Source organism: Musa acuminata, chromosome BXJ2-8, assembly GCF_036884655.1.
Source record: "Musa acuminata AAA Group cultivar baxijiao chromosome BXJ2-8, Cavendish_Baxijiao_AAA, whole genome shotgun sequence".
NCBI classification, from domain to species: domain Eukaryota; kingdom Viridiplantae; phylum Streptophyta; class Magnoliopsida; order Zingiberales; family Musaceae; genus Musa; species Musa acuminata.
This window is the reverse complement of record NC_088345.1, coordinates 53853915-54087229: the sequence shown is the minus strand read 5'-3', so window position 1 is coordinate 54087229 and position 233315 is coordinate 53853915. Positions and strand designations below refer to the sequence as shown.

The following is a 233315-nucleotide window of genomic DNA, read 5'->3' as shown; positions in this document are numbered from 1 at the left end:
ATGTCCCAGATTAGGAGAGAGGATTTTCCTCAACAGAATAGAGAGATTTCCTTATAAAGTTAGGGAAATCTTATCTTCTATTATGTAAGATGGTACTCCTGATAAGGATACCATTCTTGGATCGATGCAAAGAATGGTTTACAGTGAGTAGGGCAAGAGCAGATCGTTGCTACTGTTGCGATAGCTGTTGCTGTGAGGGCACAGGCGTTCTCTTCGTTCTCCTTAAGTCCACCGACTGTTGGTAAATCAGTGAGGCAACGAAGGATACCACGGTGAGGATGAGGATTGGCCGTGGAGCCTCTTAGGAATGTGGCCGCAGCGACGTTGGTCGCTGGCCGAAAACAAGGGCGAAGCTTCGCTTTTCTCAACGATGTTGGTCGCTGGCCAAAGGCAAAAGCAAAGCTTCGCTTTTCTCAATGATGTTGGTCGTTGGCCAAAGGCAAGAGCGAAAAGCGAAGCTATGATACCATGATGAAAAGAATAGAAAATAAGAATAATTATTGAAGAAGTTTTATTGAAATAATTTTAACTTGAATATTGAGCGATTAGGATTTGGCAGCATCATTTGTGCCGCTAAATAGCTACTCTGCTCACCCACCTGCATGGCTAGCGAACTTGACCCGATTAGGTGAAATATACAGCCACTCCAAGAACAAATAATTGCAACTCAGACAAAAGAGTAGGTTTGCATTGACAATTAGGAAGAAGGGATTATTAGGTCATGAGAGATCACCGTTTCATTGGTCAGCTCGACATGAACCGAACAACGAACTAAACGTGTCCAAAATCCAAACGAGAAACCAACATGCATGTAGGTTGACACCTGGCGGCTACTGTTTTCCGTTTCTTAATGTCAACCCCCGATGTCAAAGGGTTAGAGTTGAGCACGGGAATTGCGTGATGCTCGACGTTGTTAGCCAATCCAACGCCATAACCTGTGGAAGTCAAAGCAACCTCACAGATTCTCAATCGTGGATGGGGACAATGCTTTAAACAACGTTATCCTATTTGCATCTACTCACGTGGACATGTCTCTCTCTTGTAGCGACCAAACCGAGCTGGCGTTCTCTCTCTCTCTCTCTCTCTTCCACCAATTGGTCGTAGTGTTTTTAGTGTGGGGATGAGTACGTGGAAAGGACGGCCTTTGGAGGTGGCCAAGGGGCGCCGCCGACAGCCTCTGCACGGCACGTGCCGTGCTTTCTTTAGTCGCGCCGCGGCGAGCGACGGCCGCGCGGGCTTCAACCAGTGCGGGGATTACGTGCTTCGACGGTGACACGGTCAGTCTAATATTCTCGTCTCAACCATGGCTGTTTTCCTCTCTCTCTCTCTCTCTCTCTCTCTCTCTCTCTCAACATACGTTAAGGATTAATGTGGAACGAGTCAATCCAGTTCGAGAGATTTGTGTTAATACTTGAGTTACCTGTTTGGAAATTTACTATCAACGGATACGTGATTATCGAGTGATGATCATAAACTTGAAAGACGATCCTAAGATCACTTCTCTTCCTTTATGATAAGAAAAAGAGGAAAGGACTCTCTCTTTTCTCGAACTATTCGGGCTCATATTTAGGAACATTATATTACTAACTTGAGCATCAAAAAGATTGAATTGAAAAACCTCTCTCGACAAAATATTTTCATCTTGAAAGCATAATATTTCCATCTCAAAAGTACAATACTTCCTGCTCAAGAGCATAATACTTTCACCTCACGAGCTTGACACCTTCATCTCAGATCCACATTGGAGATGCAATGTTTTTACCTTAAGAGTTCGACACCTTCATTTCAGATCTACCTCGAAGTCATATCAAAATCATTTCGGACAAGTCTACATATACTAGTCTAAATTATTGGAGTGACCAAGACGCCAATAATATTTTCTCCTAATACTATCTAAAACCATCGTATCTCGATAAAAAGATATTTATAACTTGTTCATAACATTCATATCATATCTCAACGCTGCTCGTTCGTTTAGTTAATACCAGCGGTCGACAAATTCATCTTTAAATCCCAAGTGGACCACTGTTCATCCTTTAAGCTAATATTAATATGATGTAGACTCTTAATCTAATACCAAAGATAAGATAAAGCTTAATTTAATATTCTAACACTTTTGACCATCTTCGGCTAATTGGGTTGCTCTTCTGCGATGATTTGTGGCTCCTAAAGTTATAACTAATCTTAGACTACAACTACCTGTAAATTAGGGTTCGAACATGAACAACACAAAAGATTCCGTGAATTTATCGTCCTCGATAAAGTAGTTACAAGAATGGTACTATAACATTTAGGTGGCATATAGTATATTACAATTGGATGATGATAAAGCTATAATTTATAGCTTAAATTGAAGAAGTCTAGATAAATATAGATGGTGTGATAGATGTTGATGATGTTCGAATCAGTCGGATTTGATTCTGGGCCATACGTGCAACAAGTTCGTTGGATGGGTCGACGTGCACAAATATCAAGGTCAGATGTGATGCCTCGACGAGCTTTCTCCGACGCTCTACTTAGCTTCGAGGTGGAAGACAAGAGTTTTGAGTAAATAATGACTAACCTCGATTATAATGACTTAATAGGCTTAACCCAGGAAAATATTTTATGGTATGAACAAAATATTTCTCTAAAATTTATATTAATTAAATTGATATTCATGGGGTCGAATTGTTAACTGAGCCTATTTCGACTAATTGACTGTTCCGTCGAGCTATGATTGAATGAATATTTTTCCTACCAATACACTAATTTCATCGAGAATGATTCGTTATCATACTCGACATAAGTTATATTTTTTCTTTTTTATTTTCTCAAACAATAAGTATCGAAAGTTTTCTTCCGTATTATCGGTATTATGAATGTTTACGTGAGGCAAAACTCATATTTGATGTATTTACCATGGGAAGTCGAAACAAATACAAAATAAAATAGAGAAATTGTATTTTTATTTCCTTATAATAGTGCTTTAAGGTCACATGCACACACACACACACACACAAAAATAATAATAATAATTCGATGAAGCTTGCATACAAATCAAAAACGTGGAAAGATTCTTGAATGCATGCATATGTCTCCTTGTCCTTTGATGATTTGGATTTGCTCCTAACTCGTGAGATGCATTTTGTTTTCTTTTAGTAGGCAGGAAGAAGCGGTTCAATGAATGCGGACGCAGATGTGAGTTACCCTTCATGTGGATTCAAAGTTGCACGTTGTTCATTGACGTGGAAACACGCTAATTGATCATGGCGACGTTGATTGATGTAGAGACATATCGATCATTGATATGTTGATTCGTTTGCCTTCGCGTCAATACTTTTAGCTTATGATTATTATTATTATTACATCATCGAGGAGATAAAATGTGTAGTGTAGGATTATGAGAATTTTAAGAAAATCCCATGTGGTGTTCTATATATTGCTGAAAGATTTGGTAAGTGGTGAGGATAATATTTAATCTAAGAACTTGCTGTCCAGTGGATAATAGAATGAGATTATTGAGGTTTGCCACATCCATCAAATTTCAAATGTGGCATAGAGGGTAGGGTCTGACATGCCCTGTTGACTTATATTAAAACTATTTATATATAAAAAAATTAATATCCTATAGTGGCAGATGATGATTCTCTCCGTCATAATTCATATTATAATTAGCAAGTTATTCTGAAAAATAAAATAATTAAAATCAAATAAAGTTGAGTACAAAGTTATAAATACTATCAAAATATTCTATCATAATATTAGTGACTAATTTTCGGACGAGATTAATACTATTTCTTTAGTCTCATAAATATATGACATATTGTCGTATCCAAAATCACCTAAGGTATGTGCTAGCAAAGAAATATATATCCGTAAACTATCAACTTAAACATTAACCTTGTATGGTCTAAAAAAATTTGCATAATAAAGAAAATATAAAAAAGATGAATGTGCAAGTAATTATTATTATCGTACAAAAGAAAGGATAAGATAATTGAAATCTAAAATAATAAAAATAATAATCATCTTTTATTAGGCACAAAAGGTTTCAAAAATAAGTTGAATGAATGCACACAAACAGGACTCCGAATCCGAAGATAGATTCAGACCTAATGTTTACCTAATAATTTTTTCAAATAAAAAGTTTATTGCGTTATGTTGTTTTGGATCACAGTTATTTTTCCCTTTCCATGTGTGATGATGGCAAAAAACCTGACATGTTCGTTTATTATTTTTTTTTTTTTTGTCCAGGTCCTTTGAGGACTACACGTGGTTAAGGTCTATATTAACTCTTTACAAATGAGTTATCGCTTAGGTGTCAGTTAGATAATTCTAGCTAAGAATGTGATAAGATGGTTTTAGAGCTTGCTAAATCTATTGTTATATTTTATATTACTTATCAAGTGTTTACTAAAATATCTGCATGTGAGATCCTAAATTAAACGTTTCTTCTAACTCATATTTTATTTTGTATGTCCTCGTAGGACCCTAAGATGTTACGAAGAGACTGACCCTACAAAGAGATATGCAAGGGTGTCACATGACTTAGGCAAAGCCTATTAAGTATATGATAAATGATATCAGAGTAGAACAAAAATATATTTCAATAAACACTTTATAGGTAATAAAAAATACAAATACAAACTTCACAAGCTCTGAATGATCATGCAACAAAAGGTCTAAGATGATCTGTCATGACCAAGAGTATATCTAAGTGTCACACAAGGTGACAAACTAACCCTATAGCTACATCGGTGGTACAAGGTTGGATGGACCCTTAGAGTTTTTTTTATCGTTGGTTCACTATTTTATTATATAGTAGTATCCCGTCAACACTTGTGGAGACTTTTGATTGTGATAGACTGACTTATATCTTTATTGCATGATCATTCAAAACTTATGAAATCTATCTTTGTATTTTGCGTTACTTATTAAGTGTTTGTTGAGATATCTAGACCCCGAGTTAAATGTTTCTTCTAACACAATGGTGCTATAGGACATAGGCAAAATTAACTAAGTCTGTAACAATACGTTAGAGACCCGATCATACACTTTTCCAATAGTTGATGTAGTCTTCCAATTGTTGATGGAGTGATGCCCTTTATCCATTAAACCGGGACACGTTCTCACGATCGAGGAACTGCTTTAGCTACTATGTTTGATAACCCATTAGCTTCTTGAAGGAATCACCATACTACTATACAAGTAAATCAATAATTATCTTACAATATGTTGAGCATATATATCATCTGGTAACATGTTAATCACAAGATATTATAATGTAAACTCGTAAAACATATGAATAACTAATAAACATCAATAATAGGAGGAATCACACTCTAATCGTAATCACACTCAATTTAACTATAATCTAATTAAACCAACCAACCTATCTGAAATCCTCATAAAACTAGGATCATCCTCGGATCCAATTTGGGTAGAAGAGGCTTCTGTGGACCACTTCCAATTGTTCAAACTGGCTAATTGGGCTAAGGTTGGGCCCTGCACGGCATCGGGCCAAGCCACAATGGATCTTGGTCCGAGGTCATGTGTACAACACGTGCAAGGAACAAGATGAGGGTGTTTAAATGGTTCATTCGAAGGATTGTGTCCCTTAAAATGACGAATGAGAGACACCATTTTGTCAAACTATTAAGAGTGTAATATGTGTTTTCTTCTCCATTAACTGTTAAAAAGATATAACATACATCTCATAGAGTGCGTTAGGTGGATGTCGCTTAATAGTTATGCATGTGATTAAGATATATTGTACGATTTTATTTATTGTACGAGAACTATTATTGTTTATAATGCTTAGTAACCATCCACTATCAACTCACCTCATATGCAATCATTTTTCTCAATAAGCTCGATGAATCCAAGTTGATATAACATTATAAAAATATTAACAAAAAGAAAGAAGCTTATTATTTCGATACTCTTTCTTACTATTCATAATATATATGAGTTGTCATCAACCTCTCAAGGGTACTTCGGCTTCGCCTGTATGGTTTCCTACTTGATGAGGGCGATGTCAAAGAGGTGGCCTCCTACGGGAGTAGAGCGAAGTCTTAGAGGCTGTCGTTAAGGGGAGAAGCACATGAATTGAAGCATGCATGGATACGCTGTTGAAGTATATTTATATTACTTGGAGACTCGTAGTGTGGTTGTATTTTTAGAGTGCATTTTACTTACTTTATTTTGAATTTTAAATTATTACAAATTCAATTTTACTAACTAACTTGTGAAAAATGAGTTACTAATTTTTGTTTAGTGATACAATTTTCATTGTATTTTAAATATTGCATATATTTATTTTAAATTTAAATTTATATTTTAGTTAGAAAAATTCGAAATCGAGGTTTGACCCGAGCAGGCTGTTGGTCGGACCGGGCCAAATCCAGCCCGAGTCAGGCTTAGGCTCGGTCCAGGCGTCCAACCGAGCACTGAGCCCAGAAGTCCAGCGGCCTGCGGTCCTGCACAAGTGTGCCACCGGCGACCGAGCGCGCCGGCCCAATATATATATATATATATATATATTCCTGGGGATACAGGTCAGTTGTATGAAACCCTTTGTACATGAGCACAAATGAAGCAATCAGACCATCATCATCACCATGTGAAGTAGATGAACACACTTCACACACTGATCTAATCACCTTCGCTACAAAGGAAAACATTACATAGAAGCATTATTCATCTGTAAGCCCCTGCATTCTGCTGCTGCGTCTTCTTCTACAAACACCTTCCTCCATATCCTGCATTCCTGAAGAGCGCCTGCTTTACGTCCTCGGCGCTTACGACTGCCCTCTGATCCATGTCCTGTGTAGCACAGCCATCGGCGGCGGAGGACGACCAACATGAAGATTTCATCGTCTCAGAAGTGCAGAAACTAGTTGCAATATGTAGCCAATGCCTGCAGATGTCTTACCTCGGAGCAAGACGCCTGCATGCCGAAGTCACTGAAGCAACTCACCACGCATTGTTGGATCTCCAGTCCCAGCGGCTCCAGGGTGCTCACCGTCGACAGCAGCAGACCCGGCTTGGCCGCGCAGCAGATCTCGATTCGGGTGTCGTTGTCTCGTCTCTCCACCTCGAACTGCAAGATCGCTTTGCATGGGGGTTATCAGATTCGAAGCCCGTCATCGAGCTTTAGTGCGAGCCCAGCACAAACATTACCTTGGGGGAGTTCCTCACCAAGGCCTCGTTGGAGTTCAACTCCTTGAAGATGCTCAGTAGACTCGCCTGCTCCGGGCTGCCGTCGATCTCCTCCTGCAGGCGCTTGATCCTCTCCAACAGCTCCTTCATGTAGTCGATGGTGTCCCCGAGAATGGATGTTCTGTCCATCTGGTGAACCCAAAGTTTCTATCAGTCCACCTGATGGCCGGTCATAAGAACATGGAGGACTCTGGAATCGCTTACCTTGCTGATCTTGGGAACAACAGATCGCAGCATGGATAGCCGATCGTTGAGCCGTTTCCTTCGCCGCCGCTCCGCCATTAGATTCTTGGAAGGCATCCCCTCGAGCTTCTTCTTCTGCTTCCTCTCCACGCAGCCGCTCAGTTCGAACATACTCGGCGCCTCCCCGGACTGCGCCACCTCCACTTTGCACGCGCTCTGCCACTCTCCATGGACGAGGCCGAGCTCGCCGTCGTCCAGCGTCGACCTGACCGACGAGGTCTGGATCTCCGGCGCCGCCGTCGTGGCCGCCGTGTACACGCCGCCGCCTAGCGGACAGTACAATTCGCTCAAGCAGTCGAAATTAGGATCCACGGTCATGGCGACGCCGCCGTCGAAGGCAGTAAAGCTGGGAGGGACCAGCGCAGAGCTCTGCTGGAAGCAGTCCATGTTCCCTTCACAGGAGAAGAACTCGCCCATTCCCGCCGGAAAGGAGTCCCATGCATCTCTTCTCAGGGAAAGCAGCTCCTCCAAGAAGCCATGCTCATCAAGCTCCATTGCTTTCCTGCCTACCAAGCACTACAAACAGAAGAACAAAAGCTGAGGAATTATATATACAACCTCACAGCATCAAATGCAACATCCTTTCCAACGAGGTAGGTTGTCGGCATTGCATTAGAACCAATAGAGCTTAGCCTAATATCGCAATGGAATCTCCTCTCTCTGTCTCTCTCCCCCTATGGTCTTTCTCACGCAAATCTGCAGTCCTGAAGGGGTGTTATAATAAAGGGAAGGACTGAGAGCTTTGACCCACAAGTCTGTCGGAATCGAAAAGGATGGAGGGAGAGAGCCGAGGCCATGTCAGGTTCCCTGGCCACGTACCTTTACATATAACTGGGTATATATAGACATACATATATAAGTTATGTAACATGCAACAATCTCGCTCTCTTTCTCTCTCTCTCTCTCTCTCTCTCTCTCTCTCTCTCTCTGCTTGTGGTGAATGCAATGGCAGTGGTCAACGAAGACATGGATGACGACTTTTTGCAGAAAGCTGAAGGAGTGCTGCTTGAGCTGATTGCATGGAGCTGGGAGACTGATTGGCCACCATATATATATATATATATATATATATAAATGAAACGAGAAGAAAACTAGTCAATGAAGTGGACTGCAGGATTCAGCAATAATAAACATGAAGGCTGAAGCTTACCGTGTTCACGACAAGTTATCCGACTGCCGCAGATTGCTATGTATTCATTTATAACAAAGAAAGTAGAGGAATACAATTTGCTTCGATTGTGGTGGGTTCATCAAACACAAGCAAAACACTCGTCATTTTCTACTCCCACGTAACGTTCAAGTACACACTCATTCGTGTTCTTGACACAATTAAACATATTTGATTTGGCAATTGCCGAAAACCCCCAAGCAAGCGTCGCGTGCAACTTATTGTGACCATTATTGTTCATACTCGTCTGGTATTTATAAGACTCATTCGAACCTCCAATAGACGAATATGTGAATGGGTTCATGCTGATTTCCTCTGGGAAACATACTGAGCTAAATTAATGGGTTTCCTCTGGAAATAGATATTAGGGTTGTTTATTGACCGGTCCTGTCCTTCCGTGTAGGTGTTGACGAATGTTTGTTAAGTCATATCATGTCTTATCAATGCCTTCTATCACAATAAATCTCCTATAAATCAAAATCAAAATCAAAATTAATTCTATAATATATATATATTAGAAATAAAGTTAAAAATTAATTTTGTATTACTAAAAGATTAATGAATAGATTATAATTGTCCTAAAATATATTATAGATCTCAACACATTTGTCACATATTTCAATGATAATTAAATATCCATATAATTAGTTTAAAATAATGAAAATTTAAGATTTTATATATTGAAGTTGTGTTACACTTTGAATCATTTAAGTTTATGGATTATAATGATATGCATTTACCATGTACCGTACTTAGACCTGATAATTAATAAATAATAAAAAGAATAGTATAAATAACGCATTACTTGTTTCAAGAACAATGGGGGATGAAGTCGTCCAACGTGCAAGTTTTCGCACATACAAACAGAAGGAAAAAAAAAAGCTAATAATCAAAAGATAGCCTAAGTTGCGAGAATGTACAGAACCAATCGTGCCTTTTTAATGGCAGTAGTAGTCATCATAATTTTTGCTTGCTTTTGCTTCATCTTACAAGCTAAACTTCATTGGAATGTTGCTGTACGACGAGCATGGTTTAAACAACTGAACCAAATCATGCACTACATCACTCATGATCAATATTATATGTAACCATCGTTGCATTATAGACTTGCAGTTTTTTTCGTGAAATGTGCCTACCAATTAAATATGATGCGGATGATATTATTTAAATGATATAAAGAGGACAGTTGTTCAGCTAACGTATGGAGAGCAGAGGAAGTACAACGCATTATATCTCGGTCAAGCTAAAATACATTATACCTTTGATTATGTATATAGTTATTCTCTTCCCACTACCGAACAGTGAGTGCGGGCTTAGAATAAAAGCCGAGGCTCATTCTAATTTACGTCACGACTAGAGGCACGAAGTAATGCTTCGAACGAGCACCATCACCGTCGTTCGTGGGTGGAGTAATGACTCAAATCCCGACACAAAGTAAGCACGAGTTATGGATGAAGCGACTCATCCTCCTCCCCTCCTCCTCGTCCCGTGTGGGAAAGGAGTGTATGGTCAAAATTTAAACCCAGGTTGACAAACCTCGAAAATACAGGTGGCAAGGGCCAACATCACCATAAGCTCGGAGCATCTGCTTGACAGCCTCGTCTCATCGTGCGTGGTGACAAGAGCTGGAAGCGAAGCCTTTATCTCTCTCTCTCTCTCTCTCTCTCTCTCTCTCTCTCAAAACCACGGCAGTGCAACTCGGCCCACAATATTGTTCTCACCACCTTCTCAATACCACCCATCTCTCTCTCTCCGAATCTTCTTGTCTCGTTTCATCTCTAATTAGACGCAGATGGAGACATGGAAGGGTAGGAGGAGAGGAGGCCACAAGAGGCCAGAGGCGGAGGACCTGCAGGCTTTTTTTCTCACCTACAACTTCGGGTTTCGCGTGTATATAGTAAAAAGTAGGGAGGGGTACGGGTTACAGATCCACTGGGCAGCCCTATTCAGCAGGCACTCCTTTCTTGGTTTCAGGGCTTCTTCTACAAGTCATGCAATCAAACAGAGGAGAAGGCTAAGGCTCCGTAAAGGCCGGCTAGCTTTGCGTTGGCCTCATCCAGCTCGATCGGGAGAGAGAGGGAGAGAGAGAAAGAGAGATAAAAACACCTTCTCTTTGTCTTTGAAAAAGAACTAACCACCGAGCGCTAAAATAATCGGTAGGAGAGAAGCAAGTTTTCGTGCGTTGAATCATCACAAGCAAACGAAACGAACCTGAAAAGGAGGGAGGGTGGGGGTGGCAAAAGACAAGGGGAAGCAGCCATCAGCGTCCGGGGAGAGCTTTCAGCACCGGCGCGCGTTTGGTTCAGCTGGTCATTTCGTCTCGTGTACTGCTGGCTGGTTAATATATCTGCACCAAATTGCAGGAGCCACGGAATTAATTACATGAGAAAGAGAAAAGAGATATACAAGTGACAAAAGTTGCAGTGGTCCACGACCACCAGTTCAAATGTAGGTTTACGTGACTGTGACTTCACCGAGGGAAAGAGTGTACCGACGAGGATTGCAATTAGATGGTGACGACCCAACTTAACGTCAAGGAAGATGCTGTAACATTTGTCAAGGGCATGTTAGGTCCCGTTCAGATTACGGCCTAAATTATAGACACGCATAGTTCACATTAAAACCTGTGACTCCGACCTTTATCTATCCCATTCATTGGCTCCATCCTCCCATCAACTGTTTCCCATTCTAGTCATGACTGATCGCCTTTTCTGCCACCAGCATTAGATTAGATTAAAAGAAAAGAACTGTTAGCGTGTTTAGTTATCTCGAGCATTAGCAGAAATTTTATAAGATTCGAAGAATTATTTATAATGCCACATAGGTTTCTCACCTGCTAAAATAATTGGCAGCAGACGACGACACCATTTTGCTTGTCCCCAACATTCACGAGGGTACCACAAGTACATGGGCCACTCGTCATAGCAATAGCATTTAGCAAAAAGCCTGCAGAGTTGGTGATTGAATAGAATCAATCCATCTTGGCTTCAATGTCCACGACGCTGTGAAAAAGAAATGTTTCAGATTGCACAGTACAAGTTTTGATAATGCAAAAGTATTGAGATATCATACCAAAAAGGACCATGAATGGTCAATCCACAGTGCCCAGCCTCTGAATTCGGACCAGCAGTCCTCCTCGATCATTAACATTTCCTGTGGGCTTTTTCCACTACCTCAGAACAAGTGCTTGCCGATGCCCAAGGGAGTACATCGTGGTACAAAGATGCCTTGTGATGCAGCAGCTTGGGACATGGGAGAAGCCACAAGGGTTTACGTTACATGAGACCAGACAGGAATGGCTTGTGTCCTCGGAGTCCTCTCGATGCTCAGAATCCCAATACCCAAGTGATAGATGCCCCCAAGTAGCATCGTCTTTTCATAATTTTCAACTTTCAACCCAAGTTTCATTCCATGAATACGGAGACTGGCATGACAAAGCGCACAACTGCCTGCCTGAATCCGAATAATGATTACCATAAGTCATGAGCTCACTTGAGATGCTGCTCATAAGCAACAGAATGCAGCCAAATGTGTACCCATTTGCAATCTAAATGTAGTCGATATATGTTCGATAACGTTGACCCCATTGAAAACCAAAGCACATTAAATGCAAGAACGTAACCCCAATCTTGGGGATCCATTATCGCCACCACCACTCATCAAGACTGTAGCCCCCATGGTTTCTTCCACCACCACTTTGATACCCTGCCGCAGAGGCATTAAATGCAAGTATTAAGAGGGGGAAAGAAACAAGTACATCAGAAATAGATAGATGACTTCAACCAGTCGAAATAACACTTTTATTGATTTCAGAGGAAGAACTCACAATTCCAAGTGCTAACCAGTTCGAGGGACTTTCCAGATTTAGGTGTTCTTCCACCTTGACTGAAATGAAACAACAAGTGCTGTGTTTACATTTGCACTACATTATCATATACTCAAACAAAAAGAGTGATGCAGCATATGTTTCTGCGCAACCACAAGACAGAAAACAACATAAAGCCTTATTAGCAAGGGAAGGGGAGGAAGAGGGGGCGGAAATCATCTGCTGAAGCATGCCATAACTTAGGTACCATGAAGTCCAACTACGAGTTGGTGATGTCTGTTGATTAGTTGTGAGAATTGAAGTGAATGCTGATGTTTAGTTGAAAAGTTTTGCTATGTAAGTTGATCTGATGCATGGAAAACTGTTCAGGTGCCGATTCAGCAAGTGGAATGAATTTATACTAATGAACTCATCATCTTTGATTGCTGTGGACAAATGGGACACAATGGAGAAAAGATCCTCAAGGTCCCTTTCCACAACCCTGGATAAAATTCTCCTTATGTAAAGAGTAGTTCCAGAATTTACCACTTCATTCCCGCCATTACATAATTCAGATAATGAAAATACAGATTAAAATAACAAACATCATAGTCAGACAAACTAATGGAATTAGCAAACCAAAGAAATAAAGAAAACCTGCCACGACCTCTGGACTGTGACCTCATCTGAGTTCCAAGTTGAGAAGACCGAGATCTAGAATGGGACCAACCCCTGCCCAGATCATGATCTCTAAGGAGATGGAGATCGAGAGCACCAGAAAGGGTACCAGGTAAGAATGCAGAATCTTAGAGCATCATTTTGGAATCAATTAAAGAGCCTGATGTGACAACAAGACAAGGTCCCAACTATTCATGGTCGGCTACCTGAAGAACCTAATATTTTATCACAACAATTACTAAAATTCCTGTGCCCTTGCAATTGGTATTACATGACAAACTAAGATAGAGAACAACTAGCCATAGAATCTAAGATGACCATTGAAAAGTAAATTCACCTTATCCTTATAAATATAACCCATTAAAGAAGAGAGCAACCGTTTAATACTCCGGCAGTTTGTCAAGGAGAAAAAATGGAAAATCAAATAGAGTGTAAATTCAACTCGGAGATGAGAATACACAAAAAAAAGAAAAAGAAAACAAAGTGATCAATAACACAACTGCTTCAGCAAGATAATAATAAGATTTTCGATATCTCTACTCTTTGTACAACTTATAATTATCAAAATAAGTGCAAGGTTGCCATGCTGATGGGTGTGCCAACAAACATTAAAATGTATCATGCCAGTGCTAACAAATGCACAAGGTAACAACATATGTTTAGGATAATTTTTAACTTGTGCCACTCAGCAGAGATGCATGCTAACAACTCCTATGTTAACTACCATGGTATGATTTAACCAATTTTTGGCTCATGCCACTCATCACAGGAGCATGCTAACCATCCCATGCCGACTAGCATGGAATGAAATAATACCATGCCTGGAATGGTATCGAAATGCCCCTGTGCTATAATACAACTATACTTGGTTAAGTGAACCACATGTAGGCATCGGCGGCTGAAGTTCAAAGTAGGAGGCATTCAACAGATAAATCTTTGTATTTAATGAAGTTAAAAGCCGATGTCTACAATTGCAGGGAGAAGCAAAAAGAAGACAACAAACTAAAATTAACTTAATCCCACAATTGATGGCTCCTATAGTCCTGAAGTTCAAAGTATGAGTCAGGCTGATATCCCTTCCAAACCTTCAACAGTATACTCAACAGATAAACCTTTGCATTTATTGAAGTTAATAGTTGATGTCCACAATTGTAGGGAAAAGCAAAAGGAAGAGAAATAGCCAAAACTAACTGCATCCCAGTATTTTACATCAATTCAACCAGCATCATGACATTGTAATGCAAAATAATTATACAAATAAGGACAATAAAGAACACATTGTGATAAATAAGGTATCTACTTAAATGTAAACAACAATGTCACAAGCATATGACCCTCACGGTTCACTAGATTGACCTAGACCAATCTCAGGTGTACTTGATTAACTAATAAATAAATAAAATAGAGCTAAGCAGAGAGAAAAGAAAGGGATATCATAACAGAGGAAAATTGATAAAAAAATAATGTATTATCGACAGAGATAGCACACATGGGGAAGAAAGAATATGCAGTAAAGGAGAATATTAACCTGAAGCAGTACAGGCAGTGGATCCTAAGCAGCACCAAGTACCACATTTGAAACTTTGGCTCTTTTATGTAATAAATAATTCTACATGGCAAGAAACACAACAGATCCATGACGCAAAGAAAAACATTATGCACACAAGTCACCTTGCAATTCTTGTTCTCCATTTGGTCCGCCAACTTTATTGATTACCAGAAGCTCCCACATTAGTTATATAACACTGCCCAAAAGCTAGAACGATGGGCCAATGCAAGACAACAAGGTGGACTTCACTGCCTTGATATTAAAGCAGTAGAATTTGGAGGTAAAGATCCCCTGTCCAGTTTAACCAGCCCGATATGAGACCCTCGGGGTTCAATGATTCCACAACTCACATCTTCTTTTCCGCCTGATAGGGCATATTTTATTTTTGGTAACCTATCCTCCTACCGCTATTCATGGCCACATCAGCATCAGGATCATCACGCCGGACTGCACCCCCCAGTCAATGCCGATTCCGCAAAGGTCGGACGGCGCAGACCAAGTATCATGCCATCCTGCAGGAGTCAGGATGGCGTCGACCGAGTAGAGCGCCATCCCGTAAAGACCGGATTAGCACCGACCAAGACAGCACCATTCTGCGAAGGCCGGGACAGCGCCGACCGAGGACAGCGCCATTCCGCGAAGGCCAGGACGGCGCCGACCGAGTACTATACCATTCAGCAGGATTTGGGACAGCGCCGAGCAAGTACAACGCTGGCAATCATAAATATGACAGGTACGGCTGGTCCCCCGGGTGAAAGATAAAAACCCCTCGTGGGGGCGACAACATAGGTGACTGATTTTCCACTCAATTCTAACAAGATCTTCAGAGGGGAGCCCCCTTCCCGACCCGACCTGTGTGCAGAATCTGTTGACACAGAAAGGAGGCAGTAAGCCAAAGGGAGTTTCCCAACTTTGGAGCCAGAGCCCAAGCCCGACCTCACCAAAGCACGATCGCTGACGTGGACGATCCTATGCATTCGGGACTGAACCAAGCCGTGCTGACTCCATCTGCCACCGTGTGAAGGATCCCTATCACCGCCCAATGATTTTCTTTCCGAGAGTCAGCACATTGTACCCACACCGACCCGACTACTAGGTCAACAACAGAACCCTAATCCTCTCTCCAATTTCCCGACATTATCCCCTACAATTGCTTCACAGACTCTATAACTCAAGGTCCCGTGTTTGTTCATCACATCTCTGTGGAACCGACCCTAAAGCATCAACGCCGCAATACCCATCATGTAACATGAGATGAAGAGACCCGGTTGACCAGAATCATAGCATGATATGAAACAAGAAGTAAAGCATCCGAGTCCCAGGGTGCTAAAGATGAGAAGAAGATGATCCGAAAGAAGAATGAGGTCGATTAATGAAGGATTTACCTCCTGCGTGGAGAATCCGCCTGGAAGGAACCAAAGAAAGAGACTGGACGCCATGGAGATTACCACCATCTCGGGGATGGACGCGAGGGTTTCTCTTCGACCGGGTTCCTCCGACGAAGACGAGTGCCCACATGGCCCTCAAGTTGCGTATTTATAGGGCTCGAACACCCGTGTACTTTTCTGCTGTTGGGCTCGTCAATTAGGCCCATCCATCCTAAATTTTAATTTTTTGCTTTATTTCTTGTATGATATAAAAATACGACAGTTATAAATGTTTTTATTTTATTTATTTCTTTTTTCTGTGTGATTCTGTCGTCACACGTCAGCCAGATATTTTCGTTTTCGGTGCAGGAAGCACAGGAGAACTCGGTCACGTCATCGACCGTGTTCCACCAAAATAAAACATCCCGACCGTCTCCACCCCGATCCATACCATCCGACGTGGCGTGTTCGCCAACCGCACGTTAACCGACCTATTTCCTGGGTTCGAGTATCAGTTCCATTAAAAATGAGCTACCCTCCTCCGAGAAAAAGATAGTTTATTTCCTTCACGGGTATTAATATCCGTTTCTGAGAGATGTTTCGTGGCCTGCATCGAGGCTCGTAGAGCTGTGGGGCCCTTAGAAGTGAACCCGTGGATGTGAGCCACGTCTGCAACGCCTGCTGTTGTCGTGACTTAATCGTATCGCTGGTATCTATTATTCCTATCTGCGTTCTTGGGAACCGCCACATTGACTGCCGGTAAGCGCTCGACATCGCGTTCGGCTTGGTTGTCCGGAGTTCCTCTGTCGCTCGATGGAGTCCGTCGCGGCATCGGTAGCGATTCCCTCGTCGCCGTCTCCCCTCGCCTTATTCTCCCCCAGCAGGAGCGTCCCTCGACGCCCATCCTTCCTCCCGATCGCCTCCAAGAGTAATTCTCAACTTCTTCGTCCTTGTCCTCCTCCTCTTTGATTCGATCCGCAACCTAAAGTTCTCTTTTTTTCTGCCCTTTAGATAGGGAAGATGAGGCCGATCTCAGTTCGAAATCCGAGAGCACCAGTCTCGTGCCTTTCCTCAGCAATAGGGCTCCCATCTCCCCCCTTCCCAAGGTACATCACCTGATCCGCTCTTTTTGGTGTCTTTTGTGGTATCTGTCTAAGATGCGTTTCGTGATTCGTTAGGAAACGGCGATGGGCTTGGTCTTAAGCGCGGCAACTGGAAGAGGGTGGACGACGGGATCGGGAATGGAAGGTCCTCCGGTCCCCGCTGACACCGATTCCGGCGATCAGGCGGTTCTCACCTTTCCCTGGTCCCTGTACACCAGATCGCCCCGTCGTCGGATGCGCGTGGTCTTCACCTGCAACGTCTGCGGCCAGCGGACGACTCGTGCCATCAACCCCCACGCATACACCGATGGCACCGTCTTTGTCCAGGTACACCTTGCGTTGTTGGAACCAAAAAAGAAGTACCTTTTTATTATGCTTTTCTTGCTTGTGCTCTAAAAATGGTTTCTTTTCTTCGATTCTTGCTTCAGTGTTGCGGCTGCAATGTGTTCCATAAACTGGTTGACAATCTGAATCTGTTCCATGGGATGAAATGCTACGTGAGCCCGAGTTTCCGCTACAAGGGAGACATGCCGATCGATTACATTGATGCAGATGGTGATCAGGATATCTTTCCCATCGTATGAGGTGAAGGAGTGGCGTTATGAAAGTGATCTGTAGATATCCCTGTTTATTTGTGACTATGAACAGTGACATTACATATTTAGAGATTGTCTTGCTTACAGAAGTAATATCTGATGGGATTTGTTTCTTTTGATAGATACATACGTTTAATCCTCTGCTTACATTGTGATATTAGTTCATATTTGACATAAAACAAATCACAAAGAGTTTATCAAGCAAAACTTGGCCTTTGAGGTGATCGAGTGGCATTACTTTGTCCTCTTGCATCACGACGGCTCTCTTAGTTCATTGTCTTTTCCTAGTTATACAAGCAAGACTACTGCCTCTTCGATTTAGTTGTTTGTCATATCAATCTTGAGCATCATATTTCTTGTGTGCTTCATTTTTCTTGTGGACAGAACAACTTCTCGGCTAGGATATAGATTTCTGCTATTAATTGTGTTGTGAATCATGGTATGGTGATCGAGCAGCATTCTTAGATTTTGAGAACGTCAAATGTGATAAGAATTTTTAGCTAATACGAGTGGAAGAGAAGCAGTTTGAATTATTGTGGCATTGACTTGAATCTTTCTCTGTCTGGTCAATTGATGAATGTGAACAGGAGAAAGGGGAATTAACAACCATTTGATCCAATTAAATCAAACTAAACGTCTCCTCATTCAACGATAATAAATCTTCCAATGAAACAATCATATCGCTGCGCGTAGCTATTTGACTTTGTCTTCGTTGCAAAATATTGAATAGTGAATCATGGTGATGATTCCACGATATTATTCTCTTTTTTTTTCTTCTTTTTCTCATTATACATTTCCTTCTCCCCCCTCTTCCTCCGTTGTCTCCTTATCACAACTCATAGCCCCCGCTCCTTTATTGCAACCATCCTTGCCCCTTCTCACGACTTTACCTCGTCATAACCCCATCCCCTCGTTGGCATGTTTCCTTGATCCTTTTTTATCTTTTACTCTACCTCGCTTACGGATTATGATAATTTTGATTATGTTTATATTTGAATATATTTATCTTTTGTTATGTATAAATTTTAGTATTATTAATTACATTTGATAGTAATTTTATTTTTTTAAAAAAATTAAATTAAATTAATTAGGAGGATATTGAGTACCCGTGAGTTCTTCACCCTCAATAGGGATTTCCCATCCTCACCCTGTCCTAACGAGGAATAGGACTAGAAGAAAAGATGAGAGATGAGATGGGGACGAAGAAGGATTCCCCCATCCTACCCCATTGATATCTCTACACAAAATAAAAATAAATTAATCATATTTAGCAATACCCTAATTAATTTTTTAAAATTTTTGAGTTAATTAATTAATCACATGCCTAAACTTTTTTATACGAATAAGGAAGTAGGAATCAAATTGATTTTCCTTAACTATATTGCTCAAATAAGGAAATCAAATAATTTAAATAAAAAGTACAAATTAAGGAATCTTTTATTCAGGAAATGGGAGAAAAATATATGTCGATTACATATGGTGACAACCGTGCGTCGTGTTAGAGTATTATTATTATTATTATTATTATTGTTGTTGTTGTTGTTGTTGTTGTTGTTGTTGTTGTTGTTGTTGTTGTTGTTGTTGTTGTTGTTGTTGTTGTTGTTGTTGTTGTTGTTGTTGTTGTTGTTGTTGTTGTTGTTGTTGTTGTTGTTGTTGTTGTTGTTGTTGTTGTTGTTGTTGTTGTTGTTGTGGGAAACAACTTTGAGTCATGGCCTCGGGGCCGACGCGGCTCGATTCGGGTCCGGACGACGGGATCTCCCTAGGGCGTTCCTCGAGCCCATCGAGGTGGTCGGATGCAGCGGTCCGATTCGGGACGGGGTCAACCATCTCCACTGGAGGGGCCTCCTCGGTTGGGGATGCGCCTCGTCTTTTTCCCTGCACGTAGGTCGGGTCGGGAGGCTCGACTCGACCCCTCCGACGATCGAATGAGTAGATGGTGGAGTGGGTAGGAAGGAGAAGAGTTTGAGGTGTCTCCCTGGTGTGTTCTCCCCTCTGTCCTCCACCCGCTCGTTTAGAGTATGAGGGTATTTATAGGGAGGCTTACTGTTTCCTGATGTGCCTGCTTGCAGGGGGCAAGCTGGTTGTGTCTGACATCGGTTTGGCCTGGCGTGAAGAAATGCGTCTCGGCCTGTGTTCCGGTCCATTTGACCGGGTGCCGTCGCGTCATCCGAGGCGTGAGGCGTCATCTGACGTCAACCGAGTCTTATCATAATTACTATTCTCATCAATTATTATTGATGTTGTGGCTTAGTCTTGTATTATTTCCAGAGAGATTATCTAATGCTTTGACCTTTTTATTTGGTCATTCTTTTTGGCGGAGAGACTTCGTTCGATGTCCCATATAAATTAACATTCACTAAAGCTATCGGATGCTAATCCTCGTCCTTCCAATTTACTGCTGTTACAACTCGGGTAAAGCGGACTGGTCCTCCTCTAGTTCATAGTATTCTACGCAGGAATAAGATCAAAGTGTCATCGGCACACGTTTCCTCCAAAACTTATGCCAAGCATGTATGCCGAGAAAGTTGAATGGGCCATAGTCGAGTTTATAGATTTCTTCGGACATTATCTCTTACCACAGCATAGTCAACTTACCATCAGAACCTGTGGGTGCGCACGAGAGAATAAGGTAGGTGTTTCGGACTGGCTTCGTCGGCAGCATTCTCGATTTGCAGCTCATCTATTTTATAGAAGGTGGAGTAGGTGAGAATGGCCATCTCTGATGTGGGATTCGTCGATCCATCCATTATTGACAGGATGTGCTTTTGCTTCAGTCAAAGGTTTGCCACGTACTTTCACAAAGTTTTGCTGCGCGCTTCTCAGTCAACGTTCTCGAAAAGCTGCTGCATGCATACGCAGGTTTTGCACATGTCCTTCTCGTCGCCCTGCTGCGTTCCAAGGAAGAACCAGCGACTGCTGCAACTATGTTCACACAGTGTAGAACAGGGCTCCGTGGTGGGAGAAACTAAGGGAGAAGATGGCCTTTTAATGCTGCTAACGACACTCGCAATCATGGATGCGTCGGAGACGACTAGTCGTACAGATCAGCTCATTAATTTTCTTGGGCAGGCAGGCAGGCAGGCAGTTGGGGTGGGGTGCTTCTTCTCCTTCCTTGGGGAGGGTATTTGGATTACCACAAGTATCAGATCTTGCACCGGCGTTGCTGTTGCATGTCAAATTGAAGCCTCGGCTTCATTCATCACATACGAACTCCTCGTTCTCTTTTATAAACATCGACAAACATATAACTACAAAAGAAAGATGAAGAGAGAATCGATCAGTTTAATTGAAGAGGAAGAGGAGGAGACAGAGTCCTCCTCTTCCAAAGGTTCACCTCCTTCTTTGGCTCCACGGCCGCCACCATCCCACCGAGGATGATCGGCGCAGAGTGAGGAATGATCACCTCGTCCTCCTCAGCATCGCTGCCTTCATCGCCAGCGTAGTAAGTGCCCTCCCCGCCGTCTTCACTCTCCAGCACCTTCCTCCAGTCGAAATCCCCCAGGCTCTCGCGGCTGCTAGCAAATCTCCTCGTCTGCCCGAGCAGGGGCGCTCTAGCCGGCACCGCCGCGGCGGCCCGCGTAGTTGGCCTCGTGGCGCCGCTTTCCCCCGCGTCGGGTCCTCTGCTCGCCGCCGCCTTACCCTTGCGCCGGAATATCTTGCGGATGATGAATGACGGCTTCCTTTCCCGTCGGTCGGGCGACGGCTTTTTGCACCGGGAGGCCATCTTCCTGAGCTTGATCTGGCCCATGCACGTGACCTTGGGGGACGTGGGTTCCTCCGGCGTCTCGAAGCCGCCCCTGTTCTTCTGTTTGCGTCGGGCCTCCATGGGTACGATCGACACCATCGGCCCCGAGAAGCCCTTGTTCTGAAGCGCCCTCATCTTCGCGGGATTCTCGCGTCCCGGGCTATATGGATGGTGTGGGATATGGGAGAAGGAGGCACGGTTGGGGAGGAAGCTGATGATGGACGACCTTCTTGGTTTCTCCATGTATACAAGAGGCTGTAGCCGTAGAATAGCGTGGAATCACCACCAATTCCTATATCACCGGACCGAAGCTTCCGCACTACAGAAAAGGAAGGAACTTGATGAACTGTGGAAGAGAGAGAGAGAGAGAGAGAGAGAGAGAGAGAGAGAGAGAGAGAGAGAGAGAGAGAGAGGTGATATAGGAGGAGGAGGAGGAAGACAGAGAGAGGCGATATAGGAGGAGGAGGAGGAGGAGGAAGACAGGAAGAAGCTGGTGGAAGGAGAACGGCAAAGAAAGGCTCAACAAGTACCGCGTCTCGGTGGGTAGATAGATGACTCGGTAATTTAAAATGGGGCGGAGTTGCGGGGACGACTCTCTCAACGTTTTCGTGCGCTTCAGGGCGGGAGTTAATTGGGAGGTTGCACAGGGGCCCCTTTGCTTTGGCGAATCACGACGAGGCTTGAATGGACGCGAGATCGACACGCACCTACCGGCCCATCCTTACCAGAGAAACTCGTAGTCCCCCGCGGCAGGCCGTAGAAAACGCGCGTGGGATTGACGCGTGCGTGTGTGGATATATATATATATATATATATATATATATATATATATATATATGCACACACACGAAGGATGTAAAGGAACATGACACAAGATTGCTATTCGCTTATACGGAGGGTGGATTATAAACTTATATAATCCATCACAATGACCGTACACCTATATACACTAATCTGAACATCAAAATGCATAATAGAAGAAAATTATATAAAGATGGTTGATGGATTATATATGATAAAACAAATAAACTCATTACAAGTTAAAATATATGAAAAGGTCTTTCTTGATATATCACGAAAGAGAATTTATGTGATTTCTCTATATTTGATTTGATCTAACTTGGGTTTGTGCATAAATAGATGATAACAATGTTGTCGGAGTAGATCATTGATGAATGATTTAATAAAATATATATATTTCAGACAAAAGAGATATGATGCATGAAAGTTCACCACCTACAGCTCGATTTTCTACTTCAGTCACAGATTGTGTAACAATTTTTGCTTTCATAAATACCAAGAAATAATATTAGTATATAATGTATCTTGTGACTGGAATAAAATCATCTTGATTACTAACCCAGTCAATATCACATAAGACATAAACTAAGAGTTTGATGTAAATGGTAAAATATTCTTCAAATATCATAACAATCGCTTTATAATAGTCCAATGTTGTGTAAGATTATGTATATATTGTACAATTTTATTGATATTAAATGAAATATTTGATCGGATAAGAGATAAGTCTTGAAAAGCTCCAATAACACTTCCTTTGCACTACTATACATGTTCTGATTAATATAAGTCTATGATGTATATATGTTGAGAAAAAAAAATCTTTAAATAACCTCAACACTAAAGAAATAATGAATATCATCAAAATATTTACAAGAAAAATTGCGTGAGAGAGCCGGTAAGAATTGATCTACAAGGAGTGTGTAACTGCATCTGCATGTAACAATGAGATCATCAACATACATAAGAAAAATATCTTGTGTTTGTCTCAATAACTTTTTATTGTCAGCATTTGCAAGAACAGAAATGTAATTGTCATAAAAACTGAAATGATCAGATTGGGCTCATTCAATTCTGGTTTCTTGATCAATTCAATTTATCGATTGATGTGGTCCAACATTTCCAAGTCACATCTACAGCAATTAGAACGACCTCCTTACCATTGTCCACCATTCGGATGCCTTTCAAAGGTGTCGTTGATTCAAATCCCTTTTGCAGCATATAACGCCTGCTTCCTGCAATCCGGACGAGTACTTTCTGTGGGACTTGATTGCGCCATATGCGTGATGCAGAAATAGAGAAATTCGGTATGTATTCATACCACAGTATTCTAGTTGCAATGATCTCATTGGTTGAGCAAACCAAGCAAAGACCAAGGAAAACAAAAATACAAGTTAGACCATATGATATGCATCAGTTGACAAACACTTCACTACAAAATGAGAAATTGGCTACAACCAACTGTTCAAGTTATCGGCTGCCTAGCTGACATGGAAAAATCACAAAAACCAGAAATTTAGCATGCTTCTAAGATCATAGTCATACATAATGCCTTATTATTTAATGTGGTCATAGTCAAAATATTAGAGCAACGCATTTCATGGTCACTTGCATCAACAGGAAATATTCGACCAGTCCATAAGCAGTCATTTAATCTACGCAATCTACATGGATGGCTCTGAATAACAAGACTAGTGTTTATGTTATTGAGCTACAATATGCCTAATACAAAATGTAGTCTAGAGAAGTTTTCATGAAGTGACTATCTTCGTGTCTTTTCTTCTTATTCTTCTTCTTTCCTTTTTCTTTTGAGAATAATAGAGGGTGGTGATCCCACAGTATTACCTAGGCTTAATAATTCCACTAGGCCAACAAGATACCACTTTTCTTTCTAAAAGTCAACAGCAATTTTCAGCTCAAGTTTCTGTTTCTTACCTTCTCAGCAATCTCCTCATCAAACGTCACTTTTGATCATAATCTCGTTCCTCATCAATCTCTTCTTCACTGTCGGGCACTGAAGATTAGCTAGAACATGAGGTAGACAGGAGATGCCATCGTTGAACAAGATTAGCTAACTATATAATGTGCAAAAACAATCAAAATGTCACAGACAGAAAACAGTGGTAATAAAAAGAGAGAATCCGTTTGCAGAGATGCTGCAAATGCAAAAAATCCTGTATCAATATACTGTACATGCTTTTTATATTTCAAGCAACGGATAAGCCCAGCTAATTCTTCTTGGACATGTTCCTGCATGCTGACATGCAATCCGAAGACAAGACCTAGAGACTGTCCAGCCATGGTAATGTCACCCGGTTTTCCATTAACAGATATCTTGTTGCCTTTGGGATTAGCAGCAAATCCTCTTGCAAATCACGACATTAATTTACAATTAGGATGGCCTACAAACAAGTTGGAACCAACAAATATACTTCAAACCATTGGGAGATGAAGTTCATCTCTCATGGCTGCAACATCAGCTACCAGAATTTAGCTAGTAGCCATCAATCGTAGTCCATCATTCACATCTTCCATTGATCCCAGAAATGCCTGATCCACCACCTGAACAACCTCTTGCACCAATTGGGTTCAGCTTAGCTCACAATTTTATTCAAGGAATTTCCATGCTACTCTGCTTGGAACTTCCATACTCTTCATACCTGATGTTCACAGTTAACACCAAACCATCATCTTACTTAACAAAATGCTCTGCGACTGCCAAAGGTTTCCATTTGATATGATCCAGAAACAATGCTTTCAAATATAGAGACATTAAAAACTCTCATCAGTTTATTATATTTCATAATATTATAGACAATCAACAGAGATCTGCACTGTCAGTTGCATCATTGTGACTCAAAGTAACTAATTTAGCATTAAACTGGTACGTAGTAATTTGACAAGAATTTTTTTGCAAATTTTGACCTCGATTAGAGAATTAGAGGTGCTGCTACATCTCAAAGAACCACAGATTAGAAAACCTACAACCAGAATAACCTGTAATTGTATTACATAAAATGTTATACGAACACTTCCAATCATCCATGGTTTAATGGATATCAGAAATATGGTTTAATGTTATATGAAAAATCAGAAATATCAGCAAAGCCAGCGGAAAGGAGAACAACTTCTGTCGCTCCCATGGTTTAATGGCTCCAAGAAGTTTAAACATGTGTAGAACAAGACGAGAGTAAATTCATGACTAATTTCTGTCGCTCTTATTTCTTTTATTGGACTTTGAGTAGGAAAGTAAGCAACTAATCTAAAACATTATGGCTAGAACAAACTTCAGTCATCTAAAAAACAAATTTTGATGTAGATAATCAGCAGGAGGATGCATGGAAGGTGTTCTTAAAGAAAGGAGGATCAAAAAGAGTACCTCTTATGCAGGTCCTGATGATATACCCGGACAGCCACAACTGGAAAGGACTTATCTGGTAACATTGTTAACGCAGTCCCCCTTAAAATCATCAATGCTTCCAGTGCTACTGGTACCATTAGCATCACTAGGCCTCAGAGATGACTGTTCCAGGTTCCAGCAGAATCATGAGAACTTTTATGAGAATTAAACCAACAAATCGATGTTGTATTCCAGACTAAAATCGGAATCAGCAAAAAAGTCCCAAATTAGCAACAAACAGGGGAAAGGAGCTCGGCCGAGAAACCTCGAAAGCAAGGCGAGGCTTGCATCCCATGAGCTGCAGGGTGCGCAGAAATCTCAGCTTCATCTTCTCGATCCGGAACAATTCCTCCATAAACATCGGAAAAACCATTCGATCGGAATCCAACCGATGGATGGTTGATCCTGATCGGGCGACGGAAGCGGGAACCGGGATTTGGGGATCCGAAGAGGCGCGAGACGAGGCGTGAGTCCAACCCAATTGGGAATCCTGATCGACCCAACGACCCAAAAACCAAAGAAGGAAGCGAGAGATTTTGGCGTGAATCTCAAAGGCAACGATCAAGATGTTGCACGTCTCGCAACGCATCATGCGTTGGACGAGTACACGTGTTGCTGTACCCACGAGTCATAGGGTCAACGGAGAGGCCACCAATGTCCTTCTCACGCATTAACGGAGACCTGACATGTGTTGCTGATGGTGCCACCTTGGCCAGTCGGTTCTCACGAGCCCAGTGAGTTGAGTCACGTGCAAGTTATGCTAAAGGCCTTCGAGACGAGCTCATCCCGAAAGGCGTAGGCGGTGCTGGACCACTTGGTTCGAACCACCGGTCTGTGCGAGGTTCTAATTAACTGGTTCAAGATCGATCTATAATTGTTACCCGCTTATTAGGCCGGTTCGAGTGAGCTGAACCGGCCGGTTCAAAGCCCGATTTATCCGCATTGGCTATATTAACCCCTAGCTGACGCCGCTCGGGGTCTCCTGCTTCTTTCCCTCTTTTCCACCGTATCGTGTGGCCAATCCTTCTTTGGCTTCTTCCGATGGCCGGCGGCGGAAGGGCGAGACCGAACATACTGGTGACAGGGACGCCGGGAACAGGGAAGACGACAACATGCTCGCTCCTTGCCGACGCCACTGGTGTCTGCCACATCAACGTCGGCGACCTCGTTCGGGAGAAGGGCCTCCACGACGGCTGGGACGAGGAGTTCGAGTGTCACATCATCAACGAGGACCTGGTTCGGATCCGTGACCCTAAACCTTGAGTTGTTTGTTCTCGTAACCCTACTTTTACATATGGAATTATTTTACGTCTTGTTTAATGTCTGATTGATTATTCAGTGGCCAAAAGGCCAAAGAATAAAAACCGAAAATTTTCGGATTTTTAGGTTGTCGTATAAGAGGCTTGAAATTTACATTTTATAGTGATCGAGGAAGGTTTGATGGGTTCGAAGGTAGGTTGTTATTTTTATTTTTCTCAGAGGAAATGGTTGAATTCTGTCGTTTTTCTGGGAAACGCAAGACAATGAGAAAAATATAGAGTTTATTTGTTTTCCTGAAATCTGTATGGAAAACAGTGTTGATCTAATATCTTTACCACGAGTACCGTGGTGAAGAACTTGAGGCTCCAAGTTATGTTTGCAAAAGCCATGGGTATATAGAACTTTGGGTCTTCGCTGACCTCCAACAGCTCCACCATTACCTACAAAATTGATCTGTTTTTTGCTTGTTTGCTCGAACAAGGAACCCTGGAAACTTGGTCGCTAAGTAATGCTTGGAGTTTGAGGTTCTCTTAGGAGTTTTCTTCTCCTTTGTTATTGTGCTATACCATTCATTTGACAAACACATGATGTTGAAGTTTTAAATCTTTTAGATATAGAATCAGTCGGTCATAGAGTACGGTTGACTTCACTGCTTTTAGATATTTAGACCTATTGGAAATTTGATCTTAATGTTTATTTACTCTCCTTTCTTCTAATTTATTCTTTTAATTTTATTTTTTGATTATCCATTTCACTTTCTTTCTATATTCTTGTTTGCCTTTTTTACAATTGTATAACCAGGAGTATTTAGATACACAGAATCAGCATAACAAACCATTAAATCCATGAATAAGCAGTTTGTATCAGACATTTGTTTGCTCTGTTTTGCCAGATCCCATCAATTTTTCCAGGAAATTATTTTGGTGCCCTAATTTCTTGCTTTCTCATATTACTTCTTATTACATATCAGAACTGAATAACTTAATTGCCAATGTTCATATTACTTAGCAGTAGTAGCTGCAATGCCTGAGACTTTCCAATCTCTATATGCTTCTGACTGGCTCCTTATGTCAGTCTTTTTGCACATTTTTTATGTGAAAACCTGCCTAGTTGTATATTAGGTTGAACTACACTATGGACCACTAACTCAGTACATCAAGTGGAATTTTTATGGCTTATGATGATGAGGGAGAAATTTAAGTACAGGAGAAATGGAAAAGAATGGACAACTAACCTATGTATTGGAGATTTTATAAAGTGGACGTGAACACATTAGTGCTCGAGGTCAAGTGATGTATTTGTTTCATGCAGACAAAATCCATTTTTGAAGGTTTATGGAGATATATTTTTGTGGCAAACCCATCAAATTGTTTCTTGGTGATGGTATGTACAGGAAAATTTGGAAGAATTGTTATTCATTAGTTTTTTGATGCAGCACACAAGATCATGAATTTCACTCTATTCATGCACATAAATCTAGGGGCATAAGGTTTTGGAGTTGAATGAGTTTGATTACGCAAAAACAACAACATGGAGACATTAAACTGGTTTTGATCCTTTTGACACAATTGTGGGTTGGTGGATCAGTGGTCGACTTCTTCCCTGGAGCTGTATTGACTAACAAACACAGTCTTAAAAGAAAGGAGACCTTGAAAAGAGAAGCGGAAAGAAATGGCAGCACTGACAATAAATCATCAAAGCGACATGATTAGTTCACGACCTTTAAAAAGTTTAAGACAAGATGCTCATGTTGGTCGTTCCACCTTTTTCCTTCTGTTTAAATTAGTTTGGATCATTTCGATTTCCTTTCTTTCTGTCTCCTTAAAACTACATTGGCATTATATTACTCTGACTGACTATGAGGATGCAAGGATCTGGTAGATTAATTTATTCAAATAACTTCTCCAAAGATCTGCTTGAAGGCCAATGTAGATGTTCCACCTATGAAAACATGGTTGAAGCTGTGTTTCACAGCTGATAAAGATCAATATGATACATCGACTCATCTCCACCCTTAGCAGGGGACACTTCTGTGAGTAAATTAACTTGTAAGGTAACCACAGTCTGCCTCCTTGTCTTGAGATGCAGGAAATAGAATTGTTGTTCTAAGAATGTATTGCCATGCTGAGAAGAAGGTTTATATTCTCTCAACAGATTTCTTTCACATGCTGAACCTCATAGTTCTTTCTTGCAACCTTCAACAATCGAGTGCTCTTCATATGTTAAACAGCTAGAAGCTTTAGCAGGTTCCATGCTATTCTGTTATGTTCGAAAGAGTAAGTTTTTACAAGATATTTGTCAACTTGTTCTTTGAAGGAAAAAACTTCAGTATCTGAACCAGTTTCACAAATGTTTTTTGTGCCCTCTTTTTTATTCTGGTATGTTATATTTAAGCTTTCTCATTGAGTTTATCAGCTCTGTTACTTTTGATTAGATGGTTTGTAGTCAATTAGTTCTTTTGCTAGATGCACAAAATAGTATTATGGGCGGAGGTTTATAGGAATATAAATGTGCTTAAAAATGATATGATCTGTTATTTTCCACGAGAAATGAGAAAATTGTGATCATGTAACAATAATTACATAATCACAAAAATGGGTTAGTGACAACAATGAGATAGATCCTCAAAGAAATGAATGATCACAAGGGTGGAAAAAGGTGATGTTTGCAGAATAATTATGATTATTATCACAATAACTTTCATTTACCTGTGTAGGTTGATTTTCTCTCATCTTTCAAACTAAAATTAATGAAGCTACTTGTAGTACATTCCTAATGAGCTGCTTAAGGTTCATTGTTCACTCGTGATACACCCACATTAACTTTTTGCCCTTAATTTGGTGTATAGGTGTGCGACGAACTCGAGGACAAGATGGAAGATGGTGGAAATATTGTGGACTATCATGGTTGTGATTTCTTCCCTGAACGTTGGTTTGATTGTGTGGTTGTTCTTCAGACTGATAATTCTATTTTGCATGATCGCTTATCTAGCAGGTATGTACACTAATCTACGAAACAGTTTGTGATTTCTTTTTTTGTTTGCTTATTGATTTTGCTAGTGTCCTTTTTTTATTTTCGTGACTTGTGGCTATCAATTTCTCTATTGCTTACTTGCAGAGGTTACATGGGCCCAAAGCTTATCAACAATATTGAGTGTGAGATCTTTCAAGTTCTACTGGAGGAGGCAAAGGCAAGCTACCCAGAAGACATCGTGATAGCTTTGCAGAGTGACACCGTGGAAGACATTAGTAGGAATGTGACCAAATTGACAGAATGGTTCAATAACTGGAGGCCACGTAGATCCTCTTAAGTATAATATAGCCATTAGGAATGCATCTATCTTGTTTATCTGTTGACATAAAAGCTAGAGAGAGATTACTCTCAATTAGAATATGGTCATTTATGAATGTGTCTTTTTTTTGTTAGTGTGAGACATAAAAAGCTGAAGAGGGATTACTTTCATGGAGGGACAGTGAACCAAATAAAAAGTTTGGTTGTATGTGTTTGCATTAGTAATATTTGCTTACCTCACTATTGAAAACTAGATTTTTGTTTGAAATTTATGATTATAAATCTTATGGATTTCTTCAGGTTGAAAATGAGGATTTGACAAATATGCTTGTTTACAGGAGTCCAACCAAGGTTTCAATTGGAGTGAAAAAACAACAGGAAATCGGTTTGTTGATTCTTCATTCACTCTGTTTGCAATTAATGAAACTAAGATATTGATTTTGATTCAAGTTTTCATTAGGCCTACCAACTGCATCTTTTGCTAAGCTCAGCTTATCTCTGTACAATCCCTAAGATGGTTTTCAACATATATTTTGCTTTAACTTTCCTCAGTACTCGATCATTATTTTAGAACTAATATCACTTAGCAGGGCTTTTTATATCCCTTTGTTCCTAATTATTATCATACGTATAAAATTTTCTTCTGCTATCGCAAAATGGTGATATGGTGATATAGCCATATGGCTTGATTGTATAATGTGAGCAGCAAAATCTGATGGTATACACAGCATTTATTGCTTCATGAGCAACAGTCAAACCTTGAACCAACCATTGAACAGCAGGGTTTAAGCAGGTCCAAATGAGAAGTACCTATGAGAAATTAACAATGAGACATTTGGATGCCCCTATGGCCTGCACAAATTCACCATGCAACATCCACATTCATCCTAATATACAATCCCAAAAGTATTTGCAGCCATGCCATCATCTGTTATCGACCTTCACCCCTGTTCAAAAGCCTCGATGCAAGGAGTCATCTCATTCACCACCTTTGTTTTCTAGTCGCGCATCAGAAGATCATCATACAAATTCACAGAATCCTTGGAGAACTGTGTCAGTGATTCGAAGATGCTGGCCAAGCCTATTTTGAATCCGTTGATGGTGATCTCGTGGGTACTCCGCATGCGATCACGATGCTTCGCTTTCTCCGCTTCCAACTTTCTCCTGCACATGTCTAACAGCTCTTTCCTCCCTGATAAATACTCGATCCGCTGACGCATATCTGGCTCAGGCTTATCTTCAGAAAGCTTGGACTCCAAAACCTTGTTCTCTGCTTTCTGCAATGCCAGAACCTTATGGTCAAGCTCCTTTGCAAGCCTATCGACCTTTCGTTTCTGCTGCTGTTCCTCCCCTTGCGTGATCCATAAACCTCTCACGGTTCTGATGAAATTTCTCATGCTGCAGGATACAGATTGATCATGCAGTTTTCTTAGTGAGGTTAACCACTCATGACAGATAACAACCATAGCAGGTGTTCCAGCTTTGTGTGAAGGAAATAGGGATCTAGCTCGAGAATAGTATTCCATGTCAGATAAAAGAAACTTCGATAGCCATCCATCAAGAGCTTCAACATATGCTTTCTGTGCTGCGATATAGCCTGTAAAGCATGACCTCCAATTACGAAGCTCAGTCTCCAGCATGATAGTCGCAAGACGATGTGATTCATTGCAGAATTTTCCATAAGCAGGGCATGTGAATGAGTTCACTTCGAACATTATCTGTTTTTGGGTTTCGTGTGACTCTACCATTATCTTCCAGGTCCGTGTTAGGCTGCAAAAGTGAAAAAGAATGACGGAGAATGCATAGTTACTAACAGAAGAAGAAAGAACATGTGATATTTGCCAACCATGCATCTGGTGATCCACTATTTTTCTTACCCTTGTAGCAGTTCTATGATTTGCGGCTGCAGTTCTTCATCTCTCAATTTCTGTATTCTTTCTGATATTGATTCAGCTGCTCGTAATGCCACCCAGATTCTTGCATACAGGTCTCTTGCAATAGCCCTGGTTTTGTCAACTGAGCGTGATTTGGCTCCCTTAGCTTCTTTGGTTCTTAGCTGCAAGCATTTCTTCTGGTAATCTTGCCAGGTGTGATCTCCAGCCTAAAAAAGAATGACAAGCCGTGAAAAAGATTTCTAGTTGAGAATATGCTTAGAATAGAATATTCATTTGGCAAATCTTTGGCTTCCTCGTACCATAACATATGCAACATCAAGATACACAGTCAACTTTCTCGCATTTCCTAGTGCTTCATTGTCACTAATAAACCCATTCGAAGAAATAATGACAGGAAGTCATAAACGGAGAAGATATACGTAGTGAAAATGGAGAGGAAGCCTTCACCCCAACAATTTATAGCCAATTTATATACTTGCTGGAGGGAAAATAGATCAGGCTTAACTGAGTCTTGCTTTATTGTTAGTTTAATCCTTGAATAGCTACCCTTTGGGAGCAGAGATATGCGATGATCCAAATTTTGAGGAATATATGTGCACCAACAGACTTTACAGGGGTTGAGGTGGAAATATGAATTTGCCTGGGCATCGATTTATACACAAAAAAGAGCACCTTATTTTGTGGAGCTCAAAGTTCGAAGAATATACCAAGAATAAATCCAGAGAGCAAATAAGCCTTATCGTTGTTTGAGACATTGAAAAATAGAGAGGAATAGTAATTTTATGGCATAGACTATAATTTTCTATGTCCATTATGAAATTAATCTTTCACTTCTTCCCTGAATGTGTCATGGTCAGTATGATTACTCTTTTTTGCACCTAAGCAACAAAAGTTGCCTGTCGTGGTATCAGTCTCATAAGAAGGCTTTTGTTGGTGAAAAATCAAGTGAATGTTGAAGACAAGTGTACCTTCACTTCTTCATATAGCTTTTTCTCCCAAGCATACAACCTTCCTAGAGTTTGTGAGTGGCTTCCTGATTCCATCCCGACATAGACATCGGAAAACTCACTCTTGCTTTCTGTCCATGATGCTGTACTATTTGAGCTCGATGCAAGTTGACTCCTATAAGATGAGGAGAGAGATGGAGACTGATGCCATGTAATTGCCTGAACGACTCCTGTATGAACAATGGATGCGCACCCAATATCAGTAAAACTAAAGTGCCATTCCTTGGACTTGATGTTTACCAATAGGAAGAGTTTATCCAAAACATGAAAATATGTAAACATGATGAATGCCCCCATAATTGATACTCTTCATGTATAATGTTGGGCAAAAATAACAGAGAAGGACAATGCATGATCCAGAATTAAGTTTACTTGGTTTAGAGAAATAGTAGTGGTAAACATTTATTTCATTACAGCAAAGCAATCTAGTGTTCATGCAAGTAGAGAACTCAAAACTCATCCATGGTTGAAAAGGTTCCTATACTCGGGAAGAAAGAGGTAATATAGTTTTCCCTTCTCAATGAGTGCTGTAAAACAAGTGAATACTAATAAGCCTTGTATCCCATCAGGACATTAGCAAGACTAATCAATTAGAATCTTCATACCAGTTCAAGAAATGGAAGTGATAAGACAACAGCTAACGCAGAGATCAATGAAGATAAGGTGAAAAAGAGCAGAAGTACAAGAACAAGAGTAATCCAGTCATACCAAGAGATGAAGAACAAGGGAATAATGAAGCCAAAGAGTAAACTTTGTTCTTTAACCACATCGAAACCTTTTACTTGCTTCTGCTCTCCTTCCCTAACCTCTATCCAGCTTTAGTGCAATAAAACCAGGGAGAACCCACAATGAAAAGAATAGCAGAAAAGGCAGGGAAAAAATCGACCTTTTATCTCCTCCGGCCCCGACGAGGGCTGAACCATGTTGGCCTCCAGCATCCTCGAGACCTCCTTCCCAGCATTATATGCCCTGATGAAATGGTCTTCAACATCTCTCAGTGCTTGTAAAAGCTCTCGTCCCTTTTCTGGCGTTTCCAAGACAGCCAGCTCCTGTTCTTGCCCGGCGTCGCTTCCTTGCACCACCATTCTGCCACCACCGCTCTCAGGCGTCTCTCCCACACCCAAAGCTACCATCTTTTCTTTATCGTCCACCACTGTCCCGTCTTTCGCCTCGTCCTCCTCCTCCTCCTCCTCCGCTTCCTCGAGTTCCGGGATGCCCTCTTGCTCCCTCACCGCCCTCAAATCTTCATCTGAGTTCGGGTCCAGTCCCCTTATCATGACCACCGGCTCCTCTGCCGGCCGGACCTCATCGAACGGGCTGAAGAAGTCCCAACCAAACACCTCCGGCGGCGGAGACGGCGGCCTCGGTCTCGCCGCAGAGAAGAAGTACCCGCAACTCGTCTCCCCTGCCCTCATATCCTCCTCTTCCTCCTCCTCCTCATGGTCCTCCTCCTCCGCTTCCACAGCATCCGCTGCATCTGCATATCCTGCCGAGCTTGAGTTCGACGGCGAGGAGGGAGGAGGGGAGGGGTGGTAGGCTACAGATTCGGTCTTTGGTTCCGACGGCATCTGGCGGAGGTAGGCGCAAGAGGAGGACGCCGGAGCGGGGTCACCGTCGCCAGACGCAGCGGGGAGTGTTATAAGGAGGGGCGCGGGCGCAGAGAGGCGGGCAACGAAAATGTCGATGGCGGCGGCGACCGCGTTCAGTGAATGAATGTATGCAGCGTGAGCGGCGGCGAGGTCGTACCGGCGCTCCACCGCCGCCCTGATCAGTCGCTTCCTCTCGCGACACAGCGCCACCGGGTCGTCGTCCTCGCCGCTTCCCCCTAGCCTTGACGCCGCGCAACCCCCCATGTGGCGCCCCTCTGTGTGCGCCTCTGAGAGCGAGAGAGAGAGAGAGAGAGAAGCGGGCGGAATATGGGTGGGATGGCGGGTGCAGAGATCAGAGGTTTAGGACAGCATTTATATACAAAGAGAAAGAGAGAGAGAGAGAGAGAGAGAGAGAGAGAGGATGGATGGTCAAAGTCAAAGCTACAGAAGGGAGTGGGGAGGCGTTCCTTGTGTCCAGTTTGCACGAAGGCTGGGATAAACCCTCAAAATAGAGGCAAAGTGAGTCCAAATGGTGAAGACGATGAGGGCATGGCATACAAGCTTCAGACTTAATACGTTGATTAAACCCCGTGATGGGAGGATTACCTGATCACAGTCTCTTGTTAATGATTATTCATTCTATGATATCATCATCCTTATTACACCAGTGAGGATGAGGGCGACAACACTCGAAGTCTGTCCATGGCTACTCCCTTCACAAAGAATATTTTCCACAGTCGCCTGCAGCTTTCTGGCATCAGGAGGGACATGTTTGATTCTTTCTTACTTACCTCAGTAAAAACACAGATTTGCTTCCACAAGCACTCCATGTACAAGTCTGCAGCTCATCAAATGAGACAGAGGCAACTCTCCGATGCTCCTCGAGTCCTCTCGGTTCCTCCACTAATGAACGTCAATTATTTGCAGCCTGCTGCATAACCTTTTAGCTCCAGAAGAGCTCTCTGAAGGTTAACACTGTGTTCAGTGCCGACGTAGGAGGAAATGCTCAGAGCACATCCACTCCCACTGGAACACCCAATGCTACCGAATGCTTTTTGGCAGCAAGACCTCCATCCTCCCTTTGTGTTCGACCTTCCCCACGTTGGCATATTCGTGTCCGACGACCCTGTCGATCCGCACCATACATCATCATACACGCAGCCATGCCACCGTCACCTTGCAATGACTCTCTTCCACACGACGCCACGGTGGAGCGGGAGGCTGCAGCCATGGATGGGTTCCCTCATTTGACCGGTAGCGACGCTGGCTTTTCTGTCGTCTCGGGCGTCTCGCCGCACCACAGCAACGCGTCTCTCCATGACACACTTATCCCATCTGCCACTGTTTCCATGGAGAGTCGTGCTGTGGCTAATAAAAGCCGGGAGCAGACGGGTGGGGACAGCAATGCGGCTTCCCGAGGAGGAGGACGAGGAGCAAATGCTGGAGACACGGGACGGTGTCCTGCTTGCTTCGTCACATCCGGGGAGCACCCGACATGGGCTATACATGGGCTTGGGCTGGTGTTCTGTTCGGCCCATGTTCTGGGTCAGATGGGTTAATCGTGTGACATTGAGTTCGGGCCCAAACTTCTGAAATTGGGCAATTCTGGTTAGCCGGACCGGATCACAGCGTGGGTCGAAACGGCTCAATCAACGACCGTCTGTGGCTCCTGGAATCCCGATCGTGCGGCCACGGTTGCTCGGTTCGGTTGGAATTGGGGGGGGTGGGGTTGGGGAGGGAACCGAAGGCGAACCCTAAGCCGGGGAGGAAGGCCAGTTCGCTCCCGGGCTTGTCGTATTAAAATGGAGAAGCGGTTGCGTCGCCAGAGCTCTCTGTCACTCTCTCTTTCCTCAGAGCGGAAAAGAAGTAAACGAGCGGCAGAAGAGGGCGACGGGCGGCGAAAACAAGGTATATTTAGGGAGAACTCAACGAGAGCCTTGGTAGTTGTGCCATTCTTCTCGTTTCTTCTTTCCCTGTTGGTGTCACCGCGTGAATGAATCATCTGTGTCTACTCTTCAGGGCGAGAACTTCATTTTTCCTAGGTTTTTCGCTCCCGAACCTGCGTTTCTTGGTTCATTCGTCTCAACGTCGTTCTTTTCGTGTTTCTCTGGTTTGATTTGGTTCGTTTGAGATCCGATTTGGCCGGCCCTTTTTTATGTTTGATCTTTTGTGCTCGTAATTCTTTCTTTTTCTTCTAAATTCAATGATTGGTTTGGTTGTCTAGAGTTCTTTTTGGGGTATTCTGAACTAGTTCTGTTGTTCAAAATGTGATTTTTTTTGTTGCATTCTCGTTCGTGTATTTGTTTGATGGGAAGATGGATCGGTACCAGAAGGTGGAGAAACCAAGAGAGGAGATCCCAATCAACGACAATGAGATCCGTATTACGGCGCAGGGGAGGATGCGCAATTACATTACCTACGCCACCAGTCTGCTTCAGGTATTCACCAATAAAAAAGCCTCATATGACCCTTAGTTCACGCCCTTTTTCTTTACCATGCTATGCATTTAGCGGTAGTCTTTGGAAGATTTAAGAGTTTCGCAGATCATATCGAAGGTGAAGCCCACAGTGATATCTCTAGTAAAAGCTTTAATGGCGGGAGAAGTAGGATACTTGAAATCTAGTGAGTTCATAATGCGTATTATCTGTCACTATTTCTACATTCAGTCATTGTTCACCCTTTAGAGGTGATAATTGGCACCTGCTAGGGCTCGTGCAAACATAAGGAAGATAATTAATGCATTTCTTTGGACACTGGGCTAGTCTTTTTTTTCCTCTGGGGTTTTGGATCTCATTATGAAACTTAAAATGGTTATATTTGTAATTTAATTTGTTCAAGTTAGAACTTTTAAGCAGGCAAGCAGTACTCAGAGAAAATATTAGTGTATAAGGTTGCAAATTTGTTTGGCAGCTCTGTCGGATTGGTTTTAATATTTAGTAACACCCAGTCGTACACAAAGGTCTTATGAGTAAAATAAAGTCGAAAGGTTGATCGATGAGTTTTGTTATGGAAAATTGTGTCTCTACCAGCATTCTTTTAAACAGACCTCGTGCATCATTACGAAATGCATGACTATAAGCTGCTTTTTCAATTCTTTGTGGTCACCAGATATCAGCATTCACAAGTATTCTTACAGATATCTTGGATATATATGTGCACGCCTTCAGCGCTTGACCTTCTTGCTGCTTGTTTAATTATTGTGAACTATTTGTAATTTTTTTGAAGGAGAAAAGTTCCGGTGACATTGTTTTCAAGGCAATGGGTAGAGCTATCAACAAGACGGTTATGATTGTGGAATTGATCAAGGTACTCAATTTATTGTTATTTGGGATGTTATGTCTTGTCACTGTTGATCGTAAAAGTTTTTGGGATGTGCATGCCAATTTGATATATAATTCTTTTCTAACGAAAACCAAAAGTAAATGGAGGTGATATTTCTCTCTTACAAATTTCCTTACATATATACTGGTGAAGCAGAGAAGGATTGTTGGTCTTCATCAGATTTCTGCTATTGGATCTATTGATATAACTGATACATGGGAACCACTCGAGGAAGGACTACTTCCGTAAGACAACAATTTGTTTTGTTTTTGATACAAAAAGTTTAAACTGTATTGTGGACATTATTGGAGAGTGGAGATTAATACATAGTCGTATTATAAATATTTGTATCTATTGAGTTTTTTTTTATGAGTATTATCTCCTCCTTTTTCAGGCTTGAAACTACTAGGCATGTGTCTATGATCACTATAACATTATCAAAGAAGGAGCTGGATACATCTGCAGTTGGGTGTGAACACAAAACCATCTGTTTGTATTTTTGAGACTATATATGCATACAATTGATGGTTGAAATTGGACTACAATCTGTCAGCTTCTTTCATACTAAAATTGCATGAATGTCTATATTAGTCCTTATTGGTGTTTGCATTCTCCTGTATATTCAGAGTTTTGCTTCTTACAATTAGTACTAAACAATTGCTCTAAAAAGTTTGGTTGACTAGGTACGCTAAGCGAACCATGTTATATATAATTTTTTGTATTTGCATGCCACGTACAACATCATGTGCCATATAATTCACTAAGGTACCAATGATAGCTATATGTCATGTCTTTTATCCATCTCCTATTTAGACTTGCAGAATCTATGTTTAATCAAAAATCCATCTTGTATATGTTTATATATAATCAAGTTTGTGGCTATGTTTTTTGTTCTAGCTTTGACCCAATCTTTTGTCCACACTATGAGAACGCAATATCTGGAACATTAGACATGTCGCCCTTAGGTAACTAGGTGTTCTGGGTTGCTATTTACCACCATAGCTAGTTCTTGATTATGTCAACTGGAATATTATAAATTATAAAAATTTTAAACTTGGTGCAAACAACAGTAACTAAGTTTATGCTATATGTTTACTTTTATATATTTAATGAGTTGGCACTACATTTCTTGCTAAAGCCAGTCACTCCAATAGATGTCCTTAAATGTGTCGAATTTGCAAAACTGGTTTTCTTATTTCGATATATGCGAGTTCCTTTGTGAAAAATTGTGAAAACTGGTATTTTAGGTTTAGTTTGGTAGATTTTGAATATTTTGGATTGATAACTAACAATTTATAATTATAGTCCTCCTGTGGAACATTAGGTGATTAATTGGTGTGATTCTGCTATTCTCTGGCAAATCTTGTTATTCATGACTCATGTTGAACTATGGACTTGCCTCTTACATTCAATGATTATGCAAGCATTATGGAGAATCTGGAGATAACATGCATTTGAGCCATATGGCAGTCCTTTGTGCCTTTGTGTAATCTTGTAAATAATATTTATTTTTGTTATGGCCAAATCTGAAAATAGAATATTGGTGTTTGGACCCATTTCTGAGTCTGGTGGGTCGGAAAGTTAACTTGCATTAACAATCTAATTCTACTACTAGGAATGCCATATTATGAGTAGCTTTTCCTTTAGATATAAAGAAAGAATTGAATTAGACTCAATTGCTTTTTGCAGATATCAATCTCCTTTGCCTGCAGATCAGGTGAAACCATCAGCAGAGTTTGAGTACGAAGGAGGTAATTTAAAAATTAAATATCATTTATCACTGTTGGGGGCGCCCTCATGTTCACAATGTCTTATTTACAATGTAGAAGGTTCACCTGCTGGCCGTGGTAGAGGCAATGGTCGTGGCAGGGGAAGAGCTCGTGGTAAGTATGCTTCGATTCTTTACGGAAGTTCGGTTTTGAATAGCTAGACTTCTTGAGAAGTCATGCTGACTGATATGCATATGCTCTATGTTTAGGAAATGGTGTGGTGGACTATGGTGATGGAGGATGGGACAACAGGGGTCGTGGTTTTGGTCGAGGCAGCTATGCCCGAGGTAGAGGCTGGGGTTTCCGTGGTCATGGCAGAGGAGGCTTTGGTGGTCGACCTGATTATCTGCACGAGACAGGCTACAATGATCAGGCTCCTATGCCAGCCAGAGGCAGAGGTTAGTTGATCCTCCATCCTCCCGTTCCCTTGTCCTCTATGTTTTAAGTCCGCTCTTCTGACTTGCAATCTTTCCAAAAATTAAAGCTGTAAACAAAGGGAAAAGAAAAACCATAAAGAAACTGGGGCATGCCTGCTATCAAAAAGCAACCCTACCAACAAGAAAAGAAAAAAGAAACTTCGTTGTGGCACCATATGTTTCATTGTTTCACCATTGAAACTAGATTGGAATTAATGAGAGGTGATAAGTTCGAATCTGAGTAGTAAATAGAAATGTGCTTGTGTGTTGAAGTTGAGGTTAGGCAAGCCAGCTATTATGATGAAATGGCTCTTCATCTGACCTGACCTTTGTGCTACAATCTTATCACTCCAGGTCGTGGTCGTGGTCGTGGTCGTGGAAGGGGCCGAGGTTTCAGATCAAATGGACCCGTCCAAGCAGTTAATGGTGGAACATGACTTGATGGATCTGATTTGCAAGTTTCTGCTCCCAGTTGTCGGATGCCTGCTCTATTTTCTTCTTTCTTTTTTTCGGATGTAGATTAGCTGCAGCATCTGAATAGTTGTAAGGCTTGACACCATAGCATGTTCCTGTTGTGGTTCTGAAGGTTTAGGTAGCTGATCCATTTGTTCTGTTTTTCCTTAAATGACTAATTGTAGGATTCAACTAAAAGAGCAGTGCATTCTTTTGATTTTTTATTTTATTTTTTTAAATGGTGGTTTGTTCAATGCTTAACTCTATTGTTGTTTCTAACTAATGTATTTTCCGGTATGTGGGTAGCATTTAATGAGGATATTATCGGTCTTTGTAAGAACTGCTGTAATCTTTTTGTGTTGGGAAAGTCTTCATATGTGATTATTTGTCTTTAAAAACCATCGTAGACAAAGATTATGGTTTTTGCTGTTTTTATTTTCTTTTAGGTGGGCGTTTGGTTCGATTGAGAATCGAGATCGGTATTGGAATTGGAATGGGAATGATCGGTTCATATATATCATGGAAACTGGAATGGAATATCAACAAGTCCTTTTATGATTGCTTCTTTGTCCTAATTGAAATCATGATTAAAAAGGTGAATAGAAGAATAATGAAATGATTTATTAGTTTTTTTTTTATGTTTTTATTCGTTGTTCTATATGCTACCGAGCTGAATTCAAGAGGGATCACAGATACCGGGAATGAGAATTCGATCATCGGTAAAGGGAAGTAGATTCTTGCTTTGAAATCATCAAATACAATTAGATTCTGGTTCACAAAGATGATCAGATGCCCTTCCCATCTTGTTCGAGTGCTCGTCGACTTACGCCTCGAGCCCACGAACGAAACCCCCCCCCTCAACTTTGTCCGACGTAGAAAACCCTAACCCTAACTCTCGAGCATTCACAGGGCAGTAGTGGGAAATGAAAGCAAAAGTACACACCACCTCTCCATCTCTTCCATCGCAGCAACAACATCGAGGCTGCTTTTGATTTTACGTTTGATGTTCCTACTATAATTCTTTTCTTCATCAAAACTTTTATGTATTGAATCGATTGATTATCGAACTTGAATCTTAGATCACCATCGACACTCTACAACAACATCTTGTACGATCACGATCACCATTGCAAAGTCCTTCGATTATTTTCTGATTGAATTATTTGAGTGATATATTTTTGTGACTTGCAAGTCCTTCGATTATTTTCTGATTGAATTATTTGAGTGATATATTTTTGTGAGATACACCGGGATGCAATCGTTCGTTTTGAATCTAACTTTAGTCTTTGTTTTAATGATCGCTCTTAAGATTGCAAGAATTCTTTTACAGTGTGCAACTTTATACAGTAAAAACCAAATAATAAGAATTTACAATCATTTGAGCCGTTTCCGACTTCCACGCTTCAACTCATCAAAACCACAAGAAAATGGATATCTGAGCCATACGAAAAATACTTGAAGAATTACGTTTACGAACCTAAAAGACACAGCAACATGTCTTATCTCAGGAATCATTTTGCTCTGACAATTAACATAACAAAAAAATTCATAAAAAGAGAATAAGAGAGAGAATGTGTTGGCGATCTTTGAAGAACCACTCGGTGTATTAAAATAAAAAGATAATAAACATATTCTACATGACACTATATATTGTGAAAAAAAAATGACAAGAATATAGTGCAATTGGCACTAACTACATCCAGGAATTACTTCCTAAATGCGTTATGGATCAAGAATCTGAGACTTTGGCGACAATTTTCATGAAACAAAACCATACAAAATTTGCTGTAGAGAACCATCCTTCAAGATCTTGGGCTGTTCAGCGTTCCAGAAGTGAGGAGATATTCAAATTGACGGCAATCAGCTCCTACTTCATTCAGTGCAGGAATCAGGTGGGGCAAGATTTTTGCTAGTGTTAAATTGAAGCCGACCGAACAAGAATTCTCCTGGCTCTCTTCAGTTAAGCAGCCATCCTTTGTTAGTGAACCGATCAAGCAGCCACGCGTGTAGTAGGCCTCACAAGCTTTAAGAATGTAATGACCACGTCTGCGGAAGTGATCCTTGACAAAGTCTTCAAAATGCTGCATCGATGCATACACGATTTTAGATAGGCAAATGTTCATTGCAATACTGTTCTCACGAAACTGTATCAGGATTTATTTTGCCAACTGGAAAAAATCTTGACTCTCCAAAGAATACACAAGGAATTTGGCGATCTAAGAAGCTACAAATAAGATTTTGCATACCCATTCATTATCCAAGAATTTGATAGAACTGATGGCTATGTTACAGGAATTCAGATGCATTAACAGATATCTGAGACCATCTTAAGAAAATGTAGTGCATGTGTGCAAAAGAAGGAAACAAACTTGCTATGATTTTTTTTGTGCTTACCGTGGGGGGCCTTCTCAGGAGATACAACATGGATTTCAAGTTCGTTAGGTATGCGTTCTCGTTGTATGGAGAAGCATTTTTCTCACCTTCAACTGTTCCAATATGCTTTTCGTAACCAGCTTCATTGAAGTATGGCTTATCGTTAAGAACCAATCCCTGAAGCGAAACTAGAACTTGGAGGACACTGGAAAATGATGGATCCCAGACTTCACTTCCCTTGCCTGTCCATGTATTTAGCAGACTTAAGCAAATTTTCCCATCCACGTACAAATTGGGGTTCATCCGCAAGCCACCAGAATGATAATATACTGACTGCAAAACCAAGAAGAAATAAAAGTTGAAATTATAATTAGCTCAAAAGGTAATGGAAGATATAAGAATAGGAGCAAATGAAAGCAAACGGTGTGAATCATGAACTGAGAAGTAATTTGTCCTTGATACACTCACTATATGTGAAACCTAACCAGAAGATAATGATATCACAGTTACCGGTGGAACTTGAGGGTACTCTGAGGAAAGGTGAAAATCAAAGAAGAAGAGGCCATCCTGATATGGGGTTCCATATGCTCCAACTATTACGGCTCTTATTAGATCCATGCGGTCCTCAAATACTCGAACATAAATATCATCTATAATCATAACAAAATTAGAGCACATTTATTCATGTCTATATCAACTCTATAAATTGTTAATTCAGCTAGTCATTCACATACCAGGTAGGTTCTTCTCAAGAATGCTCCATTCTCGCTGAACCTTTTTGCCCCACTTTCTTCCACCGGTGCCCTGCATTTTTATTTTTATAAAAATTTCCATGTTAAGACAGCTACAGAAATTATATAAAAGCACAAACATCCAGATAGGAAAATCATGTGTCTAGATATTATATTGAATCTATAATGAGTTGTATGCAAATTTGCCACAAGAAATGAGTCGCATAAAATGACACAGAAAAATAATCAATTACCATTTCTGCGACAGCAAGAAAATGATGATCCAAAGGATTTTCTGCAGTATCAAAGTGCTTGAATTTACATGGATCATCCATGCTGTGTGATCCTTCACTGCCATCATGCAATCCCATTGATGCTGGTTTCTCTAAATTGTCCTCAATTTTCACTTCAGCCTTTTCTGTTGCTTCCATGTGATTATCCGTTTCAATGTTCTCATGTATCCTTTCTGCAATAAGACCATCTGAAACATCAAAACCTTTATTCTCATCCTCCCCATCTAATTTACTTCCAGAAAAGTCAAGGTCTGCCTTGTGATTAGCGTCATTTGCTTTTTGCTTATCCAAACCTGATGACTCTAACTGTTTCTTAGCCCGAGAAAACAATCCAGTGGTGTGCTTGACAGCATAATCAATTGCGGCAAGAGGTAATGTGAGTGGCCTACTTTGTCCACCACTACTTTCTTTTTCTAAAATTGTAGCACTATGTTCGCCTTGCAAATTGCTGTCACTAGGATTCTGTGGATCAACTTCCTAAAAATGGAATACTTACAGATCACAAACATGAAGGGAGGAAATGAAACAATAATAAAAGATTGGTTGCAATCAAAACGAAAGTAGTTAGCAGATAAATCAACCTTTTCAGTGCCTTCAAGTACATCCATTTCATTTTCACTGGCTGTTTCCCAACTAGCATCATCATCACTAACTCCAATATCATCGTCGTCGTCGTCATTATCTTCATCCTCCTCCTCGTCATTGTCATCATATTCGTCTTCGTCCTCACCCTCACCCTCATCCCCATCCTCAAATTCACCCTCACACTCATCCTCACCCTCACCCTCACCCTCATCCTCATCCTCATCCTCACCCTCACCCTCACCCTCATCCTCATCCTCATCCTCATCCTCATCCTCATCCTCATTGTCACCGTTACCATTATGCCGATAAACAATATAAACTTCCTGAGGTGGAACCTGAAAGACAGATGAGTGACTTTCAGAAACTATTTTACAGAAGAGGAATAGGAATGACAGGATCAGTTATAAGAACATCTATAAGCAAACAGTCAGATGAAGAAAAAAATTAGCAGAATTGTCCATGTAATATATGCGATGGCCTCAACATCGGTACCAGTAAATGTTCAGCCAGAGGTATACCTTTGACACCATCCCATCAGCCCATGAAACTTCAATATCACCATCCTGGAGACCAACTATATTTCCAACCCATGATAAACTTGTAAAGTCCTCACAAGCTTCATTATCTAGGGCCCGATTCTCTTCACTGATCTCTACATATTCCTTGCTTGAATCATCTGCTGTTTTTTGGGTATCAAGTTGATTTCCCTGTGTCTCAGTAGGAACTTCAGAGTTTGGTATATCATCAGAAACAGGAGGCAAGCGAACAACAACATCACCATAGAAGTAATCATAATCAGCATGCCGTTCAAGTTCATATGCACTAACAACTTCCTCACCGTTGAACTCCTTCAAATCTCCGGGCCTGGATGCAGGTTTAAGCCACCTCACGCACACAGTTTGCTCCTGAGAGTTCGCACTTCTTACAACTCCCAGTCGATTTGTTTCAGAAGAACTGCCACCTTCATTTTGTGCCTTCTCAACCACAAACTCTCCAGGAAAAAATTCATGATCATTTGGTGTATCAAACGGTATTAGTGATGTTGATTGTAGACCAAATTCTGTTGTCCCATCTTGCCAGGCCACATCAACTTTGTTAAAAGCGTTTACAATCAGAAGGGCTCTTTCAAAGTTACCATCTCTTCTCCAAATTTTCTTATCTCCCCTAAAGAAAAACTTCCACGGCTTCCTACGGTAAGATGGCCAGCTTCCATTAGCAGGCTTCTTTGAAACTGAATATGAAGTACTGCACGACCAATTTTTAGGCAAATCATTTGTATGTGGATAAGACGGAAGGAGACACCAATCAGCTAATTGCCAATTTATATGCGAAGAACAAGACAACAGAGTCAAGTTCTTTGGGTTCTGCTCTTTTGAAGGAAAAGTTGCTGAATTATCACCAACACCATGGACAGCTGAAGCTATCCAATAGACAACCACTGAATCTGTCTGAACTTTGATGACAGTACCTTTGAGAAGCTTAGCCTTGCGACTAGAACCTTCAAAAACAGAAGAAGAAATGGCCCTAACCCTTTGACCCGGGTAGTAGGGGCAATCTGTGTCACTAACAACTGGCATTATAAGAGGTCTAAGTTGCAAAGGATCAGGCTTCACAACTTCACAAATATAACCATCATCAAACAGAACAGTCACGTTATCAAATACTTCATCTACTTTGCCAAGCCAAGGTCCAAGAACCACAAAATCTCCAACGCTAAATTCCCTTATGTGTTTCAAAGCTCTAGAGGAAACATTTTCTATCACCACACCATCTGTAGAAAGTAAATCAACTGTCATATTGACATTAATAATAACCCCCAACTGTCCAGTTGGATCAGTAGCAGAAGCAACAATATCACCACGCAAAAAACTTCTATCTACAACCGTGACATCATTAGTATTTTCCACAGTTTCAGAACCATCACACCATAATAATCTAACCTGGCCATCTTGAAGAAAATCATTACTACCACCATCAATAATATTACTGTTAACATCACCATTACCATCTCCATTGCCTTCATCGTTGTTATCCTCATCCTCCTCACTGCTATCATACCCTGAGATGCTGCCCTCAGGATCTGAGTCACCAGCTGTTTCCAGAACAATTCCATGTAGACCTTTACACTTACTGCATTTGACAACATCTTGCCTATAAACAAATACGTCTGTAGCCTGGGTATCAGTCAGTTCGCCAGTTTTCACTGGCTTCCCAACATCAGATCTACTCTCAGCGTCAGAACATGAAGCATTTTGTTCAGAATCTATTGCATGTGGCACGTTGTTCACTTTCATTGTAGTATATCCAGTGAGACTTTCATGAGCAAGGTGATGACCACTTTCCATCTAAAATTTATCTGTAGAAAGATGTAATTTGGTTGTTCATCAAGCCATGTTAAATTAAAAATAGCACCAAGAATATCAGTTTTGGAGTGAGTTATGGTATTGTCTAATGGTGCATTAAATTTCTACTTTGTGTGAATAAATATTTAAGGTTAATGCTATTTCCAAAAGATAGAACAACATACAATTTTGATATATAATCAATCAAATACAATGGACAAAAATCCAGAATGTAACATTAAACCAGATTATGAAAATTGCACTTTCCATCTTAGAAATGCTACCCCTCAGTATAAAAAGGAGTGAGGATGGAGTCTCCTTTTTTCTTAGTCAACTGATAAATATCTAGCATTTACAATTATTAATGCTACATAGCCAACACATTATAGAAAACAACAGTACTCCATGAAGAGAGATGCATGTACAGAAAGAACTTTAAACATCAAATAAGTTCATCAATAGTACCAATCTCAATCTCAGAAATGTTATATGGTTGTGTCATAAAACTGTTAGTATGCACATCAGACTAAATCTGGAATGCCAATCAAACCAAGGTACACCCAACCAGGTCGAAAGCCTGATTGCCAAAATGTAGGCTGCATGTTGAAGCTAGACAAGAAGCAACTGCAGAAAGCCTCTTTTGAGACTTGAGATGAGTGTATCGGGTCTGTGTATGACAAGGACAGATAGCCTGCAGGGCTTCAAAGCTGGTTTCCATCCTCATTGAGACTTGTATATGCATTAGGACAGAACAAAAAGACAACTATAGGTGAAGACATGAATCCTTATCGAATCAGGAGAGAATCTCAACACTTCAGGTTAAGCTTACATGGAAATGGGAGCTGACCAACTGACTAGACACCAACAAACCCAGTTCTGCTAGATTTGTGGCTAACCAGACATTCAAAAAAGAAGAGCTGACCAGCTTAGGAGTCGGCATTCTAGCCCTTAAGGGTTGTCAGTCACTTTTGACATGAAAAGAGGGATGATCAGTGTATTGACAGCAGAGGCAGCATGATTCATTGTATTTATGAAAACTCTAGACCAATTTTTAGTGAACTTGACAAGATGTATGAAGTCTGTATCATTAGAAACCATCTGTACAGCCTAATTTAACACGATATAGTGTTGAACTGCTAAAACTTGTCCTCGAACATTGGCCCAAAAATCGGCTTCCATGAAATAACTTTAAATGATCAAACTCAAATGCAATATGATTTAGAAGATTTTTGCTTTGCAGAAAACATAAATGTAATCCCTATATTCTCAAAACCTTGTTGCCCAACAATAAAAATGTGTACAAACATGTAATGGACAAGTGTTGTCATCAAGCACTCACTTGGGCGCTCGGGCGAGGCGAGCCTCGACTATGGTTTGGGCGAGCGACTTCACTCGGGTGCCGCCTAAGTGGGCACCTAAGCATGGCCGATGGGTAGCTCAGTCGGTCGCGTGGTGCAACACAAGCAACCAAACTCAAGTTGTGTCTGACTTGTTAAGTGCCCTAATTGGACTTGGCTCAATTCGGATCCAGATGAAGCAATTTGATCCAAACCAAACAGGGAATAAATCATACTCTCCTCTCCCCCCAACCCACATGGACAACCGATCGAACCTACTGTGATCTCAAACTCTACTTCCTTCCCTCCACCATTGGTTGCTCCGTCTATAACAGTCACAGCTTCCGATGCACACCCATGACAAGGTACTTCCTCTCCAATGATTGCGATCCGAGTGTACACCCATCATGGTTGTCTCCTCAACTCCGCCACCAGATGCTTCCCCTCCAATGATCACAACCCCTGGTGTTGCCTCTACCGTGGCAATACCCCCTTCCTCTCGTGCACAGCCCCCTCTCCCTTGATAATGTTGATGATGTAGTGAACCTTGACAATAATTGACTTTGTTGATGAAATTGTGAACTCTTGATATTGATCTCCTTTTGTTTTGTTATTTTTGTTATTATATTTGGACAGCATAGTACTTTTAGTACCTTATATATGGTTAAACGTATATCATTTGATGTCTTAATGGTGATCTTTTGAATGCAAAATGACATGAAACTCATATATTCTTTAATTTTTCATTTTAATGGTTATATTTATCCTTAATCATATTTTTTTTATTTATATATTGGCGAATGTCTCTCTTTGCTTGGGTGAATGCCTAGGCAAGCACTTGGCACCTCCGACATCTTGGAACCTTAGCATCGCACCTAGTACCTTTGACAATGCTATAATGGACAATGTTTCAAGAAATATTTAATATACCAAAGTACCAAAACAAACCTCTGTTTAGAAGGCATACAAACCAAATCTTTTAGATTCTTAAACTTTTAACTTAGATTCTTAATTTTTTAAGTGTTAGTACAACATAACCCCTAAAGCCCAAGCAGAATAAACATTGGATCAAACATGAACAAGAATAACTAACTACCTAATGGCATTGTTTAGAAACTAGTTTCTGCATTTGATTAATGTCATTGTTAAGAAACTACCTATTGGCGAGCACAGCAATTGATATTCGAACAATCTACCAAGAAAAGTAACAGAGTTCACCAATATATAAGATTCACCATTCTTAGAACGGTTGATCATCCCTCTAGTACTATGGTCTGAAAAGAAGCTGAAAGTTCAGGTCAAATTTATACTTTCATGGAAACTAACCCGGCAATCATATTTCGCTGAATCACCAAAAAAATCACAAATTCCCAATAAAGATCGGAGAGGCCATAAGAAGCCACAGCGTTCCACATGGGGACATGAATCATCTCACAAACGGCAAGGCCGCCCCGCTCAAAAACCCTATCTTAAACAGATAGAAGTCGAATATAAATCGTCTACGAGGATGGTAAGCTAAACACTGGCCTTCTCACCCACACGTATCCAAGTTGGTCTTGAAGTCCAACAGACCGAAATATCAACATCAACAAACCGCAAGGTTTACGCAAAGACCGATCTGAAGACAGAAAAAGTCGAGGGTTCGATGCCGACTGCTGAGCTAAAGATGCCACGAGACGGGCATGCTCTCGGGATCACCAGAGAAGTGAAGTCATCGACAGAGGCAAACGGATGGACTGACGACGAGAAAAAGGAAGAAGGGTTTCGAACCTCGACGGCTATCGCGAAGGCGGCGGTTGGCCGATGGCGACGAGGCGGAGCGATCCCGGGCTTGAGTGCGACGACAAGACGTGACAAGAAGTATCGATGGCTGGAAGAAGCCAAAGAAACCAATAAAGAATAGAATGCGAGAGAGAGAGAGAGAGAGAGAGAGAGAGAGAGGGGTTTTGTTTTGTTTTGGGTCTGTATATATATCGACATCTTGCGGTCTATTTGTTGCACTTTTGAATCGCCCGCGACGATGTAATGCTCTTTATATTCTTTTCTAATTTGGAAAACCAAAAATGGTACACATTTCCATCCATTATTATCTATCTTCCAATATTTTTTTTTTATATTTTAAAAGTCATCTCTTCAATCATCATTTTATGTACTATTCTTAAATAACCTAAAATAGAGTTAGTAAAATTTATTTAAATTTAATTTTAATTTTTAATTAAATTAATGTAATTATTGTCCACTGGATATATTCAAGTGAACTTCCTAATATTACAAAAAATCTATTGAACATTGTAATCGGTGTGGTGTGATAGTGCTATCATAGTATTTATTTATGAATGTAACACTATAAAATTTGTCCGACTCATATCAATGTTTTAACGTAGTATATAAATATAATATAAAATATAATAAAGCCCAATAAATCCTTCAAATTTGCTCGCGTTGAGCTAACTCACTGACTAGCATCGACGATTACTAAAGCCCTCCATAAAAGCTCCCTCAGGTCTTCTGCTTGCTTTATTATAAGTATCGTAGGATCCTATAAATAACTTTTGCAAGGTTTCTTGTCCAACCCACTTACTTCCCAACATTAACATATTAGGACTTGAACTAAGGTTGACTCTGCATTATAATCAAAATTTGTTACTAGATCTTTTCAAGATATTATGGTTCAATTTTTCTTATACCATATGTTTTCTTGGATGTCATCTTTTATAGGTTTGACGCCATGATGTAATAAAAAGTTAATACTTATCAAATAAAAAGATGTTAACAACATATTTAATATGAATTTTTTTGTATATAATCTTTTTTATTATTTATAACGTCATCTTAAAAAAAAATTTAATATTCCTAATATATATATATATATATGCATTCACCATCCTCCCAATTTTCTTTTTTTCTTCTTCTACTTATTAATTTCCTTATATTTCTTCTTCTTCTTTACGTACCAAGTAGTGAGCATCGAGTGATGGAGTGGCAAGAAGCGACCTTAGCACAAGTAGGATTTTGATGGATATGATTGATAATTAAGGAACTATAAATAGAATAATTATATTTTATTATTTTATAGAGTTTATCAATAGTGAATATTTTTAATATTAATATCATATTCGTTTTATCCATAACATATTTCACAAAGATTTCTTGTTTATCATTTACAATCTCATTTTAAATTTTTTTAATATTTTTAAATCATCCTGTTATAAATGAAGGTAAATACTTTTTTTCTTTTCTTTCCATTCTCCTCCTCTTCTTTGACAAACGAGGCAACAAGTGATTATAATATCGATAGAGAGCGATGTTGATAGCGAGGATGAAATAAGAGATTCTCGAGAAGAAAAAAAATAAAATTAATAATAAATAAAATAATATTTTGTTATTTTTTAATAATAATAAAAGAAATGGTCAATAATAAAAATGGGACCGCCGATAGTCTACGTTATGAAATGATAACGTTCTTTAAGTATTATTCATATTCACCACGGAGAAGCTTTGTTTTGTCGCACTTCCCTCCCCTCTTCGCCTCGTCGACTTCCGCCTCAACCCAGCAAACACTGGAACCCGCTATCAAAAACCCTCCGGGCTCCGTCCGGCACAGAAAACCCTGGCACTATCTCTCGCCGGAGATGGCGTTCACGGTGCAACTGCGGGAGTACGAGAAGGTGGGCCCGGGCGTCCACTTCTTCATCTCATCGCCGGCCTCTACGCGGCCCTCCAGAACAACACCGACGTCGAGTCCAGCTTCGAGAAGGCCGGCCTCTCCTCCCCCATGACTACCCAGCTCCGGCGCCTCAACTGCCGAGGCAGCAGTAGCAGCAACAGAGGATGAGGAACCCATGTCCATCTTGGGTTTCAGAATCGAGGAAATATTCAAACTGGTGGCATTCAGTGCAGGAAGCAGCTCTCGCAAAATTTTCTGCTGGTGTTAACTTGAAGCCGGTCGACCAACAATACTCTGCATTTTTTTTTTTTTTTTATAAAAGTATACATATTAGGACAGCCACAGAAATTATATAAAGAGCACAAACATCCATATAGGAAAATCATGTATCCAGACACAGTGATCGATCAGGCAAACAGTGATTACAATATATTGAATCAATAATGAAATTTGCCTTTAAAAAATGAGTTGCATGAAAATGTCAATTACCATTTAGGCATCACCAAGAAAACGATGATCCAAAGGGTTTTCTGAAATATCAAAGTGCTTGAATTTACATGGATCATCCATTGTGTATGATTTTTTACTGCCATCATGCAATCCCATTGGTGCTGGTTCCTCTAAATTCTCCTCAACTTTCACTTCAGCCTTTTTCTGTTGCTTATATATGATTCTCTGTTTCGATGGTCTCATGCATGCTTTCAGCAATAAGACTATCTGAAACATCAGACCCTTTATTCCCATCCTCCCCATCTGGTGTACTTTCAGAAAAGTCTAATGTCTGCCTTGTGATTAGCTTCATTTGCTTTTATCCAATCCAAACCTGATGGCTCTAAGTGTTTCTTAGCCCCAGAAAACAATTCAGTCGCCAATTTGGTACCATAATCAAGATCGGCAAGAGATACTGCAAGTGGCTCATCCACTCTTTTTTCGGACTAATTACAGATTATTCCTGTAATTAGATACCTTTAACATCTTGATTCTTATGTTTTGAAAAGTGAAACAATTGACTCATTGTTCTAATAAGATCTTTTTTTCTTGATTTTTTAACTCTAAAATTATATTTTTAATCTTTTATAAGGATTTCAATATTTCATTTTCATAAATATAGGAATCTCAATATAACTTTTGAAAATGTAAAGCTAAAGGTAACTAATTACATAATATAATCTATAATTAGTCCTATTTCTCTTTTTAAGATTTTATCATAACTTCCTAAAAAATAGAATACTTACACATCACAAACATGAAGAGAGGAAATGAAATAATAAGAAATGATTGGTTTCAATCAAAATGAAATTGTTATCAGATAAACCAACCTGTTTCCCCAGTAGCAGCAGCATCAAGAACTCCAATGTCTCGATCAACAATATAAATTTCCTCTGATCCAACCTGAAAGACAGATGAGTGACTGTCATAAACTATTTTTCAGAACAGGAACCGCAAGATCAGTTTTATAAGCTAATAGTCAGATGATTAAAAAAAAATTGCAGTATTGTCCATGCAATCAATATATGTGATGGCCTCAACATCAGTTCCAGTTCCTGTTCAGCAGCCCATATCCTGGACAATGTTTCAGGATATATTTAAGTTAGCAAAGTACCAAACAAACTTTTGATCAGAAAGCATACAAACCAAATCTTTTTTTTTCCCATCAGTTATTCCAGTTTTAAGTTTCTTAAATTCTTAATTTTGGTTCTTAATATCTTTTTTCTGTTGGTACAACAAAACTCTAAAGCCCAAGTGGAATAAACATTGTATCGAACATGAACAAGAATCACTAGCTAGAACAAATATTCAAACGAGTTTCTGCATCTGATTTGTATCATTTTTAAGCTGCTGATATTCAAACTAAAAAAATGAGAACCAACAGAGTTCACAAAGACAAAAGATTCACCGTTCTTAGAATGGTCTGATCCTCCCTATCCTACTATGGTCTGAAAAAGAAGCTGAAACTTCAGGTCAAATATTGAGTTCACGGCAACTAACCTCAGCAATCATACTTCTCAGAAGTGACCCAAAAGAAATCACAAATCCCCCTATAACTATCAAAGAGGCAATAAATAAGCCCTAGTGTTGCACATTGTGGAGTTGAATCATGACAAATGGCAGGGAAGCCCTGCTCAAAAACCATACCTAAAACAGATCAAAATCGAATGTAAATCGTCTACAAGGATGGCAAGCTAAACACTAGGGTTCTCACCCACACCTATCCAAGTTGGTCTTGAATCCTACAGACACAACTATCGATACCAACAAACCGCAAGGTTTATGCAAAGACCAATCTGAAGACAGAAAGCGTCCAGGGTTTGACGCCGACTGCGGAGCTAAAGATCCCACGAGACGGGTATTGTCGCCGGATTATTAGAGAAGTGATCAACCGGAAAATAAGAGGAGCGGCGACGGGTTTCGAACCTCGACGACTATCGCGAATGTGGCGGGATCCCGATCTTGGGGGCGACGACGAGATGTGGGAGGCGAGGAGCCATCGGTGACTGGAAGAAGCAAAACAAACCAATGAAGCGTCACTCTAAGAGGGGGGGGCGGCGGGGGTCAATTTATAGGTAGAGCTCCAATCGATTCCGGCCCGGATTCGATTAAAACTGAGAACCATGTCTCCGGGTGGGGCCGTGTGGACCGGGTTAGATATATGTCATCAGACCGGCATCTTTCTTATTGCTCAAATGAGTTAATTATATATTATCTTCTATAATTAATTATTTTTATATTGAGATTTTTATACTTACGAAAATAAAATATTTGTTTCCGTTGTTTTAATATTTTTTTTTAAAAAAAATTATTATTATAAAATTATTTTTTAATTCTATATAAAATTTTAATATTTTATTTTTTAATATAGAAATCTCAATATAATTTTTGAAAGTATAATGATCGAAATACTAAAGATAATTAATTATATAAGATTATCTATAATTAATTCCTAAATCTAGATGAAGACCGATTAATTAGTTGAACTATAATTCAATTGGTCTGAACCTACAATTAGACCGACAAAATGATAATTAGCTGTTGTTTTCAGATTCCGGAAAGTGTTTCCTGAAAACAGCGATCGATAACATTAAAAAGAGTTGCTGCCGTTGGTTCCGCGTAGTAGAAATTGTCCAACGCGCCTCGTAACGTTTCGTCCTCACCGACGCTTTCTTCTTCCTCGGTTTCTTCTTGGACCGGATGACGCAAGCGTCGACACCGCCCCTGCCGGCCGCCGTAGGAGCGAACGCGGAGGGCCTTTCGAGGTGGCGCAATGGGCGGGGCTTGAACCTACAGGTAGATTTGGCAGTTGTTTGTGCGTGGATGACATGAAGTCAGCTTTCTTTTACCTCAAGGAAGCACATCAACACGCACAAGCAAGGCGATGCACGAGTACAACGAGAAGGCATGCGTTTCTTAGGTTTTCATTTGGCAAGGCCAGAATACTGCAGGCTAACCAAGTTAGCTAGGAACGAGTACGATTCCATCTCGTCTTCTGTGGTCGCTACACACCACCCGTTCCGCGGCGGCGTAGAGATCGACCACGAGGCGGTACCGCCACTTCTTTCTCCGCCGTGGACACAGCTCCTCCCCCGTCTCTGTTTCCAGTGGGGCCTTCCGCCGAGTGCCGACGGAGCTGAGGGAGGATGAGAGGGAGGGCGAGAAGGTGGGTTTCTGCGGCGCCGACGACTCGCCTCGGGTGCTCCCGCGAAGCTGGACTAGCTGCGTCGCGGCAGATAGCTCGGCGGGGGTGAAGAGATCGCCGGAGAAGGAAGGGAGAATCTCGAGGTTGGCTCCCAAAAGTGCATCCATTCTGGTTTCTCTTGGTGCGTTAGGGGCTCGAAGAGGAAGGGAAGGGAAGGGAAGAGAAGGGGTGGGTTGGGTTTCGTGGAGATATCAATGTAAGCTTGAATAGAAATCCGAGTGGGATCAGGAAAAAGGAAGCCGACTCGATGACTTCCATGACGAGTCGTGTTTCCGTTGTCTCGCGGGTGAGCATGAAAGGAACGGTGGCGCTCTGCGTGTTTCTATGTACTTGTTTTCCTTCGTTTTCCTTGTAGACAATTTCCTCTAGAGTGAGGATGGCATTTCAACGCCTTCATATTCCTTCGCTCTAAACTCTATACGTCTTGTTAGCTTCATATGTGTAATTTGTGATTGTGTTCTAACACTGAACACACCTAAACCAATAATACATACATATATATATATATATATATATATATATATATATATATATATATATATATATATATATATATATATATATATATATATATATATATATATATCTATATATATATATATATATATATAGACCTTTGTTGAAACGGGCGCAAGGAAACATGCCATCGGTTTGTTTTGAAGGAGGCATACAGACGTGTTTATTGCAAACCACAACATGAAAGCTAAAAACTTATGTGCATTAGGGATCACAAAAGGCAGATCTTGTGCCATAATTCCAACATCAATAGTTTACACGACTCTCTCTTTCTCTCTCTCTCTCTCTCTCAACAACAATAACAATAACAACTAAAGGCTACATAGGAGTCTCTCTTCCTCTATGGCTCCCTCTCTCTCTAAGGGGCGAATCTGATACAAAGAAACCCCAAACGTAATGGGGTGGAGAGCACATCGACTCTTCCATAAGTTCGGCGTCGCTAATCCTCTCCTCTCGTCCTCTTCTTCTCGCGCCGCTGCACGCCACACATCCTCGTGACGCGATCGACGGGCCGCGTGGCCGCGTAGATGTCTGCGATCGGCCGGTACCGCGGCGTCCTCCTCCTGGGCCGTATCTCCTCGTCGTCGTCTTCCTCCACGTTCTCCATCGGGATCGTCACCTGGGACGGTGGCCGTGCGTTGACGGACCGCGGAGACGAAGACGAGGTCCGGTCCTCCGCCGTCGCCGTGACGGAGAGGGTGCCGCTGTTGGCGCTGAGCTGGACGAGTCGCTCCGCCGCCGCGAGCTCGGCGGCAGTGAAGAGGCCACGGGGGGCGGTGGAGGCGGAGGAGGAGGAGGGAGGCACCACCGGGTCGAGGTGAAGGGTTTCCATTCCCCTTCGCTTCCGCGATTGCTTGCATCCAACGGTATGTAGCGTGCCGCTGTTTCATTTGGGGGGTGTTTGTAACGGGGAACGTTTTATATATATGGTCTGCGATTCTCCTGGGTTGGTCCTGGCGAACCGCCTCGGAGACCGAGCAGGGCCCACGTTGGGTGCCTTCCGGGTGACAGACGCCAGGGGACGAGTTCCGGGGGAAAAAAAGGAGAACGGTGCGCATCGGAGAACATTCTAGAATGGGAACAACCGGGAACGGCTTTGTGGGCTGATTGGGCCAAAGTGGGTTAGGCCTAACTCTTTCACATTATATAATTTATTATAGTAATATGATTTTAGCTTATTTTTTAGATTGATGGATAATGATGTTTATTTGTGAGTTTTGATCCTATTTTATGATGTAATACTTATGCTGTTTTTTACACCTTTATAAGGTTATTCAAAAGTATTATAAAAATAATTTTTTTAAATATATAAGTTTACAATTTTAGGAAGGAAAATAAATAAATAGGAAAATTTTCATATTAGTTTAGTGTTTATGACTCAGCTTACAGTGGTTTGAAAAATATTATAAATCTATTAAAAATATTATAATTGAGAAATTGGATTTAATGAGCTTACGGTGGTTTAAATGAGTTCTAAAAAGTAATTTTGAGGGTAAGGGAGATCTGACGGACTTACGAGCTCTTGGTTCTTATATTGCTCAAACAAAATGAACTTATCATATCCTAAAAATTCTATTTTTATTAGATAAAAAAAATAATCGAATTAGAACCGTCCAATGTCAAAGTAGACATGAAGATTAGTGAAGGAATTGACAAACAAACACTGAGGAGGAAGACAGCTCGAAGCTTGTGTCTTCTATAATGGGAGAGCAACTGGTGCAGCACTTCCTGGTAGACTTGACTCTTCCAATTAAATCCCTTATCCAACTACCTAAAGCGGCACCCCACACCAAATTCAATCCACAGAACCTGCGCGTCTTCTTCCTCTTTCATCAACACAAGTCATGCCTTCCCTCCTCTTCCTGCGCGACGCCATCTTTGCCCTCATCCTACTGCCTCTCATGGCGCTTCACAACGTCGCGGCCACGGACTACACGGTCGGCGACGACGACGGGTGGAACACCGGCACCAACTACCTCACCTGGTCCGAGAAGTACAACTTCACCGTCGGCGACGTTCTCGGTATGTTCTATACATCGACGACGTACGTGTGTGTGCGTACCAGCGACGATCACTACAGCTTCATCGTGATGTAGTTTTCAGGTACCTGGCGGGGCAGCACGACGTGTATCAGGTGACGGAGGAGACGTACAGGTCGTGCAACTCCAGCTCCGGCGTGCTAAGGAGGTACGCGAGCGGCGCCGACCGCGTCGCCCTCGAGGAGGCGACGACGTACTGGTTCATATGCAACACCAGCGGGCACTGCCTGGGCGGGATGAAGTTCAGCATTAGCGTGGCGAATTCGAGCTCCCAAGGGGGCGTCGAGGCGCAGCCGCAGGCGCCGGCGCAGGGCGGTGCGGCCCCCCGAGGAGCGCCGGTGTGGCTTTTGGGTTTGACCATGGGGATGTGGGGCTCGCTGTATTATTGAATGATGAACGATGCATCACTGGGTGGGCTGGTGATCGATGTAACTCACAACATTGATTGATTGGCTCCGTCTTCCTCTCCATTTCTCATCCTTCGGAGGATTTGAAGTCAGACTCGTAAAAGCCTGCCATTATGAGACAAAGAAAAAGATGCTTTATAGCTGTCAATATTTGGTCAAGTATTCATCCAAACAAAAGGTCAATGAGAGAAAGAATAATGACTGTTGGCAGTCCTTTTCATGGGGAACAAGTGCACAAAGCAAACATTCTTATACTACATGTTCTTCTCCATACCTCAACATCTTATTGGTGGTTTAAACTCTCTAAAATTGGAGAATAACAATAATGATACTTATGATGATCATTTATCAAGTAAATTAAATATCAAAATTTATAAGATGGTTATTAGATTAATAATATTTTATATGTATTAGATTTTAAATAATATATATATATATATATATATATATATATATATATATATATATATATATATATATATTCATACCATTGAGATATGAAAATTATTATAAAAATTATTTAATATGGTATGAACATAAGATGTGATGTACAAAGATAGACAAAGACTTTAAAAAAATTTATAAAAAGTATAAATAAATATTAAAAATAATTTTAACTTAATTAAATATATAATATTTTTTTATAAATCTCAATCAGATAAAAAAATTATTATTATTATAAGAAAAAGATTAGATGGACAACACTGAGAATGTAATTAGAGTAGCAGAAGAAAACCTTTACAAGAGGGAGAGGATCTCCACATCACAGTATCAAGCTTTATAGCTTACTTTGACTGTTCTGAGAACTGCTTAATAATGATTGAAAAGGAGCTGCTGAGGGGAATCATCATTTGCATCATTTGGAGACAAAAGAACCCAATAGTACCAACACCATGTGTTTCCTGAAATATTCCACCTTTTGCACAATATTTTTCAGAGACCAAAAAAAAGATGATGGTGATGTTATGACAAGCAGAAGAAATCACTTGACTGTGTGTTATTTTGGAGGTTGCCAGGGTTAGGTGAATTGTCATGCATGTCAATTCTAAGTGTAGGCAAAGGAATCTATGCACTGTGCTGCACAAACTTTCCCACTCCTAAAGGGAACAGATAATTATGTTTGTACTATTGTGTTCTGTAGCTTCGTTGCCACCCCTGACATCATGAGCTTAGCAGTGAACATGAACATATAATAGACTCTTTTGTCTGTGTCTGATTTGTTGAACTTGTGATTTGATTTTTGATTCCTATGCTTCATAGATTTGTATGAATTGTTTTGATGAAATAGAGGAGAGTGGGATTGATCTGAGGTCAATGGCCAGTTTTTAGGGAATGTAATATCCCATAATTGCAGCAAAAACAAAGCTAAAAAGATATAATAATAATAGTCATCTGAAAAATATTACAGTCCCCTCCACAAGCAAATCAAACAAAAGCCAAATGAGTTAAAACATTATGTAGCCCACTAAAAGCTGCTTAAGAGAATGAATTAAGGAGTCCACAGGGCAACAGAGTTGAGGACAAAAAGCAAACACTTTCACATGCTAACAAAAGGCAGACGGAGAAGGGAACGCAAAGGTGCAGCGGCTCTTTTAGTTGCTGCGGCTGCTCCTGAACGAGCCCAAAGCTTTCAGTGCCGCCGCCCTCAGCACGTACTGGTGGTACACCGCCGCCGCCAGAGCTCCGACGAAAGGACCCACCCAGAAGATCCACTGCACCAAAGCATGCACGAACCAAATCAGACTCGAAGAAGATAAACGAAACAGAGATTGGCAGAGCAGGATCTATGAGATGCGAAGACACTGACGTGGTCATGCCAGGGTTTGTGCTGGTTGTAAATGACGGCGGCTCCGAAGCTCCTCGCCGGGTTGATGCCCGTGCCAGTTATGGGAATGGTGGCCAAGTGAACCATGAACACAGCGAACCCAATGGGCAGCGGAGCCAACACCTGCAACACGGAGAAATGAAGCGTTCGTGTGGCCGGTGCATCGCCGCAAAGCGAGTCGTGCGTGTGAGATTAATCACATACCGGGACGTGGGAGTCGCGGGCGCTGCGCTTGGGGTCGGTGGCGGAGAGGACGGTGTAGACGAGCACGAAGGTGCCGATGCTCTCGGCGCCGAGCGCGGTGCCCTTGGAGTATCCTGCGGCTACAGAGTTTGCCCCGCCGCCGAAGGCGTTGAATTGGTGCTTCATGATGCCCTTCACGATCCCGACACCGCATATGGCCCCCAAGCACTGCGCCACCATGTACATCACCGCGCGCAGCAGCGACACCTTCCGCGCCAGGAACAGACCCAACGTGACGGCCGGGTTTATGTGTCCACCTGATGAGGAGCAAACAGCAGCTTAAAACAAGTGGCACTTCCTCCAAAATCCAACGAGTCGAGAGAGAAATGAAGCCAGAACCAGAGATGCCGGCGGTGCAGTAAACGAGGATAAAGATCATGCCGCCGAAAGCCCAGGCGATGCCAAGGATGCCGACGCCGCCACACTGGTCGTCCTGGGACTGTGCCTTGTAGCCGATGACGGTGGCCACGGTGACGTAAAGGAACAACAGCGTGGCGATGAACTCGGCGATGAGTGCGCGGTAGAAGGACCAGAGCATGAGCTCCCCCAGGTCCAGCAGCGGCGCCGGCGGAGGATCATGGTAGTCCTTCGCCGGCGGGTGCTCTGCCTCCGCCATCACCTCCTTCGACATCTCCCTACTCTACTCTGTTCTCTCCTCTCCAGCTACGGATGTTTGATTGCAGCACGGAGGAAGACAAGAGGTGGTGGAGATTTATAATGTAGAAGCCAAAGGTGCATTATTATTGGGTGGTGTTGCAGACGTGATAGCGGCGACAGAGAGAGGTGACAGGGCCCAGTTACAGCGCAACCATGTGCACGACGAGTCACATCTCTCTCTCTCTCTCTCTTTCTTCCTCCTCGTCTGGTGTCGTGACTTCGTGGCTTTCTTTCCAAAGCCCGGCAGCGGTTACTAATGACATGTCGGGATAAAAAGCGGCGCCTCTGCGTCGCCACACACCGTCGCGTTTGCTGTCAAAAGGCATCAGACTGGGATCTACGAAAGCATGAGTTGGAGCTCACATGGCGGAGACCTGCACTCGGAAGTGGAGCAGGGACGATCGGGTGGAGGATGACGATGTTGAGCAGTACCGCCTTCCCGCGAAGGAGAAGAGATGAATCCTGGTGCAGGATGATGATGATGAACCAAGGAGACTGACAGAAACTTGTCAGGCTCATGTCCTAAACAAGCGAAGTGGGAGCTCGTGATCCACCATCTCCCACACCACTGAGCTAAAAACCTAGCCTTTTGCATAGCGAGTGACATCTAGGCTCTGCGTCGTAGGAGACCGACCATGTCATGTGGCCCATCTCCTCCGCCACATCCAAGAGCTCAGAACCAGAGGGACAGACTGACCGGTTACCGCATGAAGAAGAAGAAGAAGAAGGAATGAGAAATGGACGGAACAAGGCATGATGTACTCGCACTGATGGTCTTGCAGCAGCAGCAGCAGCAGCAGCAGCAGGAGTATCGTCGTGGCCAGAGAGAAGGAGGGTGGTGACGGAGGCGTCGGTCATGGGGGCGGCAGCGTGGTGGTTGGACATTCCGCATTCGGGACAGCGGGTGCATGGGGCCCGGCACACGTGTCAAGGTCATTCGTGTCCCTGTCGGGACTTCGCTGTCCGGGCCCACCCGGCTGACCTTTACGTGCAAGCATCCGACGGCTGGGATCGGCCCATCATCGAGTTCGCCAAAAGGAAAAAAACACAGCAAGCGGGACCCCACCAGGATGGCCACACATTCAAGGGGGCCCACACCATATCTCCGAGGGAGATACGGCGGAAAGAAATAGGAAATCAATAATATTCTTATAATAGGAAAGAAATAGATACAAATAACAGCTGTCAAGATAATGAGAGGGTAAAACTTAAGTCAAGAGAAAACAAAGTTTTCCGGTAGTAATTATAATGATCATTAATCCTTCAAACTAATAATGACGGAGTCATCTGATCATATAAATCGATTCCATTTTTTTCCCCCATCAGATGTGAGATTTACTGCAGTGAACAAAAACGATCCATTTTACAGAGCTTAATTGGAAGGGTTTCTGAAAATTAATTAGTAAGTTGTGTTTGGGAAACGAGGAGTAATTAATGGAACATGAAACCTTTGGCACCAGAAATCCAACTTACAGGGCTAAAGCACTTTCGGCATCTCCCTGTTCACCGTCACCAAAGGTAATTTGCCTTACAGCTCAAGAACAAATGGGGATTAGTCTCTGGGGAATGCCAGAAGACACCTTCATCGTCAAGATATATTTGAACGGTGCTCCTAAGCAGGACGACAGTCCCCTCCACGGGCAAACCAAACAGGGAAACATCATGTCACCCATCACAAAGCTAGTTTGGACAATAAATCGAAGAGTCCACAGGAGAACAGTGAGGAAAAAGAAACCCAAAGGAAAGAGAAACTCCACAAGCAATCCATGTCGCAGGCTTCAGACCACCTTCACACACCAACAGTGCTGCTCTTTTAGTTTCACACACTAACAGTTGCTCCGGCTGCTCCTGAACGACCCCAAAGTCTTGACGTTCGCCGCCCTCAACACGTGCTGGTGGTATACCTCCGCCGCCAGTGCTCCGACGAAAGGACCCACCCAGAAGATCCACTGCACCGACGCATGCACGATGCAAGAAATTATACTCATGAATCGATCGCTCGAGGCAAAAAGGAAATCACGTAAAGGACTTTGGAGACGCGAAGAGACCGACGTGATCATGCCAGGGCTTGTGCCGGTTGTAAATGACGGCGGGTCCGAAGCTCCTAGCGGGGTTGATGCCCGTGCCAGTTATGGGAATGGTGGCCAAGTGAACCATGAACACAGCAAACCCGATGGGCAGAGGAGCCAACACCTGCACCACAATGACGAAAGCTTTAGCACAACGATCTCGTTCAGAGAAATGGAGCGTTCGTGTGGGTGCATGGATGACGAGTGAGTCATGCATGTGAGATGAATCACATACCGGGACGTGGGAGTCGCGAGCGCGGCGCTTGGGGTCGGTGGCGGCGAAGACGGTGTAGACGAGCAAGAAGGTGCCGATGATCTCGGCGCCGAGCGCGGTGCCCTCGGAGTAGCCTGGAGCCACCACATTAGCCCCGCCGCCGAACCTGTTGAACTGGTGTTTCGTGATGCCCTTCACGATTCCGACGCCGCATATGGCCCCCATGCACTGCGCCACCATGTAGAACACCGCGCGCAGCAGCGACACCTTCCGCGCCAGAAACAGGCCGAATGTTACGGCCGGGTTTATGTGCCCACCTGAAGAGATCAAGCGAACGACAACATCATCAGCTTAACGGAGTGACTCTTCGTCCAAAAACCCGACGAGTTTAGAGTGATATGATGCCAGAACCAGAGATGCCGGCGGTGCAGTAGACGAGGACAAAGATCATGCCGCCGAAGGCCCAGGCGATGCCGAGGATGCCGACGCCGCCGCACTCGTCGTTCTGAGACTGGGCCTTGTAGCCGATGATGGTGGCCACGGTGACGTAGAGGAACAGCAGTGTGGCGATGAACTCGGCGATGACGGCCCGATAGAATGACCATAGCTTGAGCTCTCCAAGGCCCAGCAGCGGCGCCGGCGGGGGGTCGTGGTAATCCTTCGCCGGCGGGTGCTCCGCCATCTCCTCCTTCGTCATCCCTGTCTCTCCCCCCTCCTTTCCGTTTCTTTGGTGTCCAAGAAGCGCCTTTGCTGCACTGACCAGAGAGCAAGAGAGGCTGCGGGGATTTATAGCGTACCACAGAACTGGCCTTGGCTTACACGAACTTTAATTGGTAGAGAGAGAGAGAGAGAGAGAGAGAGAGAGAGAGAGACATTCTCTCTCTGCGGTCCTTTCGCCTCGTGCCATCTAACATAGCTGCTACAGAGGAGGGAAAGGCTGGCATCCGACACCGGTAAGCTATCCAAAATGGAGGAATGGTTCCGTGGTGAGCAGAAGGGCCGACGGGTAAGTACCGGATGGCCATCCACCCATGAGATCAGAGTGCAATATGAGAGAGCATATTGACCATCGGCTGGAGATCACATGGCAGAGACTGACAGCAGCACCGGATCACGATCATGTCCACTGCCTCCCTCGCAGTTGCAGTGACCTGGAAATGATCAGTACCACCTCGTGAGATCAAACGTTTATCCACTCTCAGAGAAGCTGTCAGGCCGGTGTACGTCCGTATGTGCTCGTCGAACGAAGCGGAAGCCTTGCGATCGATCCCATTGACCGAGTCAAAATTGCCGACTCGACGCCAAGAGGCCTCCGTGGCGGCCGCCCACCACGGGATCGGTCGGGTCCCACGCAAAAGCAGTCCACGTGATCCCGCCCGCTCTTCGACCATTAGGAGAAGCCGCCGGATCACGAGGGGTCGATCGTACGGCTATTACGAACCCATACATTAACATATTGATTTGCATGCGATTTAGTGACCATAATGTGTTTATCTCTTGTCGATTAAAACGTGGCAAGGACAGATATTATCTCATAAAATACATATAGTGTCGCCATCTTGCACATTGCCTTGTTGGCTTGTGTAAGAAAACAATGCTTTTATTGCACCATATGATGACTACTGCCGGCTTTCATTTTTGCCCAAGGCAATTTGATCGACGACGATCTCGACTAATACAAACGATCATGGAGCCAATAACTTGGCACGTCCAACCAAGCGGAGGGATAATGTAATGATTTTAATTAATCAATTGGATAATGATTCCTTTCTTTTACTTGGATGAATCTTAAGAAATATATTTATGGTAATATTTATCCCTTAGACATAAATATCATCAATTTATTATCGCTTAGTGTCAACACTCTCGACATAAATATCATCAATTTGATAATCGTAAGAGATGATCAGAGGAGACGTAGTTAGGGTTTCGACATCGAAGGATAAAATGGATTATATGAAGATAATTAGGTGATTATGTAAAATAATAGTATTTCATTATCATTAAAGGTGGTTGTATAAAGTGTAGGGTTATCAATAGTAATCTTCAAAGTATATAATGATATTAGTTTACTCGATGGTTAGTACTTATGCATTAGTTTAAGTTTATTGAGCTATGAGTCAACATCTATATCAGATTGAATTGCAATTATCTTTTATCAAAATTGATTTTGACACATGAATTGCTTGCTAGTTGGAGATGAGGTGGTCCATTATTAGTTCTTTGCATTAGATGTGGTCAGGAATCGTCTTGCGCTGGATTACACATGCAAGTTTCAGACAAATGCAGATTGCTTTTCCCTTGTGTTGCTGCTACAGAAACTGGATGCTTGTAATGCAGTGACGATGGGATCTCGTGAGGAGAAAAGAACCTACTGTGCCGATGCCAGAAGTCGGTGTACTCTCGAACCATTGTTCCGTGCCTTGAGCTGTTGAGATCAGAGGAACTCATCAGCGGAGCTGAGTTTGGAAGATGAAGTCGAGTGCTTTGGTGCCGCACTGTAGATGAAAGTACCCTCTAAATTAATCAGGTGTTTGTTTGCAGCAACAATGTACTTAGCAAATGAAATATGCAACTAATATTTCAGCTTGGACACGTGGAATCTCAAGCTTAATTTTATTTAAAATATTAAATTATTAGGAATGATAAGTATTTTGATATTTTAAAACGTGAAATAAAAAAAAAAACATAATATAAGAAAAAATTCTCGTAATATTTTTTATTTGACAATTAGGACTTAGTTTTTCTATAAATATCTTATGTATGTTTTGATAGAAGAAATAAAATGTGAGAAAGATTTTTGATATTTTTGGATTTGTTTTAAGGTTTCTAAAGATGATACTTTTTAGAGTTTTCAGAGAGGATAAAGGAAAAAATATAAATTTTTTGAGAGTTTATGTGAGTGGGAATGCAAAAATATATATGCTCGAGTGAAGATAACTCAAGGGTCTTGTATGTTAAAAATTTTGATTTTTCTATGAATATAAGTTGAATTTATCGAATTACATTAATCTTGTGTTGACTTTCTAGTATATCGTTTGATTATTGATCTCTACGACTTGTTTTGAATTTGAAAATCTTTTTGTCCTTCCCGATAAGTTGTATTAGAACCCAAAAGATTTGATGATCAAATATTTAACAAGGATAAGTAATGAAGATTGTAAGAAGATATATTTTCTCTTAACATGCTATAAAAATGAATAAAATCTCACCAAAGAAGAGATTATTGAGATTGACAGGTATTTTACTATCCTTAGAGCTAATGTACTAGTATAATAAAGAATCATAGTATAAGGAGGAGTTTTCATGAAAGAAGACAACTCTATATCTCAATTATCTCTATATTTTGATATAGATAAGGTAAGATATGAGGAATACTTTTGAGAGGGTACCCTCTAGGGTTTCTAAAAAGGATGAGAAAAAATATATAAATTATTTAGGGTTTATGTGAGAGGATATACAAAGAAATATATGCTTAGTAAGAATAACTCAAGGTCTTGTAACTAATCTTAGATAGAAAATAATTTATTTTTTTTTCATGGATATAGTCAGGATTTATCGAACCACGTTAATCTTAAGTCAATTTTTTTGGTATGCTTTCGATTATTTATCTCCGAAGTTTTTTTTTTAATTTTTTGGAATTCATCTCTCCCTCCATAATAAAGTGGTATCATAACTCAAAAGATATGATAGTTAGAGATTCACATAGTAAAAATTTTAATTTCTTTTATTGATATAGGCAGAATTTATCAAACCATATTATTATTGCATCGATTTTTTGATATATCATTTGATAGTTGATCTTTGTAATTTATTTAAAGTTTTAAAAAATTTTCTTCCTCCATAATATGAGTCCAAAAATTTGATGATCAAATGTTACTAAGATGTCGTATAATCGATCTCAAATGATGAAGAACTTTGACTTTTTTTTTTCATGTAACAAAGAATTTAATTTTCTTTATAGATATATGCAAGATTTAATCTGGTATCAACTTTTCGATATACCATTTGATTATCAATCTCTTTGATTTATTATAATTTTTTAAAAATCCTTTTCTTTCTCTCCAAACAAATCTTATAATATATTAAATTAAATTAGAGTTGTTGTCGTGGTATAAAAAATATAGACTCATATTTATGGGGTGAATATTTTTGTTAATCATGATTAGATACATGAACCCTAGTTAGTGGAGTTTGTAAGATAACGAAATTTATAATATCAACATCAAATCCTAACACAATATAGGTTAGCTTCTCTCTCGGATATTGAATGTCTTACTCTTACTAACTTAAGTGTGGATCTCTTAAGTACTAATACTACTCACGTTGGGACATCCAATCCAGGATTTTAGATCTGAAATTTGAGTGCGACATCATTCGTAGAAGGAGATAAATCATGTTCATATGTTCATTTCGAGAAGCAGTGACCGAGAAAACAAACCAACAAAAGTGATCTCCAGCCAGTACAGACCACAACAAAAACAAAACAAACGTGAAGAGAACAGTGAAGCCATGGCCATCGAGCATGCACACACACGCAGAGAGAGAGAGAGAGAGAGAGAGAGAGAGAGAGAAGAGAGTCCTATGCAAAGATTAAACTTTGATATATTGTTGCAGCTGTGCCTTTTGCTTCTCGTGTTAGATCAAGTTTTGATTATTATTATTTTTGCATTTATTCCATTACTGATTCAGAAATGATTTAATTAAACAAAACAAAAGATTTGTATGTTGATCACAATTGATAGCAAATTCAAACCAATTTTATGAGTTTGAAATCATATGTTTCCTTATTATAAATAAAAAAAAGTACAGAAATCAACACTAAGCATACAAAATGACATTAGAAGAAAAAAATTGTTACAGCTGCACTAAAGAATTGAAATATATATTGAAAGAATATTATTTTCTAAATGATTTGGGCATGAAATGAATGACTCGTATATTGACTTGGTCACGAAGAAATATATTGATTGGATTGGATTGACTTGATCATAAGTTAGACATACATTGCAGTCAGATTGATTTGATCATATTCATTATTATGAGTACCAACTTTTGTGTTTATGAATGTGTCTTAGGGATCCATCGTGTTCCTGCCCATAAAGGCCCATATCCCATCCATTACATTACATGCACAACTAAACAACATCTTAGTGATTAAAGAAATTGATTCCATACAAACTATTTTATGTGAATAATGTTCTTATTGATCGAACAATCCAATCCATTCTCCCAAGTCAATTAATTAGCATGATAAGGTCTGACTCGACCAACTTGAATTTAGCACCTGTCGCAAATCAAATATATATGTATTCCAAGAATCCCTGATCGAAAGATTCCATGAACTTTGATCCCGTGCAATTTGATCTACTCAAGACTTGATTACGATCGCGTTCGGCTCGACCCAAATGCGCTCCGACCTAATCCGAATCGCCATTCGCTAACATCACGTAACGACGAGACCGGTTCGGCGATTGGATTCAACCAACCACCGTGCTGAGGACCGGGTGGTCAGCGGACAAAAGGGTAAATTCGGGGAAGTGTCCGGGGTGTTTCCGTCTCCCTATCACCTACCGCCGTATTCTTTATAAGCACAGCAATTCCAACGAAGAACTACGACCGCCCCCCTTCTCTTTCTCCCAAAACTAAACTAACTCATAAAGAAGCGAGAGTGCGAGGGCGGCGAGCTTCTTCTTCTTCTTCTTCTTCTTCTTCTTCCTTCGTGTCTCCCTGGGTTTACGTGAGCGGAATCCTTGGAACGAAAGAGGCGCACGCATTGCCGGTGGCTTCCGCAGTACACGCCCTGCGAAGTTTCCCCGATCCCCCCCCTTCAAACCCTCCCCTTTTCTCGCACTCTCTCGCTTGCCTCGTCCGTTGGGAACCCTAAGCCTGGGCCACCCCGATCATGTCGCGGGCATCTGATCCCTCCTCTCCCGATCATGCCGAGGGCGCCTCCCCCGACGGGCCCCCCTCCTCGCCGGCTGCGGCGTCCCCTCCCACGGAACCCTCCCGTCGCTCCTCGGTCCCCGCGGAGGCCTCTGGTGGCAGCGCCTCCGCCCCCCCGACGGCGGAGAACGAAGAGCACGGGGCCGGCGGCAATGCTGCCGGAGACCGCGGGAAGAGGCCCGCGTGGAACGTGCCGGCCAATGGAGCGATCGAGGTGGGTCCCGTCATGGGAGCGGACTCCTGGCCCGCGCTCTCGGCGTCCGGGTCGAGGGCGTCTGCCAGATCCTCCTCGTTGGACTCGTTGAAGGTTCTGGCTGAGGGATCGTCGACCGCTGCCCCCCTGGTGCGATCCCTTATTCTTTGAGCTTCTTTGTGCCTACGATCGCAAAAGAAATATTCTATATTTGTTATTTCTGTGATTGAGATTTTTGGGTCTTTATCGTATCGATGAATGTAGAGTGATTTTTGTGTGCATGCTATTAGGGGTCTATGATGAACGCTTACCAGCTGAAGCTAAATGCTAATAATACGAACCCTAGTTCTATCCCGAACTATGATGTGCTTGCTCCCCAGGAACCTAATCCGAACCCTAATTTGATGAAGAGCGATGCCATTAGCAGCAGTTCATCATATAATCATGGTCCTGGAGCACCTCAACGACCTCCTATTCTCTCGGAGATGCCACCAGTCGGTGTGGACAAAGGCCACGAATCTTCTTCCGAGGGCCTTGCTAGCACTGGCAATAGCAATTCGGATCAGCATAGGAGTGATGAATTCGCGCCACAGCTGCAAAGAAGCAGCAATCGTCGCAGAGGTGGCTATAGTGGCAACCACAGAGGAAATTATAGTGGTGGTACAGGTAGCAGTTCTCACCATGGTCGCTATGGAACCCGGCATGATCATGACCGGGGAGGCTATGATTGGAACAGTCCTAGGGGTTTTAGTGGTAGAAATCCACATAGGTCGATTCCATTGGTTCAACAGTGGGGACAGTCGCGACCTTTCATTCGGCCACCACCACCACCACCACCACCTGCTATGGCACAATTTCTTAGTATGCCGCCACATATATGGCCTTTTGTGAGCCCCATGGGCTACCCCGGTAAGCTGTGTCTCTACTAAGATGTTCTTGTATTTTGTCATTTCTGTTTCAGAGTTCTGATGATCTTCATGATCTTCCTACCAGAAATTCCTCCTATTTATTATCTTCCCCCACCTCCTCCTGACACACTTGGGAGCATGCCTTTCATCACTCATCAAGTATCCCCCGTGAATCCTTCAGCAATGTTTCATCCGTCGGTAGATCATAAGAGCTTTATGCTGGTGAAGCAGATAGAATACTATTTCAGGTAGTATAAAAACCTCTATGGTAAACCAATATCTCCTTGTGCAGTTCCATGTCATCGTATTAATGTTTTTGCATTTCAGTCCTGATAATCTTTGCAAAGACTCTTTCCTGCGGAGGAATATGGATGATCAAGGTTGGGTTCCTGTCTCCTTGATTGCTGGATTCAATCGGGTGAGTTGTTTTAAGTTACTTTGTAGCTTCTTCACATTTATTTTTGGTTATGACTTACCACTTGCCATGATAAGAAGTTTGGGAAGTCTGAAGCGTCCGTTATCATTATTTCTGTTTTAAAAAAATACAGATGCTTTGTCTTTGTCTTGGAATATAAAGCTGAAGAAGAGGACATTAATTTGCTTACCATAAGAACTTGGAATTTTTAAGGTCATGGAATCGAGTAATAATGAGTCTGATATCATTTCTATTTATTTTTTTTTAAATTTTTGAAAGTATGATGTTTCGCTTTAAACTTTTTTTAGTATTAATATACTTGTTTTCACATGACTTAAAGGAAAGAGGAAAAATTGTTAAGAAACATGACTCATTTTGATAATATCGAGCTTTTGTATTTTTAAAAAAAACTTTTGCTTTTCTTTTTTATGGTTACCTAGTGATGTCAAAATCATAGTTATTTTGTTTTTCCTTCTCTTGCTCTTTTGATCAAGAGTTTGTTAGTGATTGCTTTTACAGAATAAGAATTTTGTGGCTTGGTAATTCTTGGATTGATATTGCTTTCGGACGTTGAGTCACATGAGAAGCATTCTGCCAATTTATCTTCAATTATTCTTTTTCAGTAGCTTTTTTATGTATTAAAATATTTAAAATTTCCTGTGGCTAATTTGTTTTTATGTTATTATTTATGCTCTTCTAACCATGGTTTTAAATACAGGTTCAATATTGTTTTGACAAATTAAGAGACCAATATGGTATCTGGTATATGATAGTGTATTTTGACATATATTGCTTCGTAAGTGGAAGAATATGCATGAGAGAAACAAGAAACATAATTAAGACTCAAATCTAAAGAAGGATTGTCTTAATCAAGGTTCTTAATCTCATATTGTATCGGTGTACCGACCTTTGCTCGATATGGTACGGTACGACATACCGAACGGTATGCTTAAAATAGGCATAAAACCCTCCGAAAATACCTGAAAAATAAAAAAAGTTGGGATAAAGTTTTGAATTAGTTCTTTCGAAAAGTTAAGATTTGAAAATTTTCGTTCGATGAAACCTATATCGAAAATACGTTAACTTGAAATGTGAGTAAAAGTAGTGAGCAAGTAAATCAGATAGTAATAAGAATAAAAAAACATAAAGGAAATGCAAACCGATTTATAGTGGTTCGGATGTCTCGACCTATGTCTACTCCCGATTCCTCTTTTTTCGAGGCCACTGACTTTCACTACCGATCTTCTTTTCAACGGGCGAAGATCAACTACCATTTTTACAACCCTTTCTTCTTTTCACAAACTTAAGAGAGAACCTTTACACCCTTCTTTTACAAAGAGACCTCACTCCTCCCTTAGAAAGACTTCTAAACCCTAGAAGGAGGAAGAGACTCAATAATTCAAGAGAAATTATAACACTTTTATCCTCAATAATTCTTTTCCCTTTCTACTTTTTTTTTGCTATCCCAAGCAAGAATAAGTGGGGTATTTATAAGCCCCAAATGATTTCAAAAATGGAGCCAAAATTCAAATCCTTGGGTTTTCGGGGTACTGGCGGTTCTATCGCCTGCCACCCTGTGCATTGGCAGTACCACCACCCAGTTTGGGCGGTACCACCATCGGGTTTTTCGGAAAAGTATATTTTGTACTTTCTAGCTCACAAGTGGTTCCATCGGCTGGCCTAGCGGTGCCACTGCTTAGCCCAACTTCAGGTCATTGAATTGGCCTTCCAATAGGCCCAATGGGCCCCTAATCAAGTTGACATGGTTACATCCAAAACCAACTCAATTAAAACCTAAACTACTTTGATCAAGACACAAACAATTACAAACATGAATCTTATGTTGTCCGACATGTCATTTGTTTATCCAGCGCTTCGTCCGAATCTTTGGCGCATCGTCCTCTCTTTCGGTGTATTGCCCGATTCATTGTCATGTTGACTTCCCGCAACATTCGATTTTCTTGGTGCAATATCCGAATCTTCTGGCTCGATGCTTGAACTCATGACACGAAGTCTATCTTTCGGCATGTCGACTAATTCTCTGGCCCAACGTCTAATCTCTGACATGATCCATTCCGGCCCAACGTCTGATTCTCTTGTTTCAATCGATTTGTCTTTCTATGATCGAAGTTAGTCTTGCATCACTCAAACGCTCATTAAATCATAACTTCATTAATTGATTTTATCATAAAAATTTGAGATTTAATAGGTCCATGCACCACCCTCAAATTGTGCAGATAGGACCAATGACTCCCGACGTCGCTACCATCATCAGTCGAGACACTGCTGTCCACGTCACTGCCATGTCTATGGATTAAGCGAGTTGCTGAATGCTATGCCTATGTCCAGTACAAGGTGGTAACGGTCGAAATCGATCGGCACCAGCTAGTACAACCCCGTATTGCTCGATACGGGGCCAAATGCTTGATATCGCTTGGTAGCGGGCGGTTTGCATGTCGGTTTGGTGGCGGATTAGTACATACTGCCTGTACCGGGCAGTACGGTATGATATTTCAAACCTTGGTCTTAATATCAGAATTTATCATCTTATTCCTAAACAAAAGTACATGATGATTGACCTTACAAAAAAGTAAAATAGCCAAATGCTTGATATCGCTTGGTGGCGGGCGGTTCGCATGCCGGTTTGTTGGCGGATTGGTATGTATCGCCATACCAGGCAATACTGTTACGGACTTAGCTGAAATTGCCAAAATCGTGAGGCACTCTTGTGGCAAAGTCATGGACTTAGCTGAAGTTGCCTAAGTCGTGAAGCACCATTATGCCAACTCCTCGGACTTAGTTGAGATTGCCTAAATCATGAGGTGCCCTTGCGACATATGCGTCCGCAATGGGTCAGCCTAGTTGCAACCTCGTATAGGTCCCGAAGGATCTGTAAAACAAAAAGTTGATTATATTGAATACGAGCGACGGACAAGTCCCGACGTCTCGCGAAGAGGGAAGCTTCACAAGTAATTCAGTGAGCACCTTGAGTGCAAGAGAGAAAAGAGAGGAAGGAGAAAACAAGGACTTTAGAAGGTAGAACGAGCAATTACAAGTCCACAAACAACTGCTTACCGGGTGCCGGACGCGAAGGCAAATTCCCGTCAAGTTAACGTGCGAACTTGTGAAGATTGTTTAACGTTTGACAATTTACCGAAGCCCCATCCAACCCTGTGCCACCCGGGGGGTTCTAGGGTGCTGAGATGGCTGACATTTTGTGTGCAGCTGTGGTCTACAGAAAATAGGCCGTGGCATGCGGAAACATAGCCATTTTGGGGTAGTTTTTCCCGACGCAGTGGGCGGTCGCACTGTAGCGCTGCAACCTGTTCGAACATGCATTTTTACAAGCAAAAACACAAAATCAAGATAAAATATGCTGCCAAGCATCTGTACATGTATGCAAAAGCGACGAACGGTTCGTTGAACCAAGTTGTTGCGGGTGCATGACGACCATTCGTGACAGTACAGTATGATATTTCAAACCTTGGTCTCGATATCAGAATTTATCATCTTATTCCTAAACAGAAGTACATGATGATTGACCCTCCAAAAAAGTAAATAAACCGACGCATATTGTTGCATGAGAGAAACAAGGAATATAAACAAGACCCAGTCCTAAAGAAGCATTGTCTCAATATCAGAATTTATTAGCTTATTCATAGACAGGTACATTATGATCAACTGTCCAAAAAAAGTAAATTAAACCAATGTATATTGTTGAATCTTACTAACTTTGGCTTTCCTTGTTCTCTCTTTGACTCTATACACAACAAACATAGACACATCTTAGGACTCCAATGAACTCTGTTGACCCAAATATTATGGTAACTTGTTAAGTTCTTTTATAATTGAAATAGGCTCTAATCTTATCAAATATCTCTTGTAGTCTATTAATAAAAATATGTAAGAAAATACTAAAAGACACACAGAGAGAGAGAGAGAGAGAGAGAGATCTTATAAGATTGCATCAGGATTTTTTTGTTGCAGTGGTTGCCCTCAAGATCACCTAATATCAAGTCACATTGGTCTTAATGTTAAGATTTGTCTTAGCTTCATGATCATCGTGAATTTGATTGTAGATTACATTCATGATTGTATTATCTTGTTCGTTGTAAAGAGAATGTTGTGGATAAGAATTTTTGTTTTATAAGTATAAAAAGGTTAGAAATTGGATGAAAAATATGAGAACTTAAACAAACTTCAAGTTAGAAAGAGAGAGATGAAGAGGGAATTCCTGCTCATTTCTGAGAGTCTTTTTATGCCTAGTTGCTTTTTTTTTATTTTGCTTTTCAGAATTGTGGCAGTTCTGTTGTAGGACTTTTCTGATATTTAGTCCTTATAGAATCGTGATCATTCCATTCCCCTATGCATGCCAATATAATAAAAGTGATCGATAAGACAGATTGGTGGTCAAGAGGTAAACTTGATTGCATGGTTTAAGAATGTAAAGAGAATTTATGTTGAAAGACAAAATACCACTAGTCAAGAGGTACACCTAATTGCTTAATCACATGATTTAGATTGTATAGAAATTTCTGATCCGATGTCTTGTTTCAACTCCACAAATGAAAATTGATCATGTGTATGATATCTGGAAAGTATGTACTGAAAAAACTCTGTAGGATGGTTCAGCTTTTTGATTATTCATAACTGCATTAGGTTCTTCTCTGCTGCATATTTCTTCTTGTTTTCTGAGTGCATGCTTAATTAATTGTTGCATGCTTGTAACCATCTTCCCCACTAGTGGATTTATGGGTCTCATATGTGACTCTTTTGTTGTAAATTTGTCATGTGTTTCTGAAGCTAAGCAAATTGAAGGATTAGACTCCTAAGCATGCAGATGTATCTTTCTAAATAACTGGATGCTGATGCATGTAGCTGATCAAGAACTTTATTATTTCAATACAAGGTGTATCTTACAAGCACTTGGACAAACTGTCTCACTTTTTTTGTTCATTTGCAACTGTCTTTTGGGGTTTTCCACCTCTAATGATAAAGTTATTTGCTTTAAATGCACTACACAAACAATCACGAACATTAGTTATTATTTTCTCAGGCAAAGCCATAGCAGGAGAGATTATTCACCTTGTTACTACCAAAAGTTGAGATAACAAGTCTTGTTGGTTAAAATAAGAATAGCTTACAGCTGTAAAAAAGAAATAGAGAAAAAGAATAGCTTACAACAGTTTGCATATAGTTATCCTATTGTGCTTGGTGTTGAGCAGATGCTGTGTGTATAAACATCTTAATTTCGTGTGATCATTGTGTTCATGTCCTTGTAGTAATTGCCTTTGATTGGTAGTCCAGATGTGTGGGTGAGATGGGGTATATTACATAAATGCATTCTTTTGGGCATCTTTCATGTTTAGATGTGATCAACATACTATGTTGACTAACTGTGCCTCGTGGATGGCAGGATAAAACCATTATTCTCTGTAGGATCTGGATATTTTTTTCATGCTTAAAGCATTTGCTCATATCTCCTTTTAGTTCTTTTGTGTTTTAATAACAACCTTCTCTTTCATCATATTCAGGTCAAGCAGTTGACGGAGGATATTCCATATATATTGGATGCTGTACAGGGTTCAACAGTAGTGGAAGTACAGGTACAACTTACACCCTTTTCACTTCTTAACATCTTACTATGTTTTATAAATTCCTTAATTTATTTCTTGAGGAACATAGAATTAATTGATAAGTAGGTGCCTTTGCTGAGATTGTGGCGACGGATGCAAAATCTGTCGATCCAAAACAGAGTAAATTCCTTAATGTACTCTGTTTTAACAACTTCCACACTTGTTGATGCAAAATCTAATGCAGGGTGAGAAAATAAGGAGACGTGGCGATTGGATGAGATGGACATTGTCATCAATTCCACATCAATATGAGATTGCTTCCAGTGCCCAATCTCCTCGAACACCAGACCACGATTCAGTCATTGCTCAGATGCATGCCTTTGGACTAGAAGAGGGTTCTTCCCTACATGGCACAAGTCAGATTCATGGGAACCCTCTTAGTATGAGTCAGACTCATAATGAGATGCCTAATAGTAGATCGCCATCTGGGAGTATCGACAACCAGATGCAAGATGCTCCCTCTGAAGATGGAAACAGCCAATCATCACTGCAATGAGTCAGAACTATCTAGTCTGTGTAAAGATCAGACCGGAGTGATTTGCTTAAAATCAATCCATGAAACGGAAGAGATGAGCGTGCGATCCTTTAGTTGGCGTCTTTGCCTTTAGCTGCAAATGCTCAACCAAGATAAAAAGGGGGAATAGAAGGAAAAAGGAAGATTTAGATATAAAACAAAGGCAATAATTTAAATCCAATAGCTTGGTTGACCGACTACTGCTCTCTAGCTGTATAGTTTGGTTTGACTTGGGCTGAATGGTGCTTTTTGACTGGTGATATCTCATTGCTACCGAGTTTTGGGTCTCCTTTTTTCTAATCCCCCACTATTTTTGGGTCATACACCGCCATTTTTTGGGGTAGAAATGGATATTATCGGTTCTTATGTTCCAAGAGCTGGTTTTGTAAAAATGGCTTTATTCCTAGCTGGAAACCATTCCCTCAAATTGCTGACGGTGTTTGTGATTCTCATTTTCTGTCATTAAAGATTCTTTGTTCGAATGATGTGTAAATTTTGTTCTTGCTGATGGATTCTGGTTATCAGAGTATATGTATGTGTCGGGTTAATTCAGGGTCAAGTGCGTCTACGATCAACTCAATTTTATGGAAGACCTGACCTAGTGGTGCATTAAGGCACGGCCAGCTGATGGTGACTTTAGCAAAGATAGGGGTACCATTTATGAATAGTGCACTAGTATTTATGCTTTCGCTCGTGATGTTAAAACAAAAATACATGATTAAATCTTCTGCTTTCAAACTCAAAAGTGTAGGATGTGTGAGATGGTGGCGTGATTTTGTTTTTGTACTTACTCTGAGAGGATCATTGATTGATTACTCTTGATAGGAATAATATCATCAGATTGTTAGAAGTGGTTGATGGTTGTTTATTCGCAAGATATTTCATAGAATATTTCGTATATTTACGACCAGACATAAGAGATTATTTTAGCATCGGAGCACTTTTCATCATTTATGTTTACGTCTTTGGGCTGGTGATATTACCTTGGGAGTTTGGTATTTTTACTTTGGAGATACCTTAGATAATCTTATGTACACATAGCCTCCGTATGACATCCAACAGGGTGAAAGAATGAGATAGAGACTGTCCCCCATCAGTCTGCCAAGGTCCAAAACAAGCAGTTGCAGGGTATCTCCTTCCTTTGTCAATCACGTAAAGAAAAGGCTAAGGAGAAGTTAGTTATTAGAGGCAGTTGAAAGCTACCTCATCGTAGAATATTTTACAGAATATTTTGCTCTTATATAACCAGGTATAAAAGCTCATTTTAGTATAGTCGCAAAGGAGCATTTTTACCACTCGCGTCCACATGCATCTATCTCGGGTTACTAACTTGGGCATCAGAGGGATTAGGTTGGGAAACCTCTTCCGACCTTGGTCTTTGTATACATGGCACCTCGAGAGCTTGACATTTTTACCTCTGAGGTATCTTGAATAACCCTGCGTATACGGGTTTGGACTAAGTTGGACTGACTAGAACGTCAACGATATCTTCCTATAATAACTCCCAAATTAGTGATGACAAGTTCATTTGATCTTTATATCATCGTAATTGTGTTTAAGAAAGCATTAGGTGCCAAAGTCTCAAAACGTTCGAGGCGATATGTGCTCGCGAGGTGTTTCCGAATATTAAAATTTATATATATCTATATGTACGTGTAAATTGAGAAAGAGAGGAAAGAAATCGGTGAAAGGGTGTGCAGAAAGATATGTATGTCGAGGCTAATCATGTGATTCGGTACATATAATACCACCTCTTATTTGTTTAATTAGCAGAAAATATGTTGTTGCTGTGAATACTTTTTAGAGTTAATAATATGTCATCCACATCATCATTTACCATATGTAGGAGGGCCTTTTTCATTCGGCACTCGTTAGAATCAGTACATGAAGTTTTACCTTGCGAACAATGTGTTTATGTTGGTGATCCCAATTCTGATTGGTTAAATAGAAAAAAGGAACGTAGTAGCTTAACTAACATCCTCACGAGTTTCTTTGAAGTTCTTCTAGTAAAAAGCCAGGCTCCATTTTAGTGGATTCGCCACAGCGTTGCATGCTTTGCTTCCTTTCCTTCTTTTTTATCTTTTTGGACCCCCTAAAGAAGATTCTTCGGTTGTGCATGTTACATAGCTTTCTCTATATATATTCTATAGAGAAAGAGAAAGAGAAAGAGAAACAGAGATCGTAAATAACTGTGTTCGATTACTTACTTCCAGCCATGGCACTGCCAAGACAGCACAAATAGTTTGTTTATCCGTTTCATAATCCAGCTCTCGATCCAAAACAGGAATATTAGTATTTCTACTTTTGTGATTCATTCGATAAGATGCTGTCTTCTTCGACTTTAATCCTTCAAAAGTCGTTCCATCGAGGAGAATATGGTTCCCACATATAAAGCTACCTATCCTTCCTTCCTTCCTTCCTTCCTTCCTGCTTTCTCGCGGTGTTTCCACGTAAAATACGCCATGACGATGAAGATACCAAAAGGTGCAGCGAAACACGGAGATGCATTCCGGTCGTGACAGTGACAGGTATGTCAAAATATACCTTATCAAAAATTAAAATATGATATTAATATTATTTTTTGGAGGAAAGGAAACAGAATAACATTGAGGGTGCAAAATTCACCAAATAAAATAAGAAAACAATTTATTTTTTTTATGAGTTCTTCGTCTTCTTGACTTACTACTAATATCTTTGCTTTCTTTCCAATCAGTTTCACAGCCCCTTTACCTACTCATGTACGAATAAAATGTCAGATGAGCTGTTGGACGGATGCTTTCAGATAGATTTGGTGCACGATCTTGAGAGCTCCAGCATCTTGCATAGGGTTATTACTGTCAGCTCCTCCTACGAAAATTACCCAAAGGGGGTCAGTGCTGTAAATTTCTGGTATCGGTCTCCGAACTCTCCCCCCCCCCCCCCCCCCCCCCCCCCCCAACCTGATTCGAACGTTGAATCCGTACCGAGGAAACCTCGCAAGCAAAAGGTCCGGTTTTTATTGGCCTCAGATTCCCTCCTCGATTGACACTGCATCAGATACCAGAATCTCCTGTGTCGAGTGCCGCCCGGTGGTGGCCGTAGATTCTCCTTGTCTCCCCCTCCCTGCCACTTCGGCCTCTCTCTCTCTCTCTCTCTCTCTCCCACTCGGTGGATCTACCGACGCTTGCAGACGCCGCGCAGTGTTACGGAGGCGTCACATCCGACATGCACGCTGCTGCCTGCCCTCAGAACACCCCAAAATATCCATCTTGAGGACGCCGCACATTCCCTCCCATGCCGTGCCCAAGGCAGCCACACTGGGCTCGGTAGGAGCTCAACCCCGGCGTGGCGGAGGCCGGACGCCACTCCATGTGAAGCCTGGTCTTGGATTTGACAGATGATTATTACCTCGGTACTACGGCTTGGATTCGTTGCAGACCTGATGATGAGACCAGGGAGAACTACTGCATGCTGTGTGTGAAGCCATTTAAGCGGGGCTAAACCTGTTGAGTATTGATTAAGTGGGGGTGGTGGTAATCTGCAGCGTAGTATAAAGCGATGACACGTTGGTCTTCCTTCCCGGCTCTTCCATTGCCTTTTATACACACACAGGCAGGCCTCCTCAGACAAGCCATTCTTCTCTCTCTCTCTCTCTCTCTCTCTCTCTCTCTCTCTTACTGTGTTGCCATGACCGATGATGGGGCAGTCTCCTCTGCAGGGACCTCTTCCTCCTCTCCATCCAGGCCACCCCAAACCCCCAGGAGGGCGATGGAGGAGGTGTGGAAGGACATCAGCCTCAGCAGCCTCAACCAAGACGTGCCTTCCGCTCCTCCCCCGTCGTCACTCCACTACCATCACGCCTCCGCTCCCACCGCCGTCGCTTCCTCCTACGTCAGCGGGATCACCCTGCTAGACCTCCTCTCCGGTGCCTTCACGGAGGCGGATCTGATCCCCCCTGCATGCCCCCGCCGCCCTGCCGCCCTCAGCCTCGGCTCCAGCCGTCTCGGCCCCAACTCCAACTTTAGCAACAGCGGGGGCTCCTCCTCCAGCGGCCGCGCCGGGCTCGTCATGATCAAGCACGACGGCTGCGGCAATGTCGGCGACAGGCGGAAGAAGCGGATGATCAAGAACCGGGAGTCGGCCGCCCGGTCCAGGGCCAGGAAACAGGCATGCACGACCTGCTTGAACCCATGAATCGGCTTTGCCTTCCTCCCAACTCTGAGTTCCTGAGTTGTTGCTGCACAGGCTTACACAAATGAGCTGGAGAAGGAAGTGAAGCATCTCGTGGAAGAGAACAAGAAGCTGAAGCTGAAGCTGAAGCAGGAGGAGGTACTCCTGTAGACTGAACTGCTCTTCCATGTCTCCCAAATCTAACTCACTGCTGCTGCTTCTCTACATGTGCAGTTACGGAAGCAAACGATGGCTGCTCAGCTTCCTGTGGCCAAGAAGCGGCAGCTCCGAAGAGCCTCAACAGCTCCATTTTGAAGAAGACGAGAACAACAGCAGCAGCAGCAGATTCCACCACCTCTTTCTCACTTCTTACAAGACAGTAAGTTGAGTTTGTCACAGGTTTTGCTTCTGCAGGGAGGGCAAGCTTCTCACAGAGGGACATGGCAGTTTTCCAGTATCTGGATCTGTTCCTTCTGTTTATATCTCCCCCTCCCCAGAAAAAAGAAATGTTGTCTGTCTCGTGGGCACATCTCTCTCTCTCTCTCTCTCCCTCTGTGCATGTACATATATGGACATATCTTGCATGTCTCCTCTTATCACAAGGTTGTCTCCTGTTTGCTCTTTGGGCAGCAGCTAGAGTTTGATGATGGTTGTGTTTCTTGCCAAAGATCAGCTTGTCTGCTTGTAGTGTTTTTTCGCTGTCACCCTCCCTCTCTTCCCTCCAGGAAACCCATCTTTGCAACAATTAACAGTGCATCTTTGTTAATCCTTAACTGAACAAGAGAATTCACCATCACTAGATCAAGACAGCCACCTACTAGTCTCCTCTCCACCTCCTAAATCTTTTTTCTCAAGGAAGCGCCAACTGGTAGGCCAGCCTCTGTTGACATGACACACGAGCAGTCTACAAGCAGCACTGCATAACATAACCATCTGCTTGGAGAGAGACAGACATATCCAAACAGGATTTAGTGAGGCGAAGTTTTCAGGGTTACTGCATCAGATGATAAAACCGTATCACTGTCTGTGCCGTCTTTTCCAGCTCAACGAGAGATCCAATGGTGATTCTCGGAGGAGCCACCGAGAGCCCACCACCTTGTCTCCAGCCTTTTGTCTTCGTCTCCTTTTCGTGCTGAAGACGTGCACCTCCTTTGTATCAGTGAGCCTTTTTATATTCCTTTCTCGGAAACTGTACATGATCTAAATATCTCGGTCACCAATGTACTAAAAAGCCCAGAATTTTCCTGCTTTGATTAATATCACATCACTGATGATGTCTGAACCACCACACTCGAGTTCTCCTGGTCTTCTCTCTTACCTGCGAAGGAAGAAGGACCAACCTAGGAAGATTCTCCAAACGAAAAATCATATCAACTTGAACCCTGCCACTTTCGATCTTTATAAAACATACATTTCATCAAACAAATACTGTGTGAGAGTAAAGCAGCATGAGCAGTTGCCCAGAAATGGTCCTCAGCTTTAGAAATTCTCATCTTTATTCTCTAAGATGACCTTTTTCCACCCACTTTTTTTTTTTTTCTTTCTTGTTAGAATCAGGTATTCTTTTTCTCCATGTGTGGATACTATGTTTCAAAATAGCAACTTGCTATAGACAAGAACAATAGTGTGTTTCAGTTCAGATATAAAATAAAACGTAGATAAAAAAGAAATAAAAATTGTATGCAGGTGAGGCTTATGTAATGCAGGAAACATATACCGAGTGAGTAAAGACTTCATGACACAATCAACAATATCTACCAAACAAGTGTTACACAATCCTAAAGAAGATTCGACTTTTTTTGCAATTCTTCCTACTAACGAGCAAAGCTGATTCTTGAGGTTAAACATATGCATGCTTGTAAACTTTTAAAAATCTTATAGCCACTCATAGATGTGGACGACTTAGAGATGTAGTCTATTAAAAAAAAAGTGATTAGGTTAAGATGATTAGACAAGCCTATAGTATATCCTACATCATCACACTAGATGGAAGGAAAAGGAAATCTAAAGGTACCCATTAAAATGGGAAAGATAATGTGCACGTACCACAAGAAATGAAATTTAAAGATATCCAAAAAGAACAGAAAAAGTTGATGTGCATGTACCAGTAAGTAGACTGCATGAGAGAGTAGGATGACATTAGATGCACGAGAAAGCCATTACCACTTCAGCAATTTCCACGATGCTATGTAGCCTGAAATTGCAGAACAGGTTGAATCATTGTGTCACCACATCAACCATGCAACGTTTGCATGGTTTGGTCATATTTGATTGTACAGTAGCAGAACTCTCATCAATTATAAAGAAAACTGCATGTGTTTGGCATCAGAAGTCATCCTTTGAGGTTGATCAAAGCAAATTAAATTTTGCATGTCAAGGAGTAACCACGCCAGAAGGCATCCTTAAGAATGTCAGCAGCTAAAATAGTAGCCAGATTGTCTTAACACATTATAAACAGGAAGATAAGCTGCTAAGACATTACAAAGATTAGCAAAATATTAGGTCTGGGTTTCGATGAATTTACCTTGCCAAATGCTCATGAAATGCTTCCACAATTGGTTACTTCTTCAAGCCCTTCGTAGCCTTCTTAATTTCGGAGCCAATCGTGATCTCACTGTTCAAACACTTGCACCTGACATCCACTAACAGCAGAAGGAATCAAGCAGGACATCCGAATAGTTTAAAGATCAGTCCCCATCAACGAAAGTTATCATAGGAACATGTATCTGGCGTCTGCTTATACCCCAGTCAACTCGACAGCTTAAGTTGAAGATCAGACACTAACACTGTCCAAATCAGGGTTGAAAAAAGAAAAAAAAAAAGCTGGATAGAACAAAAATTTTAACTGCACAAGATAGCTGCATAGCAACATCAACAAAAGCAAGTAATCCATTTTCCTATATTCAGACCTTCAGACAAGGAAAATATTCGTGAGTCAGCTACAGTGGCATATTGACTAATAATCATTGTCATTTTGTGTGTCACAATCATCTCGATAAATGCTCTCAGCCATCTGCCAGACTTGAAGGATATTATCCTCTGCCACACTGGCAATGACCCATGGCATTGCAGGGTTCCACGAAAATTCTGATATCTTGGAAGTGTGACCTCCATGGACGAAGAGAAGCTCTGGTGGTCCATCATCAGCATCTTCAACTGTCTGTTCATCTCCAATCCTGTTCATTCATAAAAATGGATGAGGATTTTAACGCTAGACATCATGCAATGCCTAGGCCAAATATCTGATCTGGAATATGAAAGATAAGGGATGCTAGGTAATACTGTAATAATCAGCTGATAAGAATATGCTGAAACATTAACTCCAACAGAAACAAAGCTAATTATAATCAGATGTCAAGAGTCCTAAGGATGATGGAGAATATTATAATAAAGGACATATGGTTTGATGTTCATACTAGGTTTAGATCAAGGATTGCAAAATCGTACCATATCGCCTGTACCAGGCGGTACATACCAGTCCGCCAATAGATTGGTATGCAGACCGCCCGCTACCGGGCGGTACAAGCACTTTGGCCCCGTATAGGGCGATACGGGGTTGTACCGAGCAATAACGATCGAAAATTCAACCGTTATCGACTTGTACCGAGCGGTAACGATCGAAACCGATAGTTACCAACTGTAATAGTGCTCTAACGATCAATTTGACTGTTAGAAGCCTGCTCAACGATTTTAAACTCTTTCCTCTCCCATATTTCAATCCATTTCACTCTCACTCTCTTAAACTCTCTCAAACTCATGACGATCAACTTACGATCAACTTACGATCATCACCACATTGATGCACCAATGACATACAATGTATTAATACACTATGTCGTGGGATCAATTTCAGAATTGAGTCCGACAAACATATTGCTAGTCATAGGTGCCCAGCAAGCTAATCACGTGAGTGATGACACGTGTGACTTGACACAGAATCTTTTTGCTTATTATATTTTGATATTTATCACTTTATATTGACTGTTGCATATATGTATGTATATATTGTGATGTCCTTGGATCTGTGCAATGGGAATCGAATCGTGATGAGATCACGATAATGAGATCGATTCACCTTTCAACACAGATTCTAAATAATCCCGGTCATAGGTTAGTCGAGAGGGACATCGTGATAACCGGACAGACTGGTGTGCTGTATACCCGTCCATATGATAGATGCAGCTGGTCTCATAGCTACTCGTGTGGGGACACTAGGGATACAATACAGGTGCTCATTGGAGAATGAGTTCACTGATTGATCCGCTTACGGAATGCTGGATGGTTGATGATTCCTTATTGTCAGACAATGATTCCGTAGTCCTAATGGTCTATTTGGTCCTTAGACTTGAGACACCAAGGATGTCCTGTATGAGTGCTCCACTATTTGATACCAGACTTATAGGTTTGGATGTCTCAGATCTAATACAGCTGGTCATTGAGAGTGGAAGTCAACTTTACGAGAGCTATTGAGTGTCGATAGAGGATCATCCACTCTCGATATCATAAGAGAAATATCCCATATGTTCTTGCTAAGACAAATCCCTGGCCAGGGTCATTCGGATTGAGAGAGAAAGAGTTCTCCAGGAGAATCCGATTAGAGCGAGACTCGAGAAGAAACCGTATGAGTCTGATAGCACTAAGCCCGATATACGATCTCTGGGATATTAGATGAATGAGAGACTATAGGTATACGGTAACTAAGGACAGACAGATCCAATGGATTGGATTCCCCTGTATCGTGTGGGGATTACGACGTAGTGGCCTAGTACGTCTGTAGTCGATGAATCGAATGAATTATTATAGAGATAATAATTCACTAAGTTAGGAGTTCTGACAGGTATGACTCACGGCCAGCTCGATATTGGGCCTAAAGGGTCACACATATGGTAGGCATTGCGATGAGTAGAGGTTCGGATATAAGATATCTACCAGAGCTCCTATCTTATTGGACATCCAATAAGTCCCTGAATTATTGGATCCTATGGACGAGATCCAATAAGAGCCCATGAGAGATTATTGGATAGAGATCCACTAATCTAAAAGGCTTGTGTAATTGGATGTAGATTCAATACCCACTAGGGGAGGATCCATTAGGGTTTGACAGGAGACCTCTATAAATAGGAGGGATTCAGTGGTTCATAGGCTAGAATCTTTGCTTGTCTCTCCTATTCTCCTCCCCCTCTCCACCTTAGAGCAGGCCTGGAGTTTTGAAGAGCGTCGTCGTAGCCCTACTGTGTGGATCACCGCTAGAGAGGATGACGTTTGACTTCCTTCACCCTCTCCTAGAGATCTGCAAGGAAACAGGGATATACGATCTCCCTAGGTAACACAATATATTCTATATGCAGTTTGTTTCGCGAATTTTTTTGCGCACCAATCTTCGCACGACGACGAACATCTTTTTGGAAAATTGGGGATTTTCTTTTCTTGTTCTTCCGCTGCGCATGTGATGTCGCCCCCAAGATTTCTTAATACATATTATATTGGTATACAGATACATAGAATCGAGGACCCCGATCCACCACCCGTGGAGGCCCATTGTTTGTTTTGATGGTAGAATCAGGTATATCTACACATGTGATTACTTAATTCATTGAATTTTAAAGTTTAAATTGTATACAAAATAATTTAACAATTCAAATAATGTTTCTATATATAATTCAATATTAATAGAAGGATGATTCGAAACATATCAAAATTGCAAACATTGCACAAGGCTACTCCTCAAAGCACGAAAAAAATATGTGACACTATTCTTATCTAATTTACATTAGTTTTCCTAAACTATACTAAATGTATATTTATTTTTAACTTAAAAACCTTATCTTAACTTTATTTTCTATTTTGCAGGTATTTTAGGAGGGCTTTATGCTTATTTAGGCATTCTGATCGGTACACCATACCGTACCGTACCAAGCAAAGCTTGGTACACCGGTATGGTACGACATTTAGAACCTTGGTTCAGATATCTAGCATTATCTCACAATATCCCAGGTAAGGTGTATGCAAACATGGAGTTCCATGTCTAATTTAATGACAATATAATCCAACCAACATATTCTGATACATGATTCTTTAGATGCTATGAAGAGTTCTCATCACAGTATACATTATTTCTTTTATGAACTTTATTTTTACTGCAGTGTGCATTACTTACTGTTGCTCTGAAAGCATAAGCTACCACAAATGCATGTTATATGAATTCTAATCTCCACTAGTTTGAATCTTCAGATGTACAAGAATTGGTGAAGGCTTAGCGTTGCTTCAAAGATCCAATCCAACAAGCACTATGCAATTATACCAAAATATAATTATTTTGGGACATTTACCAAACTAGTGGAGATTAGAATTTACAGGAGATTACTTCATCAAGCTAAAGGAGTTATTGGGACATTTACCAAAATATAATTAGAAAGACACTGAATTTAGTTTGAAGAGCAAATATTCTCATCTGTAGGCTATTCATCCAAGTTCTGTGGTTCACAGAATTATGATAATTGCACAACTTGGCATAACAATATGCAAATATGGGGAGTAAAACAAATACAAAATGGATATTAGTCTCCATTGTAGTTCATTTTGTGTTTTTGTCAGCCTCAGCTAATATGTTCTGTTTGGACAATCTTGAAATTGTACATCACTTATTTCACACCAAACACAGAAAAGAATTGCTCATTCCATGAATGTCAAGGGAAATCAAATTCAAATTATGGTTATATATTAGGTCAGTCATCTCAAGATCTTCCCGAGACTTCGACCCATGCCTAATCACAAGAGTCTAATAAAAGTTCATCTCACACTATTTTTGTCATGAATCTCCTATCTTCATTTGTGCACTTAATCCACTGCTCAAGAAACTCCCAACTGTATAACTTTGCTTTTCCTAGCAATATATACAAATTCTAAAAATATTTGCATTGCACCTAAATAACAGGGTGACCATTTCTTGACTCTTCTGTTTCTACATTGCCACTCAAGGTTTTTAGTTTTGTAACATGCCACTGTCATCAAGAAGCTGCAGCGTTATGTCACAGGTCAACATAAGCCAACTTATGCGGCAGATCCAACAACAGGCAGTCCCATGCCCATAACATGGCGGCTCAGACCAGCATGGACCAAAGCTATAGTTGCCTCCACAAATGGCAGAAGGGTAACAAAGATGGTTATCCTCCCATCCTTTCTCCGTCCGGAGAGAAAAAATTTTTTTCACAAAAAAGGATAGAAACACCAAGGCGAAAATGGCAACATTAGTCCAATCTAATTGCAACATCAACTTCAATGGTTTCTTTATTATCCGCTTAAAAATCCAATATCAACACAAACTTCACTAGGTTGTTACATCAACAATAGGAATGCCTATGTAATGTTTTTGTCCAATCTCTGTCTTGCAAGCTTGTCACATGTCAAACAGAAATGAGAAAAGGTTCCAACTCTTGGCAGATCATCACAAGTTTCTCATTGGAAATGTAACAGAATATAAAAGGCAACAGCAGGATCCATGGTAGAAATGATGCATGCATTTTAGTTCAAAGTCATATATACCTGCAAAGGTCCCAAATCATCAGCCTTTTGTCGGCAGCAGAGGAAGCTAAAACAGTTTCTTGTCTTGGGCTCCATTCCACTTGAAGCACTGCTCCCCTGTAACAAACATACCCAGTAAGCTCTCTATGATCCTCAAATGAAGTTCCTGTAACAAACTGTTTGGAAAACAGTAGTGCAATGTCAACAAAACAAACTGTTTGGTAAACAGTAGTGCAATGCCAACAAAAATACAAGCTAGCTATATGCTAAAGGTAATGAAAACAAGAAAAACTTGTTTTCTATATTTCTGTGACCTGCTGCTGGAACAAAGTAGTCCCCTGGAAAAGATCGTAAGATCTAGGGAAGTGCAAATTCAGACAGAGTTGGAATTATCTAGATATCCAAGTACATGACGAACTCAAGAGACCACAATCTTGCAAACAAAATCTACTTGTTCAAGTGTTTCTAAAGACAAACAATAATATCAGTGCAGATGTCATTTATGAGACCTGTCAGTTCATGAAGAATGGTACATATCATTCCCGAAGGTTTGATACGCAATACCCCAAATTAAAACGTTAGCAGCCTTCTTCCTGTTCCTACTCATACCAACTCTAACCAATCTGGAGCAAGGCTGAATCATGTCAAGCTAACTGAACCATATGCAGAGACCTATAAAGGAGCAACAAACTTCATTCGTCATCCCTTTGTTCACTTCTTTGAGGTACCAAAGTTGCATAGCTATGGACCAAAACTTGAATCGCTGCTGACCATTTCTAGAGTGACGCCAGAGAGAACATATTGGCCGAATTATTTAGAAACTCATGATTCCATTGCTGTCATGATTTATGAAAAGCTATGAAACAATGACACCTCAAAATGTTTGTTGTAACTGTGTCACATGTTGAATGCAAGGCACATCTATCATATACACTTGACTTGTATTACCTTTGTAAACTGAATACAGATAATCCATATGTATATCAGACTTATATCCAGGAGCATAGTGAATGAAACATAATCTTTAACCAAAAATAATCCAGAAGCATATGTGAATTGAATACATAATATACATTTCAGGTCAAGGAAGTAGGCTTTAAAACATTAAGACTCACATTACAGAAACAAAGAACATGTCAAAAGACAGGATAAGCAGACACTCAGACAGATACACTAATAGTTTACCATTAGCAAATTAGCCCCACATCAGTGAAGGTAAAGGAATATCTACGTACGTGTGACTGGAGAATGTATGCAAACTTGTTGTCAGCTTTCGCAGATCAAATAGTTTAATGGTTGTGTCTGCAGATGCTGTAGCCAAAATCCACTCATTGAATGGATTGAATGACAGTGAATTGACCTGGGAGAGAAAGCAGATTATACCACCATTCCAGAATGTTTATGCAAAAGAAACAATAATGGCAAATAACTGTAAGTGTATAAAATTAGTAGAGAAGTGAATAAGTGCTATTAAAAGCAAAGCAGAGAATCTTTAAAGCCAAGATGCTACAGTATATAATAACATGCACCAACATAAATAGACCCTTGTACTTATGTTCTACATAGTATTAGAAAACAACTCCAGCATTTTATGCAAGTTGAGTTAATGCACAAACCAAGCCTCCCCTCGTCTTGTGGGTATAATTTATTAATAGTGGATGTTTAAGTAAGCCAGCTGTGATAGTTTCAATTATGAAAGTAGATCATAACATTTTGAAGCAGTTTTTTTGAAAAAATCTCGCATACATAGTCCAAGTAGTGAAGGTCAGTTAATAATTCTTAGCATTCAGCTTAAAATTCTCTTCTGATTTTCAACTGTATCATCTGTATCTCCAAAGTTTCACAATAGAAAATATTGGACTAAGTAGCAGAACAAGAAAAACTAATTTTGAATTTGTGGTAACCGGACATATACAAAAAGAAGGTTATGCATATGCCTTATAAAAATCCTGAATGTCAACCAGTGTCATGTTGAAGCATGCATCTGTAAGTTGCAATATGTTCAATTAAACGGGATGTAGGTCATGTTGAATATATGTAGACATAGTGTCTTGTGTTTTAGAGACATTAGTATTGTGAAAAGATATCACCACTTGCAGGTGCATAAATTTCATTATTTATATTGTGAAAAGTAATTGAAATGCTACTCTTGGATCATAAAACCTCATCCTGGTGAGCTGTGACCATTTGTTGTGGCTTCTTTGATGCAGATGAACGCAGATCCCATATCATCAAAAGATGATCATCTCCAACAGATCCAAACAGATTTTCATTCTCGGGGTGCCAGGCAACATCCTCAACTGCAGCGGCATGAGCCTACACCAAAGCATATGTGTTTAGATCTTCTATAAGAGACACCTTAAAGAGTGAACAATCCAGGCTATGCAAGGTACAAGAGACACCTTCAAGATATGTGTGCATGTTGTAGGATCAAACCTGGAATTCTGGATATCAGTAAGCACATACTGTAGTTTTGTGAGCAATGGTTTAACCTAAGGTGTAAGTTCTGAGTTGCTACTTCTCGGTAAACAATTACACTCTAATTACAAATTAAAGCAACTTTATTTAGGATATTTTGGTGGATTCAACGGGACAAACTACAGTGTACCAGCAAGTAAAAGATCTCTTAACCCATTACCTCAAACACATGCTTTGCATCAAGAACCTTGTTCCTCGGCGGCATTCCCACATCCCACAGACAAATCTTGGAATCGTACGATCCGCTCAAAAGATAGCCCTCCTTGAGGGGACTCCACGACACTCCGTACCCTTCAGTGGCATGGCCTCTGAGCACAACGTCCGGCTCGGTCTCCTCCCCCTCGGTTGGCCTCGTCGGCCGCCGGCTGCAGTCAAACACATTTACCTCTGCCCCACACGTCTTGGTGGCCACGATCGAGGGTCCCTGCGGCATGAAGCGGGCGCGATTGACCTCCCCCTGGTGGGGAATGGTCTGCGAGATCTCGACCTTGAGGATCGGGGCGTCAGAGGGAGGCGGGGGAGGGAGCGGGAACCGGACATCGACGACCATGAGAAAGTTGGGGGCCTCGTCTGAGGTGTGGGTGCCAAGGAGGAGGCGATGGCTGGCTCCGCCGCCGCCGCTTGAGGAGGAGGACGAAGGGAGCCACTGGACGGTGAGAGAGGGCCATTCAAGGGCATGGGAGATGACGAGATCGTAGAGAAAAGGGGTGTTCTTCTTCCACACCCGGTACTCCTCCGCTTCCATGGCCGCGCCTTCCTCTCCTCTCTCCACTTCCTCCATGTCTGTCCCTCGCCAAAGCCCTCAGGAATGGCGGGCCGCTGTCATCCTGTATTTAATATCTCCTCCAATATTTGGGTGGGAAAAGGGGAAGCCCCTCCATTCCCTCACATCTTTCACCGCCCGTTGATCCCATCCTCGCATCTCGAACGTCCATTTCTCATTATCCCTCCACCCACACGCTCGGGCCGCTAAAAAATGGACGGTCGAGATGTTGAATCCAAGGTAAAACATTACTTCAATCATTAAGCCAATATTGGATCAAATCGAATTTGGGCCATGTTAGCCGTGGTCGAACTCGATCGGGTCGAGAACAAGCAAACCCATGATCCAGCAATTCGATTCGGGTTAGGTCCGGTTCAAATCGTCGCAAACTAATTCGTATCCGGAGTCGCTGGCAAGGACGGGCGAGGCAAGCAATAGACTACGGAATGAAAGGGGAACTATGATCCCCGGCGAGGTCCGCGGCCCAATAATTCCTGCCCGGGAGATGCCCTCCGGACTCTGCTTCCCATTCCGTTCATTACTGGATTCGGATGCAGCGATATACTTCGTCCTCTGCAGCGGAGGCGACACAGCCGCTCGATCTCCACAAAGAGGATCGTAGATGAAGGTGGCTATTGACGGTAAAGTTCTCGCATTGTTGTCGCAGAGAAATTAGGAGCTCTAGTCATGTTCCCATGAACCCTCATTGTTTACCAAAAGCCGAGAGGTTGTTTGTTGGTTTGTAGGTAACCCTAGAATATAATCTGCAAGAGCTTTGTTTGCTGACACCAAATTTTTTGGGAATAATGTGGCTTAGCATGCCACAAGTATGGAGATTGATAAATATGAGAAAACAAATGATAACACTAGGAAAAGAAAACATGAACATGCATAAAAGAGTGGATGGAGATGATTCACTATATCAAAAGTGATCACCAAAGAATGGTTGCATACTTAGTTACAAATACCGGGTGATAAGGACTTGGAGCCTAATCTTAGATTAAAAATTGTTGCCAAAGGATTATGTACAGCAATGTAATGCTTATCTTGAATTTATTTTGGAGTTTTAAGCTTGCTTCAGATACGATGAAACGTAGCATTTTATGTAGTCCATAAAAGGGAAATGCCACATTGCATCTGCACCTATCAGTCACTGTTTCTATATTGTTTGATATACATAATCTCCATTAAAGAACCAGAGAGTTAGTGTTCACTTTGTTTTTATTTTCAATTTCTGTATATATTTATGAAGACCAATTTTAGAACGGTTTCGTATGGCAACTATAAATATGAAGGAAGAAGGGTTTATATCTTATATTTCAAGCATACCTATGCATTATATAAGATCAAATGTAGGTTCTTCTGATTACATCTGTTTTTCCTTGCTATAGTTTGTCTAAGATTTTCTGGTTAAACCATTTGCCACTCAGTTGCTAATCAAGCTGCATTCTATAGTGAAAGAATTAGCCCTATTTTTCTTAAATCATGGAGAGATAAAACCATAGAGGCATGAATGTTGTTGGGGCAAGTCACAATCAATATGTTCTTACCGTGACTGGTTCATTTGCCTTCTTTTGGGACCACAGCTACTACTCCATAGGAAGGGTGATCCATAGAGCGAAGGTAAGGCTGCTTCCTTATAACCTGGATGACTATCGTTTGATGCTTGGAATTGCCTCTCTCTTCACTGGAGTGAGGTTATGTTTATTGACTCTTCTCAGATCTTACATTGGCTGAAATCTCATGCATTGAACCCTCCCTTTTTTTAGCTGTGATTCCGTACTAATAAGTTACTCTACTTCAAGTTATATGACTATTAGAGAGAAACTTTGTACTAAGTTATGTACATTGCTTTTAACTCCTAGGCAATCCCTTCTTGTGATAACCTCCTTGACTCAACTGTCATGGGTTCTTTCTCAACTTTAGATAAGTCATGAAGATTTGGAGAAAAACTTGTTTCAAATCATAGTTTTATCACCAAGTATCATGAGAATAATTTGATAAGCTTTAGTTGTACCCTAGCCTAACTTCCTTTGCAAGTGTGTCGTTCATTATATGTAGGACTATGCAGCTACATCAATTCTGTTACATGAAGATGGCCATGGTAGTTGTTGGAAATGCTTATATTTCTTCGAGGAAAAGAAGAGGAAAAAAGTTGACGGTGGATCTTATCAACACTTTTTCCTTTGCAACTGTTGTGGTTCTCTGAGTTTGCATGTCAACTCCTCCCTTTCCGACATCTTTGTGCATGCAAGCAATGCACACAGTCTCTTTTTGACTCTCCCTTTGTGACTTTGAGCAAATAGGTAGGGTGAAGGTTCTCTTTTGAGAATATACCGAAAGCAGTTATAGTCTTTATAGACTGGGGGCCAGTTTGGCACTTTGGCTGCCCTTGAGCGTGGTTGGAAAAGACTGACACTTAAGTACGTCGGTAGATTCATAGAGTGCCATGTGGATGACAAAGGTTGTGATATGCTCTGACGGATCAAAGTTCCTGTCATAAAATCTTTAATGCAGGAAGGCAGAAACCTAAGGGGATAGAGTTTTGTTTCATGTAAATTTTCACCAAGTCTGAGGTTCTTGGTTCATAATGCATTCAGGAAGTGATTCCTAGATGTCGTTAGTGCCAATTGCACTATATGCACGTAGGTTCGTCATATCGTAGTATATTGTTCAATATGGGTGATACATACTAGTCCAATAGGTAAACGATACGGGCGGTACATCGGTATGCCCCCATGAATCATATGTCGGTAAACTCGGTATGGCTTAGTACACCATATCAACAGTTGGTCGGTACACCGGTATGGACCGATAAGGCGGACCATGATATGCACTATATTATCTCATATGTTGATACATCAAGCGGTTCTTCAAAGATCACCAACACAATGTTTTTCTCTCTTTTTTTATTATTTTATTACATTCATTATTAGAGCAAAATCTGCACATGCATGTATGATTCTTGGGATCAAACATGTTGCTAAGCCTTTTATGTTCATAGAAGTAATTCAAGTATTTTTGGTCAAGAGTATAGCTCGGGTATCAATTGTCCTGATGATTGTAAATTATTTGTTTTTTATGAATAAATTTGATTTCTTGCAATCGTAAAGGGGATTGATTGTAAAAGGTATTGGTTTTGACTCATTCGGTACTGCAACATCCAAAGAAAAAGGTAGTACGATCATACGGGATTCTTGAATAGTTTCCTCCTTGCCAAAGAATCGAGCGTATGGCGTAAGGGCGACCCTTATCGGCGACCCTCCCTAGAGCTATGTTGCTCTCTCCCTTGGCATCGCTAGAGGGGGAGGAGATGTCGGCCTTCGTCAGCCTTCTTTCAAATGGCAAAATTTTATCACCAAGAAGGCTAAGTAAGTTTCAAATCATAGTTTTATTACCAAGTTTCATGAGTATAATTTGATAAGCTTTAGTTGTTCCCTCGCCTAACTTCCTTTGCAAGTGTCATTCATTACATGTAGGACCATGCAGCTACTTCAATTCTCTTAAACGGAGATAGCTACGGTAGTGGTTGGAAATGTTTATATTTCTCCGAGGGAAAGAAGAGGAAAAATGCCTACAGTGGATCCTGATCAAGTCTTTTTTCCTTTGCAGGTGTTGTGGTTGTTGCAGTGCATGCCAACTCCTCCCCTGCTGACATCTTTGTGCATGCAAGCAATTCAAAGATTCTTTGTTGGCCTGGAGATACCTACGTTGACCTACCATAAGTTGACGAGCCATTGAGAATATTGATCTTCCCTCTGTGGCTTGGAGCAAATAGGTAGAGTGAAGGTTCTCGTTTGAGAATATACCAAAAGAACTTATGGTATGTCAATATTCTCAATTTTCTGCATGAAATACTATGATTGTGGTGTACAACTTTATTCTTCACAGGATTCAAGTGGACTTTTTGTCATTTTTCTGGCATATCTCATTCTTTCCTGGTTGCTGATCATTTGTAGGACTACTGACATTGATATTTCCTTGTTTGGTTCTTCTGACTCTGGCATGTCATCTTAGATCAAGGTTGTTGAGAATATATAGAAGTCAGAGATCAGAGTTCGACACTAGTTTCTTTATTTATTTTTTTGGTTATGAAAACAAGAAATAATGTTAGTCACAATATTGTCAATAGATTCCTTTTTTGTTTTGGGGTCAAATTGTTAAAGATTGAATTGAAACTGGCATCTACAGGAAGAAGTATCAACAACAGCAATAAGAACTTTCTGCTCTTCAGGTAGATTCACATGGATTGACTGAAAGAAAAAAGGCCAGTTGGATGCATCCGTGTGATTATACTTCTCTATGAGCCAGGTAACAACAGAGTGTTGCTCAGTATCGGTCTTCACCTCTGGATTGTGGCGCCATACCAAGAATTCAGCAGCAACTCTCATCTTGAGAACACAATTTTAGTGTCTGTTTATGTTTGACTCGTGGCCTCCTTGCTTTGTCTTCGAAATGTACATGTAACTAATGGTATGTTATATGGCTTGCATGCACTGTATGATATATGTGAAATATCATTGCACGTCACTTAGAGAAGGCAGAAATAAATGCTGAAGGTCATAGGAATTATGACTTGTATGAAAGCAGACAGATATATGGAGTAGAAAATACTATGTTTGGAGTAGAAAATAGGAGCTGTTTTAAGTGTTTTCTATTAGGCAACATGTATGGAGTAGAAAATACTATCATTAGCCCCATTTTGCTTGTTTTAATTTCATGTTTCTATCTTGCAAAACTCTAAAATATTTTTGGCTATATGACACCGGGAAAATAACCAAAACTATCTCATTCTTACGTGTACAATTTAATTTAATTTTTGGTTGATGATTTTATGGTGTAAAACGTCAACTATCTAAGCACCTTGGAACCCATAGGTAGCATCAGATAAAACCTTGATTATATGTTTGAAGGGTGAGGCAACATCTTTAGCGTGGCCGCCGCTTTTTATTGGACGAAAATGCTACATCTGCTTTAGAAACCCCCCTTTGCGTAGGTTCATTTAACTCATTTTTGAATCTTTTGTGTCAAATAAAAGCTAGTTTTTGCTTGTTATCCCATTTATTTTGCTCTTTTGGTTTAAGATGATGGCATATTACTGCACGTTCACCTTTCTAATCTTGTCTTCTCTACGTAGTAGATCATTTGGGATCGCATAAGATTAAAGTCTTCGCTGACTCTTGCAAACGAGTATCACTTAGAGTGCCTAAGGTATTAATCCTTTGTAAATTGCATGAGTTTGGTTTGACCTTATTTATGCCTTCATTAGGGGATGGTGGTCTCGAGATTCGGTCGACATACAACAAACAGCATGGAGTGATTTCCGAAAAGCTGAAGGTATAATTTCATCTTTTTAAAAATTAAGAGGCGTTATATGAATAAAAAGAAAAAAGAACTACGTGACGTGAAAATAAGGGGGCACACGATAATGAAAACATGTGACACCACGTGTGACGAATGAGTAAGATATCCTCGGTTCATCTTAACTTACACTGCTCCTCAGGGGCACCGACTCTCGTGGAAGCTGCTTGCCGGTGGACGAAGAATCCCAAACCAAACGTCATAACCCCATCGACGACATTCCAATTATTTAACACCCGCTTCTGTAGATCGTTCCACTAACTCCGATCGTACGCTGCTCTTCGATCTCCTCCCCCGCCCCCGAACTCTCTTCCTCTCTCCAATCACCTTCAATCTCTCCGGTCCGAAGAACATCGCCCGGCGGCGATGCAGCACGGCGGCGATTACGGGTCGTACTACGCCCCCCAATACCCGCCGCCCGTATCCAACCCCAACCCTAACCCGAACCCTGTCGAATTCCCTCCTTCCAATCCGATCCAGCAGCCGTACGCCTCGGCGCCGCCGTACTCCACCGATTTCCCGGCATACTCCTCCGCCGCGCCCACCCCAGCTCCCGCCCCCTACGCTCCCTATTCCCAGAAACCGGAACCCGCTCCCCCTCTGCCCCCTTCGGCACCGTCCTATAGCCAACCCCAATCCCAATTTCCGCCCCAATTTCCCACGTTCCCGACGTACAGTCCGTCGCCCTACCCGCCGGAATCAACGCCAACGCCATCGCCATCGCTGTATCCTCATGAGCAGCCCTCATCCGTTCCATATTATCCCTACGATCCCAGTCAGCAGGCGGTGGGGAGTTATGCCCCATCTGTGAACCCTAGCTCCGTACCCAACCCGTCCCCAAATCCAAGCTCCTCATTTTCCTCTCCTTACCCTTCCTATGATGCTCCTTATCGGAGCTCTGCTGCGAGACCTGACCAGGAGGCACAGTACTTGAATGACAATCCTGGGATGTATGGCCATGGGCGATCAGGTTTCGGTCAGGATTTCCGTGAGAAGAATCCGTATGGTGGGATGCGCTATGATGAGTTTGTTCCGCAAAATGATGGGCTCGGTGATGGCGTGTATCAGTACGATGGAGGGAGGTCGGAGCCATATGGTGCTCGGGGGACAGTACCCACTAGGTCTCCAGCCCTCTTTGATGATTATGGGAGGTCAATAAGCTTCCCTTCAGGTGGGAAGGACCAGGGTGGAAGCAGTGGGAAAATTGTGAGGGCAGTGCCAAAGGTGGAGACGCAGCAGGACGTGAAGCATGGTGTGCAGAAATTCAGGGTGAAGCTGTTGCCTGAAGGGGGAGGCCAGAGCACCATGGACGTACTTTGCCAGGTTTGGATTCAAGATAGCATCTTACGTTCCTTATTTTTAGTCTTAGGTCATTGTTTATTAATTAATTTTTATGTAAATTTTGCATCTTGAAGCTTCATGGTGTTTATTCAGCTTTAGTATTTAGTATTGATATTCTGATCGTACCAGTGTAGATCGCCACCCCTTTTGCTCTTCTTGAAAGAATTTCATGAGTGATTCAACAGATTTGGATTCCTATGTATTCATTGATGTCTGATAAATTTGAATAGGTCGATTTACATCATTTAAGTGTTCTAGTACTCGATAATATTCAAGACCGTTCATTAATGGCAGTTGTCATTAAGGTTATTCATTAGGCACGGTAAATCTTAAAATTTGGGTAGTAATTCTATTGTTGGCCCTCTCCAGATCGGTTTCTTGTAAACTCCAGAATTTGTAATATATGATATGGCTGCATATGTTTTCTTTCTTATCTACTTTTGGCACCAACTTCCCCATTTCCCTTGTGATGGACAATTTAGCATCAAGAAATGCAGATAGCAGACCCATAGCAGTTCAGAGATGATCAGTTCTATATGGAAAGTAGATGTTAGGAAGAGTTTGTGTTGTCTGACTATATGCTTGAGCTGTGATGGTGAGGTTGGCATTTTGAGGTTTTTTAATCACCTCAAACAACTTGATAATCAACAGGATGAACTTGAAATTCATTTTCCTTATGAATTCGTTTTGAATTCACACAGTTGAAAGAAGTGTAGGCCACAAATAACAGATGAGAAGTCTTAAACCATTTATGGTTTGCAGATGTGGCAATTTGGTGGTATTTAGGTGAAAAGTAAATACATGATGATTTTTGGGGGAAGGTTTGGAGAGAGAATAAATTCGGTATTTGTAATTTCTTTAAACCAGCTTAAACTATATAAAATTGCTGTGTTGGGGCCACTATATGATGAAGATTGAGATCTAGCACCCCAATGAGATGTTGGTTATGTGGAGCTCTAGATTATCATAGAATATGAACGAGATTGAATGATCTAATTGATAAGTCATTAGCCCTTGCTATTTATCGGTATTAGGAAATTGATGAGGTGATCAATCCATGATGCTTGGAAGAAAAGTGACACATGACTTTTCTCTATGAACTATGGTATAACCATTTTATGAGGCCTACTAAGCGTATTTTATATGTTTAGACTATCTGACCCACCAGCGTCCACTCCCCTCCAATTTTTCAAAAATCAATCATTTTGCTTGGTTGATTTGGTATTTACTGGTTTCTCAGGGAACTGACACACAGACTGGATGATTTCACTCCGGATTGGTCTTGGATAAATGTACTGCTCAATACACTCATTATATGGGGCTTACCTAGCAGTAAATATACTAGTATCAAATGGGTACTAGGTGGTAAGTGTGTTGCCTAGTATTCTTTTAATTTATTATAGCTATCACAGCTGTCATCTTTTTTCTTTTATTTCTTTTTTTCTCCTTCCGTTTTTTCATCTCTTTGTTTTCCTTTAGTCTTGTCTTTCCTCCTCCTCCTTCTATCAGTACATGTTGCTGTCTTTTTCTCTTTCTCTTCCATTTTTGCCTCCCCCTCCTCACCCTCCCCTTCCTCCATCTATTCCTTCTCCACCTCCTGACTGATTCACTACTATCTAGTCTTTCTTAAGAAGATATATCCAGTTGTTTTTTTTTTTCATTTTTCCCTTTGTTCGAGCTCCTTGAAGTGGTCTTTTTCAAACACTTTTTCCTTATTATATATTGCTGATAATTTGGCGATCCCTGAGATAGAGAGTTTTGAAAGTTCCTTGTGTTCTTTCCATTTGAGAATATGGACAGTTGCTTGCTTCATGATGTACAAGAATCCACATTAGCACCTTTAAGTTCCATTGGGATATTTGGGAGGTGCTCATTGATGTTTTTTTTTGGGGGGGATCTTTTCTCTCCCAGAAAGCTAGTGTTGATCAGTTTCTTGAATTCATTAATCCAATGTATTGGCTATCCAGAAGATGTCAAATTATGAGGTAGCCGAATACTTATTGAAGAGTCCATAAGGGTTTGAGAGCACTTTGTTGAAGCTGTTTGGAAATCCAACCATTTGGACTGTACTGGAATTTGGTTATTAAAGTGAAGCATTTGATTGCACTTTGTCTTGAGCTTGAAAGTTGTGTCTTGTTCTCTGTCTTTTGATTATTCTTTTACTGTTTCTGTGTCTTAATGTCCTTTCCGAATTCCTTGTTTTCATTTTTTTATGTGTTTATAAAATTCAAATTTTCTATATTTATTTTCAATCCAAATTACTTGAACTCATTGGACTTGGGCCTGCTTTTTAGCCTTCTGATGGTGTCCTTACATAAATTCAAGAATCAGGTAATCTGCTTACCTAGCATGCCCGATGGTCAAGGAAAGATGGAGTTGGAACCAATACAATTTCTTGAAACAGACCACTTTATAGATCTAGACACAAACCATAGTTCTAGATGTGGGATTCAGGTTACCTAGATCGAATGTAACTGGTGTTGGTTGGAATTTCACAACTCATTAGTTTTTGTTTGGAGAATATTTTGGAACTAGTTGAAACTTAGGGAAAGAAATAGAAATGACCAAAAACTACTCTAACATTACGTGTTATGTAAAGGAAGTTCTGTATTGCAAATCTGTGTTAACCTTCATATTATATCATGTATTCTGTCACAGATTGGACTGGATGGGATTCGCATGCTTGATCCAAGCACCAATAGAACATTGAGAATCTACCCTCTTGAGACTGTGACAAAATGGGAGGTGAGTTTTTAGGACTGTTTGTTTACTCAAATTCCATAACTTCAGATAAATCATTAACGATTTCCTAACATGTCTAGAAATTTCATTTATGTTTAGGTATCAGAGTCATCTACATTCACCTTTTGGTCCAAGAGTTCTGTTGACTTTGACCCAAGGCGCATAAGGCTGCAATCAAATAGCTATACTACCAATACCATACTTGACACAGTAACTGCTGCTACAGTGCAAGTAAGCACTCATACCATTCTTTTCTCTTGATGTGAACACTCCATTTCTCTCGGCTTCTGTTGGTGGCTGTCACTCTTTCAAACCTGCTTTCATCTTTCTCATATATTGCAATATGTCATTTGTGCAAACATGTTTTTTCCTTGTACAAATCACTTATTGTGAGTTACAAATTGTAGTTTAAAGAGATGGGTGGAAAAGATAGCCTAATTTCAGGCAGAGGAACTGTTGATGCTAGTAAGCTGTCTGATCAATCAACTGAAAGAAAAAAAGGTATGGTGGATTGGATGACCTTGATAAAACCTGCTAATGAGGAGAAAGATCACTGGGTAAGTTCAAATGCTTTGATTTGGTAATTAAAGATTATTTTTGACTTGATTGATAATTTTTAGGATGGAAAATTGATTATTCTAGAGTTCTCTTTGTTTGGCTTTGTAAGTCAGTGCTAAACCATTTCTTTGGGTACTGTTGCTGGTTCTATTTTACCTGGTGAATATTGATTGATCTGCATATGAGGGACCAAAACATCAGTTTCTTCATAATACTGTTTTTTTAATATATATATATATATATATATATGTATATATATATATATATATATTCTTCTGGTTGAGATGATTGAATCAAGCCATTAGGTACTTGGGATTGCCTTTTACACTGAATACATCTAATCCATAGAATTGACTGGTAGCTGGATGTCTTAATTTTTGAGTCATCACTGTACTCTCTTGATTTTGTACTGCTTTTAGCAATTTTATTCAGTTTTGAGCATATGTATGTTGCTGTGCAATCAGGTTCCAGATGAAGCTGTAAGCAAATGCACATCGTGTGGTTCAGATTTTGGAGCTTTTAATCGCAGGGTGATGATCTTTTCCTTTTTTGGTGTCAATTTTGTTTGATATCATAATTTCCTTGTAGCATGACGAGTCCCATCGTTTACTTTCAGCATCACTGTAGGAACTGTGGTGATATTTTCTGCGACAAGTGCACCAAGGGTAGAATTGCTCTAACTGCAGATGAAAATGCTCAGCCAGTCCGGGTTTGTGATAGATGCATGGTATATGGACTAGTTCATCTTTTACTTTCTGCATTACTACAGAAATTGGTTGTTTCATGTTAAATATAATTTTCTGTCCCATAAATTGTTGCTTGTAGAGATACATAGCTTTTGCTTTGAATTATGTCAGGTTGGTTTTATGGACTTTGTCATCTAGTAATGGTTCAGATTTTAGGTCTCTGCAGTGCCTTGCGATGTCAGGAGAAAAATTGATCGTTAACGTTCTGCCTACAGATAATATTTGTGAAAGCCGTTTAAGTTCTTATAGTTTGTTCCAGCGGTTCTGTTTCTAGCAGTAGGCACTATTGTCTGCAGTGATCTACTCATATATTGAGTATGCTGAATATGCTGAATCGTTGCTGATTGGATATCTCTTATCTGCAGTGATCTACTCATATATTGAGTATTATGATTAATCTTAAGAGGAAGAAGAAAGTTTCTTTTAAGAAAATATGACTTGTTAGATTCTTGAGTGAAACACACGCCATATAAAATTTTTCCTTTCTTGAATTTCCATCCAGATGAATTGGTGCAACCGTGCAAGTGCCTTGGTGAGTTCTTGCAAGAGCTGTTAGCAATTTTGAAGTACCACTGTCACCATTGGGCTGGTCTTCCTGTATTATGGCTTGAGTAGCATCCTACCTGATTAAATATTCTTTTCTTCATTCATAGATGTTCTAATGGTACCTTAACTTTTTATTCTTGATGAAATTTCTTAGTATTGTCTTTGAATATATGTCCTCTGAGTTCATGTGCCATATAAGCATAGGAGTTTGCAAGTTGCTTTGCTCGTGCCTACTTAATATTGACTTGTGGGTTAAGTCCTGATACATGGACATCACTTCTGGTACATCTTTGGCTAGAGAACATGTCATAATTGGGGCAAGCCTGTGCACTTTGTAGTGGATAACTTTTCTTACTGAACTGAACTTCCTGGTGTTTTCATGATAGCATTGCCATGTCTTTCATGGATATTTGCATCTTGTATCCAATTGCATCGTTTTGTTCTCTATGCAATCGCTTACTGGAAAGTGGAAACAGTTTTTTTTTCTTATTTGTTGTTTATCATTCTGGCTTTCACCATAATAAATTACATGGTTTAGAAAAAGCAATTTTATATTAAGATAGAAAGTTCTTTGTTCCTTTTTTTTTGTTAACATAAACACAAGGATGGAAATTGCTTGGAATAAAAAAAAAAACTTAACATGCTTTATCTGCAAATTGGAGCTCAAAACTGCATGGTTGTTATCATTAAAACTTGATTTTCCTAATTTGAGCATTATATAAGAGAAAACATAAACTTGAAGCTGCAAGTTGCTTGATAATTTTTGGAATATCTTCTTAAACTGCACAGGCAGAAGTTACTCGAAGGTTAAGCAATGCGAAAGAAGCTGCCAACAAACCTGCTGGACTGCAAACTCATGAAGATCTCGCCCGGAAGCTTCAGGTGCGGTCTTCTTTTATAAGCATGATATTAGAGCTTTGATAGATGTCTTGAAGTGGTATTTTATTGTGTGATCACCATAATTTTTCGACATAAATAATCATACCAATAAACATGTATATCTATGCATATATGGAGCACATTTTTGCTCATTGTTGGGAAATGATTCGGTTAACTGACTCACTAGTCCTTGTTCTAATTTCTTTTGACCTAAGAGGCAATTTATTATGACACATATAATTACATTTGGAGTTGGTCTTTTGCAACAGGAGGAAATGGACAAAAATCTTAAGTCAGGTAATCTTACTATCTTGTAAAACTTTGTCCTGTGTTATTCTTTATAACATGTACAATGTTGCCTATCTTATGGTGGTTACTATCTAACAGTGTCAAAGTCCACCAAAGTTTCTGGAAAGGGAATGAGGGAAGTAGCATGTCCGATCTGCACGGTTCATCTTCAGGTACAAAATTAATCATCCGAGAACATATTTGGCTTGCCTAACCTTTTCTCGAATGTGTCTTTACAACTAAATCATTCTATATATCTCGGACTTCAGGTGCAAGTTCCTGCCTCAGGCTCTGAAACAATAGAATGTGGTGTCTGTCAACATCCTTTCCTTGTTAGCGCCCGTTGATCTTCTACTTCACGTCTTTGTATGCTCCATAATTTCTCTTTTGCAAGCAGTGAGATCTCTCTAGTCAACTTGTTGTGTGCGGAAGCTTTCTGGTTGTTTGTAGATGAACTCTTGTCAACCAGCACTCTGTGAAATGTCAATTGTGGAAGTCATGCTCGCAGATGGTTGAGATCTACAACTGGATGAATGATGAATAGTTTTATTTGTAATGACAGCTATGTGCATAACTCTCTCAATAAACTAACATTGGTTTGCTGATGCTACATTTGTGTTCGTCTTCTCCGCATTCTTCCCTGTGGAGTACGGAGATATTTCTCAACACCGTTTGTGGCAAGTCCAAACGCAGTCATAGAGATGGCTGTTAAGACTATCTCAGTGGAGTCATTATTGATAGCATTTTTATTTCTTTTATTGACTAATATCTCTTTTCTTCGAAATCTCATTTTAGGATAGTATTTGTTGGTGAACAAATGCGTCGTGGCTGATGAATCAACACGGCCTGGTCCACAGGTCGATGTCGGGAGACTCATGTCGGTTGAGCTGGCTGTCGGGGTTGACCGGGTCCTCACGATGGGGGCCTTGATCGACGTTCTCTAGTCCGGGGTAGCTCGATGGCGTGCCTTGGGGTCCTTAATGGGCCAGGAGGTATGCCTGAATTGGAGGGTTGCTGATTACTCAGGTGGGAAAAACTTGACTCGTCGTGGGGCGATGGGGCGGGGCAGTGCCCCGTGCTTGGGGCAAGATTGACTTTGTTGGTCGGGCAGTCGGGGCCTATCGTCTTGGTCGGTCGAGTAATTGATTTGGTGCGGGTCAGAGTTAGGGACCTCGGTTTTTGTAAGTCGGTGAGTGAGGTGACCCGATTGGAGTTGCGAGGCATGACTCAAGCGTTAGGTTGTTTTTGAGATGCGGTACAAGCATCGGATCGGCCGCGAGGTGTGACTCGGGCTTTAGGTTGTTTCGAGATGTGGTACGGGCATCGGATCGGCCGCGAGGTGTAACTCGGGTTTAAGGTTGTTTCGAGATGCAGTACGGGCATCGGATCGGTCGTGAGGTGTGACTCGGGCTTTAGGTTGTTTCGAGATGCAGTACGGGCATCGGATCGGTCGTGAGGTGTGACTCAGGCTTTAGGTTGTTTCGAGATGCAGTACGGGCATCGGATCGGCCGCGAGGCGTGACTCGGGTTTTAGGTTGTTTCGAGATGCGATACGGGCATCGGATCGGTCGCGAGGTGTGACTCGGGCTTTAGGTTTGGTGCCGGCGAGTCGCAAGTCGGGGATCGATCTGGGGCGACTTGGGCATAAATTGGACCTGTGGGCTGAGCGACTGACCTCAGGCTCAGGTTTGGTGCCGGCGAGTCACAAGTCAGGGATCGATCTAGAGCGACTCGGGCATGGATTAGACCTATGGGCCGAGTGACAGACCTTGGGCTCAGGTATGGTGCCGGCAAGTCACAAGTCGGGGATCAATCTGGAGCGACTCAAGCACAAATTGGACATGTGGGCCGAGCGATTGACCTCTGGCTCATGTTTGGTGCCGGCGAGTCGCAAGTCGGGAACCGATTTGGAGCGACTCGGGTAAGAGCTGGGCCGACGAGTCGCAAGTCGAGGATCAACATGGAGTGACTCGGGCAGAAGCAGGGTCGGCGAGTCGCAAGTCGGGGATTGACATGGAGCGACTTGGGCAGAAATAGGGTCGGCGAGTCGCAGGTCGGGAACCGATCTGGAGCGACTCGAGCAATGAGCTGGGCCGGCGAGTCGCAACTCGGGAACCGATCTGGAGTGACTCGGGCAAGAGCTAGGCCGACGAGTCACAAGTCGAGGATCGACGTGGAGCGACTCGGGCAGAAGCAGGGCTGGCGTGTCGCAAGTCGAGGATTGACATAGAGCGACTCAGGCAGAAGTAGGGCCGGTGAGTCGCAAGTCGGGAACCGATCTGGAGCGACTCGGGCAATGAGCTGGGCCGATGAGTCACAAGTCAGGAACCGATTTGGAGCGACTCGGGCAATGAGCTGGGCCGGCGACTCGCAAGTCGGGAACCGATTTGGAGCGACTCGGGCAATGAGCTAGGCCGACGAGTCGCAAGTCTGGAATCGATCTGGAGCGACTCGGGCAATGAGTTGGGCCGATGAGTCACAAGTCTAGAATCGATCTGGAGCGACTCGGGCGAGAGCTGGGCCGACGAGTCACAAGTCAGGGATCGATATGGAGCGACTCGGGCAGAAGTAGGGCCGACGAGTCGCAAGTCAGGGATTGACATGGAACGACTCGGGCAGAAGCAAGGCTGGAGAGTCGCAAGTCGGGAACCGATCTGGAGCGACTCAAGCAAGGAGCTGGGCCAACGAGTCGCAGGTCGGGAATCGACATGGAGTGACTCGGGCAAAAGCAGGGCCGATGAGTCACAAATCGGGAACTGATCTGGAGCAACTCGGTCAAGAGCTGGGCCGACGAGTCGCAAGTCGGGGATCGACATGGAGCGACTCAGGTAGAAGCAGGGCCGGGGAGTCACGGGGATTGACATGGGGCGACTCGGGCAGTCTGCTGGGCCGGCGAGTCGCAAGTCGAGGATCGACACGGAGCGACTCGGGCAAAAGTAGGGCCGGCGAGTTGCAAGTCGGGAACCGATCTGGAGCGACTCGGTCAAGAGCTGGGCCAACGAGTCGCAAGTCGGGGATCGACATGGAGCGACTCGGGCAGAAGCAGGGCCGGTGAGTCACAAGTCGGGGATTAACATAGAGCGACTCTGGCAGTGAGTTGGGCCGGCGTGGCGGCCGGTCCTCGAGGGGTGTTATCATGGCGGGATGATAATGGCCAATCACTGGTTAGGGGACTGAGCTGTGTGGCTCGAGAGGAGATCGGTCCCGTTGGTCGAGTAGTTGATCTCGGGCTTAGGTCTGCCGGTGGGAGACACTTTGTCATGAGCGGTGCCATCGCGCCACGTGGTGTGCTGACCGGGACAACGCAGGTTCTGACTCGGGCCGATCGGGCCTCCTGCGAGCTTGTGATGGGGGCGCCGGAGTCGCTCCTCGGACTTGCTCCATCCTTGGCCTCTCGTTGTCCTCGCGCTTCCTCGCCATTAGGGCTTCAGCAGCGATGTAATGATTGGCGCACTGGAGCGTCTCAGGGATGGTCATGAGTGGCTTCTCGATGAGTGACCAAAAGAGCCTCGAGGGCCTCAAGCCCCTCAGGAATGCCTACATGGTTACAGAAGGGTGAGCGTCCGGGAAACCCCAGATTTTCGCAGCAAAGCACGCCACGAATTGGGAGAGCAACTCGCCCTCTTGTTGAGATAATGCCAGTAGGGTGGCGATAGAAGGCCTGGGTCACACGCTAGGGAGGAAGTTTTGCTCGAACTCCCTTGCGAGCTGGTCGAAGGATGAGACTAAGAGCGGGCGTAGCCGACTGAACCATGTTCGTACCGGTCCTCTGAAGGTGGTCAGGAACGCCAGACACATCAGGGCGTCCGAGGTGCCGTAGAGGGTCATCTGAGCCCGAAACATCGCGACATGCTCCGCGGGGTCAGAGCCGTCGTCATACATCTCTAATGCCGGCAGCCTGAAGTTGAGGGGTACATGCTTGTCCTGTATTTCTTGAGTAAAAGGGGAGTCGCCCGAGCTGCCTTCGTTTGACTCGCTCCGTGACTTCTGAAACTCGTCCAAGCGTTAGTTGACCCGGGATAGTTGGATCCTAAACGAGTCATCCAACGAGTCGAACGATATGGTGTCAGGCTCAAAGCAGGGCAGTGTGATCCGGCAGGGTGCGGGTATGCTATGCTCGGGTGGACCTCTTAGGTCCGTCGTTTGGTCTTGGACTTCTCCCGCCCCGACCTGCTCCCTGCTCGGTCTTTGTCGGGTCGAGTCGGTCAGGGGAGTTGCTAGCTGCACGATCCGGGGAATGAGTGGGATGAGCGTTTACATCATCCCTGCCATTGCTTGCACTTGCTTGGTCAGGCCGAGGAATTGCTAGTCATAGGTGCCCAGCAAGCCAATCACGTGAGTGATGGCACGTGTGACTTGATACAGAATCTTTTTGCTTATTATATTATGGCGTATATCACTTTATAACTATTGCATAAATGCATATATATTGTGATGTCCTTGGATTTGTGCAATGGGAATCGGATCGTGATGAGATCACGATAATGAGATCGATTCACCTTTAAATACATATCCTAAATAATCCCGGTCATAGGTTACTCGAGAGGGACATCGTGATAACCGGATAGACTGGTGTGCTGTATACCCGTCCATATGATGGATGCAGCTGGTCTCATAGCTGCTCGTGTAGGGACACTAGGGATACAGTACAGGTGCTCATTGGAGAATGAGTTCACTGATTGATCCGCTTACGGAATGCTGGATGGTTGATGATGCCTTATTGTCAGACAGCGATTCCGTAGTCCTAGTGGTGTATCTGGTCCTTAGACTTGAGACACCAAGGATGTCCTGTATGAGTGCTCCACTCTTTGATACCAGACTTATAGGTTTGGCTGTTCCCAGATCTAGTACAGCTGGTCATTGGGAGTGGTAGTCGACCTTACGAGGGCTATTGAGTGTCAATAGAGGATCATCCACTCTCGGCGTCATGAGAGGAATATCCTATGTGTTCTTGCTCAGACAAATCCCTGGCCAGGGTCATTCGGGTTGAGAGAGAAAGAGTTCTCCGGGAGAATCCGATTAGAGCGAGACTCGAGTAGAAACCGTATGGGTCTGACAGCACCATGCTCGATATACGGTCTCTGGGATATTAGATGGATGAGGGACTATAGGTACATGGTAACTGAGGACAGACAGGTCCAATGGATTGGATTCCCCTGTATCGTCTGGGGACTACGGCGTAGTGGCCTAGTACTTCCGTAGTCGATGAGTCGAGTGAATTATTACAGAGATAATAATTCACTAAGTTAGAAGGAGTTCTGACAGGTATGACTCACGGCCAGCTCGATATTGGGCCTAGAGGGTCACACACATATGGTAGGCATTGCGATGAGTAGAGGTTCGGATATGAGATATCCGACGGAGCCCTTGTCTTATTGGATGCAGATCCAATACCCACTAGGGAAAGGACCCATTAGGGTTTTGACACGGGATCTCTATAAATAGGAGGGATTCACAGCCTCATAGGCTAGAGTCTTTGCTTGCCCTTCCTATTCTCCTCTCCCTCTCCACCTCAGAGTAGGCCTGGAGTTTTGAGGAGCGTCGTCGCAACCCTGCTGTGTGGATCACCGCTAGAGAGGAGGACGCTTGACCTCCTTCACCCTCTCCTAAGGATCTGCGAGGAAACAGGGATATACGATCTCCCTAGGTAACACAATCTTTATACGCAGTTTTGTGTTTTGCGGATTTTTGCGCACCAATCTTCGCACGACGACGAACATCTTTTTGGGAATCGGGGATTTTTGTTTTATTGTTCTTCCGCTGCGCATATGATGTCGCCCCCTTATGATTTCCCAACAGTGGTATCAGAGCCAGGTTGTTCGTGCGAATGATTGGTTTTGAACTGCGTGTATTGTGTTTAGGAAGAAAATTGACGTCAAAATCGTTGACGCAAAAGCGAGGAAGGGCAGCAACAGTTGCTGCCCTCGATCTGCATGCCTGCAGCCACCTGCAGCGGCAGCCGCAGTCGCAGCCAGGCAGCACAGCGCCGGCGCATGCGCAAGCGCTGTGCCTGCAGCAGCCGGCCGGCGGCCTGCTTGCAGCAGGCTTGCCGCCGGCGGGGCTGAGGCACCGCAGGGCAGAGCCGCGGGCAGAGGCGCCGCGGGGCAGCAGCGCGGGCTGAGGCACCGCAGGGCAGCGGCGCATGTGGCCGCTGCTCCCACGGGCAAAAACCCCGCAGGGGCGGCCGCCAGCGAGGCAGCACCGCCTGCGGGCGCTGCCTCGCCGGCAGAACTGCCCGCGGAGGCGGCGACGCCCGCAGGCGAGGGCAGCGCCCCGCCCCTCACCGCACAGGCCGCCGCCGGCAGGGTGGCGGCGGCGGCAGCAGCGAAAAGGGGAAAGGGCATTAGGGTTTTCTGGGAAAAAGACAGTTTTGCCCCTCGGAATTTGAGAAATTCCAGTTTCTGTCTTTTGTCCAAATTACGAAAATACCCTTAGCAATTGAGAAATTCCCTACATGTCCCTGATTTCAGAAAAATATTAATTAATTAAAAGGTTTAGTTGATTATTATTTTTATTATTATCTAGTAGTCCTACATGATGATGATTATTTATACATGTGATGTATGATGTGTGGACGGATGATCATGGACCGTGTGATGTGTGTACTTGTGATTATTATTATTGAGGTCTGCGAACCTCCATTATATTTCTCGTTTATTGTCGGGCCTGCGTGCCTATGATTAAGTTGTAATCACATGAGGAGGTGCAGCGAGAGCGTGGATGCGATAGCGGGACTCACGAGACGGACGATCGTGTTGCATGGAGATGCATCAAGATGTCGACGAAACCGACGAGGACGAGATGGACGATCACAAGGCATGGAGATGCACCGTTGCACACATAGATCTTGATGTGAGTGATTAGGCCTACTGGCTCGGGCCTAATCATATTAGGTTGTGGTCCATGATCATCTGGTGTGATTGCTTATACACATACTAGATAAGTATATATATTTGCATGCGATGTAGATATATATTAAATATGTATATGTGTGACATGTCATATTAGGAGACCAAATTATAGAAACATCTCTCGATAATATTAAGTCGGTAAACGTGAGGCAATTAGATTGACCCACGTGGCCTTCCATCGTTATGAGTAGGAACCGAATCCCGGTGTAGGTTGAGTTGGTCGAGTCCCTCGAGACTCACCTATATCGCGATTCGCTATCTTGCTTACGACATAGAGATGTCACCGGTGACCTGAGGACATGGTATGCTTGGTCGAGTCCCTCGAGGGTATATCATCAAATCAGACTCATCTTGTAACGAAGGTGTTGACTTAACCGAGCATCATGGTTGGTCGAGTCCCTCGAGGCCATGGTGATTCGGAGGCCGAACAGGACGGGAATCACAAGGAGTTGTGATCGGTAAGAGTTGTCTACCTTTTAGGCTTAGTGTGATTGGTCGAGTCCCTCGAGGTTACACTAAGACGCTGATTGGATCCTGATCCCCACTAGAAGTCTGCCGGAGACTTCCGTTTCACGTGCTGAGGGTGTCGCGTGACTCGTTAGTAAAATAGTGGGAGCATATTAAGATAGAAGTCCATATCTTGATAGTTTATTTCTTGCAAAATCTGCATGTTATTCATTTTGCTACATCTTTATTTTCAGAAAATGTCGCTTTCAAATCCCTTACGTGGCATACTTGATGTCAACCGCCTCACTGGTCCAAATTATACGGATTGGCTCCGTAACTTGAGAATTGTTCTCACAGCGGAGAAAATCGTGTACGTCCTTGATACAGTGATGCCTACGCCCGAAGAAGGGGCAAGCGAGGATGAGATCGCTCGCTACGTGAAGTACATTGATGACTCCACTCTTGCTCAGTGCTATATGTTGGGCTCTATGACTCCAGAGTTACAAAGACAACATGAAAAGATGGATGCCAGATCCATTCTCCTACATGTCCGTAAATTGTTTGAGGAACAGGGAAGGACTCAACGATATGAGATATCCAAGAGCCTTTTCCGCGCTAGGATGACTGAGGGGACACCGGTTCAGAACCATGTCCTAAAGATGATTGAGTGGATAGAGAAACTCACAGGTCTAGGAATGGTCCTAGAGGATAACTTGTGTGTGGACATTGTGCTTCAGTCCCTACCAGATTCCTTTTCACAGTTCATAATGAATTTTAATATGAACAAGCTTGAGGTGACTCTCCCAGAGCTCCTCAATATGTTGAGGGAGGCAGAGAGTACTATTAAGAAAGAGAAGCCAGTTCTCTACACTGGTGAGACCAGAAAGAAAAGGAAAGCAGAAAGGTCCCTTAAGAAGGGAAAGGGCAAGGGCAAACAAGGTAAAGCAAAGGTTGCTAAGAAAGACCCAACAAAGGACAAAGGCCAGTGCTTCCACTGTGGTAAAGATGGGCACTGGAAGAGAAACTGCAAAGAGTACCTTGCAGAAAGGGCGAAACAAAAGCTTGATGAAGCTTCAGGTACATTCATGATCAGTCTCCATTTGTCAGACTCTTATGATAACACATGGGTATTAGATACTGGTAGTGCTTATCATATATGCAATTCGTTGCAGGTTCTGGCAAGGCCTAGGAGACTAGAGAGAGGCGAGATGGACCTAAAGATGGGTAATGGAGCAAAAGTTGCTGTATTAGCTGTTGGCGAGGTCGCTCTACATCTGCCTAGTGGAGCTTTTATTGCATTAGATGCATGTTATTTTGTTCCTTCTATTATCAAAAACATTATTTCCATTTCATGTTTAACAGTTAGTGGATATAAATTTGTTTTTGAGAACAATGGTTGTTCGATATTATTAGATGATAAGATCATCACGAAAGGAACATTGCATAATGGTTTATTTATGTTAGACACCACTCCACATATCATGAATGTAAATGTGTCTAAGAGGAAACGAGATGAGGTGAACAATGCATACCTGTGGCATTGTAGGCTAGGTCACATCCATGGAAGAAGGATTCAAAAGTTGCTAAATGATGGATATCTAGATCCATTCGACTATGTGTCATATGCAACTTGTGAGCCTTGCATTCGTGGAAAACTGACCAACTCTCCATTTAGTGGAACTGGAGAGAGAGCCACTGAGTTGTTGGAACTCATACATAGTGATGTATGTGGACCCATGTCAACTCATGCCATTGGAGGTTACTCCTACTTCATTACATTTACTGATGATTTCTCAAGGTATGGATATGTGTACTTAATGAAGTACAAGTCCGAGGCCTTTGAGAAATTCAGAGAGTATAAGAATGAGGTGGAGAACCAGACTGGAAAGAGTATCAAAACTCTTCGATCAGATCGAGGAGGTGAGTACTTAAGTACAGAGTTTACTCACTTTCTCAAGGACCATGGGATATTATCCCAATGGACACCTCCTTATACACCTCAGCTCAATGGTGTCTCTGAAAGGAGAAATCGTACATTATTAGATATGGTACGGTCCATGATGAGTTTCGCTGACCTACCCATCTCATTCTGGGGATATGCCCTAGAAACCGCAGCTTACCTTCTGAACAGAGTTCCAACTAAGTCGGTAGTGTCTACACCATATGAGATATGGAAAGGGAAGAAGCCTGATCTTAAGGTTGTTAAGATTTGGGGCTGCCCAGCCCACGTTAAAAGACACAACCCCGATAAGTTAGAATCAAGGACAGAGCGATGCATATTTGTGGGATATCCCAAGGAAACTTGTGGGTATTATTTCTATCATCTCGAGGACAAAAATGTCTTTGTAGCTAAGAGAGCAGTGTTCCTTAAGAAGGAACACATTCTTGGCGGAGACAGTGGGAGAATGATAGAGTTGAGCGAAGTTAGAGAACCAAGCTCAAGCACCACTCTACAGCCCGAGTCTGTTCAGGTACCTAATACACAAGTTTCAACTTTACGCAGGTCTGATAGAGTATCTCATCCTCCTGAGAGATATGTGGGACATATTAGAGGAGAGGATGCTGAGGATATTGATCCTCAGACCTACGAGGAGGCTATTATGAGTATAGACTCCGGGAAGTGGCAAGAAGCCATGAATTCTTAGATGGATTCTATGTACTCCAATAAGGTTTGGAACCTAGTTGATGCGCCCGAAGGTATTGTACCCATCGGTTGCAAATGGATCTTTAAGAAAAAGATCGGAGTAGATGGAAAGGTAGAGACCTATAAAGCAAGGCTAGTGGCTAAAGGGTATCGTCAAAGGCAAGGTGTTGACTACGACGAAACCTTCTCACCCGTAGCAATGCTAAAATCCATCAGAATTCTATTGGCTATTGCAGCACACTATGATTATGAGATCTGGCAAATGGATGTGAAAACCGCATTCCTCAACGGGAACCTGGAGGAGGAGGTGTATATGATGCAACCTGAGGGATTCGTGTCCAAGAACTGCCCAGATAAGGTGTGTAGGTTGCTTAGATCCATTTATGGACTAAAGCAAGCTTCCCGAAGTTGGAACATAAGATTTGATGAGGCAATCAGATCTTATGACTTCGTTAAGAACGAAGATGAGCCTTGTGTATACAGAAAGGTAAGAGGGAGCGCTATCACCTTTTTTGGTGTTATATGTGGATGACATCCTCATCATTGGGAATGACGTAGGAATGCTATCCACAGTAAAGACTTGGTTATCTAGATAGTTCTCCATAAAGGACTTTGGGGAAGCATCTTATATCTTGGGGATTAGAATCTATAGAGATAGATCCAAGAGGATGCTTGGCTTGTCCCAGTCCAGGAACATAGTAACCATTGTCAAAAGGTTTGGCATGGAAAATTCCAAAGGGCAAACATGAATATGATACCTTATGCTTCAGCAATAGGGTCTATCATGTATGCCATGCTATGTACTAGGCCTGATATAGCGCATGCTCTGAGTGTCACGAGCAGGTATCAGGCGGATCCAGGCTTGGAGCACTGGAAAGCAGTAAAGTGTATCCTTAAGTACTTGAGAAGGACTAAGGATCTTTTACCAGTATATGGAGGCAATAGCCTTAAGGTTGAAGGCTACACTGACTCAAGTTTTCAGTCTGATGTCGATGATAGCAAGTCGAATTCAGGATATGTGTTTACCTTGAATGGAGGAGCAGTGTGCTGGAAGAGTTCCAAGCAAGATACCACTGCTGACTCGACCACAGAGGCGGAGTACATTGCTGCATCAGATGCAGCAAAGGAGGGAGTCTGGGTGAAGAAGTTCATCACAGATTTGGGAGTCGATACAGATAGCGACAAGTCGACTTCCTTATATTGCGACAACTATGGGGTGATTACTCAAATAAGGGAACCCGGGTCTCATCAGAAGTGTTCTGAGGAGGTTCCAGCTTATAAGAGAGATCGTAACCCGAGGAGATGTAATAGTGGAAAGAGTTCCATCCGAAGATAACATTGCAGATCCACTGACAAAGCCGTTGTCTCAAATTGTCTATGAGCGTCACAGGAGTCTGATGGGGATCAGACACATAGGTGATTGGCTTTAGGTCAAGTGGGAGATTGCTAGTCATAGGTGCCCAGCAAGCCAATCACGTGAGTGATGGCACGTGTGACTTGATACAGAATCTTTTTGCTTATTATATTATGGCGTATATCACTTTATAACTATTGCATAAATGCATATATATTGTGATGTCCTTGGATTTGTGCAATGGGAATCGGATCGTGATGAGATCACGATAATGAGATCGATTCACCTTTAAATACATATCCTAAATAATCCCGGTCATAGGTTACTCGAGAGGGACATCGTGATAACCGGATAGACTGGTGTGCTGTATACCCGTCCATATGATGGATGCAGCTGGTCTCATAGCTGCTCGTGTAGGGACACTAGGGATACAGTACAGGTGCTCATTGGAGAATGAGTTCACTGATTGATCCGCTTACGGAATGCTGGATGGTTGATGATGCCTTATTGTCAGACAGCGATTCCGTAGTCCTAGTGGTGTATCTGGTCCTTAGACTTGAGACACCAAGGATGTCCTGTATGAGTGCTCCACTCTTTGATACCAGACTTATAGGTTTGGCTGTTCCCAGATCTAGTACAGCTGGTCATTGGGAGTGGTAGTCGACCTTACGAGGGCTATTGAGTGTCAATAGAGGATCATCCACTCTCGGCGTCATGAGAGGAATATCCTATGTGTTCTTGCTCAGACAAATCCCTGGCCAGGGTCATTCGGGTTGAGAGAGAAAGAGTTCTCCGGGAGAATCCGATTAGAGCGAGACTCGAGTAGAAACCGTATGGGTCTGACAGCACCATGCTCGATATACGGTCTCTGGGATATTAGATGGATGAGGGACTATAGGTACATGGTAACTGAGGACAGACAGGTCCAATGGATTGGATTCCCCTGTATCGTCTGGGGACTACGGCGTAGTGGCCTAGTACTTCCGTAGTCGATGAGTCGAGTGAATTATTACAGAGATAATAATTCACTAAGTTAGAAGGAGTTCTGACAGGTATGACTCACGGCCAGCTCGATATTGGGCCTAGAGGGTCACACACATATGGTAGGCATTGCGATGAGTAGAGGTTCGGATATGAGATATCCGACGGAGCCCTTGTCTTATTGGATGCAGATCCAATACCCACTAGGGAAAGGACCCATTAGGGTTTTGACACGGGATCTCTATAAATAGGAGGGATTCACAGCCTCATAGGCTAGAGTCTTTGCTTGCCCTTCCTATTCTCCTCTCCCTCTCCACCTCAGAGTAGGCCTGGAGTTTTGAGGAGCGTCGTCGCAACCCTGCTGTGTGGATCACCGCTAGAGAGGAGGACGCTTGACCTCCTTCACCCTCTCCTAAGGATCTGCGAGGAAACAGGGATATACGATCTCCCTAGGTAACACAATCTTTATACGCAGTTTTGTGTTTTGCGGATTTTTGCGCACCAATCTTCGCACGACGACGAACATCTTTTTGGGAATCGGGGATTTTTGTTTTATTGTTCTTCCGCTGCGCATATGATGTCGCCCCCTTATGATTTCCCAACAGGAATGCCTCGGGAGACATGGCCAAGGGTCCCGTGGAAAGTCCGGGGGGTGATAACCCCGGTTCGTTGAACGAGCGCCAGTAGCGATCCGACGTCGAGGTCGGGATCCCCCCATCTCGAAGGATGGGGAGGGGCTGATCTTCGGGCCCAACAGAAAGGTGACCGGCCGGTGGTTCTCCCTCGGGGAGAGCTCCCGTGGGATGCTCCTGCGACATGCCCTCCTTCTAGCACCAAAATGTTGGTGAACAAATGTATCGTGGCTGATGAATCGGCATGACTTGGTCCACGGGTCGATCTCGGGAGCCTCCTATCGACTGAGCTGGCTGTCGGGGTCGACCGAGTCCTCGCAACGGGGGCCTTGATCGGCGTTCTCTAGTCCGGAGTAGCTCGATGGCGCACCGCGGGGACGTCGATCGGAGATCTCGGAGGTTGGGACGCTCGCGTGACGTGGGATGCTCGAGCTCTCGGGAAGGAGTGCTAGTTGGCGTTGGTCGTGATCGGAGCTGATTGGCGGCTCCTTGGTGCCGGGCGAGTCACGCTCCCGTGCCGAGTCCCTCACCATCGATGAGTGGTAGCCCTCCTGTAAAATGGCCTCCGTCGGGTGGTGCCCGGCTATGGCCCCTCCGACGAGCAAGTTAGTAACGAGAGAGATTGCTCTTTTCCTTCTTTTTCTCCTTTTTCCTGGTCGGAGGTCAGCTAGGGGTTTTATACTATGGTGCGAAGGCTGATGGTGCGTCAAACAACACCGCCCCGAGCCCTTGGGACGGGACGTGTGGCGTAAGGTTTTGACTTGACGTGCTATGTCGGTTGTGACGTGTTCACACTGTCAAAATATACCATATCAGTATTAATTATCATCGTTGCGAGGCATCCTTTCACCTTACCACACCACAATACTCGTTCCCATAAGGAGACGCGATTGTTAGCAGCGGTCTTACCTTGGTTGTCCATCCCTTACTTACCGTTTCCCTTTCCCCTTCCGGTCAGGACTCGCATTTGTATCGTGGTTATCCTTCCGTTTCCGAGCAGTCGACGCGTTATCGTTTCGCGGCGTCGTGGACGGAGTCGTTGTTGTCATCGTACCGTACGCGTAGCCGATGTGGTAAACCCATAACGTCCTCGTTACATTCGTACTCCCAAACCACACCATCTTACGTGTATATAAAGACACGCCCATCATATCCGGCGCGTCCGTATTATATTTGTTAGTTGGTTGCGCTCGTCTCCGAGTTCGATCTGTCGGTAGGTTTTCCTCCCCCTTCTCCCTTCCGCGACCAATTTCCTGCTCGATCCGATCGCAATGGATAAGAAGATCATCCTCAAGAGCTCCGACGGCGAAGAGTTCGAGGTGGACGTGGCGGTCGCCATGGAGTCGCAGACGATCAGGCACATGATCGAGGATGATTGCTTCGAGAACGGCGTCCCCCTCCCCAACGTCACCTCCAGGATCCTCGCCAAGGTCATCGAGTACTGCAGGAAGCACGTTGACGCCGCCTCCAACTCCTCCGGCGACGCCTCCAAGGTCCCCGACGAGGAGCTCAAGGCCTGGGACGCCGACTTCGTCAAGGTCGACCAGGCCACCCTCTTCGATCTCATTCTGGTAGGATATGAGCGCTGACCACTATTCCCTTCTATTGCTCGGTAATTGATCTGCTTGATTTCCCCTATTTTTCCTTGCAAATTAGATTTATAATTTTGGTTTGGTTAAACCCTAAATGATGTACAAGTTATCCGTTGTTAGAATCTTTTTAGGCACTTATAGTTTCTTAATTTATTGTAGTTCTTGAAGATATATTTCATACCTACCAATCTAAACCAGGGAATCTTCTGATTTCGTTTATAGAACGAGGGGTGTTGACATTTGGTGTTCGATCTATAATGCCTACTTATTATCTTCTTCCAGTTAGAGCCACTCATTATCTGTTAGCCATGATAAGTTGTTGTAATTTAAGAATTCATCAAGAGTCTATGAGATGCCAATTTATAGTAGTAGCACCCATAAATTATTTAGTTGTATCATGATATTTTAGCCACTAATAGTTACAAATGGACGAGGTTTAGGGTAGCAAGAAGATACTGTGAAGGACGTAAGGAATTGAGAAAATGTCTGTTGCAGTTGGAAGCTGTATGGCATGGGAGCTAGGTAGAGAAATAAAAATTAAGCAGGCAGAGTTAGGAAAAGAAAAAGGAAATTAGGAAGAGGAACAAGAGGAGATAATTCTAGTGAGTAGGAGGAGAGGCATATGGCCTGTTCTTATTGTCTTTCTTTATTTGCCTATTTATTTTGACAGTGTTGCTGTAGTTCTTGGCTGCTAGGCCTACACGCTGTATCTTGAAATTTTTATAGTTTGTTTGGAGTTTCATTTAGATTTAATAATTGTACTCATTTTGCTTTTTTTTTTTTTTTGCTTTTACCTTTTAGGTAAGTTACTTCATCTTTGTTTGTGGCTTTCATCTTTAGTTTTACTGTTTTGGATATTTATTTGAGTAATTTTTCATGTATCAAAGCCCCATTATGTGGGGGTGTTCTATGTTCTACAAATGTGCTTTAGAGGAGGTTTAAACTTCCAATTTTACACATGTTTGGATAATTTTTTGTTAGATTAGAAAGAAAAAAAATTTCTTTTGTTTCCTTTCTTGATGATTTTTTTACTAGATGGGAATTATGACACCTGATTCGTTCCAAATCGTAAGTGTGAGGAGAATCTCAAGGCTGAAAGGGCTCTTCGCTATTGATAAAAGGCTTAAACATTTTATGTCATTTTGTATATGAACTCCTCACTTTGTAATTGAAAGAGACCATTTCATGGAGTTGCTAGACTAGTGCGTTATGACAATAGATAGAGTGGACCTTTAATTATACATTTTTGGTGAGCAAGTCCAAGTAGGAAAGGCCTAATTATTAGTAAAAATGTTAATGAATCAGCCATGTGTTTGAAGTCTCACTTGTTGGATTTCCCTGGGCAATAGGGGCCTAAAATGCTGGGTTGTGACATTAATTATATGGAGCTCAGTGTTCTATATTTTAGGAGTGCAATTAACATCCTAGGTTGAGTGCTTCAATGGACCTATTTGGTATATTGAGACTTAACAAATCAAAAGTGAAGCAGTTAGTGGTGGTAGACCGATCAATTGAGTGACCAAGACAAAGTAGGCCTAGTTAAAATACAACCAACAATTTCATAGTTCAATCAAGACAATAAATGTCATGTCGCTTTACTTAAGCGAATCATCATGTCAAAATAGTCACTGGTCTATTCAAGCTCTCCAAGGAGTATCATTTTCTGGTACGCTCAGAGTAATGTTTATGGTTGCTAAGAGTATTTGAGTCGTTTGTTAAGGTTAGCATTCAGGTTTTGTTGCATTCTGCAGTGCATTCATCCCAGGGGAATTCAGTTTAGCAACCCTAAAATTTTTCATGTTAAGCTCAGAAGCTTTCTTAAAATCTTTTGTTTCTTGTTACGTGTATTATATTTTATATGCATATATGAGTTGGGCTGGTGACTGGTGAATACTTATCTGGTTGATATTGGTGAAGCATGGGGTGTTAATGCAGTGCACTATCTCTAAATTTGAGTTGTAGCCACTTGACAGACTTCTAAAGGGAAATGTCTGGTGATTTTTCATCTCCTTTGAACCTTGGCCTTCTGCCTCCTCTAAATGAAGTTATAGCCTCTCATGAAGACCAGACTGACTAGATTATGAATGGTTTGTAGTAATCACTTCTTAATGGCTGATAATGAGTTAGATTCACATACTTGTCGATTGGTTGGTTACACAGTAGTTTATAGATGACTACTAAGCTTTGGTTTGAATTGATTGATTTCAATTAAGTTCTCACATGAAGTATCACCCCCTCTAATTCTCTAAATATCTTTAATACAAATATTCAAAAAAGTGTCAGACATATATATCTGAGAAGTATGCATCTGAGTACTCTTTGAGTGCTTGCATGATATGTTTGTGTGTAAAATTGCAATGGGGCTGTCTTCGTAGCCCCGCTATGATAGTATCTGATGATCCGAATTATGATGCTGTCTGATTTTACTTTTTGTACTGTGCATTTGGGAATTGAAAGTCGAAGTTGTTTGTGTTTCATATTTAGGCATGTCTCTTAATGAAATTAAGATTCATGTTGGCATGTCTTTATGTCCATTTAATACAAACTTACGAAAGTTTTTGGTACTCAAAAGTGGTGGTGCATATAATCTATGAATCCAATTGTGCTGATGACCGTGTGGTGGATTCAGGCTGCAAATTATCTGAACATAAAGGGGCTTTTGGATCTTACCTGTCAAACCGTGGCGGACATGATCAAGGGGAAGACGCCTGAAGAGATCCGCAAGACCTTCAACATCAAGAATGACTTCACCCCCGAGGAAGAGGAAGAGGTGCGGAGGGAAAACCAGTGGGCGTTCGAGTAATCTATTGGTGTGCCTACCTTTCGTCAAACCTTATCATATCTAGTGACAAGGCAATTAATTACTCACGGTCTGTAATTAGGTTGGGATTATGAACAAAACGTGAGAAGACTTGAGAAACTGTCAATTGGGACACCATAAATTTGCTTTTTAGTTTTCATTGCATGTACAGTAATTAGCTATTATTATGATTTTTGATCCCTGGATTTTATATTGGTTTGTTTGCTATTTTGTCTGCATAGATCACATCACATGCATGGCTATTTTTACTGGCTGTCAGGCTTCCCCAGGAATGGTTTCCAATATCGTTCGTCATACATGAATCATAGGTCACGCAGGCGATGTGTTCATTAGTTTGAAACCATTAAAAAGGGATAATGGAAGAAGAATGGGCACGTCATACATTCAACTGCCGGACGTGCAAAAGAAATCCAAAAAAAAAAAACGTTGGTCATTCTCTTTTATTTCTTTCTTGCAGCACATTTATCTTAAGGAATTAAGACTGAATTTTTTTTGTTTTCTCTTGGAAAGAATTGTGGGTGCAGCGGAACGCCGCATTGCGGTGTATATATGTTGTATTTGTGGTCGTCGGTGACGCGTTCAGTCCATCCGAGCCGTTCGTTCGTGACATCAGGCTTCCATAATCTTCATGAGCCCGGAGATCAATCAGAACCGTTCGATTCAAGGCAAAACGGTCCGGGATTTTAAGCCGGGCGGGGCGGGGCGGGGCGCTTGACGCTGATGTGCTGGTCAAACATGCCGTGGGTCAACTCAATAAATACGCATAAATTTTACACGTTTAATTGAAGTCAACAAATGAGAGTTGGGTATTAGATTCTAATGTTAAGCTCAGCCACTCATGTGCCAGCCATATCAACATATATGCTCATACTCAAGCAGTCACACAACTAACGTGTGCCGTTGACAACATTCCATCAGTCAATCACATTTCAACAACTCATCCTATCTCGTCCACTGCAGACGAAGCCTACATTCGATCAGTTCATCACATTTCAAGAACTCATTCTATCTCGTCCACTGCAGACGAAGCCAACGAATATTTGGATACTTCACTCGTGTCATGTGAACCCTAACTCATGTATGACCCGTCACTCAGTCGAATGCATAATGTTAACAAGCTTTCCAAGTGATTAAAATAGCGATACAAAAACCAAGTACACAACAACTCAAACCAAGTAAGTACACTGACATGCATTAGGACATTTAGGATTAGGTACATGCTCGAGAAGTTTATACAGATCACAACAGAGAAGCGGAAACCAATCACCTGATGCGCCATGGGGGCATCGGTCGATTGTGTATCGAAAACAAGATTCTCGTACGGAGCAAGACGCTACAAGAAAGGATGGCCAGTGCATTGAATTCATTTCCACAAGCATAACATTCACAAGATGGAGCAAGACTTCTGTACCCCACCCTTCTTTTTCTTCTGCTTGGGCGGTTGAAGCACCACTTTGATGGCCGCATCAAAAACCGTCTTAACATTCTGCACATTGGATTTCGAATAAACACTGATACACGTCAGTAGAGGCATTATGTATGCAAAGTTTTGGTGTAGGGGCAAGAACTTACTTGCTGGGTCTTTGAGCTGCATTCGATGTATGCAGAAGCGCCAATTACCTTTTTCAGCTCCTCCCCCTTAAACCATGTAAGATTTGTCATAAAAGGATATGATACAAGAAAGAAATTATACGCTCTCTTACCTGAGCAGTACTTATGGGTGCAGCACCAGGGTGATCTATAAAAAACTGCTGGTCATCCCGGAGATCTGCCAACAAAGCCATGCACAATTAGATGCGACATATAGAACCAATAGCCATCCTACATGTTTTAATTTAGCATTATCAAGTGTGTGTAATGTAAACTCAATCAGAGGAACATGACTGGCTCATAAACAAAATTCTCCATGCAAAACTCACTGGAGAAAAGTTGCAGATATATGACTCAAACCTGGTAAAAAGAGTTGATCAAAGAGTACAAAATGAGATCTGTTTTCTTGTCCTACCACAGCACATACTCACATAATGCATGATGAGTAACTCAAATTCTTAAGTGAATGTTCAATTCCATAGTTTCAGAATCCAAGTACCATGCATTTACAAACAACTTGACAAGTTAAGCTTGTCTTTTCTTGAATGCAATTAGACTAGTAGCATTGGGTAATGGGTTAAGGCTTAATCCAAGCGTAATCAAATTATTGGACTACCTAACTGTTGAGGGCTCTAATTAGATGCCACCAGACTATAAAATCACAACCTATTCAACCATGCCCAACAAGATAAAAAGAGTTTCCAAGCTAAAGAGTCTTGGTTTGAGTTAAGCAACAAAAGGACGGAGTCAACTTGCATTAGCTTGGATGATGGAACCATTAGTTTGAAATAATTAGCATTACTCAAAGACCAGAATATTGATAAAAGAGCCCAGTAGGACTTTAAGCTAACGATTTACTTCCAGTACGATAATATTTTCAATTACTTAGCTCTCTCACATGGTTAACAAGAAAGTCGTTTTAAGACACAACGTCACTGGCGTACCAAGCTCTCCTTGCGAGTGTTGCTTCAAGCCCCTGATGGGCATCACAATGTGATTCTACCTACATCTATCACAGTCACAACTTAACAATTTTCCAATCTGTTACCAAAATACTTGATTCTTGTTGCCAAGTTATTTGACCAACAGTTCATCCACCTATCACGCATATATTACCATGATCCTTTCTGACTTCAGTAGTTCTGTTTCATGTAGACAAACTATTTTCTGCTAGTCTTAACTTAGACTCCCTTGTTAAATTTTTTTCACAAGCACATCATCAGAATGCTCCTTATTCTCAGCCATAAATGCTTTCCACCAAGGTACTGACTTTACATTGTAAAAAAGCTGCATCCAAACTGCAGGACAGAATATTGGCCTTCTAACACACAGACAATATGAGAACACATGAGAACACAAAATTGTTTGGAGTTAAAATGTGTATACATGATGATTACCAAGTTTTGTTCCAACAAGAATTATCGGCACACCAGGTGCATAATGCCTCAGTTCAGGAATCCACTGAAAAGTTAAAAGGGGGCAGAACAGGTAAGAAAATGTTCAAATTTTAGCAAGTCAACAGAAAATACAGGATTAATGAAAGACTTTATATAAATAAGAGGGATTCAGTTTTTGCCTTCTTAGCCACATTCTCATAGCTGGCTTTACTTATCAGAGAGAAGGCCAGCAGAAAGACATCTGCACCTCGATAACTCAAAGGTCTAAGTCTGTTGTAATCCTCCTGGCCTGCATCACCAACCAACAAGTAGAAATGCACATTACAGGATACATAAAGGCTAGTGGGTGTGTTATAAAGAAAGAAACAAGATGAACAAACAACAACAAGAAATGCAAAAGATCACCTGCAGTATCCCACAGACCTAAGTTGACTGTGTTACCGTCAACCACTACATTTGCACTGAAATTGTCAAATACCGTAGGAACATAGTCCTGTCTCCACAAAAATAACACAAATATTTATGAATACAAAGAAAAAAATTAAACTCTTTAATCTGTAATCAACTGTAAAAAATTGCAAGGTAATTATTGCTTTGATTGAAAATAATGTTGGGTAAACGAACTTCATAAGGGAGTAGATGCCTCAAAACCCTATCTATTGGCACATAGATTGTTGGTTTCAAGATATAGGAAGAAAGGAACTAGTTTCATGCTTGAAAGCAGTGATGAACAATGCTTTTCTGGTGTATAATTCATCACAACTCTGCGAAGCATATTTGATGCTGAGGCTTGGTACAAAGTGTTGTCATAAATTCTACTGAATCTCAATTATTTAAAAGCACATATATTGTATCTGGACATAATTTTCAAGATAACAGATTTGAGAGATTATGCTGCAGAAATAGATCTGCATACTTTATTTTCTGGAACTATTGCTAGAAAATAAAAACAACAGATAAAAGCATTGACCAAAAGCAAGCTAGAGAAATTCAATAATGCTGAAAGAAAAGGAGTATTCGTGATAAATAGTAATTTTTGTCTTAAAATCAAGAAAAGAAAAGTTAACGATTCTTTCTTGGATGCTTTTCTCGGATCAAATATTTCAACCACGGAAACTCTCAAAAGAAACAAATGCATCATAAAAGACAACATGAGCACAAAAAAGAAAGTATTTTTGTTTTCTGAAATGCAATGCCAAAAAGAATCCGCAAAAAGTATAGAGTCTCAAATCCAGATCAGCCCCTAAAAAGGACGAAAGGCCTGCAACTTTCTCACAGAAACTCGCCTAAAGTAACGAATTCTCGAGCTCTCACCGTGGGGAAAGTGTTGCTGGTGTACGATATGAGCATGCAGGTCTTGCCGACAGCGCCGTCCCCCACCGTGACGCACTTTATGAACCTGGACGCACTCATTTCCTCCGCCGGTCTCCTCCTCCCTCAAAAAATCCACCCTTTTCCCTCTCCTCCTCCTCCGAGGAGTGCGAGCCCGACTCCGCGCGGCCTCAACAAGTAAACATCTGCAAGCCCCAACAGCAAGCCCCACATCTGTCAGCCGTCTCAAAAGCCTCCATGGAGCACAAAGGGGGAAGCAGAGAAAACCCTAAGCCTAGCCCCAGAAGGAGGGGAGATCCAAAAAGCGATCGCCTTTGGATTCCCTTTTCTCCTTCTCCTTCCCTTTTCTTTCCTCTATCAGAGAGAGAGAGAGAGAGAGACGGAGAGAGAGAGAGAGAGAAAGAGAGAGAGGAGGCGCACCTTCAGCTGTCGGGGGGTTGGGAAGAATGCTTCGGCCGGAAAATGGTGCGGTTGAAGCGGTCGCCGAGAGAAAAAGACGTCTTTTTGGCTGAGAGAGAGAGACAGAGGTAATTAGCTGCAATAATACCGATGTTATGATGTGTATATATATATATATATATACATACATACACATTCATATGTATCAATGAGAATCTTAATGTGATGTGACAAGATGATTCATTAACGTAATTATGATTATCATCATTATTATTAGTTAATTAGACAGTGGTTTAAAGGGATATGCATTGCATTCATTGTGAGAGGACTTCATTAGCACTAATAGTATCATCATATCCATTCCATGCATATGTATAACAATTTTGCCCATTTGTCTCATTACATTGCCATCATCACTACATAACAAACACCATGCGGTCTCTTCTTCTTGTTGCTTCTCACGATTGTTTTCGGGTCTCAAAATTATAAATTATTTTTTAATCAATTAATCAATCAATCATAGCTTTTTAAATTATTATATATATAATAGTTTCGCTAGTTGTTTACTATTATTATCATAAGATTAATATTTATAAAATCACTAATCATTGATCGAATGTCGTTGATTTTTCGAATCACTTATTAAAAATATTTTATTTATTCAAGTCAACGACTATACGATACGAGCATAGTGAATCATTGATATCCGTCTGTCTTACGATACAAATAATGTGAGATCGTATATCTTTCTCAACATCAAACAATTAACGATATAAATATTAGTTAAAATTTAATTAAAAAAATATAATCATGATAGTTGAAAAATTAAATATTGATGAATGTTGGTAAAACTATCCTATTAAAATTAATCTACACGAGATTATCCTATTAATCAAATATATTTCTAATCTTAAATACCTGAATTTATTCGATAATAAAAAATATAGAATAAACCATAAAAAGTACTCCATGATTGCTTGCCGAGTGACTATGCAATTAATTTCTACCATGGAATGGGCACAAATATTTCTTTTTTTCTAAAAAAATAAAAACTATATTAGATTAATCGGAGCCATAAAATACAGAAAAAAACAAAAAAGGACTACAGTCAATTGTTCTACCAAATTAAATTGGCATGTCGATTGGCACAAATCGATTGCGATTGGTTGGATCACACAACAGTGGATTTGGGGACAAAATGGAGATGAGAGTGAGGCCGTCACATCATCCGTATGATTTCACGGTGTCGGATGGTACCAATCCGTGGACTATTATTATTTGCCTGCCCACTTAAGCAAAGCACAATTTACGTGGCCCCCACCACCTCCCGTAGTCGTTCGTCTCCGAATGAGTTCACGCCGTTTGCACCGTCTAATCAACCAAGTCATAAATCGTCTTCGATCGTATGAGGGATAATGAAGATGTTATTTCGTATTGGAGATCATCAACGTAAATTGTCTGTTCCTCGATATTTTCGGATCGACGAATTGCTTCTATACTAATATTTATGTAAGAAAGATAAAATTAGTAATATCATAATTTAGGATGGAAGTATTCAAATAAATATGAGAATAGAAGCTCTCGCTTAGTGGTAGAGAGAGAATGTTGGTCTTTAAAACTGAAGTATCTTCTTAATTGATTAATGATTAAGTATATAATTAATATTAATTAATATTGAATCAAAATCACTAGGGGTTAGAAAATGAAAATATTCTAAGGTCAGTTCCAAATGAAAATATTCAGACCTAATACTGAATATATTATTAGATCTGAATAAAAAAAATTGCTCATGGATAAGATTACTACTAAATTGGATTCTATGAATTAAGTCTTTTAAGTATTTTGGACTAATGTATGAGTTTGATTCTATGAAAACATTGCTACAGCTCAAGACAGGAGGAGGGGCAATCCCCTTCTTCCCAAAAACCTCCTTTCATTCCTTGTTGACAGCCAACCATCTATCTCTCCTTGTTCATGGGATGGATGGATGGATGGATGGATACCTTTGTTCCAGAACAAAAAATTCCTTCATGCAAATTGCTTTTGCTGCTGCTTTTGAGCTGAGCAGAAACCAATTAATTGCAATGCTTGATACATTCAAGCAAACAAAAAATGGTTATTAGCTTCTGCTTTTGAATCAGACTACACTGCTGCTTGCTCTTGCAAACGAAGGAGAACAAGCTCATCTCCTTCGTCCTCGCCACTCCTCCTAACATCAACAATTAGTTGATTGCCTGAGTTATATCTTTGAATATCCTCAACCTCTTCCCCATCTTCCTCTCGCACAAACCTGGGCTTTTGCTGCTTGAATTGGTGCTGTTAGCATCACCTTCCTCGTCTGCAAGAAGGGGTGCCAGAACTGCGGCAACGATTGCCTCGTTGAATGCGTTGTGGTCCGGCAACTCCGGCCACGTATCCCCTTCCTCCTCAATGGAGGTAGAGCTTCTGCTACTGAATTCTCTCTCTGCTGTTCCCTCTTATTTTATCTTCGTGAGATTGGATAGGAGACGGGAATGATTGGTCAGGGTGGTTTGCAACTTGCACCAAACTTCGACAGTAGTGTCGCATGAAGAAATGAGTGGGGCGAGGGATCTAACGACCGAGGCTTGAATTACTTGAAGGATGAGATAATCCTGGCATAGTCATAGTTTGTGGTCCGGATTTAGTACTGGATTAGGTGTGCCTGAGATGTTGAGTATTGCTGGTGGACAATGAAGAGAGCCTGATGTGCAGAGACTACCTCAAAAAATATAAAGAAACATATCACAATATAAGACACAATGCAAAATATGTCTAAAACTTATGAGTTGGCAAAACTCTGTGAGAAGAAACCTATTGCGATGAGAGATGTATGACAAAATGTACTAAAGATGCATGAGTTGAGAAAACTCAATCTACATGAGAAAAAACTAATAGTGATGGGTGGCATAAGGCAAAATATGTTTGAGGCACATGAGTCAAGAAAACTTGACTAATGTGAGAAGAAATTCGTCATGGTGGGAGGCACAAGGCAAAACATGCCTTAGGTGTATGTCGAAAAAACTCAACATGTATGAAAAGAAACTTGCAATAGCAAGAGACATAAGGAAAAATATGCCCTAAGCGTATAAAAAAATACCTACCATGGTGAAAGATATAAGTCAAAATGAGTACAATACATATAAGTCGAGAAAACCAAACTTACATAAGACGAAGCCCATCACCCTCCCTTGCTGTTGAGGAGCAAAGTTTGGGTGACTCGAGCTCCTCTTGTTGTCAAGGCACGGAGGTCGGGCACCCTGACCACCCTTGTTATCGAGGTATAGAGGTAAAATGCCTTGACCCCCCTTACTGTTAAGGTGTGAGGGGCAAAGGTTCGACGCTCTGACCCCGTCGCTATCAACATATAAAGGTCGAAAAACTCAAACTCTCTTTGCTATTGAGGTGTGGAGGTTTCCCCCACCCACCCCCCTCATTAGTTTATTTATATAGAGAATGATCTAAGGCAGTTGCAAGCTATCTCCACCCGTATCACCCACATTGAGAAAAGGCTAAGTGGAGGTTTATAGATATTCTTGAGGGCTACCTCATATAAAATATTATACAAAATATTTTACCCTTTTATGATCGAGTATAAATGCTTATTTTTAGTGTACTTGCAAGAGGAATCAATTTTTATTGCTCATCATCACACTCATTTTCCTCGGGTTACTAGCTTAGATATCAAAAAGATCGGATCGAAAAACCTCTCTCGATCTAGCTTGGGTATCAAGCTGATTAGATCGTTAATGATAACTTTCCACAATAGCTAGATTAAAATATTTCAGATGAAGAAATATATTTTTCTTAGTTAGAATGTTCATACTTGTTGACCTCCTTGCTTAACCGAGGTGGATCCATCAAACTGATTGAATTATGAGTATAATAAGTCAAAGGGTCGAGCATCTTTGCTAATAATTTTGTGAGAATAGATTGAATATTTTTTTTAAAGCAATAAAGTTATACAATTTTTGCTAACTAATTAAGATGTTTTTCTTATAAAGCATAGCTAAATTTAACCTTTTTGACAATTAAGTTAGCATTCATTGGTATGAGACATGAGACAGAAAAATATTCGGAGATAGATTCAAGAGTTCCAGAATGAGCTTTAAGAGTTGGAAAGAAATAAATAAAGAAGATTTGTTTTATAACTATCGATCAATTATCGGAATATTAGAATGTTAGTTCTCACCTAATCATTTCGAGATTGATTAGCCTCCACATGTCTAGAAAGGTTGCAAATCATTTTCATATCATAAAGACATTTCAAATATAAAAATAAATATTTCACAACAAAAGAATATATATATATAGTACCCTATTTGAAATGGATTTCTTGTAGTAATTACCTGATCCAATCAAGAGTGGCATCAATGTAGAGGATAAAAAGGAGTATTAGGTAAGTCACAAGTATCTTGTAGATCATTTCGTTGAAGACTTTATGTATCTTGTCGAACCATTCACAACATTTAGATGCATCACAAAGAAATGGGCATTCACTTTACACTGAACAAAGAAATACAAATAGATTTATAAATAATTTCTTTGTGACCTTATAAAAGATTTAAATCAAGTTAATACATTTAAATCTTTTCTCACTTGTAATGCGAGACTAAATCCAAGTTTTATACTACCTCATGCTCCTCGTTACTTTGATCTTATTATATAGGTTCAAACCCATAAGAGTAAGGAAAGCCATGTATTTTGTATCATTCCTAATGCTTCTTCCGAGAAAGAACTTTGCAGCTTGCACCAATGGAATCAGTGACAAGGAACCAATATAGCTCCGATATGAGAGAGGATGAACTCAAGATGAAGGATAAAGGGCCAAACATGGCCTACCTACCTCCTCCTTCCTCCTCCCTAACTCCCACCTGCTTTCCACTACGAGGACATGGCCAAACGGAAGCCGAAGAAGAAAGTGGAAGGTGAACCAAAGCCCATTCTGTAATGACAACCACATCATTCCTAGCTTTACGTACCCACCTCGACTGCCACACATTCCCACCCTCTTCTGATCTCTCTGAGACGCAACAAAAGGATGTGACCAACAGTCGGCAGGGCAACACCCCATGTGGAAAAGAGAGAGAGAGAGAGATCCAACACAACCTTACCTAACCCTAATGTCACAAACCAAAACATCCCCGAAAGTTACAAGTCCCTCAGCCGAGTGTTCCACTTTCCAAGTCACCTTATTTCTTGTTCATGCAGAAGGTTTAGTGTAGGTGACTTGCTTGCGGACACGTCTTCAACCTTTAGATGCCGTCTTGTGAATGAATCGAATCCGGATAAGGTTAGCTATGGGACTGCGTGCTGATGATACGTTGGAAAATCAAACCTAGACAGCGAAAGTTCAGCAAACTGGTGTTATGCGAGGAGCGTTATGGAGTCTCAATGGTGGCAGTCACGAGGAGAAGCAAACTGTTGCCATTGTTGGGCGACCCACCGAGCCAAACTGCGGTGAGGCGAGCCATACGTAGCACATGTGGATGAGACTCACACCCTCCTCCCCAACTCCTAACGATTCTTCCCATTGCAGATCAGATCAGGTAAGTTGCTGTTGTTGCTGCCGTATGTTCCTTTAATGCTACAGGAGGGTGGTAAACTCATACTGTTCCCATCCACGAAGACTTCATACGAAGCAGAAGAACATCGAACAGGACACCCACTGTGGCTTTTGCCGGTCCCTTTCGGAATCGAACTCCTCTTCCCCACCTCCTTGCCAAGCTTCCAACCTTTTCCCCACCAACTCGACCTCTACAAGACCTTCCACAGCTGTCAAAAGCCTATAAATCTCCATGCCATTCCCCGTATATTTAGAGAGAGAGAGAGAGAGAGAGAGAGAGAGAGAGAGAGAGAGGTGCTTGATTCATGGGGAGGTCACCGTGCTGCGAAAAGGCTCACACCAACAAGGGGGCGTGGACGAAAGAGGAGGACGACCGGCTCGTCGCCTACATCCGAGCCCACGGCGAGGGCTGCTGGCGCTCCCTGCCCAAGGCCGCGGGCCTCCTCCGCTGCGGCAAGAGCTGCCGCCTTCGCTGGATCAACTACCTCCGCCCCGATCTCAAGCGCGGCAACTTCACCGAGGAGGAGGACGAGCTCATCATCAAGCTCCACAGTCTCATCGGGAACAAGTAAGTCTCGCCCTCCCTCAGCACTTCCCCGGAGAGTCGTCGTCCATGCCGTGATCGTGTGCGCCTTGATGATCACAGGTGGTCGCTGATAGCTGCGCGACTACCCGGCAGGACGGATAACGAGATCAAGAACTACTGGAACACCCACATCAGGAGGAAGCTGCTGTGCAGGGGGGTGGATCCCGTCACTCACCGGCCGGTCAACCGCCATGGTTCTGACACCACAACCCCTTCTCGAAGGAAGCCCGTCGTCGTAGGCTTCGGACCAGATCAGAAAGAGGAGAAGAGCAGCAGCGTGGAGTGGTCCCCCGACCTCAACTTGGAGCTACGTATAAGCCCTCCTTTCCAACCGCAAGAAACTCCGGTGCCGGAAAAGAGGGACGGAGAGCAACTCGGAGGCCTTTGTCTTGGATTGCAGAAGAGCCAGATGGAGTGCCACTGCAGAGACTTCCTTGGCCTCAGCACTGGCATACTGGACTACAGAAGGCAATAGAAATCTGGCAATCAAGACCTTAGGAGAATCAATACAGAAGAGATTGTACGTAAAGCACCTCTGGTTTCGTGTAATCCTTGGTGTCTCTGTGTGTATCATGATCAATATACCAGCTAGGTTTCTGCCGCTTGTCATGTTGGTTAAAATCCATGATTCTTGAGGTATGTGATCTAAAAATGACAGCAAAGCTTCCCGACTCCACCATCCTCCGATTGAATCAGTAGATATTGGTGTTTTTAGGCAGTGTTTTGTCTCTGTTTCCTGTTGTTGCTGATGCTCTGACTTTGCGAGGATGACATGAACCCGAATGAGAAAGGTTCACTATAAAGAACTTTTTAATTATATATATATATAATATATATGCTATAATTTCCCTGTTACAATGGATGTTATACGGGTCGTCTTGCATTCATCCATCTTTTGTGTTGGTCAGATGTTCCACTCGCTAATCTATATATAAATAATTTAATTTTTACAACCTACATGTAAATGGGCGTTTGGTCTAGTGGTATGATTCTCGCTTCGGGTGCGAGAGGTCGCGAGTTCGATTCTCGCAACGCCCCGCAAAATTTTAATTTATTTTCTTAAATTTTTTTGTCTTCTTTTGGAGATCCTCATTCTGGATACTGTTTATTTTCCTTTTATTTTATATTCAAAATATATTATTTTCAATTTTTCTGTATCTTTTATGTCCCTCCTTTAAGGATACAATTGTGTGAACGTTCGTCGACAATGTTTTTTTTTTAATTGGAAAATCATCTTTCTTCATTTGAGAAATTCCTTTTAGAGCCTCTTTTATATATTTCTTTTTCTTATTCTTGTCTCCGTCTGTTAGTTATGTCCTACTAGGATGAAAATTCTGTAACCATTTGTCGACTATGCTTCAGTAAAAATTATATTTATATTATTATTATTATTATTATTCATGATCTTTGGACGATGTTTCGGTAGAAAAATTGCATCAGAGAATATCTCAAATCTTCTGCTACTTGAGAAAGATGTATCATTATCTGCTTTACTAAATTTCAAAAGAACAACGGGAGAACGATAATAAACAGTGGAAATCAAGCTCTTGTATCGAGAGATGATTTGCTGTGAGAACATATTCTTCATTCTAAAAATTCCGAGAACTAAAAGATTAGGGTACAATTCGAAAGCTACATCTCATTGTCAAAGAATTATGAGGCAAGATGCACCTTGTGGGAGGAGTGTAACTATCAAAAAGAGAGACCGACGGTGACGAGTGTTGATATCAAGAAAGCACTGCCTTGATCTTAGTCTTCTGATCCTCGGTTAGTGACTTGGGAAACAATACCTCATATGTGAGGTATAAATCTCCTTTCTTTGTACTCGTGTGAATAGGCATTCCTTCCCCTTTAAACTTCCTGATCTCTTTAGGCTTTGTGATTCCCTGAAGAGTTTCACTTGTTTGCTTGGTGAACTGATAGAAAGAGAAGATGAGTTTGTAGAAGAAAGCAAGACTGTGAGTGCTTACTGACCTTGGTGCCTATCTCCACCAGATGTTCATCAAGATGCTTGATGGTTTTCTCAAAACCTACAAGAGCTTGAAGCTGAAAGACATCCAGGAACTTGTTAGATATAACTCAAAAGTTGAAAAACATAAATGACTGGAGAAAGAGAATGAAAAAAAGAGGAAACATGCAAACCTCTGGCTATCAATTAATAAGTTAATACCAAGCAATCATTTCTCAGTAGCAACAGGGCTTTGGCTATGTAAGCTAAAATGTCTTAAGCCCAAGAAACTATATTATAAAGCCCATCAAAACCTATAATCCAAGACAATCTAGGTATCACAATCCTCCACTCTCAAATGTCTATCACCCTCATACATAAAACACAATTACTCTATAACAGGAAACATTTGGGATGCATGACATCAATGGTAGCTTCGGGCCATGACCTGTCTTCTTGAGCCATCCATGGGTACCTCCTATTTTATTGGGCCTACTAATCAACACTTTTGTGCTACCAAGCTTTATTGGTCCACCACCATTTAAATGTGCCTTAAATTCTTTGGTTTGAAAAAAAAGTTTGTTGATATAAGCCTAAGGTAGAAGATATTTCAATAGTTTTTCTTCACCAGAAATATAATAAAAGACAAGCACTTGATGCCAAAGTCTAGACTCCAGAAATGACAGCTTTAAATATTTGTGCTAGGTTGAGCAAATGATGGGGAAAAACATTTAGATCGAGTCTCAAGATCACAACTCCAACATATGAAAATCATGGAAGGTAATACTACAAATGACATCCAGAGACCAAATAGATAACGTATGCGTGTTGTACATTTACATACTTCTATGCATGCTGTAGATTTACATACTGCATTCCCTAAAGCAAATTACTTCTCATGACCATGTTTTGCCATGCATTTGTCTTTCTGAATGCATTTGGTAAAGCATGTTTATTTGTTGAAGAAGAAGGAGAGAACACAATTGATATTGGTCATCAACATGTAACTTATGAGTTATTGGTGCTTATAACAACATTAGGCACTATTTAAGCCTTTTACCGACAAGCATAGAGCTACAGTCACAAATTGGAATAACTAGCAGCAAAAGCTCTAAAGAGAGGATCAAGAAAAGAGTGGGCTTGATCTAAAAATCAGAGATGTATCGATAGAATCAGGAACATAGATTAAAAGAGGCAAGTAGAATACAGAATAGTACCAGTGAGATGGTCACGGTCATATGCAGGTCATTGCCTTCCCTTCTAAAGCGCTCATGTGGTGCTGTTTGAATCCTGAACTGCTCATTTAAATGATGCATTAAGTGACAAATTTTTCTAAATAGTAAGTACATCTCATAGTTCAGAGAAGTAATAAACCTTCAGATCTCCAGCTTCCCCATCAATTTTAGGTTCACCATCCTCATAAAATAGCACCTCCTAGAATGCATACAAATTATTTAGACAATCTCATGATAAACTAAGAAGAGCAGAAAAAAAAAAGAACTAGCAGAAACACAAATAGACACACGAATTATTTCAAAGAAGCAGCTGCCGAAATTTAGCATCAAAAATATTGTAACAAAAGAATGTATAGCGCTAGGTCTAACCTGGAAATACATGGAAACAAAAGATGGACATGTATGAACGACTGTAACATCTAATGTATGTGTGATCCTCCAAACAGACACACACACACAAAACAAAGAAAATAATTATTGTAACAACAGTGACAAAGCTAATAGTACAATCAATAAAAAAGGAAAAAGGGTTGGTACAAAGAAGTTAGATCAGATAGCAACAAAGAATAGGCAAAACAGAAAAGTTGGATATTTTGCTTGTATACCAAGGTGTTCTGCTGTATTTGAATGAACTTCATCCAGAAAACCTAAAATAATAAGACTTACATGTTACACAAATTTTCAATTCCAGATTGTAAATCTAATGTCACCAGCGAACATTGGACTCACAGAAAGTTTATTGCTCAGGGTTCTTCATATTGAAAAAGTCAAGCAGTAGAATAGATGAAAAGGATATGGCATTTTAACATCTTGAACTGTATTTTGTATCTAGATTTCAGCAGCAAGTAGTATAAATTGTATTGAAGTGTTTCCTAATATACATCACAAAATGCTCATATGCTGACACCTTGAGTTGATATAAACAATGCAGCTGTTCTTCATACAAGAATGCTGTGTCAAATGCCAAAGCATTAAAGAACCCAGAATCCTAATGTTGGAAGTGTCTACATTAACAGACCTACATCATGACAGACACCAACAATCATTGAAGAGATTGCTTAGGACCAGAGCTCCTTAACAAAATTCAACTAGAAGCAAGCCTACAAGTGTAAAGACCATAGTACTTAAACAGTGTCTGAATATCAAATCTGAGTTCCAGACACCAAAAGAAGAAGACGACCAAAGAGTTGCTCAATAAATACTTAAGACCAGCAATAGCTAAGAAGTTTTCAGGTTCAACCACTTACTTGACCATCTTGCATCCCCTTCTCAATATCCACAGTGATGAAATAACCTTCTCGCTCAAATTTCACATTTGGACATTGTTCACAGACCTGAAACCAAAAAAAAAAAGTTTTATTGAAACCTGAGGTACTGCAGTAAGCATCAAGTCTTTCAGAGAAAAGTATGATGCATATACTCCAGTTGTTGAAACGATGTACATTCAAACATAAGGTACCATAGGCACCTTCAATTATTGAAGCCTTTCAGAGAAAAGTATGATGAATTTATCCTAGTTGTTAAAAGATTGACTATTCAAACCTAAGCCACCATGGCAACCAAGGTCTTTCAAAGTATTATGCATTCAGCCCAGTTGTTGAGAAATGTTAGGAAGAAAATCATAATAATAAAAAAACTGCTGCTATTGCCAAGGCAATTATTTCACATGGCACTGACAAACCAAGTTGCTAATAGACATTAAAATTACCATCTCTGTCATCTGTTGGAACATTCCTGGAGCAATTTGCCTGTGATATACTTCATTCCTGCAATTACAGCGCCTCTTGCCAGGAGCTGGCTTGATGACATTCTTCTCTCTCCAAACCTAGTTAGGTATACATTTAAAAAGCAAAATAAGTATCAAGGGAAACTGTAGAAATTAGTTACTTCTAAATAGTAGTTACTGTAAGAAATCCTATTTTTCCTCAATTAAAATATAAATATTACAATACTTAGTTAGGTATACAGAGCATGAGGAAATGAATAGATAAAAACTGATATTTCAAGCACTATGGCTAATGATTCCTTCTGAATGATAAGAAGCTAGGAAAAATCTATAGCTCCTAGATACTTAAAAAGTATAATTACCTTCAGTGTGCCTCCCATATATAAATCTTCTAGTGTGGCATCCAATTCAACAACGACATCATCACCTTTCGGTGTCACCTCTTCCTCCTCATCATTTTGACCATTCCCAAAGAAACTAAAGAAATCACAGTGTTAACAATACTGACCAGACTTAACTCAATACTTGTTCATTAACATAATGTTACATTCATGTAATAAGCATAGGGAGCTGAAACTTTGCAACTGCAGGATAGATCCAAAAAATTCAAGAAAGAACACTCACTTAAAATTTGAAAGTTGCCATAAAAATAGCATGATCCAGGAAAATAACATTTACAAGCTATTTAAAAAGACCAAGACAACTATAAAAAATGAAAAGATAGAAAAGCATTTACAAGCTAAGGCAAGAAAATCATTCATTCCTTGAAAAACAGAACCTTAAAAAATATGGTTCACTATGCCCTGTTGTAGGAAAAAACCTTACCCTCTACACCTTTATGATTCTTGTTCTATGCATCTCCAATGGATCTTTTACATATTGATGGCTGAGACTACTGGTGAAGCTTGCTCTAACATCATAGTATTTAGGCTAAAATTTTAAAGATGGTTTGGCTTCTTTGGCATTCAGAAATCTACCATGATGCCGATACTAAAATTTTGCATATGGATTATTAGGTCATCTTTTACTCTTTCAGAATCTGAAAATGATTATTACTTTTCCGCAAACAAACTGAAGGTTATCCCTTGTGGACATGAACATTCACTTATAAGATACATAAGTAATAATGTCTATGAATCCATATTCTGATTCAATGAATAATAGAAGGTTCCAACATAATCCTGCTTGATGGTTGCTACTTCTTAAGAACCAACTAATCAATGAAACTGAGAAATCACTCACTCATTTCACTATCAGAACATGTCTGTGTTCAATTTTACTGTTGGAGTTTCAGTTTTGAGAGATTCTGTTATTTCAGGAACAATTGGGGAGTGGATTGAGTCAGAATGTTGGCTCTACAGCCCCATGATATTCTTTATTGCCCCAGATAACAGACACTTGTACTATCAATGAACTGAACCCACTTACAAACTATGCTTTTGCAACATGATCTATTGCTATTCTTCTGAATCAATGATTAGGAAACAAATTGGTGGTTTCCATAAGATCTACTGAGGAAGGAGAGATTATATATCAAACCTAATATACTGATTAATAAATCAAGTGAAGCAGCTCAAGTCATGTTTTCCAAAGAGTGCTAGCTCTTACTGTTCAGTTAATACTTCTGATTTATAAACAGAAACTCTTAAAAGCAGTAATGCTTACCTGTTAAAGATGTCTTGAATGTTCATCCCTGAACCTCTTCCACCCCCACCAGCATACTGCTTCAAACCCTCCTCCCCATACCGATCATAGATTTTCCTCTTCTCGCTGTCGGACAGCACTTCATATGCTGACACCCATCAATAGGCAAAAGGTCAAATCTTGAGCGCTATAGATCCAAGATCAGCAAAATGAAGTGGAAAAGTAAGAGCTGATAACATAAATTACAACCAAAACGAAATCACAGCATTCACGAGTTCAGAAATCCGCCAAATCTCTTGGATCACTAGGACAAAAAGAACGAATGCTGAGCAAACGCAGATCAAAAGGATCAACAAATTAGTACGGAGAAATAAAAACAAAACAGCGTTAAGTTCCAACAACAAGACCTGCAGGGGGGAAAGGGAGTTCACAGCGCTCACCATTGTTGATCTCCGCAAATCTCTTGTTGGCCTCTTCGTTTCCTTGATTCTTATCCGGATGGTACTTCAAAGCAAGCTTCCTGTAGGCCCTCTTGATCTGGTCCTCAGAAGCACCCTTCGGCACTTGCAACACGTCGTAATAACTCTTCCTATAACCCCCAAAAAATCCGCCATCCCAAGTAAAAACAAAACAAATTTCAGCAAAGTCACAAACAAACCAAGTCCAAATCCATTAACGAAGCGAACCAGGGAGGGGCCGAGTCGTACCCTCCGGGGGCACAAAGAGCGTGCGTGAGGAGGAGGGCGAGGAGGAGAAGACCCCTCGCCGGAGCCGCCATGTGGGCTCGGGGCGATCCGAACTCGAAGCGGAAGGGCGGGATCGAGGATTTGGTAGAGGTTCGAAGATGGCAGATTTAGGGTTGTAAAGGAATCGGAGGACGAGTTCTCCGGTGGCGTCGCGGTTCCTCTCCGTGGACACACGGCTTGCAAAAGAGCTCTGAAAGAAAAGAAAGAGAGAAAAGCCGAGGGAACGGTTGTAGACGTGGCTGGTCACAAATAGACCAATGGGAAGAGAGATGCCGGGTGTTCGGCCAAATGAAAAATGGCCACGTGGACGTAGGCCCCCTGTTTTGAGTCGGTTCGGCTCGGGCGTTCAACTCTTACTTCCGACCGACGAATACCGCGCCAAAGCGGAGGCCCCAATATAAGAACCCTAACCACGACATCGTCCTCTTTCTACTCTTCTTGCTCTCCAGCTCCCGAATCTTGACTCTTCCAATCGACAATCGCAGTTGTCTTCCCGACGCCATTGCCCTCAAAGGTTGGCCTCCATCTCCATCTCGATCGCACTCTTTCTATATCTAACCCTAGCGATTGTCGGATTTTTTTTCTGTTCTTTTTTTCTCCTCCGTTATCAATTTTTTCGATTCATCGCATAATCTTTGATGAAATACCGGTGTCTGTCTGCTCTATGCCCAAAATTTTCGTGTGGGGGTTTCATTAGATGTTTCCTCGGAGTTACGTGAGATGTTCTCCCTGATTATTTTTTGCTGGTACCTTTGATCCTCCTTGAGTGGTTTATTCGAGTGTTCCAAGTGTCCTCAGCAATCATGAGTTCAGCTGAAACGAAGGGGAGGCTCGCTAGATATGTCGAGCGTAGAACAACATATACGGAGACGAAATTGCCAACAAGCTAATACCAGGAATTCTTTCTACAATTTCAGCATCAAGGCAAGATCCAAAGCGTCTCTTTTTTAGAACAATCGCTGGAGTGTGGCATATGTGAAGGGAATTTTCATTCTGTGGATCTTAAATTTTTTTACTAATGCCATTAAATCTAAAAGCTTTAGTATTACATCTAAAAGCTTAGGTCGTCAGACAAGACATGATCTATGTGATTTAGATTCTTAACACTCCTTATCCGGGTCCTAGATTAGTGTGAATTTAAGACCTTGTGCTCTGATACTTTTCCTTTTTTTTTTTTTTGTCAAAGTCATTGCATCTAAAAGCTTTAGTTATTAGATGAATCATTTGTTGAATTATATTCTTAATGGTGGAAGTAATTCATGGTGTTTATAAATGGTGGCTTATGAATTTATCTTTTCATAATGTTAAAGAAAAAACAATGACTTGATTGAAGCACTCTACTTTTTGCCTTTTTTTTTCTTTTTTGGGTTATTGGTCATTTAGGAGAGTGGTGTACACTGGAATTCATCTACAAATATATTTTAGACTTAAATAAAGATGTCCTTGATTGATTAAGGACCTGCTTATACTGTAAGGACCTATTTTGAATTGTTTATAAGGACTTATTTGTAAATATGAGGATATATTTATAAATTTAGATAATTACAAGGACAAAATTGTAAAACATATAAAAAAATAATAAAAAGGGGTTTCTTCCACCACCTCTTACCTCCATGCCTTCAGCCTGAAGGAACCAAAGAAGGCTGCAATCGGTGGAGACGAAAAAGGGAGAAGAGAGAAGAAGAAAAAGAAGGGGAAGTGGTTTGACTTAGGGTTTTTGGATCCATTCCTCTTATTTGGGAACAAACTCTTCTAAGGCAAGTGTTCTAACCCCTTCCTACAGCAATTTTTATTTCTGATTTCATCTTGATTATGTGTATTTTAAAGGGTTTTGTCTTTGTAAATGATATCAACTTTGTTGATCTATAAAATTATGAATTTAGAATTTTTTGAGATTCTGACCTTTCTGCCTTGTTTTAGCTATAACTTTTTATACTGAATTCTGATTTGGGTAAAACTTGATTCTTTGGAAACTATACTCGTATATCTTTGTTTCCATACTTTACTTGAAAGATTTGAAGTTCAAATGTCTGCCCAAACATTTGTTTTAATTTACCTTAAGGATTTTACAAAACAAGGATAATATTTTCGGACTTTTCTGTACTAAATTGCTTATAACTCTTTGCGGGAAACTATAATTGGTACGAAACTTAATTCTTTAGAAACTAGACTCGTATATCTTTCGTACCTTAATTGAAAGATTTAGAGTTCAAATGTCTGCCCAAACATCTGTTTCAATTGATCCTGAGGATTATGCAAAACAGAGATAATATTTTCTTACCTTTGGTACTAAATTTCTTGTAACTTCCTGTTGAATACTCTAATTTGTATGAAACATAATTCATCTGAAAGTAGATTGATGTATCTTTCAAATGATATCTTTCTTGAGTAAATGAGAGCATGATTGATTATTCAAATAATTCATGCAAAATGTCTCACAGATTCTATCATAATAGAATTTTTGTCAATTTTGTCTATTATTGTTTCTATCTCTTTGAATTTGAATTCATTTAGAATTCTTCCCTCAATTGAGCCCTATGTGATTGCTTTGAACTATTGTATCTCTTGTCATTCGTTCTTATCATATCTGAATGTATTATGCAAAAGTTTATGTTGTCTTATATTGTTTCATATGTGCATATATATGTTTTTATTGTTGCACATGTGCTTCCTATACATGCTAAATTTATTGCTCGCAATATCCTTTTGCATTCCAATATTTGTGGGATAATGTAAACCTTTGCTAAAAATGGAAATGAGAGTTATGTATAGAGCCTTCAATGATTTTGTCGTCCCTTTATGACTTCATCCAAACATAGGTGGATGGAGCTCATAGATGTGGGAGACTTATGTTAATGGTCATCTATAAATGGATGGATCATATTATGTTATGATCCCACTTCACCCTCTATGTTTTTTTGACATGTTATCCAAAGTATTGCTTATGTATTCCTATGTGTTCTTTGGATAAGAATGAAATAAATGTAGCGTCAAATACGACACTTGAGCTTACATTTCTCATTTGTTCTCTTAATATGTATATAAATGTTTTATATACCATTGATATGCTCCTAAATGTTTCATATGCTATTGATATGCTTCTAAATATTTCATACACTATTGATTTTCATATGCCATTGATATGCTCCTAAATGTTTCATACTCCATTGTTATGCTCCTAAATATTTCTTACGCCATTGATATACGTCTAAATAATTCATACGCCATTGATATGCTTATAAATGTTTCTTACGCCATTGATATGTGGCTAAATGTTTTCTTACGTCATTGATATGTGCCTAAAAGTTTTTTACACCATTGATATGCACCTTAATGTTTCTTACCTCATTGATATGCGCTTAAATATTCTTTTCTTCATTGTTATGAACAAAGTATATTTCGAATGAAATAACATTTGTGATTTTGTATCTGATGAAATAATATCTATGAATTCTTATATCCTTGCCTTGCACCTTAATATTAAGGCTATATGAATTATCATTTCTAGTTATAAATATGTTAGTCACTTGTTAAGATTTGTAACTTATCCTATTGTTATATAAAATTTTCAATTTAACTTTTCACTCATTGAAATATTAGGATTGGGCTAAAGCAGTAGAAAGCTAGAACATTTTGGGCAAGTATTTGTGGTTTGATATGTTGTTGTTGTATAAGTATATTTTGCATATAATAAAATATTATTAAAAAATTTGGATTGTTGATATTTTCTGAGTTAGCCTTGGGTTTCGTGAATTATCGAGTTATCTAGTGTATAATTATAAACTGCATAAGTTTTATATATGTGAATAGTGTTTGAATGCTTTTCAGTGTCCTCAAATGTCATTTTGGATCTTGGATTTGGATTATGGACGGATTATAATTTTTTTGGTATAAGATAGATTCACGAATGCATTAATTTAGGGGGTGTGACAAAGATGATATCAAAGCATGATTTGAGAATCACTAGGATATTTAATATGTTTGATGTGCAATATATATTGAGATTTAGTAACTTTTATAGAGTGATTGATGAAAATTTTTCTTTTGCTGTCTTTTAGGAAGCTAGAATGACGAGATCATCGGGTTCTTCGACTACATCTTCTTCTGATCAGTTGAGTGAGATTATGAGAACTCTTGAGACTATGTTAAATGTGATGCAACAACTTCAACAAGAAAGAAATTGTGGAGCAAAGACCTCAAATCAGACTGGATTGGGAATAAAACAATTTAAGAAACTTAGTCCTCCCTGTTTCAGTGGTGAACCTGATCCAATGGTGGCAGAACAATGGATGATGCAAATGGAGAAAATATTTGATGTCTTAAATTTCTCTGATCATCAAAAGGTTTCTTTTGCCACCTTTATGTTGGAAGGAGAGGCTGAGTACTGGTGGAAAACAATAAGGAGAATTTCTGAAATTAGACATGAGCATATCACTTGGAAGGTATTTGTAGAAAAGTTTAATGAAAAGTACTTCTCAGATTATATTAAAGAGCAGAAAGAATTAGAGTTTTTAAATCTTGTCCAAGGAAATTTGACAGTAGCAAAATATGAAGCTAAATTTATTGAGCTTTCCAGATTTGCTACTTATATAACTGATGATGAATCTAGAAAGGCAAAGAGATTTGAAAGGGGACTAAAGCCAGCAATAAGGAGTTGGATATCAGTCTTAAAGCTTCAAACATATGCTGATGTGGTAGAAAGAGCTATGATAATCGAAAAAAACATAGAAGAGATTCAGGAGATCAGGGGCAAGAATGACAAAGATAAGTTTACTAACAAAAATAAGAGAGGAAATGAATCAAAAAATGGTAATAAGAGGATCAAGACAACTAGATTTGAGAAAGAGAAGCCACCACAAAGGACTCGATCATGTGTAAAATGCGGGTTAAATCATGAAACAAGTCAGTGTTTTCGAGTGATTGGAGCTTGTTTTGCCTGTGGGAAGTTGGATCATAAAGTAAAATATTGTCCTCTAAACGAGAAGAAAGAGCCACTGCCTCCTATATCATCAACCCGTACTAGAGTGTCTGTTATCGCTGAACAGGATTTCAAAGCTTCTAAGTCAATGGTTGAAGGTATTATTCACTTTTTTAGTAGAAATGCAAAAAATTTGTTTGACCTTGGTTTCAATTTATCTTTTGTTTCATAAAATTTTGCTTATCACTTGGGTATTCAAATTAGATCGTTGGATTATATGCTATATGTAACTACGACTGTTGGGGATTCTTTGACAATAAACGTGATCTATTCATCTTGTTTGATTTTTATTGGAGAACACAAACGTTTTATTGATTTGCTTCTTGTAGAGATTCGATATTTTGATATTATACTTAGCATGGATTGACTATCTTTCTATTATGTTAGTATAAATTGTTATACAAAAGTGATCACTTTTTACGTACCAGATCAACCCATCTTTTATTTTGAGGGTATTAGGCATAATTCATCTCCTTGCCTTATATCGACATTTCAAGCTCATCATCTTATGTAGAAGGGCTATTTTTACTATTTTGTATATGTAAATAAGTATTCAAATTAAGAAACTAATCTAAATAAAATTTCAGTAGTCAGAGAGTTCCCTAATGTATTTTTGAAAGACTTACTCGGATTACCTCTAAATATAGTAGGAGAATTTGCTATTGATTTGGTCCTCGGAACAACCTCGATATTTAAGCATCTCTATAGAATGACACCACTCAAGTTAGTGAAATTAAAGAAGCAACTACAAGAATTATTAAATAGGGTTTCATTTGGCCCAGCGTCTCACCATAGGATGCTTCGGTGTTGTTAGTTAAGAAAAATGATAGAACATTGAAGCTTTGTATTAATTATAAATAATTAAATCAAGTGATCATAAAAAATAAATATCCTCTACCCATAATTGATGATTTGTTTGATCAATTGCAGGGTGCACAAATCTTTTTCCAAGATTGATCTGAGGTTTGATTACTACCAATTAAAGATTAAGAAAGATAATATCTCAAAAATAGCTTTTAGAACTCGATACAGTCACTATGAATTCTTAGTAATGTCTTTTGGCTTAACTAATGCCCATGCAACTTTTATGAATCTAATGAATAAGATATTTCAACCACTCTTGAATGATTGTGTAATTGTATTACTAATGATATATTAGTGTATTCGAGGAGTAACAAGGAGCATGTAGAATACATAAGAAATGTATTGACAATACTAAGAGAAAAGAAGTATGCAAAGTTTAGTAAATATGAGTTTTAGTTAAATGAAGTTGCCTTTTTAGGCCATGTGATTTTAGGGAAAAACATCTTTGTTGATCCAAAAAAAGTGGAAGGATAGTTAAATGGGAAATACCAATGAATGTAACAGAAGTTAGAAGTTTCTTGGGCCTGGTAAGTTACTATAGGAGATTTATAGAGGGATTCTCTCAAATTGCTAGTCTTCTCACTAAATTAACCCAAAAAAATGTGAAATTTGAATGAGTGAAGATTGTGAGCGAAGTTTTCAAGAGCTAAAATGAAAATTGACTAGTGCCCCAATCTCAATATTCCAAATGGTAACAAGGGATTTATAGTTTATACAGATGCTTCGAGAAAGGGCCTCGGTTGTGTTTGGATAAAAGAAGTAATTGTTTATGCTATTAGAAAATTGAAAAGTTACGAACAAAATTATCTAACTCATGATTTGGAATTAGCAATAATTATTTTTGCTCTAAATATTTGGAGACATTACTTATATGGGCGAACATTTGAAATATTTACTAATCACATGAGTTTAAAGTTTATTTTTATTCGAAAAGAGTTAAATATGAGGTGACGGAGAGATAGAACTCATAAAGGATTATGATTGCCCCATATGTTATCATGCAAGTGAAGCCAATGTCGTAGCTAATACACTTTATAAAAAATCTATAAGTTTTATTAGCAATGGAAGTTATTGGAAGAAAATTATGACTTGAATATTATGAGGAAAGTATGACACCTAATGATATTGATGGCCTCTATCTAAGTTCAATCTGATCTCATACAACAAATTAAAGAAAGACAACAACGAGATCTACGTTTAATCTATTTGAGGAATGAAGTAGAAAAAGGATTGAAGTCGGATTTTTTAATTTCAGATGATGGCCTACTGAGATTTAAGGATAAAGTATATGGCCCTAATGATCAAAATATCAAGAACTAAATTTTGGAGGAATGCCATAACTTCAAGTACACTATGCATCCTGGTAGCACTAAGATGTATAAATATCTCAAAAGTCATTATTGGTGGGAAGGCATGAAGAAGAAAATTGCAACATATGTTTCAAAATGTTTAACTTGTCAACAAATCAATATAAAACATCAACGACCCGGAGGTTTGTTGCAACTTTTAGATATTTCTGAATGAAAATGGGAATTGAATTCACTTATAAAAATAGTTATCATTCATGCATTCAGATGGTTTCTTATGAAGGTTTCTATGTACGAAAGTGTAAAATGCTTATATGTTAGAAAAATGTTGACAATAGAAAATTGTTAGTACCGGACAAAGTACAAGAGACTATCGAAAAAATTCAAGCTATAAGAAAAAGATTAAAGACTACTTAGGGTCGTCAAAAAAGCTTTACTGACAACAAAAGAAAAAACTACTTGAGAGCTATAAAAAAAAATGAAGAAAGCTTATTTTCATCTTTTCATCGATTGAGGTATGACAATTTAGAAAATAATAATTTTCTTTTAAGAGGGTGGGGGTGGGGGGAGAGTGTAATATTCCTTATTTTTGAATTGTTTATAAGGATTTGTTTGTAATGTAAGGATTTATTTTGAATTATTTATAAGGATATATTTGTAAACATTAGGATCTATTCGTAAATATAGATAATTACAAAGATTAAATTGTAAAACATACAAAAAAAAAAAAGAATGGGGTTCCTTCCACCGCCTCCATGCCTTAAGCCTAAAAGAACCAAAGGAGATTGTAATCGGTGGGGAAAAAAAAAAAGGAGAGAATGGAGAAGAAGAAAAAGAAGGGGAAGTGGTTTGGCTTAGTATCTTACTACCTTTATGTCAATTTGTATCTTGCTACTTACAAGGTGGATTCTATCATTCACAGCAGAATTATGCTTTGTCTATCTTTCAAACTATGCAACTTTACTTTTCATTTGTTATCTTTTCCCTTTTTCTTTGACTATGGGTACGAAAAATGCTATTATTTGTTGTGTGATATAGAAGGATCATGCTATAAATTCAAGATTAGATCGACTTAATGTTGCAGCGACATGGATTCATTTGTTATGTTGTAGAAGGATCACGTTTTTAGTAATCATTGAGACATTTACTGATGATTGAATCATTTTAAAATCTTTACAAACATAGTTGTGCAGAGAATGGATACATCCAGTCCTGCAGTTCTTGTTAAAGCAGAGATCCTAAAAATGCCTTGGGAACAGAGATTTTGAGGTGTGATTCAAGTGTTCTCAAGCCATACTGGGTCAATCAGGGCAATCCACTTCTGGGCATCAGCTAACAGTGAAGGACTCTCAGGCCTTTCCTCTTATCACATTTAGTGGGGGTCAGTGGTCTTGCTAATGGCAATCAATCAGTTTGTGCCATCATATGTACTTATAAAGAAGTCTTTCTTTTGTTGTTTTCTGGTGTAATGAGTGCTTATTCGTAGGCAGCTTATACAAGGCATAAAAGAGTATTGTTAGTAAAATATGTTTTTTGTCTGTGAGAGAAAAAGTGTTGTCAATGTTTTGTCTCGTAAAACATGCAAGCGTTTGGGACAGAATTGTTTCTTACGCAGAAGAAAATAATCGAAACAGTCACGTCTTCACATGCCGCAACTTTACTTTCGGCTGATGATCTTGACGTGAGACATTAGTCGTGGATAGGTCATCGCTCCATCTTTTGCCTATTATGAAATAAATTTCTACAACTCTTATTTGCTTGTGCTTGTGTGATCTCGAGTTTCGCTTACCATGACCTATCTTGTCCTTATAGGTTCATACGGAACTATATGAATTTACTAGTAGACCGACTTTTTACAGATGAGTATAAAATGAATAGGTGATGGATAATTTAGGTAAAACTAACTAGATACGTGACGGTGAACATGAATACTAGTTCAAACAACGCTCTGGACCTTGTCTAAAATTTCACCAGGATGCCACAGCTATGGAATATGTTTGATCATCTGAAAATTTAGGAGATATGCCAAAACCCTCAATAATATCAACACAAGTCCTAAGTACAAACGAAAAAAGACTGATTTATAATCAAACTACAAAACCTGAGAAAAGCCATGATAGATAACAGGTTAGCAACTATTTGTGTGGTCTTAAACTTATTTGTGACCAAGCTTGGAATCCGAAAGACGTCCCAACGACGACGAGCATTCCTCAATATAGTCCGCTTCATTCTCAGTGTTTTGATAACATGTCTCGTCGTCTAGACCTTTTACACAGGAGAAGGATCGGTCTTCACCCGGTTCGGTGCTCTGCATGTTCTCTTGCCCGCTGCTGAACGGCAACTCATATGCCACCGAACAATGTGGCTGTGCCCTCATCTGCACCGAGCGCAAAAGCGCAGCCCGCCTTAGGTCCGTTGTGTGGCACATGTCATTCGGTGATGAAGGAAACCTGCCTTCTGAGTCTGACCCGCGTTGGCGTGGATGGGAACACATGACAGCAGCAACATTGCAGGTATTGAGTGGGTATTGGGTGGCTGTGGCGAATGTCGAGAAAGGATTCTGATGGCGGTGTGGTGAGACCGGACTAGTGGGACTGCTCATGGCATCGGACTGTGAAATTGTGGTGTGCAATGGGGTTTCGCAGTAACGGCAGTCATCTGAATCTTCAGACATTGGAGAGTACTGCAAGGCAATCTCATCCCTGAAATAGGAATGATAACAGAAGTTAAGTACCGACAGATCACATCAAGAGGAAGCGAAGCATCATCTTACCGAGCTAGAGCACTTGTTATAGCAAAAGCATCTACCATCATTCTTGACCAATAAGTATTGCTACCCTTGATAATCTACATAAAAATTATCTAAAAAACTCAAGAGGAAAAGTTCAAGATTTAACACTGTTTATCAATTGCTCAACCAACTCATAGTGACCCTTCCCAAGCTAACCCACTTGGTCAATGAGGGCAGATAATCAGCAGTCAACTCAGTTAGTGATTTCAAGTGATTCAGTGCTCACCTAAACAACTAAAAACATGTTATTTGTCTAACAACAAGAACAAATTGCAACCATATGTCGACTGTGTAAGTTGATATTTCTCTAAGAGCAAAACTGAATTTCTCAGTCTTCGACAATTGAAAGCTTGCGAGGATGAGAATTACACGGTTGGTGCCATGTCAGCTTGCACCAAGTTAGAGTAAAAAAGACACCAACATGGTTCTCAAAGTGGAATTAGGTATTTACCAGGGAAGTCCATAAAGTAAACAAAAAATTAGAAGTTCATAAAAGAACTTAACCATAGACGAGATCAAACCAGATAATGTAACATTTGAGAGGAAAACTAAGGCCAAAAAGATCAACTGTGTGAGACTTATTGATTCCTGTTTATCATTTATAGCCACTATTTCTGATACGCTAAAAGGATATACAGGAGCCTATCAATTCATTCTTCAAATGGAGATTTGGATAAGCTGGTTTCTATCTGGTTAGTTTAGATTTTGTAAACATCAAGGCGAAAATGGAAGAAACCTTTTTAGCTACTTTCTGCACCCAGCTGTTCAGTCAAAAAAATGTATACTGACCGAAGAAAGGATAACTGGATGTTCAATAATCATGATTCAAGGATTTTTTTTTAGAAAATGTCAACATTTACATTTAGAAAAAAGAAACAATAAAGGCCAAGAAAATTTGGCCAATACTTAAAACTTTGGTCAATTTTTGTGATTTTGTGGATTATGATTTTATTTGCATATATTTCTGATCCTAATTAATTTGACATAATAAACTTCGATCATTTGCTTTTAAGAAGGCCTAACAAAATGACAGTTTGTTTTGTTTGTGAAAGAATTGAAATGCTTGTCTATTAAGTTATCTACATGTGCACAATTAGGGTCTAAGGCCTTCTCTGTAACCTCTCTTTATATAGATATATTTGGCTGATCACAAAGGAATCTTATATGTACTTTGGTGAAAGAATGGCCAACTATAGGCACTTCCCTTCTTTTCACACATTCTTTTATTTCTTTTTCTCGTATATTTTAAATCTCTCTAGGGATCAATTATACCTCATTCACTTTTTTTTTTCCTGGTGACATTAATGCTGGAAATAATATTCATATTACAACCACATTTGTTTAGATTAGTTACATTTGAAATTGGTTGGATCAGTAAGGCTGCATGACAATTTAACAATTCTCCTGGTGGCCCTTAGTAGGCATTCTCTGTCTGTGAAATATCTAATGAGATGGTGCTGCTCTAGCATCAAACTCCATCTAGTTAGGGTTGGACACGGTAACCCTCCATATATATGAAGCTTTTAAGGCCTCTATGACATGGTCATGAGAGATGTTCCTTTCTTTTGTGCAATAAACTAACCTATGTTGGATAGGTCATTTTGTCCTGTCCCTACTGATTCTCCATTGCTAGGCTTCTTCTCATCTAGAAATGAGTGTTAGGTGGAAAAATTCATTCAACCGCCTCGTTGGTTATCATACCAGTACCATGCATGTCATCCTCATAAGATTCCAACAGAAACATTTGACATCAAATTAGTCTTCACATTAGACTCCTTCACAACATGAAATCCTATTTATTCATCAAAGCTAGACAATTAATTCGATCGACTCTGATAGATATAACTTCTCAACTGACTATAACAACTTCTCTGTAAATTCTTGCCTTCTTTTGACCCAATAACCTCTAGTTGAGTGTCGTATCCGCTTGCGAGCCCACCATAAAAGACGTCACAGCCCAACATGCAAGCTCTAAACATGTGAAGTCAAATTGGTTTAAAACATTCTATTCCGTTCACACTTAATTAGATACTTCGGACCGGGACTTGGGAATCTAAAGTTCATTAGTTTGTACCCACTAATGTAAGAATCCTAATAAGAATACAGCATTTAATATGCATTAATATGTGCCCTTGAGAATGATACAACTAGCAAAACCATTAAATGCAATATAGAATCTAAGATCAAACTGACTTAAGAAAAGAAAGGAGAAAAACACAATTAGATATCAAAAGAATAAGAAGAGTACCTTGGGTAACAAGCACTCTCAGACCTGGCCGGAGATTCCATGAGATTCTCAGCAGCTAAAGAATCTTCAACCGATAACCCATTAAGGCTGGAAGCCATTATCTAAAAGTTCGTGAAGTAGGAACTCATTACCCAACAAATCAACTAATGATAGAGAATATTCACGAAGCACGACTAATGGAGAAATTGATCTCATCGATCGCTTCGAAAACAGAATTAAAATAATAGGAAAGATAAACTACAGAGGGAAACACTGTAGAGTTCGTTCTTCCAAAAATTAAATGTGTACAGTATGAAAACAACATACAACGGCAAAACCCGAAAATTTCGTGACCAGAATCAAAACTTTCGAATTTAATTGACAGTGGGAAAATTTCCAATAAGAACATAAATTTCCTTCAGCAGAGAAAACCCTAGTAAACATTTGCTCTCGTCCGAAGGAACGCAGAAGCCAAAGTATCCAACTTCTGACAAGAACGGTGGGTAAAGAGCACGAAGAAGGGAAAGCATAGAAAGGTCACATTTTTCCTCAAATTTCCACCATCGAATGCATACGATAGAAAAGAACAAGAAAAACCAAGGGTAGAACGAGGGCATCTTTTTTTCCCGCCACCAACGACAAAATTCCCTGTTCCGAGGAGGAAAAACAAAGCAATTGATCGCTCAATACAAAATTCCTGAGACCGGTGAAATGGATCTCCCGAATTTTACTTCCTAACAATCGAATTGTCGCAGATATCAAAAGAAATCGCCTTTTGATCTTCCGAAAAAACGGACCGCTATGTATCTCTCTCTGAGGGCAAGACAAGAGAGAAAAGGGAAAGAGAAAAGGAGAAGAGATCAGACCGGTGGTGACGGTGGTACCTCACTGAGATAACGCTTGTGCGAATGGAAGTTGTCCAGGTAGACCTCCTCCTCGGGGTCTCTGCCCCTCTTCACCCCGGTCGGCGACGCCGCCGCCGAAGTCGAGCAGGCCGCCGTCGGCTCGCCACTGCTACCGCTGCCCATCGATCTTTCTTCTCCCATCTCACATTGGCTTCTCGGCATCTCAGGTGGGAGGTTAAAGCAAGGAAAGCGAACCACCGTACCCCGCAAAGGGAAATGGTCCAACGGGTGGGAGAAAGTGCATGTCAGCCATGCGTGAGTTATAGAAAGATGTCTCCTTTTATAGGTGGACGATTTCTTACGGGCTATTTTTGCTTCTTTTTTTTTTCGGATGATACTCATTTTCATTCTATTCGATATTTTTAATTTTTATATTTTTATATATTTTAAAACTATCCTTTTTTTTAATATTGTTAAACTATTTTTTTTCCTTTTTTTCTTCTTCATTCTTATTTAAGGATAATATCAAGGGGGCGACAAACAAGATCAAATAGTATAGAATTACGATAGTAATAAATAATATTGATGCGAGCGATGATGATAACAAACATAGAGGTGATAAGCGACGACACCTTTAAATATACCTATTACGAGCGTTCAAGAATTATCACATAACCATTGACATTATTAATAATAAATAGAGAGGTATCAAGGGGACAACGAGCAATATCTATAACGAGTAGAGTCGACAAATAATATATAGATCAATCTATCGAATTCCAACAATATATATATATATATATATATATATATATATATATATATATATATATATATGTATACATACATACATATCTTAGTTTTTCGAGTTCAACCAATGTAAATTTATCCAAAATCTTAGTTTTTTTTATCAATAATGTTGATCTATATTTTTTGTATTTTAAGGACTCCTCAAACATAAGTAAAACATGAAGAATAAATATATTTACTCATTTATAAATATGATGTGGTAGATTTTGAAGGGAACACCTTCAGTTCTAATGCCATAGCAAACCTGTGATCAGCAACATTCGATCTAAGCTTAAGCTCGTGAATTTAGTGATCGACAAGTCTTTTATCAGGTTGACATTTCCTCAACCAAAATTGAGCTCAAAACATAAAATTTTTGCCCAAGCTCGGTCGAAGATTGAGTTAGAATTGAGTAGAGATCGCAGTGCTAATACAAATGCCTTATGCTTAGGGGTGTTGAAGTATGGTCGTAAACAGGCCAAACGCGAACAAGAGAACTTAGTGGTTACACACATTGCGGTGGAAACAGAAGGTCGTGCGTCTCCTCCACCTGAGTCTTTCATGATAAATCAGCAACAACCTCATCAAGCAAGCAACTCAAAACCTCTGTTTCGAACTCCACTCCTGCTTCAAATGCTTCGATTTCGAAAGTAGTCCAGCTCCCCAAACGAGTGCTCATGTCTTTGTCCACGAGCTCGTCCACCATCCAGTCTCCGCCACTCTTCCAGCCTGATATCTCCTTGTAGAGCTCCTCTGCCAACCCCTTTGCGACGGCGACTCCTCTTGCCCACGAACGATAACCTGCTCGGAAATAATGGCTGCACTTCAGATCCAAGCATTCGTTCACTGAATCGAACAACATCCTTCTCCTCGTCTTGAGGTTCTCTTCCTCTCCTTCGTATGCCGCAAAAGTTTTGGTCTCTTCCAGCTTGTCAAAAAGTATGGGATCAAGTATCTCGAAAGAATGGTCGAAAGGTCGAGGTATCAAGTTCTTGAATGTAAATCCTGTGTTGGTTAATATGTCCTTCACATACTCCAATTCCTGCTTGCATGGATTAGCATGATCACAAGCGTTGATTTCCAAGACTAGTTCTCCATGCACAGACGATGATGCTGCATCAGATATCCCCAACTCAGGCTCCATCAATGATGTTCTGTTCATGCAAATCTGATCTACCATGTCTCGAGCTTGAATGGAGGAAGAAGAGATGCCCATCTTGAGTCCTGCAAATAAGAGCATAAATTGCATGCATAATGGGGGAGAATAACCAGTTTAAAGTATTTATCAAGCAATCTAACACTACCATGAGTACTTTGCCAGCCCTCAATTGAGTAGCAGGAAATGGCACTCTGACCTTGATGGTTACTCTTCTTATCATCCATCATGCTACTTTGATATTCCATCCGGTCCACATTCTATTAAAAGGGGTGCATCAAAAGCCAGTTACAGAAAATAGATAGCATCTATCATGAAATCCAACAGATGATTTAGCAATCTAATATAATATGACCTGCAAGTCCTCCCATAATAGCTTGTTCTAGGTGCATAATCACAACCTCATACATAATACAAACAATTGAAGCAGCAAAGCACCTTGTACCTTACAAGAACTACCTTTATCTTTCTCGAGCATACAGCTCCAGACATGGAAGGTGGAGTGTCTTTAGTTGTAAAGGAATATAGATTGGAAACCCATGCTGTGGGTTTATATACATAATTGAGACAGACTAAAGAAATGATTATGTATGCAGCATAAGGGTAAAATTCCTACCAAAAGCATATCAACCAAAAGAAAGATCCATTATTGCTTCATAAGTCATGTTTACTTCCAGAACAAAACAAAGTCAGTTGCACTTTTATAAGCTTTTCATAGACATTATAAGGTGAAAAGTTAACCATACATCTAGTTGTGGTAGCTCTATTCAGTTCATGAAGATTTCCAGTGATGGTCATGCTAAATTTAAATTCTGTTGTTGTTGCTGTGTTTTACTTAATTGGGCTTCAGACTCATCTTCCTCCATGAATTTTAGTATAATCTTGAAACTTTGACAATACACAAGTGATCTCAGTTTACAAGTCCAACTTCTGTTTCAGAAACCAAATGTATTACCTTCTTTTTGGGTCTGTGCCTGTGGTTATTCTCCCCTAGGCCCACAGGGGGGAATGCTTCTTTTGTTTTTTCATTTTAGAAAATGTACCTAGACTTCTTTATTCAGTAGGGATTACTTTTTCTTGTCTTCCAGAAGGTGCATGCAGTTTACAGGGAGGTTGCCACAGAAGTTCCAGTCAAGATATTGCTTTTTTTATGCTCTCTACCTAAATCTAGTCATTTATAAATCAGCTACAAGGTATTAGGTGATGGGTTTATAGCCAATGATAATAATCACACCTAGAGCAGATGTATGAACCATAATGAGCAATATGTCCCTATATGATAGCATCAGAATCATAACAGCAGATATATGCTAAAGAGTGATGTATGATTTTCTTTCCTTGTGTTAATTTCAAGCATTAAGAGTCATCACAATGACATCTTTATCTAATTCTATGCTGCCAAAAGCCGAAAGCTTCATTTAAAAGACTAAAGAAAAGACTATAAAATGACAATAAGAGTAAATTAAAACAGATACCATTGAAAGGACTTTGCTCTAGGAGATAGCTAATGCTCAAGAATCTCAAGGTCATAGAGAGCAAGCACTGCAAATTGAGGTAGAGACACGAGCCATAAAATATTCTCAAGACTTCTAATCTTCTACAGAGTGATTCTCTTACAACTTGAATTTAAGATAAGAAATCTAGCAAAATAGGAAAGCATCAAAGATTTCATTATCCTGCTAACTGTAAGTGAGCAAGCATTACTTGAAAATTACAAGTTACAAAGTTTTATGTCGGTCTGACCTGTGACTAGAGTATTCTACTTGGTCAATGAGTGGCATGCATTCATAATTTTCATGACAAGGTGGTTCTGTCTTTGTGATTGCAGCATTCTAAGATGTGCAATAATTCAAGGTCCACTTCATGCTCAAATGGCATCAACCGATGTTGCTTAAAGCATAAGTTTTGTGTTTCACTTTCACTAAAGCATATAATTCTCTCTTTTCTGATTCCTCTCCCTTTTTTCACTGAGCTAATTTGTATGCCTTCCCTCCTCCTAAATTATTTTGTGCTCTCAGGTAAATCATATGATAAGGAAAAAAATGATTTGGATTCCCATCCTCGATGCAAAAAACTGGACTATTGGCACATTCATTGGTGACTTTTGACACTAGATCTTTGTAGAGATCACGACATTCAGAACCACTTGGAGGACCCAAATACTTCTGGTGACATATAGGTATCAGGTGCCACATGCAGTTAATTTGATCAATCTGCTTTAAGTTTCAATTTCATGGATTGAAGAAGCCATGTCCATCAAGCCATCTTCAAATATTCTTGCCGATATTTAAATTTTATATTGAAAATACTGCTATGAGTGGTGTAATGATGGCATTAACATTTCTCAAGTTGTCAAAGGCTTTAGACTAACTATGTTGTAATAACATGACAAAATGCAGAACTTTCAAAGGCAAAACCCTTGATCATGTAATAAAATGGTGGGCTCTAATAACCAAAACAACAGCAGTTCTTAAAGAATTTACTACCAGCTAGTAGTGATTTTTACAGTTTCAAGCAATGAATTACTCAAACACTACTAAAATACTATTGGAACAAATTTGGAAAATGCATGAAACTGAAGCTCTCCAGCAAAAGCATAGATAAGTACAAAATACCTGCAGTTCATGGCTTATGCATTCTACCTGATCACTAGCTAAAGAATCTGAATCAAAGCTACCAGATAATTCATCACTGAAGGACAAGTTTAAGGATTCTGTTTTTTGCTCAGCAGCTGCAACACTAGGAACATTAAGAGCAGAAGTTGAATCATCCAAAACAGATGCATATGCTAAACCACTGCCTCCTCTAAATAATGTACAGTAGGGTGACTTAGCCCCTGATGATAATTCTCGCAACTTTCTTTCTATTAGGATACCCAAAGAATCACCATCTACCGCATGTAGTTTGAGATGGGATGACATTCTGCTGTCTGCTTCACGGGTTTCACTGAAATAATCATTCTTTTTTTCCTGGTTTTTCACCTCATGATTGGAAGCCTGTGATCCAGATATTGGCCTTTTCATAGGGGAAGTGAAAGTAAATGATACAACATCTGTAACACTTCGTGTGTTGTCATCATGCAGTCCTGGATGTCCATCCATCACAACATTATGCTGAACCTGTTTTCCTTGGCTACCCAAAGGAATGTCATCAGAAGGCCGGCATCTTATGGAAGATGATCTCTGCTCTACCAATCTTTTCTTGCGTGTGAAGTTCTTGTGACCTGATGGCAATTTATCCTTGTCAAGATCAGCAGTTCCTAAATCCTTCTTCATGTAGCCAACTTTAGCATTTCCTGGAAGCTTACTTACAATCTTGTTGTTTTCAGAAGAAGCACCTCCAGGAAGGATTTTTATTCCCTGCTGCTCAGAAATCGATGATGGCAAAGGTAACTTGCTTTTACCTGATGCGCAGTTCTGCTTACGATTATTTTGTCTCAGAACATGAGAACCATTTACGGTAGAAGTCCTCTTATGCTGGTTATTCTTTTGGTCATTTGACGGGCTCTTTGATGGTTTGTTCAAGGTACATTCCTCTTTATTCTTCAGCATTATTGTGTTCCCACTCTTTGTGCTTGAACCATCCCTTCTCTGAGCATTCACCTTTGTTTCTGTTGCAAGGGAGACTAGCTTCCCCTTACCTTTGGCACCAGAAGGATCAACCTCCGCAGCACTTGGGAAGGGTCGACCAACTGTACTGTCTTTTAGCCCCTTGGAATTTCTTTTCAAAGTCTGCCCTCCGACAGATGCAGGAGCACCTGTCCCAGCAATTCCTTCAAGCGATTCTGAAAGCATTGATATCTTTTTAGGTATTGCTATGATCCCATTTGATTCACAAACTTTTGAATGATTCAAGGGTGACTTGAGAGGCTGAACTCTACCCGTGCTAGCCCCATGAAGCTCAGATTCAAGAATCTTTGCTGCTGCTTCAATTATATATGATGCATTCTTAGAAGAGATGAAACCTGGATTTTTAACAGGAGAAAGTAATTTGTGGTGGGTGATTGCAATTGTTTTAGCCATTCTAGGAGGAAGCGTTTCTGTTTGGAATCTCTCAATTGGGCTGCTTGGCATCTTTTGGGACTTCGATTCTGGCTTCCCAGAATGGATGTCACTTCTTTTATCCACAGAGTAGAAATTATCATTATTGAATCTTTCAGTACCTCTTTTGTGTATATTGTCATCCTGAAGCAAACGTGAGCCATGCAAAGGTGTCGAATAAGGCTCGGAAATGCCTGAAGTTGGTACATAATCCAAACCCATAAGCCTGGCTATGACCCCAGGAGTCTTGAATGCATTTCCCTCTTCATCAGTTGTTGAAGCACCGCTGTGGTGACTGCTCTCTTTGGCACTCGAGACTCCTTCTAACTCATCTTGATCAATCTGCAAAACCGCCCCCCCAAAAAAGAAGATTTTAGCATCAAATACAGGAAACAACTGGCATGATGACAGGAAATAAAAGGCCAAAAAGAGGAACCAGATGGAATCGTGAGGGTGGCACATTATCGTCGATCTTATTCCCCTGGACTGTGTTCTCTGCAAGCGAAATATCTCATACAAATACAATGTCACCGTCAGAAAGTAACAGACTTAACAAGGAGGAGGAAGAAAAAAAAGGCTTACCAGATGAAGCATTTCCACCTGAGAACAATTTCTTGCGCGACTTCCTGTTCCAATCAAACAGATGAAAGAAACGACCGCCTCCACCCTCCGAACCCATTTGACATTCCCTAAGATCAGAACAGTTTCAAACTTTCACATCAGCGGCAGCTTATAATCCACCGCCTAAACTAAGCACAAACTGATCAGCCAAATCTGGCTCAACTACACTTTGACTTGACGCCAAATTATTCATGTCATCTAGCCAAAAGAAAAGGGAAAAAAAAGCGTCAACCGAAATGTGTAACACATACATTTATCAGAAAGATCGGGGTCGAACAGAAACATACGGCGATGGCTAAAAGAACCAACTTTGCAGAAGAAAAGAAAGAGAAGCACCTTTTAACTCCGCATAGTGGAACCCCTCAAACAACCAAGTCAACCAGTAACTCGTAATCCAACCCTCCTCAAACAAAATGGCATCGCCAAAAAGAAAGGCGCACAAAAAGCCACTCGATCCCTGAAGATCAATCCTTAAGACTCACCGTATTACAGACCGAAATGGTCTCGAAACCCTAGTGCTAGGTGGGGGAAGACGAACCGGCGAATCGAGGAAGGAGGGAGAATGCGCGTCGAATCCCACCGATATCTCGTTCGACTCGGCGTCGGGATTAGGGTTTTGGGAGGGAAGGCGGAGGGGGAGGAGGGAGGCGGGGACGAAGACGGTGCGACGCCATTACTGCGGTTGAGCCGGAGAGCGACTGAGACGGAGAATAATAATAGTCGTCCTTCCGCAGTAAATGGAGGAAGCAACAGTTAATAATGTTAGGCTACGTGTCAACCTCTCCTCCAAAGCCATGCTAGTTAGCATGGCTGGTCAAAGAAACACCTCAATGTAAGCTCACATGGAATCTAATCCTTATTTTGACCAAATTTATGAGAAGTTTTCGTTGACTCACGCATTATAAAATGTATCCCAATAAGTGCACATTATGATCGTAAACAAATGTTATTAAGATGGTTAATTGATATCAAATGAAGTCATTATACAGCAAAGCTTAGAGTTGACTTCAAATTTGGAAATTAAGTTGATGTAAATGTAATTTGTACAAAGATTAATTTAAAGCAATAAAACACCCAATCAAATAGTCTGGTGATATGTATTTAAGGTTTTTTTCAACTCAGGGCAAGAGTTTGAACCATAACATTTCAAGAAATTATCCTCAAATAAATGTCATAAAAAAATAAAAGGAAAAAAAAAAGTGAATAGTGTTAAGCAGAGTGTGCAAATTGTGCATAAAAGTGGAATTTAATGCATTGATTGTGAGAATTAATTAGGTAAATGATAGGAAGTTTGGATATCAACATCACCATCATTGTCATCATCATCAGTTTTCTCTTGCAAGTCAAGCAGTGAGTTCTCTACATTGATGATATAATCATACTTGTTCTGCAGCATTTTGTCCAAAAGAGATGCATGTAAAGAGGAACTCCTTTTAAAGTCATATAGAACAAATCAAAATTCTAAGAACATTTAGCTTGCAGTCAAGAAGTGGGATCTCTCTCTCTCTCTCTCTCTCTCTCTCTCTCTCTCTCTCTCAATTAATATCCCTACCTGCCAAGCAAAAAACACCATTTAGTTCTTCACATCTCATGGCTCCAAAGGCATGAGTAGGGAGCATTGTTCTCATGAGCTGCTTCATATATTCAACACCATCACATATTTTTAATCACAACAAATGAAATTGTACTTGAAAATAGCATCACATATTTGATCATTTGGTTGGAGTAAAAGGGCACTTGATGCATATTGCCTGCAAATGGCATATTGGCCTTCAATTACGATCAACTGGGACTTGAAGAACTGCACTTATTTCTCTGGCACATGATACTCGATGGCTATGACATCTTTGACTCTATCTCCTTTGTGGCTAAAAGCACATGAAAAGTGATCCCCTGACTGTGCCTTAAAACTGTTTGGTCCAAAGAAGCTGCGGGATTGCGCGATACATGTCGACAGCTTCGTTTCTTGGAAGTCAAAGCTTCTGATTCCAGCATGTGGGACAACTTGTCGATAATAATGTGGAACGTTTGGGTTCAGAGACAGACTGATTGGCTGTCAGGGATACATAAATGCTTGAGTGCACCACACACAGGAACAGCTACAGGCTTCCCTCTTGGCTGGCATCAGAGAGTTAGGAGCCTTTGATCTAATTGTCATTTACTATTGGATACACCTTGCACTTCTTAGATTAAACAGATTCATGCATAGATTAATCGGTTTACTTCCACAGAAGCAAACACAAGTCATGAATTACTACAATACTATCATCAGACAATTCATCAGGACTCGTATGCAACAGAAACTTCACAGGAAAATGTCTTCTGTAGAAAATACAAACCAGATTTAGCATGCCATGAAAAAGACATCCATACTTGATTTCCTAGCACTTTCCATTAGCTTGCAGGGCCTACAAGAACCCCCTGCGCAGAACCTTCTTTTAGGTTGGGATCCTCCTTGGTCTCGCTGTCAGCTTTCTTTATCTTGATCTTATACTTCAATTCAAATTCTGAAATCTCCTTCTTCTTATTCTCCAGTGCCTCGTTGAGGCGAGCAATGACCTCCTCGAGACCTTCCTTGTTGCGCTGCACAGCAGGCACGACTTCCTTGATTGTCCTCTCGACCAGCACACCACCAACCATCCGGTAGCAGCGGCGTGATGGATCAAGTGGTTGTATGGCACCTATTACAAGAGAGTGCTCACTGACTTCCATCTCTAGCTCAGTGATCTTTGAGTAGATCTGGTTAATTTCTGACCGCATGTTTGCATATGTGTTTAAAATAATTTGCTCATTCACTGGCTCCCGACTATCACTGCTAGATTTGCTGGCCATTGTTCCTGAAAATGTATCACAGGTTACATCAGGTGCATATACATAAAGCTGGAATCATTCAGCATTTGCCATGGTACATCTACTCTCACATTGTTCATGCGGAAACCTCAATTTTCTACACAATTATCAAGATACCAGGGGGTGAGATTTCAATGGCAGTAACCAATTTATTTACTCCAGTGATTGATCATTCATGGAAAGCAAAAAATGTAATGTCATACTCATCCTATACGTCTTCTTCCAATTGCAACAAACTTAATGCCCAAGATATCAGACTATTAATAATGAAGATGGTTGGCGATAATAGCCATTTGATTATGGTGGCCCCTCTTGGCAATTCTAACGAAGAAGAGGATGCTGGTGGCTGTTGTGACTGCCTGCCGCAGACCGAGAAAAAGAGACACCTTAAGACAACTATTTGCTACAGTTAGTCGTTAAGAGAAGTATTAAGTTATCAAGAACCTTTCTTTTGTTAGTTACTACTTTTCCATTTGAATTCAGACTAGTTATCATGTTGCAAAATGGAAATGCCTACAACACATGCATAGTAGATATGAGGTTATGAATGTATTCACAAAATGCAGCAGATTTATTCTGAACGATAACAAATCTCAAAAATAAATCTCGACACCTTCAAGATTCAAAGGAAATCATAAGGTTCAAGGGCATTAAATTATACTTCTCAAAAGTCCAGTTTTGGTTAAAAGAAATTCAACCTTATTTAACAAGATATCCTGAAATGTTTAAGAGGAAAAAGAACTGCTATGAAAATTATATTGCAATTGATACATCGTAATCAAGAATAGTGGTGGATAGTGTGGGTCAAGTACCTGAATGCCAGGTGACCTTTCCACTCTTCAAATATACTAATCAAGGTTTTGGAGCAAACACAGCAATCAATATATGCATGATGGATTCAAACCCCTAGATGGAACACTAACGTAAAATGTCTTGAAACCAAGCGCGTGATCTGATGGCAATTCTCGTAAAGTTTCTGAATTCAATAAAGCCTAAAAATGATGATTGATCTCTAAAGTTGGTTTCTTTCTCCAAAAGAAACAACAATATTCATCTCTAATAGCCCATAGTTTCAGTACAACGAAGCAACCAAAAATTCCAGCCATTGAAAATGCCTAACAATCCCTTGCCATTTGTGCATAAAAATCTTGAAATATTAAAGATGAAAAGCTTTGATTGGCTGGATTTGGTGCTGAAAGCAGAAATCAAGCAGACGGTTGATCGATGATGAAATCGAGGCAAACAGATCATTATTCTACGTCTAATTCCAAACAACATGCCAAACGGCTACAAGATCTCGGCTTCGTAACCCATGATGACGCAGAAACCGCAGCGCAACAGCATCCGAATAGAGGAACGTGGGCAAGGCAAGCAAACCGATGACGGGAGAAGGAGAGCGTTTCACCTTGGACGGAAGAAGAGGCGGAGGCCGAAGATGGGGCAGCGCGATCCGATTCCGGGAGAGGCCGCGGGCGGAGACGGTGAGTGGGGAGCGGGACGGCGACGGAGAGATTGGGGGTGGGATGGCAAGCGACGAAGGCGTTCAACTCTTCGTATCAGTGCTTTAGGATTCGTGTCTACTTTAGATTGGTTCCGAAAGGCAAAGTTGGTCTTATCAACGGTCGTGGAGAAGCGGATGAAAGACTGCGTTTTAACCCGTTACTCCATCCGGATCCGACCACACTTGGAGTGACGGCAGCCTCCCCCTTCCATCTCCGTCGTCTCCCACACGGCCGGTGGAAGAGCTCTCTCTTACCACTAACCCATTCAAGGGCACAACAGGGGAGGGATCTGATTTCCAAGAGCACCAAAGGCTGCATTGATCCCAGCAAACACGTCTGTTCTGCGAAGGATAGTTCGCCGACGAGTGATACAGTGCAGATATTGCAGCTTTTATTAAGAGTCTCAGAAAACTCTATGGAGTTGCATCGGAACACTTGTATAGTATTGGCGGGGGCCGCGCGAACGCGTTCCCCCTCTACCACAAATTATGACGTCCACTCTCCCGCTTGGGGAGATGGTAGACCAGCACCCCTCCCCGGTGCAATGGAGGTCACTGATCTAGGCCATGAGCCTTCATGATCGCCCATAGACCCCGTCCAGGTAAGTATGGATCATCGGTTGATCCCCACTCCCTCATATACAAGCCCCCGACTTTCCCCTCCGGCTCCCCTTGCGATGTGGGACTAAAACAGCAATCCCAGTTCCGCTCCCGAAAGCGGCGCGAACTACAGATCGCTTGCTTGCTGCCGTGTACTCGAAATGGCCGGAGATCCTGCGGCGGAAGGAGAAGCAACCCGATGAGCTCTTCCACCGGCCGTGTAGGAAACGACGGAGATGGAACGGAAGGCTGCCATCACTCGAAGGGTGGTCGGATCCGGATGGAGTAACGGGTTAAACTGCAGCCCTTCATCCGCTTCTCCACGACCGTTGATCAGACTGACCTTTTCTTTTCTTTTTTTTATTAGATTAAACTTGTCTTTCTTTCGGAACAGATCTAACAGAGACACGAATCCTAAAGCACTGATACATTAAAGAATGAAAGAAACAGGTGTGATTGTTGCAGTCGAAGAATTATAATAAATGAAACAGAGAGAAAAAGAAAAGGGTCAATCATCTTGCTATGGAAATATCAATCAATAAGATAGTGTGGAAATAAGCAAGCTATTGACTTCTTTCAAATAGCAATCAACATCAATCATTCTCGCATTTGGTTAGATATTGTGGAAATAAGCAATCTATTAAACTATTTTCGAATAGAAATATATATGATTGAGCACACTCTTACCTGATATAACCGAGAGAACCCAAGTACCAGCTGATCACCGACCAACCAAAAGAAGGGAATCGTCCAAGACAACAACACATCCTCCCAACTTTTGGCACCTTTCACAAGCTCAAACCCACGGTTGCCTCAAAAAGGTTCATTCCGCAAGCAGCATTGGCAGCTTTACACATTTCCAATCATTATGAGCCTTCAACAATCAAACTAATGCTTCTTCACCGAGCAACAACCATTACCAAAAGCTAATGCTGTCTCAAACCAATCACCACAAAGGTCCCCAAATGCACAAACGTTTTAGCTTGTCAGTCGGCAAACTATTTAGAACCTACAAACTATTATTATTCGAGGAGCTCCAACGCAGCAAAGCTTCACCAACTCGACCACAAAAGTAATTGGTGATATCATCGCTGTTTTGGAGTTCAGGTCTTACTATAACTAAGATGGTAACCACATGCTTCACTATACCGCTTGGCAGCATCATACAGTAGTAGAACAAGAGTGATAATTAGAGCCAACAACACTACATTGCATCCACCAAAAAAGGAGGTCGTTTTGTCTTGTTCGACTTGAACCTAGGCATGTAGGAAGCCGGACGAGAGGGCCATCAAGAGGACTGCGGCCTCCTCCACTTCCCCAAGCATGCTTCTCCTCCTCTGCTTCTGAACCATGGATCTCGGCTTGCACAATCCCGGCCCCAACATCCGAAGCTTAAAGGACACCTCAAACCTCTCCCCGCCGCTGCCGCCGTCAATCTCTCTCTTCGTCTTCCTCATTCCCGTCCCTGCTTCCTTCGACACCGGCACCGCTCGCCTGCTCTTCCGGTACCGGATCCCGCACGCGTTGCAGAGCGACTGCAGCCGCAGATCACGAGTCCACCAATCAGATCAAGAAAGAAAACATGCCCAAAAGAAAGAATCGATCAGATCGGCAGTCGCACCCGCATACCTTGGGACCACAAGGACCGGCTCGCCAGAGAGGGGTCGTGGTGGTTCGACAATCTGCGCAGCGCTTAATCTGGGAATCACCACTGCTGGTGCTACTGCTCGGATCTGAAGATCCCGACGACTGCAGATCGAATCGAAGCCAGAAACAAGAAGCCAATGCGAATCAGCACATGAATCAGCAGCAGCAAACTCTACTCAGCAGTACAAGAAACGAAGCATGAGCAGGCTTACCATTTCTCTTACTCCGCGACTCGGATCCGTCAAACCAGGCCGGAATTCCATACTCTCTCACACTTAAGCTGCTCCACTGCAGGTAAATCCAGGGGCCGATCCACCTTCTTATCGATCAGAAGCGGCAGCCACCAGAGATCCGAAGCTAACGAGGAAGAGCACCGCCGTTTCCCTTCCTCTCGCCTATCGACATCTCCTCCTCTGATCCCTTACAGAAAGACACAGATGAGGCAACTTCAGAGCCACACTGTGCTAATATACATGCGTGGGAATAGCGAGAGGTGTGGAACTCTCAGGAACAGAGGAGGGAGTGGAGGGAAAGAGGCAAACATGGAAGCCTTACTTTAATGGTAGCTTTCAACTAGTTCATGTAAGCCAACTTTTCTGGTCGACACCGGCTTATTTTAATTCCCCGTGCGGGCGCACTTTACCGCATTACCCGGGGCAGGAACCCGAGGGCCAGCTGGGAAACCGCCGCGCCGCAGCAAGCAGGGAAGACTCAAACCAACGACGTGGCTCTATAATATGCGTCAACAAAGGAGTGACAGTGGGACCCGCGGACCACTAAGAGCCGCACCGGACGGTCCAGTTTCGAGGTTCGCTGCGGGAGTCCCGATAGCTGATCTTGTGAGGCGGCAGGACCGAGGCCGGCGCTTGCACGGCCACGGTGGCGGCGGAAACCCTAGCGACATGAGATGTTGATATGACGAAAATACCCCGAAAGTAAGGCTTTGGGAGGGGTAGTTTTGTCATTCCGGCGTGCTCGGTGCGACGTCCGATCGAGATCAGACGGTATCGACGGGGCTACAAATCAATTATCCGATTCAGTTAATTCGAAATATATGATAATTAGTAATTAGTTTGGAGACTAATAATACCAAAAGATAAATACATATATAATTTAGAATTTTTGAATAATTAATACAAATGATGGGTTCAGCAGTCTTCTCGAGGAGATAATATCTCACACATATATTAATTAAAATGATAATACCAAGGAAAGCACAACTTATTATTGGCGTCGTACGTACGTTACACTTCACACGCACAAAGATTGGGAGAGAGAGAGAGAGAGAGAGAAACAGAGCAACAATGTCACGTTGTCTCACACACAGACACTCTCTCTCTCTCTCTCGCGGTGACGATGAGTAGTATTGCTGCATCGCCACCATTATTAAGCCACACATGACAGACAATACGGATAGTTTCCAGAGGCTTAGGCATAAGCAGCGGGGTTGGTGGTCAGGTAACCTTCCACAGCCTTGGCGACCCATACCGACCCCTCCTTGATCTTGTTCACCTCCTCCTCGGGGAGCCCCTTGTCGTCGATGGTATCATACTCCACCTTGATCTTCAGAGAGCAGGTGTCGGCGCTCAAGGCGTCGTACTTGTGCTCGATGGTGTGCGACTTGAGCGTGTGGCCGAGGTGGCCTCCCTCGACGGTCTTGTACTTCAAGGTGTGGCTCCCATGATCCAGCACTTCGACATGGTTCTTCACGAAGATCAGTGGCTTCATAGCTGCAGTCTCATCCACAGAATTGCCAGTTGAAATCAGCACAGTTTACGGATCTTCCTGTTACCTGAAAGAAGCATTGGTGATGTGAATCCAAACCTGGATCGAAGTGGAAGATCTTGGTGCTGCCAGCTTCACCATCCCCGATGAGCTCGGCGCCGGAGAAGTACTGCGGCATGATCTTTGGCAGCAGGATGTGATCCTCGCAGGCGGCCGCCTTCCATACTCTGTGGACGCTGACATTGAGCGTCAGCTCTTCGGTGCAGCACCCGGCAACCATGGCGTCGATGAAGGTGTTTTGCCGGATGAGAGCTCTGCAGGCTGTGATGGGTTGGTGGTGAAGGGAAGAGGAAGAGTCCATTTATAGACGGCTATGGAGTGCCGGGTCATCTCGGGCTTCCAGATGAAGTTTGAACTTTAGGTAACCTCATCGATTAGATTGGAAAAAGGGGGGTCTGAGATGACGCGAAGATCGCTCCATGCCAATGAATCGGTTCATCTTCTCTTGTTGGCATCCTCATCCCAATTCAATGTTCTAAGAAGTGGATGTCATGGTAAACTTGGAAGCATTCAAACTAGCTAGTATTTGTTGACTGAAGCGAAGACTTCAAAGCTCACAAGCATGCAGACTTTGCGGTCTTCATTGTTGAGCAGCCCCATATCATCAGCCGTCGTCGAGAATGATCGGATTCTTCAAGCATATGCTAGTCAGATTAAAATATGTATGTACGTATGTATGTATGTATGTATGTATGTATGTATGTTAGAAACAAAGTTTCACCATAAATGTATTTCATGCATTTAATGAAAGAATTAACAGTTCATTCAACGGTGTAGTTTATTATTATATTCTTTGTTAGGCTGAGTGAGATCACGATGAGTTGATGTCGTGTTGCATTTTTCTTCATTAATTTTATTTTATTGCCGTCTTTGTGGAGTTTCATGTTTGAAACTAAGAGGAAGAACCAAATTGTACGATATAATATTTTTGATGTTGCCGTATTACCAGTATTTATCTTAAAAAATAGAAGAATTAATTTGTTTTTATCGAGTTTGTAGATAAGGTCACATCACAATTACGTCAAATCTCATGTCATGTTAACATTTAATTTTGAACCGACACAAGATTGGATGAAAGTTCTAAGATACGTTATCATTTATGTACTTAAATTTTATCTTAGCCTATAATTTTTTATCGTAAAATTTTTCAGAGCAAGCAAAATGCATCTATTTTAGTCATCTAAGAAGATCTTTTGTTCAATTTTAATTATATAAATTTTGAACAAATACAAGATTCGATGAAGTTCTAAGATACGCTATCACTTATGTACTTAAACTTTATGGACGACTGATTAGCCTTCAATTTTTTGTCGTAGAATCTTTCAGAACAAGCAAAATGCATCCATTTTAGTTATCTAAGAAGGTATTTTGTTCAATTTTAATTATATAAATTTTGAACAAACATAAGATTGGATGAAGTTCTAAGATACGTTATCACTTAGGTACTTAAACTTTATGAACGACGGATTAGCCTTCAATTTTTTATCTTAGAATCTTTCAGCAAAATGCATCCATTTTAGTCGTCTAAGAAGGTATTTTGTTCGATTTTAGTTATATAGTCCCAAGGTATATTTTGCTAAGTTGACATCGATTGTTTGTTCATGTATTCATTTATCAGTGACTTGTTTATAAATGAAATTATAAGAAAGTTGACTCGTTACGAACAAATGTTATAAACATATCATATAGTATAAGTAAAATCAATTAAATCCATGTTTAATTGGGATTACGCTAATCTTTGAATCTTTAAAAGAGACTACTAAGAATGATACCAAAGAAGGATTACATGATACCAAAGAAATCACATCTTATTCGTAGATATATATGTATGTCCTTAGACGACCACACAAAACACCACATCTCGCAGAAGATGGAAAGAACAGACAAAGAGAGAGATGGCAGCAACATGTCATGTCCTATCTCTCTCTCACTCTCTCACTCTAAAGGTGATGATTCCAGCACTGCTGCATCACCTCATTATTGATTGATCCACGCCCAATGACAAGCACTACGACACTGGAAGCACCAGCGTCGGCACACGAAAGCCCACAGGCTCAGGGGCTCAGGCACAAACACCGGGGTTGGCTATCAGATAGGCTTCCACCGACTTCATCATCCGTACTGGCACGTCCGTCATCTTCTGCACCTCATCCTCCGGCAGCGGCGCGTCGTCGATCGTATCGTATTCTGTCTTGGTCTTCACGACACAGCTGTCGGCGCCCGCCGCTTCGAACTTGACCTCGAACGCGTGCGACTTGAGCGTTCGGCCGAGGTGACCTCCTTCGATCGCCTTGTACCTCATCGTGTGGCTTCCGTGGTCCAACACCTCAACATGGTCCTTCACGAAGGTCAGTGGCTCTGCGGCTGCAGTTCGATGCCCAAATTAGTTCCAATTAACAGATCATACATCAATTCAACCAAAAAGGTTTCGATATGTATCATCCGATTCTTTTTATCGATGTGAGATTATTTTTTATCCTTCTTTTGCGATCTCTTCTCGCACGCACACACGAATGTCGGAAAGCAGCATGAAAATCTAAACCTGGAGTGAAGTGGAAGGTCTTTGTGCTGCCAGCTTCGCCATCGCCGACGAGCTCTGCGCCAGCGAAGTACTGAGGAATGATCTTTGGCAGCAGGATGTGATCCTCGCAGGCGGCCGCCTTCCACATCCTGTGGACGCTGACGTTGACCGTCACCTCGTTGGTGCAGCAGCCGGCGACCATGTTGTGGTGAGTCGTAGTACCTTAATGAAAGGGAAGGAAAGCTCTGCAAGCAGATGGCTGAGTGCAGGGAAAGGGAAGGCTACGTATATATATATATATATAGAGAGAGAGAGAGAGAGAGAGAGAGAGAGAGAGATGGTGCGGTCGGTGAGGGAGAAGTGCCGGGCGATTTGGGGCTTCTACATGAACATTGAACCTGTGATAACAAGTTAGAATAGCAGTCAGAAGAAATCAGCCAACACCTCATGGGATTGGAAAAAGCCTCAGCCTGAGGTGATGAGTGAATTGGTCGTCTTCTCAGCTGATACAGCATTTGCATCAGCCACTTGACCAATGCAACAGTCCACCAGAATAAGCTCTCATCAGTTTGCATTCATACGGCCACTTTCATGACTCCAATAATTTTATTGGCTTCTCAACATCATTCAGGACTTTGGACTGAAGCAAAGACAACAAATCTGGTGTTACATCCACCATAGCAGTAATACGATTCGACGACGAAATACCAAGAGAATAAACCTAGTGGTAGTCATCTTCGTATCGTAAAGGAACAATCTTACCGTTGCTCTACGTAACTTTCCAGTTGCATCATCATTAATGCTTTATGTTCGATCAATCAAATGAATTGCAGAATTTGCATCAAGTAGGTAGATGTTTAATTGGAATCCAGAAATTAGAACAAGCCAACCTCATCCAAGATAATAAAATATTGAAGCGAATACTAAATGATGATTTCACATATTAATAATCATCATTCAACATCTACCCATACACCAAGTCCAAGATTGTGGCCATTGCATCCGAGACTTTTGATCCACATGTAGACAAAAGGGGAATTTAGTAGCTCCAGACTTTTCTCTTCTCACTTTAGTTGATTTGTTGGAAATTTCAATGAGATTTATCTATGAGCTGGCTTTCTTGAATCACATGCTAGTAGGCTAAAGTGCAATATAATAAATTATCTAGATGGGTCTAAAGTCAAATGCTTCCAGAAGAGAAGTTCCACTAGTCAATGGAGAAGAACTTTGAAAATCCAAAATTAGTTGGGATAACTTCAAGGAGATGTGATGGCATATCTAATAAAATATCATTGTTGCTCCATCGAGCCATGATGTTGGATTGAATAGCCAAATGAATTATCCTAAAATTTTATTCGAACAATAACACAGGTTCTTTCTGGGGGAGTGTCAACAGACAATCATCTGACATACCAACAAGTATCTGAAACAAATTTAGAAGTCACTGTCTGAAACATTTGGTCCTCTACTTGCATCAACATAAACTAAATGCCACAATTACAAAAACCAGTATCAACAGAAAGTTTGATCTTAAAATAGGTGGCCATCAGATCAAAGTACCATTCACCATCCTAATGTGAAGCATTAGCTGTGTAATAATTGGTATATATTTGTCCCTGAATAAAGTTATTCACAGTCAAAACAATTGGCATTTATTCATTTTGGACACTGCACCTTACCTAATTCTGACAAAAAACAAATTCCTAGGAATTTCCTAGTATGCAAATATGGCATGGAAAAACAAAGGTATCAGATTAGCTTTCCATTTCAAATTATCTTATTTACCTTTTAGTCCAAACCCGCAAAAGGGGGCACAAAATGCCGTGATGATTTACACAATGTACAATAGATAAGGCCGCTGGATTGTCTAATCTGTATAAAAGAAACTACCATGTTCTCTCAAATTACTCTTTGTGCATATATACACTCCCAAGATAGGCTCCACCAGGATCTCCCAAACCCTCAGATCCAATGACTCCTGCAAGAGTTAGAGAATAGGTAATCAGTCCATATGGTAACATAGGTATATTGAAGTGGTTCTTGCGACGCTAGATCATTAAATAACGTACATGCTTTTACTTGAGATTGTTCCGTTGTAGAATGCGCATCCCCCACCTCTGGGATTTCCCTTCTTCAATTGTCGATAACAGAACCTGTAAAGTATCTTCTGCTTCTTCCTTGTTTGCAAGTTCAACACTCAAGTGAAAAACAGGTGCAGAAGTCGAAGAATTCCATGGTCTATTCCTAGAACTACTCTTTTTCTGCTTGTATATCGATTCAGCACAGCTTCCAACAATATTCACAGTCTCTTCTGTCCTATCAATATGAACGACACTCTCCAGAGTCATTTCAGTTTCTATAACCCAATCTGGATCAGGAGGGACACCAACAAACTCCGGTGAGCCCAAACCCAGAAGGCAAGAGCACGATGCAACCAAAACCAGCCTCTTGCTGATAGTTATAAACCTCCCTGCCTGCGTGAGTGGTTTGCACATCACAAATATCTCATCCTTCAGTCTCGAGCTATCTGCTTGAAGAAGCAATGACACTCCAATAGCTTCATCCCAAGAGTATGGTGACAAAGGAAGTTCTTTGGCTAAAGGCCTTGATAACCGTGTACGGAAGTGACAGGATTGGTGTGGTCGACTCCTGTTTCTGATACTTTGTGCTGTTTTCCCAGTGGCTTCAAGGATGCTAGCCACTGGTCTTGCAATAAGACCGGCGGTTCCCAATGCAATTCCTGTATGATGGTAAATGAAAAATGAGCTTACAAAGCCACACAAACACACTCAATATTTGAAGGTCAAGTTACCTGACACAACCCCAGGTAGGCCATGCTTTTCAGCACCTCTAATTGGGAATTGAAGAAGTCCCGTGAGCCCCTGTATGAAAATAGACAAACATTGGTTGAAATAAGTTTCATTTTATCATCCTTCTTATTAGAAACAAATGTGCTGATACGAAATAAACATTACACTGTTGTTTAATTAACACCATACAGAGTTCTTTTATATTGATAAAGTCTTTAAGGATAAATCTACCAATAAGAAAAGAGGGAATTTTGTCTCTTGTTTCTTCTTTTTCTCATTGTTTCAATTTTCTTTCTCCCCAAGGGGAGAGTTTTAATCTTTATTTCATCATCCTAGTGTAATAAATACAATAATATTCCTACACATTTTTCCTTATCGCAAAAGATCACTTTGATAAAGTCTTCAAGGATAAATCTACCAGTAAGAAAAGAGGTAATTTTGTCTCGCTTTTCTTCGTTTTCTCATCATTTCAATTTTCTTTCTCCTCAAGGGGAGAGTACTAATCTTTATTTCATCATCCTAGTGCAATAAATACAATAATATTCCTACACATTTTTCCTTATCGCAAAAGATCACTTTGAAGAGCAACAGAGTATGCATACTATGCATCACTTAGGTAAGAAATTGGTTTACTTTTTAAGAAACCTTTTATGTAAAAGAGAAGTTCATCCATAGAAAAAATAGCATTTCATTAACAAGCAGGATTGAATTCAGATTTGTAGGGTCACAGATTAGTATTAGATACTTTACCAATTATCATGTCTATAGGTACTGCTCAAATGTTAGACAAGTAACCTAAGATACTGAGTTGGAATCCTTTTGTGCGCTTTTGGTTAGAAGTAATTGTATGAACTTATACCTCCAAGAATTCATTCAGTACACCTTTGCCATGTGAATCTAGGTGATTCTGCTGTTCCTCCAGATAAGCAGCAGCCTGTTGATCAAATGTAAATGCAACTATTCCCTGAAAAACCAAATGTCAAAATCTGAAACAACCTGATGATATAGTATAAATGATTAATTCATGTAACAGAAATTACCTTATGAGCAGCTTTACTGAACTGACTAGTAGCGCTACTTATGGCATATACTGTACTACTTAGAAGACCTCTTGAACCTTCAGCTACACTGGTTAATAATCCACTGGGGCTCTGCCACAATTGTCAATTATATTTTCAGAAACAGAGATGAATCATCCATCTAACAAGCTTGAACACTGTGAATGTTGCTCACCTGTAAGACTCCCTTGCCAGAAAAAGATAAAAAATCCTTGATACCAAGCCCAACATTCCTTGCAAAACCCATTGGATTTCCAATAACACCAGCAGAACCAAGCACCTGTAGTTGAGGAAAGACCACAAAATTAAAAGGTTTTAGTTAAGGTGTGAATTTTGAAAATGATAATACCATTCTTCAATAATCAATTGAAAAATAACATATTTGGATATAATTATCCTCTTTGATAAGTCAACTACAAGACCTTAAACTGCAAAGACAACTTCCCAAAACTCAACTAGCATGTTAGGTTCACAATAAATTCCAAAGTTTATTCCAAAATGTGTTATTGTACACCCTAAGGATTAACATAACTTATTCCATAGTTCAACTAATATTAATAACAATCCGAACGATGGTTACAATCAACAGATACTGATCTAACATTGATTATGCCGATTTAAATCTTGAAGAAGTTAGACACTGTTTGGCAAAAATATAAGAAATGGGTCACCTTTTTAGTGCATGCTGAGCTATCTAGGTGGATGGAAGATAGCTTTGCCAGGTTGCCTATTTTCTTTGATGAAAGATAAGCTATGAAGCTAATGATCATACCAAAAAAAAAGAAAACAAAAAAGATAAGTCTGATATTCCCTATATTATTTTTAGCATAACAACCCAACTTTACCCGTTCTGACAATCAGTCAACAAGAGACATAATGATATATAGTGGATATATCAGTTATTTTAATTCCTAGTATATAATTACTATGAAGGATAAACAGACTGAAACCTCTGATACAAAAGTATATTGCAAAAATGTTCAGGATTCAAGAGAAAATAAGTCCGGAGCTATCAGGCTGCAAGATTTGTACCAGTTTACTAGACAAGACATTCAACCCCTTATAATTCACTCCAGCAGGACTGGAAAATGAATGTAAACTGAAACTGTAAAAGATTATACATAACTCACCTTATACATTTCATGAAGTAGCTGTCTCATGTAATGTCTAGTTATAATCTCTTGGATTGATTCTGGGCTAGCTATAAGATGTGCTAGTGTAAGTCGTGTAAAATGAACAGGCACTCCTTCAACATCTACAAGAGCCATCAAACCTCTCTGCAACCAAATGAATATAAGGTACTGAAAGTTATCTATGAAAAAATACAAAGGAATATAAACAGGCACCACAGGTATACACGAATTCAAGTATCTGGAAAACAAAGCAACAATTGTCCGAATATTTTCAAGCAATAAGACAGGTAGAATCATATTTACTGGTCAAAGCCTGAACAAATCAGGATTTTGCAGGATTCATAAATCTTCTGTCTTGCTTAGAGAATCACAGATGCAAGAATGATAATTTCACTGATACTAGATATATCCCGTTAACCACTTCAACAGCATCTTATCCAACTAACAAGTGAATTGGAGAACAAATAAAATCTGCATACAAAAATTTCTTAAGTTGACAGTTTTGATCTCCACGGTAATCAGTTCAAAAGCCCTGGCACATAAGTGGCATCTCTTTATTTGACCTGCCATTATGGGTTTGAATTGCAAAAATTGCCTCTCAATGTGATGGAGAGAGGTTGTGCACATTTGATCATCCCCATACTTTGCAGCAGAGGGAACCTCATGCAGCCTACTGCCCTAATCTTACATATCTCGTTAAACTCTTATAGCTTAGTTTAGCTGGTTGTTTAGAGAATGATGAACTTTTTTGCACTTCCTAGATTTCCAATTATATGAATTACCTAGCTTCTCTGATTAACCTGAAACACAAAGATTGATCTGATTGTAGATTCTTAAATACTAGGAACAATCATGTTAGTTAGCACACAACATTTGTTTAGGACCCTTGTCATATATTAAAAAGATATATGCCTATTTACACTTCAAAGAAATAAGGATGAAGCAAGGAGGCGTATAATTTGAACCTTCATGTCGAACTCTGAACAATCTGCCAGCATGGTACAAACATGACTTAGGTACTCATTGGAAGTCTTTGAAAGTCAGACATGGCCAGTGTGCTAGCAACTAAGAAAATATTGTCTCCATTTTGTATATGTTCAAGCATATTCAACACTTCATGTTTCAAGTTTTCATCTAAGCAAAACATTGCATAATGTTACTATCCTCAGTACAAAAATTTCCCCTTGATAACAAACTCAGTATGAATACTTCTAAGGTTCAATTAACAGTACTCTTTTTATTTACTGGAGTCACCTTTTAACAAACTATCAGTGCTGAACTATGTTGTCAGAAGAGAAAAAAAATCTATTGAATAATCACCACTTTTAAGGACAAGCATATAAACAAAAGGAAATCTTCAACGGTCAAAAGCACAAATATACTTAAAACCAGGGATTGCTGTACCGCCCAAAATGGTACGGTTTGGGCGGTATATACCGGTCCAGGTGTGGACTGATACGCGGACCACCCTGTTTCAGGCAGTCTGCATTCAAATAATTAAAAAAATAAAAAAGTGGTGGGCACCAGTCCATTTCAGCGTTAAAAAAAAAGAAGCATAATAGGGCTCTTCTCGCGTACGAAGCAGCGGCACTGCCTCTTCGGCGCTGCAGCAACGCTACCTCTTCACTGATTTGCCACTGTAATGCGGAAGCCGCGCTGCCTCTTCGTCACTTCGCCGCTACGATCTTGCAGCGGCGCCGCCTCTTCGCCGCTTTGTCGTTGCGATGCTGCAGCAGCACCACCTCTTTGCCGCTGTGATGCTACTGCTTCCCTTTGCTGCTGCCGCTGCTTCCCAGGTATCGCTACACTTCTCCTTTTCTTTCTTCTTCTTCTTCCTTTCTCCTTTTTCCTCATTTGTTCCTCCACCGGACCTTCCTCTTCAACCTCTTATTCGTCCTTGTCGAAACTTTGGTACGCACCGACATACCATGTGTCGGTACACCAGTACAGAGCGACACGGCACAGCCGGCACACCGGCTCGGACTGGTAAATCAAACCTTGCTTAAAATGGTTATCAAGTTGCAGTCAGTAAACACAAAGCTACATGAAAAACAAACTTTTCTCATTCACAAATTGATGCTTGGATATCAGAGAGAAAGCATACATGAAGAAATAAGAAAATAAAATAGGGACCGGATCATATATTTGTTTTTTATTGTAACCATACTTATAAATTTACCAATCCCTCTAAGAATGAGGTAACATCTATATATCTAGGTGATTATTTACATATTATGCTCTAGACTATCTAGTAATACACATCTAGATTTACCAATAAAAATGTTAAACCATAAAGTTGTCAAATCTGTCTTACAGAAAATGTCTACAGGAGTACTCAATTCTCATAACAAAGATAGCATAGCTACCTGAAGTGTGTTACTAGGGATGTGAACTAAAGATTCGATATCTGCATGGACTTCATTCCTTATCATCCAAGGAGTGCTTGAGAAGCTAATCATTAGAACAATGAACTTTTAGTTAAAGATAACAAGAAGATTCTTCCTTGAAAAAATTGAATGTGTTAAAAGATATAGCATTTTTCTCATGTTATTCATCATTATCTAGTATAAAAAAAATCTTAGAAAAACAGTAAATAGCAACTTTCACATATTCACCTTAAGGATAATGTTATAGGAGCCAGTTCAAAAGCTTCAACATATATTTTCTTCTTCCTTCTTGCCAAAAGATAAATCTGTTGCCATGGGGCTCCAACTGGAAATACAGAAGGCAATAATCCACACCTTTCTTCGGTTCCAATAAATTCACTCTCTGTTAACACATTTTTCCCATTATAATCCTGAGCATTATCCAGGTTCCCATCTGAACTGCAGTTCCGGTTACACAATCCAAAATTTTTTCCTACGCTTATGTTCTCTAGTCTTGATGATACTGCTCTAAAATACTCGAACAAGCTCAATAGTATTTGTTCTTCAAGCTCAATACACATAGGGGCCAAACTACAAAGAGATAGCATAAATACATGAGATCCTCAATGCACATATTAAAAAAATGTAAAATTAAGAACTGAAAAGTACCCTAAGTCTATATATTCAAACGACACCAATGATTTGTCCATATTCCTCCACTTGGATGCAGCAAGGTAAAAGACAGGTTCAATTGTATTTTCAAAATTCGTCTCTTTCTGAAAATTTAACTTATTCTCCCCACTTTTCAAGATGTTTGTGGATCGGCCTCTGTGTCCTTGGTCAAATGAGAGCACTATGGGATACGGAGTATCAGGCAGCTGATTATCAATTTGAAGGGATAAGGTTCTGAATGATATCTTTTGACGATCCATACTTTGCATCAAAACAACTGTTGTGTCCTTTGCACATGCGAAAACCAATTCCTTCAAATAAACAATAAGCTCTTGATGACAAGATACTCGAAACTATCGATACAGTATCATGGTTAAGAATAGAAATACTTCATTTACCTGAGGAGTGGGATTCATCAAGGAAATCCCAAGAAACGGAACATGTAATGTGAACACTTCAGTGAAACCAGCATGACAGTCCATCTTCTGATCAACAACCTTTTTATCCCTGGATCCAAGGAAATTGTTCCCCTCTTTTTCATTTACAATATGATAATTTGAGTCGACGATACTGAGCACCTGTAGCATGAGAATGAAGAATATTCAGCGATTCAGTAATGCACCTTATAAAAATTCTATATCAGACTATAGAACTTGGAAGAACAAGAGATACCTTGACTGCTCCTTCAGAATGTACCGAGATATAGAGCCTTCTTTCAGGTTTCTGCAAAGAATATATCCAACAGACCATATGACTAAGTTTTTCTTAGCTAAGAAAGAAGAAAATCACAATGATTACAAAGGAAATTTATGCCAAAAGAGATGATGACTTGGATGTTTCTTCCAACAACTTACATCACAACTTCCTACAATCCAAGAAAAGGAACATCATAACAACAGCAATACAGTTATTTATACATGAGAGCTATCAATTGCATAACTGATGAGATGGATAATAATTCTGATTCTCAACAAAAAATGATATTCATGTACCTCAGTTGTTGAAGGCAAGTACACAGGTGCATGCTCCTTTATATCATCTAGACTGTATGCTCCTAAAATTCGCTCACCAGGAACCTAACAAAAAACACATTGACATATATAACGATGAAACTGGAAGCTCAAGGCCCAAAAGGAGAAGACATTGCTCATACCTCTACAATGAGACGATGAAGGTAACAAGGTTCATCCCATGCATACTGGTAAGATGTGTAACGATGTACTGTGGTGTCACATGATTCACATTTATGTTGGTAAATCCGCAATGTCTGAATAACAAAAGCAACATTAACTAATACACTTCAATCAAGTTTTTTTTATATAAGGAAGCTTGCAGAGGGAGAAATATGATATGAAGCTAAAATTTACTTCTATAAAAGAGATGTTCCTATGTTAGGGAATTATTTCAATTGTATAGGACAAGCAATGGTTGACAAAAAGTTTTCTAATCATTGATGGCAGCACTTGAATTTGATGAAAAAGGAGTCTCTGCAAAAAGGCTAATCTACCAAGCTTCAAAATATATGGAATACAGCAGTATAAATTAGAAGTCCTAATGGTACAAGATCAATTTTCTATCCTGGTCACATTTTTACTATCTGATATTGGTACTTTCTTTGTAGAGCAAAGAATAGATGAAGCCTATCCAATGCAGTTTATTATGAAAACAATGGGCATAAAAGGAATAAAAAAACAGGCGGGGATGATAAAGAGAGACACAGCAGTCGGACTCTGAACATATTTCTGCATAACCCAAATTACAAGAATGTCAGCAATATGAATTCTCTCCATAAAGTCCAGCCACAGAGATTTTCACTCTACAACAAGCTGTAATATCCCAACTATTTGGGATCGATTGGTTGGATCTTTTGCTGCCATTAGGGCAATATACTTAGTCATATTAATTATTAAGAGCAAGGAATGCAATTCCGCCTGGTTCGGTATGGTATGACAAGTATTTAGCAGTCTGATTGCTGACCTGCATGAGGACCAGCCCAATTTCAGGCGGTTCAGGTGCAATACAGGCTTACCACTTGGTAAGCCTTGTGAACCAGGCTTACTATCGGGTTCACACCCGGTAATGGGCCTGGGCCAGGCAGTAGCCCAACCCGTTTTTTAATAAATTTTGAAAATAGAAAGTAAAACCCTGAGTTATCCTCTCCTGCATTCTCCCCTTCCCCCATGTCTGTGTCAGCCATCACCTGCATCCCTCGTTTCTCGCTTTCCATCACTGCCTATGTGTGCCGCTGCCACCAGCCCTAGCGTTGGTACTTGGTATTCTTCTGCTCCTCCACAGCCTCCTTTCCTCCTCTGTTGCAGCCTTCTCCCCTCATTTTTTTCCATCACCTACTTCACTCCTCTCCTTCTGTGCAGCCGCCTCTCCTCCTCCTTCCCTCCTATCCTTCTGCATCACTGCCTCTCCTCTTCTTCTAGGCCCTCTTCTCCTCCTTCCCTGCTCTGCTGCCTCCTCTTCTAATTTTTCAGCCTTTTCTCACAAACCGGTACATAACAGTGTACCAAGTGTTGCTACACCAATACTGACAGTATATACTGGTCCGACCATGTACTGGTACAGGTCTGATATGAAAATGCATTCCTTGATTAAGAACATATAAATATTAATTCATGGTTTCAATCAGGTCTCCATCTGTGAACTCCAACCAGTATTTGAAATATTGACATTTACCATAATCAAGCAATATTCTTGACAGTCATCATTTTAACCATCTTGTTTTAATTCCACAAACAATATCTTCCTCATCTTTACATTACATCAAAATCACATGCTATACTAGCTCGATGCACAATAACTACATAAATCTCTTTATAACACACAAAATCATTTATTTTGTCCTTTTAATCTTACACTTATCACAAAGATAACTTTAACCTTAAGGAATAGCAAATATGAACAAGCTTAGTTGAACAAATTATAAGAATGGAAAATGGTTTGAGTAGAAATGTTAGCAAGAATAAAAATAACACATCGTTTGTACCATGAGGCCAGTAAAATCATAATAAACTTGCTTCAGGAAGCAATTACCTCCATCGAGAAATTGTCTATCCTATATGGCATAAACCCAGTTTTGTCATCGGATAGAAGAATTAGATGTGTCATAGAATGTCCACTGGGGTTTTTGATCACATTTTCTTTGCTTATTGACACATCAGCATTTTGTACTTCAACTCGAACCATGTTCGATACACCAGTTATATAATTTCTCATTTTCACTTGAGCATCCCCAAGGCAATCTGGAAGGAAGCTGCCTGACCACTGAGAACCAGGTTCACCAAATCGAAGGGCAATGAGTAGTTCTCTGCAGCAGCTTAATGCTCATGAATTAGTATTCAACAAGATATTTTACATGAGGTGCTGAAAGAAAGAAAGTGAAAGCAACATTTTAACAAATACTTTAACAAAAAAGTTATTATTATTATTTTTTGTTGAAGAACTCGAACCACATTAAGATCTTGGAATGAGACTATAAAACCATGAGCAGTTTAAATAGCCATATCTAAAATGCCAAAAAAAGAGCTAACAAACTAAATTCAGTCCGCAGGAGCACACAACAGTTATAAGAATTATAGCTATATATAGATGTTAGAGGCCATAGCATGCAGGATCTTTGACATTGGTCAAAGACAATAATCTTTTTATGCTTTCTCGACAAAATTGCCTTCGATTTTAAAAGTTTAACAGTAATCTTTACCTAATATAAGTGCCAACATGACAAGTGTAAATATAATATGAGCTGCAACTTCCAACAATAATTTTAACTTCTGTCAAGTGGTGAGACCTACAGTTACTTGTCTATAAAGAATTAATATCAAATAGTCATTGGAGAGTGGAGGTCAACAGAACATCACTAAACATACTTCCAATTAACATATAGGAACTTGAGGTGGTAAGGATCCAGAAGTTTATGCTGCATCAATAGACAAGTTTTGCATCTATAATGAATATAACATGCTGGAATCAACATGCTTATGAAACAATTTTATGCCATCTTGGATTCTACAAGTCAATGGAGCAGTACATCAGACACTTTTTCCCCCCATACCATGACTTAAATTCCTATTAATTTACCAAATAATATATAACTCCTAGTATGGCTAAGAAGTGGAACGAATGTCCATTTAAGAGGTATTTCACAAACTCTGATTACTAATATTACCTTTTAACAACATCTTGATTGAGTATTTGCATTGAAAAATTTATTAATCTAAAATAACACTGAAAATATACAATGTCTATGAATCAACTGAAAATGACATTAAATTGATGCTTAGATTGTGAATATACACTACCAAACTAACTATATTTCACTTTCGAGAAGTATTCTACATGCAAATCAGAGCATAAGAGACTGGGATACCAGTAAATGGGGTGATTACACTAAAGACAGTAAGTTATATTGTAATACAATAGCAGAAACCTTGATGTATCGGACCAGTGAAGATGAGAATGTTGCCCAATACCCAAACGGTAAGAAATGTTAGTTCCCTTTTGTCTGTAAAACAAGTCTTTAGTGCACGCATTACAAATGACATATCTGCAAGGAAAAAAAAAAGAGAGATTAACCAGGGTGCATTAAGCTATCAGAAACAAGGTTTTATATACCAGTCCAGTACTGATTTTGACTTATGATAACTGATATGATCTATCGAGCAGTATACCAACTACACATTATTACTGAAATAATTGAAAATTGAGGTTGAGAAATGCACTTTCACATTTTCTTAACCAATATATTGGTAAAAAGCTGTATGGTAATTTACCAGTACTTGCATGTTGATTAAAAGTACTTAACAAGGAAAAACATATAAAATTTAACAATTGTAAAGAAAGGAATGGTCTATCACCTACAGAAGGCCTTTAATCACAATAAAATATATTAGAGGATAGCAGGAGATTGTTTACATTTTCATGATCATCAAAAAGTACCTATTCACAGAAATATGAATTAACTATGTTCCTAAACATACAAATCTAGTATAGAGAAAAAGCAAACCTTTTTTTGTCTTTTCAACTCCACTAGTAAGCGCTTGCAACATGGTTGCTGCTTATAATGGATTTAATGTCTGTGTGAAGAAGTTACCAATCCAAAGCACATGCAGAATAAGAACCAGTTAGCTGCTTTTGATTCCCATCTGATGATCCTTTGTTAAATTTATGTCATTCATTTAATGAAACTAAGGCTCATTGCCTTCATCCATCTTGCTACAGCAAATGTTTTATAGATAGCAACCAGAATAAGAATATGGAAGCAACATTAAACTTAAAATATAAATGACATAAAACAAAGAGGTAAAATTTGGATAGCATTTTACTGTGCACCCTATATTATGTCCTATTTTACTTTGCAAATTACCTAGGCTGAAAAGTAATAGCCCTTGTCCTCCCGGACAGCTCTCCAGCAACAGGGACTGATGCAGCAGATATTAAAAATGCACCAGAAGCAAATGGCTGAGGGACAATGATATTTGTTGACCCACTTTCTGGAACAAGAGAAAATGGTTTTGACCAAGTTTGGTTGTGACTGGTGCTAGATCTGGATTTTGACAATGCAGCGCTCAGCTTAACCAGAAGTTCATTAGCTGGAATACGGACAGTAGGACCATAGATATATGGCTTAGCTTTTCTGCTGCCTCCATCATGCATATAGCCAGCATCCTTTCCAGCTTTCCTTGGCAAATAAGATGGACTGCTTCCAACTTTATGACCTATTTCACTATAATGAGAAACTTCATAAGACACTGAAGATTGATCGCAATCCATTTTTGTAGACACATTGTCCTGTTTTCTGGCCTCCAAATTATTATCTAAAAGAAAGGGATCAGAAGATGATATTGACTCGGAAGATATAAGGGCAAGACCATCCTTTCCATCAAGAAGCTGTTTATGCTCAATCTCATAATAACTTGAAGGAATAACAACAGCATTTCCCTTTCCCTCATGGTTGACATCTAAGATGGTGAGAAACAGACTGGTACAATTGTAAAGCAAAAAGGGAACTGACAGGCATATCTCTCTTGCCCCACAAGATGCATCCATTGTTTTATCAAGTGTGACACATACAGAACCTAACATAATTAAAAATTAGGTCAGCCTATATATAAAACATATGTGATCTATCAACAGTATTAAGGCAAACATTTTAAATAATATACTACCACTTGAGTTTTCAGGATAGAACGCCAATTTTTCAGATGAAAAGTAGAAGGAACCATTTAACCTGCCCATAGAAGAGAATGATTCTGCTCGAGGAAACTTTGATGTCACTTGCCTGAATCCTTTCATTTCAAAAGTTAGTACTAGGTCATGTGCAGAATCAACATGATAAACAGAAGCAGTACCGACCTGAAACTAAAGTACTGTAAGAATATAATTATAGAAAATAAAAGTAATATGTTCAAAACTATAGAAAACAGCACAGTATCCAGATAAAATTAATTAAAGCGGCTTATAACCAAACCTCTGAAAGAGAAACAGAATGTGTGACTCCACCAGTTTCTACAATGAAGGATAAACATGTAGGAAGATAATTTTTCACCAACAAAGGAGTACTCAGCCTCACATGGCGTATAACATGTTTCTTTGGAAACTTTGACTTGTTACTTTTGAAGATAAGTTGTTCAGTCTCATGAATATTAATTGATGAATGTTTTTCTGCAGCACCTGCTGAACACAGACCATGATCTTGAATAGATATACAACAACGGAATGGATCACTACTAGGATGAGAGGGATAGCACACGAATGATCTCAAATATCCAAGCCTATTTTCTTGAGATAGTATATTTGATAGTGAATGTGCTTCACTCCACAAGTAATGTGTGCCACCTGGATGCCACCTAATTTGGCCAGACTCAGCCAAGTGCAGTGGCAATGGAATCTCTTGCCCTGGAAGTATTGGTCCTAAGACCTAAAACAGAGAAAAGTTAGAAAAAATATCCAGACTTTTCCATTTACAAGTATAGTTTGAAGTTGGAGCAAATTCCTACTAAACTGACTTCCAATGAGAATGAAAGCAGGAACATCAGAATTAAAAGATGAAAATTTTAAATTGGACCAGTACATAGCTATAATGCAAAATTTCTGAATGGAATTAAGTGATTTCAAGAAGAAAAAAAATTAGAAATTAACCAAAATCATGCAAATTACCCTGAAAACAATAGCATTGATGTACTGTGAGCAGCAGACCCAATTAATCAATATATTTTGCTAGTGACTTGATAACTCATAAAGAAATCATTACCTTAGAAGACACACCAAATGGAATGTCAAAACGTAGCTCCAAGGGCACTGAAGTTGCATTGAAAACTATAACCTGGAGCAGAAAGCAAATTTATTTCTTGCATGAAACAATAAAATAATATCAAACAAATTGCAGTTACTACCGTTGAGTATAGTCTTATAATCTTGCTGTAATGCTGCATAGAAACCTCAAATACGACAGGAACAACTAATCCCTTGCAATGTTCGTTTTTGCACTGCTCCTCAGTCTGCCAACTACATCCTAATATCCTGCCATCTTTTTCTGCTTCAACAAGAATAGAATGCTTACTTTTAGAAAAATTTACCTCAAAATAACTACAGCCCACAAGGTCCATTGACATAGGTCTTGAAGGCCCAGAAGTTCCTTCAAAGTGGATAGACATCATATGATGTGCTATCGCACTCATCTTTTTCTCTATAAGCCTTTCAGAAGAATATGAAGCTCTGCGTTCAAAATATTGTTCATTAAGATTTTCCTCGACATAAATGGGAACAGAAAAACCTGGTTGAACAATATTTCCATCATCTGTAGGAAAGCTGTGGATATTATCCATGTCAACTGGGCCATGGTACACATGATATGCCAGAGGCAAAGATGTGTCATTATGGAGAATGTATGGGGCATATCTTCTTTTACGTATGTCTTCAGTAGTCTGTAATCCCAAGATTCCATGAGTTTCTTGGAAACCATATGCATCAGCAAGATTAGTAGCATCATTAACCACATGATTTAGCCTGAAGATAGCCTGCACAGAACTTCAAGATTAGGAGGAAAAAAGAAACAATAATATGAATGTTGCAGCACACGAAGTTGAACTGTGATTCCCTAGCCAAAGTATCCAGCCAGAAGGTAATGAAAGACACGACTGATGAACAACTTCCACTCTAAGACACAAAGCAATGAGGAAGATTTTGCATTGTTCTGAACATAAATAAAAAATACATGCAAAAACTCAAATTCAGCAAGAATTGCACTAAAATTTAAAAATATTGCCAAATAGCTAACTCCCTCGCACATCCTAGGTGCCTCATGTAGTAATGATGTAGAAACAAAAAGATAAATTACTAGAACAGTAAATTTGTACCTCAACCAGTGGTTCTGTAATATTAAAATTAAGTAGCTTTGTCGACTTCAAATATACATCAGTAACTGCATATCCATTCAAGATATACCCTTCATATTTTCTTGTCATATTCAACTCAAAACTCCATGGCTCTAGAAAAGGTTCCCACATAACCTACAAAGAATTTACTCATAAAGTATACCAAAATATTATGAAGACAACATAAGATGGTAAAACAAGTCTCTTTAATATACCTTATCAATGTTATTGTAGTTAATCAACAGATCAGCAACAGCTGAACCCTCTGTGACATCTTCTGTTCGATTGAACTGTATAAGCATGTTCTTCATTAAGGTCTCCAGAATAGGTCCATGATAGCTCCACTACGTCAAAGATACATGAACTTATATGAGAAACTGAAGCCGTATCAAACATAGTTCTAACAAGATTTAAGTTCATAATTATTAATTGATTTCTACTGCAAGAACTGGACAAGGCTTTTACAACAACAAAGTAATGACCATAGAACTAATGTCAAAATGATCAACCAACTCCATAGTATGATATATGCAAACAATCTAATGTGGAAACATACTTTTGGCACCTACTTGATCAATCACATAGTTGAACACCTACCCATGTGATATGGTCAATTCCCATCCCAAACGCATATAAGCCCATTGATATGGTCACATCCCTTTCCCAGCACCATCCCATCAATGATTGCCAAAATGATGCAAGAATTGTCACTTAACATTTGTTAAGTTTGTGGGTGTTAGACAAGGTGCGTGCGAGAAGAACTTGTGTGTTAATAGTTCCTAATGTAGCCATTACAATTTAAATCATCATACTTTAATATAATAGATATGAATGGCAGGAGAGAGAACTAGGATCTAAATTCTCGTTCATACGAGCCTCCCAGCAACCATGAGAAGTTCAAGAGTCCAATGAAATGTGCTGTGCCGGATTGCCTGCTTCATTAAAGGCCAATTAAGTTACATATAAGGAATAGTTCACAGTTCACACATTGGAAACATGCGATTGGCAATCAACCAGATACTCACAATCAACAATGCTTCAATAGACCATACACCTGCGAGGTACCCATAGGTAAACGGAAGGTTCAAAAAACTGGCCAGACCGGCACAAATTAACACGTATTTATCAGTCCAACCAGGAACTAGAACTCAGCCAATTTCGCCTGGACCAGTTTGAAACTGGCCTTTTTAAGTTTTCTTCTTTCTTAAACCGCTCAGCCTGTCAACAGCAGCTTTCCTCTCCTTCCTCCTCTTCATTCTCCTCCTCCTCCTCCACCCTCTCTTCTCTGCCTCTTTCTCTTTGGTTCATGTTGATCAGTACACTGACCATGTGCCAGTATGCTGTTATGTACCAGACCATACCAATCCTGTCAAGGACCAATACAGGTCTCAGTCCAAAAATTGAAACTCATGGCATCCAGCTTGGTTTGCATGGGAGCTTGGTTTGCATGGGTTTGCATTGGTCCAAGTATGGAATAGGACATTGACTAATTCGAACCAGGCTGACATACAGGAGACTAGTCCCATTTTAGCGCTAAATGAGTAGAGTTGAACTGGTTCATGAACCCCTTGTATGCTTAAAGAAGTCAAAACTCAGGACTTAGGGACCTCAAAATTGTGGTAGGATCACAGACAAATGGAGAAGTGAGGAGAGGAAGAGACAGTGAAGGTAGACGATACAGCTCAGTGATAGGTGCTACTTAGGTAAATAGGCCGAGGCTACAGGAATTCTTTCTCTAATTTTCCTAATTTATTGCCAGATTTTCCACCCTTTTGGTTTTCTTATTTCTTATTTTATTTGATCAGTACCAGATGGTACTATAATACACCAGCATATTGTGTACCATATAATCTGCCAAGGGACTAGTACAAGCACCAATTCCAAGACTAAAAACCTTGCCATTGGTCTTACCACCAGTTGATCCCAGTAAATACCACAAGTGCTGATAATTAGGTACATCAAAAGACATCAAAGGACTAAAGGAGAATATGCAAGCAAAAATGGTCATGTCATTTACATAGGTCTATATTAAAAAAAACAGGGATAGATTAAATAGCTTATATTCCCTTTTTATCTAAGATAAAAGGTTGAGTAAGTCCAAAAAATTGAACCAATTGACAGAGTATAATCACATGAAATAGGTTAGCACTTGCTATATTTTATTAGAATAAGTTAGTTATTCAGGCTGAGGTTTTACTACTGGACAGAAGAAAAGAGGTTTAGTTTGAGACTTGTTTGCGCATTTGCATGTAATAGGAGCCTGTACACACAAGGAGAGAAATCCCATAGAACTTGGTCTTGACACGTTATATATTTATTTTCCTAGTCTTTCTTCACAGCAAAGTTGTATCAGAATGTTGTATCAGAATCATTTACCTTTTTTGCCCTCATGGCAAAATTGTATCAGAATGCGGCCATGCCGTAATACCATGTTGATAAAACGTAACATTTCATTGTCAGGCTAACATAGAATGTGCAATTCGAATACTAATCCTAAGAACAAAGTAGTCTTAAACTCTTAATTATGCATTGAATTCTATCATTCCAAGAGTTCAAGGGATCAAGTGAGCTAAAATTCAAGACAAAAATTCTGAAAATTGATCTTTTGAAGTTTTTACCAGGACGGTGATTCTGAACTTTTCAAAATTCTCTCTGATATTTTTCGTCTATTGCAGTGACATTTGATAGAGGAAGATGCCTAGCTGATTATTTCATTATGGCCCATGAAATTGTTTACTTTTGTGCCAGGTATGACTTCAAAAGCCTAGTGATGATGCTACACTCTAAGAAAATTTTAATATATAAAAAAATTTTAATATAAAAGGTTGGTATTTCAGTATCTCATCAAAACTAAAGGTTTTGGACCTAACTGAATTAGATGATTGAGATTGAGCTTTTAACTTGCTTAAAATCCTCAATGTAACATTGTATCCTAATAATCAGAAAACAGTTTGCCCTAAAAGCAACCTTGGGTAAAAGGAGATACTATCCTCTCTTCTTTTTGTTCTTGAGGTCTGCACTCAGGTTTCCCACTTTTGATAAGGAGACCGGCTTAATAAGAGAATTGTGAACCTTCCCCAATTATTCTGGTGTTCCTTTCTTACAATTTGCTGATGACAATCTTTCGTTCCGTATACTGCAAAAAGAATATCTGGCTAACTTGGAAGTTGAACACCCTTATCTGGCATACTAGGACCTTTTTCATATTGCCTATTCTTTAAGAACTGGAAACTCTACTTCAATTCGATCTTGAAAAAACATCTGGGTAAAATAAGCCTTATGCAACTTTGTTGGAAAAGTCTAATACGATTGTTGGCAAGGATCTTCAACATGACATCCTTTCTTTATAAACCTTGGCCTATTTCATCTTTTCAATTCTCTGTGATTCTAAATTTGCCATTTCACCTAGAAAATACCATTATATATGACAAACCAATTGAGATAATATGCAAAGCTTCTTAACATTTCCTAAATGGTGACAAATTAAAAAACATGACTGGAAATTGATATGTCCACCTAAAACCAAATATTTTTAGGTGATTGGCTGTTATGAAAGAATTCATTGTAAGAGTGGGAAGTTCTGATAAGACCCTAGGGTTTTATCATGGAAGAAAGGGGAGAAAATGAGATGATCACTTCGAGGGGATCGACCTCCTAGGGTTAGTCAAAAGACTTAATAATATTTCATTGTCTGCCGAAAAGAAACGATTATATCACTATTTATAGAGTTCTACCTAGAGTCTACCAGGACTTGGACTCTTAATAATAAATAAAATATTAAATAAACCTCTATCCGATTCTAACTGAATTAAACAGACTCAATAAACATTATTCAAAAGCTCAGAAAATAAAAGGATTTTAACAAGTTCCTACTTCCTGCATCATTGAAATGAAAGCCACATCATTTATTATTTCTGTAGGAAAGAAACCATATTCTTTGGGTAAAACTTACATCAGCCTCCAGATAAAGAAAGACCATATAAACATGTAACGTTTTTCTGTTAAATTTGAAAAAAAAAAACGCAATGAATTTACTTGACTATGCAGCAGCATACTAAAATACTTTCTCAACATCAGTGCTGAAACCAACTCACCCTATAGATGGCAACCATTAGAAACAAGTTTCAAATAAGAAAAAAAGTGGTGGCCTACATGATTATTACAGAAAACATGCTTGCGGCTAGAAAAATTGTTGTCATGAATTCATGCATGCTTATACATTAATTTTTGAAAGCTAAGAATATAGTGAAGAACAAAAGAAGATGAAATTTTTTAAAAGAGAATTTATCGGCAAACAAGATATTCACTCCCAAATGAAAAAAGACAACACAAAACATTCCAACTTATGACAGCATTTATGGCCAAGATAAGTGTTCATAGCAGTCATCAAGCTATGCAGTCATATCCAGAAGTTGTCTCTTGTTATTGTAAACCATATCAGAAATATTTAAGGTACACATTATACATATCTTCAGTCACATCAGAATTCAGAAACTTAAACAAACATGGCCAAGCAACAAATAAGATAGAAAGCCGAAGTTCAATGGCATACCCTTCCATCACTCAAAAGAAGAGAGCCCTTCTTGAAATGGACTTTAAAAGTCAAACAATGGCGAAATATTGGGGATGATGCTGTTTCAGGAACCCTTAACTTATAGCAACTCCAGAAATATAAAACTTGATACGAAACTCCAATGTCTAAAGATTCGATAATAATCTCAGAAGATATATAAACCAACTCCCCTTGCTTTCTGCATAGACTAGCTCCTGCCTTCACCTGAGATACATGCATAAATGGAATGGAAGTGATATCATAATTTTGAACCATCTCTAGTGTAACCCTCATCTTTTCCAAATTACATTTCAGTTCCACACAACCTTCACATATGATCATCTCACAACTTTTACTATGGACAGTGATCTTCACAAAATTGCAATTCTTTACCTTGAAGGGTGGCATATTTTCCACTAAATTATTGCAGGTATGTTCCTGAGAATTTTTGTTAGCTATTTCAATCATTTCAGAATCTATCAGCTCTCCATCACTTGAGCTAGGTATATGTAATGAAATTGTTATATTCTCTGATTTAAGTTTCCAACTAATATTTTCCTGCACAACATATTCAGATGCAAAACAAGTGGGCGTGGCAGGATCTAAGACAAAATGACACCCGGACTGCGGATCTGCACTGGAAGAAATTGGAGTACTGACCAAGTGTGTTATGTAGAACTGAAGAAGTTCAAAAATATTGTTCCAGTCTGACAAGTGTAACCAAAGATCAAGAGAAGCTACAGTGACCAGAAGTTCAGATTCAGCACTGCAACTGGAGAAATTGAAACAAAGATGGGAAGAACTAGCACCTTCAGGTGTGAAAGATATTAACAGAATATTTCTACTAGAAGAGCGTACAACTACACATGGAATATTCACATCAAGAGATTGTAGCACCTCATTTCTCATTATGGCAGATAGATTAACTTGCATTTCTGCATTTGCAACCATCTCAGATGAAGAATCTTCTGCCCTGAAGCGACAGAATGTTAGTGATAGAGTCTTTATGCAACATCTTACACTAACAAAAAATTGGCTTGAGATGTTAAGTGAAACAACATCTTCCTCCTTGATGTTTCTCTTGCATTGCAAAAACTGCATGATATCAGACTTGTACATTTCAGATCTTTTGAGAACCAGTGAAAACTGATCAACAGCATCAATAACAGCTTCAAGTCCATGTATAAGGTGGTCATCTGAACAACATAGGAACAAGCAAATACATAAGAGAATTAATTATGGTAAACAATGGTCTATATATGAAGCATCTAAAGCATAGACATACCCCGAGCAATTAAGTTACAAACACTGACACTCATCATAATCAATAAAGGCACAACAGATTGTGGGGAAACATCTGTTGTGGTAGAAGGTATTCGGATCCATAAATCAGCATCCAGTTGTGTAATGAGAGGGACACTTGTGTTAGACATACATTCATCAAGCTTCAACAGGAAGTTTTTGTCATTCCTGATAAACAAAAGAGACAGTGATGCACTTCTTCCAAACACATTAACAATGTCAACTTTCTCAGAATCCATACATCCTGATATCATGCACTCAAAAGGAATCTCCGTAAAAGAATCTGCTGAACTACTCATTGGGATGAAGCTACAAACTAGTTGGGGAAATCCAACCTGTATACAATACTCACGGTTCTCAAGAGGTAAAAGCACAGTGGAGTCAACCAGTTCAAACTTGTATAACAAATCATTTTGTTCATTCCGAGAATTCTCAAACTCAAGAATTTCATGGCTCAAATGTTCATTTCCATCAAGTATCCAATCAGGCAAAGAAAAATAACCTATCAACAATGCTAGAAACTCAGATGAAATGATGCAACAAACATGCTGAATGCTGATATTTATTTCTGTGATGGGAAGCATCATCTTTATTTTCCCTTTCCTTAGACTAAGATTCACTACAGAGAGATTGCTTGGTGATGATGGTCCCCATAGAAGCTCATGGATGTTGGGACAAGACCATGATGATGAAAGCATTAACCCCTCAATAGATGATACTAAATCCCAACAATCATTTTGACAAAATCTGAAGCAAGATATAGATGTAGGCACTGTAAGTGTTGCCAAAATGCAAGAAGAATCATGAAAATATACTCTAACCCTATTCAGAGAGAATTTCATACTAAAACAATTATTATCAGAATTCATGAATGGTTCAGCCATTCTGCTAGATGTGGGTGAAGTCATAACAGAATCCTTCACTGTTTGCCCTTGCCTGAAATTTAAATTCACACCTTTAGGACATTCATTTTTCTTAGCACACAGATTGTTTAATTCTGGAGCATCAAAGATCATAGAGCCTTCAAGACTGTTTAAGCAACCTGATTTCATAACGGGAACAAATCGGTCTATATCAATTTTGCCAAATGTATTATGCTCAATATTGTGATAGTTGGAGAAACCAAACTTAGAAGTCCCATTGTCAATCATTTCCATGTTACTATCAATCAATCTGAAGGACTTGACAGAAGTGTCAGATGAAGAAAATTGCGCTTTAAGTTTGCTGAAAAACTTCTGCAACAAACCAAAAATTCTAGGATAGATATGGAGATCGACATCGCATAAGCAGAGACTGCATTCCTGCTGAGATGCTTGAGCTTGGTAATGCAACTCGAAGCAACCATGCCTCGGACTTTCACAGGAAGGCAGTTCTGATATGCTGAGATCAACATGGTCAGCACTCGTGTTGATTGTGCCACCTATTTCATTTCTTGTTGAGCATAATGTACTACAATTTGGGCCATCCTTGAAACAACAGTAATCTATTGTCAACATCTTTGTGAGGAACCAAAACTTCATAGAGTCCTCCAGAGCACACCTGCAATTGAGAAGGAAATTCTGTAGATTGGACAAAAAAAAATAGAAATACACAAATATTAAATGACCAACCTAGAGAATAGGTTCTCGAAAGTAAAGGAAATAATTGCACTGTTTTCTGCATCATCTTCAAGGTCGACATTGAATTTCCAATTGTCCAACATGGCAGACACAGAAAATTGGAGGGAAGGCCAATTGTGTACACTGATATCATTTACATACGAAATGCCCTCTGTAAATACTTGAGATTTTTGTTCTGACAACACATCCTGTGCTCTAAGTAGAGCACTGAATATTTTCGGTGAGAAATGCATTGCAAGAAATGGTACAACAAGATCAACCTAGACAACAAAGAGGTATGACATTTGGATGTTACCAAGCATAAGAAGCAACAAAATATAGTATAGATATATATGCAACAAAATATAATATTGATAAATAGGCACAAATACAAGAAGATAAACTTTTCAGTAATATGCGAGACTAGGTGAAAGTTAATGATATTACAAAAATAACTCATTCATACAAATGTCAAAATCCCCAGACAGAAAGCCACAACTACCAGTCTGTGGAAAGGCATAAACATGCGACTTGAACATAAGGTAAAACCTTGTTTTAGATCTTGTATAAGGATCAACATATAGCATAACATTCCTTTATGGGCAAAGCAACTGCTAAATCATTCGATTAAGAGATTGAAAAAAGTACAACAGACAGTTGTGAATGAAAAAAAAGGAAAAGGAAAGAAAGAAACAAAGATTTGTATAGGAGCTCAAAAAATCTCCTGCTGTAAAGGTTCCTATGGGAGCTTCTCTTGCTCCACTCCAAGGGCGGCAAGATAGGTCAGATGAAACTCTCCAACAGCAACACTGATATCATCTCTAGCTTGCCTTTCTCAGCAACTGCAAGCCTGCTTCATTCAGAAATGAAGGATAGTTTCTTGATGATACTTGGTAGGTCCTGTTTAGGTTTTATATATTATGGTTGTGATCAAGTTAGTTTGGTCAATGTTCACATAATTTGTTTGCATAATAAATAATTCTTGTAACGGCAAGTTCCAATGTTTCTAGTTACAAACTATTAGATCATTATACGTCACACAACGATGCAATTGCTAAATATTCCAATATTTCTGGTTACTTAGATCATTTGTATGCCATAGAACAATGCAATTGTTGGATACCGTAGTAAGAAACAGATGGCTGATAACATTGCTCCAAAGTCCAAAGACATACTTTTGGAGACAAAAGTTGACAAGCTTATATGTGAACTATGATTGACTGACATGTTATTAATTGATGCCCATTAATTGGAATACTTGAGAATTTATGTCATTTTACCTATTTATAATAGTGTATTATCAGATACAAATGATTTTACATATTGGCCATTTCTTTTTCAACAAGCCTACATAACCAGGTGCCACATTGTGCCCATTACCTAAAATAAAAATGAAGGTGCCATGGTATTTTGCTTAGATCGTTTCAAAAGGTATGTTCCAACATGGCAATCTTTTTTTTTATTTATCAACCAAAAGCTGCCTACCAAAGCAGCTCTAAGTATCAATAAGAGATGACTTATAACTAGTGATTTAAAAAGCGCTAAGCGCCAAAAGGTGTCAAGGCCCCAAAACGGCCGAGGCACTAGGCAAAAGCCCGAACAAAGTGAAGCGCTTTGAAATATAAAAATATAAAAATATATAACATAATTGATAAATATGATTATTTGAATAAAAATATGATATTAAATTAAAAATCTACTGTTAATAGTAGTTAGAGGGGGAGAAAAGAACTATTAACAATAACAGAGGGGGATAAAGGGTCACCGACAGTGGAAAGTGGCAATAGCAGCGGTGAGAAGGCAGTCGTGAGAAGCTGGCAGCAACAGCGGCGAAGGATTAGTTTAAGACAGTCGCAGCAGCGCTGCGAACTACAGCGGTAGTGGCAGAAGCTCCAGAGGGCGTCCTTCGATGGCGAAGGAACCTACAGTCCTCTCCTTCGACAGTAGAAGGAATTGCACACGGAGTGACAGCAGAAGGAAGCTACGAGCTCATGCAAAGCTGTTGGACCCATTCGTCGGCGACAAAGGCTCAGTCTATTGTGTCTGCGGTGGAGGCAACGATAGAAAGCAACAGCGACGAAGGCAAAAGCAGTGCTAGGGTTTGCTCGGGGTCGCGCGAGCATGAAGAGTGGCTTTTGAGGGTAAGAAAGTGGTTAGTTGGTTCAATCGAACCAACTTAAAAGTCTGGTTCGATTGCCTTATCTGACCCGAGTGCTCGCCCGAGGCGCTCGGCGCCTAGGTTCTAGCGAGCACCAAGGCAGCGCCTCATTGAAGCGCGCTGCCTAGTCCACCCATGAGTCGTTCAAGGCTCACCTCGCTTGAGCGCCTAGGTGAGCGCTCGGGCGCCTATTTAAATCACTGCTTATAACTGTAATAGAGACATTAGTGATACTGGTTTGGTCCAAGTTGAGTGCTAATGTCTTGAAGCATCAGCCAATTTGTTTGTTTTTTGTGATTGGAATATGGCAAATGTTGTGAAATGAATCATTTTGTAGATCTTGCATTGACAGGGTACGAATTCAGGACATGAAAGGAAAACAAAGAAGGTAATAGAAAGAGAAGTTTACTGGAGATAAGGCCAGTTCTCCCCTCCTTTTTTTTTTTTACTTTTCCTTTCCTCTAGCTTCTTTCCCAGTCCTCTGTTTTCTTCTTCTTTTACATCCTCCAACATCACTTGTGTTGGCACTATCTTCATATTGGTGATGTGCTGATCTGCACATAATATATCTAGGCACCAGCTGACACAAGTGTGTGCTATGGAATTTCAGACTTTGTCTAAACTTTCTTTACCGCTTTGTTGTCATTATTGTTATTGTCTAAACCAAGGTCTGCAATTTCGTACCATACCGGAGTTTCAACGATCGCTCGATACGGTACGAAACTGTATACCGAGCGATATACCGCTCGGTATATATATATATATATATATAACTTGGCGACGTCGCCTCTCTCTTCTCCCAGGCGGGGCGACATCGCCTCATCTATATATATATATATATATATATATATATATATATATATATATATATATATATATATATATATATATATATATATATATATAAGATTATATATATTTATATATTTTTTTTATTTAAAAGGCGACGTCGCCTTTTCCTTCCCCACGCGGGGCGACATCGCCTCGTTTATTTAAATAAATATATATATATATATATAATCCGAAAAAGGCGATGTCACGTCGCCGAACGTCGCCTTTTTCTAAAATATTTATATATAAATATAAATATATATTATTTTATTATTTTTTTCGTTCCGTCCAGTAGCGGGTGATCCACGTACCGGTATACCATCGGACCGATACGTACCATCCGTACCGGACGGTATCATTCGGTATTGCCTTCCTTGGTTTAAACTTCACAGAAGAAACTTGTTCTTTCAACTTTCAAAAAAGAAACAATCACAAGAAAGCAATATGTAAAGAACAGAAGGAAGCAAGAACATAATTATCATAAATATGCATATGCTTCATAATGCACCATAACCATGCACAAGAAAGCATACAAGATCACAAAAATTGAGAAGTACCTCCAAAATTTTTAAGTCTGCCTCATCAAAGAAGATGCACAGCCTAGTGTCAAAAGATGCATTAAAATCATCTATCACCGGGACTACTCTTGGTACGTTTGGCTCAAATAAGTTCACCTGCAAGAGTTAAAGTGGAATACAATTACTATAGTATACACTAAAATACAAAAAGAAAAAGAAAACAAGCTAATAAAAGCTTATCTAATATAATAAAAGCTAATAACAGAAAACAAGTTAATATAATATACCTTAAAACCTGTCAATTCAATCCCAAAGCAATTATAGACATCTTGAATTTGAAATTTTAGTTGGGTGCCATTTATGAGATAAGTTGGGCATATGTTTTCCAAGCAGAGTCTGCTATTCAATATCGGAGAACTCTCCTGCTGAGTCTTGGATTGAAGGAAAATTTTATCAAATTCCAATACCTGCCACATTATTTTTTGTATAATTATTAAAACACTAATAGAGAGCATAATGTAGAAGATCAACACTAGCAAAAAGATTAACCATAAGCAAAAATAATTACAAAATGCCAGAATGCATAAATAAACCTTATCCCATAAAGTGTGTTTAGATCAAGTATCTAGGAGAAAGCCTCGTGTAATCTTAGAAAGATCATAACAGAGTGGCTTCTACCTATTTCTATTCATGTATTTAAGTTTGGATATCAGATTGGTTACCCACTGATACTGACTGGGAAAGAACAATATGGAAGGTGTTAAGGGGCTGGTACTGGTCTTCTCTTCCTTTTCTTTCATATTATTCTTCACTTCCATTTATCTCACTCAAAATCCATTGATACTTCCTATTCTTCCTCCTACTGGTAGATATGTCACAATACCAACATCCGCACTTGCAATATTCCCGTCACAAAAAAGATGTGGCAACAAAAGATATACTTTCCAGTTTCCAGTTTCCACAGATATAGATAGGCATTCACAAAGAAGGTCACCAAGAAAGATGTACAACACCTCAATGCAAAAGTACCAGAGAAAATCATCCAGAATAAGCTTGACTACAAATATGAAATAAGAATGATTTCAGCTTCCATTTTGATCTGCACCAGAACTGCTGAAGCTACACAACCCAAATCCACAGCATCCAGCTATAAAGAACATGTACTACCACTATAAGAACTCAAAAGACATAAAAGCAATAACATGTAAAATATAGAATGGAACAGAAGAAAGTAGTTTTTTTCTATAAATCTCATGCTTTAAAATTCTATGAAAACTGAAACATGTATAAAAGAATTACATCTACAATTTTTAGGGAAACCGAATCATCACTTTTCAGGATGTTGCATGAGTAAATCAGCATACAAAACGATTGCTCAAATATAAATTTTTGACAATTTTTGTGCTCCTTTCACATGATACCATTAATCTAATAAGGTAAGATTTCATGCATTTAGATGACAAACGTTCTGCATATACAGAACTTCTTATGACTCTTGCACATGAACTTATATCATACACACAGCTTTTGAAACCTCAAGACAAAAACCAAAATTAATGTCTGAAATTGAATGTGATAATTTGAGCTTTTGTATAGAAAGTGTTGCAGAAGAATGTCACAATACATAGAACTTGATCAATCAAAGTTCACTATTGAAACAATCCAAAAGCTGCGATAACATAATAGTTGCATTTAAACTAGTCTAACATAAATAGTAAATCTACAATCACGATAATGTCTAGATCACAAATGCATTTACCATATTGAGAACTTTTTGCTCCTCATTTTGCAATGGTAAATTCAGGATAGCTTTGTGAATAGTAACATCCCAGTACAGCTTCTTATGGTTACAGATATAGTACCTACAGTTTGAACCAAAGAATACAATGTACTTATATCAGGAAAAGTAACTTCCTTGCTATACATGTATAATGTCATAAATTCATACTTGGTACCTGAAAACTTTTGGGCAAAAAATAATTGAAAACTTACTCAAATTTTGCAAGCAATCTAGCCTCAAAACTTTTCAGCTCATTTAGTGATGACAGCACCTGCCACAGAATCACTAACAAGTCACATTTGTGATCACCACAACTGCATAGATGGAATAATTTAAATGCACTATTATGGATGGAATAACAATGAAAAATTATGCCAAGAAAATTCCAACAAGAAGTGGTGCAGATAGATGTCGGAAGAATTACAAGCAGAAGCATGTGTCTGGGAGAAAGAGAAAAAGGAGACATGACAAAAGGCATTTAAAGAACAGTTAATAAAATGACTTACACAAGAACCAAAGTATTGTGCCCACAAATACTTGAATAAGAATTATTTTTTAACATACAGCTGTAGAGGATAGCATCAACCACTCGGGATAAGACTCAAATATGAATTTGTGCAACCAAAATAGGCACAAGAACGGTTGTCTAATTTTGATCTCTCTCCAAATTTACTAAAAAAAAAATTTGGGCCTTAAGTCGTAACACCACCATACTTTTAAGCTAGTGTTGTCTAATTTTGATCTCTCTCCAAATTTACTAAAAAAAATTCTGGGTCTTAAGTCGTAACACCACCTTACTTTTAAGCTAACAGTAAACGCATGATCATGTAAAAGTGGAGCATATGTATATCAAGTTCAGATGTTAATAAAATATAGGAAACTATATGCCTAAAGCAGACCACTTGATCATTTTTTGTCAACCTATCTGGATTCTGGGTGGTACTAAGCCCTTATCCAATGCAAATTCAGGTGACAAATTGATCGACAATCTTATTAGACATGTAGCAATTGTCTTCTATTTGAAATACATATCCAGGATAAGCCACCTTGCAGCAGATCTAAGCACATCTTGCAGATTTGTTTCATTCTTTCGAAATGCACCACAAAATCAAAATAAATGACTATCCAAATAGAATCATAACTTTCTTTAAATGTTGACATTCCTCCACTCAGCTAATGTGCATGGAAGTTGTTTAGAGTCACATTTGAGAATTGTGTGTGTTCCCATGAATGCCTAGAAAGTAACTCACTAATTTTTTACTCAGTTTCAATTTTTAATTATATATAAAATACAAGTTTAGCAACACCAAGAGATGTGCCGAAGGTACAGTTAAGATTAAGGTTTAAAATTAATGGCTAAAGGACTTGTGCACCAATACTTGGTAACAGTCAGTACTGAATGACCAAAGAGAGAGAAAAAATAGGAAAGGAAGAGAAGAAGAAGAGGAGAACACTGTCACGAACGATCGTCGCGCACCCGCAACAACTCCGTTCAACGAACCGTTCGGCACTCTCATCTACATGTACAACTGCTTGGCAGCATGTTTTAGCTTGGTTTTAAGTCCTTTTGCTTGTAAAAATGTAAGTTCGAACAAGTTGCAGTGCTACAATGCGACCGCTCACCGAACCGAGCAAAACAGTCCCAAAACAGCTCCGTTTTCACGTGCCACGGTCTGTTTTCTGCAGCCCGCTACTGCACGCGAAACGTCAGCCATCTCAGCACCCTGGAACCACCCGGGTGGCACCATGGGGGATGGGGCTTCGGTATAGTGTCGGGCGTTGAACAACCTTTCGCAAGTTTGCACGTTACCTTGACGGGAACTTGTTGTCGCGCCCGGCACTCGGTGAGCAACTGTTTGTGGACTTGTAGTTGTTCGTTCAACCCTCTAAAGTCCTTGTTTTCCTCCTCTCCCTCTTTTCTCTTATGCACGCAAGGTGCTCGCTGAATTGCTTGTAAAGCTTCCCCTTTTCACGAGACGTCAGGACTTGTCCGTCGCTCGTTCTTCGAACTAATCAACTTTCTCTTTTACAGGTCCTTCGAGACCTACGAGAGGTTCAAGTGGGCTGATTTTTGCGAACGCAAATCGCAAGGGCGAAGCGCGACTTAGGCAACGCAAGCTAAGTTCGCGTCTTTGCTGCAAAGGTGCTTCACGACTTAGGCAATTCCAGCTAAGTTTGTGACAACACAGCACCATGTGTGAAAGAGGTGGCAATGATGCATGAAGGAGACAGCAGCAACCACAAAGTTAGGAGTCAAAAATGGCAAGGACACAAGGTGGTGGATACAAAGGCCTCAGCATGGCAAAGAGAAGGCCACAACGAAGGCAAAGCTGGTGGCACAGAACAAGCCTCCCCAAGCCCATGTTCAAAAAGGAATAAAATATTATAAAAATAGCATCAATCAGTAAACATCTTACTGGGCAATGTTATCCTCGTAGGACACTCCTGGTATCGAACAATACCAGGCTAAAACAAAATATACAGGTTTTCAGAAGCAAAAGTTTAGATATTTTGAGTAATAATAGCATGTTTTTATGGTGATTATTGTTGTTGGTTAAATTGATTCTTGATCTATCTCACACAGATTACAGCGAGATGCTTCCGAGTTCCAATGTTCCTCTAAAGCCAAAATAAATGTTAATGAAAGTAATATGATGTAGGCCAGGGTGTGAGGAGGATTTTGGCAACAATCAACCAATATGATGAAAGATGAGACAAAGAAAATGCAGAAAGGAGATTTGAACTCACTCTAGCACCTAAGATTTGAACAACAACTTCAAACCATCCTAGAAAACATTAATTGGTTATTTCAATAAATTCTGTCACATCACCATCATTAAAAAAAATGTTTTTCACCTAAATCCATGAGAAGGATGTTTTGACCAATGGGTTGCTCTATTTTTTATTCTGCATGTTCCCAGCATCTATCAAATGGATTCTGGTGAAGAAACTTGATCTTGATTACTTAATTTCTTGCTGCAAAAGCTATCAACAAAATTTCTTTAGGCTTGGAGACTAAAACCAGCAGAGTTGGTATCCAGAATATTCCATAAGATGTAACATCATGTAGTAAAGGAGACTGTTAACTGGCTCAAGTACTTCCATACAAAGATTTAAGCATCTTGTTCAAAAGTTCTTAAAAATATTGGACTCTGTTTGATAAGTGCTTAAACGCAACAAAGATGGAGAAGGAAGGATGTGCAAAACTGCAACATAGAACCTGTCAAATATTAGAACCTCAAAATATCAGGTTGACCTACAATGCATGTATGCTGATTCATGATAAATCAGACAGTGTGACTTAATGAAAAGCCTTTGTCTATACAATACAAAAAATGAATAACGGCCACAAGAACACTGATAAGAAAAGCAATGCCCAGAGGTGAAAGTTGCAAGCTTCACTTTAACACCACTAAGAAAATGCAACATACAAATGCCTAACTGCTGGAGACAGATAAATCATTTCAGTTCAAAGAAAACAAAATTATCAAGTTTTTAAAAAGCATAAATATAAATTAGCAGAACTAAAAATCAACCCAAAAGATGACTCAAATAATTGATGAATATTCAAGTTATTCTTACCCTATCTTGCTGGAACTGGAAGGAAGTGACAGCACGGTAAAAATGCTGAATATAGAAAAAGAATTCCTTTTCAAAACCAGCTTCAAATGGCTGGAGCACAATCTAATCACATAAAAAAGCTAAATTACAAATCAAGTTAAGATTATACGCCATGTCCAAAATACAAGTCTGCAGCTCTGGAACCCAAATGGGAATAACATGAAAGCATATTTGTCCTTTTCTTCTTCAGAAAAAAAATAAAATACCTTGATTGAAACATCATACTTTTGGTCCAAATGAGGCATATTTACATGTAAACTAAGACATGGCAACAGAGACGTGGTCAGATTTTCCTCATTGATTACCTGTGAAAAACAAAGCATAAAACATGCTAGGGCATAAAATGTCACAACTTTTAGCATTAGCAACCAGAACTAAACAGAAAAAAATGGAAATTTGACCTTCTTATCCATCAAAATAACGTTCTCATTGCTTGGGTTGACAATCTTAATAGAACCTATCGAGGCAAGAATGGCTGCAGAATCATCCCAGAATTCACATTCAAAGACAAATTCACTGCATATTGCTTTACCAATCCTCCTGTCAGATGCTCTAAAACAAAGTGAACAAAGATCAATGTAAAAATAACACTGAGTAATACATATCATACTATCATAGAACAACGAAAAAAATCAACTATTATCAACCACATATAGATTTGACAAATGATTCAAATTCAAACAATTAAGTTCTCCATAATATAATGAAGAAAACCATATATGCTTCAATCTTTAAAACTTCATTCACTAGAACAAATAAAACCCTGACAAGACTAAAAAGTGATCATGAACTTTAGTCATTGACCCATCAAAATTTTCCTTCTCTAAAAAAGAAAGCAGCTAAGGCAAATTTACTTTCTAGTTTCTACCATCACAACCGTGGTTCAAAACTTCGACTACTGGACCTGTACCGGTCCTTGGCTGGACTAGTATTAATCTGGTATATACCGGTGTACCAACATATGATACACCAGCCGAGGAGGAAAAGAAGAGAAAGAAGAGGAGAGGAGGAGAAAAAGAGCAGACCAGGAGGACATGGAAGAGGAGGCAGAGGAGGAGTAAAGAAGAGGAGGGAGAGGAGAAGAAGCATTGGACAGACGGGCAAGCAGGTAGCACAAGATGAAACCCCTTTTTTATCAAAAGAGAGACGGTATTAACCAGTGATTTAAAAAGGCGCTCGGTCGCTCGCCTAGGCGCTCGGGCGAGGCGAGGCACGAGCGCCTCGCTAAACTTCCAGGCGGCGCGCTTCAAAGAGGCGCCGCCTAGGCGCTCGCCCAAGCCTAGGCGTTGGGCGCTTCGGGCGAGCGCTTGGGTTAAACCAGGCGACCGAACCAGGATTTTAGGTCTGGTTCGGTCTCCGGTGGTTAGTTCGTTCAATCGAACCAACTAAAATCGATATCAGATATCGCTGTCCAACCCTAATCGGCTAACCCTGCTCGTTGTCGTTGCCGCTCCCACGCCCGCTACTCGCCGCTGCCACTGTCGCCGCTCCCCGCTCCCGCTCCTACTGTCGCTGTCGCTACTCGTCGCTCCCGTTACCGCTGCCTCCTTACACTCCCGCTGCTGCTGCCTCCTTACACTCCCGCTCCCGCTGTCGCTGCCTTCTTACACTCCCGCTCCCGCTATGCTCGCGGCGAGAGCCTAGCGCCTCGGGCGTTTTTGGACCTTGGCGCCTAGCGCTTTTTAAATCACTGGTATTAACTAGAACACTGAAACCCTACATGAAAAATTAATAATAATTTCAAATCAGACTTACCACCCTACATGACAATTGATGAGGAAGATTTTTTTCCTCAATCAATAAGAATAAAGAATGTGTCCACAATTACTTAAAACAGAATCAAATTGACAAGCCAAAACATCGAAACTATATGAGTTGTGCAGATAAAGACACAAGATTGGTATATGTTAAAAAAATCAATTTGATTTTATACAAAAAAATCAACCAAAGAATCATTATAGACAATTAACAAAAATAAATGGATTAAAAAAATTAACACATGGTTTTTTTAATTAAAATTTATGAAAGAGTTCCTACTTCCTGATGACTATGTTGCTCTACCGTCAAAATGGAATATCAAACATGACAAAGGATCTCTTGTATAGGATACTACAACAAGCCATAATGGGATCAGCTATATGGATCTTTTGCTAGTTGAGCTCTATAAAAAGCTAAATCTATACCTTTAGTTGAGCTCTGTATATGGCTAAGGCAATGCCTTTAGTTAAATTAATAATTCAATATGGGATAAGATTATTTTAAGGATATATATTAAAAAAATTCAGACACAATAAATAATATATTATAGATCTTTTATACATTTTAACTGAAGTTTAAAATATTGATCGACAAGTATCTCCGACTAGTATTTTCAGTTTCAATCAAGTACCGATATAGGATAGGTTACTGAAATCAAATGTATAGGTGTTACCGAAATTGGACTGATATTTAAATTCTTGATACAAACATATTTAAGTAATTTGAGATCATGTCAAAATAAGTCCAGTTATTTTCAAAGTATTGTACTTTTAATTTATATTATCTACTTTTTCTCTTTCACTCCCATTCTTCCTTCTTCTCCGCTCTTCTTCCATTCTCATGTCTTCATCTTAAATTCCTTTTAGAATATAGTTTGAACAGGATCCCTTGATATCCAAAATTCCAAATTCCACGACTCTGGTTAGATCCCAAGGGTCCCATGATGTTTGGCCAATCTATAACAACAGAAACAAGTGAAAATGTCCCAATTATTGCTTGCCTCATCTCTCTTAGAAATAAGTATAAACACTAGATTGGTCTTATGTACCAATAGCAATGGAACATCAGCATGGGCAGAAGCAATAACAAGGATTCTCACCTCCTCCTCCTCACCTCCACTTACGATGTCGCTTTGATTCTTCTTTTCCAAGATGTCCTACCATAATTGACAAGAATCTAAATAATTCCTAGTCATTTTTCATTAACCCCCACCATGTTAGTATCAGCCCATATTAGCACCAATGTTGTTTCATGTTGACAAAGTACGGTGGGATTAAGGGCTGTGCCAGAACCAGTACCTAAAGATATAATGTAGCAACTTTGAGAAAGGAGCTTTTAGCAGTTACATTAATGTGTCATCACCCATTCAGATTATGGAACTCTCAACAATAAAAAGATTGCATAAGGATAAATCCTTACCTTTGTGCAGTCATCATGGACAAACCCACAAGGTTGTATACTCAACACAAATAATCATTAAATAAGTTGTCTGCTAATAGGCCCATCTTGTTATTTTAGGCAACACGACATTTTTTTTCACTAATGAGATTTAAATAGGTACAAACTTTAAACTTTGCTCTACAGAGATAAACTCTAGAAATCAAGCAGTTGAGGATAATAGGACTACAAGTTACTACATGAACTCATAGGGAAGCATAGAATATACAGTTAAAATAAATTATAAATGTACGAAAAAGTTATCTAGTCAGCTCTCTTGCATTGATTACTTGATAGGAAAGGAGCAAGATCATATAGCAGTAGAAAGATCAAATAATGAGAGGCATCTAAAACACTATATGAACATTATATGCTCCATAAAAGAAAAGGTTGCATAAGATAAATACAAGGCCTGTCTCCATGAGAGTGTCGAGCAGTTAGGAATTAAATACCCAAAAAGTTTGACACCATCGAGATCAGAAATTTGAGATAGACGAATACAGTTCCTCGATTAAATATGTGAATGTTGTGATAAATTTTTAAACAATCAAATAGTGTACATTTTACATGCCAAAACATATAGGAGCATTTTCGTCAAAAGATAAAACGAGGAAAATGAGCCTATTTCAGGTGAACAACGAGTTGAAAGGTGATGTACAATATACATGTAGTGTTGTACAGACTCTTCAAAACATTCATTTGGAAATTATTCTTCTCCTATCCCCCATATCTCCATCATGTTTCTACACTGAAACAGTTCCACGGATATCCTTGCATAAGCGACCACATCAAATAATAGTTTTCACATCCATTCAACACTGCTGGTAAGCCAGGTAAGTCGGTATAAATGGGAGGAAACATCGAGTATGATTTAAGGCATTGTCTCATATTGTCAAAGAGTGATTAGTTGATCCTAGTTTGACCATTGATATTGCCTGCAACAGCGCTTAATGGCAGAAACAGATCCATCCATATTGCCAAACCCAAAGAGTTGGGATTGATGGCTTCTTGTTACGATCACGAACATAACAACAATATGGAAATATATTTTGAGATAATTTATTTCACAAGTGAGAATTCTGCTTGCATATTTATACTTCTTAATCTCAAGGGTGTTAAAAGCATGTACAATATATAAAATACAATGTCTTAAATAAAGCTTGATGAATATTTATTTACTCCGAATCATTATGCAACATTTTAAAATTTTCAGCTCCACCAGTTCTTGACCAAATCATATACCAGCTTTCACATCCATGAACTAAATAAGTTATCTATGAATTGTGAAAAGTTCAAAATTAACATATGAAGTTCACAAGCATGATTAGAAACAATCTAGATCATAAATCCTTCTCTAATCATGTTTCCTATGGCCTAATCAGTGCCCTAGAGGATGGCCAAGAGCATGTATCTAAGGGTACAAAATCAGCCATCAATAAGTTCACCTGCTAAGTTCATTCATACAAGATGCCTATGAAAAGCCTCTCTTTTTTTAATGAAATGTCTGATTGGAGGTAAGATGATAAAAAGAACAAGCACATCAACCGACCAAGCTAAAGCAACCATGTCCTTCCCCATTCTCAACTGTTACAATTAATTGTCTTCAAATTGTTTATTTCCAAATTTATGCTAACTTCATAAAGTCCTCTTCAAGTATCGGTAAATGAGATGTCATAAGTTCTTTCTATCAAGGTTTGCCTTTTCAAGTACCAGACCCGTTTCGGCAATCTGCTGGAATGGTATGTACCAGTGTACCAACACATAGTATGCCGGTGCATACCGGTATTTCGACAAGGAAGAAAAAGAGTGTGATGAGGAAGGGGTGGTGGAGGAATAGAGGAGGAAGGAGAAAGGAACAAGGAAGAAAATGAAAGAAAAGAAGAAGTACAACAGCAGCGTACCTGGGAAGCAAAAGCAGCGACAACATCGCAGCTGCGAAGAGGCAGTGCCACTGTAGCATCACAGCAGCGAGAGGCAACAGCAAGAGCTGTGGCATTGTACACGAGAAGAGGGCTTGTGAACCCCTATTGTGAACCAATTTTTGAATTTTTTACTATTTTAATCGGACCACTTGAAATGGGGGTGGTCCGTGTATCGGTCCACACCCATACTGTACCTTTTCTGGTGGTACAACAGTCACTGCTTTCTATTGTTATTGCCAAATACTGTACTGGCAACAAGAACATGTTTTCTTATTTAGAACCAAGACCACACCCAACAAGCACCATGTCACATGTGGAAGTAAAAGATAGTGTAACACAAGGTTTAAAATTTCATACCGTACCAATATATCGAGCTTTGCACGATACAGTACGGTATGGTGTATCGAGCGGTACACCAAGACATACCGAACAGTATGCCTAAAAATATATATATAATTAATATATAAAAATATAAAATATATATTTTATATAAAAAAAATTATAAAAATCAATATATAATAAATATTTTAAAAAAGGAGTACGCAGCCTCAGCGACGTCGCCTCCTCCTCTTCTCCTCAACACCTCGTCTGCTACATTTGGCAAAGAAGACGATGAAGACGTCGAAGGCCACAAACATCTCTAGCCTTCAGCGATGAACGCGGCGAAGAAGAAGGCCACAGAGTCGCAGACGAGGCGATGAAGGAGACAGCCTCTTTCGCTGCTCTAGCCGCAGCCTCCCTAATCCCCGCACCTCCAGATCCTCCTCTTTACGACTTTCCTCGCCGTTACCTCCTGGATCGGGATCGTCGAAGGAGGGCGACACCGGATAGGGATCGAAGAAGGGCATAGAAACAAGTTCTCACCGAGGTTCTCCCGATTCTACCTCTTCTTCGAACGCCCTCTCCTTCTTCGACGCTTCTCCCTTAGTCTCGTCGTAGCCAAGCTGGTACCGCCCAGTAGCAGGCGGAAACTATCGAAATTTTGATTATTACTGACTGAAACAACCTCGTATCGTCCGATACGAGGCTATAAAGAGCGGACCACCCAATAGCAAGCAGTCCACGTACCGGTTCACGGGCGGACCGGCACATACCACACGGTACAGGTGGTACGATTCAAAATCGCAAACCTTGACTGTACATCATATTCCAATTTTCTATATGAAATCAAATGTTAAAAGACTCACTTTGCTTATCACAAATTAGAAAATGTGCTAGAAAATTGATAGAACATGCAAAATAAGATAGAAGGACCTATTACTTGGTTCTGATTGAGGTGATAATTTGACTAATATTGAATCTAACTGAAGATGAGCAAGATCCGCTCCTAATTGAAGAATCGCCAGACAAAGAAGATGTTGGGTGAAACTCAGTTGCTTCATAGATATCCTGCACAAAAGAAATAGATGAAAACTGAAAGAAAGGGATCACACTGGTGACAAAATCAATACAACCTTAATAATGTCATCAGAAACAACGCCCGCAAATGAACCAGTGTCTGACGTTCCACCAGCTCCAAGCATGCCAAGAGATAACCAATTTAACCAACTAGGTGCTCTGGTTGAAGTCTGCTCTCCATTTTGGTTCTCTTCTTGAGCAGACTTAACACTAACGGGAACCTCTGAATTTATCAACAACTCCTGAAACAGAATCTTATATTAAAAAATTAGCCCTAGACAGTTATCAAAGAAATCTACAAATATAATTATTATGATAGAACATAAATAGAAAATCAATTCAGAACTTAACGCCATGAGCAATGTGATGAAATTTTTGTGGTGAAAAGATTATTGTCACCATTTCTTCATAAAAATACAAGACATCTTCAATATCAAAATAATTTGTGATCCAACAGTTAAAAGTATTTGGAACTTCCAAGTCAACGAAGATGACTGCCCTGAATTTGTGATTCAGGGGAAGTTATCATGGTAAGTCAATAGATTTAAATTACAGAACCTTCAGTCATCATAGATGATGACTTTTGTGACACAATTATTTTGGCAGCAAAATATCTCACAATGGATTAATTGTCAAGACTAATATTTCCTTATCCTTCTATAAATACAAACACCGCTTGTATTCATTCTTTCCACTTCATCCACAAATAAAAAATAGAACTTCCAAGCGAACGCAAAACAATAATGCAGAACTTATGAGGTCCTTTACATCATAATCTAACCCTATAATATTGGATTCACCTTCATTGAAAATACAGCATCGTTTGCACCACCCACAACCCAGGTAAGTGTTTTTCTTTTTTTCTTTTTTCTTTTTTCTTTTTTTTTAATCTGGTCTCTCTTTGTCATTCTTTTTTGTTTTCCCTTTTTCCTCCCTGACAAGTCCCACCACTGCTTCCATTATTGTTAACAATAATTTAGTTTATCTGAAGCCTTAAAACCATCAAATCAATGATCTAGTCTTCAAGCCTGCAACAATATCTTAGATCTTCCCACAATTTCTTCATGTCAGAGAAATTTTTTTATTTATCTTCTTATTGTTAACCATCTTGAAATTGGAGAAAACACAAATGATCAGGCTGTTCTGATATCAACAGATGCACTGGATCATCCAGCACTTACTAAAAGGGGAGAGGAATGAAATTTGAATAGATCAATGTACATAGTTGCTGCTATGGCAGAAGTAAAGATGACAAGTGTTAATAGATAAGAGGAAAAAAAGTTAACCCAGGATATCTAAGGAAAACAGGGAATAGATGAAACAGAAATGAACAGCAATTCTGCATTATGAATGTGAACATAAAATATTATCATCAATATTACAGCCTGAAGAACAAAGTCAAGAAACTAAATCATGAGTGATATAAATTATACTGGCCAATATGAACCTATATCAGATAAATCAGGTAACTGAGCAAGATGTTTAATTATGCCTACAGTGTAAACACATCAGATGATGGCAGAGTGGCAAATTTGATGTTAGAGTTTCTTTCTGTTCTCAATAGACAAGATTAGGAATGTCGATCACTATACATTAAAAATATATGGTGCTATTTAACAATGATAAACCATAAGTTCAGCAATAGCAGTAGATACTGTTCGCCAAATGGCAAATAAAAGGGAGGTTCAGGTCAAAATATATTTCTATTCTTTTCCTAAGGCAAGAAATCAGAGTTATACATTTATCTTAAAGAAACAAATTAGAGTCATCATTGACAGACAACAACAAGGCACCTATAGAAAATCATTTTTTGGTAATCTGTTAATCCTACTGTAAACAGAAATCAAGAACTGACGTCAGATAAAAATGATGGAGAATATAACAGTAAATAAGATGTTCTTCCACCGTTAGTGAACACAAATGTAGTCAGAAACAACACCTGCAATTGTTGCTCAGCCAAAGACCTGTAGCTCAAAATATCATCAATATCACATTCTTTGTCCATCTCCTCCAGCTCTTGCAGAATATCTTTGCTGACAAGCTGACAAGAGGCCACTTGGACATAAGCAATTGCATATATCAGAAAAATATAATGGCTAAAATTGCCAAATTGTTGGATGACAGATAGAAATTCAAAGATATAATGGATGAAAATATGAGTATTCAATTTCCAATAACACTAAATTTCAGCAAATAATTTAAGCATAATACTCTAACCCTTAAGATTAAGGGTAGTAAGATCACAAGTGCAACACATAGTTAAAAAGACATGTTAATTTGAAATGAACTTGGGAGTTCAAGATCTATGGTGCTATACACTATAACATAATGGTTTTCTAAAATGAAATAAAGAATAGAATATAAATGATGCAGGAGAAGATAGATATGGGCTCAAGTTGTTCAATTTTAACTTGTTACATTAAGACTTCCCAGTAACTAGAGTAATAAGGCATAAAACAAAGGAAAAAACACTTCCCCTCCAAAAACAAACATAATGACATGAATTCCTAGAAAGTAGCTAATGACATAAAGTAGCCAGAACTCAAAACTGACAAAAGTAGAAGTCAATTCCTCTATTAAGACAATTGCATCAGAAAACTAGACTTAATTCTTATTTTCAGCATCATTTTTCATTCCTTTTCTTCAGTGAAAAGAATATACACTTCATTAAAATATAAAAACAAGACATATATATATATATATATATATATATATATATTCTTGGAGATATAAAAAAATAAAGTGAATAAATAAATGCTACAGATGGGAAAAAAAGCTATAGCCAATTACAAGGCTTCAATCAGGAAAGAGACTCATTATGAGATGAATGACGACTGAAGAACTCAGACTTGATTGAAACCCAATAATATGTCCATAATCTTGGAAAAGAGAAATTTATGGAAGAGAGCAGAGACAAAAAGGAGGACCATCATAACTGAATATTGTAGTGTTTGTTACCAAAAATATTACAACATGTGGGACAGAAAAGGATTATCCACATCTAAAATTTGTAGGAATGTCAGAAACAAGCCTCATTAACATGGTTTGGAAGGTTTCAGTTGTTTAGTCTGACAAGAAGTGATTCCAACACACAGCAAAATGGCACTTAATAAAATGGTCAATGGTCTTGAAATTGATGAAGCAAAAGACAGTTTTAAAGCAATTCACTAGCAACAACAACTTCCTTCTTACAGAATCTACTCTGAGGACAAACCATATCAAGCTCAAAATATGGGAAAGAGCAGGAGTTTACTAAAGGAAAAAATAAGCACCTTATGCTACCATGTTTAAGAGATCTGTAGACTAGAACTCATTAGATTTCAACTTTCAGAGAAAACCATCTCTAGAATCACAACCATGGATGAAACTAAAAGAAGCAAGAGATTAGCAAATTCCATGAGTTTGGATGAATCAGTATTACTTCTCATAATGTTCCAACATGGACCATCAGAGGAGCCTCTCCTCAGGGCTTGGTCCTGATGAAAGCATATGAGATCACTGTAGCCAAGCATAGAAGAAGATTGGGAAAGTTAAGCATTGATCTAATCCAAGGACTTCTCCAAGTGAGATTAGTTGTTCACTTCATTGCACACTGTGCAGAGCCCCGTAGAGGAATGATCCACATGGAAAAAAGTATTCAAAAGTCTATTGTCAAATGGAAGATTTTTGACACCACGTTCCAATAAAGCAAGATTAAGATACATCAACATGATACATCTAAGCTTTCCTGATCCTTAGTTTACCCAAACCAAGCTCCAATTGACATAAACAACCCTGAAAGATTTTCTATTACCTCTCCAAAACAAAATATTATGAAAAACACCAATACTGTTGGTAATCCACCAACACAAAAAGAACACCAGAGGTTTACTAGTATTCCCCTAGAGGAGAAGAAAGAGCATTTCAACTAGGAGTCTGCAATCAAACTTCTTAATAAGTGGTAATTAATCCAATTTTTCAATGGAGTTAAAAGGCAAAGAATCAGTCATTTCAATAATATGTCAAAGTGGGGCATGTCAATCGATGAGTTGGCCAAATGGAACAAATATTGTGACCCATGGATATTTGCTTATCTATAGAGAAATTATACAAAGCACACCAAATCAGATAAGGCTGAGATTAGGTTTAGTGTCTATTACCTTCATTAGCAATTTAGCAGCATAAAAGAGAATAGCATGTTCAAGTATTGAAATACCCTGGATATTCTCTTTAATGAATGTTAATAAAGTAACCAGTAGAGACTTAAATCATATAAGGATAAAATTTGGGTAAGTGATGTCCTCTTCATTGAAAAATGAAAATAGAATAGTATGATCCATGTATTCAAGCAAATTAGTGTAACCTCCCTTATCATTGGAACAAAGGCGCAAAGAAAGAGTGCCAAGAAGAATGGTCTCATTGCTTTACATAAGGCTCCCTTGGGCAAGAAATCAGCCACTAGAATTGGTATTCATAAGCAAAACAAACTTTGAAGGAAGAAATGCAGGCATTTGCTAAAGACCATCTATCTAGTTATAAATCCTCTATCTGTGAAGACATCAAGGATAAAGCCACAGTAAATTTTGTCAGATACTACCTATTAGAACTGCATCATACATGAAAAAGTAATCCAGTACCAATTACAAGAGTCCTGGATGGACCAACATTTAAGAAAGTAAGAAACATGAGCAATAAGAAGTTACAACTATACCTGATCTTGCTGTAGTAATTCCAACTTCCTTTTGTACAACTTGACATACTTCTGGCAGCAGATTCTGCAATAAGATAAATGCATATAAAGGTTCATTTATTCAACCAAAATCATATATTTAATCATCAACAAAGAAAAGAACCTATCAACCAAAAGAAAGCATTAGTTAAACATCAATGAATTTAACCAGGTTTGTAAGGCTGGTGATTGGTCCTCTACCGCATAATTCCACGAACTTTTAGACACAGTTTATACCTAAAGATCAAAATGTGATTCTAAAGAAGACAAGATAGTGGAGGGTGATCACTTAAGAAATATTAGAGAAGAAGAAGAGGCATAATTGCATGGTAGCATCTTCAGCAAATAAATTTAAACAGTTGGTTCACTCAAAATATTATCTCAAGTCCAAATGCCAATACACAACCTATTAGCATATTAATCTTAGATTAAAAATACTCAGCAGCACAGCCTTCTACAGTATAAATTTAAATTAGAGCATCAGAAGATCTTGAATCTATCAATATTAGTCATTTAGCTAATTTTCACACACCATAATAGAATTCCAAGTAATTAATTTATTATACTGGATTATCTAAATAAAATTATGGATCACAAAAGTCAAAGCAGCACTGCACTTGGCACTTAAGAGTCAAGAGTCAAAGACTCCAACTAAAAAGCATTTCTCTGAAATCCAAAAGATATATAGCAAATTAAAGCAAGAAGCAAAAAGAAGTCAAAATCAACAAGACAGATTGTTTATAATGTTGCTGTTCTTCATGAATGTTTTCTGAAAGGCTTTTTTAGTGAATAATAAATTGCTAGTAATAAAAAAGGTGGATTTTCAACTTCTGAGATAGTATTCTTCTACATAATGTAAGGAGCACTAGATTGTTGTCTACAAACTCTACACAAGCTTCTCTTATTTATCTCGTTCAAACTCTTCTCACACTATAAATATATGAATGAACTCATCAATGAAGTGTACTATTATATTCATAATGAAAACATTTCAAGTTGATGTGTTGCTACTCGTTATAAATCTATGAGATATGTACATAAGCTACAGTTGTATAATTGTTTTCACCCACTAATTGTTCAGAATATAATTAGAATCCGTCTGTCTAACATCCTCTATGAGAGTAATTGAATTTGGGGCCTTACTCCTAAAGGTTCTACCTCTGATAGATCCGGATACCATTTTGTGATGAAAAGTGAGCATAACAAGGAAATGGTTGGCCTGGTTGGAGGATGATATGTAGTCAAAGTACCCCTCCAAAAGTCAATTTCTTTTGTAGAAGTTGCCGCGAAACATACTTCCAACTTTGGATCTAAGGGCTAGAACTTTTCAGACTCAATTAGATCCCTGTCCAGTCCGCAAGTTATATTCTCATTCGCCCGGACACTTCCTTTTTCAATACTTATTTTGCATTTGAGTTAGGAGAACTTGTCAAAAGCAGGTTGAAATTTTCTTTCAATGCTCTTTAATGATTGGTTTCAAAGGACTTGGCTTCAAGAAGACCAAGACTTAAAGAAACAGAAAGCCTGGTCAATAAGAAGTATCATAGGTAATTCTATGTGGTTCCTGTGGACCAATAGAAACGACAGTCACTATCACAAGTTCACAACCACCAGCACAAACCATTTTCCTTGTTAAGTAAAGCAGTAGCTACTGCTAATGATCACTCCACCGGTCCTAAAAATTTGAGGGAATAAGAAGGCATTTAGCAATCTTGAAGAAAGTTCTACACTCAATTTTTCTATAGTGTGGTGTATCCTTTTAAACTAACTTATAATCTCAAGGCCGTGTAGTGGCAGCAAGATGCTCGCATAGGAATCTGCACAATGCCAAACATGTCAAATGCAGAGTTATATTTGAGACTTGAAAAGGGTAAGCTGGATGGGATAAAATTCATCTGGCTCAAATTAGATGGGCTGGAAATCATCTAATTGTTTGATGGGCTGGAAATCATCCAATTTTTTGATGGACCTTCTAAGGTTCCATGGCATTTGAAAGCAATTGTAACAGACATTTTGGAATTAGCTAAAGAGGTGAAGATCATAAAATTTAGCTATGTAAATACATCTCTTAAATCCCATATGCTGGCAAAAGCTGGCTGTTTAGAAAAAATAGCTCAATGCAGAGTTAAATTACAGATGTCAAAGGAAAACAAGGTTTTTTTGTTGTAATAACATGTAAAAAATAAAGAGGGAAAACTCACATTCGTTTTCCAAGATTGCTCAAAGAAGTCTTTCTTAACTTTTGACGCACATCTGCTAGAACAGATTTCTGTGCATAATGCCATAGCATTCTTTGCCATCCTTCAACTTTCCTAGATAAAAAGCTTTGAGGGGGACGATACCGCCCATATCTGGAAAAAACATTTAAAAGCTGACACAAGTATAAGATGAAACAAAACAAAACATTTCATGAATAGCCGATGCCAACCACACTAAACAGGACATAGAGATAGTATTGCACTGACACGAAATGCTGTCCAGACCCTCGACAGCACATTAGCGACACAGAGCATTCAATGGAAATAAAAGCCTTGATACAATTATTTTTTGTTACATCATTTTAACAAATTTAAATATTTTCACATGCATGATTGCGTGCCAGAACTTTGGCAAACAATTATTTGCAGAGTTATCAAAGACCATAAACAGTGATGAAATAACCAGGAAAAGCATGATTCTGTAGGTCGCCAATCATAATGTTAGAAAAAAAGGTGTCATTATACTGGAAAAGTGATATCCTAATTCCTAAAAAAGCACAAGTTTCTTCTCACTACAAAATTTATGTGAAGAAGAGATTTTGCAGACTCTTAAGTCTTAATAAATGTATTTAATGCAACATTAACTAGTTTGACAAACCGAATGTCAGAGAGCAAGGGCTAGAAATCTTCAAACTGGTGCTACAGAGGAAGTCAGAAAACAAAAGAGCACAGATGTTGATGTATTAGTAACATGGAGAGAAGGTTAAGTATAGTCAATGTTAACTAGGTGCCAATAAATAGGGTGGTGTAACAGGTTATTTAGCTACAAATTAAGAGAATAGGATATCAGGGCCATAATACAGATATATTTAGATGGAAATATGCAGATGTCAAACAGTAGGGCATGGTTGATTAGCTAAGCTGAATTTCCAATTTTCAGCCACTAAATGTGCAACTTTAGTACTATACTACTATGACAAAAGAAATCTGAATAAGCACACAAGATGAAGGACACGTAAGTCCAAGGTTCATACAAAACATGATGACACATCCACTGACATGGCCTTAAAAAAATAACTAGTGATCTTCCACAACAAACTAAGAAGACTGTGAAGTTACAGATTCGCAGACACAAACATGGACAGGGTACAAACAAAAACATATAACAGTATGAGATGCTTCTCTATAACCAGGAATATGTAAGCAAAATGAACAGAATTTCTCAGGTTCAGCAGCAAAAGCATTATTAATATAAAGTGATCCAACCAAACTGATATAGTGTATCACCTCTACTGCACATTTCACCTAAGAGGAAGAGAAGAACCTCCCAAATGCTACCAACTAGAAGTTTCTAAAAATAACAAGGTAGTTATCATGTTCGAAAGTACAATGGTTATTGATGGGATAGAGAAAAAAAATAACACTAACCAGATAGGATCAGATGAAGCAAAATGCAAATAAAAGAAAAGATTGGTACTTAGGTATAAAAGATGTATATCAAGTTTTAGCATCTGTTTCCTTTAGTGTATAGCAAGCTCATTCAAGAAAATCTAATAAGTGGCGAAAAGGGGTTGACCCATAAACATTATAATTGTTAGTTGCAAGTAATTGACGATTGACAAGTCAAAGCTGTCATTTTTACATAATATACATTTAATGCAGTAAGTTAAAAAGTTCACAAACTACATGAGTTTTGCGGGACTATGAATGTCTCATTATCAACAAATATTATGAGAAGTCTAGTAAGTGTCCATGCAAATTGGACTTACTTCCGTCTGAGAGTGCAGATGGAAAAATAATCCCAGAGACTCATGACTTGTTGCAACTGAATCTCATTAAAAGAGAGATCCTATTGTAGAAACAATAAGAAAATTAAAGTTACTATGTCAATCCACATGGAGCCAACATAACTATTCAAAATAAAAACTAATCATGTTAGTTTGCCTTTGTATTGCATAGGAACAAACCAAGGTAGCTATCTCCACATTGATGTCATATTGAGGTGCACCATCAAGCTTTCCAGATTTGTTTACCTACACAGATATGAACATTGCAGTCAACATAAAGTACCCTAAAATAACAGCAAAAAAAGACATATGACAATTATGTATTGCAGATGGATAAGATACAGGATGAAGTTTATAAGAAACATAACGGTTATGCATGTAACTTTACATGCATATAAATATTAAGGCAGATAAAAGGATAAATCAGGATCACATACCAGCAGACAAACCATGAAGTCAAATGGGTCTACTATATATTCATATTTCTCGTCCTCTAACTTTGAATTAGAAAGCAACTGTACATTGGTACTATCATCAAGACAAAACAAACTTTGATTTTCTTCAACCAAGTTACAATAAAGACCAACTGTTGATATTTCAACAATCTTCCTCACTTGACCACCTCTATATTTCCCCATCGAGGATCTGAATCAAAATCACAATGAAGTGAAGGTGAGCAATAAAAGAAAGTCAATGACAAAACTGATTTCATAAAAGAAAAAGAAATTCTAGTATTTACTGAGAAGTTCAACCTGAAACATCAAGAAACACGAGACGAACACCATTGAAACACATATCAAAGTTCATTAAGCACAATTACAAAATAAGAGTAGTGTTTGCAACTGGGCTTTTGGAGTCGTACAAGATAAAAAGGAATGGATGAAATAAAACAAGATATAGATACATGGTTTTCAATACTAGTCAGACCAGAGCATATATTAATGATCTGACCAATCACCAATTTAGGAGAATATACATGTTAGTACCACTTGGTATACCATGTTTTTTTTATTAAATTATACAAAGCATAACTAGGCAGAGTACTGCTCAGAATCTTATAACTGTACCCAATCTGATATGTTACTGAAACTGCCATCATGCACAGTTTTAGACCAGCTGATAAATCTGTCAAATCTTTAAAAAACTAAAAAAGGATATGCTATGGCTTGGACACAGCAATAAGAAAGGAATTTTCTTGATATTGTGCTATTCCACAACATTTGGTACACTGATATGTATCTATCTGTTTCTGAAAAAAATGAAAATTCAGCCTAAATTAGACTGAAAAAAATAAAGGTTATTGGAAATCTAGAAGAGAAGGCGGTGGAGGAGGTAAGGAGGGGAGGAGAGGAGGAGGAGAGGCTGCAATGCAGGAGAGAAGGAAAGAAGGCAGCGGAGATGCAAAGGAGGAAGTGATATGGCAACAACGGAGATGGAGGAAAGGAGGCGATGGAGGAGGATGAGGAGAAGGAAAAGAAAGTATGATCGCTAGGTCTTGCAGTGATGGACACGGGCAGCCATGTACACAAGCAGTGAAGGATGTGGGTGATGGCAGACACGGATGCACGCGCAATGGAAAGCGCACTAGCAATTAAAAGCTGAGAGTTTTAATTTATTATTTTTAAAATTAAAAAATAAAAAGGTACAAGGCTTACTGCAAATTGCACATGAACCACCCGAAATTTAGCCAGTCAGTGTTCCAGTCAGCGATTAAACCAGCAAACACTGGTCCTACCATACTGATTCCTTGAGTTGGAAGTATATATCCAGCTATAGATCATGATATATACCAAGAAAATGCAACACCCAAACAAGAAGTTGTAATGTCCTAACTATTTAAAGTTTGCTATATTGATCTTTTTCCGTCATTGAATACCGTACAAACTGCAAAGCAATATAGACGTGCTCACATTATAGAATTGATGCAGCCAAACCCAACACTCGGAGAAGCATTAGCTTTGCACTCACATTCCATTCTTTTGCACTCTCCTCTATTCTGTTGCACTAAATTCTTAAAGCAAGAGTTAGTTAAATCAAGTTACTAACAAGTATTTTTTATTTGAAATTTCTAATAAAGTCATCTTAAGTCTTCCTCTAACTCTGCTTGAACCACCAATACTAATTGTCTCACCTCATGTAGCACTTATAGTTCTCCCTCTAACATGTCCATAGCATCTTACATTTTGGGTTGAAAAAAGACTATCATCAAATTCTCCTTATAGGTAAGAGAGTGTTATGGGTAAAATGACATGATTGACACCTAAGCTCCATGTGGGCGATGCGGTGGAGCCATATGGCCGACACGTTGACACCTCGATGCTGACACCTCAGCTCCACGTGGGCGACACAACGAAACCATGTGGCTGACACGCCAACCCCTCGAGGCCAACACCTCAACTCCACGTGGACGACATAGTGGAGCCACATGGCCGACATGCCAAACTCTTGAGGCTGACACCTCAACTCCACATGGACGATGCAATGGAGCAACGTGCCGACACACCAACCTCTCAAGGTTGACATCTCAGCTCCACGTGGGTGACACGACGAAGCCACGAGTCCAACACGCCAAACCCTCGGGGCCGACACCTCAACTCCATGTGGACAATGCAGTGGAACAACGTGCCGACACACCAACCTCTCGAGGTCGACACCTCAGCTTCACGTGGGCGACACGACGAAGCCACGTGGCCAGACCCATGCTTCGTAGGAGGCAACAAACCAATGACGAATGGCTTCCACATGGCGTGCCCACCTACAACCGCACTTCCATGCCTTGGGACAGTTGGCCATCCTCACTGCCCAATCCACACCACGTGTACGGAAGTTAATCAATTCCGTACAGTACAGATTAGAGGCAGTTACACCCGAGATCAGCACCCTTCCGAGCCACACATGTCCAGAAGTGACTCGATTCCGGACTCAGTGGGGATCAGAGACAGTTATGCTCGTGATCGGCATTCCACTCCTGCAAGAACGGTGCATCATCTATAGGTAATGGCCTGGAGCGCACACTATAAAAGGGGCTCGACAGGTATGTTACGCAAGAGTGTCAATAATCAATCTGACTTGTCTAACTTGCCTACTGACTTAAACATTGAAGGGGCATTGACATGAGTGTCTCAACACAGTTTTACAAGATTCAGACTCAACTGAGGAAGTTTGACTTGATACTGACTGGGAGAAGGGCCAGGTTGGATCCCAATCGACTTGCACTTCGGACAAACAAAAACTGACTTAACAGATAGCAATAGAATTTTAGGGGTTATATTGATAACAATGTTATTGATACTTCATAAGACTCCACAAAAGCTGGAGCCAATTCAGAGTTACATTTTGTAGCCAAAGAATCAGAAAATGCCTCTTTCTCCCAGTTTTGCAAATTGAGAGTTACATTTTATAGCCAAAATGCATCTTCACCATTCCATCTTGTATCTTTGTCATCATGTTATGTACATCTCTAACTTCGGATATTCACTCATGGCACAAGAACCATTGGAGGAATGGACCGACATAATTGCAGATTGCTGATGTTGTACCAACTCTAATATCAAACATCAAACAGTAAGCACCAAACAAGGTTACTCCACTTTGAGAAAAAGAAAGGCTTCCAAAGAAAGATAGAGATGACAAGGAAAGATACTATATTGCTACTTATAAAAAATTGTAGTCACAATCCAATGGCCAAGGCTCACAATCATTAGATATATATTATATGCTCCAAACCCTAATCTGTCATACAACTTACAACTTAATAGAATAAAATACCCCCAAGACATACCATGGTATTTGTCTACAGAACGTGTCCTCCAATACTCACTATTTGACCCGCAAGACCAGTGAGCTGAACCAAGTACCACAGGTGCAACACAAAGAGACCAAACGTGTCAAGCAGGGTGATGGTACATAGAAGCAGCTACCATGTACTAGGATCCTCTTCCCCATCACATCTCAAGACTAAGAAAAGGGCCATGACAAGTTGATACCCAAATAAGGGGAAAGCGCACACCCCATATTGACCAGTGGACTAATCCACAAAGGGACAAGTGTGGAGTCAAAAAATATTGAGAGAGAACTCCTACCCTTCCTTCAAATGAAAACATCCCTCTCCATTCCCTTCATTTACAATGCCAACAGCAACATGATGACTAACAAAAAAGTTCCTTTCTAATAATTTTCTCAAGTGTTACCAAGTTTTGTAGAGAATTAGACTACGCCCAAGTCAGCCTATCCCTTATTTTTAGTAAATTATATTTGCTGATTTGATCCAACAGAAAACTTTGTGGTTGATGTGAACGGTTGAGTTACAAAAGGGGTATAACCGATGCACAAGGTTTCCACCAAAGTGGGGTTTGGTAAGGGTCAATGTATGCAGCTTTAGTAATTTTAGATATTATTTCCATGATAAACACTCCTCTCTCATGTCATAAGGGAGCAACCTTGCTGTTGCACTAAGACTCGCCCACAAAGCAAACAAGAAAAAATTGATAGTACATAGAGAAATAGAACTCTTCGATGTGAAAGGCTGAGTTACATAGAGAAATAGAACTCTCTGAAACCTCAAACAAACAAGAACATACTGTTGCATGTCCTTCATCCATGACAGTACAAAAAGAGAAGTCAGAAAAGAACTGACAAAGTTCTATCTAAGCCACACCAGTGAATGAGTGCTCAGATTACATGAACCATGTAAAGAGTGTGATAACAGATAAAACCAACAACAATCCAAGAATCAGAATAAATTAGTGACTGACGATTGTGCTCTGCTGATCTGTGTGAGTGGCAGACAGATGCTGGCAGCATGCGGGTGTATAACAATAGACTCCATATATGAAGCCTGGAATATGCATGGACATATGTCAAACAACAGTCGATAAGGGTGACAGCCTGTGGCATTTACCACGCCTACCATGGCCAGCAGCTGTTTCTTGTGCATTTGGCAATCCTTGAAATTAAGTGGTCCTTACAGTTAAGTGGAAAATGATATCTAATAGAAAAAGCAGCTTTTAGGTAACAATTTCTCTAGAACCAACAAAATTATCAGTAACAAGACTATTGGAAAAAAAAATTCAGCAATTGATGACAACTAAATTAGAAAATTACCCAGTCAAATTCTGCTTCCGTGTGTCTGTCAATATTGTTAAACTGGAAAGTTTTAAACCAAATATAAATGTCTCCTGGAAAAATTCAATAAAAATTGAAATTAGTACAAAGACAATTGCAATGTTAATAAGGATCAAAAGAACTAGTGATAAAAAAGGTAGATATGGCAAGAAATGACACTTATCAAAGATACCAAAAGCCAAAAACACTTGTAAGTATACAAACATATTCTTTAGCAACAATATACCAAACAGGTTCAGCAATTTGCAAAATCATGGCTAGAAAATTATCGAACTTAAGAAAAGGATGGAACAGGATACTAAAAAAAGAATATCCATGGATTGTATCTTACGATCTTATTTAAAGTGTGGATGTTCCTCTGCAAGCTATCAACCTGAAAGCAGCAAAATTTCTCTAGGTTTAAACAACTCAAATGAATGAAAATGTTTCTTAAATTATTGCTTTGGAACCACAGAATACCAATTTTTGCCAGATACCACCAGAGTATACCGGCGATATCTTGTATTAGCTACCAAATACTCATACCAAGACCACTACTAAGAGCTCCTATCATTTTTTTAGGAGGAAAAATTCCTACAGTATAAAAAAAATGGCACCACGTCATGGAGATTATTGGTGTCTCCGTGTTTAGAACTTCTCATGGAAACTAAAGTGCCAAAGTCTACCATTGGTAAGTTTTTATGCTCCTATGGTATGTCAGCCAATAGATATTGCCCTTTTGTGGGGTTGGGTACCGACAATGCACATTTGATTGTGTACATACTAGCCAGTTCAGGACTAAGATACAGGACCTTGTGTTATTAATTTGACCATGGATCACTACTAACTTCTTGTGCTTTTTGTCCTGTTCTGGAAACTCAACTGTCATATGTATCAGGAACAAATCAAGCCACTAAATAGCTAGCTAAAGCTTCTCTTGTACATGGCTCATACTCAAGCACCCAGGTTGTACAAGAGCAAACTAATCATGAAACTAAGGGTCACCCCTCCAGTCTTACAAGAGGTGATCAAGGTTTGATGTCTTCTGTACCAGCATCATACCAGTCACTTGACAAAATGGTACATGCTGATCCATACCAGCATGTATCGAGTCAGTACATCGATACATATTGGATTTTGGTACATGCCTTTAAAAAGGTTGGAAATCAAAACAGAACCCTATTTCAGGGATTTTTTTCCCTCACCTTTTATAATTATATACAATCAAATTAGACAGCTTTACACTAAATTTAGACTATAAAACAATAAATGAGATGCAAAACGAAGATATATCTACTTAGGCCCACACCAATACATCTAGGACCAGCACAGGTCAAGTCCCCCTGATTGAATTCATTGCAATGAATGGCGTCAGTCGACGGCCAGTTGACCGGGTTGTGATAAAACTATATATTAATATGGTGCAACTGCAGGACCCATGCACGAAATTGCTCCTTCAGCATCTGATACAGTTAAACAACGAGTCACTGATGCAATAATATGAAAGCAGTTATCACCTTATCATCATTGACAACCCTTGTGGGAGGAAGCTCCTGCAGCAAGTATGCACATGGCTTGTACCAGTTTAGAGAATGTAGTGGAACGGAGAGGGAGTGAGAGAGCAAAAGCAGAGGGCAGATTTTGGGGATTTGGAGGCCTTTTTATAGGTTCCCAAAAGCCCTCCAGCAGTTACCTAACAACCAGTTGGTTAATCACACATTCAGGAAAGGTCATCGGCCAGTACACCTGATATTGCACCATGTATACCAGCTCGTGTACCATGCTCCATGTAGTGAGAAGTGAGAACCTGTTGGAGCGGTATAGCTGCCCTGTATGTCACGGTACAGGCAGTATTGTATACCTTGCATGATAACTATATTGTAACCTAAAATTCCAAATATCGCAAAAAGGAATCCCTTGGAATGTCCTTCAAGACAACAAAATATAGTATGTGAAGCATTTTAAAGGAGATACATCTCAAGGGTCACCTTTATGTACCAAAGCCATGTCAATCTAGGGATAGATAACACGACTAAGTGTAAAGTGTGGTATCTTGTCAACACATCAACATGCAGAATGTCAAGGATCGCCTTCACGTACTACAGCCACTTAAAATTGTGAATGGGCAAGTAACAATGAGCTGCATGCCCATTACCCACCGGTAACCAACCAATATAATTCATTACCATTCTTACACGATTGATGGTTGTATGAAAATCCATAATTCAACCATCATCATGGGAGTAAAGACGGTCTATATCATGGGAATTTTCTATACCAAGAATGTTAGTGTAATGGTGGTCTACCTGACTTACCTTAGATTGAGAATTTGAGACCCCATCCTATAAATTATTAGAATGTGCTAACTATCTTAGTTGGTAATGTCAGATTATTACACAACATAGGTATCAAATCCCACTTTCACTACTTATCATTTGTGGAAATTAAAAAAAAACAAAAGAGATTGTAGCTTATGCTCATTAACTAACACATCAAGCCATAAGGGCAGGAAGAAGAGGACAAGGATGAGAGAAGATGAGGAGAGGAGGCGACATGGAAGAAGAGGAGGGAATAAGGACGAGAAGGAAGAGACAAACAAGGAGGAGGGAGAGGAGGAGAGCACCACTAATGGGTGATGCAACTGATGACACGAAAACGGGCAGATGTGAACGGACAGAATGAGAAGGGCTCGCACAAGAGAGGGGGAGGGGTACTGTATTAGGGTTTTTACTTTTTAGATTAAAACAATAATAAAAAAGAAACATGCAGTAAGCCATGTACCACATGTGGGCCATCCAAAATTGGACAGTCCAAGTGTTGGTTCACGTCCGAACCAATAAATACCAGCCAGTACATACGAAACCAAGTGAAATTGCATTAGTTAGCTTGAAATTATTTGCTACCCAGTAAAGCCACATCAAACATTAAAAGGAAATGATATGGCAAGCAAAATTAGCATTTTTAGAGAAAAAAATAGCTATCCACAAAAGTTACTGATAAATGAGTTGCCAGGTTAGTAGAGGCTCACAGCTAATCAATATGATGACATACTAAAAGAACAAAGAACTAAAATAAAGGTTCATTTAATTTTGACTACAACATGAGAATTGGAAAACATAAAATAATGTCACACGCACCTAACATGCATAAAAAACATAAAATTTAGCACCTGATCTCTATGTGAATCAATGTAGACAATGTGGACATTCCTGATTGAAACTTGGATGTTGTCAAGAATCTGTAATAACATAGGCATGTTACAAAAAATCCAATTACTAGAATTTTTTTAACAAATTTAATTAATAAGAATGATGGAAGTATATCGAAAAGTATAAACAATCAGCTGGTTTAACATGTTCACCTTTGCAGAGATGTATGAAATAAATGATTGACCAGCCTGATCATCTGGAGGAAAAAAATTCAAATCGAAAGATTAACTTGCAAAAATCAAAAGAGCAGAGCAAATCAATTAAAGGACAATTTGCCAGCAAGAACTTAACATAATAAAACTGTAAAAGTTAACCATTGTTGTTATACCACCAGGACTAACTCATTAATATATTTACGAAAATATACAACTTTAACAATAGAGACTGTGTACATCTGTGCACAAAAGAAAGTAGTTTGAAGCACAGAATTCATGGTTGACAACAGGAACCACATCCACAATTGTGTCAACTAAATTTCAGTAGAAGAATATAATGATACACCATATTCATATTCAAATACAAAATTCAAAGACCTCATGTTATTAAAAGTTTATTTTAATCAACTAAATTTCAATAAATGCAAATCACTCTGTGTATTCCAACTCAAGTGCCAGTATATGTGTACAATGAATCATTTGGAAAGGTGGTGGTACAAGAAACACTGGAACAGTGCCAATCAAGGTCACTATTTTTCTGGCACATGAAGGGTCATGTAAAACAGTATAACCTGGCTCAGCCCTGTCACAATCAATGATTGTAATAATCCAAGCATTGTACATGATGCTTGTACCATGCTTAAAACCATGCATATCAGTGTCATTCAACAACAACAACTTAGCTATAAAGTCCCAACTTTTTTGGATTAGCTATATGAATCTTTTACCGTCATTTAGATTTATAAAGAGTCAGTCATATCTATGTTAGAGTATTTAAATCATTATTTATAGTTCCTACTAAAGTATTTTTAGTCTCCCTCTATCTCTTCTCGTACCACTTGTAACCATTTCGCCTCCCCTAACTACCACAATCTGTGGCATATCTGTGTCATTATGAGATATAAACTAAACGCCAGATGGTTCCGCTGTGTTGCTGCAAAATTAGATAAAACACTCAGCACCAAAAAGCTTTCCTCATGGATCATGTGTATAAGCTTTTGCCATAAATTATCATCAAGCCATGTCAGCATATTCCTAGACATAACAAGAAGAAAAACTCATAACCACAAGAGATTTGAATAGCCATATAGGAAAAAGGTACAGTGACCACAGCGGATTGAAAAGGAGCTTTGGTCGTGGGGAGAAGAATGAAGGGGATGATTTCTTATTAGAGTGGCCATAACTATAGTCAGATTGATCTTTTATTACTAGAAAGGTAGACAAAGTTGTGTAAGGATTGAAAAGTATAACTGATTGGACACCAGCACAAAACAGATCAATCCATGTCTACCATAACCAATGATTTAAATAGGCGCTCGGGCACTTGCCTAAGCACTCAAGCGAGGCGAGGCAAGGCCCGAGCGCCTCATGTGTAGACCAGGCGACGTGCTTCACTGACGCACCGCTTGGGCGCTCACCCGAACCCAAGCGCCGGGCACTTCGGGCGAGCGCCCAATTCAAATAAGGCAACCAAACAAGACTCTTTTAAGTCTGGTTCGGTTAAACTGTATATGCAATTTCTTACCCTCAAAAGCCAACCTTCACGCCCGCGTGGCCCCGAGCCAACCCTACCATTGCTTCCGCCTACGCTGCCGACGCTTTTTGTCGCTGCCTCCGCTGCAGACGAAGCGGACCGAGCCTTCCTTTGTTGCGGACGGACGGGTCTAATGGCCTAGCAAGAGCCCATAGCTTCCTTCCACCGCTGCTCCATGTGCAGTTCCTTCCACTGTCGAGGGAGAGGACCACGGGTTCCTCCGCCACCAGCGGACACAGCTTCCGTCGCCGCCACTGCTATCACAATTGTCTTAAACTAATCCTCCACCGTTGCTACTGCCAACTTCTCACTGTTGCCTTCTCACCACTATTGTTGTCACTTTGTACTATCGGTTTCCACTGTCGGTGGCCCTTTAATCCCCCTCTATTACTATTAACAATTCTTTTCTTCCCTTATAACTATTGTTAACAATATATTTTTAATTTAATGTCATATTTTTATTGAAATAATTATATTTATTAATTATATTATATTTATTTATTTTAATATTTCAAAGCGCCTCTCTTTAGTCAGGCAAGCGCCTAGAGCTTCGGGCGTTTGGAACGTTGGCGCCTAGTGCTTTTTAAATCACTGACCAAAACTTACCAAAAAATTTCATAGAAATGCAATTATCGAAATCATGCCAACTTTGTGACAAGTAAAATCTAGCACACTGAAAGTCCACCAATGTAATCTAAATTCAGAAGTGATATATTAAGACCATAAAGGTAAAAATTCACTAGATATACCTAAAACATTTCTTGGGTCTTTATATGATCATGCAAAAAATTCTATACTGTAAAAATACTCTTGCACATAGAACAACCACATATACAAGTTTCCTATCTGGTGCAGTACTGACAGGGCATATGCAATAATGAGAACAGCATGGACTTGGAGATCACAGCAAGAGTCAAAGCCTAAAGTGCTTAAACAACATATATGCAGACTAAGAGTGGAACAGCAATTTAGCAACAAGAGACAATAATATCATATCTATGAACCATAGCAACGCAATAACTCACCAGAGACTCGCCTTGACAGCTTTGCTAGTTCTATGGCATTAAGTTTTGCCATTTTCCCAGCCAATTCCCTTTTCTCCACCAAATCAGAACTCCACTGTAAAAGAACAAAATTGTCATGTTTATCATAACAACCAATAGGCATTATTTAGGCCGAAACTAATAGAAATTTTGAATGATGCATCAGATGCCAGGCAAACACACGTGAGGAAAAAGCTAACAAAAAAACTTATTTATATTATAAAAAATATAAGCATACCTCATTATCTTCACGTTGGCAAGCACATATGAATATGTTCTCCAAGACAACTATGATAGGGTCCCACCCAAGCTTTTTCCAAGGAATTTTAATGCTCAGTTTCCCAACCCTCCCTGTATAATAAATTTTAAGTGCCAAAGTGCCTATGAATACAAAATAAATTGATCTTGATACTACACAGTCAACATAAGAACTCAAAGTCAAGTGTAACAAATAAAAAGGCAAGGTTCAGCATCTCTTCAGTATCAGTCTAAGCTCAGCTGTTCAAGAACCAGTTTTGGGGGTTTTGAATTTCAGCGATATCAACCAAAAGAGAGAAAAGCACAAGAAAAAAGTTACAAACCAAAAAAATAATAATAATACAAGCTATAAGAATATTTGACAATGGAGTCTTGTTAATAACAGTATTTTCTAGGGTTATTGTAGAAGACAAAAATATTTAAACATCCTATAATAGAACTCATTGCAAACAATTTGATAAAACAGGCCACTTGTGTCCCAGAAGTAGCCACATAGATGATAATTGCATAAAGGTTGTTAAGCCATATTCATCAGTTAAACTGTTGTCACATCAGGGAGTGAAACAACTGTCCTGCATTTCAATTGTTGACCCCATATATCAGACAGGCCAAAGTTGATGGCATCTAACAAGCTCATAGATCACATGATCCTCAAACAATCTTCAATGACAAAGTGAGAGGGACAAAGAATTTTAGAAATCCTATTAATCAAGTTAGGCACTGTTGTCAGAATAATTAGCAAACTTTTTTTGGCAACATCAAATGCCAGCTAGATTGGGTGTGGCCAGCAGAACCATGACAGATATATCCGCAACTTGATTGCTGGATAAATTGTGGCTAGTAGAGACATACCAACAGAAAATATTTAAAACAAGCCTTTGATATCAAGTAGCAAGTAGGAACACTGATATAGAATTATAGAATGCAATCTGGTGATCCAGTATAAATCTATGAGCTTTAAAGTTTGAATAAAGATGTGACTTCATGCATATACAATAATTGGAAAGAAAATGCATAATGGATAAAGAAGACAAGCATAAGAGAATAGAAAGTTTACATTGGAAAGAAAATACATAATGCACAAAAAAGACAAGCATATGAGAATCTGAACCATTTATATCAAAGTGAGTGGATCTGAGTAGACCAGTTTTCAAAAACGAGAATCATGGCCAAGCATGGCACAGAAAAAACAAGAGCACTGATCCTGAGTGACTGAAAAAAAGAAAGAGCTAGAGGCAAGTACCATCTTTCAATGCAAACGGCAACTGCAAATAGTCAAAGGCTTCAAGTATTAACTCCACATTCTCCAATAATATTTCTTCTGAAAAAATTAATAAACAGTCAGAATTAATAAGGGCAACATAAAACCAATCTGCTATCTTAAGCAGAGACTTAAGAAATTCAGGCACAAACAGTATATGAAAGAAGTTACTGACTTACTGTTACATGTCTCATCTATAATAAAAGAGATTAACAATTTGTTTAAAGATAACAACAAAAAAATTATTCACATCTAAAATCTACAGGTCTCAAAGTCCATAATGCACATCATGCTATTTTCTGTCCAACAATGTACAACTGAGTTCCTTGTGCAAGCTAAGCTTCACAAAATCAAAATAAGCCAGCAAGATGATGCAAGGAGTATTGTATCAAGTGCAAAGCAAAATCTGGCCTTTGATTAACATCTAACATTCTGCATTTTGAGTCACATCATGCTGCATTATGTTACTATTCCTGCAAAGCATCTATGCAAATGCCACAATGTGTTTTAAGGCAAGATATAGAGCCATGCCTTTATGCACCATCCCATCAGAACTGGCATAGTATGTGACAAAGTACCATGCCATCAGAACTGGCACAAGTCAACCAACCATAAAATCCAAGTTAAGGTTCAAATTTTGACGAAACCAAGGTTTAAAAATTCAGACCAGTAAGGATACCTTTCTGCCCAAGATAGACTCATGAGTGAAACACTTTCTACCAATGAGAACAAAGAGTGAGAGAATACTACTGTTAATATGTATTCTAAAATCTTTGTTTCTTCCATCTACTGATTGATTGAGAATATATTAGCAGATGTTTTGGACACCGGGACATGATAATGCATCTTCAGTTACACGACACGGGACATTCACCTAATGCCATATTTATCTTCCATTGCCATCCTTGAAGATTAAGTCGATCCAGTTACTTTCAAAGCTATATCTGTCACGATTTTTTTTGGAAAGTCTAAGTACTGAACAACCCTCTTAATTTGAGGGCAATATTTTTTCTTTCTATATGTTTTAATCACCAAACAGCAGGATACCTGTTAGAGAAGCAAGACCCAGTGCAAAAACATAAGGGGTCTTCGGAGGGTCAGCCTTACAGCAATAAACAGAGAAGCTGTTTCAGCAACTCAAACCCGGTCAGCTAGGTACTGTGATGTCAAGGCTCGCCCTCAGTTAGATGTCAGTTTATACTTCACGAATCACAAATCTTCCTGAAATTCTGCAGCGACATCAATTTGACATAACACAATCTTATCATTAGTTTTCTCTACCGAGTTAGTTGCCAAGGGCCCTACGTTTTAACGTTATAAGTCGGTCTACAAGCCGACTAGGTGATCAACTAGATCAATTACCCCATCATCATGCAATAGCGGATGATATTAAACGTGTTTCAGATAAAGAAACAATTACTCGAACAAGAAACAATCTTCCTCACCGGGAAGCAAAGACTCAAGGGTTCTAGGAAGGGATCAAGGATCCAAAAATAAAAAATAAAGTAGGAGAAGTGGCGCCTAGGGTTACCGTTCCAGATGCCGATCTTAAGCTGGTCCTTCTGGATGCCCTTGACGAAGCGGCCGAGGTAGCCGGCGAGCACTTGGCTCACCACGCCCTCGAACATGGCGTAGAGAGACCTCCGGCCACCAGCTGCGGGGAAAGAGGAGGCGAAGGGCTATTCCGCGTTCGTCGAAACCCTTATTCCTTCTCTCGATACCATCCCCCGTTCGTCCGCACCGCCTCACTGCCGTCGCACTCCACCGTCCGAGAGAGGAGACGAACCACTGGTGTCGTCATTTGATCCGTTGGTTCCCGAACTAGGTCGGCGAGGCAGGGGAGTCGCGAGTGGGACCCACATGTGCGGCCCCACGCCAGGTCTACCAAAGACACGTGGAGTACAATTGTGGGACTCACTAATGCGGGCCGCGTCACCTATGTCCGAGGGCTCCACGTATCTGGTGAGCGAGAAATGTTGGGCGCACATACCATTCGAGACCGCGTCACCCATTTGCATGGGCTCAACATGCTGGGTGAGAG

General features: G+C 40.0%; 26 protein-coding genes, 3 long non-coding RNA genes and 2 other non-coding genes across 53 annotated transcripts; 12 read left to right on the top strand and 19 right to left on the bottom strand.

The window, feature by feature from the left end:
• Positions 1 to 6575: 6575 nt before the first annotated feature.
• Positions 6576 to 16163, bottom strand: LOC135581558 (transcription factor BHLH3-like). Of its 3 annotated transcripts, none has more exons than XM_065123235.1 (11): positions 16032 to 16163; positions 12441 to 12499; positions 11687 to 12319; positions 11448 to 11616; positions 11252 to 11325; positions 11053 to 11158; positions 10826 to 10961; positions 7408 to 7962; positions 7165 to 7332; positions 6917 to 7084; positions 6576 to 6807 (listed from the first exon to the last, which is right to left on the bottom strand). In XM_065123235.1, exons 8-11 carry the CDS (start codon positions 7939 to 7941, stop codon positions 6721 to 6723), a joined length of 957 nt encoding a protein of 318 aa, XP_064979307.1. In that variant the 5' UTR covers positions 7942 to 7962; positions 10826 to 10961; positions 11053 to 11158; positions 11252 to 11325; positions 11448 to 11616; positions 11687 to 12319; positions 12441 to 12499; positions 16032 to 16163; the 3' UTR covers positions 6576 to 6720. The 3 variants fall into 3 exon arrangements, with proteins under 3 accessions (XP_064979307.1, XP_064979308.1, XP_064979306.1); XM_065123236.1 differs by having other exon boundaries at positions 11073 to 11158; XM_065123234.1 differs by having other exon boundaries at positions 10826 to 11158.
• A 567-nt stretch (positions 16164 to 16730) lies between these two features.
• Positions 16731 to 17833, top strand: LOC135618291 (uncharacterized). The gene is made up of 4 exons (XM_065119170.1): positions 16731 to 16941; positions 17025 to 17119; positions 17192 to 17443; positions 17545 to 17833. Exons 1-4 carry the CDS (start codon positions 16827 to 16829, stop codon positions 17698 to 17700), a joined length of 618 nt encoding a protein of 205 aa, XP_064975242.1. The 5' UTR covers positions 16731 to 16826; the 3' UTR covers positions 17701 to 17833.
• A 3081-nt stretch (positions 17834 to 20914) lies between these two features.
• On the bottom strand, positions 20915 to 21991 carry LOC135620338 (uncharacterized protein At1g76070-like). The gene has a single exon (XM_065123233.1). The coding sequence runs from the start codon at positions 21698 to 21700 to the stop codon at positions 20990 to 20992; it is 711 nt and encodes a 236-aa protein (XP_064979305.1). The 5' UTR covers positions 21701 to 21991; the 3' UTR covers positions 20915 to 20989.
• Positions 21992 to 23295: 1304 nt separating this feature from the next.
• On the bottom strand, positions 23296 to 26151 carry LOC135620337 (uncharacterized). 2 transcript variants are annotated; one of them, XR_010489692.1, is made up of 3 exons: positions 25921 to 26151; positions 25635 to 25778; positions 23296 to 24915 (listed from the first exon to the last, which is right to left on the bottom strand). It is a non-coding gene; the product is annotated as an uncharacterized LOC135620337 (long non-coding RNA). The 2 variants fall into 2 exon arrangements; XR_010489693.1 differs by having other exon boundaries at positions 23296 to 24280.
• A 492-nt stretch (positions 26152 to 26643) lies between these two features.
• Positions 26644 to 30459, top strand: LOC135620336 (adenylate kinase isoenzyme 6 homolog). The gene is made up of 3 exons (XM_065123232.1): positions 26644 to 26891; positions 29764 to 29909; positions 30033 to 30459. Exons 1-3 carry the CDS (start codon positions 26697 to 26699, stop codon positions 30223 to 30225), a joined length of 534 nt encoding a protein of 177 aa, XP_064979304.1. The 5' UTR covers positions 26644 to 26696; the 3' UTR covers positions 30226 to 30459.
• Positions 30460 to 30892: 433 nt separating this feature from the next.
• Positions 30893 to 35058, bottom strand: LOC135620335 (protein ALTERED PHOSPHATE STARVATION RESPONSE 1-like). Its single transcript, XM_065123231.1, has 4 exons — positions 33995 to 35058; positions 33070 to 33278; positions 32084 to 32307; positions 30893 to 31976 (listed from the first exon to the last, which is right to left on the bottom strand). The coding sequence occupies exons 1-4, from the start codon at positions 34959 to 34961 to the stop codon at positions 31205 to 31207; spliced, it is 2172 nt and encodes a 723-aa protein (XP_064979303.1). The 5' UTR covers positions 34962 to 35058; the 3' UTR covers positions 30893 to 31204.
• A 1405-nt stretch (positions 35059 to 36463) lies between these two features.
• On the top strand, positions 36464 to 40880 carry LOC135620333 (uncharacterized). 2 transcript variants are annotated; one of them, XM_065123229.1, is made up of 9 exons: positions 36464 to 36605; positions 37013 to 37135; positions 37923 to 38003; positions 38175 to 38263; positions 38413 to 38487; positions 39708 to 39769; positions 39848 to 39901; positions 39997 to 40185; positions 40558 to 40880. In XM_065123229.1, the coding sequence occupies exons 2-9, from the start codon at positions 37013 to 37015 to the stop codon at positions 40638 to 40640; spliced, it is 756 nt and encodes a 251-aa protein (XP_064979301.1). In that variant the 5' UTR covers positions 36464 to 36605; the 3' UTR covers positions 40641 to 40880. The 2 variants fall into 2 exon arrangements, with proteins under 2 accessions (XP_064979301.1, XP_064979300.1); XM_065123228.1 differs by having other exon boundaries at positions 39845 to 39901.
• A 1362-nt stretch (positions 40881 to 42242) lies between these two features.
• Positions 42243 to 50241, bottom strand: LOC135620332 (probable ubiquitin-conjugating enzyme E2 23). The gene is made up of 8 exons (XM_065123227.1): positions 50088 to 50241; positions 45157 to 46994; positions 44635 to 44973; positions 44015 to 44530; positions 43764 to 43833; positions 43540 to 43679; positions 43051 to 43362; positions 42243 to 42737 (listed from the first exon to the last, which is right to left on the bottom strand). The coding sequence occupies exons 2-8, from the start codon at positions 46981 to 46983 to the stop codon at positions 42459 to 42461; spliced, it is 3483 nt and encodes a 1160-aa protein (XP_064979299.1). The 5' UTR covers positions 46984 to 46994; positions 50088 to 50241; the 3' UTR covers positions 42243 to 42458.
• Positions 50242 to 51716: 1475 nt separating this feature from the next.
• LOC135618297 (uncharacterized) lies at positions 51717 to 54514 on the bottom strand. The gene is made up of 3 exons (XR_010488961.1): positions 54400 to 54514; positions 53304 to 53547; positions 51717 to 52278 (listed from the first exon to the last, which is right to left on the bottom strand). It is a non-coding gene; the product is annotated as an uncharacterized LOC135618297 (long non-coding RNA).
• Positions 54515 to 57965: 3451 nt separating this feature from the next.
• On the top strand, positions 57966 to 58860 carry LOC103995555 (mavicyanin-like). Its single transcript, XM_009416159.3, has 2 exons — positions 57966 to 58216; positions 58291 to 58860. Exons 1-2 carry the CDS (start codon positions 58039 to 58041, stop codon positions 58620 to 58622), a joined length of 510 nt encoding a protein of 169 aa, XP_009414434.2. The 5' UTR covers positions 57966 to 58038; the 3' UTR covers positions 58623 to 58860.
• Positions 58861 to 60002: 1142 nt separating this feature from the next.
• On the bottom strand, positions 60003 to 61401 carry LOC103995557 (aquaporin PIP2-7). The gene is made up of 4 exons (XM_009416160.3): positions 61048 to 61401; positions 60670 to 60965; positions 60448 to 60588; positions 60003 to 60352 (listed from the first exon to the last, which is right to left on the bottom strand). The coding sequence occupies exons 1-4, from the start codon at positions 61337 to 61339 to the stop codon at positions 60233 to 60235; spliced, it is 849 nt and encodes a 282-aa protein (XP_009414435.2). The 5' UTR covers positions 61340 to 61401; the 3' UTR covers positions 60003 to 60232.
• A 1516-nt stretch (positions 61402 to 62917) lies between these two features.
• Positions 62918 to 64427, bottom strand: LOC103995558 (aquaporin PIP2-7-like). Its single transcript, XM_009416161.3, has 4 exons — positions 64060 to 64427; positions 63670 to 63965; positions 63418 to 63558; positions 62918 to 63314 (listed from the first exon to the last, which is right to left on the bottom strand). Exons 1-4 carry the CDS (start codon positions 64343 to 64345, stop codon positions 63192 to 63194), a joined length of 846 nt encoding a protein of 281 aa, XP_009414436.2. The 5' UTR covers positions 64346 to 64427; the 3' UTR covers positions 62918 to 63191.
• A 4844-nt stretch (positions 64428 to 69271) lies between these two features.
• On the top strand, positions 69272 to 77745 carry LOC135620330 (la-related protein 1B-like). Of its 2 annotated transcripts, none has more exons than XM_065123226.1 (6): positions 69272 to 69937; positions 70168 to 70696; positions 70781 to 70943; positions 71023 to 71113; positions 76645 to 76716; positions 76931 to 77745. In XM_065123226.1, exons 1-6 carry the CDS (start codon positions 69554 to 69556, stop codon positions 77240 to 77242), a joined length of 1551 nt encoding a protein of 516 aa, XP_064979298.1. In that variant the 5' UTR covers positions 69272 to 69553; the 3' UTR covers positions 77243 to 77745. The 2 variants fall into 2 exon arrangements, with proteins under 2 accessions (XP_064979298.1, XP_064979297.1); XM_065123225.1 differs by having other exon boundaries at positions 70078 to 70696.
• Positions 77746 to 80238: 2493 nt separating this feature from the next.
• Positions 80239 to 82032, top strand: LOC103996403 (protein FD-like). The gene is made up of 3 exons (XM_009417327.3): positions 80239 to 81406; positions 81485 to 81568; positions 81644 to 82032. Exons 1-3 carry the CDS (start codon positions 80798 to 80800, stop codon positions 81722 to 81724), a joined length of 774 nt encoding a protein of 257 aa, XP_009415602.3. The 5' UTR covers positions 80239 to 80797; the 3' UTR covers positions 81725 to 82032.
• A 2248-nt stretch (positions 82033 to 84280) lies between these two features.
• LOC103995560 (histone-binding protein MSI1) lies at positions 84281 to 92232 on the bottom strand. Its single transcript, XM_009416165.3, has 5 exons — positions 91569 to 92232; positions 91094 to 91246; positions 90166 to 90290; positions 88952 to 89047; positions 84281 to 84585 (listed from the first exon to the last, which is right to left on the bottom strand). Exons 1-5 carry the CDS (start codon positions 92187 to 92189, stop codon positions 84366 to 84368), a joined length of 1215 nt encoding a protein of 404 aa, XP_009414440.2. The 5' UTR covers positions 92190 to 92232; the 3' UTR covers positions 84281 to 84365.
• A 361-nt stretch (positions 92233 to 92593) lies between these two features.
• On the top strand, positions 92594 to 96839 carry LOC135620329 (uncharacterized). 2 transcript variants are annotated; one of them, XR_010489690.1, is made up of 4 exons: positions 92594 to 95542; positions 95651 to 95693; positions 95784 to 95994; positions 96363 to 96839. It is a non-coding gene; the product is annotated as an uncharacterized LOC135620329 (long non-coding RNA). The 2 variants fall into 2 exon arrangements; XR_010489689.1 differs by lacking the exon at positions 95651 to 95693 and having other exon boundaries at positions 96363 to 96837.
• A 904-nt stretch (positions 96840 to 97743) lies between these two features.
• Positions 97744 to 105242, top strand: LOC135620328 (protein FREE1-like). 2 transcript variants are annotated; one of them, XM_065123223.1, is made up of 11 exons: positions 97744 to 98855; positions 101532 to 101618; positions 101715 to 101846; positions 102023 to 102172; positions 102638 to 102703; positions 102790 to 102900; positions 103422 to 103451; positions 104255 to 104347; positions 104614 to 104641; positions 104732 to 104805; positions 104902 to 105242. In XM_065123223.1, exons 1-11 carry the CDS (start codon positions 97899 to 97901, stop codon positions 104977 to 104979), a joined length of 1806 nt encoding a protein of 601 aa, XP_064979295.1. In that variant the 5' UTR covers positions 97744 to 97898; the 3' UTR covers positions 104980 to 105242. The 2 variants fall into 2 exon arrangements, with proteins under 2 accessions (XP_064979295.1, XP_064979296.1); XM_065123224.1 differs by lacking the exon at positions 103422 to 103451 and having other exon boundaries at positions 97745 to 98855.
• A 13526-nt stretch (positions 105243 to 118768) lies between these two features.
• LOC135620327 (SKP1-like protein 1A) lies at positions 118769 to 122204 on the top strand. Its single transcript, XM_065123222.1, has 2 exons — positions 118769 to 119172; positions 121823 to 122204. Exons 1-2 carry the CDS (start codon positions 118873 to 118875, stop codon positions 121994 to 121996), a joined length of 474 nt encoding a protein of 157 aa, XP_064979294.1. The 5' UTR covers positions 118769 to 118872; the 3' UTR covers positions 121997 to 122204.
• Positions 122205 to 123180: 976 nt separating this feature from the next.
• LOC135620326 (rac-like GTP-binding protein 5) lies at positions 123181 to 126879 on the bottom strand. The gene is made up of 8 exons (XM_065123221.1): positions 126754 to 126879; positions 126316 to 126518; positions 125407 to 125494; positions 125181 to 125290; positions 125002 to 125065; positions 123718 to 123782; positions 123587 to 123652; positions 123181 to 123500 (listed from the first exon to the last, which is right to left on the bottom strand). The coding sequence occupies exons 2-8, from the start codon at positions 126412 to 126414 to the stop codon at positions 123399 to 123401; spliced, it is 594 nt and encodes a 197-aa protein (XP_064979293.1). The 5' UTR covers positions 126415 to 126518; positions 126754 to 126879; the 3' UTR covers positions 123181 to 123398.
• A 5045-nt stretch (positions 126880 to 131924) lies between these two features.
• Positions 131925 to 133502, top strand: LOC135618289 (MYB31 transcription factor31-like). The gene is made up of 2 exons (XM_065119167.1): positions 131925 to 132884; positions 132963 to 133502. Exons 1-2 carry the CDS (start codon positions 132622 to 132624, stop codon positions 133375 to 133377), a joined length of 678 nt encoding a protein of 225 aa, XP_064975239.1. The 5' UTR covers positions 131925 to 132621; the 3' UTR covers positions 133378 to 133502.
• A 366-nt stretch (positions 133503 to 133868) lies between these two features.
• TRNAP-CGG (transfer RNA proline (anticodon CGG)) lies at positions 133869 to 133940 on the top strand. Its single transcript has one exon. It is a non-coding gene; the product is annotated as a tRNA-Pro (tRNA).
• Positions 133941 to 134366: 426 nt separating this feature from the next.
• On the bottom strand, positions 134367 to 140397 carry LOC135620325 (dnaJ protein ERDJ3B-like). The gene is made up of 10 exons (XM_065123220.1): positions 140163 to 140397; positions 139896 to 140044; positions 139477 to 139603; positions 138174 to 138288; positions 137794 to 137910; positions 137333 to 137419; positions 136225 to 136284; positions 136068 to 136145; positions 134877 to 134948; positions 134367 to 134788 (listed from the first exon to the last, which is right to left on the bottom strand). Exons 1-10 carry the CDS (start codon positions 140231 to 140233, stop codon positions 134630 to 134632), a joined length of 1035 nt encoding a protein of 344 aa, XP_064979292.1. The 5' UTR covers positions 140234 to 140397; the 3' UTR covers positions 134367 to 134629.
• Positions 140398 to 140555: 158 nt separating this feature from the next.
• LOC103995568 (uncharacterized) lies at positions 140556 to 149005 on the top strand. 6 transcript variants are annotated; one of them, XM_065123217.1, is made up of 4 exons: positions 140556 to 140715; positions 141825 to 141958; positions 144260 to 145277; positions 148536 to 149005. In XM_065123217.1, the coding sequence occupies exons 3-4, from the start codon at positions 144269 to 144271 to the stop codon at positions 148616 to 148618; spliced, it is 1092 nt and encodes a 363-aa protein (XP_064979289.1). In that variant the 5' UTR covers positions 140556 to 140715; positions 141825 to 141958; positions 144260 to 144268; the 3' UTR covers positions 148619 to 149005. The 6 variants fall into 6 exon arrangements, with proteins under 6 accessions (XP_064979289.1, XP_018685045.2, XP_018685043.2 ...); XM_018829500.2 differs by lacking the exon at positions 141825 to 141958 and adding an exon at positions 141000 to 141125 and having other exon boundaries at positions 140558 to 140715; positions 148544 to 149005; XM_018829498.2 differs by lacking the exon at positions 141825 to 141958 and adding an exon at positions 141000 to 141125 and having other exon boundaries at positions 140558 to 140715.
• Positions 149006 to 149335: 330 nt separating this feature from the next.
• LOC135620324 (uncharacterized) lies at positions 149336 to 153534 on the bottom strand. Of its 2 annotated transcripts, none has more exons than XM_065123214.1 (3): positions 153235 to 153534; positions 152390 to 152490; positions 149336 to 150052 (listed from the first exon to the last, which is right to left on the bottom strand). In XM_065123214.1, exons 1-3 carry the CDS (start codon positions 153433 to 153435, stop codon positions 149506 to 149508), a joined length of 849 nt encoding a protein of 282 aa, XP_064979286.1. In that variant the 5' UTR covers positions 153436 to 153534; the 3' UTR covers positions 149336 to 149505. The 2 variants fall into 2 exon arrangements, with proteins under 2 accessions (XP_064979286.1, XP_064979287.1); XM_065123215.1 differs by having other exon boundaries at positions 153253 to 153531.
• An 836-nt stretch (positions 153535 to 154370) lies between these two features.
• LOC135586390 (uncharacterized) lies at positions 154371 to 160489 on the bottom strand. Its single transcript, XM_065123213.1, has 6 exons — positions 160302 to 160489; positions 159781 to 159887; positions 159635 to 159708; positions 157774 to 159540; positions 155307 to 155418; positions 154371 to 155226 (listed from the first exon to the last, which is right to left on the bottom strand). The coding sequence occupies exons 2-6, from the start codon at positions 159875 to 159877 to the stop codon at positions 154562 to 154564; spliced, it is 2715 nt and encodes a 904-aa protein (XP_064979285.1). The 5' UTR covers positions 159878 to 159887; positions 160302 to 160489; the 3' UTR covers positions 154371 to 154561.
• Positions 160490 to 162000: 1511 nt separating this feature from the next.
• On the bottom strand, positions 162001 to 164753 carry LOC103995571 (prefoldin subunit 2). The gene is made up of 2 exons (XM_009416183.3): positions 164075 to 164753; positions 162001 to 162656 (listed from the first exon to the last, which is right to left on the bottom strand). Exon 2 carries the CDS (start codon positions 162649 to 162651, stop codon positions 162214 to 162216), a length of 438 nt encoding a protein of 145 aa, XP_009414458.2. The 5' UTR covers positions 162652 to 162656; positions 164075 to 164753; the 3' UTR covers positions 162001 to 162213.
• LOC135621331 (U1 spliceosomal RNA) lies at positions 164621 to 164780 on the bottom strand. The gene has a single exon (XR_010490499.1). It is a non-coding gene; the product is annotated as a U1 spliceosomal RNA (small nuclear RNA).
• Positions 164781 to 165653: 873 nt separating this feature from the next.
• On the bottom strand, positions 165654 to 166961 carry LOC103995573 (GATA transcription factor 16). The gene is made up of 3 exons (XM_009416184.3): positions 166630 to 166961; positions 166400 to 166519; positions 165654 to 166305 (listed from the first exon to the last, which is right to left on the bottom strand). Exons 1-3 carry the CDS (start codon positions 166678 to 166680, stop codon positions 166027 to 166029), a joined length of 450 nt encoding a protein of 149 aa, XP_009414459.2. The 5' UTR covers positions 166681 to 166961; the 3' UTR covers positions 165654 to 166026.
• A 647-nt stretch (positions 166962 to 167608) lies between these two features.
• On the bottom strand, positions 167609 to 168518 carry LOC135620323 (phytohormone-binding protein-like). Its single transcript, XM_065123212.1, has 2 exons — positions 168242 to 168518; positions 167609 to 168147 (listed from the first exon to the last, which is right to left on the bottom strand). The coding sequence occupies exons 1-2, from the start codon at positions 168501 to 168503 to the stop codon at positions 167846 to 167848; spliced, it is 564 nt and encodes a 187-aa protein (XP_064979284.1). The 5' UTR covers positions 168504 to 168518; the 3' UTR covers positions 167609 to 167845.
• A 1471-nt stretch (positions 168519 to 169989) lies between these two features.
• Positions 169990 to 171068, bottom strand: LOC135620322 (pathogenesis-related protein 1-like). The gene is made up of 2 exons (XM_065123210.1): positions 170745 to 171068; positions 169990 to 170566 (listed from the first exon to the last, which is right to left on the bottom strand). The coding sequence occupies exons 1-2, from the start codon at positions 170923 to 170925 to the stop codon at positions 170265 to 170267; spliced, it is 483 nt and encodes a 160-aa protein (XP_064979282.1). The 5' UTR covers positions 170926 to 171068; the 3' UTR covers positions 169990 to 170264.
• Positions 171069 to 172477: 1409 nt separating this feature from the next.
• Positions 172478 to 233050, bottom strand: LOC103995576 (uncharacterized). Of its 10 annotated transcripts, none has more exons than XM_065123201.1 (48): positions 232806 to 233050; positions 231257 to 231334; positions 229994 to 230106; positions 229738 to 229831; positions 227176 to 227219; positions 226984 to 227052; positions 223815 to 223888; positions 219149 to 219356; positions 218892 to 218957; positions 218694 to 218773; positions 216928 to 217077; positions 214709 to 214772; positions 211958 to 212059; positions 210075 to 210260; positions 209882 to 210009; positions 203905 to 204055; positions 203710 to 203808; positions 203465 to 203566; positions 200095 to 200153; positions 199862 to 199964; positions 198390 to 198569; positions 198142 to 198258; positions 194608 to 194876; positions 192981 to 194536; positions 191696 to 192891; positions 187359 to 187487; positions 187126 to 187278; positions 186163 to 186786; positions 186021 to 186092; positions 185238 to 185687; positions 184936 to 185128; positions 184134 to 184845; positions 183198 to 183314; positions 181805 to 182078; positions 179916 to 180029; positions 179755 to 179838; positions 179435 to 179485; positions 179161 to 179340; positions 178760 to 179073; positions 178340 to 178681; positions 178091 to 178175; positions 175722 to 175868; positions 174767 to 174871; positions 174574 to 174684; positions 174393 to 174497; positions 173536 to 173605; positions 172793 to 173463; positions 172478 to 172701 (listed from the first exon to the last, which is right to left on the bottom strand). In XM_065123201.1, exons 1-47 carry the CDS (start codon positions 232900 to 232902, stop codon positions 172799 to 172801), a joined length of 10482 nt encoding a protein of 3493 aa, XP_064979273.1. In that variant the 5' UTR covers positions 232903 to 233050; the 3' UTR covers positions 172478 to 172701; positions 172793 to 172798. The 10 variants fall into 10 exon arrangements, with proteins under 10 accessions (XP_064979273.1, XP_064979275.1, XP_009414463.2 ...); XM_065123203.1 differs by having other exon boundaries at positions 184939 to 185128; XM_009416188.3 differs by having other exon boundaries at positions 184936 to 185122.
• Positions 233051 to 233315: the final 265 nt, after the last annotated feature.

Bases quoted from the DNA above. Each gene is read 5' to 3' on its own strand.
- LOC135618291 (XM_065119170.1), top strand. From the start codon at position 16,827: ATGGAGTCCGTCGCGGCATCGGTAGCGATTCCCTCGTCGCCGTCTCCC. The intron at 16,942-17,024 runs GTAATTCTCAAC...TCTGCCCTTTAG, and splicing joins CCTCCCGATCGCCTCCAAGA to ATAGGGAAGATGAGGCCGAT. The intron at 17,444-17,544 runs GTACACCTTGCG...TTCTTGCTTCAG, and splicing joins ATGGCACCGTCTTTGTCCAG to TGTTGCGGCTGCAATGTGTT.
- LOC135620326 (XM_065123221.1), bottom strand. From the start codon at position 126,414: ATGAGTGCGTCCAGGTTCATAAAGTGCGTCACGGTGGGGGACGGCGCT. The intron at 125,066-125,180 runs GCAAAAACTGAA...TTAACTTTTCAG, and splicing joins ATGAGAATGTGGCTAAGAAG to TGGATTCCTGAACTGAGGCA. The intron at 123,653-123,717 runs GTAAGAGAGCGT...ACATGGTTTAAG, and splicing joins CACCCATAAGTACTGCTCAG to GGGGAGGAGCTGAAAAAGGT.
- LOC135620322 (XM_065123210.1), bottom strand. From the start codon at position 170,925: ATGGTCGCCGGCTGCTGCACCAACGAGGTGACGGTCAACGTCAGCGTC. The intron at 170,567-170,744 runs GTTTAGATTTTC...ATCGAACTGCAG, and splicing joins GACCTTCCACTTCACTCCAG to CCGCAGAGCCACTGACCTTC.
- LOC135620333 (XM_065123228.1), top strand. From the start codon at position 37,013: ATGGATCGGTACCAGAAGGTGGAGAAACCAAGAGAGGAGATCCCAATC. The intron at 38,264-38,412 runs GTAAGACAACAA...CTCCTTTTTCAG, and splicing joins CTCGAGGAAGGACTACTTCC to GCTTGAAACTACTAGGCATG. The intron at 40,186-40,557 runs GTTAGTTGATCC...TTATCACTCCAG, and splicing joins TATGCCAGCCAGAGGCAGAG to GTCGTGGTCGTGGTCGTGGT.
- LOC103995573 (XM_009416184.3), bottom strand. From the start codon at position 166,680: ATGGAATTCCGGCCTGGTTTGACGGATCCGAGTCGCGGAGTAAGAGAA. The intron at 166,520-166,629 runs GTAAGCCTGCTC...TTCGATCTGCAG, and splicing joins GTCGCGGAGTAAGAGAAATG to TCGTCGGGATCTTCAGATCC. The intron at 166,306-166,399 runs GTATGCGGGTGC...CTGCGGCTGCAG, and splicing joins CCGGTCCTTGTGGTCCCAAG to TCGCTCTGCAACGCGTGCGG.
- LOC103995571 (XM_009416183.3), bottom strand. From the start codon at position 162,651: ATGGCCAGCAAATCTAGCAGTGATAGTCGGGAGCCAGTGAATGAGCAA.
- LOC135620324 (XM_065123214.1), bottom strand. From the start codon at position 153,435: ATGCCGAGAAGCCAATGTGAGATGGGAGAAGAAAGATCGATGGGCAGC. The intron at 152,491-153,234 runs GTCTGATCTCTT...ACGAACTTTTAG, and splicing joins AGGTACCACCGTCACCACCG to ATAATGGCTTCCAGCCTTAA. The intron at 150,053-152,389 runs GTACTCTTCTTA...TTCCTATTTCAG, and splicing joins GAGAGTGCTTGTTACCCAAG to GGATGAGATTGCCTTGCAGT.
- LOC135620327 (XM_065123222.1), top strand. From the start codon at position 118,873: ATGGATAAGAAGATCATCCTCAAGAGCTCCGACGGCGAAGAGTTCGAG. The intron at 119,173-121,822 runs GTAGGATATGAG...TGGTGGATTCAG, and splicing joins CCCTCTTCGATCTCATTCTG to GCTGCAAATTATCTGAACAT.
- LOC103995555 (XM_009416159.3), top strand. From the start codon at position 58,039: ATGCCTTCCCTCCTCTTCCTGCGCGACGCCATCTTTGCCCTCATCCTA. The intron at 58,217-58,290 runs GTATGTTCTATA...ATCGTGATGTAG, and splicing joins CACCGTCGGCGACGTTCTCG to TTTTCAGGTACCTGGCGGGG.
- LOC135620332 (XM_065123227.1), bottom strand. From the start codon at position 46,983: ATGGAAAGTGGTCATCACCTTGCTCATGAAAGTCTCACTGGATATACT. The intron at 44,531-44,634 runs GTTGATTTATCT...TTCCATTTTTAG, and splicing joins TACTTGAAGGCACTGAAAAG to GAAGTTGATCCACAGAATCC. The intron at 43,680-43,763 runs GTATGTGAATGA...TTATGATTATAG, and splicing joins TCTTGAGAAGAACCTACCTG to ATGATATTTATGTTCGAGTA.
- LOC103995560 (XM_009416165.3), bottom strand. From the start codon at position 92,189: ATGGAGGAAGTGGAGAGAGGAGAGGAAGGCGCGGCCATGGAAGCGGAG. The intron at 91,247-91,568 runs GTAATGGGTTAA...GCTTTGGTGTAG, and splicing joins ATGCAAAGCATGTGTTTGAG to GCTCATGCCGCTGCAGTTGA. The intron at 90,291-91,093 runs GTTTTATGATCC...TTTCTCTCCCAG, and splicing joins TCACAGCTCACCAGGATGAG to GTCAATTCACTGTCATTCAA.
- LOC135586390 (XM_065123213.1), bottom strand. From the start codon at position 159,877: ATGGGTTCGGAGGGTGGAGGCGGTCGTTTCTTTCATCTGTTTGATTGG. The intron at 159,709-159,780 runs GTAAGCCTTTTT...TATTTGTATGAG, and splicing joins AGGTGGAAATGCTTCATCTG to ATATTTCGCTTGCAGAGAAC. The intron at 155,227-155,306 runs GTAGTGTTAGAT...TCTTATTTGCAG, and splicing joins GGGCTGGCAAAGTACTCATG to GACTCAAGATGGGCATCTCT.
- LOC135618289 (XM_065119167.1), top strand. From the start codon at position 132,622: ATGGGGAGGTCACCGTGCTGCGAAAAGGCTCACACCAACAAGGGGGCG. The intron at 132,885-132,962 runs GTAAGTCTCGCC...TGATGATCACAG, and splicing joins CACAGTCTCATCGGGAACAA to GTGGTCGCTGATAGCTGCGC.
- LOC103995568 (XM_018829498.2), top strand. From the start codon at position 141,042: ATGTCGAGCGTAGAACAACATATACGGAGACGAAATTGCCAACAAGCT. The intron at 141,126-144,259 runs GCAAGATCCAAA...GCTGTCTTTTAG, and splicing joins TCTACAATTTCAGCATCAAG to GAAGCTAGAATGACGAGATC. The intron at 145,278-148,535 runs GTATTATTCACT...TTACAAACATAG, and splicing joins TTCTAAGTCAATGGTTGAAG to TTGTGCAGAGAATGGATACA.
- LOC135620335 (XM_065123231.1), bottom strand. From the start codon at position 34,961: ATGGGGGGTTGCGCGGCGTCAAGGCTAGGGGGAAGCGGCGAGGACGAC. The intron at 33,279-33,994 runs GTCGATTTTTTC...TTGTTCATACAG, and splicing joins GGGGCCGGAGGAGATAAAAG to GAGTCGTTCAGGCAATTACA. The intron at 32,308-33,069 runs GTACACTTGTCT...ATTCTTTTTTAG, and splicing joins AGCTATATGAAGAAGTGAAG to GCTGGAGATCACACCTGGCA.
- LOC103995576 (XM_065123201.1), bottom strand. From the start codon at position 232,902: ATGTTCGAGGGCGTGGTGAGCCAAGTGCTCGCCGGCTACCTCGGCCGC. The intron at 212,060-214,708 runs GTATAGTTGTAA...GCCTCTTGTCAG, and splicing joins AATTACTACAGCAAGATCAG to CTTGTCAGCAAAGATATTCT. The intron at 184,846-184,935 runs GTAGTATATTAT...TAATTATGTTAG, and splicing joins CTATCCTGAAAACTCAAGTG to GTTCTGTATGTGTCACACTT.
- LOC135620323 (XM_065123212.1), bottom strand. From the start codon at position 168,503: ATGGACTCTTCCTCTTCCCTTCACCACCAACCCATCACAGCCTGCAGA. The intron at 168,148-168,241 runs GTTTGGATTCAC...ATGAGACTGCAG, and splicing joins GATCTTCCACTTCGATCCAG to CTATGAAGCCACTGATCTTC.
- LOC135581558 (XM_065123234.1), bottom strand. From the start codon at position 7,941: ATGGAGCTTGATGAGCATGGCTTCTTGGAGGAGCTGCTTTCCCTGAGA. The intron at 7,085-7,164 runs GTAATGTTTGTG...GCGATCTTGCAG, and splicing joins TGGTGAGGAACTCCCCCAAG to TTCGAGGTGGAGAGACGAGA. The intron at 6,808-6,916 runs GTAAGACATCTG...TGTGCTACACAG, and splicing joins TGCAGGCGTCTTGCTCCGAG to GACATGGATCAGAGGGCAGT.
- LOC135620338 (XM_065123233.1), bottom strand. From the start codon at position 21,700: ATGGAGAAACCAAGAAGGTCGTCCATCATCAGCTTCCTCCCCAACCGT.
- LOC103995557 (XM_009416160.3), bottom strand. From the start codon at position 61,339: ATGTCGAAGGAGGTGATGGCGGAGGCAGAGCACCCGCCGGCGAAGGAC. The intron at 60,589-60,669 runs GTATGTGATTAA...TCCGTGTTGCAG, and splicing joins CCCGCGACTCCCACGTCCCG to GTGTTGGCTCCGCTGCCCAT. The intron at 60,353-60,447 runs GTCAGTGTCTTC...GCTTTGGTGCAG, and splicing joins ACAAACCCTGGCATGACCAC to TGGATCTTCTGGGTGGGTCC.
- LOC103996403 (XM_009417327.3), top strand. From the start codon at position 80,798: ATGACACGTTGGTCTTCCTTCCCGGCTCTTCCATTGCCTTTTATACAC. The intron at 81,407-81,484 runs GCATGCACGACC...GTTGCTGCACAG, and splicing joins GGTCCAGGGCCAGGAAACAG to GCTTACACAAATGAGCTGGA. The intron at 81,569-81,643 runs GTACTCCTGTAG...CTACATGTGCAG, and splicing joins TGAAGCTGAAGCAGGAGGAG to TTACGGAAGCAAACGATGGC.
- LOC135620330 (XM_065123225.1), top strand. From the start codon at position 69,554: ATGTCGCGGGCATCTGATCCCTCCTCTCCCGATCATGCCGAGGGCGCC. The intron at 70,697-70,780 runs GTAAGCTGTGTC...TCTTCCTACCAG, and splicing joins GAGCCCCATGGGCTACCCCG to AAATTCCTCCTATTTATTAT. The intron at 71,114-76,644 runs GTGAGTTGTTTT...CATCATATTCAG, and splicing joins TGATTGCTGGATTCAATCGG to GTCAAGCAGTTGACGGAGGA.
- LOC135620328 (XM_065123223.1), top strand. From the start codon at position 97,899: ATGCAGCACGGCGGCGATTACGGGTCGTACTACGCCCCCCAATACCCG. The intron at 98,856-101,531 runs GTTTGGATTCAA...ATTCTGTCACAG, and splicing joins CCATGGACGTACTTTGCCAG to ATTGGACTGGATGGGATTCG. The intron at 102,901-103,421 runs GTATATGGACTA...ATTTCCATCCAG, and splicing joins GGGTTTGTGATAGATGCATG to ATGAATTGGTGCAACCGTGC.
- LOC103995558 (XM_009416161.3), bottom strand. From the start codon at position 64,345: ATGACGAAGGAGGAGATGGCGGAGCACCCGCCGGCGAAGGATTACCAC. The intron at 63,966-64,059 runs GTTCTGGCATCA...TGATCTCTTCAG, and splicing joins CTGCACCGCCGGCATCTCTG to GTGGGCACATAAACCCGGCC. The intron at 63,559-63,669 runs GTATGTGATTCA...ATTGTGGTGCAG, and splicing joins CTCGCGACTCCCACGTCCCG to GTGTTGGCTCCTCTGCCCAT.
- LOC135620336 (XM_065123232.1), top strand. From the start codon at position 26,697: ATGGCCGGCGGCGGAAGGGCGAGACCGAACATACTGGTGACAGGGACG. The intron at 26,892-29,763 runs GTTCGGATCCGT...TTTGGTGTATAG, and splicing joins ACATCATCAACGAGGACCTG to GTGTGCGACGAACTCGAGGA. The intron at 29,910-30,032 runs GTATGTACACTA...GCTTACTTGCAG, and splicing joins CATGATCGCTTATCTAGCAG to AGGTTACATGGGCCCAAAGC.
- LOC135620325 (XM_065123220.1), bottom strand. From the start codon at position 140,233: ATGGCGGCTCCGGCGAGGGGTCTTCTCCTCCTCGCCCTCCTCCTCACG. The intron at 140,045-140,162 runs GTACGACTCGGC...TGGGGGTTATAG, and splicing joins GCTCTTTGTGCCCCCGGAGG to GAAGAGTTATTACGACGTGT. The intron at 137,911-138,173 runs GTAATTATACTT...ATACCTAACTAG, and splicing joins ATATGGGAGGCACACTGAAG to GTTTGGAGAGAGAAGAATGT.